The 278,334-nt window shown below is 37.5% G+C and overlaps 35 protein-coding genes and 2 long non-coding RNA genes across 54 annotated transcripts in view; 23 read left to right on the forward strand and 14 right to left on the reverse strand.

Annotated features, from left to right (window-relative positions):
- Positions 1–2,104: 2,104 nt before the first annotated feature.
- Positions 2,105–13,538, reverse strand: LOC130556929 (green-sensitive opsin-2). Its single transcript, XM_057338282.1, has 6 exons — positions 13,510–13,538; positions 5,040–5,401; positions 4,769–4,937; positions 3,426–3,591; positions 3,109–3,348; positions 2,105–3,024 (listed from the first exon to the last, which is right to left on the reverse strand). The coding sequence occupies exons 1-6, from the start codon at positions 13,527–13,529 to the stop codon at positions 2,911–2,913; spliced, it is 1,071 nt and encodes a 356-aa protein (XP_057194265.1). The 5' UTR covers positions 13,530–13,538; the 3' UTR covers positions 2,105–2,910.
- Positions 13,042–29,168, reverse strand: slc6a22.2 (solute carrier family 6 member 22, tandem duplicate 2). The gene is made up of 15 exons (XM_057338281.1): positions 28,919–29,168; positions 26,479–26,663; positions 19,971–20,105; positions 19,274–19,414; positions 19,109–19,190; positions 18,881–19,013; positions 18,543–18,677; positions 18,292–18,395; positions 18,020–18,144; positions 17,321–17,433; positions 16,190–16,327; positions 15,989–16,091; positions 15,682–15,782; positions 15,161–15,331; positions 13,042–14,898 (listed from the first exon to the last, which is right to left on the reverse strand). Exons 2-15 carry the CDS (start codon positions 26,657–26,659, stop codon positions 14,743–14,745), a joined length of 1,818 nt encoding a protein of 605 aa, XP_057194264.1. The 5' UTR covers positions 26,660–26,663; positions 28,919–29,168; the 3' UTR covers positions 13,042–14,742.
- Positions 29,169–30,864: 1,696 nt separating this feature from the next.
- On the forward strand, positions 30,865–35,829 carry LOC130556931 (uncharacterized). The gene is made up of 6 exons (XR_008963255.1): positions 30,865–31,036; positions 31,248–31,388; positions 31,735–32,030; positions 33,792–33,926; positions 35,195–35,306; positions 35,434–35,829. It is a non-coding gene; the product is annotated as an uncharacterized LOC130556931 (long non-coding RNA).
- A 1,504-nt stretch (positions 35,830–37,333) lies between these two features.
- On the forward strand, positions 37,334–55,119 carry slc6a22.1 (solute carrier family 6 member 22, tandem duplicate 1). The gene is made up of 15 exons (XM_057338180.1): positions 37,334–37,735; positions 40,128–40,327; positions 40,413–40,547; positions 41,094–41,234; positions 41,309–41,396; positions 41,521–41,653; positions 42,530–42,664; positions 42,740–42,843; positions 47,908–48,032; positions 48,136–48,248; positions 48,327–48,464; positions 49,515–49,617; positions 50,662–50,762; positions 51,384–51,554; positions 53,841–55,119. Exons 1-15 carry the CDS (start codon positions 37,713–37,715, stop codon positions 53,973–53,975), a joined length of 1,845 nt encoding a protein of 614 aa, XP_057194163.1. The 5' UTR covers positions 37,334–37,712; the 3' UTR covers positions 53,976–55,119.
- A 5,109-nt stretch (positions 55,120–60,228) lies between these two features.
- Positions 60,229–70,682, reverse strand: fkbp5 (FKBP prolyl isomerase 5). Its single transcript, XM_057337397.1, has 11 exons — positions 70,478–70,682; positions 67,306–67,438; positions 66,261–66,405; positions 65,453–65,595; positions 64,988–65,102; positions 64,735–64,891; positions 63,506–63,596; positions 62,818–62,901; positions 62,518–62,703; positions 62,192–62,431; positions 60,229–61,393 (listed from the first exon to the last, which is right to left on the reverse strand). Exons 1-11 carry the CDS (start codon positions 70,519–70,521, stop codon positions 61,298–61,300), a joined length of 1,434 nt encoding a protein of 477 aa, XP_057193380.1. The 5' UTR covers positions 70,522–70,682; the 3' UTR covers positions 60,229–61,297.
- Positions 70,683–77,025: 6,343 nt separating this feature from the next.
- On the forward strand, positions 77,026–83,254 carry srsf3a (serine and arginine rich splicing factor 3a). 3 transcript variants are annotated; one of them, XM_057337341.1, is made up of 8 exons: positions 77,688–77,971; positions 78,468–78,509; positions 79,946–80,156; positions 80,338–80,472; positions 81,750–81,788; positions 82,704–82,790; positions 82,879–82,939; positions 83,052–83,254. In XM_057337341.1, exons 2-7 carry the CDS (start codon positions 78,503–78,505, stop codon positions 82,904–82,906), a joined length of 507 nt encoding a protein of 168 aa, XP_057193324.1. In that variant the 5' UTR covers positions 77,688–77,971; positions 78,468–78,502; the 3' UTR covers positions 82,907–82,939; positions 83,052–83,254. The 3 variants fall into 3 exon arrangements, with proteins under 3 accessions (XP_057193323.1, XP_057193324.1, XP_057193322.1); XM_057337340.1 differs by lacking the exon at positions 77,688–77,971 and adding an exon at positions 77,026–77,237 and having other exon boundaries at positions 82,879–83,254; XM_057337339.1 differs by having other exon boundaries at positions 77,710–77,971; positions 82,879–83,254.
- Positions 83,255–83,369: 115 nt separating this feature from the next.
- LOC130556634 (calponin homology domain-containing protein DDB_G0272472-like) lies at positions 83,370–88,945 on the forward strand. The gene is made up of 2 exons (XM_057337822.1): positions 83,370–83,926; positions 84,577–88,945. Exon 2 carries the CDS (start codon positions 84,593–84,595, stop codon positions 88,943–88,945), a length of 4,353 nt encoding a protein of 1,450 aa, XP_057193805.1. The 5' UTR covers positions 83,370–83,926; positions 84,577–84,592.
- On the forward strand, positions 88,944–97,160 carry rab44 (RAB44, member RAS oncogene family). The gene is made up of 8 exons (XM_057337342.1): positions 88,944–94,521; positions 94,629–94,728; positions 94,793–94,915; positions 94,991–95,072; positions 95,160–95,274; positions 96,649–96,747; positions 96,874–96,950; positions 97,045–97,160. The coding sequence occupies exons 1-8, from the start codon at positions 88,990–88,992 to the stop codon at positions 97,130–97,132; spliced, it is 6,216 nt and encodes a 2,071-aa protein (XP_057193325.1). The 5' UTR covers positions 88,944–88,989; the 3' UTR covers positions 97,133–97,160.
- Positions 97,161–97,647: 487 nt separating this feature from the next.
- Positions 97,648–104,542, reverse strand: entpd8 (ectonucleoside triphosphate diphosphohydrolase 8). 2 transcript variants are annotated; one of them, XM_057337343.1, is made up of 10 exons: positions 104,388–104,542; positions 103,990–104,126; positions 101,906–102,023; positions 101,595–101,745; positions 101,333–101,492; positions 100,938–101,168; positions 100,564–100,830; positions 99,370–99,480; positions 98,726–98,860; positions 97,648–97,842 (listed from the first exon to the last, which is right to left on the reverse strand). In XM_057337343.1, exons 2-10 carry the CDS (start codon positions 104,113–104,115, stop codon positions 97,648–97,650), a joined length of 1,494 nt encoding a protein of 497 aa, XP_057193326.1. In that variant the 5' UTR covers positions 104,116–104,126; positions 104,388–104,542. The 2 variants fall into 2 exon arrangements, with proteins under 2 accessions (XP_057193326.1, XP_057193327.1); XM_057337344.1 differs by having other exon boundaries at positions 104,407–104,540.
- Positions 104,543–107,999: 3,457 nt separating this feature from the next.
- trub2 (TruB pseudouridine (psi) synthase family member 2) lies at positions 108,000–110,716 on the forward strand. The gene is made up of 8 exons (XM_057338299.1): positions 108,000–108,211; positions 108,451–108,585; positions 108,680–108,754; positions 108,840–108,901; positions 108,987–109,068; positions 109,197–109,269; positions 109,386–109,522; positions 109,621–110,716. Exons 1-8 carry the CDS (start codon positions 108,094–108,096, stop codon positions 109,986–109,988), a joined length of 1,050 nt encoding a protein of 349 aa, XP_057194282.1. The 5' UTR covers positions 108,000–108,093; the 3' UTR covers positions 109,989–110,716.
- A 237-nt stretch (positions 110,717–110,953) lies between these two features.
- On the forward strand, positions 110,954–112,502 carry hdhd3 (haloacid dehalogenase-like hydrolase domain containing 3). Its single transcript, XM_057339053.1, has 2 exons — positions 110,954–111,381; positions 111,747–112,502. Exons 1-2 carry the CDS (start codon positions 111,052–111,054, stop codon positions 112,140–112,142), a joined length of 726 nt encoding a protein of 241 aa, XP_057195036.1. The 5' UTR covers positions 110,954–111,051; the 3' UTR covers positions 112,143–112,502.
- A 122-nt stretch (positions 112,503–112,624) lies between these two features.
- tgfa (transforming growth factor, alpha) lies at positions 112,625–123,922 on the reverse strand. Of its 2 annotated transcripts, none has more exons than XM_057339055.1 (6): positions 123,832–123,922; positions 120,480–120,623; positions 119,591–119,705; positions 117,924–118,073; positions 117,641–117,750; positions 112,625–116,721 (listed from the first exon to the last, which is right to left on the reverse strand). In XM_057339055.1, the coding sequence occupies exons 1-6, from the start codon at positions 123,833–123,835 to the stop codon at positions 116,714–116,716; spliced, it is 531 nt and encodes a 176-aa protein (XP_057195038.1). In that variant the 5' UTR covers positions 123,836–123,922; the 3' UTR covers positions 112,625–116,713. The 2 variants fall into 2 exon arrangements, with proteins under 2 accessions (XP_057195038.1, XP_057195037.1); XM_057339054.1 differs by having other exon boundaries at positions 123,387–123,881.
- Positions 123,923–125,201: 1,279 nt separating this feature from the next.
- On the forward strand, positions 125,202–131,097 carry slc2a11a (solute carrier family 2 member 11a). 3 transcript variants are annotated; one of them, XM_057338878.1, is made up of 12 exons: positions 125,202–125,561; positions 125,868–125,966; positions 126,094–126,254; positions 127,083–127,207; positions 127,306–127,435; positions 127,513–127,661; positions 127,753–127,940; positions 128,576–128,686; positions 128,890–128,991; positions 129,314–129,389; positions 129,479–129,606; positions 129,980–131,097. In XM_057338878.1, exons 1-12 carry the CDS (start codon positions 125,544–125,546, stop codon positions 130,196–130,198), a joined length of 1,506 nt encoding a protein of 501 aa, XP_057194861.1. In that variant the 5' UTR covers positions 125,202–125,543; the 3' UTR covers positions 130,199–131,097. The 3 variants fall into 3 exon arrangements, with proteins under 3 accessions (XP_057194861.1, XP_057194862.1, XP_057194863.1); XM_057338879.1 differs by lacking the exon at positions 128,890–128,991; XM_057338880.1 differs by lacking the exon at positions 125,202–125,561 and having other exon boundaries at positions 125,893–125,982.
- Positions 131,098–132,685: 1,588 nt separating this feature from the next.
- patz1 (POZ/BTB and AT hook containing zinc finger 1) lies at positions 132,686–140,478 on the reverse strand. 3 transcript variants are annotated; one of them, XM_057338389.1, is made up of 6 exons: positions 138,748–140,458; positions 138,589–138,652; positions 138,109–138,280; positions 137,697–137,858; positions 135,869–136,078; positions 132,686–135,342 (listed from the first exon to the last, which is right to left on the reverse strand). In XM_057338389.1, the coding sequence occupies exons 1-6, from the start codon at positions 139,932–139,934 to the stop codon at positions 134,885–134,887; spliced, it is 2,253 nt and encodes a 750-aa protein (XP_057194372.1). In that variant the 5' UTR covers positions 139,935–140,458; the 3' UTR covers positions 132,686–134,884. The 3 variants fall into 3 exon arrangements, with proteins under 3 accessions (XP_057194372.1, XP_057194373.1, XP_057194374.1); XM_057338391.1 differs by having other exon boundaries at positions 135,185–135,334; positions 138,748–140,478; XM_057338390.1 differs by lacking the exons at positions 135,869–136,078; positions 137,697–137,858 and having other exon boundaries at positions 138,748–140,457.
- A 1,043-nt stretch (positions 140,479–141,521) lies between these two features.
- eif4enif1 (eukaryotic translation initiation factor 4E nuclear import factor 1) lies at positions 141,522–153,656 on the reverse strand. 3 transcript variants are annotated; one of them, XM_057338687.1, is made up of 20 exons: positions 153,543–153,656; positions 152,967–153,050; positions 152,415–152,549; positions 150,068–150,141; positions 149,184–149,311; positions 148,830–149,104; positions 148,535–148,733; positions 148,212–148,366; positions 147,349–147,493; positions 147,085–147,261; positions 146,562–146,836; positions 145,991–146,074; positions 145,475–145,607; positions 145,247–145,317; positions 145,004–145,131; positions 144,745–144,814; positions 144,452–144,581; positions 144,016–144,351; positions 143,751–143,924; positions 141,522–142,579 (listed from the first exon to the last, which is right to left on the reverse strand). In XM_057338687.1, exons 3-20 carry the CDS (start codon positions 152,493–152,495, stop codon positions 142,389–142,391), a joined length of 2,826 nt encoding a protein of 941 aa, XP_057194670.1. In that variant the 5' UTR covers positions 152,496–152,549; positions 152,967–153,050; positions 153,543–153,656; the 3' UTR covers positions 141,522–142,388. The 3 variants fall into 3 exon arrangements, with proteins under 3 accessions (XP_057194670.1, XP_057194671.1, XP_057194669.1); XM_057338688.1 differs by having other exon boundaries at positions 147,085–147,243; positions 152,967–153,622; XM_057338686.1 differs by having other exon boundaries at positions 152,967–153,621.
- Positions 153,657–155,580: 1,924 nt separating this feature from the next.
- sfi1 (SFI1 centrin binding protein) lies at positions 155,581–166,076 on the forward strand. Its single transcript, XM_057337507.1, is given in 31 exon segments — positions 155,581–155,949; positions 156,046–156,117; positions 156,227–156,337; positions 156,506–156,600; positions 156,725–156,842; positions 157,031–157,133; positions 157,203–157,359; positions 157,442–157,603; positions 157,715–157,785; positions 157,873–157,965; positions 158,054–158,151; positions 158,280–158,346; positions 158,525–158,655; positions 158,731–158,812; positions 159,027–159,205; positions 159,288–159,363; positions 159,466–159,561; positions 160,181–160,257; positions 160,335–160,437; positions 160,596–160,692; positions 160,832–160,992; positions 161,087–161,161; positions 161,412–161,486; positions 163,029–163,205; positions 163,294–163,523; positions 163,660–163,755; positions 163,851–164,088; positions 164,338–164,395; positions 164,502–164,655; positions 165,094–165,196; positions 165,621–166,076. Coding segments are annotated over 31 exon segments (3,624 nt in total). The 5' UTR covers positions 155,581–155,803; the 3' UTR covers positions 165,744–166,076.
- A 117-nt stretch (positions 166,077–166,193) lies between these two features.
- sxph (saxiphilin) lies at positions 166,194–171,844 on the forward strand. The gene is made up of 17 exons (XM_057337508.1): positions 166,194–166,436; positions 166,996–167,159; positions 167,240–167,339; positions 167,539–167,718; positions 168,008–168,170; positions 168,273–168,337; positions 168,421–168,578; positions 168,688–168,874; positions 168,954–169,102; positions 169,319–169,409; positions 169,801–169,848; positions 169,927–170,109; positions 170,186–170,333; positions 170,455–170,537; positions 170,620–170,804; positions 170,948–171,134; positions 171,259–171,844. Exons 1-17 carry the CDS (start codon positions 166,385–166,387, stop codon positions 171,300–171,302), a joined length of 2,187 nt encoding a protein of 728 aa, XP_057193491.1. The 5' UTR covers positions 166,194–166,384; the 3' UTR covers positions 171,303–171,844.
- Positions 171,845–171,928: 84 nt separating this feature from the next.
- On the forward strand, positions 171,929–174,412 carry sirt4 (sirtuin 4). The gene is made up of 4 exons (XM_057337512.1): positions 171,929–172,105; positions 172,759–173,243; positions 173,346–173,640; positions 173,725–174,412. The coding sequence occupies exons 2-4, from the start codon at positions 172,759–172,761 to the stop codon at positions 173,875–173,877; spliced, it is 933 nt and encodes a 310-aa protein (XP_057193495.1). The 5' UTR covers positions 171,929–172,105; the 3' UTR covers positions 173,878–174,412.
- Positions 174,413–174,521: 109 nt separating this feature from the next.
- On the reverse strand, positions 174,522–175,452 carry lg7h1orf74 (linkage group 7 C1orf74 homolog). The gene has a single exon (XM_057337513.1). It carries the CDS (start codon positions 175,450–175,452, stop codon positions 174,634–174,636), a length of 819 nt encoding a protein of 272 aa, XP_057193496.1. The 3' UTR covers positions 174,522–174,633.
- A 403-nt stretch (positions 175,453–175,855) lies between these two features.
- On the forward strand, positions 175,856–179,366 carry rft1 (RFT1 homolog). Its single transcript, XM_057337509.1, has 13 exons — positions 175,856–175,969; positions 176,055–176,140; positions 176,230–176,349; positions 176,715–176,904; positions 177,009–177,110; positions 177,204–177,338; positions 177,419–177,497; positions 177,609–177,659; positions 177,743–177,873; positions 177,954–178,098; positions 178,294–178,399; positions 178,532–178,781; positions 178,869–179,366. Exons 1-13 carry the CDS (start codon positions 175,907–175,909, stop codon positions 179,031–179,033), a joined length of 1,623 nt encoding a protein of 540 aa, XP_057193492.1. The 5' UTR covers positions 175,856–175,906; the 3' UTR covers positions 179,034–179,366.
- Positions 179,367–179,488: 122 nt separating this feature from the next.
- mustn1a (musculoskeletal, embryonic nuclear protein 1a) lies at positions 179,489–181,005 on the forward strand. Of its 2 annotated transcripts, none has more exons than XM_057337515.1 (3): positions 179,489–179,976; positions 180,051–180,177; positions 180,660–181,005. In XM_057337515.1, the coding sequence occupies exons 1-3, from the start codon at positions 179,968–179,970 to the stop codon at positions 180,746–180,748; spliced, it is 225 nt and encodes a 74-aa protein (XP_057193498.1). In that variant the 5' UTR covers positions 179,489–179,967; the 3' UTR covers positions 180,749–181,005. The 2 variants fall into 2 exon arrangements, with proteins under 2 accessions (XP_057193498.1, XP_057193497.1); XM_057337514.1 differs by having other exon boundaries at positions 180,048–180,177; positions 180,660–180,777.
- Positions 181,006–181,554: 549 nt separating this feature from the next.
- On the reverse strand, positions 181,555–184,691 carry ruvbl1 (RuvB-like AAA ATPase 1). The gene is given in 11 exon segments (XM_057337511.1): positions 181,555–181,714; positions 181,875–181,966; positions 182,202–182,304; positions 182,416–182,614; positions 182,721–182,784; positions 182,891–183,040; positions 183,195–183,284; positions 183,421–183,572; positions 183,759–183,891; positions 183,999–184,085; positions 184,425–184,691. Coding segments are annotated over 11 exon segments (1,371 nt in total). The 5' UTR covers positions 184,566–184,691.
- A 376-nt stretch (positions 184,692–185,067) lies between these two features.
- On the forward strand, positions 185,068–190,149 carry eefsec (eukaryotic elongation factor, selenocysteine-tRNA-specific). Its single transcript, XM_057338172.1, has 7 exons — positions 185,068–185,587; positions 187,549–187,756; positions 188,052–188,148; positions 188,315–188,479; positions 188,595–189,224; positions 189,333–189,489; positions 189,601–190,149. The coding sequence occupies exons 1-7, from the start codon at positions 185,287–185,289 to the stop codon at positions 189,780–189,782; spliced, it is 1,740 nt and encodes a 579-aa protein (XP_057194155.1). The 5' UTR covers positions 185,068–185,286; the 3' UTR covers positions 189,783–190,149.
- A 1,926-nt stretch (positions 190,150–192,075) lies between these two features.
- LOC130556923 (uncharacterized) lies at positions 192,076–196,365 on the forward strand. The gene is made up of 3 exons (XR_008963254.1): positions 192,076–192,210; positions 192,649–192,780; positions 194,808–196,365. It is a non-coding gene; the product is annotated as an uncharacterized LOC130556923 (long non-coding RNA).
- A 3,158-nt stretch (positions 196,366–199,523) lies between these two features.
- Positions 199,524–204,121, reverse strand: gata2b (GATA binding protein 2b). The gene is made up of 5 exons (XM_057338275.1): positions 203,814–204,121; positions 202,553–203,083; positions 201,827–201,969; positions 200,021–200,146; positions 199,524–199,898 (listed from the first exon to the last, which is right to left on the reverse strand). Exons 1-5 carry the CDS (start codon positions 204,067–204,069, stop codon positions 199,674–199,676), a joined length of 1,281 nt encoding a protein of 426 aa, XP_057194258.1. The 5' UTR covers positions 204,070–204,121; the 3' UTR covers positions 199,524–199,673.
- Positions 204,122–209,264: 5,143 nt separating this feature from the next.
- si:ch211-157b11.8 (fibroleukin) lies at positions 209,265–216,385 on the reverse strand. Its single transcript, XM_057338038.1, has 6 exons — positions 213,512–216,385; positions 212,984–213,170; positions 212,239–212,328; positions 212,004–212,116; positions 211,350–211,612; positions 209,265–211,263 (listed from the first exon to the last, which is right to left on the reverse strand). Exons 1-6 carry the CDS (start codon positions 213,719–213,721, stop codon positions 210,933–210,935), a joined length of 1,194 nt encoding a protein of 397 aa, XP_057194021.1. The 5' UTR covers positions 213,722–216,385; the 3' UTR covers positions 209,265–210,932.
- Positions 216,386–216,535: 150 nt separating this feature from the next.
- Positions 216,536–217,723, forward strand: LOC130556761 (histone H1.10). The gene has a single exon (XM_057338039.1). The coding sequence runs from the start codon at positions 216,663–216,665 to the stop codon at positions 217,287–217,289; it is 627 nt and encodes a 208-aa protein (XP_057194022.1). The 5' UTR covers positions 216,536–216,662; the 3' UTR covers positions 217,290–217,723.
- A 529-nt stretch (positions 217,724–218,252) lies between these two features.
- Positions 218,253–223,330, forward strand: arpc4 (actin related protein 2/3 complex, subunit 4). Its single transcript, XM_057338040.1, has 6 exons — positions 218,253–218,332; positions 219,233–219,351; positions 219,747–219,858; positions 220,071–220,166; positions 222,269–222,439; positions 222,535–223,330. Exons 1-6 carry the CDS (start codon positions 218,330–218,332, stop codon positions 222,538–222,540), a joined length of 507 nt encoding a protein of 168 aa, XP_057194023.1. The 5' UTR covers positions 218,253–218,329; the 3' UTR covers positions 222,541–223,330.
- A 3,499-nt stretch (positions 223,331–226,829) lies between these two features.
- Positions 226,830–238,055, forward strand: myhb (myosin, heavy chain b). Its single transcript, XM_057338288.1, has 40 exons — positions 226,830–226,882; positions 227,026–227,078; positions 227,182–227,395; positions 227,478–227,621; positions 227,941–228,097; positions 228,216–228,243; positions 228,357–228,474; positions 229,057–229,149; positions 229,258–229,321; positions 229,407–229,505; positions 229,616–229,719; positions 229,842–229,980; positions 230,086–230,204; positions 230,286–230,435; positions 230,540–230,710; positions 230,803–231,106; positions 231,191–231,261; positions 231,348–231,435; positions 231,566–231,683; positions 232,432–232,555; positions 232,634–232,770; positions 232,861–233,116; positions 233,213–233,455; positions 233,532–233,708; positions 233,802–233,947; positions 234,023–234,113; positions 234,193–234,709; positions 234,796–234,914; positions 234,999–235,195; positions 235,275–235,458; positions 235,537–235,702; positions 235,815–235,939; positions 236,023–236,331; positions 236,411–236,614; positions 236,756–236,881; positions 237,020–237,190; positions 237,286–237,390; positions 237,483–237,578; positions 237,665–237,796; positions 237,932–238,055. The coding sequence occupies exons 3-40, from the start codon at positions 227,192–227,194 to the stop codon at positions 237,950–237,952; spliced, it is 5,817 nt and encodes a 1,938-aa protein (XP_057194271.1). The 5' UTR covers positions 226,830–226,882; positions 227,026–227,078; positions 227,182–227,191; the 3' UTR covers positions 237,953–238,055.
- Positions 238,056–238,758: 703 nt separating this feature from the next.
- p4htmb (prolyl 4-hydroxylase, transmembrane b) lies at positions 238,759–244,882 on the forward strand. Its single transcript, XM_057338295.1, has 9 exons — positions 238,759–239,697; positions 241,091–241,172; positions 241,424–241,614; positions 241,801–241,897; positions 241,983–242,145; positions 242,255–242,440; positions 242,912–243,002; positions 243,100–243,223; positions 243,347–244,882. Exons 1-9 carry the CDS (start codon positions 239,365–239,367, stop codon positions 243,565–243,567), a joined length of 1,488 nt encoding a protein of 495 aa, XP_057194278.1. The 5' UTR covers positions 238,759–239,364; the 3' UTR covers positions 243,568–244,882.
- A 183-nt stretch (positions 244,883–245,065) lies between these two features.
- Positions 245,066–251,389, reverse strand: slc26a6l (solute carrier family 26 member 6, like). 3 transcript variants are annotated; one of them, XM_057338291.1, is made up of 18 exons: positions 249,997–251,389; positions 249,806–249,916; positions 249,492–249,568; positions 249,197–249,361; positions 248,946–249,098; positions 248,564–248,646; positions 247,991–248,138; positions 247,796–247,909; positions 247,641–247,718; positions 247,456–247,551; positions 247,218–247,324; positions 247,034–247,103; positions 246,790–246,882; positions 246,572–246,682; positions 246,028–246,441; positions 245,632–245,686; positions 245,380–245,525; positions 245,066–245,277 (listed from the first exon to the last, which is right to left on the reverse strand). In XM_057338291.1, exons 1-18 carry the CDS (start codon positions 250,169–250,171, stop codon positions 245,254–245,256), a joined length of 2,220 nt encoding a protein of 739 aa, XP_057194274.1. In that variant the 5' UTR covers positions 250,172–251,389; the 3' UTR covers positions 245,066–245,253. The 3 variants fall into 3 exon arrangements, with proteins under 3 accessions (XP_057194274.1, XP_057194273.1, XP_057194272.1); XM_057338290.1 differs by having other exon boundaries at positions 249,492–249,667; XM_057338289.1 differs by having other exon boundaries at positions 249,492–249,916.
- On the forward strand, positions 246,346–255,192 carry kbtbd12 (kelch repeat and BTB (POZ) domain containing 12). 2 transcript variants are annotated; one of them, XM_057338293.1, is made up of 8 exons: positions 246,346–246,467; positions 246,543–246,653; positions 246,802–246,859; positions 252,244–253,377; positions 253,563–253,833; positions 254,101–254,251; positions 254,643–254,840; positions 255,011–255,192. In XM_057338293.1, exons 4-8 carry the CDS (start codon positions 252,296–252,298, stop codon positions 255,178–255,180), a joined length of 1,872 nt encoding a protein of 623 aa, XP_057194276.1. In that variant the 5' UTR covers positions 246,346–246,467; positions 246,543–246,653; positions 246,802–246,859; positions 252,244–252,295; the 3' UTR covers positions 255,181–255,192. The 2 variants fall into 2 exon arrangements, with proteins under 2 accessions (XP_057194276.1, XP_057194275.1); XM_057338292.1 differs by lacking the exons at positions 246,346–246,467; positions 246,543–246,653; positions 246,802–246,859 and adding an exon at positions 251,556–251,946.
- Positions 255,193–255,750: 558 nt separating this feature from the next.
- LOC130556941 (interactor of HORMAD1 protein 1) lies at positions 255,751–258,472 on the reverse strand. Its single transcript, XM_057338298.1, has 8 exons — positions 258,263–258,472; positions 257,950–258,037; positions 257,620–257,776; positions 257,353–257,498; positions 257,166–257,214; positions 256,976–257,063; positions 256,783–256,880; positions 255,751–256,701 (listed from the first exon to the last, which is right to left on the reverse strand). Exons 2-8 carry the CDS (start codon positions 258,003–258,005, stop codon positions 255,754–255,756), a joined length of 1,542 nt encoding a protein of 513 aa, XP_057194281.1. The 5' UTR covers positions 258,006–258,037; positions 258,263–258,472; the 3' UTR covers positions 255,751–255,753.
- A 930-nt stretch (positions 258,473–259,402) lies between these two features.
- Positions 259,403–263,328, forward strand: lg7h1orf159 (linkage group 7 C1orf159 homolog). Of its 2 annotated transcripts, XM_057338296.1 has the most exons (9): positions 259,403–259,487; positions 259,927–260,002; positions 260,171–260,255; positions 260,663–260,746; positions 260,970–261,008; positions 261,097–261,231; positions 261,306–261,331; positions 261,442–261,472; positions 261,623–263,328. In XM_057338296.1, exons 2-9 carry the CDS (start codon positions 259,940–259,942, stop codon positions 261,724–261,726), a joined length of 567 nt encoding a protein of 188 aa, XP_057194279.1. In that variant the 5' UTR covers positions 259,403–259,487; positions 259,927–259,939; the 3' UTR covers positions 261,727–263,328. The 2 variants fall into 2 exon arrangements, with proteins under 2 accessions (XP_057194279.1, XP_057194280.1); XM_057338297.1 differs by lacking the exon at positions 259,927–260,002 and having other exon boundaries at positions 259,411–259,487.
- A 978-nt stretch (positions 263,329–264,306) lies between these two features.
- Positions 264,307–267,246, forward strand: LOC130557094 (RING finger protein 223). Its single transcript, XM_057338564.1, has 2 exons — positions 264,307–265,229; positions 266,384–267,246. Exon 2 carries the CDS (start codon positions 266,407–266,409, stop codon positions 267,091–267,093), a length of 687 nt encoding a protein of 228 aa, XP_057194547.1. The 5' UTR covers positions 264,307–265,229; positions 266,384–266,406; the 3' UTR covers positions 267,094–267,246.
- A 1,129-nt stretch (positions 267,247–268,375) lies between these two features.
- LOC130556494 (PPARGC1 and ESRR induced regulator, muscle 1) lies at positions 268,376–272,579 on the forward strand. 2 transcript variants are annotated; one of them, XM_057337558.1, is made up of 3 exons: positions 268,376–268,454; positions 269,921–272,338; positions 272,437–272,579. In XM_057337558.1, the coding sequence occupies exons 2-3, from the start codon at positions 270,691–270,693 to the stop codon at positions 272,565–272,567; spliced, it is 1,779 nt and encodes a 592-aa protein (XP_057193541.1). In that variant the 5' UTR covers positions 268,376–268,454; positions 269,921–270,690; the 3' UTR covers positions 272,568–272,579. The 2 variants fall into 2 exon arrangements, with proteins under 2 accessions (XP_057193541.1, XP_057193542.1); XM_057337559.1 differs by lacking the exon at positions 272,437–272,579 and having other exon boundaries at positions 269,921–270,690.
- Positions 272,580–272,586: 7 nt separating this feature from the next.
- The window catches only part of rereb (arginine-glutamic acid dipeptide (RE) repeats b), an 11,769-nt gene continuing 6,021 nt past the window's right edge, over positions 272,587–278,334 (reverse strand). Inside the window, exons 14-17 of one of the 2 annotated variants that reach the window (XM_057337557.1) lie at positions 277,476–278,166; positions 277,279–277,374; positions 276,813–276,990; positions 272,587–275,024 (exon numbers count right to left, since the gene is read on the reverse strand). In XM_057337557.1, coding sequence (XP_057193540.1) covers positions 274,991–275,024; positions 276,813–276,990; positions 277,279–277,374; positions 277,476–278,166 — 999 coding nt within the window. In that variant the 3' untranslated portion in view covers positions 272,587–274,990. Of the gene's footprint in view, positions 275,025–276,812; positions 276,991–277,233; positions 277,375–277,475; positions 278,167–278,334 lie in introns of both variants that reach the window. The other variant, XM_057337556.1, reaches the window with a different exon arrangement.

Below are 278,334 nucleotides of genomic sequence, written 5' to 3' on the forward strand. Positions count from 1 at the left end.
GTTACGACTGAGAAACTCTACAGATGTTCAATTACATGTCTTGGTGCGTGCTGCAGTGTGGTAATGGGATTCAAAGAGACAGAAGGAAGAGAGATGCGACTGTGAAGGTGGGTTGCGTATGTATAATTTTGCTTTACAGGTATCAAAAAAGTCATGTTATGGAAAACAAGCTTCAAAGGTGCTCATGGATTAATTTAAAAGAGAAGTTTATTCGACTTTATACACCAATAGCATTTCTAAGGATCAGAATCTCTCATGCAAATAGACTGTTATTTATATAATGGCAGAAATTACATCCAACATGATGACACATGATTCAGTATAGCAGGAGAACGTATGTTTTACTCTAGGGGATTGAGTAAAAGCTCAGACTTCATGGTGGTACAAGAGTGTGTGAAGAGAACGTTGGACTGACCCTCACTGCTTTTCTCTTTTAGGCCAGATTCTTCATTCTGTTCATCCATCTGTCACTTCTGGCTCTTAGACAGGACTTTGCTCAGATGCTTAAAAATAAAGAAATCTACATATCAGCTTTTTAAGGTGAGAAACACTGGGGGCGTGTGTCTGATTGCAACCACCACTGCCATCATCTATAACTTAAAACTGTATTTTAAACTTGTACTTGTAATGCACATTGAGTTAAGTAAATATTAAATAACTTTCTATGGTTCTGTGATGGGTATTGGAATAGTCTTTTAAAACAATGTTTTTTTCTATAATAGAATTTTAAGAAGTTGATTATAATTATGACAGAATTAAGAGGCCAGGCTTTTAAATGGTCAAACACAAGTCATTAAATGTCTATTTACATATGAATTTTTTACACCAGTGATGAATTCTCAGACATTTTTTCCCATCAGCCAAATCGCAGTTTCTTGCTGTTATATATTAAAAATAGAACTGTCAAATGTGCACTAATAATCACCATCACAGTGAGAAACGGTGTGCAGTAGGATCTCTGGCCCTGGCATAACTGAGCATCTGTCACACAAGGGGATGAGAGAAATGATCAAAGCCTTTGTCACTTTCCAGTTTCCATGGTTAATGCAGAAATACAAGTGGGTAAGGAGCAAGATTGTGTTTGACAATAAGACATTGTGAAGCAATGTTTATTGCCGTATAAGATTTTTATAAAATTACCTTTCACAAATCTTACTATAAAGAAACTGCCCAGCACAGAATGTTCTACTAACGTTTGTAATTGGTTCTCGTTTGGTTATTTTTCACAACGTTTCTGCAAAGGCTTTTGAGGCTTTATCTTTTGCAACCATAAAATAACATTCCCAGAATAGCAGAATGTATGTTTTGAAATAACCTTGAAATAACTTATAAATGTGTTTTTTTTTACTTTCATTAGTCTACGGGGAAGAAAGTACTTTAAGGTTTACACAAAACTATAGGAAACATTTTACGTTTTAGTGTAGAATGATTTAGCATACACACTATATAAAAAGATTTCATGTAACTTTTATCTGTATCCTACAGGTGTCGCCACATTTATGTTAATAATAAAAAACATCTGCTGAAACATTAGCAAGCAAATGTTAAATGAATGCAATGCTTTTCTGAGGAAAAGAGGAGAACTATTTTTTTGAATAAATTACTTTATTAAAACAATGTTTCAGATACCATTATACTGACGCGGAATCAAGTGCAGAGGATTGTGGGATAAAAAATAGGCTACATCAAGTGTGTAGATACATTGTTGCTTCGCTTACAGGAAAACGTACAGAGAAATACATCTGTTGTGAAAGGGGTGTTGTGCAACCATTAAAGTTGCATTTGCCATGATGCCTTTCTAACAAGGCATTTTCTTATTCCTTTAAAGGTAATGAACCCCCTGGATCGCTTTTGCACTTTTGCTTCGTTTGACAGCCTTTTCCCTATACAGTTATTCTCTATAAATTGTTTGTGTGCATGCTGTTCAGATATTGTGTATAGTCATTCTGTATGTGTGCCAATAGACATTTGCTTTAAGTGCAAAGTTTTTTCTTATGTTAAGCCTCACACCATCTCTATGAAGCGGAGCATGTTTTCCAGCTGCATCCCCAACCATTAGCCCACATTAAACCAACAGCATCAGCACATACTGTATATAGCCATTTTATACATTTTAGGTCATTATTTAGTTTCACTATTCAAAAACACGTATTGTTTCAGCTGCAAAAAAGATCTTGCTTGTGAGTATCTTGTGAGCTTTAAAAACGATACCACTTACACAATATTTGAGAAGCGCAGCTGAGCTATAATGTTTGGAAATAGGCAATGAGTTCAGATCTCAAACAAGAGCAATTTAAGTTTGAGACGGCCAGGAGAAAACAATTTAAGCATTTTAGATTTTTAGGCCGGCACATTTAGGCAATTGTCCCTACTATATAGTATTCTGTATTGCTGCTATTCCCATCATTTAAATAGAAATTGGTGCTTTGATCTTAGAATAGAATAAATCTCAATGTGTGGAATGAGATATGTAAATGTAATGTAATGAAACTATACAAGCTGTTTGCATGCAATTGTTTACTGAACTATTTTACAAAAAATATACAAAAAATGGCTGCATTTCAATGTCTGAACGTCCATCACCATTTATAAGACAAGCAGGCTTGCTTTATGCCATGGGGGAGAAGCCAGTTAGTTTAAACATATCATTTCTTTACCCAGAGAAGTCAGGTTAGCGTTCAGTAGAGGTGAGCACCTTTGTAGATCGGCTTAAATAGATCTTCGTCTTATCTTTATCTTGTTGTGTCTTGCCCACTGAAAAGTAAGTGTTGTTCCTGCTGCTGTCAGACCTGATCTTACAATCCTATTGGTTGTCTCAGCTAACCGTGAGTTCACTGACTGTACATATACTGTACATGACAAAAACAAGTAAGAAGGGGAGTAAGAATCGGGTGCATAGACAATTTTCTGTTATGCCGGAGAAACTGAGGACACCTCTGTTTTGCTTGTTGAAACAGATGTGGCCTCGTCATCACCGAGCGGGTTCTTGCCACAGAAAAGGGTGGTCAACATGCAGCTCCGGAACTAGGAGAGGATGAAATCATTTTAGTATGCTACAATATACTGTTACGTTGAGGACACTTAGTGAGTTGGAGATTTAGTGAATACCTGCTTGTTTAGCAGCACATAGATAATGGGGTTGAATATTGAGGAGCTCTTTGAGAAAAAGGCAGGAACAGCCATGAACTGGGCACTGAAGGCAGCTCCCTTATTTAAAAAAATCCAAGCTGCCACACTAGCATAAGGGGTCCATGCCACCAGGAAACCAAAAACCATCAGGATGACCATACGTGTCACTTCCGTCTCAGCTTTCTGAGTAGATGCTGAGTCTTGCTGTTGAGCTGCTGCCTAACAGAGAGGATAGGTCGTCTAATAAAGCGTACGAACTATGCTTGGAAAATATATAAAAATAGAAAAAAACTCACCGCTTTGACAGTGCACACAAGACATCCGTATGTGAAGAATATTATTGTAACGGGAACAAAGAAGTGACAGAAGAACATGTATATAACGTATGATTCATTGTGATATTCAGGGTTTAATGTGTAATAATCTGGTCCGCATGAGCACTGCATTCCTTCAGGAATATACCTGTGTGTAAACAAAAAAATCTGATTTTTAGGCAGGTTTGTATATGAAAGTGTGTAATCTTGGTAGACTCATTAGCAGAGTTAAATTAAGTGGACTTATCAAGGTCATGGGTTTGACACCAATGAAATACTGACAGTATAGAAACTATACGCACACTAATGCTCAAAATATTATTATTTATTTTAAGTAGTTTTTCCACATTTTAGAATAAGTTAATTTATCAAAACTATGGATAACACACAGGTAACTTAGGGAATTACTTTAATGATCAATCAAACCTTTCTAGGACTTTGCAAAAATGTATGCATGTATTTTATCAACCATTTCTCACTCTGAGATTACCATGTATTCTGAACCTTTATGGCTGCTTTCTCATTATTTGGTCCAAGTCCATTAAAAAAAAAAAAGTTTTTGTAGGACTTTCAAACAATTAACCGCAATTAATCGGATCCAGAATAAAAGTTTGTGTTTACATGATATATGTGTACTGTGCATATTAATTTTGTATTTATAAACACATACACACACATGAGAAAATATGAGGAAATATTTACATGTATTTATTTATATTTAGGCTACCAATAATTTAAATAATACAGTATATAAATGCTTATTAATTTTATATAAATACAAAATTAATATGCACAGTACACATAGGCATATGTTATGTAAACACAAACGTTTATTCTGGATGCGATTAATCGCAATTAATCATTTGACAGCCCTACATTTTTGTTTTGTAGTAAAAGAAATAAACCCTTGAGTGGTGTTTGGGTCTGTGTAACCCAATGTTTACTAAATAATACATAACTTTTTTTCAACCTCAGAGATTTAATATTTATTCAAGATAAACATGTTTTTCACACATATCCTAGATATTTTTACAAAAAACAAATAGCATCTTTTCATAAATGATTTGCCAGTGCTGTTTATGTTGCTTCTAATTTGATTAAAGTAAAAATCCGTAAAGTATGCATAATTTTTATGGCTGTGTTGATTTTAAAATAAAAATGCTGTGGGTCAGTATATTAGCACAATCATATTTTGTCTACAAAAATATTTTTTTACATTCACCGTCAGATCAAATGACTTTTAGGATCATGAGAAACATTTTAGTAAAGTGACCTTTATTAAAAACGGTAGTAGAAATGTAAGTTCAAGGATGTGCAGTACTAACCTGGACCATCCCACAAGTGGGGGAACAGCGCAGCTAGCTGCCATGATCCAAGTAAAGGCAATTCCTGACATAGCATGTGAAGACGTGAATTTGAAGCTACCCATGGGTTTACACACAACAATATACCTTTCAACAGCGAGCACCACCAGTGACCAAAGAGCGACTTGACCTAGAGAGAAATCAAAGAAGAAACACATAATTGAGATCTTTAGGGAAGTATAGCGTCTTTCTAAAAACTACCATCACACTCAAACAAACATTTTTAACTTGCCTCCAAGCGTTGCCATGAAACCCTCAATAGCGCATCCCATAGTTCCAAAGACAAAGTAACCGTTAACAGCAGAAGTAAGTGTGATAGTAAATCCGAAGAGGACCATGATCATTCCAGCCACAGCAAGATTAACCAAAATAAAGTTTAATGGCTGTCTGAGCCTTTTGTGCTGAGCTGTAACTAGCAACGTCAGACCGTTGATAGGGAGGCCCAAACAGATGAGAAAAAACATATAAACTGCCAGTAGTTTGAATTGCCACGGCTCACCCAAATAATACTGCGTATACTCAAAGGGGCTCCGCACGAGCCCTGTCCTATTGGACATCGGGATGTAAAAGTTATTCCCCTCCGTCCCGTTCATCCTTGCGCAGAATAAATCTTATTGATAGGGAGGTCAGACAGCAGAAAAGCTGAGCTCTATCGAGACAAATAGCTGGTCTTCTGTCTATTCCTATGGTGACCCTTGTGGTTTTATACCTTTCTGAGAGATTAACAGCAAGTGGCCAGATCAGGAAGGAAAGAAAAGCAACAGCTTATAGTCTAATCATTAGCCTGCTTATGAAATTTTCAGCACATGAAACTTGCTTGAACGTTGCTTTTTTAAATTCACCTTTTCGCTCACAAATGAAAATTCTTTCATCATTTGCTCACCCTGATGACAAACCTGTATGACTTTCTCTTTTCTTCAAAAGACCAGAGGTGGACGAAGTACACAACTTCCTTACTTGAGTGAAAGTACAGATACTACTGGTCAAATATTACTCCACTACAAGTAAAAGTTGCAAAGACAGACTCTTACTTAAGTAAAAGTACAGAAGTACGTGCTTTTAAAAATACTCAAGTATTAAAAGTAAATTTCCTTTACGTCAGTTGTGCATATTTTATTTACACTGAGTAGCTCACAGTATCAGTTGTATTAAAGGAGTAGTACACTTCAAAATTTCCCCTATTGACTTTCCATAGTAATTTTTATTCCTACTATGGAAAGTCAATGGGGGCAAATTTTGCAGTGAGCAACTCCTTTAAGAGCTTTATATGTTTAGCACATATATGTTTAGTTTAGATATAATCCTGTATGATCATTTAGCCTAATTATCCTCATTAGCCCCCTAGGCCTATGTATTTATGAGCAGTGTTCTTTTATTTTGTATATTCCCTTTACCAGTTTTAGCAGCAATTTACCAGTAAGTAGTAAGGTTCTTGTAAATAGTTAAGTGTAGAAGCCATGTGTTTGTTGGATTTATTACCATTTGTATTACCATAATTTAACTACAAACATAAACTATAGCTAGTATAATGAAACTATGGTATGTTTAGTTGCTGTGGTTTTACTAAAGATTATTAATTGGAGTATGGTTAAATAGAAAATGGTAAATGTGTGGATATTGTGGTTTTACTGCAAATACCATCCCTGCTGAAAAAAAACAATGAATTTTTAGAACGAGATTTTTAAATAAAATTCCTCTTTGTAGTGTGTTTGGGGTTTTATTCCAATAGGATTTACCATCCCATCAATAGAATCCATCACATGCAAGTAGACAAAAAGTATCCATAGTACAATTCCCATTATAACCATTAAATCCATTACATTTTATGTTGTATTTTGGGCAGGGTTCTGTTGTTTTTATACAGATATACAGGAATACTTCAACTATAGTTACTTAAGTAAAAACATCATTCATCTTCCAAATCGCTTTAAATGATACAGCAGCAGATCAGAAGTTAACACGCACGCGTAGCTCAAGGTGTATGTGATGCTTATTTACCGTTTAGACATTGTGTCGATCATTTTCATGACAATGTTTCTACGATCTTTGACTGATCGTAACCCACAGATGATTACACCACACTGTAACATGTGCCTTTTTCGTCTTTTATTGTTCTATTTGCCTTTTCAGAGCGCTATCAACGGTGTAGCTGCGCCGTAGTTTACATTAGTTTAGCGGGAAGATCCCAGAGTTGCCAGATTTGCATAAAAAATCCGCCAAATGGCCATTCAAAGCTTGCCGGAAAACCGAGAGCTTAGAAAAGCTGAAATACTTGGCAACAGTAAAAAGTCCTGGCAGATCGCAAGCCAGATAAATTGCGCACACAGGAAACCCCGCTGCTTAGAAACCATTTTCTACTTTTGGACCTTTTTATAAATGTAGTGGAGTAAAAAGTATGATATTTGTCTTTCAAATGTAGTGAAGATAAAATACAAGTACTCCGAAAAAATAATACTCAATTGAAGTACAGATACTCAGAAAGTGTACTTAAGTACAGTACTCAGGTAAATTTACTTCGTTACTGTCCACCACTGCAAAAGACAAAAGAATATATTTTGAAAAACATTAGTAACCAAACAACATTGGACCTCATTGACTTCCAAGGACACAAAACCACTGAGACATTTCTTAAAATATCTTCTTTTGTGTTCCACAGAAGAAAGAATCATGTACAAATTCTGAACGTTATGAGGGTGAATAAATGATGACAGAATTAAAAATCTTTGTGTAAACTGTACCTTTAATGAATTGAACCATGCTAATATTGTTTCGATGCTGTAAACTATGTTTTTTAATCTACCAGAAAACACTGCTAAAAGGGATAGTTCACAAATCATTGCTATAATCAGTTCATGGCATGATTTGAAAGACGGCATTTCCAAAGTGACAATCTATATTATATTGCTGTTGAATTTAAACAACTGCCAGATAGGATGTGGTCCTGGTTAAGCTCCTAAAGAGATAAACAGTCGTCAGTTTTCAGTGTTGGGTGTAACTAGTTACTTAGTAATTAGTTACTGTAATTTAATTACTTTTCCCTTGAACAAGTAAAGTAAGGGATTACTCTTATTTTTTCTGTAATTTAAATACAGTTACTTCTGATGTAATTAAACTAAATACTGTGTGTAATATATGTGTGTGCAATAGTGGAATCGATATCAAAATTCAAAGTCTAACTTTAAAATCCATGCTTTAATGTTTAATTCTCACATTTTTAATACTTCAGTTATTAAGAATACTTTATGTAGTTTTATATTATTTATTTGAATGAATTAAAAGAGCCGGTTCATGTCTATCCTTGAATCACTTAACTAATCTTGTTATGGGATATCCAAAGTAATTAGTAATAAGTCATTAAATACTTTTTGGAGAGAGTAATTTGTACAGTAATCTAATTATACGATTTAATATGTAATTAGTAACTAGTATTTAATAACTTTTTTCAGAGTAACTTACCCAACACTGTCAGTTTTCATATTGAAAGTTTATAGGTGAAGTTGGTACATTCCAAATACAGTATGTGTGTTAAACACCAGTACCACATACTGTATGTGTTTACTAAGCTTCTGGCTAAATTACAACTCCCTACCGGGAGTAATAGATCTAATTATCTAATTTGTACACATTTTCTGACCTTTAGCCTTTTTTGGCCAGCCTCATGTTGTTCAAGCAATGACATGGCACACAGCACCTTATTCGTAATAATATGTGGTTTAATGTATGGTTTTCAACACTGAGAAAAATGAATCCGTAGGTTTGTAATTGTATCAAGAAAATTGCAACATTGTCAACAATTAAATCTATGTTTGGTATTTTACTTTGATATTTTGAGTAACCAACTTAATATCAATGCACACATACTGTATATTTTTAAGAATAAAATGTTGCATGTATTAGCTTGAATAACTCCCAGCATGCTTTACATGACACTGAAAAATAAAACAAATGTCGAATTTATGTGTTATTTAATCTATTTTTAAGCATAACAAGAAAAATGGGAGTCTTTTTATTGTTTAGTACTCTGATGTATTGGTATATAAAGAGTTTTGGTTACATTGGTGGTTTTAAGAGGTTACCATTGTGCTGAAGAAGTGCTTAGGTTCAGAACACGCGCTTGAAATATAGTTTGGGATGTTGCCTTCATTGAAAGGCATTGTATTAAAAGTGTTATTGCTGTAATTAGCGCTTCTTTGTTTAAGTCGTTCTGAATAGGGCCTGAAATGTGAAACTGGGAAATTCGTATTAGGCTGCTTAAAGGAAGATAGACAATGTTTGTTGAACTTGAAACTACAGTTTGTAAATTTATATATTTAAGTTGCCGTTACTTAAGAATACAAGTTTGAAAACATGAGATATCAGGGCATACAAAATTAAAATGAGTTCAAAATACTCAAAAATTAAGTTGAGTAAATCAGGCTCTATGGGGCAGTTTCCCAGACGGGGATTAGTTTAAACCAGGACTAGGCCTTAGCTTAATTAGCAAATTTAAGTAGTTTTAGCAAACATTACTTCCTAAAACATGCTTTTTGAGACAACGCAAAGGCACTGATGTATTTTAAGATATGTCAGTGCAGATTGTTTTCAGTTTGGACAGCTCTTACATTTATTTTAGTCTAGGACTAGTCTAATCCCTGACTGGGAAACCACCCCATGTTTTACAGTAAATTGGTAAAATCTATTTCTCATATTAGGACTAAAGTTAAAGGAACAGTTTAAATTACAGCGATGAGCGTCATTGATTAACATACATTTACTCTATTATTTTATTACATTTATTCATTTAAAAGCTGCTTTTATCCAAAGTTACTATTTTAAATTTTGATCAGTGGTGAGTTTCTGTAACGTGAAATAATTTGTAACTTGAAATATCTTAAATGTTATTTTGTACGTTTTTAATTTTGTGATATTTTAAGTGTAAAAATGAAATGAAATGACTTGTAAAGCCTATCTATAATTTTAAAAAATAAATAATAAACATTTTATATTTTAGTCAAACTATATTTTAGTCAAACTATATTTTAGTCACTATTTTAGTCAAACATCTTTATTTATGATATAAAGTTTAACTTTGTTTTGGTTTTCACAAACAAATTTTCATTGATTTGCATATTGCAGATATTGTAGCCTATAACTCTGTATTCCCTTGGGTCTCCTCTTGGACAATTTCTTGGAATGTGTTCCATCTCTAATCCAGATAAAGCCCATTACAACGGATTTGTGCCACAAAATGCATTTGCTCCTCATGTAGCATTCTGCATTCAGATTTACACTGTGTGTCACTATTCATTTTTCAGACTTTTCAGAAAAATCTGCATGTTTGTAAAGACATTTGTCATCTCTTCACATTCGTAATATGCAGATTTTTTTATTCCCAGTACCTAATTCCTAATGTACCGATAACAATAGACTATTACATCAATTAAATATGATATAAATTAAAACCAAGTTTTATGGAGCTCCCATTAAGAGTCTGATGCAGCAGTCAGATTTTACAACGGCCCATGAAACAGACATTTTGCTGATGTTCATGACATAAATAAACTTTCATATCTTAAATTCAGTAATGTACTTTTAAGTGCCAAGTGCCATCTGTTTTGTACCAACAAGCGCGCTTATACGTGTAAATGCACAATCAAGCTTAATTAATGCTGTGATTGGAACAGGATCTCCATTTTGGATGTCAAATCTTAAGAAACAAGTTAGTTTATCCAGAACATTGAGTTTGGACAAACAGGAAGGAGCCTATATCCCATCTGTCAGATCAACATCACTGAAGTATGTCAACACCTTCGAGGAGGATTTCCAACCACAAGTAGCTTGTGATGATCTCATTACAGGCACAGAAATCACTGACAAGATCTTAACACCATGGGTGATTCTATCCTCTCCTAATGCTTCAATCCTAACTGATTGGATTCACACTTTGTGCGCAGTAAGAAACCCTTTAGTGTGTTGGATGGTCAGAGCCAAACCAAAGCATGCACATGAAATCTGGTCCATTTATAATTAAGGCAGTAAATAAAACACACATTCACACCATCTACATTCAATAGTTTAAGAGATGTCTCTGTATTTCTATTTTGTAAAATAGATGTTGTCACTACAGTACTGCTCCTATTTCAAGAAAGAATTGTGAGAATCAACCATTTTAAACAGGTCAAATAAAACAGTAAGTACTTGAAACTGAATTGAAATACTGAACTTAAGCATAAAAGTATACATTTATATTGTGTGTACAGTGTATAATTTATAGATTGATACAATATGCATTATTTTCTTTCAAACTTAAAAGCCCCAGGTTTCTGTAAAAAAGACTCCTCTACATCCTAACAGGTCAACCTAGATGTTGTTAAGATGTCCATCAGTCCTTTCGATTTGAAGACCGCAGAATTTTCGGTAAAATCCCTTTTGTGAAATATATTCCCTGTATCACACCGCTTCTCTTGATTCCCGGCGAGGTCAGAGCACATCCGACTGTCTCGACACTGAGGCTTCAACTCAAAGTCGAAGCTCCTCCGTTCCCTTTTAAATTTCCAAATAACTCTATTAGGTGTCGTAATTGAGTTTCTTTCAGTAATTAATCTGAATTAGTTGGAGGGAGACGCTTGAAACGGTCAGTTTCTGATCCAGAGCATGTCACCGGATTAGATCAATTAAACATGATTCTCCAGGAGAAGTCACAGCTAGTTTCGGATCCCAAATAAATTGACAGAAGCGTTTGTTTCTATTGCTTTATTAAAAAAACATTAGTGTAGAATTTACAATGGTATGCTTTACGTGAACAAAGGCTGGCACGTGTACTGACATACACATTTTTCTCAAAACCTGGACAAAAGCCTAGAATAACTGAATTGCAATTGCAAATTTATAGATGCACACACCATCAAAAACAATATATATTACATTTTTGTAAAAAATACACACGCACACAACCACACATACTGTATATACTGTAAATGTTAACATGTTAGACAGCTGTACTTCTCAAGCCAGTTGAACTTGTTTTAAGGATTTATAGATTTTTCACTAAGGAATGAGACAAAACTGCTGATCAAGATGCAGTACAGCCAGAAAACAACAACAATTGTTTTATGGTGTAATTTTATAAATATATGAATAGGACACTCTGTATAGGGACATCCGTCACTTTGAAATCTGCTTTAATTTGCTGCGAATTGGATTGGGAATGAGTTTAGGGGAACTAGAAAAAATAGTCGTGCAGGTGGGAGGGAAAATATTCAGTAAGAACGAGGCATGAGAAGTCACACATCCCATCACAGGGATTAACAGTATGTTTGGCTTGGAAAGAGATGGTTTGGAAGGATGCCATCATCCATCATGGACAGAAGCTTTCCAATCAAACCAGGTCAGTGTCTAAGGCAACTGTCTGCTGTTACTGCACCCTATAGCCCATTTATGTAGACCAGTAGTTTATTTGATGGTAAAACTCTACTGACACATACTGTACACATATTTCACTCATTGATTAGGAACATATAGAATGTTTGCCACACTGTGTAAAATTTGCATTTCTACACTACATACAGTAGGTTACATAATTAACATACACAAATGTTATATTTTAAAAAGGACCCATTTGTATGTGAAGAATTACAGAACCAAAGAAAAGCCCAAATTTTATTAAAGGTGATGTCTAAATAGATTTAAATAACTTTATTGCTTAGGTGCAAAGGAAGCGCATTGCAGAAGCATATAACATTAAACATGCGTGCTTGACAAGGTAAAAAATGCCAAATGGTATAATATAGGTACAATTTGCTGGAAACAATTTGTGTTTCACCTTGTTTAGTCACCTTCACTAAGAATCTTTTCCTGATCTCATTATAGATGTGGTCACACTTACCCACATGGGCCACATTTTAGAGGGACAGTCAAGCCTACTGTTGCCATTGTTCTAAATTACACTGTAAAAATGTTTACTTTTAACAAAAAAATTCTATAAAAATGCTACAGTAAAAACTTAGTTAACTATATAAAACTATATACAAATATAGCGAAAACTGTAATAGATTAAGCAAGACATTACAATCACAAGGTAAAATACGTTAAGTTAAAAGTAAGAAATATATATTTAAGGTGTAAATATCTAATATTTAGATTATATGAAATATGTGTAAAATATATTAATAATGAAAATATATTTTTATATTATATTAACTATAATATAAATAATACACTAATAATATTATTATATTTATGGTGAAAGACATTAGAAGTATACTTTCCCATTTTCCTGTGTGATTCTTCACATTTAAGGATTTTTCAAAGGGTTTTTGGTAACACTTTAGTATAAGGACCAATTCTCACTATTAACTATTAGCATGCCTATTATTAGCATATTGGCTGTTTATAAGCACTTATAAAGCACATATTCTGCCTGACCATATTCTACATCCCTAATCCTACCCAATACCTAAACCTAACAACTACCTTACTAACTATTAATAAGCAACAAATTAAGTGTTAACTAAGCAAAAGTCGTAGTTAATAGTTTACTAAAACCGAGAACTGGACCTTAAAATAAAGTGTGACCGGATTTTTTTAAATAATCGTGTTTCTTATATCTGTTATCCTATGTTATATTGACCTATGTTCATTTTATGTTGTTTAAACTTTAATGTAAGAATGCACTATTGCAAAGCTTATATTGATCGACCACTGCCTGGTGTCTATAGTGTTACTGCCCAGCGTCAAAATACATTTTGTCCAGTAGATGCCGCAATCTAACCTAACTCTAATCTAACTCTAAAGCGAAACAGAAACTTTCTTATCCAGTAGATAGCGCAAGAACGACACATCATTTTGTGTTTTTGTTTAATGTAGATCTGATTGCTCATTTTAAGGCTGTCCAGTTGCACCATCATTTTAAATACATCATTTTATATTCATTTTAATTAGATTACATAACTTGTTTTAAACAGGTTTATTGAGAGTGCACAAAGAAACAGTTCTGCTTCACAAAGTAGTATTTCACTTCTGTACATTTGTACATTTTAAAACATGTAGCCTATTAAACACATCAGACTAGCATATTCCTTTCTTCTAAAGAAAGCCAAAGCATAATAGGTGGTTAAAAACAGTTTTTAAAAACCATTAAAAAGCATTTCCCTCTGTTTATTAAATGGCAATGTTTAACACGCACGCACGCACGCGCACACACACACACACGCACACACACACACACGCACACACACCACACACCCACACGCACGCACGCACACACACGCACGCACACACACACACACACACACACACACACACACGCGCACACACACACACACACACAGGCTTTGGTTGACTATCCCCGTGGGGACAGTCCATAGGCGTAATGTTTTTATACTGTACAAACTGTATATTCTATCCCCTATCCCTAACCCTATCCCTAAACCTAAAGATCATAGAACACTTTTTGCATTTTTAGATTTGTAAAAAATATTGTTCTGTACAATTTATTAGCTTTTTTGCCGCTGGGGACCTCAATTTTGGTCCCCACGGTGACACGAGTCCCCATGTGTTAGTGTGTATTCAGGTTTAGGTCCCCACCGGGATATACAAACATGAACACACACACACACGCATGTCTGGTTTACTATCTCCGTGGGGACAGTCCATAGGCGTAATGAGTTGTATAGTGTACAAACTGTATATTTCATCCCCTACCCCTAACCCAACCCCTAAACCTAAAGATCATAGAACACTTTTTGCATTTTTAGATTTTTTAAAAATATTGTTCTGTACAATTTATAAGCTTTTTTGCCCATGATGACCTCAATTTTGGTCCCCACAGTGACACGAGTCCCCATGTGTTGGTGTGCATTCAGGTTTAGGTCCCCACCGGGATATACAAACATGAACACACACACACACACACACGCGTGTGAGATCAGAGGACTGCGGACTGAAATGCTGGACAGTTAGATGATGTCTCTTGGAGGTATTGAGTTTGGTATGTGAGCAGTACGTAAGGTCAGGAGGTCTGTGAAGGTCTCGAAAGTCGGACTGTTTCTCTCCTTTTTAGGACATTTAGGATCTGGCAGGTCTTTAGCAGGTGTACATAAGACTCTTACTCTCTGATAAAAAGGAAAATTGCAAATTATAATAAATAAGTTAAAAAAGCTAATAAAATAAATAAGTTCTATTCTTAGTAATTAGATTTATATTGTTCAATACATATATTATTTTAAGCTCTAAAGAGGCCCGGGTACCTCTTTCAATCCACAAGCACAACACACCTTTTAAAACTTTACAAATTACTCTTTTATACAAAGAATGTGCAATTGATGCAAGAATTGTTCAAGCTGTCAAAAATAATTTCTTTTTTAAAATCTGTACCTGTCGCATAGAACCAGGCGTGGTGCAAACCAAATAAATCATCCACAGTGGAACCAGCAGAGTGGAGGAAAGTGTGAAGAAAGCCCCAATGGCGTAACCCCACCAGAGGTACTCGTACACATTGTTGAACTTCAGAGGGGTGTATTTAATCAGGGAGAAGATAAATGTTCCCTAAATACACAGGAGAGGGAATAATTCGTAACAGGGACCTGTCAGTTGAGTTGGCATGTTGTGTCACAATAAGTCAATTCCACAAGAGAAAAGGGTTTGTTTTGAAGCACTGTCAGTTTAAAGACAGACACAAGTGACAGGTGTCAGGTACAGACCCACAGGTGGAAAATGCAGTAGTGGTTTCTTACCTCTAAGGTCTAGGTGTTGCTCTGAGGGCAGTATACAGAAATAAATACAATATACACATATATGCAACATTTAAATTCTTATCCAAAGAATCTTGAATTCATGGGAATTAAACTCACAACCTTGGGGCATTTTAAAACGTGTAAGACATCTATGATACTCACTGTGCATATAGCTGGTGTTAGATATTTCCAGCAGCACTTCATGAACGGCCAGGGCCGGTATCCAATCATATCCTCGATTCCATCATACAGACGATCTGCACCTAAAATACAAAACACAAGTGAAAAGGAAATGCTACAAATAACGGATTTTAACATTTAGCAAAAAAGTATGTTATTTTTAAAAGTAGAGTACTGTTGGACAGGTAAACTCCAGTGCAGATCTCAGAACTTCAAAAATTCAAGCGCATGTTTTCTGTCTCTAAGTATCAAACTCAAAAACGAAAAACAAAGTTTGTAATGTTTTTACCATAAACCCATCCAACACAGATAGACTGTAAGATGCCAAAAGTAAGAAGTGTCATTCCACTGCAGGCGTAGTAGTCAAACAACTGGAAGACGTACAGACCGCCCTGAGAGTAACAGACACACAAACAATTAAAACGTTGTCTATTAAAACGAATCGTGTCTTTCAAATCTTGTTCTGTGTACTCAAGTGTGACTTTTATACCTCTGTTACCATTAGCAGGCCAACAAGGAAGCTGGCAGCGCAAATAAACAGGAGAAGAAATTTACGCCGATGTCCAGTTTGGAAGAAGGATGGATACATATCTGTGATAGACGTTACCAGAGCTTCATGATACACAAACTGACGAAATAATAGAAAAAGAGATGCTTTAACAAAAACATTTCAACAAGTGTGAGTTTTCATAATCCCTGACAAAAAATACATATATAAGAGACCAGTGCAAATATTCTGCTGTGCCGTTCACTTCCCAATATTCCAATTCCCAATATGGTGGTACCATTGAAATATGATTTAGCTGTGTATGTCTATGAACCAGACAACTTAATTTCAGCAAACCTCAAAAATCATCCAGGAACCATTGTATAGACTACTTTTGGGATCAATTTTATGAGGTTCCATTTGTGCCAAAAATGTGTTGACTGCTTTATCCCTTGTACTATACATTTGTCTTTGGTCATTGCCTACTTGTTCAGGTAAATCAGTATATTTTGACGTGTATGTTGTCTCTTGACGTCATCTTAATTTGTCATCCTGCTGTCCTTTTCTCTGTCTTTTTTACTGCCATTCTTATTGTCGTTTTGTTCTGTCATCTTTACTGTTGTCCTGTTCTGTTGTCCTTACTGTCGACTGTATATGTTGTCCTCCATGTACAGATGACATGGAGGAAGACATACAGACGACATATACAGACGACATGGAGGACAATCATATACAGTCGACAGTAAGGACGACAGAATAGGACAACAGTAAAGATGACAGAACAAAACGACAATGGGATGACAGTAAAAAACACAGAGAAAAGGACAACAGGATGACAAATTAAGATGAAGTCAACATACACGTCAACATATACTGACTTTCCTGAACAGGCAATGACCGTAGACAAAGAAAAATGTATAGTACCAGGCATAAAGCAGTCAACACTTTTTTGGCACAAATGGAACCTCATAAAATTCACATGCAGTAATTACATCAAATACAGTAATTTACATTTAGGCATTTGGCAGACACTTTTATATGGATTTTATATATGTTAAGGTAATTGTAATTGTAATTGTAATATTTGAAAAGAGCATGTTAAAATGGTGTGCTGCTGTTACTGAATTGTTTTACCTCACTATCCAATCCCAAGAATATGATCATGATGAAGAAGAAGACTGCCCATAACTGGGGGAGGGGCATCAGAGCCACAGCACGGGGGTAAGCAATGAACACCAAACCAGGACCTACCACAAACATCACAAGTGATTAAATAAATGTAGTTCTTTTGAAAATCTTGACATGGTCATTAAAGGTCCAGTGTATGAAATTTAGCAGCATCTAATGGTGAGGTTGCGAATTGCAACCAATGGCTCACTCCAACCCGCCCCCTCCATTTCCAAGCACTACGGTGGCTGACACAGGACTGAGATGTCGTCTCGCCAAAGGAGATAATTAATATTTTACGAAACGTGCTCTGTAGAGCAGTTTGTCTGTTTAGGGCTACTGTAGAAACAAGATGGTGAATTCCATGTAAGGGGACCCGTGGTGCATGTGGATAGAAATAGCTCATTCTAAGGTAATAAAAACATAACGCTTCATTATGTAAGGTCTTTATACACCCCCGAAGACATAGTTATGTATATTTTATTGCATTTCTGTCAATAGATCCTACAAAACATTCCACACTGGACCTTTAAGCATGTAATGCAAGTGAAAACTGCAAAATAGTATTGTATTACTTTCAGTAGCTAATAGAAATGGTAGAGGCCCAAAACAATTTCTAAATGTTAAAGGTCTATATAAGACCTCAAGCCTTCAGTTTGGCTTTACCTGACTCAGCCACCATTGAAATATCCATCCCCTGTTCATCTGCCATGAAGCCCAGGACAGAAAATATAGCAAAGCCAGCCACAAAGCTGGTTAGGCTGTTTAGCAGACACAAATATACACAGTCTCTGAAAGCAAAAAAAGGATTATATGACTCATTTATCTATTTATTAAGTACATTTATTTTAAATGTAAATGTAAATTTTATTTTATTTAAAAAAAGTATTTATTCCTCAGCATCACACTACTGTGTGCCACTAGATACTCTAAAGTACCTGTAGCAGTTGTTGTCATATTTATTGTAGCTGCCCAATGTGGTCAGTACCCCGGTACAAACTCCATAAGAGTAAAATATCTGGCTGCCTGCGTCCATCCACACCTTAAACAAAATATTTTGAAAATGTCTCAAAACAAACAGTGGCTATGAGCAAATGTGTTTGCAAAATATACAGAATTTAGAGGAAAAACAAGAATATTTTTAGTAAAAACATTTTAAGGAATACAGTGGAAAAAAACAGCTCAGTGCCTGAGGGTCTGTGAGACGCGCTGGATCTGGGTAGAGGTAGAACATGATCCCATTCTTTGCTCCGGGGAGCGTGAGTCCTCGCACCAGCAGCACTACTAACATTAAATAAGGAAAGGTAGCAGTGAAGTAGACCACCTAAGAATAGAAAAAAGAAGACAATTTCTGTTTGTTCCTGTAGTGGTGCTACAATATTGTATTAGCAATGCTAAGATCATGTGTTCGATTAAAAAGATAATGTAAGATGTAAATGAAAATGTAGGAATAATAAATACATTCAAATGGGAAATTCTTGTTTTCATTCGCTGTGTTATATAGTTTAAAAGTGAAAAAGTTCTCACCTTGCCCGTGGACTTCACTCCCTTCCACACGCAGAAGTAACAGATGATCCAGGCCAGCAGAAGGCAGAGAGCCAGGTCCCACCGAACATTACCAATCTGTTCTATTCCCTCAGACAAACCCAAAATTCTTCTCCTGCAAGCATAATGAAAATGTGGCTTTGGAATTTATTCGAGCACATTTATGTTTGCCATTATGATTAGCTGAATCAGCTGTTTCCATCTACTTACTCCCAAAACTCAATAACAGGAGATGTGGTTTTCTCTGGAGAATATTCGGTAACGTTGCTCTTGATGAACTCTTTGCAGTGCTCTATAATGTGAAGGAAGGCAGCAATTCAATTCACATAGCACCTGAAAAAAGTCAAATGCAATAGCTGTTAATGTTTGCGGTACCTGTGTTCCAGTAGTTTTTGCAGCTGGCCCATGGAAGCTCTGAACTAAAGGAAGAGAAGAGGTAGAGGAATGCCCAAGCAAGAATGATGATGTAATAGACTCCAGTATAGAGAATGACAACTTGGCTGCCATAACCAAGCCCTATAAAACATTAAAAGCACAAAGTATCAGTATATTTATTAACATTTCGATCTGCTACATTTGCACTATTGCTATTCTGCACTTTTTGTATTTATAACTGTTACATTTGCACTGTCTACTGCACATCTGTTCCCATTTGCTGTTTACTGTTTACATTCTCTGTGTAATTGTTTACATTTACTAAATGTACATTTGTTTGTATGTATATGTGCACTTTTAATGTGAGAGCCCAAATTTAGTTGTACAGCCTTATAATGACAATAAAAGGCTGTTCTATTCTATTCTATTCTATTCTATTCTATTCTATTCTATTCTGTAAAGCAAGTATTCAAATATTTGCAAAGTAGCAATATTGTTGTTGGTAGTAATCCATGACACTAATAGGGGTCTAACAAACCCTGCAGCAAATGATAATAATTGACCAATTGAATTTAAAATATTATAATCAAAATTTGGGAAAAAAATATATTGAAAAAGATCGTATAATTGCATTCTTCTCTTATAATTCGGTATAAAATACTGAAGATCAATGTTTGTAGCGTTAGCAGTTGCTTACCTTCAAAAAGTGGGCAGATCTTCCGCCAGCATGTGATTCCACCCTGACTGGTGAACTGACCCAATGATGTTTCCAAAAAAAACAGTGGAATCCCACAGGTGATAAGAAACAGTACATATGGCACAAAAAATGCCCCTATGACAGAATGGAAATACTATGAGTGTTGACCATGTCTATCAACACATATAAAAAATGCTGCAGTTAGACACTTGCCCACATTATTTCACGCTCATAAAAACATTTTTATTCTCCTTATTAGACGTTTACAGGCATAGCCGCGGGAAGTGGGGGAGCTGTGAGTGAAAGCACCGAAACAGTGTCAAAAATAAATAAATAAAGGCATTGACTATTTGCACTAGGTCCCCCCACCAAAATGTGATTAGAAAAATGCGACGCCATTTCAAACAGAGACTCCAATTGCGTAAAGTGTAAAGTCTGTATAGCTTTTGCAGGGTTCTAATTCACCTCTCGCTGAAAACGCTCTTTCACCCTTTTCTATCACATTACAGATCATAAGGCCATTTGTTTTCAAGAAAATTGATTTAAGACTTAAAATTCATTTTTATTCATAAAGTTTAGGTTTAGGGTAAGGTTAAGGGTATGGATTTAATATCTCAATAAGTTGCCATCATTTTAATAATTTTTATAAATATAATGATTTACACTCTGTTATTATTGCATAATGTTTAATGCACAACAATACTGAGGTGCAAATAGTAACGTTATCTGCCACTATTTATAAGCACCAACAGCATCTAATTCTACACTGTAACAAATTTATGTAGTTTTTACAGCATTATTACTGTAAAATTATCAAATCCTTACTGTAGAACCTGTATACAGCATGTTGCTGTAGATCTGCAAAGCATTGTGGGACAATTTTGGGGTCGGGAAAATTCTGCAGTAAATATGTTTATGCTGTGAATCATCATACAGTCATTTTTAACAGATTTTTTTGTCAGTACAAATCTGAAGAGACTCGACAGATTCTTCAAAATCTTGACTTCAACAAAGTAATTTTTTCTAATTTTTATCATTATTTGTTGCTATTATTGTTTATTTGGGCGCAGTTTCCTCTTGTCAGGTTATCTGTGCGTTGTATATGAGTGTGCTGGGAGAGATAGCGAGAGAACAACACAGACATGAGCTGGTATGATAGAGTGTGCACAAAAATAAACGTTTTGCTCATATAATGATATATTTTTTTATCTGGCAAGATTTTATTGATTACATCTTCAGTTTGGCAAAGGATTCATGCTGCTGGATAAAAAATAAACCGGAATTGAGTAACTTACAGTAAATAATAATAATATAATATGTCACGGTCCTGCCTTCTTGTTCATGATTTTCTAGTCGTGTGGCAGGATCGTGACAGGTCCCTTAGGTTTTGTGTGAGAAAGCCATGGGGTGTTTATCTTTTGACACTCCATGTGTTTTCTCGTGTCTTGTCATTGGCCCCGCCCCTCTCGTTTCCTGTATTGCTTCCCTGCCGTGCCTTATGTTCTTCACCTGCCCTCGTTAATTATCCCTCGTTTGTCTCCCCTATATATTACCCTCGTGTTTCATTGTCCTGTGCTCTTGCATTGTATGTACTTGTATGGTTCTGCGTTTCGTCCTGAGTTTTGTGAGTTTTTGTGCCTAGTGTGCTTCGTGTTATCCCCTTGCCATGTTTGTTTATTCGGTTTACCTTTTCCTGTTTTGTGACGTTGTGTCGTACCTCGTTTAGTTTACTTTTGCCCCATCCAGGGAAGTATTTGATTTCAAGTTTTGTATACCAGTTCTGTTCTCGTTTTGACACCCCCTCGTGGGTATTTTGTTTGTTATTTGTAAAATAAAGTTTTTGTTAACCCCTTCATTCCCGCTGCCTGCATTTGGGTTCTCCGCCACGCAATTCTTGACAATAATATATTTATCCTGTGAATCATTATACAGTCATTTTTAACGGATTTTTATCAGTACAAATCTGAAGAGACTCCACATGTATTATTTGTTTCCAATATTGTTCATTTAGCGCAGTTTCCTCTTGTCAAGTTGTCTGTGCATTGTTATCTTTAATAACAATGTGCTCTGGCTGCTGGGAGAGAGTGACAGAACAACAGGCCAGGGAGCTTAGCTGGTAAACTAGCGTGTGCATATTACTACAAAAATAAACGCTTCGCGCATATAATGATATATTTTCTCATTTGGCAAGATTTGATTGATAACATCTTCAGTTTGTTGAAGGAGTAATGCTATTGGATAAAAAATAATCCGGAATTGTGTCTGTGTGTATGTTATGTGTGTGTTTGTGCGCAGCCATGTGAAGGAAACCGATAAGTTACTGAAGTGTGCTGAGCTGAAAGAAAACGCAATAACAGGTAAGACTTTTAAAGAACTTTAATGGTTAGACATTTCATATTCTTTATAAGATCCATTGCAGGGCAAGCAGCAGCAACCAATGTCTGAGAATAACGGGGACTTTGTGCAAAAAATGCCCTTAAAATTCAACATGAAAGGCCAAAAAATGCCCTTGAATAATACAACTAAGTGTTAAAACTGTTACGATTAAATATCTGTCCTATAAATTAGTACCAACCATCGCCCTTAATGAAAGGCTACAGTGTTTTTCACCTATAAAACAGGAAGATTTAATTAAACTTATTGCAACATCTAAACCTACAACTTGCTTATTAGACCCCATACCAACTAAATTATTAAAAGAGTTATTACCCGTTGCAATTGAGCCCATTTATAACATTATCAACTCGTCAATTAATCTAGGCCATGTCCCAGGACCCTTTAAGATGGCCGTCATTAAGCCTCTTATCAAGAAACCAAATTTAGACCCCAATGAACTGGGAAACTATAGACCAATTTCAAATCTCCCTTACCTGTCTAAAATACTAGAAAAAGTAGTGTCCACTCAGTTGTGCTCTTTCTTACAAAATATTGACACACACGAAAAATTCCAGTCAGGCTTTAGACCGCATCATAGTACTGAAACTGCGCTCGTTAAAATTACAAATGACCTGCTTATAGCATCAGATAAAGGTAACATCTCACTCCTAGTCCTGCTTGACCTTAGTGCTGCGTTCAATACTGTAAACCATAAAATACTTCTAGATCGCTTACACAATTATACCGGTATTCAGGGACAGGCACTACAATGGTTCAGATCTTACTTATCAGACAGACATCAATTTGTCCATTTAAATGGGGAATCATCAAATCTAACGCAAGTAAATTATGGATTACCTCAGGGATCGGTTTTAGGACCCTTGCTATTCTCCATATACATGCTGCCCCTTGGAAACATTATTAGAAAACATGGAATTAGCTTCCACTGTTATGCAGATGATACTCAGCTATATATCTCATCAAGACCAGATGATTCCTTCCATCTATCCAAATTGGCAGAGTGCATCGAAGATATAAAACATTTTATGACTTGTAATTTCCTTCTTTTAAATTCTAATAAAACAGAAATATTACTTATCGGACCAAAGACACGTGAGCAGAATATTTCGGATTATAACCTGCAAATTGAAGGCTGCACTGTTACTCCAACAAATACAGTTAAAGACCTAGGCGTTATATTAGACAGCAACCTGTCATTTAAAATCACATCTCAAATGTCACAAAAACAGCCTTCTTCCACCTTAGAAATGTTGCCAAATTGCGAAATATTTTATGTGTTGCTGATGCAGAGAAGCTTATTCATGCATTTGTGACCTCAAGACTTCACTACTGTAATGCACTGCTTAGTGGTTGTCCTGCATCATCAATAAACAAACTACAGTTAGTTCAGAATGCAGCTGCCAGAGTTCTAACCAGGTCCAGAAAATACGATCACATAACCCCAATGTTATAAACCCTTCACTGGTTACCCATTAAGTATCGTATTGACTTTAAAGTTCTTTTAATCATTTATAAAGCCTTAAACGGTTTAGCCCCTACCTACATAACAGAGTTTCTACCACACTACAACCCATCACGCTCTCTAAGATCTCAAAACTCCAGACTTTTGATAACACCTAGAATAACTAAATCCACCAAAGGGGGTAGAGCTTTCTCATACATAGCACCTAAACTCTGGAATAGCCTTCCCGATACTATTCGAGGGTCAGACACACTCTCCCTATTTAAATCTAGATTAAAGACACATCTTTTCAGCCAAGCATTCACTAATACATAGCTAATGAACAGCAGCTACGCTAATTATTCTCTTTCTGCCCTCGCCTCGGGATGCCTATCCCGAGGTAGGGAGAGATTCCGCCACGCCCAGATGAACGTCATATGCCCATCCCCAACTAGAGATTACGCCAGCTACATCGGAAAATCCCGTGCCATCCTCCTGCGAGAGCCTGTGGACTGACTGACCATCCCAGCTCCATCCAAAGCAATTCCATCACCACCCAAGAGAAAAGTGACCATCTGACCGGCCCAGCTCAGACAATTCCATCCCCAACCAAGAGCAAAGACGGACTACTTGTCACATTAATGCTAAATTTACAATACTTGGTATTTTATGCTAAACTTACATCACCTGACAGCAGTTTGAAGTTATAGCTGCACTCAGTGACTTTGATTGGAGGTTGCTGGGTGGGTGTTTGTGGGGAGTGGGGTTGCTTGTGTCTCACATAAAACAAGGGATCCTGCCATGATTCTGCTACCACATCAAGAAAGACATGACAAGATGGGGCAGAATCACGACAGTAGTCTGTGTAATAAGCCAGATGCAGCTTCTGCAGGATGAATATCAATGAGTCTATGTCTTTTGTCTTTTACTGCAAGGAAGAAGACTTCAGTCCAGGAGGATGACTCCAGTTCAGGAAAAACATACAGGACCAGAGTCAGTTACAAATAATGTGTTTTTCAATTATATATTGTATACATCTAACGATGTCGTTTTTTATTATAAACATGTAGGGGCGGTTTCTCAGACAGGGTTTAAGGCTAGTCTCAGACTAACTTAAATGTGAGAGATGCCTTGATCGAAAACAACTTGCACTGACATATCTTAAAATATACCACTGTGATTGTTTTGTCTCAAGATGCACACAGTAATTTTTTTTTTGTAAAGTATGTTTTTTAAAACAACTTAATTATCCTAATTTAACTAAGGCCTAGTCCTGTCTTAAGATAATCCTTGTCTGGGAAACCGCCCCGTAATGTTTATTATATCATTTTAAAATGATTGTGTTTTATATATTTCTAATTTAAATTTTACAAAAGAAAAAAATATATTTACAAAAGAAAAAATGTTTACGTGTTTACAATCAATTTTTATGACTTTAAGCATTGTTGTGAAATGTTGTAAGTCAATAAATGTCATTTTTGTGGTAAAAGGGGTGTCTTTATTTCACAGTACACAAAAATGAATGCAGTAATGCATGTCACACTAGTGTAATAATTGCTGTGATAAAGAACACAGCATTCTAATACTCTAATTGCAATTACAGAACTGATTATTACTGTAATAAAGAATTACAGTATTTAATAGTTACTGTGATTAAATTTACAGTCAGCATACTGTGGAATGTTTTACAGCAACTTACTTGCCAATTGCTGCCAGCAAGTTGCTGTAAATTTCACAGTATTCTTTTTACAGTGTACTTAATCCAAAGAAAATACAGCTATTTTCAGTTAGTGTAAACAGAACCTACTGCTATTTAAACTGAAAGTAGAAATCATTACTGCCTTTTGCGGGCTATTTGTACTCAGTGTAAATAGACACTCCGTAAATGAAAATGTTTTATCAAAAATAAATCTAACATATTTTATTAATGTGTCTATTCACTAATATCCATTGAAAACATTAATAACATTACTGTTTTTGTTTTAATAACGTTACTGTTACAATGATAACACAAGTGTCTCATGACGTCACGGCGTTAGTGAAGGTCATGTGTCACGAGCGGTCTTGTCCAAATGGCAAAAAAACAAATTTCAGAGTTTTTTTACTGAACATTCCTCATGAAGGACTTCATCAGCGTCAACCCAGATAGAAAGGACACTTTTGGAGTTTTGCGTGAAGGCTGAGATTGTGGCTTATAGGTCTGGTAGATTGTGTACGGGTTGATTTCTATGTGCTGTCACCGTGCAGCATGCAGTTGTGTTTAATCGCGTGACTGGTTTGCCCATGGTTTATTATAGGTTGATGTTTGGGTGGTTAAGCTGCCGCTGCGCAGCTTCATACAACAGATTGTGCTTTGGCTATGCATACATATACCATGCATTTATGTGTTTGTTTTTATGCTGTATCCTAAACTCGGCAGCAACAATTTTTGCCTCCGTTATTTATTAACGTTAAACTTAAGCGGCTCGCCCATGGCACAATCATAACTTCTGCCCTGGCAAAATAAAAAAAATCACAGCACCCCCTTCTCAAAATACGTTCCCGTGGCTATGTATACAGGAAAATATAAAAAAGCGGCTTCTTTATGAAAGAATTTTGACGATTTTATATTTCATAGTAAAATCAGAAACTTAATAATTGTAAGATTAAAAAAATGTGCTTCATACTCACCTCCACCGTTCTTGTAGCACAAGTACGGAAACCTCCACACATTTCCCAGGCCAATGATGTGACCCGCCACGGCCAAGAGAAACTCCAGCTTACTGGCCCACTGCTCTCTTTCCTGAGGTTTCTTAGGGTGCACTAAGGCATCAACCCCATTCATCAAGTTCAACCTCCCCTCTGGATCCATGGGGCTGTGTGGATAAAGACAGTTGGAATGACACTGTTTCTCTTTTTCGCAAGGTGTCTTACATTTATTATCCTAGATATCACATATACTGTATATTTGTAAATGAATGGATTTTGTATCACTTCTGTTGTGTTGTATTGTTTATACAACATAGTTATTTATAGAAATACTTACTGTGCTCTTTTCTAGTTATCAATGTTCTATTTAAAACGGATTAAATATGTTGCACACATTGTAATCAAACATTTCACCTCATAGTACATCAGTTTGCACTTTGCACCTTACAATAAGTTGAATAAATTAATAGTTTGGACTTACTATATAGGCTATATAAACTACACCCACAAAAACAGCAAGTCTTCAAAGGCTACCATTCATTAGATTAAATCTTTTATTTCCTCAATCCTCCTCTGTTCTTGATGACTAATTCAAGCCTCCTGGGCATCTAAGAAATCAGTGTTGCACAATTTTTGGGGGGAGATGCTGTGTAACTCTTCACGTAGTTTTTTCATCTGCTATTTGCTGAAGGGGTTGCTTTACCTTTCTCTTTAAAATAGCCCAAAGGCATTAGGTTCAAGTCAGGCTGCATACTTGGCCAGGACAGGTGACGTCTTCTACTTTTACACTCTTGCATGATTTTGGCAGTGTGCTTTGGATCATTACATGCTGGGATATTTCTTTTGATAGGGGTTGATATGCCGGAACCCATCTGAACTGAACAAACTTTTCTTGCAGTTTTACACTAAAGAGCAAGAAAAGGTTATTTCTTGGACACTGTTTATAAAGGTTTCAAACACATTATGGGCCTGTACTTGTAAGTGATGTGTGGGCCCCATGAAAATGATCATATCAAGGGCATCTGTGAACAGCTTCACATGTTTCTTGCATGCATTTGTACCGCTGGGTAACACTAATGTAGGACCAATGTTGATTAGATGTCCATTTGCATCTGGTTTTACTATTATAAATACACAAGTATTTTTTTTAATCAAAGACATTACAAAATGATGTTGTAAAAAAACATTAGAAGCCATCTCCAAAACGTAGTTAATACATAAATTAAGGGTTTATGTTAAATGACTCATTGTGATGAGTAAACAACTTTCTTAACTGCAAATTCATATGTGCAAAAAAATCACTTTTTTTTACCAGTCACAGTTTTTTTGCCAAGCTTGTAATACGGTGTAAGAAACCAACAACTGTTTGTGAAAAGTCTGTGTTCATCACTGTCTTTTGGAGAAATAATGAAACAAAACTACTGCCATCATTACACATTTCAAGACCTCGCACAACGTACAACGCACACTTCAAAACCAAAAACAAACGTTGTCGTGTATATCTCGTTGAAAAAAAAAAAAAGCAGGTTTTCCTACTATAGACGGTTCTAGTGCAGGCAACAACATAAACAAACGTTATGTGGCCCAAACATATCTGGTAGACCTCTCAAAGAATCAATAACTGTTGAGTAGTTTTTATTTAATTCAATACAATTAATATACAGGAAAATATTAATATAAAATAATAATAATATAATTAAATATAAAATAAATTGTTGTATTATAACCAAACACAGATACCTCAGTTAAAGAATACTTTAGGAATTATTTTTATATCTTACACTCTCAGAAGAAAGGTACAATAGCTTTTACTGGGGTAAGGGTTCCTATTTTTTCTACAGATACAAAAACATAACTGTTGTAGCCTAAGGACCCATTGTGTACATCGAAATCCCCTCGGAACAAATCTGTACCTTCAAGGTACTTTTTCCTGACAATGTAAAGGTGACAATTACAATAAGGTTGTATTTTTTAACAGTTGTACATACTTCAGATAACATAACTAACAATGAGCAACATATTCTTTCATTATTTATTCATCTTTGTTAATGTTAGTTAATGCCAATTGTTCATGTTAGTTCCATGTGCATTAACTATGTTATCAGTTAAACATTTATTAATAAGTGCTTAAACTAACATCAAATAAGATTAGTAAATGCTGTAGAAGTATTGTACATTGTTAGTTCTGCTAGTACATTAACCTAATGTAAAGTGTTATCCTTATAAAAGTTAATGTGTTCTTGTCTTCACTTCTGTCTGCACTGTCTGCTCATTTCATGCATGCATGGCTGAAAATTCATAAGAAAACTGCAATATAGGCAGTTATATATAGTTTTTTATTTTTAAGAACACTAAAGTATTTCTACTGTTGCACAACAATAACCATAATGTAATAATGCGGCAAGATGCAGTCAAAATGTACCTGTGATATGAGAGGAGCCCGGCTTGCCTGACACCTTTAATCCAGTGACTGACTGTATGTAGGTTGGCTGTTCAAAATAATATCCTCAAAGAGAATACCAAACTAAAGGTGTGGTCAAACCAGCTTTAAGCCTCTTCTGTTTCTGCTCAGGTTCATTGTTCTAAAACCTACTACAGCATTCAGTTTTGAACAAGACCGTGCCGAGATCGAAACTTTGTATGTAGGGTTTGTGCATCCCCCTATTTCTGTCTCCTTCTCTATCTTCAAACACATCCATAATGACTTGAGTGATTGTCTCTGATCCAACTGAAATGTACTTAGCTGTGTTTATTAAGGCCTGGATCACAACAATGCCATTGTAACTTCCTTGAAAACAACATCCTAGTGAGTTTCACTCAAAACCTGTCGAATTTGAAGTAACTGGACACCTGTGATCTGCATTATCAAAGCCTTCAGGAAAGAAAGAATGCTGAATTACCAGAATAAAATGTGCTTTGTTGGTTGAAATTTTAGAATGTAATGAAAGGTTATTAGGAACCAGACACAGTGTGTGCACAATGTACAGATCATAGCACTTGTCTTTTAGAATTCAGGATACTGGAACCTCAGCTTATATGTTGTGACTGCCAACACCAAACAAACTGAAGAAAAAACGTCTACATAAGATCAGAATCAGAAAGAGCTTTATTGCCAAGTGTGCTTGGACACATAAGGAATTCGTCTTAGTGACAGAAGCTGCCAGTGCACATACACGTTAAAAAAGTGACAGGTAACAAAATGTAAAAATAAATATGTGAGAGACAATACACATTGGACAAAAAGGACAATATAAGACAAAAGGACAATAGGCAGTATATTGTATGTACCGATGTGCAATATACAAATTATACTGTTGTATATAAGTTATGCAGGGGAATGTGGAGAGCTGAATATTATATCAATAACATATGTATAATAAATATGAATATAGATGTGTATTGCACATGTTTTTATTGTACAGTAGAACATTTAACTGTTTTCATTATGGCCTACCCTATGGGAAGAAACTTTTCCTATGTCTGCCTGTTTTGGTGCTCTGTAGCGCCGACCAGACGGCAGCAGTTCAAAGAGAAAGTGTGCGAGTGTGCGAGAAAGTGTGTGAGGGGTCGAGTGATTTTGCGAGTTCTTTTACTCACTCTGAGATTAAGGAAATATTAAAGGTAAGAATATAAAATCAATTTTTTGCCTGTGCTACTATCTACCATGTTAGGAGCGATATTATTGGAGAATAATTGCTTTATTTCGTATCAACGCAGAACACACAACATACATTAACGACAGAGGGGCTTGGTTTATACAATCAACAGTGGCCTCTACTGGTGGCCACTAGTATCTGCATTTAAAGAAATTGCGATGACAGGCCTACGCTTTATACAAAATGAATTCTTAATTAACCTCTTTTAATCAGCGTGGTCCCATTTAACTTGGCAAAGAAAAAAGCAACAACACGTGCCCCGTCATTTTGTGTCTTCATTTCTTTACATGGTGTAACAAAATGAACGTGTAAATTCACGCTATTTATAATAATTAATTTCATATGGTATTGTTTAGTTCAAAACGTCGCTGTAGACATATTTGATCCTAAATAATAATGCAGTCACAAGTGCAAAAAGATTACTTCTAAAAAGGGTCTAATAAAAGGGGTCTATATAAAACTACCACAACCCCAAACATAGAAACCGGTTCGCCGGGGCAGCTGCCATGAAATTTGAGAGGGTGCTCGCTTTGCAGGGCTCTCACTAAATCCTTGGTGTTTCGAGTCAGATCCGTGGGCGTGGCTTGTAGGTTTTAACTAAATCCTTGGTGTTTCAAGTCTTACGAAACCTTTACCCTAACCCTAACCTTACTCTAACCATCTAAACTACCTTTGATTGTTAAAATCGCCTAAAAAACACTGTTGCGCACTGTTGCGTGATGACGTCAGACTCGAAACACCAAGGATTTAGTGAGAGCCCTCGCCCGCAGAGCCAAAGGGGTGAAGCAAAGCTCCAGCTCCCCCTCGCGGGACCTAGTGGGCGGAGCTTGAGCTACTCTACTCTGTTTACAGGCCATCGGAACTTACACAATTTGCATCGCACGGTAAGAAAAGCGTTCATTAAAGATAAACTTAACATTGAGACATGGATCAATTTTTTTTTCACTTCCTGAAATATTAATCGGGAGTAGGTTAACTTTAGCGTTAAAGCGTCATCCCATCCCCAATGCTACATTTAGCATGTGTAACGTTAGTGTGTGTATTTTGAATCATAGTTTTTATTTATTTATTTAAATGTTTGTTTAACCTTCACAGACGCATCAGACAGGATCCCCTGCTGTCTATTGAGAGATGCACAGTGTGCTGCATAAAATACCACTGTGCATACTGTAAATTGGTGCGAGCTCCAAACTCACGTAATAGCTAATCACATGCAAAATGCAGTTCAACAAGAAGGTATGTGTGTGAATGATTTAATTATACTACTTTCTTATAATACTTAATAAAAACATATCGATCATTTAACATTTTCTTGTGTTGTGAAACCTTTGAGAAGTCGGAATCTCAGGGGTTCATACTGGTTGTTGTTGTTATAGACTATGCATTGCAGTACATTACATTACATTTAGTTTAAATCATTGTAAAAGTCATGAATAATTATATAAATACCCTAGACTCTTTGAGCTTATGTTGTGCTTTATAGCACGGCATTTCTCCACAAAACCTCTTCCTAGGCAATGCACTATAAACATTGCTGTTGTAAACAAGACAATTGTGCTAATTTATTCTTTTTACGTTTTAGATTTGACCATCATGAAGTCTGGTCTAAACTGCAGACCATCACCACATATTCACTGCTGCTATTGCATTTCAACAGTAATCAGACGGGATGGTATTATTAAACATTTAAAAACCTGTAAAAACATGAAGACAGCCTCCATTGCCAGTAGCACCACCACCATCCCTATAGCATCTGCAGCACCACCTCCAAAAAGATTACGTGTCCGGCAACAAATCAGGGTGACTTGCACACACTTTCGAATTCAGATATATCAAAGGAACTTGCTGGTTCATATTAACAGAAGACATTGGCAAAAGGTAACTGCAATTTCAGCAAAACAACACCTGTAATGTAAATGCATTAAAGCCAAAAATGGCATCTGCATTCACTCTAATAACATGCATACAGTGAGGGAAATAAGTATTTGATCCCCTGCTGATTTTGTAAGTTTGCCTACTTACAAACAAATGAAGGGTCTATAATTTTTATGGTGGGTTTATTTTAACTGATAGACACAGAATATTAAAAAAAATCAGGGGAAAAAAATGTTATATAAAGGTTATAAATTGATTTGCATTTCAGTCAGTGAAATAAGTATTTGATCCCCAAGCAAAACATAACTTTGTACTTTGTGGAGAAACCCTTGTTGGCAAGCACAGAGGTCAGACATTTCTGATAGTTGGTCACCAGGTTTGCACATGTGTCCGGATACATTTAGTCCACTCCTCTGTCAATCTTTAAGGTTTCTTGGCTGTCGCTCAGCAAATTGGAGTTTTAGCCTCCTTCACAGAGGTTCTATAGGACTAGGGTCTAGAGACTGGCTAGGACATTTAATGTGCTTCTCCTTAAGCCACTATTTGGTTGTCTTGGCAATATGTTTTGCGTCTTTGTCATGTTAAAGGCTCATCCATGACCCATCTTCAGTGACCTAGTTAAGGGGAGGAGGTTCTCGTCCAAGATTTTACGGTACATGGGCCCGTCCCTCAGCCCCTCAATGCGGTGAAGTCATCCTGTATACCTGTAGCAGAGAAAAAGCCCTAAAGCAGAATGTTTCCAACACTGTGCTTCTCTGTAGACATGATGTTCTTGGGCTCATAGTCAGCATTTCTCTCCCTCCAAACACAGGAGTCCATTTTGGTCTCACAGCAGTGCCAGCACTTTCGCCAAAGCCTTTTCTGAATCATTTTTATGTTCATTGTCAAACTTAAGACGAGCCAGGCGGGCCTTCTTGGGCAGGAGGACCTTGCGGGTGCTTCAGGATTTCAGTCTACTGTGGCATAGCGTGTTACCAATGTGTTACCAATGTTTTGCTTGCTAACTGTGTTCCCAACTGTCTTGAAATCATTAACAGGCTTCTTCCGTGTAGTTCTGGGCTGATCTTTAACATTTCTCATGATCATCTTTACCCCATTGGGGAAATATTGCAGGGAGCTCCAGAACAAGGGCATTTGATAGTTATTTTGTATATCTTCTATTTCCAAATAATCACACCAACAGTTGTCTCCTTCTCACCAAGCTTCTGTCTGTAGCCTATTCAAGGTTTGTGCAGGTCTCCAATCTTGTCGCTGACATCCTTTAAAACCTATTTGGTCTGGACCATGGTGTTGGAGAGGTTGAACTGGAAGATACAGATTCTGTTGGCAGGCATCTTTTATATACATAACAAGCTGATTTAGGAGTACTTTCTTAAAGTGACAGGACTAATCTGTGGTCCATATAGGCACATAACCAATCTGTGGAGCCAGAATTCTTGCTAGTTGGTAGGGGATCAAATACTTATTTCACTGACTGAAATGCAAATCAATTTATAACCTTTATGTAACATTTTTTTCCCCTGATTTTTTTTTATATTCTGTGTCTATCAGTTAAAATAAACCCACCATAAAAATTATAGACCCTTCATTTGTTTGTAAGTAGGCAAACTTACAAAATCAGCAGGGGATCAAATACTTATTTCCCTCACTGTATGTTTGGAGTTTATACTAACACATGAATGTCAGTGTTCTTATGAAAACCACCTTGTTTTATCCTGTATTTATTTTTAAATGAACTAGCTACAACATTTATTTTTTTTACAGGTGTGAAGAGTGATGGAACAATACTTGTGTTGAAGCCAACCTCATCCACATAAATAAATTCATGGCGATTTACATTGGCATCCATCTCCAATACTCTCTGTAACAGACAAAAGGATATACAGTTGAGTAAATATGGTATGTCTGAAGTACTGGAAGTAGTGTTGCATACATATCTCTACAAAGTCATGTCGCAGATTCTTGACTCTGTCAGAGTTTCTCTCAAATAGCACCTTGTAAAGTTGTTTCATCGTCACTTGGTGCCATTGGAGGGTGCGTTGTATGGTCGACAGGCTTACAGCATTGATGTTGTTAAATATTGTGTCATTATTCAAGATATGCTCTCTTATCTCTCGAATCCTAATTGCATTGTTGGCCAAAACCATATTTATAATTGCAGTCTCTTGTACATCTGTGAACAAGCGTCCTCGTCCTCCATGATGTGTTTGCCTTTCCACTCTGTACAGAATTGAAACGCAGTATGTGTTCAGCATAGGAACTGTAAACAATTTACAAAAAAATTTAGTACAGCATGATAACCAACCTCATTCATTCAATGCAGTGCAGTAAATGGATGCCTTAGAGTTACAAATGTTTATGCTATACTATGCAGTCATACGTATTTTACTGTACACTACTGTAATGCTAAAATAGTCATTAGATAGTTGCATACCTGTTCTCATTTCTGAAGGTTCGAATTATGGATGCCACTGTTAATCGACTCAAATTGGCTGATGGTCAAACCGTGGTTGATCAAATGATCAACAAGTGTTGCCCTAATCTCATCAGAGATGGCTCTCCTTCCTTCTCTTTTTTGCCCTCGTCCTCTTCTTCCTTTTCCTCCTACTCCTCTTGCTCTCTGTCCATTGGCACCCATTGTTCAAAACAGTTAATCTGACCTTTGATCTATTTATAAGCCTATACTACCATAAAGCAGTGATTGGTTAGTGATCAGTTAAGCAATTAGTGTTTGCACATGCGAGGAGTGTGTGTGTGTGACCTGGTGAATACGTGTAGCATTTTGATTGGTTGTGTTTGGAAAAGGAAAGCAAGTCACTTCCTGTTAGATTTTTGTGTTTTAGGTAGAGAATTGTGTGTAGTGTTTTGAAAAAAGTGTTTTATGCAATTGAAAACTGAGTCAAAGTCTGAGAAATAGCTTATGGTTTTGGAGATTTGGTGTGTAGTTTTGCACTTTGAGTGAGACGTTTCAAAAATCGTGTGACATGAAAAGATTTTGTGTGTAAGCGGTTGGAAAAAAATGTAATTCAGGCATTTCCTCTGACATGATATTGATAACTATATTTTTGGTTAAAACCTCCATAATGTGCATTTCCAGTATGCATGCAGTATATAAAATTAAAATAATGCACGCCTAAAAACAATGTAATGTCTGTCACTTTCCACAGTCAAATCCCACAGCCAGTTGCCCAAGAAAGAAAACTAGCAAAACCAGATGAAACAGAAGTCATTCCACCTGAGTCAGATGTCATTGAGATTACCCAAACACCAAGAATCTCTGTATGTAGAAGACATCTTTATTTATTACTTGAATATTGGTTGTTTATATTTACCTTTTTTGTTTAAGTGTTTATGAGCAGCACTTGACTTATTACATTATTATTGGAATTTCTTATATTGCACAAAGGACTCAGCGGTCATGAGAAATGTTCATCTGGCCTGTGAGTGGGTGGAGGAGAACCAACGCCACTTTGCTGGGAAGATTGAACTGCCAAAGATTTTAAGAATGAAGGAGAATGATGCCTTGTTGGCTATCACAATGTGTGACTTATTTATAAACACATTATATGAAGGTGACATGGACGAAGAAGAAATCCAGGCTCCTTTCTTATTCACTTTTCAGAGATTAGAGGACATGGAATTTGTAGGAAATATGAGACAAAAGAAATATCCGTGTTTCTTGTTTCTTTAACCCTGACTTGTGAATATTGTGGGATGTTGTAAATATTATAAATGTAAATGTTTTGTTTTTGTAAAATAACATTAAAATTCTGTGTGAAAATAAGTGTTGTGTTCTTGAAATATATTTATATTTTGTATTATATTTATTAGATTTTATGTACATATTTATTTTATGTTAAAGAAGAATTAAAGAATTTAGATGCACAATTAGCTAAGTAAGGTTAATAGAAACAAATAAATCCAGCAACACCTGTAGGACAGTGGAATATGTGACTATTAAATTATACAACTCCCAAATGTCGGTGGATTGGATGCCTTACAAGTCTCTGAGCACATTACCATGTTCATCCTGGCAAATCACAAGGCTGGTTTCAGACTACTTTTAGACTGGTTATATATTGAAATAGCATAGCCTACCATGTGAAGGCTGAGTCTATCCTCAATTACAGTAATATAATTCCATTTAAATTATATTTAAAATGGAGTAAATTTTTTGGAGTACGTGCATTCATATACTGCATATAAAATCGATATAATCTAACAACAGACAATATATTCATTTATTATACTACAGAGACTCCACCTTTTAAAGTGACGTTTCTTCGTGTTGTTCAGAGCCATAATATAAAATAAAATAAATCATTAAACATAATACAATTTAGTATCAGCATCATCATAAATGTGCAGGACAAAGGTTTATTTAAATCACATTTAAACCTCTAATAAAAAAGAGATTCTTTAAAATGTTGTTGCAAACTCCACCCTTGTGATTGTGTGTGTGGAAAGTGCCGGATTCCAGAGGGATATTCATTTAGGGAAGCTGCATTCAAAGTATTTTAACTTGGATGCTGTTAAGGTGGGAATAGTAGTACCTATTAATTTAAAAGATACAATAACTTTTTTAAAAGCTTTTGTGCCAAGGCCACTGTTGGACAAATCTGTGCTTAATGCAGAATTTAAGCAGAATTGCATGGTTGGACTCCTCCCCACCAAATATTATGGGAAGATCAATATTGGTATCAGTATGAAACAATCTTTATTATTAAAACATCATAATGTAAACAATGTGCAACTAAAATATAGGCCTACAATACCTAAACTTATTGAGAACAAAATATGCAACAAAAATATATACATAATAATATTATCCATTCATCAAAAAGAATTCCCAGTTAATATTAACTTTTCTTCATTGCATAAAATAAAATAAACTGATGCTATCATCTGATTTATTCAACAGAAAATGTATAGAAACCTTCAAAAAGAATCCTCATGACTTAAGCATGAGTAGAGTAAAAAAACAAAATAGTATCTTATACGACAAGTCCTCAAGATTTTGACTAGAACTGTAGAAATGAAGAATACAATAAAAATTCGAATAGACATAAACATAGGCCTATAAATAATAACAAAAGTAGATTCAAAACAGCAGAAAATCCCAAACGCACACGCATGCTTTTCAGAATTCTGAAGTAAAGTAAAGTGTTTTAGGTGTATTACATAAACATATACCTCAAAATGACAAGATGGTTGTGTTTACCCACGTGTTGTTACGTGTAGTGTAGTGCTTTACAATCTGTTGAGTTTAGCCCCGCCCTAATTTTACACTCTCTCTCACGCACACATACAGAGTACAGACACGCATGCGATCACACACTCTCAGTGTTGTATGGACTGCCTTACCGTACTAGTGAGAAGGAGAGGGGTGGGTCTCAACTACATTACAGCAAGCAAGAGACTGAATTAACCTTAAAGTTTATGGCCAGATTAAATGCGGTAGAAGCGGCTTTCTCAACTTCCTGACCGGTTGCTACAGCGCCAACCTTCGTTTTCTGTTTACTTTCATTGTAACGCATTTTAATTTACTGAGGAGCTTTTAGTTTGATTAACGGCGTTTGTTTCAGGAGTGTTTCGTTTGGCCCCGGCGTCTCATCGGCGTGGGTTCGAGCGCATTTTTAGACTGAACAGTCCAAGTGTTCGGCTGCTGAATGTAGGATAAAGGTCATGAACAAAAGCGCCGTCACAGAGTGAGTTTCCTTCTTTGTTTTCACATCACTAGGTACTGTATGTGCGATGAATATCACGAAGATCCTTTATGTGCGCAAATCCTATAAATAATAATAAATGATAATTCATTATTTCTGCTGTTTCTTAAATATTCCATTTGATACAGTAGAATGTAAATATTATAATTAGACGGAAGTCCAAGAAAGGACATTTGTGTCAGTTCATATAGGCGTAATTGTAAGCGCAGTAGAGCAGTAATCTCTATAAATATACAATGTTGGTTGCAACAGTAGGCCTGCAGTTTATGTTTGTAATTGTGAATAGTAACAGGTTTGATCTAATCAGACTCCACCAGAATTGCAGAATATATACACAGAGTTAACATGAATTATTGTCATTGACTAAACATAACATTAAAGGGATAGTTCACCCCAAAATGAAAATTCTATCATTAATTACTCACCCTCTAGTTGTTTTGAGTCAAAACAACGAAAGATATTTTGAAGAATGTTAGCAACCGACAATTCTGAGGCACCATTGACTACCATAGTAGAAATAATTCTTGTGTAATGTTTTATTCTGTTGAAAACAAAATAAGATATTCTGAGGAATTTAAGAAAGCAAACAGTTCTGGGGCACCTTTGAATACCATTTTAATTTTTCCTACTATGGTAGTATGGTTTTTCCTACTATGGCATGGCAGAAATTTACACAGGTTTGGAACAACTAGAGCAGTGGTCTTCAACGTTATTTGGGGCAAGGACCCCTTAGATGAGAGATGCATGGAGTAGGGACCCCCTTATACTAAATGTGTAAACAGAGCTATTACCCACGTGTTGTTACGTGTAGTGTAGTGTAACCATAGTAAAGCAGGCCGTTTTATTAAGTGTGCTTCTTTTCCTTCTATTTTCATCATTGTGATTCGTCTTGTTCTTTCTGGACCACCATGCTTGTCACGTGATTGTCACTATCTGCATGCACCTTCCCCATGCAATATAAACACTGTAGGATATTTGTACTACACAACATTTTAATCGGATTAATTGTTTTTACAACTCCTGGTAACTGTTTTGCTTTTATTGCTTAATTAAACAAATAACAAATAAAAAAAGGTAGTTAACTTAATTTATATGTATTTATGGTGAAATTACTGCATTTCTGTGTCAATTCCTGTTCATTTTGAGCATGATATGTGTGCTATCACTTTAAAACACTTCGTGCTGTACAGCAAAAATAGACTCGATGTGTAAACGATCGCTGCACTGACGCAACGCACCGCATCTGCCAGACCGACAGAAAGGGAACGTCTGTCAAACGCATACATGAAAATGTAAAAGACTAGTGGTAAAAAGTGATGTCCAAGTTTGGATAATTAATGTCTTTACATTTATGCCGATATTATTAAAGATGTATTAGAACAGTGTATAGTTTATATATAGTGTATAGTTGCATAGTTGTTCTACGCTCAGCTTTAAGAATTTAAAAAGGAGACTTGATTTAAGAAGACTTGACAAAACATTACATACAACACAAACACACAAGTCAAGGCCCAGAAAATAATGACTTTTTAATAACAAACTAGAGAGGATCAACCCCAAATTAATAACTGCTAAACGTGTAGTCATTCTGTGCTTTATTGTCTGTACATTTTTGTTTTTTCTGTGCATTTTTTGTGTAAAACCCATATTGGCAGATATGCTTTAGTTTTCCGTTTTTGCTAAACAATTTTGTCAATAAACAGAAGATTATTCCAGCTGTGAAGAACTGCACAAGCGCCATGTAGACCAATATTTGACTTTAAAGCACTGTTAAATATGAAATGTAAATGCACAGGTTGTCAGAGTAATTATGACATAGTGAGGTTGACATATTGAAGTCAGGGTCGACTTCAAAGTTTTAACAGTGACAAACACGTTTAGTTATGGTACATTCCTGTCCATGGACTTTGTCCATATAAAATCTGATTGTTTCATAGGGCCTGCAAATTTTTTGTCAAAATTGTGTTATTCACATATTCCTATTCTGTGACAATTATTTACATTATGTGATGGTTTTTTTACAGTCTGTACATTTTGGGACTTCTTAGAAGCCACAAATCAACAAAGTCGAATGGAATGCAAAAATGTTATTTCAAAACTGCTCAGAATGCAAATACAATTGTATAATTACATATCATTTGCAATAAGAAGAGCTATAAGTACAGACACTACAGCATTGGAAAACTGGAGACGTATTCTGACTTCTAACCTTGTTATTTGAATGCTTCATTACAAATGGTAAGCGTTGGATTAACCAGATGGTTCTGGAAAGACAAAGTCATTGCTGTTTTTGACCTTTCTGTTCTAAACGTTGTTGGGCTTCAATGGCTTCACTGTTTTGACAGATGTTTGCAATGCTGTACTTGTTTTGCAGTGACATGGAGATGCAGCATGATCCAGAAGTGCAGTTTAAACTGGCTCACCCAGATTCAGAAAGAATCGACCCGGGGCCCAAAACCCGAGTGAGGGGCCAGTGGTCCAGTAAAGTGGAGTTTATCTTAGCTGTTGCGGGACAGATCATTGGTTTGGGAAATGTGTGGAGGTTTCCATATCTGTGTTACAAGAATGGAGGAGGTTTGTGAGCTCTTGAAACAATCCAGTACTATAATTCCAAGTCACTGCTGTCTTTTAAAAATAACAGCTAATGTTCTCTTTCTAGGAGTGTTTTTCATTCCATATGTGGTATTTCTGTTCGCCTGTGGGATTCCTCTGTTTCTCTTGGAGATTGCTTTGGGTCAGTACACCAGCCAAGGGTCTATCACCTGTTGGAGGAAGATTTGCCCACTATTTGAAGGTGAGCAGCACTTAAGTGTTGAAAATATAAAAAAGTTTGTATTAGAATGCAAACAACATGTTGTATGTCATTGTGATGTATGTTTACTGTTAAAATTAGCTTTAGTCGAACAGTAAATGCCCGTACAAAGAAGCAACAAACAATAGTGGTTTGAAATGCAAGATGTTTCCTGTGTGTGTATTGAGAAGAAATGAAACATGAATGAGGCAGCTATGGGTTCTTGAGTTCTCAAAATTGCATATTTGTTTGTAGATCTTTCATTTGGTATGATCTTGTGACTCGGTTCATGAAAACCATATTTACAGAAACTGCACGTGTGATTTGTTTCAACTTGTAGTTCATCATTTCCCTGTTTTAAAATACTTTGTATGTTTGTAAAGTTGGGTTAGCAAAAATAGGGTATTGATGGTCCCTATCAAATGCATTTTTCTTCTTTTGTTACATTTACATTTAACATTACCTTTCAGTTTAAGGCTTGTCAGTAAATGTAAGCGAACAAAATGTGCGGACGAAAACAGGATAATGTTTTGACCTACTTCTGTTTAGGTCTGGGTTATGGAAATCAGGTGGTCGTTTTATATTCCAGTATCTACTACATCATCATTCTGGCCTGGGCTTTCTTCTATCTTTTCTCTTCTTTTAGTGGTCAACTACCGTGGGCCAGCTGCAGGAACTGGTGGAATTCAGGTATGTTGCAAAACTAGTTTCTGTCATAAAAAGTGGTTCTCATTTTTGCATTCACATCTGTTACTCACTTACAGACACCTGTGTAGAGTTCGACCGGACGGAAGGCACAAGAAATTTGAGCTTTGCGGAGAATGCAACATCACCTGTTAAAGAATTCTGGGAGTGAGTGTTAGCCAAACCCAAAAGCGCTTGCGTCCACATTATCATTTAATTAATATAAAGATTTGTACCTGACATACAAATAGAAATCTCTAGAAATTACAATGACAGAAAGATTGTTTTGTAGGAGGCGGGTATTGAATATAACAGGAAGTGTGAATGAGCTGGGCAGTGTGAGGTGGGAACTTGCTCTGTGTCTTCTGTTGGCCTGGATCATCTGTTACTTCTGCGTGTGGAAAGGAGTGAAGTCCACAGGCAAGGTATGCTCAAATTAAAAGTCAAATTAATAACGCTCAGGAAAATTGTATTAACTGTTACTGTAAGAGATAACATAAAACACTATAAGTAAGAAATACAAGTTGGATGGTTACTTTTCACAAGTAATAATAATAATAATAATTAGTTTCATTTATATAGCGCTTTTCTGGGTACTCAAAGCCAATTAGTACATATGGGGATGATTAGGAGGCCATGATGAATGAGAGAATTTGGCCAGGATGCCTGGGTTACACCCCTACTCTTTTTCGAAGGACATCCTGGGATTTTTAATGAGACGTTAAACAGTCAGTGTGATGCGAGTCTGACGGGAGGGATTGGGTGATGTCTTTCCAGCACAAAGCGCTGCCTTTACTGGCAGCGTCAGTAATTTTATCGATTTAATGCAGGACCAAACCAGACAGACCTAAAGAATAAAATGAGTCGGAGAACATCATCACTGGATTTATTATATGCAGTGCAGTAGTTAAAAGTACCTGCCTCAGGTTGCTGTTCCGTAAACAGTACAAAGCTTAGATTAAGACCAAAATAGCAGTACCAGATCCCCCTCTTAGCTGCGAGGTGTTTTTAAATTAAGATCTTAACTTTAAACAGGCAGTAATAAGGTATTAAGCTCGTTTACATTATTTATACAAAGACATTTAATTCAGACACTCTTGTTAGACTTGGATACTGCTGTAACCAAAACACTGTTTACTCTGCGTTGAACGATGTGGAAGTCAAAAACCCGGAAGCGTGAAAAAGGCCTATTGATTGACACATTACATGTTCTTACAAGGGCTGTTTTAATGATATCATTTGTGTTGTTTGATGGATATTGACACAGATTTTAAAATGGGGGCTTGTCTATTGTCTTTCAGGTTGTGTATTTTACAGCTACGTTTCCTTATGTCATGCTGCTAGTGCTTCTGATTCGAGGTCTTACGTTGCCCGGGGCCATAGATGGCATCATCTTCTACCTCTACCCTAATCCAACACGCCTCACAGACCCACAGGTAAACAAATCTAGGGACATGCTGAATGGTAATGACAAAGGACTGTCTGTGAACTTGTTCTCTCTTGGCCTGTAGGTGTGGATGGATGCTGGAACACAGATCTTCTACTCTTATGCTCTTTGCATTGGGTGCCTCACAGCTTTAGGAAGCTACAATAAGTACAACAACAACTGCTACAAGTGAGAAAACTCGTGAGAAATTACTTGCGATTTTAAATGTTTTAAGGATTATTTAGTTTCCATGTTTACATTCATTATTCCATAGCAATTCTAAAATGCAGAAAAAAGTATTTAAAAAAAGTGACCTTAAACTTCACTTACACATGACAGCAGTTTGAAGTTCCCTTTCTGTCAGTCTCTCGACGTTGTGTCGAGCCGACAGATGGGGTTCGTCCTTGAGAACCAATCGCTTCCGACTTCTTAGAAAAGGCCAATGAAATTGGCGAATGAAATTTGCATGCCGGACTTCGCCCCCGGATATCCGGGTATAAAAGGGAGACGGCGTGCCTCATTCATTCACCTTTTGTTCTTCGGAGCCTTCGCTCATGATCAACAGACTTCGCTACAAGATAGCAACTACAAGACTGCCGGTTCTACAATGTGGTGCAGCAGACTGTCCCTTCCTGCGGCGACTTCCCCTGGGCGTCTCGGCGGTTCCAGAAGTGTTCGAGTTTTTTCTCTAAAAAAGCAAATTTCTCCAGCGTGGCATGTCCCGCTGTTCTCATGGGTGCAACACACTCATCAAGGAGTGGGACGGACACGATGTCTGCTTCCAGTACGCTGGGGCAGCCCTTGTGGATATGTCCTGCCCGCACTGCGGGCGGTTGATGATTCAGACGTTGCGTCACGGGTGGCTGTGTGTCACTCAGCCACCACCTCGTCTGCTTCCCGTTCCGTGACAGCAGTGGCTACGGCCCTGCCATCCGCTACGGCGAGCAGCGAGGGTGATATGACGATTACTGTGAGCGCTAATCCGTCAGCCACCGGCTCGCGGACCGTTCGCACCTCGTCTCGCTTGTCTGACCATTCCCCATGAGACGGTCCCACCGTCTTGTTCCTCAACCACGTATTCGGAAACGGTGCGTGATGATGACATGTCCGTTGCAGCATCGGAGGGTGACTTACTGGCATTGGACTCCGACGATTCCTCGGAGCTCCCTCCCTCGGGGGGTCAAGCCCAGGAAGAAGCGGACGTCGAAATGTCAGCCATGCTTTCCCGGGCCGCCGGCATTGGGTTGCAGTGCACCGCACTGCCTCTCCCAACGCTCGCGGCTGGATACATGGTACCTCGGGTTTGAAAGCGGCTCCAAGCCGCACTCGCCCCCAGTGCCATGTTTTCCCGGAAGTGCATGAGGAACTTAGTATGATTGGAATGCCCCCTTTCGGCGCGTGCACGTCAACTAGTTCCATCGCCCTTCCCTCGATGGTGGGGCAGCTAAGAGGATACGTCGATGTCCCCCAGGGGCTCGACCTAGACTCCCGTCCAAAGCATGTAGGTTTTTCGGCATCTTAGGCAGAGGTGTAAAGAGTACCTGAAAACCATACTTAAGTAAAAGTACAGATACCTTGCAGTGAAAATTACTCCATTACAAGTTACAAGTCACCAATTCCAAAACGACTTCAGTAAAAGTCTCCGAGTATCTGATTTTAACAGTACTTGAGTATTTTACTCATACTGAATGTAGGCTCAAAGAAGCACTAGTCCTCAACACTTAAGAGACACGTCAGTGAAAAACAGTTGATTTGTGAGGAGAGCAATCGCATTTATTTTCTTAAATCATAATAAGACTGAACACCTCAAAATTGCAACAAATCATGGTCGACACCATAACCTACGTCATTACAAACACCCTAAGTCTCATTTAAGCTCAAGTGCTCATAAGTAAACCAAACTCCTTCAAAAGGGTCTCTTCAATATAACAGATAAATAAAATAATGTTAAGTAGAATTAAAAAGTCAAAGCCTTTTTGCACTGGACATGCTGGTTTGGGCCTCATCGCCAGCTGCAGTCATGTCCTCATTTCACATACACTGTTAGCCCTTACCTGCCATTTCTACAGTAATACATTGGCAACACTGTTGCCAGCTAGTTACTGTAGGTGTTTTACAGTAAACTACTGCAATGGCTGTTTGAAGATACATTATTAAAGAATCTATTAACGCACTTAAGTCACACAGTCTTAGATGAACAAGTGTAAATAACAGATGAACACAATAAATCTGTCAAGATTTCACCAGAGGAGAATTAAACACAAACATCAATAACATCTTCACATATTACAGACACCACTTTCACTTTATATCTGTCATCTGTGTAAGATCTTATTGAGATTTAACTCTAGTTCATAGTGGTTCAATTATGTTTTAAGTCACCATTATGGCGATCAGTGTTTGCTTTGGTTGGACTCTTTGACTTTCTTGTAGCTTTAAAATGTACACTTATACAATAACACTGAAAGGGACTTTACAGGAACCGCAACTTTATGTTTGCTTAGTAACTGAAGATACATCTGAAAGAATTCAATCATTAAATAATAATAATATAGCATTTAAGATTTATTAAGATATGTTTGGTAAAGTGATCACATGTTGTAATGGAAAGATCTCTGTCAGAAAATCTTTCTTTGCAATTGAGACACAGTTAGACACTTGACATACAAACCTCATCAATGGTGACAAACAATCATGAATGAGTTTTGTACTATGTACCCAGCATGCATTGCAGCATGAAGCTGTTCAGTTGATTGTCACCATTGTTGAGATTCATATGTGAATTGTTCATTTCTCTGTGTCCGACTCATTCTATAGGTTAATATTTTGTCTATATAGTGTGAGAGCACTTTTGAAAATTGAAATACTATACATTCTTTTTACTGGTTTACATCACTTCATGGCAATAGTCCCACCATATGGTCAAATTTTGAGCAAACATGTTTAGAGCACATTTAGGAAGAGTTAGTTTTAAAAATAAGAGCTTTTGTAGATGTGTGACCTACAGTAACTAGCTGGCAACAGTGTTGCCAATATATTACTGTAGAAATAGCGGGTAAGGGCTAACCGTGTATAAACCGCCAGCGATTGACATCTACCTGATACTGCACTCATATTCATATAAAGAAGCCATGTTGACAAGTTTTTGTAAGTTAGGGCAAAATCCACAAGATTGTAGTACCTTCATTGCCCTGTAAATGGCGATATTAATTATAAGATAGGTGTCATGCAAAATGTAATGTGTAATTGCATTAGTCATTACAAATGTAGTGGAGTAAAGAGTACATATACTTGTTCAAAAATGTAGTTAAGTAGAGAGTAAAAGTTGCTAATATCTTTAATACTCAGTACAACTACAAAGTAGCCAAAAAGATACTTAAGTAAAGTAACTAAGTACATTTACTCCAATACTTTACACCACTGATCTTAGGTGTCGAGAGCTTACTCTGCTGCGGGCCAAGCTGTCCCCTCTCTCCACGCTATGGCCATCCTGCAGGTCCATCAGGCCAAGGTGTTGAGAGAGCTCAATGAGGGTAAGACCGACCCAGCGCTTATGCAGGAACTCCGCGCCGTCACCAACCTCGCTCTACGGGCGACCAAGGTGACCGCGCGGGCCCTGGGTCGGGCGATGTCCACACTTGTGGTCCAGGAGAGACACCTCTGGCTGAACCTTGCACAGATGAGTAATGCCGAGAAAGTCCGCTTTCTCGACGCACCCATCTCGCAAGGGGGGGCTATTTGGTGATACTGTCGAGCCGCAGTTCTCGACAGTAAAGAAGCAGACCGAGGATATCAAGCATATCCTCCCCCTCCGCGATTCGGCCGCCCTCTGGCCGTCGAGATCCCGTGCACAGTCTGCTTCCCAGCAGCCTGGTCCTCTTCGACGCCTTCCGGTTTCGGCGCCCCCCAGCAGCCGCAGCGAAAGCCAGGATGCTCCCGTGCTTCGGGCCAAGGTCGCCGCCCCTCTGGAGAGGAAGCGATCGTGCTCGTCCCTCTAGCCGAGATGTTCAATGGGTTTTACAGCCCGTACTTCATAGTCCCCAAAAAGGGGGTTGCTAGATCTGCGTACCCTGAACAGGCACCTACTCAAGCTGCCGTTCAGGATGCTCACGCAGAACCGCATCCTGGCATCTATCAGATGTCAAGATTGGTTCATGGCAATCGACCTGAAGGACGCTTACTTTCATGTCTCGATTCTCCCTCGTCATCGCCCGTTCCTACGGTTCGCTTTCGAGGGTCGGGCATATTAGTACAGAGTCCTCCCTTTCGGTCTGTCCCTGTCCCCACGAGTCTTCACGAAGATCGTGGAAGCCGCCCTCACTCAACGTCGAGAGACCGACAGAAAGGGAACGTCTTGGTTACGGATGTAACCTCAGTTCCCTGATGGAGGGAACGAGACGTTGTGTCCTTCTTGCCACAACACGTGCTGCCCACTGCAGCAGTCGTGAGAGATCTCAGGCTCCTCAGAACAAAGGTGAATGAATGAGGCACACCGTCTCCCTTTTATACCCGGATATCTGGGTGTGGAGTCCGGCATGCAAATTTCATTCGCCAATTTCATTGGCCTTTTCTAAGAAGTCGGAAGCGATTGGTTCTCAAGGACGAACCCCATCTGTTGGCTCGACACAACGTCTCGTTCCCTCCATCAGGGAACTGAGGTTACATCCGTAACCAAGACGTTATAGCTGCACTATATGCCACTTTTTTTCCCCCCTGCTCATAACATTCCTCTGTTGTCTGTTATCGGTCACAAAATTAGACCTAAACAGTTTCAACAAATGAAATTTCCTAAATCAAAACTAATAAGCTCTCCCTGTTATTCATAAACATTTACTACTCCGTAACTTTTAATCGAAGTCACTGAGTGCAGCTGTGACATGTCAGAGGGGACCTGGCCATCCCGACTGAGATTGATTTCTCCCAAGGTTTTTTTCTCCATTTATTTAGCATTGGAGTTTGGGTTCCTCGCCAAAGGACCATGTTGGTTTGCTCACCAGGAGACTGCTGATATTAGATATTTTTTATTTTCTCCTGTAAAGCTGCTTTGGAACAATGCACATTGTGAAAAGCGCTATATAAATCCAAATGAATTAAATTGTGGTGTATGTGCAATAATGGATAGTTGGTTTTCAAAACTTGTTCTAAATTTGGATGTTTTTGAATACATTTTAAATTAAAACATGTAATGTATTTGCGTTATTTTAGTAATAAACTTGTGATGATTTTTGTTCATATTTTTCGCCTTTCTTGCAGAGATTGTATTTATCTGTGCCTGTTGAACAGTGGAACCAGTTTTGTTGCTGGCTTTGCCATATTTTCAGTTTTGGGCTTCATGGCGTACGAGCAGGGAGTAGATATTTCATTGGTGGCAGAGTCAGGTAACTCAAAGCTAAAAGCAGCTCCTGCATGGCACGGACGCTCTTAATTTGTCTGTGATTTACCTACACTTTAAGCCTCAGCAAATTCCTCTGGTTTTGCCAGGTCCTGGTTTGGTCTTCATAGCATACCCAAGAGCCATTGCAATGATGCCTATGCCTCAGCTGTGGTCCATATGTTTCTTCATCATGATTATTCTGCTGGGGCTTGACAGTGAGGTGAGTGATTGAGACGTGTGATGATATGTTTGGATTTATGTCACTGTTGCTGTCAGTACATTCATTTCTCTTTTTTAGTTTGTATGTCTGGAGGCTCTTATGACAGCCATAACGGACACAAATCCCAACTTTTTCCTACAAGGACAACGTCGCAAACTGTTTCTCCTCCTCGTCTGTGTGGCCAGCTTCCTCGTTGGCCTTCTGATGGTGACAGAGGTATTGTTTTATCATGTTAAAATAATTCGATTTTGGATTCTTTTTTTGGGTTACTTGTCTTTTATTTCAAAAGTCATGTTCTGCAAAAGAAAGTCATTTTGGAATGGTTTGGAATGACATTAGGATCAGTAAATGATGAAAGTGTTTTTATTTTTAGGTGGACTATACCTTTAGGATACCGTAATAATAATACAAAGAGCCTAATTTACATAGTGCTGATAACAATGACATGATTTAAATACTGCACAGCACATTTTTATGTTTAAAGGAGCCCACTAGTGTATTTCGACAGCTTGGTTGCCAGCTGGCGACAAGCACAGCATATTGCAGCAAACAAACGATCTGGGTCAGAGCAGATTCCACCCTTTCCAGTACTATTACATTGCAAACTTAGAAAGAATTACTATATTATTTTACAACTTACGAGGAGTAATATACAATTTTTTTACGGTTATGTAAACGAGACAGCAATATGGCCCGTAAATGCAACCTCCGGAGGACGAAATCTCTTAAACGAGCTGCTGATTGAGTTATATTTGCAAACAACAAAACCCCTGCAAATGTATAAATTATCAGATAAACTTACAGTGTAAGAGCTGATGCTGTCCATTACACTCTTGTAAGTGTCTGGCAACTTCTGTGAGAGTCTGACGAGGAGGAGGGGCGAGGAAAAACCCTTGCCAATATTTTGAATTTGGACTGCAATATTACATACGGCTCCTTTAATAATAAAAATAATAATTTAATGATAAAAATAACATATACACCTATATGAGTAATTGATAGTTAACATCTTTCAGATTTTAGATTAAAATGTATATTCAGTATTAGACATTGTAACTTATGGTAAATGTTTAAATGTGTCACAATGTTTTGTCACATTTTTGGACCTTTGCTATTTTACTTAAATAGTCCTGTGGTATGACAAATTCATTTGTAAAAGATTTTTAAATCATTTTAGATTTAGATTCACAACCACATGACATGCTTTCCACATGTCCAGTACTCGTATGTAAATGTAGTAATCTTTTTCTTACATCTGTTCCATAGGGTGGTCTGTATATCTTCCAGTTATTTGATTATTATTCCTGCAGTGGAATGACCCTCCTGCTGTTTGCGTTTGCACAGTCATTGTGTATTGGCTGGATTTATGGTGAGTATTACATGTAACACCATTGCTGGTTTATAGGTTGGCAGGATATTCCACACATCCAGCTATTAGGGTTAAAGTATGTAGTGAATTATTTTGTGTTAGGATATTTTAAACTACTACAGAATCGTACAGTTAGACCTGCTATTAGTAGCACATTCTTTAAGTGTCTTGTTCACAAGGACACATTCAGGGTCACCCTTACTTGGGTTTGAACCTGTGATCTTTGTTTTGACAGCCCAGATTCTCTGCCATCACCATACTGCCATGTTGTGTTTATAGTAGTCTCGCGTAGCCAACTTATCGCCGCTTTCTTTGGCCAAGGCCCGCCCAAGAGGCCATATGACTGACAGGAAAGCAACCAATCATGTTTCGTTTTGTGCCGCATCATGTTTAGAGGCGTGGAAATCTCCTCGCAGTAACAGACCGGTGTAAATTCACGCACGTGTCAAAAGTTAACTGCAACAAAATGATTATAGGTTTATGCCGTGAACCTCGCATACCTTTAAGAATTAAGCGTTTAGTCGATCGTGATGAATTCTTATAGCAACCGTTGTAAACACGACAGCGTACATTTTAGATCAGACGGCTTCGTGTTGTTTCCAGGCGGACCGTTAAAGAACGCGACACACATGTCTCCCGGAAATCCTGTGAAATTCAACCAATCAGATGACGACTTCGAACGTGCTGAAGTGTTTCCTGAAAAGTGTGCCTTATGCATCAGACATTTAGCCAATGGTCCATGGGCGTGACGTCTGAGGCTGAGACTATGTTTAGTAAAGTTCAGTCATGTAATGAATCATGAATACTAAGGACTAAGGACAAAACCAGTGAGTATGATGCTATGAACACCATAGTCATGGGCTTAATTCCCATTGAATTCATGGACTGATAAAATGGATATCGCAAATTTTTTTGTGGTTAACAGTGTCTGCCAAATCCAATCGAAAATGAGCGTGTATGTAAATGACATGATCAGTTGATCAGATCTTGTGTATTTTCATGTCGGGCTCAAACATTCCAATACTATTCCCTATTTGTTTACAGGTGCTGATCGTCTTTATGAAAACATTGTAGACATGATCGGTTACCGTCCTTTGACGCTAATGAAATACTGTTGGAAGTACATCACTCCTATTGTGTGTCTAGTAAGTAAAGCTATACTCTTAGACCCACTGCCCTCACTGTAAAGTTGTGGTACAGTATATGTTTGGAGGTCATGTTGTAATGTGGTTACACTTTGGTATTTTTCGACAAGGTTTAGCCACTGAATTAGAAACACCCCTTTTTCTAAAGATCCGTCCTACAGACATGCATACAAGTCAAGAAATGTGAATAACATAACTTGCATTTTTCTAATATTGCTTTGCATTGGTGTTATGTTTAACAGTTAACAGCAGCAAAACAGTATTCTCACATGACAAACTGATGAAATGCACACTCATCACCCCACTTCCCATATGCGGTCTACACTGTAAATGCAGAAATTGGTCGGCAAGTAAACATGTCTAAAAGTCTTCTGATCGACTAAACAAAGAATTTGACCTTTGGCCTACAGTCACATTTTTGTCTGGCACACAAACAGTTGTGGTATCTGTAAGGTATTACAGACATTTTCTGCATGCCATTCTGTAAAAAATCAATTGCAGTTGCTTTGAATAGAATGTCTGAAATAACAATGTTATTCGTTTTCTTAGAGTAATTTTTGTCGAAGAACATCAAAGCTCGTTATTTATCTTATGAGTTCAAAGATTGTTTTTCTTTTCAAGGGCACATTTGTTTTCTCTCTGGTTAAATTCACTCCTCTGAAGTTTAACAACACATTTGAATATCCATGGTGGGGCTACGCTGTCGGCTGGTGGTTCACCCTCTCTTCAACATTACTGGTTCCCATATGGATGATCTATGTTGTCCTCATCACACCTGGTACACTGAAACAGGTAAGATAAGAAAGAAAAATCACAGGAGAGATCTCTTAGATGTCTCAGTTGTTTCTTCTAGACAGCAATGAAATTAAGTAGAGAGCAAATGAAAACACTTGCTTAAGACTTATGTATCTCATTGGATCTCCCTGAGAAAGTAAAGGCCTGTTATCTTTTTTGCATTCCAACAAATTTAGGAGGAACATCTGAGACAAAGTTGATTACTAAATGAAATGCATCCGAGAGCATGATTCATATCCTTTGACATATTCAGGATCAACATCTGAGCAATAACATTTTTCTATGGGTTTTCAAGCATGATAAAGCACGGTAACACTTTATTTTACGGTGCCCTTGTTACGCATGGTACATTTATTTACTATAGTATTTACTATAAATTATGCATAATTACATGTAACTAACCCTGACCCAAACCCTAATCCTAACCCTAACCCTATAGTAAGTACATGTAGTTGCTTTTTATTACTCAGTACTTAAATGTATAATTACACTGTAACACGGGCACTGTAAAATAAAGTGTAACCTAAAGCACACTGAACCTTTAAATGATTGAGAAACAAGTTATACAGATACAGTATCTCACAGAAGTGAGTACACCCCTCACATTTTTGTAAATATTTTATTATATCTTTTCATGTGACAACACTGAAGAAATGACACTTTGCTACAATATAAAGTAGTGAGTGTACAGCTTGTATAACAGTGTAAATTTGCTGTCCCCTCAAAATAGCTCAACACAAAGCCATTAATGTCTAAACCGCTGGCAACAAAAGTGAGTACACCCCTAAGTGAAAATGTCCAAATTGGGCCCAATTAGCCATTTTCCCTCCCCGGTGTCATGTGATTCGTTAGTGTTACAAGGTCTCAGGTGTAAATGGGGAGCAGTTGTGTTAAATTTGGTATTATCGCTCTCACTCTCTCATACTGGTCACTGGAAGTTCAACATGGCACCTCATGGCAAAATCTGAGGATCTGAAAAAAAGAATTGTTTCTCTACATAAAGATGGCCTAGGCTATAAGAAGATTGCCACGACCCTGAAACTGAGCTGCAGCACGGTGGCCAAGACCATACAGCGGTTTAACAGGACAGGTTCCACTCAGAACAGGCCTCGCCATGGTCGACCAAAGAAGTTGAGTGCACATGCCCAGCGTCATATCCAGAGATTGTCTTTGGGAAATAGACGTATGAGTGCTGCCAGCATTGCTGCAGAGGTTGTAGGGGTGGGGGATCAGCCTGTCAGTGCTCGGACCATACGCCGCACACTGCATCAAATTCGTCTGCATGGCTGTTGTCCCAGAAGGAAGCTTCTTCTAAAGATGATGCACAAGAAAGCCCGCAAACAGTTTGCTGAAGACAAGCAGACTAAGGACATGGGTTACTGGAACCATGTCCTGTGGTCTGATGAGACCAAGATAAACTTATTTGGTTCAGATGGTGTTAAGCGTGTGTGGCGGCAACCAGGTGAGGAGTACAAAGACAAGTGTGTCTTGCCTACAGTCAAGCATGATGATGGGAGTGTCATGGTCTGGGGCTGCAGGAGTGCTGCCGGCACTGGGGAGCTACAGTTCATTGAGGGAACCATGAATGCCAACATGTACTGTGACATACTGAAGCAGAGCATGATCCCCTCCCTTCAGAGACTTGGCCGCAGGGCAGTATTCCAACATGATAACGACCCCAAACACACCTCCAAGAAGACCACTGCCTTGCTAAAGAAGCTGAGGGTAAAGGTGAAGACCTAAACCCTATTGAGCATCTGTGGGGCATCCTCAAACGGAAGGTGGAGGAGTGCAAGGTCTCTAACATCCACCAGCTCCATGATGTCGTCATGGAGGAGTGGAAGATGACTCCAGTGGCAACCTGTGAAGCTCTGGTGAACTCCATGCCCAAGAGGGTTAAGGCATTGCTGGAAAATAATGGTGGCCACACAAAATATTGATACTTTGGGCCCAATTTGGGGTGTACTCACTTTTGTTGCCAGCGGTTTAGACATTAATGGCTGTGTGTTGAGTTATTTTGAGGGGACAGCAAATTTACACTGTTATACAAACTGTACACTCACTACTTTACACTGTAGCAAAGTGTCATTTCTTCAGTGTTGTCACATGAAAAGATATAATAAAATATTTACTAAAATGTGAGGGGTGTACTCACTTCTGTGAGATACTGTATGTTAAAAAAGGGACTTGGTAGATAGACTCTGACCCACATTTAAAGAATTTTGCCTTGGCACCCGGTTAATCTTTTGCTAGGTTTAAGCTTTTTACTTTCAACTTTTTCAGAGATTGAATACCCTCTGCACTCCATCCAGCGACCACTCCATCCAGCGACCATCAGCAAGACCGAAAGACGCTGTGACCCAAAACTGGAAGTACAGCATGTACTGTATATCATGTCCTGATAGAGAAACTGTATAAAAATATCCTTGGGCTGTAAAAGGACAACTGTAGATAGCGTTAATGCCTTTAAAGATACACGTTCACGTGAGCTCCTAAGAAGGCATAACTCCAACTGTAGCTGACTATGACAATCTACAGTATTTTAAGGTTACTGAAGGGGTATTTTACAAAGAGTTACTGTGATTGTGCCCACTGATAGTTTGGTTTATTTGCACACGTTATGTTTTTTTACACCAGATATGCTGAAGGTAATGGCACAAACACGGCCAAAAAACTGTGCTGAATGGTGTTTGCATGGCACAGACTGCCAGTTTGCAGGCTGGTGTCATAAACGTGGGTCTCCCCAGATGAGTGAATCTGTCATGGGACACCAAAGTGATTGGCTAATAGAGCTGTGTACTCTATTCAAGTGCCTGATTATAAAACCTTATCTTACCTTATCTATACCGTATGACCAATAATTTAAAATATATATATATTTTAAATAGTATAGAAACAAAGCTGTAGATCATAATATGGTCTAGTCACTAGGACTGTCTGACATCCCTTTAGCACATAATAATGAAAATCTTAATATGCCTTGTTCTTCATTATCTGTTGTGATCAGGTGATCATCTTGCTAAAAAAATCCATTAACCACTGCCATGGGAGTAAAAGCAAATAGCACAAAGTTTTGCGAAAGACACACAAACTCTAAAGAGTCTAATTTACATAGAAAAAAATAAAATTGCTCTGAAAAGTACTTATGACTTTTATAAAAATATGCAACTAACAATGACCTTAAATACTGCAGAATTGGTAGGTGAATTGATAGGTTTTTGTGCTTTCATACATGAATGTTACAGTCTTAGTTACTCAGTTATGAGGCATCTCATGACCTTACTCGATTATAAACAGCTGCAAGATATGAGACAACACACAACTGATACGAAAAACATCACAAAAATGAGGGAGTGGACCAGTGACATTTTGAAAGGACCAATGTTCATTACAGTTGGTATACAAAACTTTGGATAATATGTTACTTTTTTCAGTTAGAAAGACTTTTAATGTTTAAACCAGAGTGGCTTAAAAAAAATTCAAGGTATGTTCTGTAAATCATGTACAGTGAGGGAAATAAGTATTTGATCCCCTGCTGATTTTGTAAGTTTGCCTACTTACAAACAAATGAAGGGTCTATAATTTTTATGGTGGGTTTATTTTAACTGATAGACACAGAATATTAAAAAAAATCAGGGGAAAAAAATGTTATATAAAGGTTATAAATTGATTTGCATTTCAGTCAGTGAAATAAGTATTTGATCCCCTACCAACTAGCAAGAATTCTGGCTCCACAGATTGGTTATGTGCCTATATGGACCACAGATTAGTCCTGTCACTTTAAGAAAGTACTCCTAAATCAGCTTGTTATGTATATAAAAGATGCCTGCCAACAGAATCTGTATCTTCCAGTTCAACCTCTCCACCACCATGGTCCAGACCAAATAGGTTTTAAAGGATGTCAGCGACAAGATTGGAGACCTGCACAAACCTTGAATAGGCTACAGACAGAAGCTTGGTGAGAAGGAGACAACTGTTGGTGTGATTATTTGGAAATAGAAGATATACAAAATAACTATCAAATGCCCTTGTTCTGGAGCTCCCTGCAATATTTCCCCAATGGGGTAAAGATGATCATGAGAAATGTTAAAGATCAGCCCAGAACTACACGGAAGAAGCCTGTTAATGATTTCAAGACAGTTGGGAACACAGTTAGCAAGCAAAACATTGGTAACACATTGGTAACACGCTATGCCACAGTAGACTGAAATCCTGAAGCACCCGCAAGGTCCTCCTGCCCAAGAAGGCCCGCCTGGCTCGTCTTAAGTTTGACAATGAACATCAAAATGATTCAGAAAAGGCTTTGGCGAAAGTGCTGGCACTGCTGTGAGACCAAAATGGACTCCTGTGTTTGGAGGGAGAGAAATGCTGACTATGAGCCCAAGAACATCATGTCTACAGAGAAGCACAGTGTTGGAAACATTCTGCTTTAGGGCTTTTTCTCTGCTACAGGTATACAGGATGACTTCACCGCATTGAGGGGCTGAGGGACGGGCCCATGTACCGTAAAATCTTGGACGAGAACCTCCTCCCCTTAACTAGGTCACTGAAGATGGGTCATGGATGAGCCTTTAACATGACAAAGACGCAAAACATATTGCCAAGACAACCAAATAGTGGCTTAAGGAGAAGCACATTAAATGTCCTAGCCAGTCTCTAGACCCTAGTCCTATAGAACCTCTGTGAAGGAGGCTAAAACTCCAATTTGCTGAGCGACAGCCAAGAAACCTTAAAGATTGACAGAGGAGTGGACTAAATGTATCCGGACACATGTGCAAACCTGGTGACCAACTATCAGAAATGTCTGACCTCTGTGCTTGCCAACAAGGGTTTCTCCACAAAGTACAAAGTTATGTTTTGCTTGGGGATCAAATACTTATTTCACTGACTGAAATGCAAATCAATTTATAACCTTTATATAACATTTTTTTCCCCTGATTTTTTTTAATATTCTGTGTCTATCAGTTAAAATAAACCCACCATAAAAATTATACACCCTTCATTTGTTTGTAAGTAGGCAAACTTACAAAATCAGCAGGGGATCAAATACTTTTTTCCCTCACTGTATAGTGGAACACGTCGTGGCCGTTACACCTCGGGTGTGCATTAACTTTTGAATAATTGAACGGACCGGAGTCAATTATTCCTCTTATACCACGGTTACCACACACCAGGACATTATTCAAATTTTTAATTTCAACTTTGTCATGTTATCGTCTTTAAGATGCTGTTGATGGTAGGACTACTTCTTGCGCATCTCATTTCAAGCGTCCGTTAGAGCGAACGGACTCGGAGGCTTGAGCCACTGCTACAGTGCTACGTGGTGTGTGAGTGAGAGAGCGAGAGACTGCGCACACACCTGCGTGTTTGCACTAATGTGACAGAAAATCCAGTGATAATAATATTAGTTATTCCTCTTAGTGTTTGTATCACCAGCAGTAAGTTCAGTGTTTATTAATTCATTTAGTTTCTCTATTTAGTTATTTTATTTATTCGATTTCAGTATATGTATTTCTATGTTGTTTTTTAAATGTTTTGACTATTGAAATGAAACTGCACGCGTGTCCATTAACAGTAAAGTTTGACGTCAGATCAAGAGCAGGGTGCTGTGTGAGGTGATGGCCTGTACTATAACATTTATGTTATATAAACTTGGCGAAGTGATATGGAACTGTAATGCGGTCGGCAGACCTGGAACACCTTCATAGGTGTGCATTTACTGAAATTTAAAGGGGTCATATGAAACGAATAATATAGTTTGTTTTAGATGTAATGCAATTTGTAAACACGATTTAAGGTTAAAAACCACTGTATTTTCCACATACCGTGCATGTTTGTATCTCCTCTTTGCCCCGCCTCTCTGAAATGCGCGGATTCTTTACAAAGCTCATCGGTGTGAAAAGCGAGGTGTGCAATGATTGGCCAGTTATTGGTCGAATACTGCAAGCATATGACGGAAATGTAACGCCTCTTAACATATTTGGAACATCAGGTTCCAAAGCAATAGACCTATTTCACAGCGTGACGTGTACAAACCGGAAGTAGGGTAAACGCTTGTCCCTCAATGCTCTAGCTCCATTCACTACACAGAACAGTTGCGGAGACCAGAAGTTGTTAGGCATGTAGCGCTCCTTTTATGCTGATTTGTCTAACCTTGATAATCAGACCTTGATAAAAAATAAGTAGCTCAAAAAACAATGTTTTTGTAATGTTTGTAAACCATGAATAAATCGGACAACATATGCTACTTTTGTTTTTGGTAAATAAAATGAATGCCTGCGAGAAAACAAGCTGAATGAATGGCTATGACAGCAGTAGGGCCGGAAAAAGTTTTCCCCTACTTCCGGTCTCTGTCGCCATTTTGTGAAATAGGCAAATTGTACTGACAGACAGGTACGCCCACCTTACTTGCATATACATTTGGGCAGCCTTAGTCAAATCATACCACGAACTGACGTGGGGTTGTGGGGGTGTGGTTACACGAGACGTTTCAAACAGGTCTGGGTGAGCATTCGCTTTTAGATAGAATTCATCTTTTGTTCTGACACTTTAATTTTTGCAATTTTACATGTCTAATACATGCATGGCCGACTTATAACACACCAAAGACACAGAAAAAACACGCATTTGCGCCATATGACCCCTTTAATGCATACCCATAGAACGTTTGTCAACCAATTAGATTGAAGCATTCAACAGCCCCGTGGTATAATATTATAATAAAATACTGCATTTTATATAATAATAATAATTTAATATTATTATTAAAGTAAATTAAATATAAAAGCACATCTTTATTGACTGTTCATGTGGTCTGTGCATGTTTTATCAAAGTAGATAATGTTGCGGGTTAACAGGGTACTTACACCATTTGTTACATTTGTTTTTACAGAACCTAATTATGTATGTTAAGTGGAGTCATATTTTGCTTCTTAAATCTTCTTAAAGTATCTTTATTTTTTTAGTAAAATGCAAATTTCTAGGGTATTTAAACTAAGATGTACATGAACTGATACTGTATACTAGAAAGGACTGTTAAATAATGTGCCATACGACTTCAATAAATGCTCTTTTGCTGCTCCGGGTGTATGTGTGTTCACCACTTGCTGTGCTACTTTCTGGGTGGGTTAAATGCAGAGGTCACGTTTCGGGTATGGGTCACCATACTTGACAAATATGTCACTTCACTTCTTTTGAAATTAACTAAGCTGGTTGCTCCATGTCTGCAGGTGAATGAGTAATATCTCCAGGATCTTTGAACATTGGTTCAAACAACTTACACAAAAAGCTTTTACAAGATTTATTAGACTGGTAGGCCTAGTGAAATTCTAAATGTAAATGCTCAGGATTAAATTTGTTAGATGGTGTGGCATGGATTGTCATCAGACATGTCAGATTTCTGGTTAGATCAGTGGTGTAGAGTATTGGAGTAAATGTACTTAGTTACTGTACTTAAGTATCTTTTTGGCTACTTTGTAGTTGTACTGAGTATTAAAGATATTAGCAACTTTTACTCTCTACTTGACTACATTTTTGAACAAGTATATGTACTCTTTACTCCACTACATTTGTAATGACTAATGCAATTACACATTACATTTCACCTGGTACCCATCATTCTTTTGCGGCAGTTTATTTTTGATACAGAAGAATTAATATAGCCATTTACAAGGCATTGAAGGTACTATATCTTGTGGGTTTTGCTCTTACTTACTAAAACTTGTCAACATGGCTTCTTTATGTGAATAAAGAGTGCATTATCAATTAGGGTTAGGATAGGGTTATCAATGTCAATCGCTGGCGGTTTATGTGAAATGAGGACATGACAGCAGCTGATGATGAGGCCAAAACCAGCATGCCCAGTTTAAAAAGGCTTTGACTTTTTAATTGGACTTAACATTATTTTATTTATCCGTTATATTGAAGAAACCTTTTGAAAGAGTTTGGTTTATTATGATCACTTGAGCTTAAATGAGACTTGAGTGTTATGGTGTCCACCATGATTTGTTGCAATTTTGAGGTGTTCAGTCTTATTTTGATTTAAGAAAATAAATGTGATTGCTCTCCTCATGAATCAACTGTTTCTTGTTTTTCACTGACATGTCTCTTAAGTGTTGAGGACTAGTGCTGCTTTGAGCCTACATTCAGTATGAGTAAAATACTCAAGTACTGTTAAATTCAGATACTCTAAGACTTTTACTGAAGTCATTTTTGAATTGGTGACTTGTAACTTGTAATGGAGTAGTTTTCGCTGCAAGGTATCTGTACTTTTACTTAAGTATGCTTTTCAGGTACTCTTTACACCACTGGGTTAGATACAGTAGCAACATTTTATTATGTTGCCTCAATGTAATTATTAATGTCATTGGAATGACAGGATTGGAAGTGAAGTTTACTGTATCATCGTGACAATGAAATATAAAGTGACGTTTCATTTGCATTTAGAGGAAACATCGCACAATAGCCTACACTATATGACTATAAGTACTATGTGTAAGTCATCTGAATAGTTGTGAAAAACATTCTGTTTAAAGTGTTTTTATATACTGTATTTTCTGTAAAATGTATTTCATATTGTTCGTTTTATTGACATGTGCCTCCACTAAAACTTACCCACTGTACATGTTTAGTATTTGTTATAGATTCTGATGTGAGAATATTACAGAAACAGTTTGAACAGTCTGTTGTCTTTTATTTTTAAATATTCATTGACAGGCCAGCTGTAATGCATCAAACTGTATACACAAAAATTGTTAACAAACAATTCATTATTATTCTTACAAAGGTCTGAAACATGGGGAACATAGTGAAAAAACATGCAAACCACACTATAGTTAGTATTTCAACAAATGAACAAGTGGGTTTCGAGAGGACAATTATTTGAAATATTCCTTTTCAAAAGATTTGTCTAAAAAGCATCCAAGCCCCGAAGCTTCAAAGTGTTAACTGAACTCAGTTAAAAAAATAAAGGCATTGAACTTCAGTTAAAGATTCCAGGTTCAAACTAACCTGTTGAAATATATTCTCAAATCAAGGATGTTCCCAGAATGCAGAAGAGAAGCATGCACTCACAAGTATCAAAAGTGTATGCGTGGATGTAGGCCTGTTGCAGCTCTCATCCTCGAAGCGTTCAGCTTGGAGAGCTGCAAATTAGGTTTTCCCAGTGGGGAAGATTGCACTTCTAAATCCAGCTATCCACTTCGGTCACTTGCATCTAAATATCATACACACTTATACAAATATAATACAAAAAACATCAGTCTCCAGTAGACGCCTCACCACTGCAAGTTTCAACCCCTAATCTGATTATGCACAACATCAATGCATTTATATTGAATACTATACAGTACAAGTTAAGGTACTAAGTTGTATTCAAGTCTATAATGAAATCTATCAAACCATATATCACATTAATGCAGTTGATGAATGCCTTTTTAGAGCCGAGGCGTGCACCTTCAAGGTTTACAGATGGTTACAGAATTGTGCGCTTTGGTTGTTTTTTTGTAGGAATGTCATTAAGGTTTGTAGCTCTTCAGTGCCAATAAACCTTTATTAGAATCTGTTCTCCAACATTTGTTGTTACAGCCTAGGATACTGAGGTCGTAGGTCGAGGTCGTAGGTCAAAGTGCGTAGGGGCTCGTCCTCACCCCTACTGTTGCCCCTTGTGGCTTAACGAGGAAGGACCAGCCATCCCCCAGCCTGACCTTCTTACTGGGGTCTCCCGGGTAGCATCGGAAGCCTTAGGGGCCATCCTCACTCAAACACTGTCTCTTGAGACCCTGCTTATTTTGATCAGAATGTCCGCTGTCGTCTTTCTTCCTTTTCAATTTGACCACCTACAAGCAGAGACAAACATTCAACACCAATTAATGGTATGATAACCGTGCTTGGCCAAGACATGTCAGCTACAAAATAAAGTTATCAATTTATATTTATCATCTCATTTGCTGTCATTAAATTGTTTGATTTACACTACCAAACCTTTTAATATTTGATATTTTGACTTTTTTTGCATTTGGTACAGTACTTTAAGAGTACTTGTATTAACACCAAATATTTGTAACGGCACCAAATATTCTATATATTTCGTAAACCTTTTATATTTTGCTTGTACTTTGATTCCTTGCATTTACTGTAAAGCTGCTTTAACACAATGCAATATTGTAAAAACCACTATACAAATACATTTTTATTCAATTAAATTGAACCAATGATAACGTTTGTACACACCTACTAATTATTTAGTACATTCTATTTGTCACATTTTAGAGAAATGTTAATATAATTATTTTATTTTATTAAAATATAATTAAATAATTAGAATTATAAAAATGACGCAAATCAAAGTTTGGCTATACGTGACAACAACTATTCAAAACTACACTGATTAATCTGACAATAGGCCTAGGTATGTCAAAACGTCAATGAGCTTTACCGCAAGATTAACGTCTGAGCCTCTCGACTGTGGGTTAGCTTTGTCGAGTACAACAAAGATGTTTGTTCCAGTAAAGAATTTGGCTGGATAAAGCGCGTACCAATGCTGCATTTCTTAAATTCCTCTTTGTCTCTTATTAACAGAAGGAATTTTTCAAGAATAAAACTTTTCCATCTGGACCTTGTGACAGTTTGCTTACCTTGGCGTCGTGTTCGGCAAACCTCTGGAACATGTTTGCATAGATCATCTTATCCCGCTCATTGTGCTCGCGGATCTTGCGCTGACAGACGGCGATCTGACTGCGGGCAGCGCGGTTGTAGGGATTGACCTGCAAGACCTGCTTGAAGTCCTCGAGCGCCATACTGAACTCGTTCCGCAAAAGACGCGCTTCACCGCGCCGATATAGAGCTTTCTCGTTGTCTGGGTCCAGCTCCATCACCTAGCAACAGAAACAAGTGACAAAGGCTTTTAACAACCGTGTCAAAATTGAAACCTGGTATGTTTGTGTGCTGTATGTGACATTACCTTGTTGCAGTTTTCCACGGTCTTTGAGTACTCGCGCAAACGCAGGTAGCACAGGGCAAGATTCAGATGGGCCACTACCAGCAGAGATTGAATGGCCTGTAGCTGCTCCGTTCCTGACCCACACTCCATCTCCAACCAGGTTACAATCTGTTGGTACTGAATTACAGCATGGCTGTACCGTCCAGCCTCAATAAAAAGTATAAAGAGAGCTGTCAATAACCTGCCATCATAATAATAGCCTATCATGTATGAAACATTTAAAGGGATGGTTCACCCAAAATGTCAAATAATACTAAAAACCTTGAAATACTGTGTCCCCTTCTGTTTGACCAAAACGGCACGTTCAAGTTTCTCTTTAAGGTCCATTTCCCAGGATTCTTTGGCCTGGGGAAGCGTAAGAGAAATTGTCAGTTTGGTACGCTTGCGTTCAGGCAAAACTGTAATTTGACCATTAGAGGGCGCACTTGATCTGTATTTTGGGTTTTCTCCTGTTTCTATCTCTAGATATTTGTTTAAAACTGAAAACTAAATAACTTAAATGATCCCTTGTAATATGCCATTGTAATATAGAAAAACACTATAATCAAATATTTTAAAAAAATATATATATGCAGGGTAGTCCAAAAGTGCACGTGAGAAAATGTTTCTATTTTGTATGTTTCTAATTCAATAGTTTTTCCTTACATTAATTAAATTGTCAGTGTAACCATTTGAATGAGAATAGTTTCTTTCTTAATATTTGATATTTCCCTCGTTTGTCTTCAAGACAGCTGGTATAGAGTTTTAACAAAACATGATGTGAGCCCAGCATGATTTGAGAATGTAGCAAAGAGCATCTCGTGAGCTTCAATAGAAGCCTATAAATCTGTAATTTTGTGTAAGAGTTTGTTCATATCTGATTAGTGATCTTATAATATAATATCTTTTTTATTTACTTAAAATCAAAATAATTGTTTTTATCTTTAAAAAATGATGTTGTAAATCTGACCTTTTCAAAGTTTTTAAGTGTGACCTCGAATAACAGTTCTGCATTTGATCCAATGTTATTTTCTGGCTTGCCCTCTTTGCCATAACCATACCTGCAAATCCAAATAAATTGTAAGACGGGAAGAGCATGTAAGATTATCATGAGCACAGTTATGGTTGATGGTTTTGATTTACATATGGTCAAACAGTTGTAAAATAGACTTATTACATTATACAGCAGTTTAGTTTTACATAAAATGTTTAGAGCTTGTGTAGGCTATTAGAGTAGTATTTAAACTTATCACTAAATATGAATAGTAAGCTACAAATGAAGTGGATATGATAAAGGACATAAGCAACACTAATATAAGGCGATAACTGTCTAAACCAGGGGTTTTCAAACTTAATAGTGCCAGGGACCCCCAAGTAAGATGAAACTTTTGTGAGGGAACACCTTTCTAAAATACACATCCATCTATATTTTTTATGTGTAAAGAAACATTTAAACTGTGTTATATAAATAGTAAATTTGGGATTATAAAGAAAACATATTGCTTCCACACTTGAATAGTTTGCTACACATGGGTGTATATACCCCTGAAGAGACATTTTCAATTCAAATGTATTTATACTGTTGCAACTTTTACTTTGAGTGTGAAAAAGGAACTACAGTGAGAAAAACTAGAAATATACTGTACAAATCAAAAAAATTCTGGTAACCTTGCATGTAGAAAAAATGCACATAAAAACTTGGAAACGAGAAATAAATTGGAAATGAGAAAATGCAAAAATAATACTATTTAGTAGACGTACAAATTTCGCTTTTTTCAGTTACATTTTCTGGGGACCCCAACAAGCTTTTGGAGGCCCCCTGGGGGTCCCCGGACCCCAGTTTGAAAACCCCTGGTCTAAACAACATACTTGTAACTTAAAACACCACATTGTATTGAACAAATGACCATAATATGAAGTGTTACTATTTTTGTTTTAATTCAAACTTTTAGGAAATGTCCAGCTATTTTTCATGTGATTGTAAAAATTATTTAGGCTACCTAGAAGTATGCATACCTATTTTCTTGTTAAATATAAATGTTCACCTTTATTTTTAAAAAAGTTAATGTTTTCAGCCAAAAATATTTTACAATAAAATATTTTTATAAAAATTATAGTGACATTAATCAGTTAGCCAGTTAACTTTCTACTGCAGAAGTTTGACATGATTCCATTAAAATTGCTAACAAGTTTGCTTACTTGGGTTTTAAGTATAGCAGGCAGCATTCCCCCTTTTGCATTTTTTCCATGGCCCTGTCCACTCCTAGTGGTACACCCGCGTCCACCGATTCACCCACCACAAATGTGACATCACGAGACTCAAACGAACAGCCTCCGCACCAGCCCTTTAAGTGTACTGAAGAACAGAGCGAAACCACGCTGTAGTCCAAACAAATATTTTATCCAAAAGACATCAGGAATAACAACAATGCATTGTAAAATTCTGAATTACCATGGACTGTGGCCCCATCATTCGGATTGTTATAGCCTTCACCTTTAACCTTTATTCTCCTAACAATTCCACCATCTTCTGTTAGCACCTCCCCTCTGAAGCTCAGCAGCTCAATCTAATTGTGTGAAGAGGAAGGATTTGTATTTTAAAGAATGTTCTGGGTCTATAGCATCGTACAGTATACAGTACAGCAAGGATTTTCAATGACATTTCTAGAGGGCTACCGTCCTGCTGTTTAGTTCCAACCCTGATCTTGCCACCTGTCATTTTAAAGTAGTCCTCAAGAGGTTGGGATGGAGCTAGACTGTGTAGGACTTGGCCCTCTATGAAATTAATAGTTCTGCAAGTCAAAGAGACATATATCTAATATATAGACTACAGTTTATATTAGATATGGTTTCTCTATGCAAATCGTTCAGAACAGTTTATCCATGAATGGATCTGGCATTTACTTGTTGTACCTACCTCAAACACAAGTGTGGCATTAGGAGGAACCTTTGGGGGGCTACCAGCAGAACCATATGCGTATTCAGGTTTACAGAGCAGCAAGCACACCTCTCCCTTCTGCATGGAACACACGCCGATGTCCCACGCCTTGATAACCTGACCTTTATGAATTAACCAGACATTACTTCATAAAAAATCTATCTGTAAATGTCATACTATTACAAAGAATTCGGCAAGGCATGACAGTTTGCTTTGTTACTCTAATTGCATTCATTAACATCCTTTCCTCATTAAACAAAATGTCCTCTTGAAAAAAGTACAGCAAATAACAGGAGTGGCGCCTCCTATCCAAACAACAGCAAATAGGGTGTTCTTTAGCAATTAAACCTCTTATTAAATGGCAACAATACACAACATTAAACAGGTATTTCAGTGACAGTAATTTACTTTAAGCGATTGCTCTAAGGAAATGTATAATGTTGCCATAACTTTCCAATGCTTAAATGATGAATGAGAAAGTTTTTAAGACACTACGTACAGTGCTAATAAATCAGGTAGGCTAATACCATGGCAGTGTAATGGAACAATAAATACATATGACTTATTTACATTTTTTGTATAATTTTTTGTAATATTTTACAAACTATGTGGGTCATCGTAGTATTTATAACTATTAAGAATAGAATGCATTCATTTTTTTTAAATAATTGCTGTAAACCGACATCTATCTTTCTTTGCAACACATTGCTCATTGTTCTTTAAGAACGCCTAGGAAACAAAAAACAAATAAAGGATTTTTATGGAAGAAATGTATGGAATCTATTACCTTTGCCCACATTGAAAACAAAAGGTTCCTTGCGGTCAAGACTGGAGTCAAACTTCTTTCCACTGAGTAGCCTGCCTGTGTAGTGGACACACACTTTATCCCCAATCATCGGCCTTTCTCCCTCCACACCATGCTGTTTCACAATCTTTAATGGGAGAAAAAAGTTACAGTTCATCCTTGAATTACCTCATATTTATTTAGATTTAATTATACACTGGATTATTCTGAAATACATAGTGCCTAAACAAAAAATCCCCTTTACATCTAAAATGTTCTTTATTTTAAATGAGTCAATGAACCAATATATTATAGTGAATAATATAATTATTATCATTTTAAAATTCGTATAACTTTAGCAAGTTCTGGTGTTTATAATAGGTTTTATATTATATTTAAGCCAAGGTCTAGAAGACTAAAATCAAATTTAGAATGCAAATTGGTTTTACTTGAAAAGAAACAATAAATTAAGGATTTTGCAAACAAAGAAAAGCTGGTCTAAAATGACATAAATATTTATAATTTTGCCATAATCTCTTTAAGCTTTCATTGATGCTTTATTGGAAATTCTCATATCATGTTGGGATAAATAAATCATTAGCTTTTGCACAAACTTAACTGTAAACGTGTTTTCATCATCATTTTTCATGTTTTAAGAGATTGTTCAAGTTAAAACACAATGTGCCTCGATTTTATTAATTTTCAGAGCTTCAACTATTTCTTCATCAGAAATAGGAAGATTACACTCCAGAAATCCATTCCGGATTAAATGCTATTCTAATTAAACTCACTGTTTTAATAGGAGGACATTCTGTACTAAACACTGAAATTCATGTAAATTACTCTATTCTACTTAAAATGATTTATACAATTATTGAATAATTATTTTATCACTTAAATATTTATATTACATTACAAAATAATGCAAAAGTCATGAATCTTTACAGTGACTTTTGGACCTCACTGTATCATTCATAAAAAAAATTATTTGAAATGATATTTAAAATGAATAGTTGGTAATAGAGTTATATAAGAGTGACTGGATTACCTTACATACTCCACTGTCCCTGTTTGGAGTTACATCAGTGCCTTGGGAGGTAATGACAGCAGTTGGGCACTGGTTACTGGACAAAATATCTTCTAAAGATGACATTTCATCACTCGTACATACCCGTGTGCCCCTGAAAAACAAACATACAGTGTTTAAATAAGAATCTCAGTTAACTCGCACAAATTTATTAGGGAAATATCAAAGGGCATCGCTAACATTCAAATGTTCCCTTGTGTTTGTGGGGCATACACAGATCACATACTGAAATAATAAGGACATTACATACAAAAATATTTTGTAACCCTTATTTTATCTTTATTATCTTTATCTTTATCTTTATTTTAACACTTTCTACATAATGTATGGGATGAAACCGAGTACATTTACATTAAATACAGTAGGTGCGCTTGTGTGAACATGTGCGACTTTGTGTTTTGGTAATGTTATCAAAATTAGTTTTTTTATCCCAGAAACATTGACAATCGGTGCCTGTCCATGTGTGTGGATACAATGTATGTCTGTGTGAGTTTGGTGTATGTGTATTACAGTACACACGAAAGCTTGTGAACGTGCGTAAGAGAACACTATGTTCCTTTTATTCAGTGTCCCTGGCACACGTTCATATTGTGAAGAAAGATGTCTTGTGAGATTTATGTCAGTAAACCTAGTAAAAAGACATAGGAACAAAACAGAACCAAGCAGGGAACATTCAGTGCGGTCCACTATACTTGTGCCGTGATACGTCGATGACTCAAGGCTCTGAATAAGAGATCTAATTTTTATCCACACACACAATTAAGGTTACAGGAAACTGTCAGGTGAAAATCCTGCGAATACGAACAGATATAGCAAGAACATATCTATATGAAAACTAAAAAGACCCTATAAAAATGTATATTGTTTTTGGCTCTTCACTTAAAAGCTGCCTGCTCTAGACCAAACTGATCATGAATTAGAATGTTTAAGACAAAATATGTGGCAAAGACATTGTATCACTAACATATCACATATACGTATGTACTCATTGATGTAAATATTTGCCCTAACTGTGTAAGCAAGAAGGTCACTGAACTTGGAAGACGAAAAAGTAAAAATTAAGAGGCTACTGACATAGAGCTTTCTCTTTCACATTCTCAAAGCAATTCCTACGGTTGACATTAAACTAATCATTTGGGAAAGATCTAAATGAAAAGTTGAGGTAAACTGGTCAGCATGTATAAGACAGTAAGCTGCGTTGTTTCAACCCATGGACAAACCCAACCATTGGATTAAATGAATTTAGATGTCCTTATTTCACCCATGCATTTTGGGTTGAAACAACCCTAGGTTTATTAAAACCCAACACATGGGTTTGTCCATATCTTACCCAAACGGTTGAAAAAGCACAGATTTTTAGAAGTCAATTTTAAAAAGTCACAAGTACAGCTTTTTTTTACTTTAAGTGTCTAGAATTGGTTTCGTTCTTTAATACTACTTAAGGTCTACATTTTTATTTGAAATGTAGTTAAACACATTTACCTATTTCTGACCTCAGACCATATACATATGAAGTATTGGCTCTTCTGCCAATACTTCAACAAACTTTCTTGCACTCAAATGTTAAGTTCCTTTAACAGATATTATTAATAAATTAACCATAAGACTTATTAGGATAATGTACACTAGTTTAAAAATATGTCTCACTATCTATTCTCACTATAGACCTTACATGGTTCTCAATCTCAAATGATAAAATGTCTGCCTGTTTCTCACTTTAGGTCCGTCTTCATGGTCTGTTCCACAGCTGACCAAGTATCTGTTTCTTGTCTGTTTGTCTACCTTTGTCTCTTCCTGGTTATCTTTATAACTTTCCAGCCAGCTGTCCCTAAGTCTTCTGTCGTTTTTGATTGACTTGTTTAAAGGTGGTGTGACTTTGCCGAGCTCTTATTGGAGTTACATCTCAGATGTCCGCAGTGTGGTGAGATTGCAACAGGCATTCCCGTCGCAAAGATGATCGTTCAGCAACGGTTGACTCATTCCCTCCTTGAACATTGTGTCCGCAGTGAAATACACTGTGTACTCACAAAGATTCCTTGTTAATCATCCTGTCACATACCTAGTCTTTTTCTCTAAAACATGTATTTAAATTATTCAAAATAATAATTAGGGATATTTGTCCTAAAATCAAGAAGTGTCTTTCTTAAAAGCAGCTTCTTACACTGAAGTCTGAGGAAAAGCACCATAGACATTCTTCTACTCCAAATAAATGTATATTTACAAAAATGTGTTTTTCTGCTGCTGATTCTTTAATTATTGCATCTGGTTCCTCCCAATTCTACGTGGCAACATCCATGTCTAAAAGGGACTTGTGAATGACAGAGACAATAAAAGACAAATCCACTTCAAATTCAAATTAATGTTTCAACATGAGCTAAATAAATTGTATAAAGCAATTCTTCACAAGCAAGGTGCACTTAAACAAGTTAAGCCATTTCTGGTCAGTGCTGTAACGGGAACGTGAAACAGCATCCTTCACTATTCTAAGAAAAACCTCCAGACCAGCTCCTCAGGGCATTGCAAATTAGAAATAAAAATTGAAGCAGGAACACAACACATTATCAATCAATTAACCAGCCTTCTCATTTTACACCATGAGCACTTAAAGCAACACTCCCTATGGTTTTCATGAATTAATGAGAAAATGTCTGAGAAGATGAAAAGAAAATGTAAATTCAACATAACATAATATAAAATAACATAAAAGATCAATACATAATATTGAATCAGTTCTTTCAGAAAATATGAAAAGGATGGTTACCATGTCTTCTCAGTTTCGTACAATCTGTACAGTCTGACATGTACAGACTATAATAAACAGCAGCACATTACAGAACATGCTAATTAAACTGTTTTCTTCAACAGTATGTATTCAGATATTATCTTAAGAGTTTTAAGACGTTTTGAAAAAGAAGTGGCCCATTAATTGTAGACTTTTATCAACAAATCGTTTACCTGAAGCATCATGTAGTCAAACATTTGTGATAAAGCATAGATGGTGTTTATAAAACCACAATGCGTTCAGAAACCAGAATTTCTACAGCATTAATACTTTTTTCTGTGGAAAGCTGTACTAACTGTAAAAACGTGCGCGGTGGATGAAAATGGAAATAAGCTTAAAACGCAGACTTACAATATTTCCCTTTTGTTGCTCGTTCCTTTCATGTGTTTCACCATATATCCGTCCGTACGTGTGTAACTTCAGATAGTCTTACCGGCAAACACAACCTGTGCCTAGCGGCTTAAAGGGAAATGAGCCCGCCCTCTCCGCGCGAGAGTACTAGATGTTCTACCGGCAGTATTTTGCACTTCTGCACAACAATAGTGATCAACACGCTACGCCTCTACGAGACATTTGGCCAGGGGAAATGAAATGATGAAAGAAGGAGGAGTAAACGCGGGGGGGAGGGCGGCGTAGTGTAAAAATTAAAGGCAGGCATTGGAAACTGTCCACAAAGTAACACAATGTTCCGGCTGTACTGTAGCTCGCGCTGATGAGAACACAGTGTCCTAGTAGACACTCTGACCCGTAACCCGTTGTGTGCTGACTGAACAGCTCACGTTGGGAACAGCATGTACAACCGCACAGAGCACAGCGATACGCTGAAATAACAACACGAATATATTAAGTTGTAAGCGAAGGAGTTTATAGGGCTGTTACCCGTGATAAAGCGAAGAAATGTTTTACGATCACATTTACACACTGTTTGCTTTTACAAAATTGACAGACATTGGGAACATCTTCAAGTGTTGGAAATGGTTTTTATACCTTAGGGCCTATATGTTTTTATAGCCTTTATCTTGACTTTACGTTTATTAAATATAGTTTTGTTTTATTTTTACGCAGTGTTAATCCCAGATAACAACCTCTCAAAACTAATAACACACTGTAACCCAGATGCAGCAAATCATTTTGACAGGTTTTTTTTTTACAAATTAAATATAAATATGTTTTTTTAATATATGACATTATATTTACAAATGATTAAACCAAATTGCCTGTTCGTGACATTTGAACGTTGTTTCTTACCTTAAAAATGAAAGTAAACGGCTTTTCCTCGCGGGTCTGCATTCGGTAAAAATGAGCTAATAAAATATTTCAAATTCACATTTCATGTCCATTTTTTTCCTCATGTGGCAAGTAACTGTGGGGATAATGTACAAGCAGCCGGCTGTTATCGCGAAATAAGCCCCTTCAGTGTGATACAAGACCCTCCGCTTCCCGTCGGGTCCTGATCACACAGTTGGGCCTAATTTCTGCGATAACAACCTGCTGCCTGTCATTATCCCTTACATAACAAACCTGCAAATGTCTCGACTGGTCAATCAGAATCAAGCATTCCAACGAGCCATGTAATAATTAGGTTATCACTCCCGACTCGTCACACACATAGGCCTATTTACGCTCGGTCAGCGCCCCACAGCGTCACTTTTGAACGCGCAGGGTACTTCCTTTGGCGTCGTTTTTCGACGAACAGGGAACTGCGTTGCTGTTTTCTAAATGCTCCAGACATTTCATAATTATTTATGGTTTTAATATTTTGTAGCACCTGACCCCCATTTTGTAGTATAACTCACCCTAAACCTAACCACTTCTCTGCCATATAAAACACAACACGCGAATAAAAGTACAGTCACAGGTATTTATTGCACAAACTGACCAAAAGCATTACAATATAAGAATATAAGAAACAACTCGTTTCGAAAACCTTTTTGCACCAAAGCCGTACGATAACTTTACATGATGCTTACGTGTCCGTGAATACATGAAATCGCTCCCATTCAAAAGATAAACCGGAACAGCTAGATGCAGTCGGTTGCGGGAGCCAGTACTGTTCCACGTTCAAAGCCAACGAAATGACGCGATCGGTCACGAGACACGGAAGAGCCAATGGCATCGAAGCTGACGTAACTTTCTCTGGCGGCAAAATTTGAACGTCGTTCTTCACTGGATATGAGATTTAATTTTACGGCGGACGGTGATCGTTTCCGCATCTGTTCTGCTCCTCATACAAATCGATCGTTTCGCGTTGGTAACTTGGTACCCTTGGAATATCTGTATTTTTGAACCACATTGTGACTGCTTGTATTATGTGTTTTATATTACGATAAATAAACTGTTACATTACTTGCTCAAACTGTCTGAATAGTGTCATGTAAACGCAATTATCCTGGCCATTAAACTTAAATTAAACCCCGAAACATCATCATTGCAAATTAACGTTATATCTAATATACATTTTCATAATGACGGTGAAATTCGCGTGCCCTTCACGTCGAAAAACGACGCCAAAGGAGTATCCTGCGCGTTCAAAAGTGACGCCGAAGGGCGCTGACCGAGCGTAAATATGTGACGAGTCGGGAGTGAGAATGTGTTGCAAATGTGTTGCAACGGGGCATTAGGTTGAAATCTTCTCAAATCAGAATTTCTAACATTAAATAACACTGACAATGTGTTATAAAAACACTTTCCTTAGAGTTGTAGCCAGAGTCGGCGCCAGACCACGACTAACGGGGGGAGCAAGTGGCTCCCAGTGGGAGGGCACACAATCAGCATCATTAATACAAAAAAGTCAAAACTACCACATATGTGCAAGGGCACACTTACAACTCGTGCAGGGTGCTATTTTCCGTACAAGTGAACAAGAATAACACAAATCTAACAATATTACCACACAACAAAAACAACAGGTTTACAATTATAACCTATGGTGTGATATAATGCTCCTTCGCACCAAGGCTTGCTAAAAGTAAATGAAACACACGTAGGCTACCTTTTAAAAAAACTGAAGACGCCGCGTGCGAAGATTAAACCTCATTAAAACTGCGTCCTTCCATTCGGTTGTAAATTTTCCTTTTCCAAAGCTGAACTAACTGAGCCTTTGTGAAGCATGGAGCGTCTGTAACTTTGCTAAGTGCTAGCGGCTTCCCTCCACACGTATAGTTACATACATTAATACGCTGCGTAATGACGCATCATCACAACAACCGGATTAGATTAATATTTTTTTACAAAGTAAACACATAGGCTAGGCTACCATTTTCATTTACACTTTGTTTCAAATGCTTTAAACGTTAAAACTTTTTATTAATTATTTTCAGTATGTATTACATTAATTTAAAACGGTGTCATGTGGGGGGGGCACAACAACCCTGTTAGGGGGGCATGGCCCGCGAGTGCCCCCCTTGGCGCCGGCCCTGGTTGTAGCTGTTTGAAGCTTAAGCAACATCTTCAAAATATTGCTTTTTTTCAAAAAAGATTAACTTGGATTGTACATTTACACAGTACAATCCAAGTCAGGATGACTTATTGAATAACAATATCGAATAACGCCATTACGTGTTACCTGCCTCAAAATGCTTTCTCAGACCTGAATGGTAACATAATGTTCCCAACCCATTCACTAGAGCAACAAGAGGTGTCACGTGATCACAATTGTTTGCATTTAAATGTTTCCCTTTTCAAGCCTGGTTCTTTAAAACAATCATTTCAGATGGACAGTTAATCCAGGAACAGCTCTGCATGGCTATTAAAGAATATGTGCCAACACTTACAGGATATCTGATTAATTTGATCTCTGTGCTTTTAAGAAAACAGCTAAAAAAAACTTTCATGCTGAAGTTTCAAGTGTGCTTGAAGTTAAAATCACTTAACTTATTAGTGAAGCATGGAGTAGAACTAAATGTTGCCTCAGTTTGGTATCTAAGCAGCACGGAACATAGAATGTGAAACTGCTCAGTATGGATGGCACAAGCAAACAAGTGGGGGGCATTTGAGGATAAGGATTCAGACCAAAATGACACACTGCCAGTAAGGTGCAAGTAGAGACATTCTCTTGCATGACCTTTTTGTGTTCCTGTGCTGTTATCATAATCTTTATAATCAATTAAATAAAAAACATTTATTTTTTATCATTGTTATTTTATTATGCTATAACACATCTATTCATTTCACCAAATGAAATATAAATTACGTCATTAGCAAAAGATTCAAAACAACACCTGGGATTCATCTGTTGTCTTGTTTTCAATAGACTATCTGTTGGTAGAAATGATATCACTCTTGACTGAGTTATTCAAGGTGCAGACAATCATAACATGATCACATTTTACTTTTCTGTCAGCATACACATCATAGATTAAAGTGGGTACCAGCTAAAGAAAATTCTTTAGTACACAGCATGATTAGTGAACCCTTGAGTCATAAACACAGTAGCATGCATAAAGTACCAAACACTTGTGTTCCTATAGAAACTGCATATTACTTCACATATGGGTGATTAGACCTTAGTGGTTAGGGGAATTGTGAATTATCTATCTATCTATTATCTATACCTATCAGTCATGAACAGTTATTTGTTGACAAGAAAAACTGATCAAATTATACATCTGACTCACAAAACATATACATGCAGATAAAGAATGATGGGAAATCTGGATTGTGTTATAGAAAAGTACTTGCAGCCTATGTCTTGCTGTTAATGTAGCCTATATAAATATAAATTATTAAATATAAATTTATGTATAAATGTTGTTTAGCTTATTGTATTTACGTTAAGACAAAGTGGATATTCACAAAAGTATTTTTTTTTTACTGGGTGTTTTTTACCGCATAAGATGAATGCTCATGGAGTGATAGGGAGCAACAAACTGGAGCCAAATGTAATTTTTATGGTTATACCTCTGCGAAAAAAATGTCCGTTTTTCAGCGGTTTCTCGGATAAAAATTTCCGCTCATAGGGAACTAAATGTTTTTGTAGTAGCCGGTGTCATGTGCTGTAGAGACTCCGCGCAACTTCAGCGTAACAAAGGGAGTCCTGAAGAAATGCAGTCTTTTGAAAACGCGTCTATATTTTATGCATGAAGCTAAAGCATGTTTAAATATGGTATAAACATTTGCATACATTTATAACGTTGCACAGAAATCTAAATGTGTCAGTGTGTTCATCCCACTAACTTCAGCCCACTAACCAGCATTAGTCCCTGGAAAATAGATGCATTAATGCCGATACGCAGCAACGCGTAAAACAGAAACACACTCGAAGTGTTTATTCAAAAAAGTTAATACTTTAAAATGGTGTCAATAATGAATAATGTAATAATGTCGCAATAAACTGTCTAAAATACTAGCTTACTATATAGGAAAACTGTGAAGAATATACATTTTCCCTTCTATTATCTTTAAAATAGTAATTGAAACACTAGACGTATGCTGATAATCGTTTAGCATGCAAATGGTTATGGCACCATAGTCTTGAAATAAATGTGGTTGTTTTTAGGCTACTTTTACATCAGTTTTGTGTTTAAAAACTATTTAATTTGGTCAACGCAATCAATCAATTAATGAATGTTATTTATTTTGATAAAAAGCCTCCGCTTAATGAACAACTAAAGGTTCTGGTTAATGTAACGTTACATCGGCGCATTGCATTGTGGGATACAATATTCACACAATGGCCTTTGTATACTATAGTATTGCAGTGGATATTTCATGCATACAAAAAATTGCATGCTGTGCACAGTATAGCCTATACTGTACTGTAAAAGAAGTATATGTTAGTATGTTATTCTGTACAATTATCTTTGCCACTGAATATTGCCCCTTCTCTACAAAATCCCACTGTGCATCAAAATGACACAATACTTACCCATGCTTATATTCTTATTGTTTGTTTGTAGCTTCAACAGAGACACTTATTTGTTTATTATCTGTATGGTAGTATATTGTATGTAACCTTAACAACCAAAATACTTCTGTAGCTACGACTGCTAAAATATGCATATTTATATATGTATATTGTAATATAGTTCTGTTAATCCTGCCCCTAAACAGCACATAAAAAAACCTGATTGATCACAGTATGTCACTCATTCCCGTGAGACTGCGTTGCTCAGTATGCTCATCCAAGTGGGCCGTGCTTGGTAAGTTTACGTCACAAATAGCGCCCAATCTTTTGCCTCCCAGGACTGGGCACTCAAAAACCAAACAAAATCATTATACAAATATGTAAGAAAAAGATCATATCACTATAATATTAAAATGCACATTATACGGTGGTGTCATTGCTATCAGTTGAATTTTGAACGAAAATTTTGAACAAAGCAAACGTTTCTTCGATTGCTTTAAAATCTCCTAAAAAGTGTAACTTTTACAAAAACAAAAGATTGAATTGTGTCTACCAACTCCTAACCTGCAAAATCAGTGGATCAATAATTTCTACCTTGCAAGAAATAAAATGTATTAATCATGGGATTAATATAATGGTAATTAAACAATAATCTTTTATAAAATGCTTTTGGGGCTAAAATGATTGTGCTATACATGTTATTTACCATGCATGGTTACATTTTAAACCAAACAGGTGACATTTAATTTTTTTCCTTTGGAAAACAAAACCCGCTTTTCTTTTCTATCCTTTCTGATAATATCCTCATGGTGAAAGATGTAAAAGATAAACTATCTAAATCAATGCAAAGTGTACTTTCTGTTTAATATATGGAATTAAGTCTGTGTCATGTCATTGTAAGTGTACTGTATGTGTTTCAGTAGGCCTATGCATACAGTATGGTTTAATGGAGAGCGTGAGGGCGGGTTCATGGGAGGCCAACCAGTCATCAGGAAGTGAAACAGAACAGAATGTGCAGTACTAATCTAGGCAAAAAAAAACATTCTGTGCCGTGTGTGGTAACACAAATTCACACTCGCAAACAAATACACATACAACATTAGCATATGGGAAGTAGGCTAAATATTGTTTCTCAAATGTGTACTTTTCAAACATCCGCACAAGAATTAAAAGAAAACACAAATTTCACTGGCAAACTGGGAATGTCATAAAATGGATGTAAGCATAGGCGCAATAACTGACTTGCCCAGTGAGACAAAAATAAAGGTAGGATAATGCTCTTCATTTCAATAGGAGGCATTTGTGTTGCATAACTCTTATGGTGTTTGCTAAATCCACAAAGGGGTGAACTTTTGACACCAAGATTTACAGGAGTTGTTGGGTATGCTACTACTATGACCCTTTTAACACTAATTAAAATGCTTTACAAATTACAGCACGAATACCTCCACGGTAAAATACTTTTAAATTCATACCCTGAATACACAAATAGGCTACAAAGTTTACTTTTGTGGTTTTATCTTTTTGTCTTAACTAATACATATATTTTTTGTGTTTACAGAATTATATACAACAGTGGTATAAAAGTTATTTAAGCGAACAAAGATTAGTATACGTTTAGCAAACCTAAACTATATATATATATATATGAGACTGGAATTAATGGTTCATCTATAACACACAAAAAGACAGCACGGTTTTACTTGTATCTATTCATAATTTTTCTAGGCGGAGTTACAAGTGAACTTAATTTTGTCACCCATATGTATTATTAGAATATTTAAAAGACTCGAATACGAGAGCTTTTCAGCGCGATGGCTGTTTAAAAACCGGTCGTCCTCGTCCTCCGCCATTTCTTCGCGCGAGAACCTTTCTGTGACTTTGCGTGTTGTTGGCGGAAACAGGAAGTCCGTGTACTTTTCAATTTGCGCTCGAGAGCCCTGTGTAGCGTTGTTAGCAGCGCAGCGCTCGGCAGCAGTCGCGTGTTTTTGATTTTGCCGGTAAGAATTTTTTAATATATTGCATTGGGAGAAACGTACGTTGTATTGCAATTATGCTGTTGGTTTTGTTTATTTAACTAACTAATCTTGGTTTCTTTCTCATAGTTACGCCTTTTGTTTTGTTTTTTCATGTAGCTGTCGCGTGCAGGCCTTTAACCCTTAGCCTGTTAGCTTAGTCTGTACTAACAAATCTATTACTAACCAGTGCTTTGAAATGTTATAAAACTGCAAAGTCAGAAAAAACGTCGAGTTTCGCATAACCTGTTATTGATAACGCTGTAGTCTTTGCTTAGACAATTTTAGCTAACGTTAGCCTGTAACTACGTTATCTCCTATGAATAATTTAATGCTGCCCGTTAGTGTTTTAATTGTTTTAGTTTGTATCCAACATAAATTCTACTACGTACTGTGCATTTAAATAAACGCAGATATAACTATAATTGCTTATGTCCGCGCACTCTCAACTAACTTTACATTTGAATTTTATTTCATGCAGGCTTTTTCTACTGTGAACTTTGGACCAGTGTAGACATGGGAGGCAAGTCTTTATTTATGCAAAAACCCACCCTTTTAAATATGTTATTAAGCCAATTTTATTCTCTGGATGTGGTGAAATAAATTTGAGACACCGTAATCCTAGGGCTGTGTATTGGCAAGTGCCTCCCGATACGATACATATCACGATAGATGGGTCACGATACAATATATCGCTGTGTATTTCGATACGATACACATTTGCGATATATTGCAATACTTCAAATAGAAAATGTAAAAAGTAGAATTAGACATATAACATGCTGTGCACCACCAGGGGTTTTCTGTAAGGGTCAGTGTAAAAACATCCCTTACCTCTGCAGAGTGGCCATGGGACCTTTAGATCAGAGGTTTGGCTTCTCAAACTGTGGATTGCGCCCCTCAAGTGGGTAGCACAGGGGAATAAGGTGGCTCACGCAAGTCACTTGGCTGTTGTGGTGCATTACAGTTAAAGGGGTCATTTTACACGGCTAAAACGAATATTATTGTTTGCTTTAGATGTATTACAATGTGTATACACGATTTAAGGTTAAAAAACACTGTATTTTCCACATACCGTGCATGTTTGTATCTCCTCTTAGCCCCGCGTCTCTGAAATGCGAGGATGTTTTACAAAGCTCATCGCTCTGAAAAGCGATGATTGGTGGAATACTGCAATTGTGTGACGGCGTCTCCACGAGATGGCTGCTCCGGCGGCGGTACAATTAGATTTACAAGACCGCCCACATTACTTGCGTGTAGATTTGGGCGGTTTTAGTGAAATCACTCCACGAGCTGACGTCAAGTTGTGGGGGTGTGGTTTCAGGAGGCGTTTCAGGCAGGTCTGGGTGAGCATTCGCTTCTAGATAAAATACATCTTTTGTTCCGACACTTAAATGTTTGCAATTTCACGTGTCTAATACATGCATGGGTGACTTGTAACACACAAAAGACAAAGAAAAACACGTACTTCCGGCGAATGACTCCTTTAAAACAATGAACATTGGCAGTTTAAACCCCTGCTTCATCCGTGCTGTAAATGTGCTGGTGTCACATCTGTGAAAGCACAATAAATGTCATTGTTACTTTTCTTAATAAACTTTTTGTCTAATGCACTGCAGTAGCCAAGTGACTTGTCATGACTTGCCAAGCCTACAAACAGCATTATTTTATATAACTCACTCATTACTCCATTACTTATTTTGAAAACCAAAGCACACCCACACATCAGCTCTTAGAGCTCAAAGCGTTCTTATGTTTTTCGCCATGCTCGCTTCCACTTACTTTTGGCCGTATGTATATGACATGATTTATCAGGTATCACTATCGATACACTATCGAAAAAAAATTATTGCGATAGTTACATGTATCGATATTTTTGCACAGCCCTACGTAATCCTTTCTTGTCATAGCAGCACTATTGTGTGAATCTAAGCTCTTTTTCCCCTCCCGTTTGCATAGATCCTTCTTTACAAAGGGACTGCCCACTGGATTGTAAGGTCTATGTTGGCAATCTGGGCAACAGCGGTAACAAAAATGAGTTGGAGAGATCATTTGGATATTATGGTCCTCTGAGAAGCGTATGGGTGGCCAGAAATCCTCCTGGCTTTGCTTTTGTGGAGTTTGAAGATCCACGAGATGCAAGCGATGCTGTGAGAGAGCTTGATGGAAGGTAAAAAGCGTTTTTAATATTTATTTATATAGTTTTATTTATTTATCTGTTCTCTTGAACAGGCATTGTAATGAAGAAGCAAAAACACATTAAAGAATTGCATTTGTGTCCTAAAACTTTTAAATGAAAATAAATTTGTTGTGTTCCACGAACAATGAAATGCAAATGGCTTCTGTTTCAGGACAATTTGTGGTTGTCGGGTGCGAGTTGAAATGTCGAGCGGTGAAAAACGTTCAAGGTATCGAGGACCACCTCCATCTTGGAATCGCCGCCCACGTGATGATAATAGACGCCGCAGTCCACCCCCAAGACGCCGGTACAGCTTTTCTATCCGCTCTCCATGAACATTTAGTGAGCCAGATGTCTTGATCATAATAAACTGGCCTGTGTCTGAACCCAATCACTGCAAGCTCTGAGGTGGGTGGAGTAATAAGCATAGGTGTGGAGTTTGAAGAAAACCGCATCTTGTCATAAATTTGGCTGATCTGTTCGACCACAAAACCCTCTTGGCACTCTGCTTGCCCTGATTTGTTCACAGGTTTTGTGTCTCAGGGTAGATTAGACATATGCTTCATTCCCAAAGCAAAGCCTCATGACCTCTGCTTTAAGGTGCGTTTTGAACAGGGTTATTCATTACCTTGAACTTTAGTGGCAGATGTGCAGTGGCATAATTTGGTAGTCTTCTCATTGTTTGGGTTTTGTGTCATTTCTATCTCTATTAATGAAGCTGACCACCCAACCCCCCCCTTTCAGAGACATCACCAAGCCTCTTCTCATCTACCTCTGAGTCAATCAACTATAGCCCTCTTTCAGCATCATGTGAACAGCGTGCACCAATCGGCTTACATGATCCAAGCATGGCCACCAGCCCATTGGTTCCTGAGCATGCCTCTCTCAGGCTCCTTCACCTCTTCCAACGTTAACCTGATCAGCAAACCCAACCGAGCCACACTTACAACCAATCAGCGGGTTTTATGCCCTCCCAAATGTCTACATGACAACATATCCTCAGCAGTCCTCATCTAACTGACATCTTCAGCCACCTACTGTATAGCTGTCAACAATGTTAACATCTAGCAACCATCTGGCAAAATCTCCCCGCAAATTACGCCCTCCTGACCAGCACTCAGCTTCACTGCATCATAACTAGCTTGTTGAAAACCAATCAAAATAGTAAGTTAAGCTTTTAATGACATTTGAATTTTTTTATTTTTGGTGGTTTTGAGGTGTGACCTTGTCCGACATGGTAACAGTATCAAAAGAGTGAGTTTTTTTAAACTATACATTTACATCCCTTTTTCAGTAGGTTTTCTGCTGAAATCGTCTTTGATCAGGGCAGTTACCGTGAAGATATGCTGAATTAAAGTGCGAACTAGAATGGCTCATAGGTAGTTAAAAGTGAATGTTTAGTTGAATGGTAATGGTTGGTAGAACAAGCATCAATGGTCAAATATCATATCTTTACTCAAACAGAAAATTCAGTTTAAAATGTCATTACGTGGCCCCTCGTGAGTTCATGAATGCTTTTTGGCCTAAAGAACATGCTTGATAACTGATTTTTGACTTGTCGTCCTTTCTTGTTGCCATACCTAGGTCTCCCAGGAGGCGGAGCTTCAGTCGTAGTCGGAGCAGGTGAGTTAAAGGGTTCTCAACAACATATCATGTTATTAGTCATGCTTGCTAAGGCAGGTAAAACTATCATAACTATTCATACTTGGGCGTTTGTGTTTGTTTTAAAGGGGTCATATGACACGGCTAAAACGAATATTATCGTTTGTTTTAGATGTAATACAATGTGTATATACGATTTAAGGTTAAAAAAAGCTGTATTTTTCACATACGTGCATGTTTGTATCTCATAACCTCTCATAAAAGTGCAGATTTTTTTACAAAGCTCATCGCTCTGAAAAGCGAGGTGTGCTATGATTGGCCAGTTAACCAGTGTGTAGTGATTGGTCGAATACTGCAAGCATGTTACCGTAATGTAACACTTCTTACCTTTGGAACGTCAGGTTCCAAAGCAATTGTACTGACAGGTATTCACCTTACTTTTGGTACCTTACATACATTTGGACGGTCTTAGTCAAATCATACCACGAACTGCTGTAGATTTGTGGGGGTGTGGTTATTTCAGGCAGGTCTGGGTGAGCATTCGCTTTTAGATAGAATGCATCTTTTGTTCCGACACTTAATTTTATGTGTCTAATACGTGCATGGGCAACTTATAACACACCAAAGACACAGAAAAACACGTATTTGCACCATATGACCCCTTTAACCTTAAATGTTAAAGTTATACACGTAATTGTCATGCATTGTTTGTGCCTCAGACATGAATTGATGGCTTGTCAAGAGGTGCTATTATTCTTCTAAGCAATCTAATTTGGGGTTTTTACCTGGCAAGCAATTAAATGGGTGATTTAGATTTTTATTCCCATTTTTCAAGCCTCGTTAGTCGTCATATATCTTAACTTGCCATACGAACAAAAGAACCTGTACATAAAGTAGCAAATAAACATTTATGCATATTTACTTCTGTTTTCATAGGTCCCTTTCCAGAGAGAGGAGACGAGAGAGGTCTTTATCCCAAGATAGAAACTATAAACCTTCTAGGTCTTTCTCAAGATCACGCAGGTACGTTTACACTTGTGCATAGTTACATAATTGCATAGATACTGTGTTTACTGTGGTATTTACATGACTCGTCTTTTGTCCTTTCCAGTCGTTCAAGATCTAATGGGAGGAAGTGAGGTGGGTCACAGCAGCCCTGTTGGGTAAAGCATGTATGTATACGTGCCCTCTCAACATAATAGGATGATGGAAAAGAATGATGGATGTTTTTTTTCTTTGTTTTTTTTGCTCATGAAGTATTTTAATATGTCTTTTTTCCCTTAGTATTCTGAGTATCATTTTCCCCCTTAAGATACGTGTACTTCAGTGGGTAGCAAGGGCTTCATCTTGCCTGAATGTCTGGACTGTAATTTTAAGCTTTTGAGGCAGTGAAGACTGAACGGAATAACTCTGTCTGACTTAGATGTTGAAACCAGTTTTGTATGCTTTTTGTTTGTACTCTGATTAAACAAAAGTTCTTCACTCTTTTCCCTGTATGACTTTTTTTCCACTAACACATACACGTATGTTTCAGTGTGCCTTTCAAGTCTTTAAGTACCCTGACAGTGATGCCAAACTTAATATTTTAGTTAAGTATTATTGACTTAATATTCTTTTCATTTCAACATTTTATTTAGTATTTTTGTAACAAAAGCCTGTCCTATGTAATGCGTGCATTAAATCCAATTGAGGATTGTGTAGTAGTGTAAACTTTAAATATACACAAAGGGGCCAGTAGGGGGCTGTACTGTTTTAAAGATGCTTGGAAAATGTTTGTGAAACCGAAAAATGAATACTATATGTGAAATTAAGATCTCACTTGAGATACTGCTCTAGACTTTGTGTAAGAACAGCTTATAATAAGGGCAATAGTGCATGCACATACATGCAAAAGAAGTTTTAAAAGATCAACTTTTCAACCACTTTTCGAGTGGTTTAAACAGGAAAATCGGTCAGCAGCTCTGTCTGTAAATGTACACTTCACACTTAGCTTATGATGCATTGTGTGTCAACCGTGCAGGAAGTTGAGGGTAGCAGTGAAAAGGAAGCTACACGAGCTCAGCCCGTAATAAGAGAAATACACAAAGCTATTCTGCTCTCATTGCTTAGCAAACCCCAAAGACTGCAAAGATGATGGATCATTAAAGGGTCAGCAGAAGGTAACGTCTTAGTTTGTCATTGTGCAGGTGTCACATTTACGCTCTGTTACCCTTTATCATTTGCATTTGGAAACGCAACGTTATGCATGTAAATGTGTGGTTTGCTTGCACCTCATAAATTATTTGTATTTACTTAAGACGTGTTTCATAGTTTTGAAGTGTTGTTAAACTGTTGGTGTTGAATAAACTATGACCATTCAATCTGGTGTTATTTCCGACATATCATTTAATCATGTTTTAGTATTAAATGTTCACCTACATGTATTATACTGTAGTTTTATAATTGATTGAATGAGTGTTTTACCATTTTCCACGTTCTTGAGAACTTTTTTAAATACTGTACTTTATGATGTGAGAATAAAGCCAAGTGAAAAACGCTGACACGTGACTCAATAGGGCAACACTGTAACTCTTGAAAACTAGATATATCAAACAAAACATGTTAGTACTCTGTTTTAAAACATTTTATTATACATAATCACAACCAAAAGACTTGTGAGAAATCATCACTTTTAGCTCATGCTTGACATTTGCAATGAGTCATACATATGTGACGCATCTGTAATGCTCTCTTGGTTTCCTTTTTAATCATGTTCTTATAAAAATGTAGATTTTTTTGAATGAGTTTTCCCTATTGTGTGTCTTATCAGCCCCATTTGAACAACCATGTCAGGCAGAAGATCCAAGAAAAACCAGAAATTTGGTTCGTCTCGACGAGGCAACAGAGGTCTCAGAGTTAATGAGGAAAATGATAACAATGAGTTTGACGGGCAGGATGAGGTTCACACCACCAACCCATCTGATGACACTGTTTTAGAAGCCCAGTTTGATCGTCTGGCAAGCTTGAAAACTGATAATCAAACCACAGCCTTAGAATGTTCTCCACACGCAGAGTCACCAATTCACAAGGATTTAGATGTGGAGGCCGAGCTGCCAGAAAGAAAACGAAAAATAGGATCAACGCGTAAGAAGGCTGGCGGGTTTAAAAGTGGGAGGAATCTTGAACCATGTGATGAGGAGAGGACTACTAAAGAGTTTGGTGAGGAACAAGAAACCCAACTAAACGCATCAACCACTGAAGAAGAGCACACTTATACCACAAAAAATGAACAGAGAAATGCTTCTTCCGATCTATGGCAACAAACTCAGAGATCTGGGTCTGGAGGGGAGCTTGGGGTGGCACAAAACATTGTGGTTACTGTTTCACAAAGTAAAGAAACCGATGCTATACACCATCAAGAAATATATTCGTATATTCAGAATTCAAGCCTTGAAGCAGGAAGCAATATTGCGATGGAGCAATCTACGGCCCAATCTAATGTCGTCACAATGGCTAAAACTGACCATAAAACCCTGTTGGCCAGCACATTACAAAAAAGAAAAATGGGGTCGACTCGTAGGCCTCTTGGAGGAAATAGAGAAAGAAACAGAGAAAATGTAGAGGTACAAGAACTTTTAAGAAACCCGACAGATGATGTATGGAAAGCAGAAGTCAAAAGCAGTGAAGCAGAGTTCAGCATGTTAGAGGAGATGATGCAAACGTGGGATGATGTGAAAAGAAAGGACAGTCCTACAAACACATCGTCCCACACAGAAGCAGCTTTTGTTTCAAATCAACCTCTCTCATTTGAAAGAACTGAAGAACTTGATGTTTCAGCTGAAACTGAAACCAACAACCAATCGGTTGCTTGTTCGGTTGTTGATCCAACAGAACCACCATCTGACAGATTCAGCAATCGTGAGACCTTATTTCTCAATGAAGAGTTGGTTTGTTTTAAATTGGGTTTGGAGACAGATAAACACGCTGAGGATTGTAATGTGTGTCAAAATGTGACTGACTCACCCCCCACTCGGTCAGAGCACTTTTTGGAAGAAGTGGGTGGTTTTAGTGATACCTATCAAGATGTGCCCGATTCAAGACATAACACACCAGAGAACTGTGGATCTGTTAAATTAGTAGAAACTAAAGAGGAACCATGTAGAAGTGATCCAAAGATCATTATTTCATCATCAAAACAAGATACAGAAATAGATAAACTTGTGGTTAATGTTGAGGAACCTCTTTCTTCACTCTGCCCTCTTGATGTTGCTACAAAAGATGGCAACTTTGAGATTTCCACTGATGTACTAACAACAGAAGTCAGTAGGATTTCTGGAACCCTTGAATCTGATATCACCCACGCTGAACCCACAACGGTAGAGTCAACACCCGAGATGACCAATCCTGGGCCGGACAGCCACGGTTTAGAGGATGAGGAAAAAGAGACACTTATGGAGTCAAGCACTTCAGGACAAGAGATGAAAATGGAGAAAGAGTATACCCAAAGTAAAAGATTGGAGCACAAAGAGGAAAATATGAATATACAAGCAACAGATGACTTTGTTGAACAAGAAATACAGTCAGATGTGCAGCAGGGGGAAACAAGAAAGGGTTTAGAGAAACATTCAGCCAATGAGACAAATGTAAGTGACTCATCTCTTTGTTCTGCAAACTGTAATCTGGAAAATGTATCACCTGTAACAGAGCGTTTACATAATGTCAATATGAACCTCAGTAGTCTGTTTCCTGAGGACTCTAAATTGTCTTGTGGTGTCATGGTCGAGACTGTGGTTTGTTCTCAATTAAATGATCTTATTATAAATAATGAAGTGTCACATGCGATTGTTCCTGAGGCAGAAAATCGAGAGATTCATGTGGAAATTAAAGAAGGAAATGATATTGATGTTATCAAAAGATCAATAACATGTGACATTACTATGACTGAAATTGTCATGGATGTAAAGAATTTTACAGAACAAAGCGTAGATCCTCAGACTTTGGCTACAAGGGAAAATGAGAATGTGGGTACTAAAACAGGACCTGAAACAAATGCACTTGAAATAAACGACCAGGACAATGTCGAAAATAATGCCAAAGATGACATTATAATGCAAATACTTAAGGATGAAAGAGAGAATGAAGAAGAGGAGGGAGATACCAAAGATCAGGAACAACAGCCTGCATCTCAAATACAAGGGAGGCCATCACGGGTAGATCCTGACAAAGAAAGCTGTGACTTCATTCGAGATGCATCTGTGGAAAATGCAGAAGAGAGTCTCCTAAATGCAACATCAGAGTCAGCTTTTGATGGCGAAGATAAGACCTATGAAAAATACAAAATGATTGAAGAATCGGGAGGGCATGGGAAGATAGATGCATCAGCTGTCACAATATTAGATGTGACAGAACCCCTTGCAAATATTCCGGATAATGATATCAGATCTGAATTACAGACGGAAAAACATTCCTCTGATATGAACTTTGAAGCGTTCATGCAAGATGCTGTTACTGAAAGTTTACTAGAGTCAAGTGCAGTTTCTGAGCAAACTGAAATCAGCATAATTCCAGAAGATTCTCAAGGAGTACAGAAAGAGGACGGAGATAGTGAAGGACTGGCAGAGAAGGACAAAGGACCAGAATTTCCAGAGCAGAATAATGTGATAGATCAGAACATAAAACAGACTATGGTGGTTGTAAAAGATGACGAACATGAGATGACAGAGACAGTGAGAAGGTCAACACAGGAACTGTGTGATGATGAGGCTGATAAAGCAGAGGGACATGCAGAGATAACATCAGAACAACAGCAAAGATCTTCATTAAATATATCTCAGAAACAAGATGGTCCACCACAAGATGATTCTGAAAACATGCTTGAAAGTGAAGCAGAAGAGATGTTTCTCAGGGCAAACACAGTACATGCAGCTTTTGAAAGGATGATTAAGACAAAGGATGAAAGCAAAGAGACTGAAGAAGACTTCAAAGAAACGGAAGCAGCAGAACATTTAACCAACGTGAACATTCAGGATAATGCTAATCAGTCAGATTTACAAATAGAAAACCCAGAGCAAAATAAAGTATTAACCAAAAGGCAAAATAATATAAGTCCTCATATAAATCTGGAAGAACTTCAAGAAAGCGAACATGCTAAGAACGTTTCAGCTGTGACTGACTCTGGTCTCTCCTTAGAAGATTCAGGAGAGTCACACAAAGAACTTGAAAACATCAATGAGATCCCAGAAGAGTCTCAGAAAGAGGAGAAACAATCAAAAATAAAGCCACTTGTTCACAAGCGAAAAATGAGAGGAAACAAAGGGCAACGAAAAGACAGAGAACAAGATGATGAAAGTGAAACACTTAATGAGGACAAAGAACAGGAGAGAGAAATAAGTAGGGAAAAAGATACCGGTCCTGTTGAAGAGTTGGACTCAACCATCATACAGTCGTCATGTAATGCTGAGAAATCCACTGAAGAGAGAATCTGTGATATCACAGAATCACAAACTACCACAAAATTTCATGCAGAGTCTCAGGAAACTGCTGGAGATGGTGAAAGTTTACCAGCAGGGGGAGACACAGAAGCACATTTGGAAATTCAAACAGACATTCAAATGTTTGACTCAACAATTATTGAAGAAGGAACAGAAGAAAACATCTGTGATGATGATGTTCTCAGGAGTCATGTTGAGTTCGTTGGAGACACATTTACAGTAGAGAGTAATATGACTATTGAGTCAGATCTTCTTCAAAACAACACATCACTTGATACAAACCAGGAAGCATTAAAATCATCTGAAAATGCTCAGAATGTCTCTGCTGTGACTGATACTGGTTTTCCACTGAAAGATGTTGTCCTAGTTGGTTCAGGAGAGAAAACTGAAATGAGCATTATTTCAGACAATTCTCAAGGAGATTCTCCATCAAAATTAAATCCACTTGCTCACAAACGAAAAATGGGCTCAACTCGCAGACCACTCAGAGGGAACAAAGAAAAAATCAAAAATGCAGAAGAAAAAGAGGATGGAGGTAGTGAAGGAGTGGCAGAAGAGGACACAGACCTACATTCAGAAACTCAAGAGCAGAATAATGTGATAGATGACAACATAATAAAAACTATAGATGTAAGCGATAATGAAGAACATGAGATGACAGAGACAGTGAGAAAGTCAACACAGGAACTGTGTGATGANTTGAAATAAACGACCAGGACAATGTCGAAAATAATGCCAAAGATGACATTATAATGCAAATACTTAAGGATGAAAGAGAGAATGAAGAAGAGGAGGGAGATACCAAAGATCAGGAACAACAGCCTGCATCTCAAATACAAGGGAGGCCATCACGGGTAGATCCTGACAAAGAAAGCTGTGACTTCATTCGAGATGCATCTGTGGAAAATGCAGAAGAGAGTCTCCTAAATGCAACATCAGAGTCAGCTTTTGATGGCGAAGATAAGACCTATGAAAAATACAAAATGATTGAAGAATCGGGAGGGCATGGGAAGATAGATGCATCAGCTGTCACAATATTAGATGTGACAGAACCCCTTGCAAATATTCCGGATAATGATATCAGATCTGAATTACAGACGGAAAAACATTCCTCTGATATGAACTTTGAAGCGTTCATGCAAGATGCTGTTACTGAAAGTTTACTAGAGTCAAGTGCAGTTTCTGAGCAAACTGAAATCAGCATAATTCCAGAAGATTCTCAAGGAGTACAGAAAGAGGACGGAGATAGTGAAGGACTGGCAGAGAAGGACAAAGGACCAGAATTTCCAGAGCAGAATAATGTGATAGATCAGAACATAAAACAGACTATGGTGGTTGTAAAAGATGACGAACATGAGATGACAGAGACAGTGAGAAGGTCAACACAGGAACTGTGTGATGATGAGGCTGATAAAGCAGAGGGACATGCAGAGATAACATCAGAACAACAGCAAAGATCTTCATTAAATATATCTCAGAAACAAGATGGTCCACCACAAGATGATTCTGAAAACATGCTTGAAAGTGAAGCAGAAGAGATGTTTCTCAGGGCAAACACAGTACATGCAGCTTTTGAAAGGATGATTAAGACAAAGGATGAAAGCAAAGAGACTGAAGAAGACTTCAAAGAAACGGAAGCAGCAGAACATTTAACCAACGTGAACATTCAGGATAATGCTAATCAGTCAGATTTACAAATAGAAAACCCAGAGCAAAATAAAGTATTAACCAAAAGGCAAAATAATATAAGTCCTCATATAAATCTGGAAGAACTTCAAGAAAGCGAACATGCTAAGAACGTTTCAGCTGTGACTGACTCTGGTCTCTCCTTAGAAGATTCAGGAGAGTCACACAAAGAACTTGAAAACATCAATGAGATCCCAGAAGAGTCTCAGAAAGAGGAGAAACAATCAAAAATAAAGCCACTTGTTCACAAGCGAAAAATGAGAGGAAACAAAGGGCAACGAAAAGACAGAGAACAAGATGATGAAAGTGAAACACTTAATGAGGACAAAGAACAGGAGAGAGAAATAAGTAGGGAAAAAGATACCGGTCCTGTTGAAGAGTTGGACTCAACCATCATACAGTCGTCATGTAATGCTGAGAAATCCACTGAAGAGAGAATCTGTGATATCACAGAATCACAAACTACCACAAAATTTCATGCAGAGTCTCAGGAAACTGCTGGAGATGGTGAAAGTTTACCAGCAGGGGGAGACACAGAAGCACATTTGGAAATTCAAACAGACATTCAAATGTTTGACTCAACAATTATTGAAGAAGGAACAGAAGAAAACATCTGTGATGATGATGTTCTCAGGAGTCATGTTGAGTTCGTTGGAGACACATTTACAGTAGAGAGTAATATGACTATTGAGTCAGATCTTCTTCAAAACAACACATCACTTGATACAAACCAGGAAGCATTAAAATCATCTGAAAATGCTCAGAATGTCTCTGCTGTGACTGATACTGGTTTTCCACTGAAAGATGTTGTCCTAGTTGGTTCAGGAGAGAAAACTGAAATGAGCATTATTTCAGACAATTCTCAAGGAGATTCTCCATCAAAATTAAATCCACTTGCTCACAAACGAAAAATGGGCTCAACTCGCAGACCACTCAGAGGGAACAAAGAAAAAATCAAAAATGCAGAAGAAAAAGAGGATGGAGGTAGTGAAGGAGTGGCAGAAGAGGACACAGACCTACATTCAGAAACTCAAGAGCAGAATAATGTGATAGATGACAACATAATAAAAACTATAGATGTAAGCGATAATGAAGAACATGAGATGACAGAGACAGTGAGAAAGTCAACACAGGAACTGTGTGATGATGCAGTTGATAAAGCGGAGGGGCATGCAGAGATTACATCAGAACAACAGCTAAAATCTTCATCAAATATATGTCAGACACAAGATGGTTCACCACACGATGATTCTGAGAACATGCTGGAAAATGAGATGAGCGTTCGAGAAGAAAAAGATGAAGAAACCAAAAATGCAGTAACTAATATTGAGGCCACAAAGTCAGAAGAAATATTTACTCTTGAAGACATTAACTCAGAAGTTACGGTCACACCTCAGACACAAAACCAACTCTTCATCCAAACTACAGATGAAGACGTTGATGACTATATCCAAACAGTTAAAGATGTGTATGAGGAAAGCGGAGGGGATGAAATGTTCCTTAGTACAAACACTGATGCATCTTTTGACAGCAGAAATGAGACAAAAGATGAAAGCAAAGAGACTGAAGACTTCAAAGAAATAACCAACCTGATCATTCAGGATAATGACAGTCAATTCGATTTACAAAGAGAAAATACAAAGCAAAATAAAGTATTAACAGAAGAGCAAAATACAAATACAACTCTTCATATAAAGCTAGCAGAACGTCAAGAAACTGAACATGCTGAGAATGTTTTTGCTGTGACTGACTCTGGTCTCTCATTTGGAGATTCAGGAGAGTCACACAAAGAACTTGAAAACATCAATGAGATCCCAGAAGAGTCTCAGAAAGAGGAGAAACAATCAAAAATAAAGCCAGTTGTTCACAAGCGAAAAATGGGCTCAACACGTAGACCTCTGAGAGGAAACAAAGGGCAACGAAAAGACAGAGAATGGCATGCGGAGTCTCATAAAAATGCTGGATATGTTGCAAGTGTACCAGTAGGGGGAGACACAGAAGCACGTTTAGAAATTCAAACAGAGATTAAAACGTTTGACTCAACTGTTGAAGAAGGAAAAAAAGACGACATCTGTGATGATGATGTTCTCATGAGACAAGCTGAGTTTGTTGGAGATAAATTAACAGTAGAGAGTAATATGACTATTGATTCAGAGTTTCTTCAAAATAACCCATCACTTGATACAAACCAGGAAGCGTTGAAATCATCTGAAAATGTGGAAAACATTTCAACTGTGATTCATTCTGATCTTGTCTTGCAAGACGTTGCCACTGAAAGTTTACTAGAGTCAAACACAGTTCCTGAGAAAACTGAAATCAGCATCATTCCAGAAGATTCTCATGTAGAAGATTCCCTTTCAAAATTGAATGCAGTTGTTCACAAACGAAAAATGGGTTCAACCCGCAGACCACTCAGAGGAAACAAAGATAAAGAAGATTTAAGAGAGGCAAAGGAGGAAGACATGCAACCACACTCAGAAATACAAGAGCAGAATGATGTAATAGATCACGACACAATGCAAAAAAGAATGGATGTAAGACATAATGAAGAAAAAACCTCAGGGACATTGAGAATATCGGTACAGGAACTCTGTGAGCACCTGTCTGAAAATAAGGAGTGGCATAGTGATATTACATTAGAACAAGAGCAAACATCTTCATCAAATATATCTCAAACACAAACTGGACCATCACAAGATGATGCTTACAAAAATTTACCAGAGATCCAAGAATCCAATAGTCTTGTTTTGTCTGAGGCCTTGTTAATGGAAGAAAACCAAATTCACGTGTCTGAGCCTGTTGTCACGGTTGGAACTCCTCAAATAGAGGATGGAGAAATCCAGTCAGTGTTCAGCAGATCTGTGCAGAAGAGGAAGATGGGGTCAACCCGCAAAACTCAGAGAGGGCAGAGGATGGAGAAAGAGAGAGAATTGGGAGAAGAACTAGATGGTGAAACAAAAAATGCTACAACCAACGAAGATACCATTAAACCACAGGAGAACTTTATTCTTGAAGAAGTGATGTCATTAACTATTACAGGAACTCATGCGCATCAGCAACCATCTAGTTTACCTTCGAATAAAGAAGGCCATGACATTGAGAATAATGGAAGTAAACTGGACAATCAGACAGAAAACCCAGAACAAGCTGAAATACAAGAGCAAAATGATCCAAATTTTAATACAAACCCTCTTCAAAATCAAGATAAAAGTGAAATCATCATTTCTGAAAAGTCTCACACTGAAAGCATACAATCAAATATGACTCCAACTGCTCAAAAGCGAAAAATGGGATCAAGCCGTAAGACACTGAGAGGGAACGGGCAGAGAACACGAGAGGTAGAATCAAAAGAAATAGATGGAGATAGTGAAAGAACATCAGAAGAGCACTCAACGGAATTTGCAACCATTGAAAGAGAACCTGAGACGAAATTGGATGAAAATACACAGTTCAAAGAGACTAGAAGCAATGAAAGTCTCACACATCCAGTAGCTACTTCAAAAATATTTTTTGAAACAGAGGATGGGGTGAAAAATGTTTCAACGACTATTGTCGTTCTGTCTGCGGTGAGTGAGGAGATCCAATTCAATGAAGCGCCTTCAGAAGCATTTAGTACAGATCTACAATCAGAAATGTTAGTCAGTGCAGATGAAATGAAAGTAGGTGAAAAATATGATGGACCATCAGAACTTGAAAATCTAAACAAATCCAAAAGTCTAGAAGAAGTTGAAAGTGAACATCAGTTGCAGTTAACAGTGTTGGATCAATCACATCAGGTGATGCATTCAGAAAAACATCCAGGATCAGAAAGCGTTACCCCTGAAAGGAGAAGAAAGATGGGCTCGACTCGCAAAAACTTAAGAGGGAAACGAGAAGAGAAGAAGAGAGAAGAATCTGAAAGCAATCAGTTTGCGCCAGAAGAAGACCAGGACGGTGAAACTAGCATACTACGAGAGGCAGAACGTGATCAAATAATTCACGATAGTCTTGAGCAGTCAGACAGCTCTCTTCTCAGCGAGATAGAGAGAGCGTTGAGAAAGACTTCTCCAAGTTCACAAAACACTGACTATCAATTAATCGTCAATGAACCAAAGTTAGCAAAAGCTCCTATTGAAACATCTCATTTCAATACCCCAGAAAACTCACAACCAGAACAAGGCTCGGACAAAGAGAAATATGTGTCTCTCCAAGTGACGGAATCACAAAATCCATCTGAAATCAGCTCACCGGGACGGCGAAGAAAAATGGGTTCGACTCGCAAGAATCCCAGACAGCAACTTCAAGCAAAAAGAGAAGATGAAAATAAGGAGGATGAGACAGAAGAGAGAAACAAACAAGAACCAAAAAGTCTCAAGAAGGACCTTGAAGCAGCTGAGGAATCTAAAATGCATGATTCCAGAGATAATGAAGAAAATAAAGAGTATCTTGATGTACCTGTCACACTTACAAATAGCTGTCAGACAGAGAAAACCACTAACTCTGCTGGCCAAGAAGGGACTTCACCATCAACTAAAAGAAAATTCGGGTCCAGGCGAACAAATGTAGGCAAGAGAGACCTTGGTGGGCTGACCCCACCTGAAAGTAATGATGATCTCACGGTATGTATATACTGTAATTCTTATGCCTTTTATTTGAGACATCCTGCTTATATTTTCAAGTCTGCTCCAGAAATTAAGAACCTTTACAATATGCTCCAACCAAACAGGAAGACACCGGCGCTCGGCTGGTTTCTTTGGACCAGATGATAAAAGCATCACAGCATGATGGAAGCCCTGGAAAAAAACAGACAGCAGATTTAAAAAACGGTAAGCATCATGAATTTGATTGATTAAAGTCACATTTCTAATGTGAACAATCTCTGTTGAACAGTTTCAGATATGGAAGTCGTTCAGTTTAATGTGGTGATGGTGGGAAACAGCTCTGTGGGAAAAACGTCTTTCGTAAGAAGCTTTCATGGAGGAGAGTTCAGTCCGGATTACTCCTCTACGATTGGTGAGTCATGTGACCAAACATGGACATTCTCGTCTTCTGAAATGTGTAGTTTAATTTCATGTGCTTTACACCCAGGTGTTGACACCTGTGTACAGAACATTGTGTTTCATGACAGAGTTGTTAAACTGCAGATATGGGACACAGCGGGTCAAGAGAGGTATGACATAGCAAAAAGAGCAGATAAAATACAAAAGAGGTTTGTTGATGTGTGTATTTCAACCAAAAAAAAAAAATGTTTTCAAAGGTTTCACAGCATCACCACACAAGTGTTTCACAGGGCCGATGGCCTTTTTCTCATGTATGAAATCACATCATCGAAGAGTTTTATTTCTGTGCGAGACTGGATTTCTCAAGTTCAGGTAGCTAATATTTTACATTTTTTTGTTTTCTTATAGGAACAACTCTCTATTATAAAGTATTGCATGATTGTGTTTTTATAAGATATTTGTGTGTTTTTTTGTAAAAATCTAATATTTATCTATAAACTAATTTAAGGTCAAATTAATGTGAATAAATATATACAGCTGTGGAAAACATTAAGAGACCATTTCAAAGTTATTTTCAGTTTTTCTGAATTTACTATTTATAGAAATGTGTTTAGGTAAAATTATCATTTTTATTTCATTCTGTGAACTACTAACAATATAGGGATGCTCCGATACCATTTTTTAAAGGCCAAGTACGAGTTCCGATATTTTTCTGGTATTCGCCGATACCGTTTTTTTTGGTGAGGTGGCAATTTTCCAAGCACAAAACACTGAAACTAATAACTTTTATGAACACATTATTAAAAACACATTATGAAAAAAGCACAAATTCCAGTCAGTTCTGTCAGGTATGTCACGTGAGGTATCGGTCTTTGGTATCGGTGTATCTTTATGAGTACGAGTACGAGTACATTAGCTTAGTATCTGTCATGATCCTGCCTCACCTTGTCATGCTTTTCTAGTCTTGTGGCACGATCATGACAGTCCCATGTGTTTTGTGTGGAAGCACATGGCCATTGTTTGTTAGGATGGCCATGTGCTCCCCTGTCGCGTCTTGACCCTGCCCCCTTGTTTCCTCGTCTAGCTTCCAGCCTGTTATTATCCCCTCCACCTGCCTGGTGTAATTGTCTCTTGTTAGTTCCCCTATTTAATGCCCTTGTGTTTTCTGTCCTGTGCTGGTACGTTTGCCACGTTTATACTTACCTCGTGTCCTAGTTCCCGAAACCTAGTCCAGTCAAGCTCTTGTAAAGTGTTTAGTTTTGTTTATCCTGGTTTCTCTGTTTTTAATACCGATACTGGTATTAGTGCATCCCTAATTTCTACCAAATTTGAAAAGAAAAATATTGTTTCTATTTGCAGAAAATGAAAACTGGAGAAACAGGTCAAAATAACAGAGAAGATTCTCTGTATTTTTCCAGCCCTCAAATACTTTAAAGAAAACAAGTTCATATTTACTTTTAACAGAAATATATGTGCATGCATTGAGGAAAAGTACCATATAATTTTTAATGTGATAGCCACGATTTTTATCAAAGTTTTTCTTGTTATGCTACATTGCTGTTGGACAATGTTATGTCACTCCTGAGGTTTGATTTTGTTGAAATTCAACAGACACTGGACTGCATTGACCACAATACTAGAAATGCTGATTAAATGAAAATTTGGAATGGTCTCCTATTTTTTTCCAGGGATGTGTTTTCTTCCCTGAAATGTGTTTTTCTAACGATTTATGACAATGTCACACAGGAAAAGGCTCCTGATGATGTCATCATGATGTTGCTCGGCAACAAGAACGATTGTGCTGGGCGTGAAGTCCAGGTTCAGGAAGGGAAGGATCTCGCCAGAGTAAGAAAACATCATCACCCCCAGGCAAATGTAGCCCTGGATGTTTTGTTATAAGGTTTTGTGTTAGTTTTGTGTTCCACTAACCTTAAAAATGTGTTATATAATTTGTGTTTATCCCTTCATTAGGAGTTTAAAATTAATTTCATGGAGTGCAGTGCTGCAACTGGAGATAATGTGTCAGAATGCATGAAGAGTTTAGCTGAGTAAGACTCAAAGCAAACAACACCTGAGCAATTGCTCACCAAGTTTGTGTGTGTTGTGTGTTTTATTTAATGACCTGTTTCTCGTAATCATTAGGATGTTAGTGCAACGGAAGAGACAAACGATGGAGGAACCCACAGCATTGAAGAGAGAGCAACCACAGAAGAAATCTGGTTGCTGTTGAGATAAATTCATATACAAACACTTCAAAAAATACAAGTGCAAACATAAACTGCTAATATTTTGTTGCTTAAAGGCCATGAGGTTTGTATTAAATAAATATGTACAAAGCACAATATTGTTTTTACACCTTAAAATATGACAGTTGATAATATAACAAGAAGTTTATGTTTAACGCTTTTTAAATGCCTAGCTGTAGATGCTGAGTGAAGTTGAATCCAAACAAGAGAATGCAAATAAAAGCTAAAACCCTTTTGTTTAAGTTTATAAATGAAAAATAAAAGCAACTCAAATTCATGGATTAACAGTATAGAGTAAATCATTGAGGTATAACAAGTCAACCTTCCAAACAAAGACAATACATTAAAAATCTTATTAACCCAACTTAACTTATGTTAGAAAAGAGAATGTCATACCACACAGCAAGTGCTTTTGTAGAGGACATGTTGTCTCTTTGTGGTAGCATGTGATAAATATTAATGTATGCATCTGCACACATGCACACAAGACACACATGATTTATTGCTTTGGATTATTAATAAACATAAAGATGATAATAAGTAGACTGAGGAAAAGGGCAAATACAATGAAGAAAATCTGAGCAGGCCATTGACTGTTTGGCACCCCTGTTATTGCTCTGGAAGGTTCCGAGGGAATCAGATTGGTCAGGTTTAACATGTAGCCCAACGTCCAACCAACATCGGTGTCTACCACCTGTTAACATCATAAGACCACGTGAGTACATAATCCACGTTGGTAATACATGAAAAATGGTACATTGTGCAAGTCACTTTTTGTTAGTGTATAAAATGTCTTCAAATTGTTGGTTTACCTTCAGCACTATCACATGTATTATGGTAAGAAGTTATATTAAACTGAAAAAAAATCCTAAAAACGGACATTTTCTGGCAGCTGCGCGCGGCAGAAATATTAAGTAAAATAAAATAAAAATTTATTGTAAATTTGCTGTGTTTGCCTGTAATTTGACGGTTTTTGACCGTATTTCAAAAACAGACTGTAAAAAAATCCTGTTAAAAAAATGCATTTTTCTGGCAGCTGGGGTGCCAGAAATATACCGTGTAGATTTAAAATTTCCCCGTAAAATTACATCATTCCCTGTTTCTCTACTAAATTTTCAGTCTTTTTATGTAATTTGACGGTTTTTGACCGTGTTTCAAAAATACGTGAAAATCTTTATAGAAAACATTAACATTTCATAAAATTACAGTTTTTGGACATTATACATGAAAAATCTGTAAAAAGTCAAATTCTGTAAAATTCTGTTTTTTTTTACAGTGTGCATTTGAGCATAGTATTTAATAACATAATATATTACGTCTTTAATAATTTATAAATTACAGAGCCATGTTGATCTTCATAGTAATGAACATGATGTAAAAAAGTCTTAATCGTGTTTGTAAAATATATCAAACGAATAAACAAAATAAAGACAAAATATACTTTGTATAAAATCTACTTGGTGCACTATTTCGTGCATTTTTGCTTTGAATGTTTCAATAATTTAACTAGAAAACACCACAAAATACTTATTAATAAGTGTGTAATGTAACTTGCACAGATACTAAGGGCTGCTCACCTGTTTTTCAAAAGAGATCTTATCCCATGTGTTATTGAACTTGTATCCTTTCAGTAGAATAGTCATAATATAATGAGCAGAAGCACAGTAGTCTTTCAGATATTTTTCCTTAATTTTTGGATATTCAGCAACAAGCTGCATAAAGAACTTTAACAATCAGCATTACAATTAATAATTGACAACACACATACAGCCATGGAAAAAAACGTGAGACTACTCTAGTTTTGCCTTTAATTAGCATTTGTGCATCTATTGTGGCAATTTCAGTGTCTGTAGAATTTCAACAGAAACAAATCTCAGGAATGAAATAGTCACACAACAGCAATGAGAAAGACTGAGAGAACGCAAAAGCACTTGAAAGTAGTGAAAAAAATCTGGCTTATCATATATTATTTATTAACTGTTCTTAAAATACATGTACAAACATTAGTATTATGTTGTTTAAATATACTGTAGATATGAACTTGTTTTCTTTGCGGTATTGTAGATCTGCAAACATTGCAGATTTGGGTGCGGTCTCTTAATTTTTTCTACGGCTGTATTTAATTATATTATGAAAAATAAATAAAGCATACTGTAATGTATAATGTTTGACTTCTATTGGAATTGACTGTCACAGTATTCTAAGTGTGCGTGTGACTCACGGTGCTCCAGGATTTGCTGCAGTGAGTGTCTATAGTGGCAAGAACCTTGGCCAGTGGAGCTTTAGGGATGAGGCCGAAAAATTCAAAGGTATAAAAGTATGCTGAAAAAGCCTGAGATGAACACACAAAATATAGTTATATAGTTACAGACACTCAAATCATAATTTTCCCTGACAAGGTGTTTGTGAGTAAATTATGTATTGATTTGAAATATTTTGTTATGTGTGAAGACAAAGAATAGCACACAAAAAGCACAGCTACTGTATATTGCACAGGACAATGGTGAGTTACTGAATTATATAGTTTAGCAGTTAAATATTTGACTGCAGAATGCTATGATTGTCCAAACAGAATCAAGTAGATAATATCAGCACCATAATATATTATATATGATTCGAACATACAAACATTTGATTATTTTCACATTTTTAAATGTGCAAAAATTTAGAAATACTTTGTTTTACTATATTGCCACATCGCCACACTGTTTTGTATCACACATCATATCCATTATTTATAGCTCCCTCCAATGGTGGAGTTTTCATTCCTAACATTTCTTAAAACCCCTGACGTATATACTGTATAATTGTCACGGTCCTGCCTTCTTATTTCTGAATTTCTAGTCGTGTGGCAGGATCGGGACAGAGCCCTTAGGTTTTATGTGAGAAAGCCATGAGTTGTTACGTTTTTACATCTCATGTGCTTTATCGTGTCTTGTCATTGGCCCCGCCCCTCTCGTTTCATGCATTGCCTCCCTGCCGTGTCTAATGTTTCTCACCTGCCCCTCGTTAATTATCCTTTGTTTCTCCATAAAAGATCCTCATGTTTCTTTGTCCTGTGCTCGTGGATTGTATGTATGCGCTCTGTACGTATGTAGTCGTACCTGTACCTTTGTGCTCCCTGTATTATCTTGCCTTGTGTCCTTGACGTTGTGTCGTGTTCAGTTTTAGTTATTTTTTTAGTCTTGCTGTTTTTGCCCCCATGTGGGAAGTTTTTGGTTTACCTTTTGGATATTTTTAGTTGCCTTGTCTGTTTCCCCATTGTGGGTGTTTTTGTTTCATATTAAATAAATCTGTTCTTTGTTAACCCCTTCGTTCCCGTTGCCTGCATTTGGGTTGTTCCTCACTGCCATTCCTGACATATAATAATACCCACAGGTCATGAAGTTGATTTGATAAAGCAAGAAATACTCACAAAGAACTCCCCATTGACCGGAGGCTGATAGACTCCATTGAAGCCACAGTCTGGAGAAAATTTGCAGTCAGTCACGTTGACAATGTCTTCCATTAGAGAGAGACAAAGGGAAGAGTTGCTGGTCCCTGTGAAAGTGATTGTAGTCGTAGGTACAAAGTTGTTTGGTTTCTCCACACAAGGGGAGTTGTACAGGTCAGCCAAAGTAACAGTAAGGTTATGTCCTTTATGATAGCATGGGTGATCGATAACAAATGATGATCCGGCAGTCTAGATAAAAGAAAAACATCATACCAAAAAATTATATGCGAATGTGTAGGATTCAATTATCTTTCTTGGCAATTGTTTGTTAGACTTGTATGTATAACAAAACCAACCTTGTGAAGCTGCACCTGAAGTTTTCTCATTGCCTGGTCTTTCCCATAGCACAGATAACTATGTGTGTACACCTCATACTTGTACCCGTAGAGCTGGAGATTAAACTTTGATTCTGGGACTGTCACTGGGTCTTTCGGGGTGAATGAGATCTGCGTTGATGAGCCACCCAGATCTAGAGCTCCAAGGATTTGTGCCGATTTGGGGTGGATCCATTTTCCATCAAATGTGTGCTGCATGGATAACCATTTAGAGAGTTGAAGCATATGAGGTTTCAACAAAAGAGAGGGAAAATCTTTTGAAAACTATGGATCCCTCACAATGGCTTTTTGGAAAATGTTGCATTAATGTTAAATTAATCGGTCATACTGTATTTGTATCCAAAAGCCACTGTAACCTTGATAAATCTCTCCAAGAGGTAGTTGATGGTTATCCAGCCATAAGTCCCTTCCTCCATGCCGGTGAGTATTCGGGCCCCTCGGAAATCAAAACTATAACTTTGGATTGTGTTGGTGACCTCTTTAAGGATAGTGTCTGCTTGACTTTGGTTCTGTAAGCTGCAAAACAAATGATACACATTTTAGTCAAAATGCTATATACTGTAGATGATATAAAATCTAGCATGAATCATATTTCAGGAAATATGGTCAGATATTGACCTAAGAAGTCGCATGCCTGCAGTGGCACCTAGATATACAGGTGTGGTCTTCTGCTGTTCTGCTGGTACAGCTGCTTTGGCAACATTTAAGCATTTCTTAAGGCTTTCTCCGGCTGCAGGAGGATTCTTGACATAACTGGATATGCCATCACCTACAGTAGTTAAAAATAACATGAACAAGATATACTTTGACAAATATAAGTATGAGTAAGGGAACATAGTTCGCGTAAATCTATGGATGTATAAACAAATTTTTGTTGCTTTTGTTATTTTCAGCTGTGTCATTCTATATGCAATTCTGGTACAGCTCACCGTCCACATCACAGCTCAGTTTTTGTGAAACTATTCCTGTGTTGTTGTCTTTGTTCCCCAGCCACTGGTACAGGAAGAGGGCAGTGTGAGTGGAGCCGGCGTCAAACACAATCCCATACTGAGGAAGTCAGACAAAGAGTTTTTAAAAGTTTGGAAGAAGCTGGACTTATCGGGTGTGAGTACTTTCCTGGAACTAAACACGCCACACACACATCCTGAGAGAAAAGATTTTACTTAACACATTCATGTTTTGGATTTCCTGCTACAGGACTAGTTAAACTAATAGTTTAATGTTAAAAAAACTTTTGAATAGACACACAGTTGTTCATTCAACACACATTGTTATGGTACTTGAAATGTCAAATTACAAACTATCACAAAGAGAGGTTGTGAGGTGATTAAATAAATACTTTTTTATAATATTACTTATATTTACCAAATGAACACAGTTAGATTTAATAGATTGTAGGCTATTTTGAATTTCAGCGGAGAAGACAATATATTTTCTAAAAAAAGGGAAACTGTGTGATTATAAAACCAATTTTGACCATAAAGATGCTGTCTTTAAATATAAAATAGATTAGAACATTTTGCTAAAAATATATTTTTTGTAAATAAGTCAGATGAATCCCATACATACAAATACATCATAAAATGTTATACAATAACAACAGTTATTTTAATGCATCTTTGCCCCCTTTTGATCCAAATTTTCCAACCTATTATTATGCACAAGTTTGGTAATAATATAACATATAATATAATGTATAACAAAAATAATGACATTTGTTGTAAATTATTTATATTTAAAATAAAAATTTCACTTATTTTTACATTTTTTATTTTCCTTTTTTTACTTGTATTTAATCATCTGTAAACAGTTACTGTCCAAGATGCTGAGATATCCAGCCCTGCTGTGACCCTTCAGAGGACAAGCAGTTGGAGGATAGATACAGTATAGACATAGCATTAAGTCACTAACATGACAATTTTGAAGATCAGGTAAGGACTATATTTGGAAGAACAATCTGATAAAGAGAAAGGACATCTAGTTCAGGACATCCACATGTACGTATCGTATACACAACCAGCAGTTTCAGCAGACATGAAAATTAAATTGGCATACGTTGAATATTTCCTGGTAAAGTTTAATGCAAATGTTCCACAAATGCCACTTATGCTTACTTACTTCACATGAATCGGCAACACTTTACAATAAGGTTCTACTTATCAAGTTAATGCGGCTTTAATGCACCTTCATTGACACTAATCCTGAGCCGCATCAGAGTCGCCTTTGATACTAGGGTCTGAGGAGGGTCAGAGCTGGCATATTTTAGATCGGCTTTCATGCGGAATTGCGTCTTTACACAGAAATTTCATCCGTCACAGAGACGCCTTTTGATATGAAATATCTGATATTCCGATTGTCAAATATGTGTATTTGAATGTGTTTTGTTGTTTAAACACTTTTATAATGATCGCGTTAGTTGAGCTAACAGTTATTATAAGCGGGCGCTGTCATGTTTGTTTGTGCCGCATTTACAGCACGTGAATTTAAATGTATGAAGCCTAATATAAACATTATGTGATTGAAAGCACTGCATAGTTGTGAGATGTGAGAGGATTGAGTAAGTCTGTCTCTAGCTCAGTGCCAGCCAAAGCGCCGAATGTTCTACACCGGTGTGATCGGTTTATTTTTAAAAAAATGTTAGGTGTGCCAGCTGCCACTTTTGGTAGCACCGGCACACCCTGGCACACCCGTGACTACGCCACTGGAGTTATCTATTATGAACCAAAAATAAGCAACATATATTTATAACATTTATTAATGTTTGTTAATCCAACTATTCATTGTGCATTAGCCAATTGCAATATATTGTTATAAGAAAATAATGTTAATATGAATTACGCTATAAAACACTATTAAATATTTTAAAAGACACTATTAAATACCATTAAAATACTTTTTTAAATATTAGTAAATGTTGAAAGGGACTTGAATTAATAAATGCTGTAGGTTCATTGTTATTTCGTGTTAACTAATGTTAAAAAGCATCTTGACTGGCAGTTGTGCATCTTTTTACCTGTGTCGAGTAAGGCTGACCCAAAGTCTGCCGATTAGCAAGAGACAGAATCAAAGTGATGATAGTCATGCAAGCTACAGCTGCGAATGCAGTGCCCAGCAAAATCGGCTTCATCTGCAGTCCCATGTCTGTGATATCTGTCCAAAAGATAAAACAAACACCACATCTACGACAAAGTCCAAAACTGAATGCCATAGAGAGATGTCGATGATAGTCGGCTAATCCAAATCCGGTTTAGACACATTCATTTTTCATTGCTTTGTTTATACTTCACAAGCCTGTCAAGGAGGTTTTAGAGAGTCAATGTTTAACCCAGAGCTGCATGTGATCTTTGCCATTTAAATAATGATTGGTGGAAAGAAAAACATAATCGATCAGAGAGAAAGTAAAAGCCTTACCCTGTTTGCCCTTTCTTACCCTAATGCTTTCTTAATAAACACACTTCTATGCACAGGTGAGACCACACATTGTTCATGTATGTATAGACACCTTTACTCCAGTCGAGCCTTCTGGGAACTGAAGCAATACTCCCACTTCCACTGTATGTCTTCAGCCCGCATTGCACACACACACAAACACACATTTTTCCTCACTCACTCACTCACTCACTCACTCACTCACTCACTCACTCACTCACTCACTCACTCACTCACTCACTCACTCACTCACACACACACCACACACACACACACACACACACACACACGCACACACACACACACACACACACACACAGAGATAGGTACTAACGCGCAAACACACTCTGGCTTACAATCACAAAGCTTTATTTAAAGTTGACAGGATGTCCTCCAATATCTGGGAACTGAGAGATAAACCCCAAAACTAACCTCATTAAACAGTAATGTTTGTTACTTAATAACTAACATCTCTGTAACTCTCTGGTGTCAAAATCCTTGACCTGTGTGTTTAGTGCTTATCACATATATTTACACAGATGGATTTCAGTGAAACTTACTTTTTTTCGCCATTTGACGCTGAAGTTGGATTCACCTGGATGAAAGAAAGCTCTGATTATATCTGATTATAAACCACACACAATTTTTGTCTTTTTATAACAGGTGAAAACAAAAAAACTTTTTTGATATTCTTCAAATATTGGAGTATTCATGGGCGATTTAGATTTAGAGAATGAGCCAAATGAGTCAACAGTTGAAGAGTAATGATGAAAACACAACTATCTAAAATCATCTTAAAAATACAACTGTTAAGTAACTTTTTAAGTCAGTCAGTTCTTGTTGAACAAGATCTGGTAAGTTGTTCATTTCTTTGCATTTCTAAAACTTAAAAGTTTCAGTGCACCAATAATTTCCAGTCAGTGACTAAATATCTGACTTACTATTATAAGCTGTTGTTCAATATTCATTCTCAGATAGTTACTGTTTAACTTATATCATATTATCATCACTGTCCTTCTGAACATTGGATGTCCATAGTAACTTTTTTCCTTTTTAAATGAATAAATACTATGTTTTCAAAGTTGACAAGCACTTTTTAGTACTTTTTTGGGTTTAATATTTGCAAAACAAAGTGACAAACATAAAGGGTTACTAAAAATAATGATTTATTGCAAAAAATAAAATTCTCGAAATATGGAGATGTGGATATGGAGGTTTCAGAAGGACAGCAGCGATATAATCTTGAATATTGTAAATGGCAGGAAAATATATTTTTCTTGAATATGAATATACTGAACGGTTCTAAGCATATTCTAACTATTTCCATGGCAATGGCCTGTTAGTTTTGGAATACGTATGCAAAACACTCTCATGTGTCCTTTTAGCTCACTCACCAGCATCCTGATTAAGGTATTACAAAGGATTTGCAGCTAACCGTATACTTCAACACAATGACAACTCGAATTGCTCTCGGTCACACTCAATTATAAATTAGCAAAGGAATAAAGACATGGTTCGCTCTGGACGTATTGTACATCACAATTTAAATCTTGTATGAATGCCTTCTACTTTCTACCATACAAAGCTGTTGTTCTCAATCACGCAACACCTGTTGCTCACTATTTTTCCACACAAACTTATGTACAGTACGCGTACCAGTGTTGGGTAAGTTACACTGATAAAGTAATTAATTACTAGTTACTAATGACATATTCAATAGTGTAATTAGATTACTGTACAAATTACTCTCTCCAAAAAGTATTTAATTACTTATTACTTTCTATGTCCTATATCAACCTTGATTAGTTAAGTGATTCAAGAATAGACACGAAACGACTCTTAATTCATTCAAATAAATAATATAAAACTACATAAAGTACTCTCATTAACTGACTAAAGTATTAGAAATGTGGGAAAGATTCTTGACCATTAATGCATGCATTTTAAAGAAAGACTTTGAATTTTAATGTCAATTCCACATTTGTATACATTACACAGTGTTTAGTTCAATTACATCTGAAGTAACTGTAATTGAATTACAGAAAAAATAAGAGTAATCCCTTACTTTACTTTTTAAGGGGAAAGTAATTAAATTACAGTAACTAATTATTTAGTAACTAGTTACACCCAACACTGGTGCATACACACACACACACACACACACACACACACGCAATCTTGTTATAGCAAGAATCTCACATAATAGTTCTGAAAAAACAGTATTATGTGTGAAATGTGAAAAGTAAATCAGGCATGACAGAGTCTGGTTGTTGTCCCTGTTTTTATGAAACGTGTAACATTATTATAATGCTGAATTTTATTTGCTTACTTAGTCAACAATATTATTGGTTTAGATTATTAGACAGCACTACACCCTATCATGACAAATGCTGTGGAGTGCTTCTAAGTAAATAAAGAGCAGTAGCAGATAGTTATACCTGTGATAAGCAGTACATTGATTAAAATCATCTATTTTGTGCTCCATTTGTCTTGTATTCATTTGGCTATATAACACCAAGTGCCAAAACTAAAAAAGGATCTCTTCATTACCAGTACATTCTTATCTTAAACTCATTATGATTATCAAGCTTGTAAATATGTGATCTTTATTGCTTAAAGGTTCAGGTCATAAATAACTTCTAGTCAGACCATACCACCAACAACACAAAAGTTACCAACTAAAAAAAGTTATGTATTTTGTTCTGACAAATTACAAGGCAGTATTTGGAGTTAACTAATTAAAACTGAATGATTATTATATTTATTAGATTTTTCCACCTTACCCAGGATTTGTTTCACGTGCAAATTCATTTGACTGTTCTCTCAGCCTTTTAATATTTAAAGAGAAATGTGGATTTTATAATCAGTTTATTGGTTTATAACAGTGCTTTCTATTCCTTAACTGTTGGGTCGTAGCGGTATTGCAGGGGAATCAGAATTTAAAATATAATTTTCTGTAGAATCAACTATAGTAAATTTATGGTAACACTTTACAATAAGGTGCTATTTGTTAACAATTATTTAATGCATTAGCTAACATGAACTAAAAACGAACAATACTTCTACAGCATTTATTAATATTACTACATGTTAATTTCAGCGTTTATAAATAAATTATTAAAATCAAACGTTGTCACTGTTAACATTAGTTAATGCACCATGAACTAACATGAATAGCTGTATTGACATGAACTAACATTAACAAGGATTAATAAATGCTGAAAAACGAAATTGTTCATTGTTAGCTAATGTTAGCTAATGCATTTACTAATGTTAACTAATAGCACCTTATTGTAAAGTGTTACCAAATGTATAAACTATAGTATACTTTTATATTTACTATAGTGAGGTTTCAAAATACTATAAGACCTGGAAATTTACTAGTTTACTATATAATTCCGGCAGTATTTTTTCATGTGGGATTGCACATAATTCAAATGAAACCCTTACAAACTAAATATATTTATTTGCATTCTATTCGTGTATTTTACTAAATTTGTGACGCTCTGGATTATAGTAGTTGTCGTTGGGCTAAAGTCTCTCTCATACAGCAGGGGGCAGTGATGTGGCCGTAATGGTAAAACACCAGCAGAAGAGAAAGTATATGCATGTTAGCTTCATGTGGTTCGGAAGCAAGTCTCGTAACATTTCTATAACTGACTGTATATTTATTCGATACTGAACAAAGATGAGCATCCAAGCTGTGCGTCTTTTTCGTAAACTAGACGGATTGTTCGCTGTGTACAAACCGCAGGGAGTTCACTGGAAGCTTGTGCGTGACACCGTAGAGTCACATTTACTGAAAGGTAACGTTATTATCTGTTACCTTGTGATTTTTCTTATGATAACACTTAACAGTAAAAGGACTTTGGTATCATATAGTAAAGCATTAGACGGTAATGCCATGGTACCTACGGTAGTGAATGAGTATAACATTTGTACTTGCATGGCACTCCTAGTTACTACTCTATGAAAAATGTCATGATAGTAGTACTGAGAATTATGACGAAGACGTTTTTCTTTTTTGTACATTTTCTCTCTGAAGAACTAAACTCCTGCCCTCCACCACCACCACGGTTAACTGTGCAGTTTCAGCTTTTGTCCAGTGGAGAGAACAGAAGCTCTACAGATCTTACATTATCACCCTCTATGGTCCCTTCACTAGCAGACCACCCTCAAGGTTAGTACATTCTCGTTTGCTTAATACATGACTGCTGCTAATCTGGTATATACACTGTAACTATCAAAGTGATGCTCTGTTTTTTACGTTTTAGTGACCGGGCCACAGTTTCACAAGGTTCATGTTGGAATTGGTCAACGCTTGGATGCTTTTTCCTCTGGAGTATTAGGTGAGGTTTCGACATTTCATAATAGGAAATTATGTGATCTGCTAAAAAAACTAAAGCTTACTTGTGTTGATTTTCTATATTTCAGTTTTAGGGTTGGGGAAAGCAAATGGATTGCTGGAGCATCTATGCAAAGCACATGTAACTAGGGTAAATGTTTAAATTGTTTTAAATCGCATGCCTGTTTTGTGTTTGTTTTGATATGAGAATTTTAATAGGATTGTTTTTTATGAAGGATTACACACTTGAGGGGGAGTTTGGAAAAGCCACAGATAACTTCTGTCACACAGGTCGAGTCATAGAGAAAACCACATATGGTAATGCTTATAATAGCATCATTATTGCTGTTAAAAAAATATTAAAGCAAAATCAATAATACACAAATGAATAATACACAAAAATGACTAACTAAATTTGTGTCCTTGTTCATTGATGTGTCCTTCAGACCATGTTACTCAAGATAAATTAGAGAGAGTCCTTGCAATGATACAGGGCACCAATCAGAAAGCTTTAATTATGTAAGTCATCATAAAATGTTATTTGTTATTTTACATTTTATGTGCTGTCAGACTTAGTTACCTGCCTAATGCACCATGTGTTTGTTTCTGAGTATGTATATATGTCCTCTATACAGGTATTCTCAGGTGGACCTACAGACTCAAGAGGCTTATGAGCTTGCACTGAAGGGTTTATTGTACCCTCATGGTAAAAGTCCTCCCATTCTGACTGGCCTGCGATGCATACATTTCAATCCACCACATTTCACTTTGGGTTAGTACACTGCATCGTGTTTAAAATACTAGATAAAGATTGTGAAGCTAAAGAAACGCTGTTCTTCAAATACGCTTTCATATGTTTTTTCACACCAGAGGTCCAGTGTCTGAATGAAACTCAGAAGTACCTGCGCAAATTGATTCATGAGGTGGGATTAGAGCTGCGGACGTCTGCGGTCTGTTCTGGAGTTCGTCGTACAAGAGACGGTCCCTTTACAGTAGAGAATGCACTGACCCGCCAACAGTGGACTACTGACAATATTATACAAGCTATTGCTAACTTTCGAAGCACTACACGCAAAATCAGAAAGTCTGGAATCTACAGACAGACTGCTGCCCAATCAAACACAAGCATCCAAGAGCAAAAAAGCAAGGGGCATGATGATGCGCAAAACTTTTCTTGTGATACGATGGTGGATAGAGAGTCAGATGAGACAAGGGATGAAGAGAGAACAAAATTTTAAGCAATTGTAATATCATCCTAAATTGAGATTATTTTGAATGTTTATGGTCATAAGGTTAATGTAAAGGTACTCACTTGTTTAGTTTATTACTTTATTACATTTTATATAATATACATCATTAAAAGATGTCACAATGTTTTTAAAACATCCAGGTAATATCATTTGACGTACAATTTACAAAGTATTTTTACTCTACTTGGGTACATTCATCTGTACTTTATTATAGTGTCCTTTTCATCTAAAATAATTACCTTACGTTCTAAATCATAATGTCATGTTTTTCTCTTCAATACTGCATTGCATAAATGCATTTTTTATGTTTTTTACCATTAAATACTAGATACAAATCTAGTAATTTATGAATAAAAATACTTGTGTAAAAGGATAGAACTAGAGTGTTCATGTGCTCTAGTGTTAAAGGTAAAAAACGACGTGTATGAAATGTAGTCTACTGAAAAGTATGATATTATGCTTTATAATGTAGTGAAGTAATTTTTTTCCAAAGTAAAACAACTTTGATAATGAAAACACTTCACTACTGTCCACCTTTGACAATTTGTTTTAACAGAAAACAAGGTATATGTTGTCCTAAATATATGCGGAACTTCTGTTGTGGAACCTTTGATCGTTTATAGTCTCGCACGGACTCATTTACGCTGCCTTAGAAATAAAATTGAGTGGAAATTTGATTTGTATCGAACCCAAAGCTGAATAAACGAGGCGTGGTTCCACAAACGGTGTTCTCTGATATCCTCTTCATTTGAATGTCAACTTTATAGCAGTGTGATTACTTAAATTTTATATTACATATTTTAATCATATGAAAATATTACGTAAAAATCTAATCACTTCCTGATTATGACTCGTCTAATGTGGAATTTGGCTTTTTGAGCCACCAATCGCCCCCTAGCTTGCACTTGGGAAATAACTTTCTATTCAATTGTTAATTTGTCGGATTTCCGGACTGTAATACAGTAATGCGTTTTGAGTACAAGTAGCAGAGCACAGGGTTGTGTCAATTTCGCATATTAAATACACCCATTTATTGCTCTGCTACAAAGATATGCGGGGACCAGTGCGTTGGGTATTATGGGATGTGAAGGACACGCTGTTAAAGGTCCGTCGCTCTGTTGGGGAGCAGTACTCTGCCGAGGCGGAAAGAGTCGGGCTGAAACTGCCAGCGGCAGATGTAGAAACCGCATTCAGACAGGCTTACAGACAGCGATCGCAACTCTTTCCTAACTACGGCAGAGCTCAGGGAATGGGCAGCCAGAGGTGGTGGACTGGACTAGTGAAGGACACTTTTGTCCAGTGTGGGGTCAATGACTCTGCTGTGTTGGATAGACTGGCCAGCAACCTCTATCACAATTTCTGCGGAGCAGAAAACTGGGAGGTATAAAAAATTTTAAGAGTACAAATATTTATTTTCGTTTCTAACGAAGCCTTATGATTTTCAATAGCAAATTAACTTTTTGAATTGTGTAATTTCTAAACTTACCTGTGGAGGGCGCGCCCCGATTACAAGTGAACGGTGACATACAGGACAAATAGCTGACTGTCATTGGAAAAAAATGTAGTAATGTATGTAATCTTAAATCATGCAACTGGTCACTTTTTATGAGACTTTCCTCAAAATAACTTCTTTCTTGGTTTTACAGATTTAAGTCATACAGGTTTTGCATGACATGGGGTGAATTTTTACTCTTCTGAAGTACTTTTATCTGTTCTAACCGCCCAATCTCAAATTTACAACATCAGGTATTTTCTGATTCCAATGGCACCCTGAAGATCTGCGGCACCCTGGGATTAAAACAAGGAGTTGTCTCTAACTTTGACAAGCGTTTGGAAAACATCCTGAAGGAATGTGGTCTCCTCACTCACTTCTCATTTCTTCTGACATCAGAGGAAGCTGGGGTGGCTAAACCTGACCCTGACATTTTCAGCCAGGCCCTGGTGCGGTGTGGCGTGCCAGCCTCCAGTGTAGCTCATGTGGGGGACCATTATGTGAATGACTACCTGACCTCACGCTCACTGGGTATTCAAGGTTTTCTGCTCGACAGACAAAATAGTCTTGGACACCTTGATATTCCCCCTCATCATAGATTACACAGCCTAGAAGAATTACCAGCTCGACTACAACAAGAAATCAACTGAGAATTCTCAAATTTTAAAATCATAAGACTAATGAATGTGTCGTATCATTGTGGGCCATTAATCAAACATTATTTGGACCCGAATTTGCTTGTTTTGCTATTATAATAATAGTAGATTAAGATATAGGCTATTCCATGCAAATGTCAACCATAAAATGAACAAATCTTTATACCAACGGTTTTCACCATACTGATAGGTTAGATGTGAAGTCTCTCTTACTTTTTAAACCATTATTGTGTTTCTTTTAAAGTTTTTTATTTTTATGGTCAGGTAAGTGAATCATCACATCCATAACAGTCCAAATTCATCATACATGGGCACATGAAAATAAAAAAAATGTGTTACTGTTTTATGAACACCCATCTCTTCTCCACTGGTTGAGTATTATTGTTTCTGGTTTGTACATTTTAATTCACAGAAATCCTACACTGTTGTCTCTCAAAAACATGCATCACTTTTTGTGACCTCCATAACTAATTAATTTCTCCCTCTTTTAAAATAGAAAACCTGTGTAAAGACTAATATGTCTCTGATGCCTGGAACATGTCGTCAGGGGGTTAGAAAAATATAAACATATTTTTCAATATATTAGTAATAAATACATTCTCGAAGAATTAACATTTCAAGTTTTGATCGAAATGTCACATTCATAAGTGGAATTGCCCATTCCTCATGTTAAATTTACACAATAACTGTTATATTTGTAATTATGTGGAGTTCACCTTGGAGGTGTATGGTTGGCCGTGTTGCCAGATCTGCATAAAACCAGCGCAGTGACCCCTGCCCAAAACATGTCACTCCCATACCTAAAATATATTTTACAGTAACTGCTATGCATTACAGCACAATTTCTAGTAGTAATTATAAACAAACTGTTTACATTAACTTTTAACTTAACGGTTTTCATTACTTTTTCATAAATAATTTGACCTTAAGACAGTGGATAAACAAAATCTAACAAAGGTTTAAAAAAAATTTGCAGCCCCATTGTGCTTAGACCTGGCAACCCTGATGGTGGGTCTTATTATCTATGATGAATTTATTAATTTAATTAAATAAACCAATTAAGATGTTTACATTTGTGAATAAAAAATACATAAATTGGGAATTATTTTATTGTACACATTGTTATCTCACTATAGGACATGGCTGTTTCATACTCATGTTTTCGGTGTCTTTCTCCACACTACAATGTGTGGATTTGACAAAAAGATTTGACAATGAGGGCAAACACATTTCATAGACTGCATGTGCACATCCTTTACAAAATTACCATTCGCTGGGTGTTTCCCCAGGAGATTTTCAACACAACTGGAATGTATCTGTGCTTTTGTGCTTCTATTTCAATTTTATAAGCTTATTGTGTTTCTTTTGGGAATTCCCTCAAGCAGTGCGCTTAAAACAAAGCTGGCTTTAGAGGCTCAGCCCGCCGGCTATGAGGGGTTGTTCTGCAATCCAATTGAAACCTTTAATGGGATTGGCAAACCCAACAACAGAGGGTCATGGCAGGGAAAAGAAAGGGAGAGGAAATTGAAGTAAAGAGACGTTAAGAGGGGGGAAGAGAAATAAAGATCATATCAATGGAAATGGGGCACACGGGCATGCGAGCAAAATTCTTGGCAAAGATTCTGAAGCAGACAACTTGAAACAAACTAATTCAAAAATAAATAAATAACCACTATGAATTGAATGATGGGGAGAGTATTGATGCAGAAAGGGCAAAGATTGATGACGACAAACAAGTATATAAAATATTCACACAATGTCCACCAAGCATTCACTTTACATCATGTGCTCATTCATGCACGAACTAAATTCCTTTCTGCTCCGATCTCTAGTGGCCTTCTCCTCATCTCACAAAAGATTTAGCCAAACAAACAAATAAATAAATAAATAGCAGAGTAAAAGAAGCCAAGCATTTCCTCTAGCAAAAAGAGCACTATGGCAGCAGACTCTTTGTTCAGCAGTGCCCAAGGTTGTCTTGTTTTATATTTGCAGCTGTTGGAATATTCAGAAGATGGAGGATACACATGGATGGAGAGGATAACTTGGCAAAGAGGAAAAGAATAGAAAACGAATTATGAGTTGATTATTATGTTTCCTATAGGTCAAATGGTAGGGCATGACTGCCAGGGTCATGGGTTTGATTCACAATCTCCTTAAATAAAAGCATCTGCTGAACGCACAAATGTAAAAGGATCATAATGAGCTGGAAAAAAAATCACGACAACTCAAAAATCTGCAGCACTTTGTGTTATTTGGAAAATTATGCAAACTTAAAGATTGAACACACTCAGCCATACTGAAATCACCCACCCTTCACAATTGCAATACCTTTGCATGCTTGAGTCCATATCCACATACAATCAAAACAACATTCCCACATTATTCACAAAGCTTTGATAAATTAAACAACAGCATTTAAACAAAGATTTGCTGACAATGAATTATATATATATTGTATAGATGTTATGTTAAACAGTAAACCAGAGCAAGTATTTAATGGGATTCAGTTTAAACAAAGCAAGAGATGAAACACTGAACATCATCTTTGCTGTCATCACGGATGACTGAAATTCCATGTCTGGAAATTATGCAATGACTGTATGTTAGAACGAAACAAAAAGTATCTTTATACAGACCAACCAAAATAAAGTTAGTGATTTGATTATAACAAATTACATTTTATCTTCAGTACATTAACACTTATTTAATGTCATCATAGCCACTTTTCACTCTTTTCATTTAATTTTCATTTCTTATCATTAAATCAATCCAGTTTAGTTTATATAAATCAAATGATTCATTAATATTAAGTGGCATTCTAGGATCAGCCAAATTATAAACAAATAAACATTGAAACATACATTTCAACCAAAGCCTATAGGCCGAACTCAAGGGTCATCTTGTACATTCTTACAAAACTTCATCACTGGCTTATAGCATCTAAACATGACATGAACATGGCCAACTCCAAACAGGCCAAAATATTACTTACGTTTTCACTGTTGGACAAGATTCGCCTGAAAGATGGTTGATTGAATAGCGAACACAGTGGCAAATTTTCTATTTTGACAACTCTGTAGTTGTTAAACATAGCATAGTAATGCTTTACAAACATTTCTGTCCCTACACTGGGAAATACCTTCCAGAGGGGTCAAACATGAGATTATTGACAAAAGCTTGTGGACGGAAGAACAAAATTAACAAATGGTTTAAAATATTTGTGTGTAAAAGCTTCCATCTTGCATAATAATCTGTTGATAAGGGTAATGTATCAATCTGTTTATACTACCATTAATAATTGCCTGTTTAGTTACCATAACATATGAGGCTCTGTATGTGCATGTGTGCCACAACAGGGAAAATGTGAATTTATGTGATCATACATGCACCCAATCTCCCCAAAGTGAATATCCAGATTATATTGTAATCTTGATGTCATACCAGTGCTAAATTCAGTTCACAAACCTTACCATGTTGACACACACCTTACAACAAAGCACTCCATATTATGCAAACAAACACACTATTTGTGCATGAAGATATTGTGTGAGATTTGTGAATATATGCGTAACTTTTCAAGTTACATGTCGTAGATGTGTTTGTTTTTTAAATAACAGCATGCAATTTCAATAGCTTTGATAAAAGCATAAAAACTGAATTTCTTTATGGTAAAAATGTTCATATTATTTGTCCTCCAACGCCAGCTTTTGTCTCTCATGTTTGCTGTTAATCTCTGGTTCTTTATCATTATGATAAAGAGATCAAGTTAAAAGAAATTGGCAAAGGCTACAGTAGGTCTAATACTTGCTGCCTGACTGTCCAAAATACTCAAATGAAATGAAACACATTTTCCAAGACAATAACGTTAACAAAGGTCTTGGAATCATCTCCCATTCTTTAACAAAGACATGTGATAAAATGTGATATTAAAAACTGTATCTTAAACTTCTCTTTAGTGTGTTTTACATCCCATTATGCCATGTTACAAAATAGTGTTTTTATATACTGTACAATTATGGTATTTTAAAAGACAAAAAAAAGGGAGAATTTTGAGGGATCTTAAACATCTAGAAGGATTTAGCTTTATCTCAAACTCTATTAGTAATGATAATTTCTCTAAAAATTTGCTTATAGTTTTTTCCAAACCAGCTGTTCCGTTGATTTTTTTAAATTGGCCCTGTCTCTACCTCACTATACCCTGAATCTTCACTATGTGGTCAGTTTTTACCTCTTCCATTAGGAGTAAAAACATAAAAACATGTAGTTGAGTTCCAAGTTAAGTCTTTCCGAGTTCTTCTGCCAGTGTTCTCAGGTTTTGAGTTCCATCTTTGTTTAGTTTTTGCAGTTGTGGTTCCAAAAACCCTTTTTGAAAAGACTGTCTGAATGCAAGAGTTCCACTTTTGGTTCGCATTCTCCCATTGGTCACATCGAAATGCTCTCAATATTTGTTGCGCTTAGCTACGGTTTGGTCCAGGTTTAAGGTGGGAGATATTGAGGAAACATTTCCGAGGAAACATTTCTCAGGAAACATTTTGAGCAAACGTGTGGGCTCCAGAAAACGCATGTCAAACCACTGCATGGGAAAGGAAAAAAAAATCAAACCACAAAGATGGATGTATCAAGTCACATTACTACCTCCTAAAAATGAAGCACTAAAACCTATACTAAAACACTTTACAAAATGGTACCTTGTGCGTACAGAACACATTCTGATAAGAAGGTGGAAGTAGATGAGAAAATTGACAAAAAATACACATTTTTAAATTGATGTTATGCAAATGTATTAAAATGTTACTGTGGAGACACTGACACAGTTAACAATAGGAAATGCCTGACAATCCTGACCAAATATTTAACTAACATCCCTCTTGACAAATCGAATTTAAGGTCTGTCAACAAGACCAGACTAGTACTGATGACTGAGGCTATTTGTCTGAACAAAATACTAACAATTCCACTTCTAATTACATAATTACGTCTGGGAATATTCAGCTCCTCCTGCGATGACGCAATGTACCCAAGAGACACTCACAATATAATATGAAAACATACAGTTAAAAGATGTTTTTTATTTTAGTTTTTTACATAATTCCGTTTGTGCTATTGCGTTTAATATCGTTCTAAAATGTGGAAAATAATAATAGCGAGCATGTGATCCCAAACCTTTGAATGGTAGTGTACATCAAGATGCTTTTGCATATCAATTTTCCTGCAGCAGATTTATATTTTATTTGATTAATGAAGAGTTGATAAAAGACAGTTGTTGTTTGCTATACAAGAATGTCTTTGCACTTCTATTAGTTAAAGTGACAACAGAAGGCAACACTTACAGCTCATACCCTTGAGCAAAGACAAATCCTAGGCCATTAAAAGTGCATATGCTGATCTCACTATGAAATATCCCTCCTACTGGTTATCATAATTAGTCACTGCATGACACTTAACACATAAAACCAACAGCTCATCAAAACAAAGGAAACACAGAATAATACCTGTTTCTGAGGGACAGCAGGAGGTCCCACTCGTCAGAATACTCCTAGGCTTCTCCGACCAACACATGATGGTGTTAGCTCGCCAGCAACCTCCGCGTCTCCACCAACAACTAGAGAGAATAATGTGTAAAGTTCACAAACGACGCCTTCATAGGAAGTGTTTAGCAATACAACAAACACAGTGAATAAACCAGGTTTAACACGGGCTTTGTGGTGAAGTATATCAATACTTATTAAATGTGTGATCATTTTAGGTGATCACATGACAGAAAAAGAGTCTCACTTTAGTAAAGTGCAGAGTAGCATGAGCAGTACGCTGCCCACCACGCACATCACCAGCATGGTAGCCACAGTCTGCTGTCTGTGGTTGGACGCCACCACTGCCAAGAGGTCTGCATGTTCACAGCGCATACCCACGAAGCCAGAGTGACACCTAAACACGCACACACGCACAGTTGTGCTACTTATTCAAAGGTCAGTATTCAAATACACAGCAAAATATGTATATTTTTAGCAGATAAAATGTTTTATAAATTCAAATGTGCAATCCAAATGTGTTCAAATATGGGTAATATAAATTCAATAAATGACTATAGACGGTTTCAGCAGCAACAACAAAAAAACTTTGTGGCCCAGACTAAACAAAGAATCAATAACTGTTGAGTACTTTTAATTGAATTCAATACAATAGCTATACAATAAAATATCATTATAGATTGAACATAAAATACATTGTTATATTACTAGTCACTAGCCAGACTGATAACACAGACCGCTTCAGGCCACTTCAGGCCAGGCGCATGTGTCCAATGAAACCGTATATAGACATTTTACGGTGAGCTACTACATATGAATGTGAACATGGAGAACAATGAATCCTAAAGCAGCACTCATACTAACCCAGACACTAACAAACTCAGACAGAATTTAGTCATCATGTCAAATTTATCCACGGAAATGCAATTTAGAAAATGACAAAACATGCTTGTCTTTACAAGCACAGCTTGATGGAAAAGCTACACGCAGGAATTTATTCAAGCAACTCGGCCAATCTGTTTAGCCTTGTTCATAACATTAGAGTGGAGCATTTTTGTGAATGACATCTAAAATGAATATTTTTGCGCAATTTAGCATAAAATGGTTATTTTACATTAATCACACTTTAGATCGTGAAAATATTTTTTTCACTAATCTTCATGAAATGTTTGACCTTGCACACAAAGTGCCACTGTAATGTCTTGACATACAAAGGCAGAGGACAGTTTTCCTTATTTTCCTTTAAATTCCATATTCTTTATTCTACATCGCTGGTGTCCTTCTGAAACCTCGTATCTCCATAGTTCGTGATTTTTATTTTTTGCCATAAATTTGTCACTGGGTTTTGTAAATATCCAACCAATAAAAAGTATTAAAAAGTGCTTGTCAACTTTGACAACACAGTATTTAATCATTTGTGACCCTGGGTCACAAAACCAGTCTTAAGTAGCACGGGAACATTTTTAGTAAAAGCCAAAATTTATGCCAAAAATCATTAGCATATTAAGTAAAAATATTTTGTAAATGTCCTACCCTAAACATATTAAAACTTTATTTTTGTGAGTGGATGGCCTGCTGCAGTGCCTCTGATTAACAACTTCAAAGGCAATTTTCTCAATATTTGTATTCTTTTGCACCCTCAGATTCCAGAGTTTTAAATGGTTGTATCTCCGCCAGATATTGTCATATCCTAAAAACCCATACATCAATAGAAAGCATAATTATTCAGCTTTCAGATGTTGTAAACATCTCAATTTCGAAAAATTGACCCATAAGACTGGTTTTGTTGTCCAGGGTCACCATTAAAAAGTACTGTATTTTTTCCATTTTCTGAAAAACAGCAATTTTGGACATCCAAGGTTTTGAAAGGACAGCAACAATATTCTATATCAAGTCTGGAGTTTTTGGACTCACACACACGCAGGCGTCTCCTCCAGGATGAGAAAGCGGCACGTGCCATGGAAACAGAACTGGCTGTGGGAGTCGGGACAGTCATCGAAGTGAGAGTGAACTGCAGCTGCTATAAACTCTTCAGGCAGAAAACAAAGAGAGAAAGAGTTGACTGTTGAAATCAATATCAAATTCAATGTGCAATAAACAACACAACATATTAACGTTTGTTAAGACCTTAATGGATTCGCAAAAGACAGGAGCTGATATCCATTTTATTATATTAACTTCAACGACATTACACCTCTTATTATAATCAGAACTACCAGCAAATGCGCGATAGATGATGATCCTTCTTTTAAATTGTAATTTGTAAACTGCTGAGAACTTCTTTAAAGGTCTGTTCTTGTCCTCCATCATCTATGTGTAAAAGCACAGGCCTTTGAGGTCTACTATGGACCGGTTTGTCGGACGATGTTCTTCTTAAGGACCACATTTGCTCAAACGCATTCTTAATACTCAAAAAAAAGTACAAAAGCAGACAGGACATGAAAGAGCAACACTTTGCCAGCAGGTATTTTCTCTATCAGGACAAACAAGATCAGAGGGGAAAAAATCCTCACTATTGTAAGCTTTGTCTGCAGATGGGTTTACATTTGTCATAAATTAAAATTCAATAATTACAGGGACAACCTCTGAAGCCACCCTGGGGAAAAGCTTTGATGAAGCATAGCATGGTATTACAGCACCACTGTGATCTTCGTAATTCATTACAGGACAATGAACTGTGTGTGTAACCCAGGTGTTTAACATTTACCACCGATCCCTGATGCTACTTAACTCCAGATGTTCACGTAATGAAAACCTATGTTGTTTTTGTAGGTTTATATTTCAGTAAGCTGACAGATCGTACTTCTGACGCGTGTAGTGGTAGATGTAGTCGTTGTGCTGGTGGTGGTCGTTGTGGTCCTGATGGTGGTGGTGGTCGTTATGGTGGTTGCAATAGTCGTGGTTGAGGTAGAATTCTCTTGCACCTGGCCAAACGTGAAAAGAGAGCCTACAAACACAACACACACATAAACATATGAAACATTCTATATTCGTGGAAGATAGCAATGCGAACCCTTACCAAATTGTGAAAACGATGATCCAGCAAAGTGAATAAATGCCAGACTCATAACTATAGTAAAGGGCAAAACAGCGGAGGACCAGCATCACACTAGAGAATTCCAGGTTCGAGTGGCATAGAATGTAAACAAATGAAAAATGGCTACTTAAAGCCCACTTGCGTTAAAAGATCATGGAACAAAAGTGGGAGTTTATGACCTTTAGGCTATTCTGAGAACTGCTAATGAGAATGACAGGACTAAGATATATTTAAGTGGATTTGTGATGCGGATCACATCCACATCTCCACACACAGTGTGATAGTAGGGGAGGATAATACACTTTGACATTTACATATGATGCCAGAACCAATAAAAATACAAAATATTCTTTATAAACACTTACAGCATCATTGCATATGTTACAGTGCCCTGGCTAAAGTCTTATGAAATAACAAGCATTAAAGTTTGATTTCAACCATTCCTTTCACAATGATTTTAATCTTTGACATGGTGAATTCAGTCAATATTAAAGACATCAAGGTTATATTTTCACAGAATGTTCTTTACATTATATGAATTCATAGGAAATAGTAAATCATCAAAGAATGACTGGTTTCACAAATACAATCGGCACATAATTGGGAAAGTATTTAGATACTTTGGGCATATAGTATCAAAGCTTTGCTTTTAATTTAATTGAACATATGATTCACAGACTATATAGTTCCTACAAAAGATAAAGTGTCCAGATGAAACCTGTCTAAAATTCTGTATAAATGGCCATTGTTGTGCTACTAGAAGGGCATGAGTAAAGAATCTCTTCCACATAGAGCTTTTATGAAAATCTTCAGTTTAAGACTACAGACTATGTTTAATTACAAAAAGAGCAAAAAGAAACCTTTTTTGCATATTTAAAGGGATAGTTCACCAAAAAATGAAAATTATGTAATTTACTAACCCTTGAGTTGTTCCAAACCTGTATAAATTACTTTGTTCTACTGAACACAAAGGAAGATATTTGGAAGACTAAGATTTCCAGCTCTAGGACATCGTTGACTGCCATAGTAGGAAAAATGAATATGGTAGTCAAAGGTGCCCCAGAACTGTTTGCTTTCTTAAATTCTCAAAATGTCTCATTTTGTGTTCTACTATGTTAGTGAATGATGTCACAGAACTGAAAATTGCTTACATTCTTCCAAATATCTATCTTTGTGTTCAACAGATCAAAGACATGAATACAGATTTGGAACAACTTGAGGGTGAGTAAATGGTGAGAGAATTTACATTTTTGGGTGAACTATCCTTTTAAGCTTGGAAGTAAAATGATACGTGGTATTATAACTCCGACCTCATTATTCTTCAAGAACAAAGTCATATTCAGTCAGGATGCCTTGAGGGTGAGTAAAACATGTGGGAATTTTGATTCGCAGGTGAAATATCCCTTTAAAGAACAGCTTCAGTGTAAAACAACCTGTTAAGCAAAACAAATCTAATGTAAAAAAACTAAGGTAAGGTCTAACAAAAATAAAATCATTGCATATGTTTGTCCTAATTTGCATTAGGGATCTTCATAATACAGTCTGTAATTGGGTTACACAATCAAGTATCCAACATCCTGCAAAACTACCACAAAACATGACTCACGGAAATGTGTTTTAAACTCAGATGTTTATTTTTATCATTTATCCCATTTCAAACCATTGTAACTATAACACAGTGCAACCTGATGATGAAGTGTCTACACATCCAAGGAAATGATGGTGATATTGTGTGGGACCCTGTATAAGTAATTGGTAACCTCTATGAATCCTTTGTGTTATCAGACCAGTTTATAAATCATCAGGAATTTCAGCACCACTGACGGATATAACGACAAACGTTAAAGAAGGGAAATCCCTTCAATGATATGTTTAACACCATATCTATGAGCAGGACACCTGGATCTACAAGAACAATACAGCTGTTCAGTCCAAACCACAATCACCTCATGAGTTTAGATTAAGCAACATTTGGACATGATGCACTGCATTTATTTGTTTACTGTTTATCTGTGTGGGGTGACAATGTCATTGCCAACAAGTGAATCACACAGACAAAATAGCACAAAAAATGAAATTATGTTTGGTTGGACTATATAGCTCTACTCAAAAAGCAACACGCAAGGTTTAAAATTGATAAACGAAAACCTTTCTCACTGAAATAGCTTCAGATAAAAATATGCCTTAATTTATGTGACAAAGCAACAAAGGATGGATGCTAAAGAATAAATCTATATTTAAACTAAGCTCTGTTAACCCTGTTAATGACAAGAGAGGGAGAAGGCTGAGCCTAAGTAGTTGCTAACCAAAAAGCAATGCAACCTGCTTCTTCATTGTATTTTTACAAACAAATGTATCTCATATCTATGGGTGTCCTAAGTGGACATCTCACAATGTGATCATATGGATGACTTAACTTAAATGCCAAATTATGACGCCTCAGGAATCTTGAAACTGTAATAACTATCAGATCACAATACACTATATATCACAAAACAATACAAATAGTTCACAGCCCACAATCTAATGGTTCATATTTTAGCTTCAAGAATTATATAAATGAACTCCTTTCTCTGCCATAATTTTTTGTGTGTTTCGAGTACTTATTAAATGCGACAGAAACAGAACAGCGACAGAAAGAGCATATTTTTCCTTTTAAGCAAATGTACTTACCTGTGAGAATGAATATTGTGTCCCAAAAAACACGATACATCTTTATAAGGCTTTCTGTGACTTCTCAGGGATGCGTTGCGTCTCTTATATGAAGTAATTTCTCTTTGCCAACATAAATGAAGGAAGGCACGCGAATATTCTCAAATCACCTAAATTATAATCAGTCCGTCGCATTGGTTAGAAATCTGACATTTATAGTAAAAATGTTTGCATCTTTCATCGTTGTGTTACGCCGTCTACTCCACTCACAAGACGGCATGGCATGCGTAGATCCAGATATTTTAAACTTGACGCCAACTTGTCTTACCACAGACGTCATGTAAAGCTAAAAAACGGTTTTTACTGTAGTAGTTTTGCTTCTTTGATTAAGTATAAAGAATAAACATCACTTTTAAAAGCAAGTTACACAGATGAACACAGCAATATCTTACAAACAAATCTTAACTCATCTGTGTCTGTCACCACAACCATGTCATTGTATGTTTGCGCGTGCGTGAGGCACGTTGTCAGCCTCCCTCTGCTCACGTCTGTTTCTCGATGTCCTAAAATAAATTGAATAAAACATTCGTTAATCAGAGGGATGACATTATGGTAATTCAACATTTTTTATTTTATTTTTTATTTTATTGTTCAAGATATTTATAACCTCTAAAGGTGTTGTGGAGTTTACACTCATCTCCTTATTTGTTTTCAAATGCCTTTACATACTGTGACGTGCATTTCCATGGTATTAAATTAACGTTACATTGAGGGGCAAATTAAGTTAAGCAACATAATCCATCAGCAGTGTAAACAGACTTTCACAAAAATAGATATCAATGTTTTAAGACATTGAATTATAGCTAGCTAGGCTAATTAACTAATTAGGCTAATAAACATACCCTCCTCCTTTTGTTAAAACGTTTTGCTGCTTAGAGCACTTAGATGATTACACTTAAAATAAATGAAGACTTAATAGCATATGCAATTTAGATTATTTAGAACCTGGTCCAAAAATAAATCGGTCATATTACAGGCAATCCGTTTTCTAAAGCTCGTGGACTTGCTTGATTCTGATAAATGTCGCCTCCTAGTGGAATTGTAAGATCAATTATCTCAAGTAATTTGTAATCGAGAATCCAGTCCTGGTTTAATAAAATGTGACAGACAATTTACGTTAAACTGGTATAGGAGCAGCCTACCTAATGAGATCGAGGTCATAAAGAAGATAGCGTGCTATTTTATAGGGTTAAAAACGTGAACTGGCACTGTACACAATACTAACGGTTACAAAAAGATTATATCAGTTTCTGAACGCTGCCGTCTTCTCCAGGCATAAATTAATGTACCACTTGAGTTAGAGAAGAGCAGCGCATTTTCTCCGCTGTCGGCTTGTTGAACACACTTTCACCAGAGTTAAATAGACATATATGCTTGTTTTTCTTAACAAGAACATGTAAAACAAAATAAACAAGATAACCATATATCACAGACTTTCAATATACGTTGCGTTTTGTTTTGTTGCTTTTTGTATGATTTGGCTTCGCGCAGGTTTAAATGCAGTTTTTATGTATTTTTCTATAACGTTGCTAATCTTTTCAACATTAAAAAACCTATATACAGGATATAACATTAGTGCACAAATTCACAAGTTTGATAACACCTCATCGCGATCTTCTTCCTGTTTAAAATAAATTACGTGTGCGTGTGGTTAACGCTGATTGGTCAAGAGCACCTTTGACCAATGAGAAACCTTTCGGCACGCCCATTTCCCCGACCTGCAGAGACCCCTACTTTGTCTTGCCCTGCGCTGTTTTCACTCCTCCCCTTACTGCAGGCGCCTTCTCGTCTTATTTTCAGGCGAGGCAAGGTGCATCTCAAACAAGCATGTTAAAACCGCCTCTCGGTTTGTTTCAACGTCATTTTAATTCAGTCAAGAAGATGGTCGAGTAAACTGCAAGGCTCGCGCTTGGCAAGTCAAAAATGATTACTTATTATTGGCTGTAGCATTTGAGGACTCGTATCTCTTTTTTCGGACTCCCGAAGAACTTTCCTTGACTTTTAGTGCATTCATCTCTTTCAATGAATGAAGGTTCATGACTGCTCGTAGCTGTCGACCCTTTATAAATTTTGTTCACTATCGATACAATGTCTTAACCACATATCAATAGGAAAAACATGTCTTCAAAGGAAAAGGTAAGCATGTTCATGTTCTCTTTTTTATTAGAATAGTCCGTTGATATTTACAATGTTATTTTCTGTTGCATTTTTAACGATAGAAATAAAAGCAATACAAAATAGCACCACCGGCTTTAAAATGTCTAAATTAAACGTTTAAAAAATAATTACCTACTTTATACGAAATTTATACTTTTTAACAACGCATGTACACATATATCGACTATTTTCAAATAAGAATATTTCAAATAAATTTTATAATTTAACTATTTTGTACTGTAGTAATGCCTTTACATTCCTGTTAACATCAATGTTGATGAACAGGGCTATACACGCACGTTGGCTTTAATGGTGACCTCTGCAGCTATTGGGGGAACGTTACAATATGGATACAACCTGGCCATTATGAACGCACCCACTATTGTAAGAGAATGACTATGTCAGTGCATGAAAATATTTACATTTATTTCACTGTTTTGTTTCCAACACTGTTTTGTCTATTTGTGTGTTCCTGAAGACTAATGCCCAGTTTCTTTATTCATTCTTGCAGTTCATTCAGAACTTCATTAATGAGACACTTCAAGAGCGATGGGGGATCCAGCTGGAGGTTTATGAGGTCACACTGATATGGACAGTTATAGTCTCCATCTTCTCATTGGGGGGCTTTGTGGGGGCCCTAGTAGCAGGTCCAATGTCTATCCGTTTCGGGAGGTACTACATGTTATTGTACATGTTTTATGTCAGTATTTTGTGCTATGGTTTCATGGTTTGTAAATTAGTTTTAGATTTTACATTCATGGAAGTTTGAATTGGGGTAGATTGAATCAAGTTCTCACACTATTTGATCCTTAAAGGGACAGTTCACCCCAAAAATACAAATTCTGTCTTCATTTACTCACCCTCAAGTTTTTCCAAATCTGTATAAATGTCTTTGTTCTGATGAACACAGAAAAAGATATTTGGAAGAATGCTTTTAACCAAACGGTTCTTGGCCACCATTGACTGCTATAGGAAAACATTCTTTGTAATTTTCTTTGTTCTGTTGAAGAATGAAGAATGTAGGAAAGCAAACAGTTCTGGGACACTTTTGACTTTTCCTACTACACTCTTAAAAGTAAAAGTGCTTCACGATGCCATAGAAGAACCTTTTTTGTCTAAATGGTTCCGTAGAGAACCTTTAACATCCAAAGAACCTTTTTGTCTCACAAAATGGTTCTTCAGACTATAAAAAGAGATGGTTCTTTAAAGAACCTTCGACTAAATGGTTCTTTGTGGAACCAAAAAGGGTTCTTCTATGGCATCGCTGGGAAGAACCTTTAAAGCACCTTTATTTTTAAGAGTGTATGGCAGTCAATGGTGGCCAAGAGCTGTTTGGTTACAAGCATCCTTCCAAATATCTTTCTCTGTGTTCAACAGAACAAAGAAACTTATACAGATTTGGAACAGCTCAAGGGTAAGTAGGCTATATGATGAAAGAATTTGTATTTTTGGGTGAACTGTCCCTTTAATGTTTTACCCTGTTTCATTCCTCCTGTCAAGGAAGAAGACTATGTTGCTGAACAATGTCTTCCTATTGTCAAGTTCACTGCTAGCATTGCTGAGCCGAACAGCAAAGTCTTTCGAGATGATCATTATCTCCAGAATTCTGGTTGGCATAAACGCAGGTAAATACTGTATACTTTCAAAGAAATAGTAGACATTTGTTATTTCCTTGTTTCTTTTTGGTGTGATTATCAAAAGCATTTTCCTTATTTATACACAGGCATTAGTATGAATGTCCAACCCATGTATTTCGGTGAGAGTGCACCGAAACATTTAAGAGGTGCTGTGTCCCTGTCCTCAGCTGTCTTCACTTCATTTGGTGTGGTGTTGGGACAGGTCGTAGGCCTGCGGTATGTCTAATACACATGCATTTGGGACGACCTAAACTAATACTTTTCTTTCAAATCCAAATTCTTGCCTCTTATAGGGAGCTGTTAGGTAGTGAGTCATGTTGGCAGTACTTATTGGCAAGTAACGCTATCCCAGGCATCATCCAACTTCTCACCTTGCCCTGGTTTCCAGAGAGTCCCCGCTACCTCCTCATTGACTGTGGGGACAAAGAGGCGTGCCTACAGGGTACGAAAACTTAAGTTCGTTTTTTAGGCTGCTGTTTCATTCACATTTTTCAAAGCTACGTAATTAGAATTGTTCACGGTCTATCCCGTAGCACTGCGGCATCTGCGAGGCTGCGATGTGAGCAATGCAGAGCTGGATGAGATTCTGGAGGAACAGAATGAAACCAAAGGAGAGCGAGCGAAACGGCCATGGGACCTCTTTTGTGACCGCAGCGTTCGCTGGCAACTCATCTCTGTAGCAGTACTGAGCAGTGCAATGCAGTTGTGCGGTAATGATTCGGTAAGACCAGTCCTGTGCCGTCATTACACTGACTTTTAAAGGTCCACTGTATGAAATTTGGCAGCATCTAGCGGTGAGGTTGCGAATTTGTTTGTTAGGGCTACTGTAGAAACCACATGGGAATTCCATGCAAGGGGACCCACGGTGTATGTAGATTAAATTGGCTCATTCTAAGGTTATGAAAACATAAAGCTTCATTATGTAAGGTCTTTATACACCTCTGAAGGCATAGTTATGTATATTATATTGCATTTCTGTCAATAGATCCTCCAAAAATTACACATTGGACCTTTAATTGGACTGGAAATGTATCAGTGTTGTATAGAAGTATGGTATATTAACTGAGAAATGAAGAATTAAATGCAATGCAATGCATGCACATTTTGTAAATGTCTCCGCTGTGACATTTAACCAGAGACCCATCAATTATTCTGAGAAATTTTGGGTTAATTGTTATGTTAGAATAACAGAGTGAGTTGCCCTGCATACAGCTTTGGGATAATCTCTCCTGTACCCAACACTTCTTACATAGCTCAAACTGGCTCAGAAGGATTTCATCCAAAGCTTGTGCTGGTACATTTTGCACACTGAGAAATTCTAAAGATTAAGAGCATTTCTTTTCTCTCATTCTTCAGATTTACTTTTATGCATCATATGTGTTCCAAGAAGCAGGTGTATCTGCAGAGCTGATCCAATATGTGACCATTGGCACGGGGATGTGTGAATTCAGCACTTGCATTCTGTGTGTGAGTGTTCCAATAATCTGTTATGTTCCAAAATATGTAACTGTCCCAGAACAACCCACATGCAGCGCGAGTAGATTTATTTTTCCACACATAACGCAGGATAAAATTTCTTTGAGCGACTTAGGTTGAAAGATTTATTAGTATTAAACACGAAATAATCTTTGTGTAACGTTTTGTGTGTGTGTGTGTGTGTGTGTGTTCAGAACTTGTTGATAGAAAGGCTGGGTAGAAAGATTATGTTGATGGGCGGCTATGTTCTTATGACAGGCTGTGCTATAGTCTTTACTGTTGCTCTTTCACTAGAGGTATGTATTATTTATTTTGTCCAGTTTCCACACATACGTTTAAATGCAAGATGGTGCATGCTCAGAAATAAACTGTATTTAAAATACTTTCTCTGTTAGATGTTCTGTTGACCTCTGAGAGGCTTTACATAATGTCTAATCTCAATACACATAACAATGTCTAACTACAGTTATCTAGTGTACAGCTGAGTTTGCTTCATCATCGGTTAACTATACCAGGACAATAAAATAGCCTACAGTAGAAGACTTTAGACTATGTAGTTTCAATGGGTTGCCAAATAATTCAGTAAGTGTTGTTTCAATTTTACTTTCTTTCCAAAAGCATATTGTTAACTGGATGCCTTACTTGAGCATGGCTTGTCTCTTCTCTTATATTCTCAGCTTTGGTATGGGACCAGGTGAGAATCATTGTGTGCCATAACATTCTATTATGAAACATTTGTGAAAAAAATTGATTATCAATAATTGTTGAATATGTTTCTGGTAGCTGGTGTGACTGGAATCCTCCCAACAGAAATCTTTAACCAGACAGCACGTCCTGCCGCTTACATGATCGCTGGTTCTCTGATGTGGCTGAATCTTTTCGTTGTTGGGATGATCTTCCCTTTTCTTGTGGTCAGAGAACAACATACTTTTAAAACATATATTGCAAGAAACGTGAATGCTTTAAAAAATGCCTGGATTTCAGCATTGATAGCTCATATAATGTAGTATGATCTTTATCTCAGTCACAGATTAACAAGATCTAAATGTAAGACAATCTAAATAGACAGTGGGCTTTTAAATTATTGAAAACAATATGGTTGAGGTGTTTTGGTGTCCGCATCATTTTGCCCGTGCAGTATATCTCTAATTGCTAAAACGGAGCTTAACATTTATGTACATTATACCTTACACAACAAATACCTTATTTAATACTACACAATTCTGCACAAAACCCATATGGTGTGGTGCACTAAATGAAATGTGTCTCTGTTTGTTGTTGCAGAGTGGTTTGGGGCAGTATTGCTTTGTACCTTTTGGGGCGGTATGCATCCTGTCTGCTGTTTATATTTTGATGGTTTTACCAGAAACCAAAGGAAAGACCCTACCAATGATCAATAGAGAGTTTTACCAGCTTAACTATCGTGGAGAGGAGAATGTGGATTTTGAGGGAAAACAAGCCCATTACCAACTAGGGGAAATTTATCATTCCACTGCTTTATAGAGAATGTCTGTCTAGTGTGTTAAATATTGGCATTATAATTTGTTTTATTTTTAATTATATGTTTAATTGTCTTTTATAGTTTTAATGCATTGAATGTTCTTTAACCAAGTGATTACAAATACATCTGGGCCCGTATGTATAAAGCTACTCGGAGTAAAATGTTACTTTTAAGTGTGTCAAAATTCTAAGAATGATGTAATTTTACTCTTATTCTTACACTTAAGAATAAGATTGATTCATAAAGGTTCATAAGTGTTAAGACTAGGTCTCAGCTCCAAAATTATTTAAGAGAGCTGAAGTGGTCTCCTAACCTAGATAAGAGTAACAAGATGGCAGTACAGAGGCAGATACCATGGACTTAACAACAAAGAAACAATATGTTGGAATGATATGATGACAGGGAGGTAATGAAATAATATAATAATGTATAAAAAAAAATTAAATCCATTTTATAAGGATTTGCAGCTTTGGTCTTTTCTTTATATAGCCTACAGCTGTGAGTGTAATAGGATGTGATTCAGCAGCTTAAATATTTAAATTAACTGTTAAAACTCAATTTAAAGTGTATGAAACCAAGCCCAAAATGGATGTTGCAGTTGAAACTGCAATTTTTAACTTTTGCATCTCTGTTTGAAAAATGAAATTGCACGTTTATGTATTTATCTTCACATGGGTTGAAGTCAACGATGTTAAATTTCCTACAAAATTGTACAGCTCAATATATCAATCACTATTATAGCTAACCGTTGTAAATCATAGGAAGGTAGGCAGAAAGTTTCCAACACTGATTTTCATGTACTTGCCTAAATATTTTACCCAAATAAGTTATGGATTGCAGCTGTTTATATAAATTAATAAAAAATAATACAATAATGATGTAATGTCTGAATTAAGTAATGTCTTAATTCATTCATGAATAAATGGTGCCATGCTGCTATGACATCACCCTTGCAGGCTCCCTAATTGGCTGATTCAGGGGTCAAGGGTGGCCATTTTGTGTTTAAATCATTGTAGTCCTTAACTTTCAACACTTAAGTCAGAACTTAAGAATCAGTCTTAAACTTTACTAAAAGTTGCTTTTAGCTTCTTTATAATAGTCTCCTACTCTTAAAAAAGTCCTACTTCTAACTAAGAATTTTTTGACACTTAAGTCAAAGTTTAAGACTACTCTTAAGAGCATTTTTGAGAAGTTTTATACATACAGGCCCAGGTCATTTTCCACTGTATACATGCATTATCCTCTAATTCAATCATTTAAATATCACTAGACCCACCTATGGTTATAGTCTCGAATTTAAAATTTAAAGACTGACAAGTTTTTTGCTGTGTTGACCTACGATTATACAATCAATATTTTTAGTACATTTTCTGAGAAAATAACATTTTTTATCTGTAATTTGCTGCTTAAAAATGTGTAAAAATTATATATTTTGCCTCAAAACTAACGTTATGCTACTATAAAACTAATTCTCCATCTTTTAAAATAAGCCTAAAATGCAGTGAGGAAAAACATTTAATTTGTTTATGAACAGATTTGATAGACGAGATCACTTCATATAATAGCTACTGTAATCTGACTTTGGCAAGCATCAGTGATGGTGTGCAGTTATTAGATCCTTCAGAATGTTTTCCGTGTAGGTCAATGTGACTCAGCAACCCTCTTTTGGTGTGCCCCTGTTGCTTTTCGATGGCAACGGAGAGATTTAGTTCAGAGAAAGCATGTGGTACTTGCTGTGTTTTTAGAGCAGATTAAGCTATATACCTATTGTTGTTAAAGTCTGAAAAACTGAATAAACATGCTTAGAATTTCAAGTCATGCATACTTGTATAAATAAAAAAATGTAGTTTAGAACTGTTTTGGCGGCATATTTAATATATTTAGCATTGTTCAGAGATGCCAGCAAATTTGGATCATATTAGAAATGTACTCAAAAGGCAACACAGGTTTGTCTTTTAAATTGAACAGTATCCTGAAGTGCTGACAATGTCTGGTTCTCTGCTTTAAGTTGAAATCTAGTGAGTTATTATTATAATTGTAAAGGTTTTACATTCTCGTTGGTAATATTTACCTCAGTCCAGTGGTTAAAAGCTACTTGGAGTTTGGAACATGGTGTTGAGAGTAAGAAAGGTTATCATTTTTTTACATTTAGACTTCTATAGAGCAAGTTAACATAGCCTACATCTCTTTAAAAAAAATATTTATAAGGGTCTACGTGGGGCTGGAAACTGCTGAAACTTCATGCTCCAGATTACGAACACTTAAAATACAGTTTGACTCTAAATAAATGTAATATTACTCAACATTATTCATTATCTGCTCTTTAAATTGAAATGTTTTTCAATTTAAATATGTATTACATATAAATATATTCTGTTTTAAATAAACATGTTAAGTCAAAATAAAGTTGAAATAAGTGTTGTTTTCTTGACAACAATTTAACTTAATATATACAAATATGTCAAATTTACAAAAAGAAAATTCTCAAATACAATTTTATTGTATACCCATCTCTGTACCAAATATACAGAGACACAAAAACAGTGTACAAAAACAAACATCAATAGAAAAGTATGCTTATATCCAAATGTTCAAAAACCGCTGAAGGTTGTGACACGAATTACAGAGAAACAACATTTTTTGTCTGAAAACATAAAATAGAATACCAAACAAACAAATGTACACGTTTCTATGTGCATGTCTTTATACAAAAGTGTCAATGCAGCTGGGTTTGCACATGGTTATTATAAGATAGGTCCTTTAAATGACTGAATTTCCAACCCGTCGCTGTTCAACAATCAGTAAAAGGAAGGCACTTTGCAACATCCAGATATACAAATACACATAAAGATATATAAAAAGAAAAAAAACTTTCCAGTGATGTAAAACCAAACTTGACCTACTTGACAAGTCATAACATTAAAAATCACTTGAGTGCTAAATAAATTTGCAAATAAATAAGGGTGGCGAATATTCAGATCAGGTTATTCTAAGAAGCAGACAATAGTTGTTGTAGAATAATTTTCTGTATGATTTGAAATAAACAATGATGGGATGAAGCCAAATTGTGCTATGGAGCTGGAAGAATCTGCAGAGGTTTTTCACTTCTGCATGAAATGATCCTACTACATACAACAACCGTAAGCCTAACAAGCACAAATATTAATGAAACAAAACATGTTTCTTATGCATTATGTAATTGACAGATTGATGTAATCTATCGTCATGAGCAACCACTTGTAACACTTGTTGCATTGTACAAACTGCCATAGCGAATACGTTTACGGTACAATAGGCTATTAACCTGAAGGGTAAAATAAAAAGAAAGGTAACCAGCATTTACACCGCATTTAGAGTAAGGGGAACGGGTTAACACCGAACACAAAACACACACTCAAATACTTGCATAATATTACATCAAAAACAACAGAAATATGGATTTATCTGTATCAACTTAAAACATTTTTTTAAACAAATCATATTCCTCCAATCATTCACCAGGCAGAAGCAAAAAATATATATACACAAGGATCCCCATAACATAATTGGCCATAGATATACAAATTTGTTTTATATATATGAATGCATATATGAGTGACAAGACTTTAAGTTAAGAAGGAATGTAATGAACCTTTTAAAAAACTCTGATATATTAAAAAAGATTACAAAGCCCTCTGTTTATATTACATTCTAGAGATAAAAGGACATTGGAGAGACCATAAGCGCACACACATCTATATTCACGCGCACACACACGTCCTTGCTCTCATGTACACACTGAATCTCTCACACTGTCCTTGAGTCAGGTGCACGATTCAAGAAGAAAATAGCATGTCGCTGCTTTAAACAAACAAAAAAACAATATATACCTTTTTGTGAAGGAAAGTCGGACACCAGTATCAATAAGTTAATAAAATATATTCTTTGCTTCTTGCTATATCTTACAGTGAAACCTGAAATTGGTCCCTGTTGGACATTATTAAAACGACACTTTTTGTGACCCGAAACAACTCAGAACTATCAATAACATCAAAACAAGAAACAAACCACATTACTGATTTAACAGCCACTATTTGGACTGACGTTTTAAAAACATTTATAATCAAGATTTAAATACTTGGAAAAATCCGAGGTGGATCATTTTAGCCAAAAAATGGAAATTCAAAACGTTTTTTTTTTAATGGATTGCTCCCCCTTGTCTTCCATTGGCTGAATAAACAGATTCCAACACAAAATCTCCCTCTTGGTTCTCGCTGTGTTGTGGTGGTCGGATGCTCAAACAAACAGAGCAATGTTTTGAGGGTTTACATATAGTTGCTTCTGTACAGTATATGGAGCCGGGTATGCAGACAGTATCCTCAGAAATGTGGGTCTCAAATTTGCACATGCGTGTTTGGGATTTTAACTGTGAGAGTATGAAACGGTATTCTGAACAAGTTTAGGGTTAACCTATGAAATTTGTCAAAAGTAGGGGGGTAGATTAGCTGCTTCATACCAGCATGGAATAAAAATGGCATCCATGATGGTCAAAACATTAACAAACATTACAATAATAATAATAGAAAATGCAGACAAAGAAGTCTACAAATGGCATCAAGAAGTATAAGACAACAGACTAAACTTGCAGTTATCACATGTTTGGTTGTCCAGTAAGCGCAGGGTTAAAACAAAAGTCTCTCCTAAAGGGGTCATTTGTCCCCTAAATCTATTCCACTGCCGCCCATCTCAGAGTCCACCAGAGATGAAGCAAAGGCTGACTGGACGATCTGAAAGCCAAAGGATTCAAGAAGTGACATGTTCTGTTGGGGTGAAAAGGGTGAGCCTAGATTACCAAGATTGGATCCGGCCGCTGCACGTTTCTTGTGCACCCGATGATGGTGCTTGTTGAGGTAAGACTTTGTACGGAAGGTCTGTCCACACTCGGCGCAAGCAAACTTCTTTTCCGGGTCCGTTTTTAGTTTGGATCCTCCTGGAGTTGTCACCGCGTCGTCAGACTGTCCGTTGAAGATGAACGACTTGACTTCCAGGTCTTCTCCTGCGGGTTTTTGTTCAGGCTTGAGATCGGTTCCGTTGGGGAGGTCGCCGAAAACTGCGTCTGAACCATCAGAGTCCTGGTGGGGGCATTTCCCAGCATTCTCCTGCCCGTCTGAAATAAACACAGAGTGGGGAGGGGATGGCGAGATCAGGGCGCAAGAAGGAAGGGGGCAGAGAGAAAGAGGCCACACATTAGGCAAGATACATAAGAAGTTAAGAACACAGCATTCATGTATACTTGATGCCTCTTATGACTAGAAACCATTTTTAATCATTTAATTTCTGTTTTCTTTATCTATTTTTCCAGAGGTAACTAACAGCGAAAGGAAAAAAACAAAGTATGACTTTTTTCTCCCTAACCTTCAAACTCTCCATCTGTTCCCAAGAAAAATGTATAAAAAACATAAGAGGTGAGAGGTTGGTGTTGTTGGCAAATCAAACGTATAAAATCAAAGCACCCCTTAGAATACATTTTTGATAACACAAAAAGCATTTGCAGTTGATTCATAAGGAATGAATACAGGCTGAACCATTTATTATGCAAGGATTAAAATAGCAAATATTTGCTCCAGATCTTCCCCAACATCCTCAACCCTCTTGCTCACTCCGTTCCCACCCTCCACACGGCCCGTACTGACCTGTAAGAGGCCCGTGAAGTGGAAACCCTGGTGCTCCAGAAGAGCGGCACTCCCAGAAATAAGGAGTTGGACCTGGTTTGCCCAAGAGCAGCTCAGGCTGGAGGCTCAGAGCAGGAGGGACAGGCTGGGGCAGAACCGGCCCAGATATCCCCCGAAATGACCCCTCTGTCTCGGGAAACGTAACCAAGAGCCGGCGACTGGTGCAAAGGTCTACACCGCCAGTAACCACCCCAACATGAATAGAGAAGATAGAGAGGCCAGGAAGGACAATATTCACAGTCAGATGACCGTTAGCTTGACATCAGTTCAGAAACCACCAGAAACGATAAAAACACCAACTGTCTTTAAAAAGCTCAAATGACCATGAACGTTCATTGAATGAATCTTTTTCTGTCATTACATGCCAAGCCAGCAGCTGATACTGAAATCAGTGATAATTCCGTACTGATGTTAAGTTAACAATGTCTCCTGATGTATTTCTGTATTCCTTAAGCCTGATCTCACAAAAATTACACCTTGGCAGGTGTCCATTCTCTCTCTATTCTTCTGTATCCACAATGCATTTGCAAAAAATGTAACCGCAAGGCTTAAATTTCAAGGCTAATCCGTTACTAAGCAATCCTGGAAAGAGTCTACAGACAGTCCTTCAAAAAATGCTAATGCCATTTTACTTTGATTTTCATGTCTAGCAAGGATATTCCCAACAAGCTGCTGGATTTTATGGCAATAATTGTTTGAAAAAGGTCCATTGATCCACAGAAATAATGCACAAAATGTACATGTGCACTAACGTGTGGACATGAGTGAATGGAAGTTGTTCGGTTAATGCTTGTTAAGGCAGCTTATAATGAAAATGATTGTAAGCAACAAACAGAATGGAGCATGTGGCCATGCTAGCCTTCAACAGCAGACGAAGCTCATGGATTAGGTCTGCAACTATTATTTAATGTCTAAAAATAATCCTTAATTTCCATAATACAATTTATGTAGATAGAATCATTGAAAAAGAAATCATTCAATTTTGTTTAAAGATGCTTCATTTGAATGACTTTTAATTTTGCACTTGCCATCATTACTATCAAAAACCTTGAAATCTGCCAAACTGAAACCACATTCTTTGTATACATTAATCTGACATAAATTAGAATTACTCAAACAAAGATTTATTGTTAAAGGAAAAGTTCACCTCCAAAATGAAAGTTCTGTCATTATTTGCACGCCCTCGTCATTTCAAACCTGTATGACTTCTTCTGCAGAACACAAAAAGGATATTATGAAAAACGTTGGAAACAGAAAACTGTTGACTTGCATTGGCTTTGTGTCCATACAATAGAAGTCAATGGGCACCTACGGTTTTTGGTAACCAACATTTTTCAAAATATCTTCTTTTGTGTTTTTGCAGAAGAAAGAAAATCACACAGGTTTAAAATGAGAACAGGGTGAATAAATAATGACAGAATCTTCATTTTGAAGGTGAACTATTCCCTTAATTTGTGTACCTTACATAAACACACTGGATTCTTTTCTAATGGTCCATTTAAACTTCCTTAAAGATCCTTAAACAGGGTAGCTTTTGAAGAACAAATGATACAATGACATATAGTCATCTTAATCATAGTCTTTTACCGAAAAATGGTGTAATAAAAAGCAAAAAGGCCAAACTTGTATCCCCAAATAATGTTGCAATAAAGGAAAGATGACTACACTAAAACACAAGCGCAGTGCTACAATCAGTGTTTGCGGGTGAGCGTTTATGCAAGCGGATGCAGAATCTGATAAGCAGCAGTGAGCGAGCAACAGGTGACGCTGTGGGGAGAGGCTTGCTTGCCTTCCACTGAGCACGGGCGTCCTGAGTGGTAGGGGGCACCGTTGTGCATCAGCGGTCTGTTGGTGCGCGGCTCAGGGAACTGATGAGCTGCAGAGGAAGGGAGCACGGACGAGCTGTGGTGCGTTTTTACGTGCACCTTTAAGTAGGAGGCGGTTGAAAAACCTGAGACCATCGAAAAAAGTAGGAAAACAAGCAAAAATAAAACAAAAAAACAACAATATGTAGATTTATTAATCAGAAGATTGCTTCAAAATGATCCAACAGGGGAAATCTAATGTTCCTTGCATGGGATCTTTAAACTCACAACAGAGATTTATTTCCCTGTAGATCACTTTAAGCCATATTTATGTAGCAGACTCTGGTGTGCATACGTTTATATAATCACTCTTTTTAACATATATTTGAACGGTACCTTTGTTGCATATTCCACAATAGTTGTGAGGTCCTTCACTGTGTTTTTTCAAGTGGTCAGTCATGTAGGCTGCCCGGAGGAATTTCCCACACACTTGACAAGGTATCTTATCTTCGTGGCACGCCAGATGGGATCTCAGTCGATCTCGTGTTGCAAAGGATGCGTTGCAAATCTGTGAATTGTCAAGATGCTATTAATAAAAGCTAGAGAAAAACATTTTAATGTTTGTGTAAAGGATGCGATTTCATTGTTTCAAGTGGCTGCAAATCTGTGTGTTATTTGTGTGATATTTATTTTTTATTAAACCCCTGCTAAACAAAATAATATAAACACTTTAAAAAGGCCCAAACCACAGTGCATAATGGTTTTTGTACCATTAGATCCATTTATTCTAATGGTTCGTTGTTTTTGCACTGTATAAATAGTGTAAAGGTTTATAGACTTTGGGTGCAAATACGTGTAAAGTTCTACGTTTCTCACCTGACATTTATGGGGTCTCTCTGTGGTGTGCACCTGTTTAATATGTCCATTCAGATGGTCTGGCCTACAAAAAAAAGCAGAATGTCATTTAATGAGGTCCCACATACACACATGAACTAATGTTCTTATGAATAGATGCATACAGTCGCAAAGACTCACCGTGAGAAACCTTTACCGCAGCTTTGACACACATACGGTTTACCCACCGACCCGTCGTGAGATCGCACGTGGTAAGACATCCTATCCTTACGTTTGAAACGCAGCCCGCACACCGGACAAGCGTACGGTTTTTCGCCCGAATGTGACAGCTTGTGTCGATTCAGGTGATACACGTCCCGGAAAACCTTTCCGCACAGGTCACACGCTACGTGCCGTCTCGTCCTCTCGCGCTTGCGGTTATCCGCCGGGAGCCCGTTTTGCTGAAACCTCGCTTGCGATTGAGAGATCAACGTCGGACCGTCCACGGCGACGAGGTCCACGCCGGTGCTCACGCCACCGGAAAACGTCCCGTGCTGCGTTTCGTGGTTTCTTAACTGGACCTCGTCGGGAAAGACCTTGCCACAAACTCCACACGAGAAAAGATGATTATTTTCATTATGAGCAGTGCTGTTGTATGTGATCGACTCCGACGCGGACTCTTTTTTGGGTCTTCCTCTGCCTCGTTTCGATCCCGGGGATCCCTCGGAGTTTAGGTGGTTCCTGGGAAACTCTAATGGAGACACTGGTAAACGATCAGCCGCTTCTGGAACCGCCGGCTGCGAGCTGTTATTTGCTCGTGTCGGATCGGCACCGTCGTTGTCATTATTGTTGGTAAACACAGCGCCGTTGGACACGCTCCCGTTTGACATGTCCACGGGGTGTGACAGCTGCTCCGCGGCCCCGGGGCTCCTAAACATGCTGTGCTCGCCTCCCCGGGAAGGAGGCACGAGGATATGTACGTTGGATTGTTTAATAACCTCCTGACAGATCTCGACGACAGATCGCATTAACAGAAACTTCGCCGCTGTCATCAGCTCCGGAAAACACTCCAGGCGCACCACGATCTTGGAGGTGTACGCGAAGTCCAGGATGTCTCGAAAAACTTTCGGGCTAATCGTGTGCATCTCCAGCTCCTTGCCTTCGCCGCCGTCCACTGCCTGACAGCTGAACACCGACTCGAAATACTCGCTGCACGCCGCCAACACCGCTTTGTGGGCCGCGAAGCTTTCCTCTCCGACGCGTAAGATAACATCGCAAAACCTGCCACCATCTTTTCTCTGAGTGTTGAGGTTGTGTAGCATCTCGGCGCTGTGTTTGCTCACCTGGTACGTGTAGGAGGAACTCCACGGCTGATCGGTCCTCTCCATGCCGTCTTCATTCAACAACCGAGCCTAACGCATGCGACGGAAGAGGTAGACGAAGGCAAACGGATAGCGAACACCCGTGACGGGGAGAGAATAAACAGAAACGCTTAGTGACGACCACCACTCCTCGCCTTTTTAGCATCTAACATGTTAGCAGGGGGAAAAATGGCAGCCCCCAGCTTCCTGTGAACTTTGACCTTTGGTTGAAGGGAGGGGGTGTCGTGCGTATTTAATATTTTATTCCAGTGTAAAAGATTCATTCAAGTCGAACGATGTCGCATATAAGGAAAATGAGATATTTATCTTTCGAGTTTGGTTATTGAATGGTGGTCGTCTTCCTTTTTCTCGCGTTACAAATTTCACATCCTTGTTTTCCAGTGAGCCAAGCCCCCTCCCCCAAATGCACACACACACGCTGAATACATGACAGTAGACTCTCTCTCTCTTTCTATTGGACACTGTAACCACACTGACTTTTTTTCCAAGGGAAAGAAATTCACGCAAACAAGAAATAAATCCAGAAGTGACATTCTAGTTTAGTTCAGACACCAGCCTCACCTGACAAGTCTCGCCTGTATCATCTACTCGCTTGAATCGTAGGTAGTGATAAAGACACACAATAGACAGAGCAAGGTATTAGATACATTAAAATATTTATTTTATTAAAGGGACAGTTCACCCCCCAAAAATATAATGTATTTACCTTCTTGTCTTTCACAAAAGCTTTTGAATGACATGAGTAAATGAATGAACTAATTTTCACTACGATATATTTTGAACTACAATATATATCGAAATATTGAGGGTGTGTACAGTGTGCCATGCATTCTATTTTGACCTTCTCTTATCAAGCTTTAAAATAATTTTATTTACGAATGGTTTGTCCGTTTTACCATCAAACCCATTCGTATACCTTAAAGGGATAGTCCACCCAAAAATGAAAATTCTGTCAGGAATTACTCATCCCCAAGTAGTTCTGAACCTTGTTCTGTTGAACAAAGATATTTGGAAGAATGTTAGCAACTGACATTTCTGGGGTGGTCAAATAATGGTAGTGCGCCAGAGCGGTTTGCTTTCTTCAAAATGTCTTGTGTTAAACAGTAGGAAAAATTATTGTATATTTTTTGTTCTATGGTAGTCAATGGTGCCTCAGAAATCTCAGTTGCTAACATTCATCCAAATATCTTTGTGTTCAACAGAAAGAAATTTATACAGGGTTGGAACAATTTGAGGATGAGTAATTCATGATAGTCCACCCAAAAATGAAAATTCTATCGCTTTAACCCAAAAATGAAAATTCTATCCCTTTAAGGGGCAGTTTCTCAGACCGGGCTTTAGCCTAGTCGCAGACTTAACTTAAATATTAGAGGTATCTCGATCGAAAACACCTTGCACTGGCATCTTAAAATATTTCAGTGTGATTGTTTTGTCTCGAGATGCACACAGTAATGTTCGTTTGTAAAGTATGTTTTAAAACTACTTAAATATCCTAATTTAACTAAAGCCTAGTCCCGTTTCAAGATAATCCCTGCCCCTAAAATACTTGGAATATAAAACACGAGTTGAAATCCACACTTATTAAAGAAAACCACTAAAGTAAAGAGTCAGAAAGTTTATTTTATGTGAATGATTTTTTTTATTACATTTTTTCCAACTTTAACTATTTGTGCTTCTTAAATTAATAGCACATACTTAATTTCCAACCCCTGCCACCCTAAAACAAATGTGATTCAGAGCAGTGCTTCTCATATACTAAGAAGACTGGCTAGAGGGGAGGATGTGGGGGTGGAGTTTCTTAAAAAAAAAAAGGCACAACTAGCAATCACTTCTTGGGGTGGAAGAGTGTCCCCGGGCCCTGTTCTTAGAGAACATTGTAGCTTCAGTATTCCAGCAAAGTTTCAAGGGCATGTATCTCTGGATTAGGGATGCTTTAAATCGCCACACATACGGATGTCTCCATTCCAACAAAACAGCCATGCCGCACTTTTCCACCCAGATCAAGCTCCAATGGGAACTGTGGAATATTGCGACTCAACAAAGAAAAACTTTCATTGCCTCCAAGCAGGATAAACCTTCCCCACATACAGACAGAAAAAGAAAAAAATCTATGTACAACGTGGAAAAGAACTCTATTCCCATAGTCTGTACAACTCAGGCCTATACATTATTTACTTTCTTAACTGTAAGAATCAGTCAAAAACAAGAAAAAACCAAGAGAAACTACATTACTTGACAAAAGCGGCAGGAAACAAAATAAGGTCCAGAACTCGTCTTTTCCCTTTGTCATCTTAACTTTTAAGCCTTTCGAAAAAATCTTTAACTGCAAGACAGAGCACAAAAAAATAGCGGGGCTCAGTCATCTGTACATAATGATAGAAATCAAAGTTCACATCTCTCCAACTACAGGGCAGTGGGGAAGGGGTGTCTCAACTCCTGCTGGATGGCTACAGGATGTCGTCACTGGCGGAACTCGAGCTCATCAACACTGATCACTTTAGCTGAAGGCATGGAAGGGAGGGGCTGCTGCAGCATGTCAGAGCCAAACCACTTCGCCAGGCCCAGAGTAGGGCTGCCCCCTCTTCGCTGGGAGTGGTGTGTCCGATGGGGACCGTGGCTCTGTGACTGGCCTGATGGACCGACATGCAGATCTGTGTAGAAAAAGAACACTTGCTCTACAAATAGTTCATCTTTAGATATACGTAATGTACAAAGATAAAACAAATCTTGTGTTAGATGGCTATATCAGGCAATATGTCATTTTGAGATCATTAGATCTAGGGCTGGGCGGTATGACCAAAAATTAATATAACGGTTTTCCAGATTTATATCGGTTTCCCGGTACATGGCGGTATTTTTTAAACCACATTTTCTACTGATTGCGAGAGGAAATAGTGCTGTTGATTGACTTAAAATGCCCTTTTATACTGTCATGGTGACAGTGACAGTATCCCCTATAATAACTGCAAAGTTTAGATTTCTTTAACAACTGAATAGCATGCTAAGGTAACTTGCATACATAATATTTAAGCAAATAAATAGAGAACAGGGCTCGAAATTTACTTTTCCTTGGGAGCACCAGTGCTTCCAACTTCAAGAGTTAGGAGCATCCACCCAGAAATTAATAGTTGAAAACAAAATAGTACAATTGTACCATTAAAACATGCATGTCTGTTGTGTTTTACATAGTCACAATGGCTTCCTGAAATCATATTTTTAATCATAAAATAAAGGCTTAAATTAGATATGTGGGAGGACGCTGTCAATCCTCCTTACTGACCCTTATTTCTCATCAAAGCATATAGAGAAACAGTTCAATCATATTATATGCTTATATTGAGCAAATATAAGGGGAACACAATTGTTTTTTTTTTTCAAAATGTTTGTTCGTGAGTATATTTAATATAACGTAATGCGAACTTCTAATTGCTACACTTGTGCTGATGTTCAGCCGCGAGGTGCGCGCTCCCATTGCGACAGGAAGGAAATATGTAACATTAACGCTCATGAGCGAGACGCACGCAAACATCCAAACGCCTCCGTTTAGCGCATGTTTAAAAAGAAAAATTATGATAAAGTAGTGCCGCGGCATAGAAAGACGCATTCTGTGTGAATGGCCGGTCACAGTGCAACAGTGAAAAGGGACCCCACTGAAACAATGGGATTAAACAGAAGTCGTATTGCAAAACGGTCACCATAGCTCTAAAATACATCACTTAATATCTCAATGTATTGCATATCGCGATAAATACCTCTGAACAGAAGCATCAAATGATCCATTTAAAAACCCACGTGGGCCAACTGCCCCTCAACTGTACTTACTGGGTCTCTGCTGTTGAAGCTGTTGCTGCATGACTGCTAACTGTATGTTTGGCCCAGCAGCTCTGGGGGCCATAAGTGGATGCCCTGCAGGACCAATAGGATACAGAGGTTGCCCTAAGAGGGCCGGGGGCAGACCCTGGAGCTGAGACAGGTCTACAGTCTGAGGAAATATGCCTGCTCATGCAGAGAAAGATCAACAATTTTAGTATTCAAATAAACTCATTATGGTAAATCTGCAGATAGGCTTTAATGATCAATCACCAACCTGTCTGCAACAATGGGGGTCCAAGCTGAGGCTGAATGCCCTGAACCAGCATCCTCTGCATCACACTGGGGTGAAGCTGGGGTGGAGGTCTGACCAAGGGGACGTGGGGAAGCAGAGGGACCGGGTACATCTGGTGTCTGGGAAAGGGAGAGGAGGGTCCTGGGGACAACATGGTGGGAGTGTGGTGGCCGGTTGTGGAAGGAGGTCTGGGTCTGTCTGGGTCTTTACTATGACGATTTTGGGAAGGTACAGGGGTGGAGCATGCCTTTACCCCACCAGTCTGAGGTCCACTAGTGTCCACATCTTCAAGAAAGGTAATGGGCGATGCAGGGCCATCTATAAAGATATAGACGTGTTATAAAATAAGCAATTAAAAATAAAAAAAATTCGGAGTCACTCTGGTCACTTGGAGTGTCCTGTATGCATTGTGCCGTACCATCCTGAGAACTATGAGAGTTCACAGTCTCCTCTTTGCTTCCTGGTCGGCTCCCAGGATCATCACGACTTTTCTCCTTTGACTCGTACATTTTTTTGATCACAGAGGTGGGAGTGAAAGATGCAGACAACTGCAGGGGGAAAAAACCTTTAAACATTGCTCAAATGCACACATGGTACTACTGTCAGGTCAAATATCTACAATATGGATTACTTGGGTTCATACACAGTCTATTTTATTCTGATTATTTATCCCTTATAAGTAAAAAATCAGTTGTCATAAGTTTAACTTACCACACTAGTAACTGTAGGTGAGGTCCGGCCAGGCATGTGAGGCACAGGAGAACAAGTCATCCTTGGTTGTCTCAAAAAAAAAAAAAGAAAAGATGTGCACACAAATCAGTCATTGTCATTTTATTAAATTGAATTAAATCCATGGGACATTTCTTTCAAGCATCACTGTTTAGTGCAAAATCTGAAAATATATTTGGATTCAACTGAAGATTATAAAATGGCTCAATGATTCAAAAAACCTGCTATAGTTTCGAAGTACCTGTTGCGATACAACTTGTCTGGAGCGTGTTTGTTGTAGCTGTACTGTGGGCGATTATGTACGGCCAGATCCTGCTGAAATAAAGCTTCCAGACTGGCCTGGTCCACTCCCATCTGCAAAGCTCTCATCTACAAAGAAAGGATTTAATGCCAATAAACAAAACAACCAACATAGAATTGTTCTCAAAATGAAATCTGTAGATGCTCTGATGTTTTCATTGTAACACTGTCAAAGACCAATAACCTGTGGTGTTGTCCTGGCCCGATGAAAGTCTGGAATTTGATCCAACACAGTCTGTGGACCAGCGGGGAACCCTGAGGTACCAAGAACACAATGTAGGATGGGAAAGTAAACATACTGCATCCCTTAAAACCAAACTACAGATTTTCAAACAAGATAACACTTTCTGCAGTATTCACAACATTCAATTACCCAGAATAAAATTTAAAAAGTTTCATACAGGGCTCTTACCGGTTACAGGTGGCATTCCTTGATAAAAGTCCTGTATAGGAGATCTCTGTGGGAAAAGTGGGGGAGAAGCGCGGTGGTGCATGAGGCCAGGCATAGAGGCAGGAACAGGGCCATGAGATGGCACAAACAATTCCTAAAGCACAAAAGATAGATAAAAGTAGTAAAATGCCTTGGTCACACAATGCTAAAACTTTAAATGTAGTGTCATGCTGCCATTTTTATTAATGAATTTTTGTGCCTCGTGACTAGCTGTCATATGCCTGCTTTGACAGACACGTAAGAAGGTTATTCATCTGGGATGGCATGAGGGTGAGCAAATGAGAGAATTCTCATATGGGTGAACTTTTTGAAGTGGGAATTTTCTAGCTGGGTGAGCTTACAAAAAACAACAACTTAGACATGAGTCAAGATTATTTTGGTAGTGAATTAAACGCTACTAAAAGCTGTTGAAAGATATAAATGTTGTATCTGGAACATTCATTTAATATGACAAACAGTAAGACTTTGACAGATCACCTGAAAGATGTTTTTCTGCTGAGAAGCAGGTACCTGGGCCTCAGGTAAGGGCACAAGAGCAGGATCCACTGACTGCTGTTGTAACTGAACAAGAATGTGGTCAAAAATGGTTCGTAAGGACTTTGCAATCGAGTTATGGACATCACACAACATGCAATTCCACAAAAACCATCTGGTCCATCAATTTGTCACCTAAACCCTAATGGCATCTACAGTGTTAAGAAGCACTAGCCTAATAGCAACCAAAGCCTGACAGCATACTTGCCAAACAGAACAGCACCCGCACCACTCATGCGAAAGTTCACTGACATTTAAAATTCAGCCACAACTACCAAATACAAATTTATGCCCATCACTGGTTAAATTAAACGCCAACACGACAGCACTTTTACCCCAGACTAACTAGCAAGCGACTTTCATTGCATGCAAAATGCATCAGCTTTGACTAGTGTCACTTTGCATTGTTCACCCAGCTTGTTTCAGCCTCGCGCATGCAGCTTTACCGGACACTGGACCGCATGCAGCAAGTGCATACACAAACATGCAAGCGCAATCGTGGCGGCACACTCACATTGCTCCCGCCGGCTTTGGGGTGGGTGGGCAGGGTTCCACTTGCCTTCATGGAGCTCACAAACTTGTTAAACGCAGACATGTCAGGGTCCCGCGATTTTGTCACACCCCCGGCTCCTCCCGTGAGAGCCTCTTCCAGGTGCTCCGCCATGAAGGGAGTACCACCTCCTCCGCTCAACTGCCTCTGAGGTAGCGGCTGAGCGGGTTCAGGCTGAACCTTAAGTCCCTTCAGACCCACCTCCACCTCCTCTAAGGACAACACCACCCCCGAGTTTGCTACAACAGGGCACACAGGAAAAACAGGACAATAGTAAACAATCTCAGATGAAAAGTCACAAAAGGCCAATAGGTCTCATGGCAAGAAAAAATGTTCAAATGTCAAAAATTTACTTTAAGGGACAATATTTGCTTTATTTCATTTTAATTTTTAATATTTTAGTTTAATGACAACAACCAGATTCACCGTCATCATCAGCCGTCAGTTACAATTATATCATGGCATTTGATTATAAAATGACACTTACTGCTCTCCTTTAGTCGAGCCTTGTTGATATTCAAACTGGACAGTAGCGGTTTCAGGTCGATATTGGCCTTATGAAGCAGCTCCAGAATGTCAACTTTCTCCTTGTGTTCCGCTGAAGGAATTGGGGTGAAAAACTGGGACAACCCTGGATTTAGTGCACCTGTTTGAGGATCAAGAACTGAAACATCAATAACATTAGTTCATACATCCCCAATACAGGCCAGAGAGAACAGTCTCAAAACAAACCATACTCGAACACTGTTACCTGCTAGTCTCTCAAGCTCTTCGTGAGGGGTGGAACGTAGACTGCTAGAGCGGCTGCCTGCTGGACTTTTCATTGGGTTATTAGAAAACCAACGGCTGAAGCGGCTGGCTGAGACCGGACCCTCCCCAAGAACATCCTCAATCATCTGGAAAGAGAAGAACTGTTAGACCGCGTGTCATAGCATAGAAGACGAGGAAACGGTGGAGTGGATGACACTTACGTGAGGAGTGTCTGCAGGCGGCTTAACGCAATGGGGTGAAAAATGGGCGTTTTGAAAATGCTTGCATTCTCCACACAATTCTGAAGTAAATCTCAATTCAGGACCAATCAAATTATCTAAAACCCCTTTTTCTTTTAAAATTTACAAAAGGGCTCGTGCCTAATACAACCCTTATGAGCAAGATGGGCATAAATTTGTATCACATGGAACTTCCTATATAAACCAACAAACAGCCTGATGCACAACTGCAAATATCAGTGCAAAGTTTCCCTAAATACCGCAACAGATATGAATCGCAACCAAGCTTGCTGAAATATTCCGCAATTCACCAATGTCCAACCACTTACGGTAACATTAATTCATTTAACAGGCATTTTTGTTCACTGACAAGCAAAGAACTTGTAGGAAGAAACAACATTAGACATTAGGCTGTGATGAAGTTGGCCCGCTCATTTCAAGATAGTAAACAAATGTAACAGACCAATGGTTTAGACCCAGGGAAATTTAAGGAAAGTTTAAGAAGCTCTTGATAGACCTTTAAAAGTCAAACCAAAGAACCTAAGACGTGTTCAGATTATTTCCTCACCCTTTAAATATTGTGCCCAGCACCCTGATAAAGCATGCAGTGCTCCCCATATCTTACCGAAGCCAGGCCAGGCATGGTCTTTTCAAGGTTGAAGAACTCATTGAAGTCAAATTCTCCAGGGGGTTGCTCGGGAAGAACCTCTGCATGTGGGACTTCTTGATCAGCTCCTGATTCTTGAACCACCCCAGGGTCCAACCCACCATTACAATCAACTGTAAGAGAAAGATTTAAAGTGAGCGTGCTGAGAAATACTTTTTTATGCTAAACCAGGCACTTGTTCATACATATATCTATACATTTTGTATATCTATATACATATATTTGTATATAGATAGTGTTAGTTTTTCCATAGGAAAAATAGAAAACAGCCCATCACACGCCTTCTCTGACTGATTCTGGCTTCTTCCTGGAGCGTTTGGTTCTCCTTTTGTCATCCTCCAAGATCTTGTCATCAAAACCAATAAGCTCAATGGTCTCGGACTGACTGGTGGGCCCACCAGAGAACCATTCTGGTTCCTCTTCGGCATAGGAGTCATTTCTTCTCCTTTCACTAAACACTCTTTTGTCTCCAAAGTCTCTCTGTAGCAGGACACAGACAAAGACATTCAGAAACCTAAAACATCTTAAAATAAATAATTAGCAAAAAACTTCTGCAGCAGGTCCTTCGCTCAATACCCTGAATCTCTTGTCCTTGAATTCACGGTCTCGGTCTCGTTCTCTCTCCTTTTCAACTCGCACTTCCCTCTCGAACACACGTGATGCCATGATGCGGCCGCTTCCTATGCGGCGTGTACCACCCAGCCGAAGAGATTCGTTCTCTTTGTTCTCCAGAGGGCTGATGGGACGTCGAGGGATGGCAGTGGGTGCCACTTGACAACCACCACCGAAACTACGACGCTGTGGACTAAGAACCACCTCCAGATCGTCATCCTTAACACGTTCCCTAGGATCTGCAGCACAAAGCTTTAAGTTGAAGAGCAAAAGACACCACTGCATCCTGCAACCTTTTAGTAGCAAATCGTTTTTTACCCCCAATTCTGCGTTTTAGTGGAACTCTATCTTCTGTAAAGTCTTTCTTGTATCCTTCAGCAGGACAGTTGTTTTCTGAGGAGGGATATAGGGAGGCATGCCATTTTTCAGGGTCCCAGACCCCATCACTATTAGGAAGAGAGTAATGTTAGTAACTACGATACTTCTCAGCAAATTAGCTCATTTAACCCCTTCAGTCTATAATGTCACTCTAAAAGAATTTAGATCAATGACTGCTGAATATAAGCATGAGGAACTTATGCCAGAAAGCAGTCGATAGTGCTACAAGACCACAGATCAAAAATAAAACTAGACTTAGAAATGGTTAAAGGAGTAGTTCACTTTAAAATTTCAAGATAATTCACACTCAACGGCATGTCATACAAGCCGTCCGTGTGTTTATTCTGTCGAAATCAAAATTAGGCTTTTGAGGAAAGCTCACGGACAGCTTGTATGACATGTGGGTGAGTGAATTATCGTGAAATTTAAATTTTAAAGTGAACTACTCTAAAAATTACTGATTGTTTAGCTGTATGGAAGAAATCGTACACAAGCAAAAACACCCATTGATGTTTTTTGCTTAAGCTCTTCATGCAAGATATGGGCCCAGTTTCACAGACACGGCTTTGCTTAAGCCAGGACAATGCCTTAGTTGAATTAAGATATTTGTGTTGCTTTTACAAAAATGCCTTGAAGAATACATATTACTGGTGTGCATCTTGAGACAAAACAATGGCACTAGAACTTGCCCAGAAATATCTTAAAATTTGTTATTCAGTTAAGACAGGTCAAACATTCATTTTAGTCTGGGACTAGACTTAAGCCTTGTCTGTGAAACCAGGCCATGGTGTCACATTAAGAATTAAATTCCAAATAAAGTTCACCTGTCATATTTCTCAGATAGACACTCTGGCCTCTCATTTGAAACTGGCAATTCTTTGATTTCCAAAAGCTCTTCCTGCAAAACAGACATTTCATTATCAATTTGAAAATCTCAATTACTCGACATTAAGGGGATAGTTCACCCAAAAATATAAATTCTGTCATCATTTACTCACCCTTTTGTCATTTCAAACCTGTATGACTTTTTCTTCCGCAAAACAAAAAAGATATTTTGAAAAATGTTGTTAACTGGACCCCATTCACTTGCATTGGTTTTGTGCACATACAATAAAAGTGAATGGGGTCCAGTGCTGTTCGGTTCCCAACTTTCTTCAAAATATCTTTTGTGTTCTGCGAAAAAAGTCATAAAGGTTTGAAATGACAAAAGGGTGAGTAAATAATGAAAGAATTCTCATTTTTGGGTGAACTATCACTTTAAATGACATACATGAACACTTTACATCTGAAACGCAGTTTTTTACTTACCATAATTGTTTTATTATTTGCTTGGCCTTTTATGCCTTTATTGGGATTTAACTGTACAGATTTGACAGAAAAGTGCATAGCGAAGAGAGAATAATGATACTTGCATCTGACCTCGAACCAGGAGTAGAACATGGCCATGTTCGACTCCTGTCAGTCGCGATATTTATCGCAGAGCTGTCCATGAGTCTATCGGGTCCAACAAAATTGAGTTTTTATTACACTGTTCGACCATATTTTTGGCTATTATTTGCAAGTTGTGGGTTTGTTGTCAGGTCTAATATTTGTCTTATAGCCCATTCTGCAAATGCAGCCTTTTTGCAAGGCTTGCAAAATTTCATTGACAGGATCAAAACCATCAGAACTGATGGGCCAAACAAGTTCTAAAGACCAACTTAAACTAAAAACTTTCACTGCTTGCTTTGAGTGAAAACGTCTGACTATTACCCACATTTCACATTTGTTCTACTAATAGAAACTATAACATCAAGTTATGACAGGGGTCTTCAACTACTTTTCTTTGAGGGCCAGATTCCAAAAGTTCTCATTTCTTCTGTTATTTTGTATTTCTGTTATTTATTACATTTTGTTTCTTTTATACTGTTTTGTTGCTGTTTCTTAAGGGTCAAGAATATATTTGTGAAGATATTTGGTTGAAAATTAGCCTAATGAAAGTCAAATCAATAATTCAAAAACGCTAATACATTCAGCACAAATGTAATCCCTGCCCGTTGTGACATTAAAGTGGTGTCTTATAAAGCGAATCAATTGGTCTGTGCAAGAAACTGAACGCTATTATCGCATCTTCAGGTGAATTCCAATCGCATTCATGTGCCCTACACACTTAGAAGGGCAGATCCTTTGAAGTGCAAGTTCTGGAGGGAGATGAACAGCTATTTTCATAAATATAGCAGTTTAAATAATACATAATGAATGTACAAATAAAAACAACAGTTTTTCCCTTAACGGAGACAACGGTTCACACAGTGTACCCTTCCTTACTTTCAAGGGCACAAGACGTGTTTTGGAACGCGACCCATCGCATCGCATAAATGTGCGAACAAGTGGCAGATTTGAGGTGCCGCTTCTGCAGATCTCATAGTGAAGGGGGCGAGACACTTTGGATTCTAAAGTGGATTTGATTGGACAAGAACTTTTTTATGAGAGGCTGAAGTGTAGTGTGATGTCATGGAATTTCTAGATTTATTTGAGCGCACGTGCCAGACTGTCAGTTTTAAACGCTTATATCTTTAAATGTGAATTTTGTCTGCGCTTAAGTGCATATCAGTTTAGTGACGTCCTTAAGGCTAACTTATTTTTAATAAAAGGAAAAAAACTTTAATTTTGTTTTCAATGGGGTTTTAAGTGTCTTGGACAGGCCAATCAAATCACTTTTTAAGATGTCAATATCTCGTTATGAGCCGCGGAATTACTTCGGTTTTGAATGTAGCAGCATTTTGGACTTTCAAAGATGTGGCATCTCAGGACATGCATTTCTTAAAGTCTCTCCATTTATTTGAAATGTTATGGCGGGCCAGGTAAAGATGATTGGCGGGCCGCACTTGGCCCACGGGCCACCAGTCAAGTTATAAGAACTGAATCAGTGTTGATGTGCCAACGCATGTGGTCTAATGTTTAAATTAGGGCTTTCACAATATCAGATTTTCACCACGTATGCACGTAATATTTGTGGCCAAAACAAGTCAGCATAACATTATGGTAAACTACTAAAATTAAATGCAAAATAAACAAATTATGTTGGTGGACCGTTTTGACAACAAAAACAAAAGATATTAATAGCACGGTTATTGAAGATAGTGTTTTTATCTCAAATGTGACATTACCCCTTTAAGTAATTGTTCTCACCTTGGTATACCTATAGGCAGAGGTTACTACAGAGTCCTTTATTGTCTCCACCATAGTTTCACCATTTTCATCCTTCTCCATGACTCAGGTGGATGGTGAAATAAACGAAGCTCCGATATCAGACACTATGGCCACCTGTTGAGGAGTAATTGTGTAGTTAATTTAACTTGATAAATGATGCAGTGGTCCTTTAAAGCCAGTTAAAAAAATACTGCAAAACATTAAACTACCTATCAAAATCAAAATCAAAGCAACTGTGTAATGGGGGAATTAAACAGGCTCATCTTAAACAAGCCTTATACAAATCCGTTAATGACTATAGGAACTTCATTAAATGGAGATTTAAAACCAGTTGCGACGAGAAGCTGGTTTAATGTCTTGATCCTATGTAATCTAAGAGCCTCTGTTAGCATATGACGAGGCAGACAGACAAGAAACAACAAAAAGCTAAAGAGCTTGATACAACAATATTAAGGTAACTAACCTACAAACTACACATTGATTTATCAGGTATAAGGAAACCAGGCACGTTTCTGAAAACCCTGAACTCACCTGATATTTGAATCGGTGTCACAGCACCTTCTCCCTCCCGCCTGGATACCTCAGCTAGCTGCTGGCTACCTGTCCTACACCAAACTAACGTTACAAGAGATGCTGCAGTCAGTCCAGATTTTAAACAAGCTACCGGCCCAAAAAATAAAGGTTATCTGTTGACTTGATTTCACCGCAATCTTGACAGGACTCGATTTCCTCGCGAATTGACAAGAGATGGGCTTCATTAGCCAAATGGCTAAACTCAAAAAGCCGACGCCGAGGATTTAGTTCATTTCGTGTGACCAAACGGCTCTGCCTGCGCCCTTTAATTGAATTCCTGCCTTTGCCCTCGAGAATAAACTCAAAATAGACAAAAACGTAACGTTACAACACATCCAGTGTTTATTTGCGTTTGTTTCTAAGCTAATGGTTCAGGTTAGCGGGTTAGGAAACTTATCAGCACTCAAAAAGCCGAAAAAGCAAATAAAGCGCGTTAGTTCACTTAAGCCTGGTTACGTTAGAATCAAGTCCCACAGATAACCGCGTTCTAGATCTTAAATAAAGCTCGTAGTCCGACTGCTACCACCAAAGTACCTCGGGGTACTTTCTCTAAGCACCCTCTTTCGTCTCTGTTCAGTAGCAGAGCGGCGAATTTCTTCAGATCTCTCACTGGTTCTGAGGGAGGCCCCAATCAACGATTATATAGCGTCTAATAACGCCTTTCCTAAAATCTTAAGAAACCATCACTTACATCTTATTGTTCTTTGAAATAGAATAAAACCGAGCATCAGACTGAGACGTTATAATTGTGTATTTAGGAAAATGGGGTTTACTAGGGTACACAGCAGTTGATTAAAGCAGGAATTGATTTCAGGCAATCAATTTGGCCACCTATTGTAAATTGTAGTCACGTGACAATATTAAAACCGCTCATCAGTTTTGGGATATGGCTCGATCAGCTCCCTTGTTCAGTAGTTAGGGCACTGACCAGGGAGTCAGCCATTTTAAGGGATGTCTCATTCGCAAAATCCATCCAGTGCACTGAAACGTTCGATCCCTAAAAATTCCCACAATGCACCGCAAAAACCAGGGAGCCAATTCCAACGTTCCCTTACCGGAAATCACGTGACAATTTTTTAAGCCGTTTCAAACCGAAATCGTTGGAGCCAACTCAATGAACTTCATGAAACGCTATGTAACTTTTGAAAAGAAAAACACTATTTTATGTTATGTATAAACAAACGTTGCTAGACAGGCAGGCAACACAACACAACACAACAGTTAAACTTAATAATCGACCAGATTTATGCACTGATATGTAACAGAATAATGAAAGTGTGTTTCTCATATGTTCTTCAACCAGTATTTAATATACTAAACTTCTATAAAATAAAGTCAGAGATGTCGGGTTTGCCGGTTGATTAATACCAGCTGTGAAGTATAATGACGCGCTTAAGCAGTCACGTCACAGGAAAATAAGTGAATAGTGTCCCAATGAGAAGGGAGCCAGGGTACTTACAGTGCCCGACCCGTTAACGTTACACGATATACTGATTCACGATCTCGGGAGCAAGGGAGCTGATCGAGACACAGGGCTGTTCTTGGGCCATCACACCTGCAAATAAATTGATTTAATTGCATATTTATTTGTTTAATTTTCATAATTATGCATGTTATTATGCGCTACGTGAGTTTGTATATTGATATTGTTCAATAAACAAAACAACAAATAAATTGTATTGGTAACACACATTCACCTGTGCATTTTTATTTATAACATTTTTTATGTACATGGGCCTATTTAAATATAAAAAATATTTCAGTTTTTTAATGGATTACACAACATGTTTGTGTTGTGTCAAATCAAGTAGTCTGTCATATAAAAATAGTATTAAGACGACAAAACATAATTGTTGTTTATTTTTAATTATTGCTGTTTTTAAATTATAATTTTATATTGAGTATTGAATAAAAAACAGGTAATAAATACATAATGATAATTTAATATAAAAAACAAGAGCAATCTACTGTGACAGGATGTTACAATGCATAGATGTCATTATTTCAAGCCATGGTATGCTGCAGAGTCTTGGCAGAAGTGAAGAAAACTGGATAGAAGTAATAAAGGGAAGGGAGGGATGGGGTTTTTCATCATTGCTCCATCTGGTGCAGATGCTTTTGGAAAGAACACATCAACACCTAGCTGACTTTACTACGTTATTTGCAAAATAGTACAGAAAGTGGCACAAAATGTATTGTCAAGGTAATAGTGATTATATGTCTCTAAAGACTTCCAAGGTTATCTGGAAACTTTCACACTAGGGACTTCTTAGACCCAACACACTTATCTAGATGTGGACTGTGGTGACTGAGGCATGAGGCTGAATGAAAAACTATTGTTTTATGTACGTCAAAGTCATGAACATAACCAAAACATGCAGTTTCAGCTCAGTTACTGGTAGAGATAACAGGATTTCACAATTTAATTCAGTTTATTGACTTATCTAAACCTAACTCAGTAATCACTGATATAAACGCATTACTGCAAAGTGGGATCAAGGGGCACTACACATGATTACAGTATATTTTTGACAAGGTCTTTTATTATGACAGGATGTACCGGAAGTATGTATATGCAACTCAGAAGAGCGGCAGTTATGGTTTGTTGTTCGTTGTCCGTTGTCATTCAGGTAAAACAGAGATGACATTTATAATTAGCTACTTTGACCGCGTTAAATAACATCAACAAATCCCCGAACGTTAATTAAATGACTTTACATTAACCAGTTAACTCAGGCACCTTTTGTAAACCTTCGGTGAGGGATTGAAGGAAGGTTGTGCGTGATTTTTCAAAGATGCACACGGCAAGAGCAAAGGGTGCAAAAAAGTTGTCCTGTGGTGTTGAGAAAAACCTGTCACGTAAAACACCGACACGCAAAAACACCTACCGGGTAGGATATACTTGGAACCGGGGAGGCAGACTTAAAGAACTGAGGATAAGGTAACGTTATACACAATTATTTTCTTATTGCCAACATCCTTCTGTATTTGTATTTTGTGAAAGTCATTCAAAGTGAATGTTGCTTTGGATTGTAAGGCACCTGGCTCGAAAGTTCCTTCACCTGTGGATACAAAAGACGTTTGGACGAATAACAACATCCCAAGCCAGGTAGCGGAATACACATATAGTGACCTATGTAGTTCGTATGCCCTACTACTGCAATACTGTCTTTTAATGTTACTCCAAAATATTTCAAAGAAAAAATCTATTTATTCAGATCTCAGTACCGTAAGGTGGTCTTAAAAAAGACTTTAGGAGCTTGGAAAGATGAGTGGTGGCAAGCAAGAAGGGAATGGACACTCAACATAAGAGCTGACTGTCATTATATGTAAGTCTGACCAGATACACATTTTGCTTATCTTATAGATTTTCACCATTGCTGTAAAGCAAACATTTTTGTCAGAAAAGCAAAACTCCAACTAAGCCTTGCTTTTATTAGCTAGGACCTCAGTGAGGAACTCATGAATTCTTCCTCTTATTTTGCCTGCTCATGAAGGTATATGCTATACAGCAAAACATTTCAGGCCTGGCAGAAACATGTGGCTGTGCAGAGAGAAGAAAAAAAGAAACTGCAGCTCGCGATCAACTTTGGTATGTGGACTGTTATTCTTCTAATATTTTTGTACCTACACAGTAGATACAGATTGTATTTAAAATTCAAATAAATTCAAAGCAATGATTCACATGAACTTGAAAACTGTGTACTGTACTGCAGAGAAGAGACACAAACTGTGTCATGTGTTGAATGGCTGGGAGATGTATGTGGACATGTGTCGCATGAAACACAAGATGCAAGAGACAGCAGAACGGCACAAAAGACTTGCTGTACTGAAGTGAGCTTTTCCTTAATGCAACCTTAATAGCTAATATACACTATTATTGTCATTAGATAGTTATGTATGTGATAAATATATTAACTGCATTCTTGGATGTGTAAAAACAGAAAATAGTGTCATGCATGCAAGATAGCAATAATGTGAAATTATTTTTCTTTGTGTGTGCATATATGTTGGTTATTAAGGTGGGTTTGGATGGGTTGGCATGCTGCCCTACAGCACAGGGATGTGGAGTACCATCAAGAAGATCTCGCCTTACAACACTGGGCTCACACTGTACAAAGCAGAGTGAGTATGAGTGTGCATGTGCATGTAACATCTAGCTTGAATAACATCAAACATTGCTGTTCTTCACAGGCATGGGAGCACTGGAGAGAGAGGATAACACATGCATGTGTTCTGAAGGAAAAAGAGTCCAAAGCTCATCGTCACTATTGCCATCGGTTGCAAAAACATGCCCTGCATGGATGGATTAGACACATACAGAACAGGCAGGATAAGAACAAGAGAACAGGTACCATTCATTAGTTTAGTCTGGCTGTCTCTTGAATTCAGTTTATGATGAATAGGAATGTATATTGTTTGCTGTGATGCAGCGGTTGCTCAGGATGCATGGCATGTCTCAGTGCTGGAGAAGTATTGGTGTGTGTGGCACAAGGTTTTGCAATCCAGGCATGCTGAGAAGGACAGAGACCAGAGAGCAGACAAACTGGCACAGCACGGATCCCAGCGTCTGGTGTTCGCACACTGGAAACAATGTATCTTTGCTTGCACAGATTTCTATATCACATTACTACTTTAGTTTGCATTTAAACACAAAAAAAGTGAACTTTATCAACTATACAATGTTTTCCTGAGTTGACACATAGATGTCAGTCTGTGCTCACAAAAGGCTAAGAAGGAAAAGGTTGCCATGCAATACCGTCATCTCAGTCTTTTGGTTAGTGGTAAACTTTGTTAAAAGCATTATCATGTTTTTGTTGTTTGTATTGTGCATGATTATGATCATCTTTGTGCTTCATTTCAGCGTTTGGGGTTGAAAGGCTTGGCCCTAAATGTCACGCAGAGTAAAACTCGCCGCATCAACAAAAATATTAGTGTCCAGCATCATCATCACATTGTAAGAGCATGACAATGTACTTTCAGAATTGATCATTTTATTCAAACTAAGCTGCAAAATGATCTTTAAAACATGCCTTAAACTGTAGTTGCTGGTGAGATGTTGGAAAGCGTGGCAGCTGCGTCTGGATCAGGCTGAAGACCAAAGCTTACAGCCCCAGATGAGCATTGCACAAACTCGTCACAAGTTAGTCAATGCATAGTTTGAGTTATATATGTAATATAGGGAAAACCATATATACTACATATTCGTTTACTAGCAAACATGTATTTGTGTAAGATACAGTTTGTTTTACAGTAGTAAATATTTAACAGGATCTCTGTGTTGAGAGTTTGCCTTCATCATTGGAAAGATCAGCTTACGCAGCATAAACAGATGCAGGTAGCGTCAGACTTTACTAATCTAAATCAAATATTTTATCATTACACTATCTTAGCTAAATCCTATATAAGCATATTTTTCTTTTATACAAACTAATTGTTTTCTATCATTAATGGTTAAAATCATTTTGAAGAATTCCATCATGATTTTTGATCTCTTTGTGTATGAATTTGGATAGGATTTGGAATCACGTGCTGACGCCTGCTTTGCCAGACGTGCGCTCCCACAATGTGTAAACTCTTGGATGGAGTTTACAGCACAACGGGCAGAGAAACGACAGAGAAAAGACGCTGCCAAAAAACATTACAAGTGAGTATCTGTGATTGTAATATTTAGGTAGTTTCTGTGTGTGCTGTATTGAAAATCTAAACATTTTCTATATAGGCAACAGACTTGTGGTTCTGCATTTTACACCTGGTGGAGAAACTTGGAGCTACAGAGAGATCACAGACTAGCCGAAAGAACTGTAAACTTGCCCTGCATATACATATATCTTTCACTTATCTTTTTTTGCATATACATATATATTTATGTCACGTACATAACCACACACAGTATAGCATATAAGGAAATGCTTTGTACAACACTATTCCAGCAACACTCTTTATTTGTCATCACAAAATCTCAAAAGATGTTTGTGCATTGTATCACTTTCTCAGCAGTTTGTATGTTTCTTATAGGCTATATTGCATGCCGAGCACACGTGTGTTTCTCACGCCTGGTCTAAGTGGTCCGACAGAGCTGTACAGCGCAGAGAAGTGAGATCCAAACATGAAGCAGCCGATTCGCTTTACACGCAAACTCTGCTACGCAAGGCTCTGAAACAATGGAGAGATGTTGTCACAACCATACAGATCAGGTGTGCCTAAAATTAAGCTTTGCTAAATTATATAGATCAACCTAAATCTGAAGTTTTGTTCAATCTGTATTTTTTCTACCAGTCAGAGACATTTCGAGCAGGCAGAGGGTCATGATAAACAACAGTGTCTCAGGAGAGCCATGACAGACTGGCATCAGGTACGAGTAAAGCTGAACTCAGAAAACAGCCGAAAGAAGAACATTGTGCAGTTGTTATGAAATAATGAGTCTAAGATCAACATGAGCTTGTTTTTGTGACAGTATGTAGATCACAGAAGAGAGAAGAGAAAAAGATTTGCACAAATGGAGGAACATTATCAAAGCAGACTGCTCAGACATACTCTAGAAGCTTGGAAGGTATGGAAACAAAATTACGAAAACTCAAAAATCCACAGACTACAGTATGTTAAAGGTGCAGTTTGTAACAATTTTGCGGTAAAATATCCAAAAACCACCAAGCTAGTGTTATATATTTTGTTCAGCTGAGTACTTACAATATCTCAAATGTTTCCAACTACTTGTAAATCGTGAGAAAATCGCCATTCTAAACATTGATACGGGGCTGTGCAGTTGCCTGTCAATGGCGTCATATCCGCGTTCCCCTTGACAACAGTGTCATGGACAAATGCTGAAGTAGTGTCTTGTGTCTAGCAAGCCACTTGCTTGTTTCGAGCAGTCACTTATTTATGGACCACAATTATTCGCAACAATTATAAAACTTTACCTAATCTAACATGATTTCTTGTTCCCGTCTGATTAATGGCCATCAGCGGTGGAGTTGAAGACAACAGATCCCATCATTCCACGCTCCTTCACAGCATCATCAAGCTATGGCATTGTTGTTGTTTTGATTGACGGTTTTTACAAACTGCACCTTTAACAAGATTATGACAATAAGATGACAAAATATAAAGATGCATACATGAATTAAGTATCAAAAGTAAATAATGTTAAAGTTTTGCGTGCATGTGTACAGCGGTGTCATTTGCAGACTCAGTTGATCAAATAAGATGTGGAATGCTGCTACAAGGAACATCAGCAGAACCTGCTCAGGTATTTTGTCATTCTTTCAATGTGTTTGATTTGATAGATTTACAAACTCTTATTTAATTTTTTTGTGCGATTTGCAGAAAAATGTTCTGTGTGTGGAAAACAAACGTGTCACATTTGATGGAGGAGAAAAAGAAGGAAATCAAAGTGCAGTGCTTCTATCAAAACCACCTTTTGTCACAGGTGCATATATCAAGATTATTACTTATATCAGACAATTATTTATACAATGTTATGACAGTGCCATAGTGTACTCAAATACTTTTTTAAATATTTATTTTTGTAATAGATTAGATTTTTTGGTGTGATATGAAGTGTGTGATGTCATTTTTTATTCATAGGTGTTTCTGGCATGGCGACAGAGAACAGTAACTGCAATTCTGCACCATCACCAACGGGAGGAAGCGCTGAGACAAGCACAGACACATCTGAATAAATGTACTCGTTGTTATATAAATCTCATTGTTTGTTGTATGTTTACTAAAACTATAAATTGGATACCTGTATGTCGAGGAAAGATCTGTACTACGGATATGATTGATGAAATGCAGTGTCAGTATTGTTTGTGCTCTGTTAGTGCGCACACAAGTGGTTTTGAGGAGATGGAGAGAACGTAGCAGGGAGGTGAAGAACGAGAGATTGGTGAATGAGAGGGCAAGAAGACACTACAGCAGAACGCTGGGTAAAAGAGTCCTGAGCACATGGAGGATTTATATTCACCATCACAAAAACTATCAGGTACGATTCCAGCTCTCCATGTCTAGATACAGTACATTTTATTATAGTCCTTTTTTATTTTGACATCATATAAATATGTATGTTTGTGTGTCAGGTCATGAAAGACAGAAGCTTTGAGATTCACAGATTGAGGATTTGTCAGCGCTTTTTTATCTCCTGGAGGACACAGGTAAGAAGGGTTGAATAGTTCAAATAATCTCATTTTTTCTAATTTTTTGGGTGCTGCTATTGGGGAAGAAATTACATACTGTTAGTTTAAAAGTTAAAATTCTAGCTGTGTTTATGATATGAAAGCTCTTTTATATGGCCTTACTTATTTCGAATGAGCTCAAGCTGTTGTCATTTTTAAGGCTGGATGATTGATTTTTGTCTTTCTTTGAAGTGTAATTTGTGTCTGAATGTGAATGTTTGACACACAGCTGCAGAGCAGAAGAAGAGAGGCGGAGCTAACCGAGACCTCGCTTTGGCATTGGTCTCTTAACCTGCAGGGCAAGGTCAGATTACAGCATTATATCATGTCAGAGATAATTCAGATGGCATGTACTTGCATTGTCTTAAAGGGGTCATATGGCGCGAATACGTGTTTTTCTGTGTCTTTGGTGTGTAAGTTGCCCATGCATGTACAGTATTAGATACGTAAAATTGCAAAAATTAAAGTGTTGGAGTCAGAACAAGAGATGCATTCTATCTAAAAGCGAATGCTCTCCCAGACCTGCCTGAAACGCCTGGTGTAACCACACCCCCACAAATCTACGTCAGTTCGTGGTATGATTTGACTAAGACCGCCCAAATGTATACGCAAGTAAGGTGAATACCTGTCAGTACAATTGCTCTGGAACCTGATGTTCCAAATATGGTAAGAGACGTTACATTTCTGTCACACGCTTGCAGTATTCGACCAATCACTACTCACTGGTTAACTGGCCAATCATAGCACACCTCGCTTTTCAGAGCAAGTTCGAGTTCATTTTATTTGTATAGCACCTTACTACAGCCACTAGACTGACCAAAGTGCTTAACAGACAAGGCATCGAACATAACGCGCACACTAAAAATAGGAATAAAATAATTAAAACCTAAAAACCCAGACCCATACCCATAGTCACAGATCTGATCTCTAAGGGGAGAGAGTTCCATAGACGGGGCCCGGTCTCGGCAAACGCGCGCTCCCCTCTTTTTTTAGCCTCGCCTGGGGAACGACCAGTAGAGCTTGGGTGCCAGACCGCAGGCATCTAGAAGGGGTGTAACTATGGAGTAGTTGGGCAAGGTAAACTGGTGCAAGATTATTCGAGGATTTGTAAACGAATAGGAGAAGTTTAAAGTCGATTCTCTGATGGACAGGCAGCCAATGTAAGGCTCTAAGATTAGGGGTGATGTGCTCAAATTTGTTACATCCGACAAGAAGCCTGGCAGCAGCATTTTGAACAAGCTGCAGGCGAGCTAGCTGGGATTTAGAGATACCACAATAAAGGGAATTGCAGTAATCTAGCCGAGATGTCACAAAAGCATGAACGGCCATTTCTAAAGCTTTGGGGTTAAGGAAGTTTTTGATCTTCGACAAGAGGCATAGCTGGTGGAAGGTTGAGCCAATAACGGCAGAAATCTGTTTATCAAATTTTAAATGCTGGTCGATAAGGGTGCCAAGGTTTCGTACCTGAGATGATCTAAGTGAGGAGAAGCATTCTAACTCTGGACAATTCGTTGAATAGTTAACATTTGGGCCAAATACAATAACCTCAGTCTTATCTTTATGTAAGATTCAAAAGAACAAGGGCGACTGGATTCCCAGCGTCAGTAGCGAGGTATATATCGTTTCAGAGAGCGATGAGCTTTGTTAAAAATCTGCGCGTTTCAGAGAGGCGGGGCAAAGAGGAGATACAAACATGCTCGGTATGTGGAAAATACAGCGTTTTTGAACCTTAAATCGTGTATAGTATACACATTGCATTACATCTAAAACAAACGATAATATTCGTTTTAGCCATGTCATATGACCCCTTTAAATGATGTGATCATGTTGGTCTGTATGTTTTTAGGTGTTTTGCGCGTGGCGGCTCTGGATCGCAGACCGCCACAGGAAGCAAAAGCGATTGGCAGAGGCAGCTCAGTTTTACAGAGATGAACTGTTGAGAGAGGGTGCCACACACATCCTCACACACACGGCACACATGAGCGCTTTCTCAACAAATATGGCCCTGCACAGCTTTGAACAGGTTCGGTCTGTGTGCTGTTTGTCATTTTTGATAGTTTTATAAGTAAGTTAAAAAACATTTAATCATCACAACTGCATGCAAAATATAGAGTTGTCGGAGGATACAGGAAGTGGTAAGGCGGTGTGCCATACGATGGAAGCAGAAGGCGCTGTGTAAGCCTACCGAAAGTAAAACTATAGTGTCCAAAGACAGCCACCCCAAGAAGAGTGTGTCTTTCTTTCTGCCTGAGAAGTCGGACCAAACCCCTAGTCCCGCCCCCTGCCCAATCAGGACCCAAGCAGCAGAGGAGAACCGAAAGGATTCAATCATCAACCAGCTGTGAGTGAAGGCCATTCTTATTGCATCATCACTTCATATTAAAGGGGGTAAAAACTGTTGTGTGTGATACAATTAATATTGTTTAATTATTGATTTTGTCCAAATATATGAAAAAAATCTCCTGTCGCGTCTACAGGTTGTTGGTTCGAGCAGCTAGACTCCAACCAAGGAGACCAGATGATCTTCTGCAGTCCCCAGCCAAACTTCTGCTACAGCACTCCAAGATCAACAGGTATAGTACACTTACACACTTCTTTATTCATTCGAACATACCTGTTTTTTAAAAATGTTCAAATAGTAATAAACTTTTTTTCTGTGGTGCTCCAGTAGTCAGAGGACATCTGTAGGAGTGATTGAGTTTGCCTCAGTCTCTTCAAAGAATCCTCCTTTTCTCACTTCATTAATCTCAGTCCCTTTTACCCATAATCCACTGGAGTCCTCTACATCAGCACTAAACCCTAAAATCATGCCCCTCAAAACTGATCCTCCTGGATATATTGTCACTACCAGCCATGACATACTGCTGCCTCCTTCTTCATTTACTGTCAGGAAAATACATGGCAAGGTAATCTGTAAAGCTTCAAGAATAATTATTCATAGTGCAAAAATACCCAATAAAATAAGTGTTTTAATGTAAATTCTATTATATGAAAGAAATCCCAATTACAATGTCAAGGGAAATAAGCAACAATAAGTTATGAGATTTAAGAGACCATTTTACTTCAAATGTTCTTAAAAGTGTTTTCTTCCTCATTAGGATAAACAAATCATTTTAAGATTGATATACTGTATATTATAATCTATTTTCTTACAGAAAACAAGTTTAAGCAATATGGAACCTTCACTAGGTTCTGGATTTTTGCCTCCAAAAGGTAAATAAACAAAACATACATTCTTTTATAATATGAAGTGAGTAGTAGTTTTTTCTGTTGTTCAGTAAAATATTGAGAATCCTCATTGTTGTCTCCCTGGTTGTAGGTGTATATAAGAGAGCACCCGAGGAAGAGGAGAGCGAGGAAGACGAGGCTTTGGATTTAGAAATAGACTCGGAGCAAACTGAAAACCTCACTAAAGAGCTGTTAGATATTAGAATGGAAATGCAAAGATATCAACAAGACAGAAAACAGCTACAGTAAGTGTGAACAAATGTACAATATTAAGAATTATTGTTCACTTTCTAAATTTGGGTATTATTCCTCAAGATTTATAGTCTGATTTCTTCCAAAATATGTTTAAATTATATGCAAATGCGTGAAGACTCATCTCCTATATTTAGAACTGTAAGTTTGGAAAATTGTATTTTTTGTATTGTAATACTCAGTGTTTTTGCATTAGATAAATGTGAATAGACACTCCAGCAGTGTTTGTCTGGTGAATCAATTAAAGAGGGTAATTATCCTATAAAAAGAAACACTTAAGAAATCCTGGATTTTAATCTTGTGAATATTTCTGTCTGCTTCAGTTAAGGGTGAAAATATTTCTGTCTGTGCTTCAGTGGTAAATATGAACAAAAGGAATTTTTATCGTTGACATTTTGTGATTCGCCAAAATACTGTGTGTGTGTCTTTAGTGCATGGCGTCAGCTCCAGAAGGTCTTGAGTAACTGGCTCCAAACAACAGGCATTGAGGGAGAACCCGAGGAAAGAGAAAACATATTACAGGAATTAAATGAGGTATCAGTCTTTCTCTCACACACTTATCAGTACAGGTACATGAAGTGGGAGGATCGAGATTCTTTTGGCTGCTCTTTTGTACACCGGTGGTTCACATTTAACACGCATATTTTGGTAGAAACAACGTAAACATAAATCTAATACTCAAAACCATCTGTGAGGGGTTTTCAGACGATTGCATAACCCCCTACTCCACATAGTTTTACGATGTGTAATATTGAAAATTGTATAATGTAAATATTGTAAATTCTTGATATTTAATCCTTTATTATGTTAGTGACTTCATTAGAGTTTACTTTTCAATTTTAAGCTTGTCATCACTGCCTCAGAGGTCTAATGACTCATGCTTGGGTGTAATGTGTATGCAGGACCATTACTTTCCTGATTTCATTTATTTCTGTGTTTTATATCATGCTTTTTGCAGCTTGAGAAGCGCATTTCTTCTCTGTCTGTGAAACTAAACAAGCAGAAGCCCACCATGATCTGCCATGCTGCAAGAGTTGACACCATCAAGATTCAACTACTACCGTCGAAGGTTAACACATAGACATGGTGAAATATACCTCCAGTATGTCATCCAACACACAGTCCCAAGTGTGTGACAGAAATACAAAACTTCTCAACTTTTTTATGTTGTTTAGATGCACATTCAATGGCAACTATATCCAAGAACAACTTTTTATTTTTTATTGTACTTCGGGGATCTTTTTGGGGGAAACTTGTGGTATTTATTTGTTCTATAATCAGGTGTTTTTTATTTTGTTTAAGCTGTTGTAAAATATGTTCCTTTTTTAATAAATCATAAAAATAAAATTGAACTGAATAATGTTGAAGTGTTAGATCTTGGAAGCTTTATTTGGAATTATAATATTTTATTTATAGTAAACAGGAGGTCATTCCACACAGCATACGCACTCTGGAAATGCCCTGAAAACGGCAGGCAAGGAAAATCTTCCACGTGACACGAGAGAGTTCCACACTAATATTTTCCACATGCGCGCATTTATAAGCACTCTTTGCTTTGAAAACACTCTCTTACCCAATGCACGTTTTTCAAACTGGTGCAAATTTTGACACTGAGGTCTTCAGTAGGCGACATGTCCGCTCCATTGGCGATTTCACGGCTCGTTGAAACTCGTATCCTCTTCTGACTCTTACACTTTTCCAGCAGAGATTATTAAAACTACGATGAAGAAAGCATGTGTTGTCATATTACTGTTGTGCTCTATCACCTGCTTGGGTAAGTGTGATTTGTCATGAACATAAAAAGAAATTAGTTTGGTTATTTACGTTTTGGATGTTTTAATTATATTTGATTAGGTGCATCTCAATTAAATCATACTGAAAACGTTGCTCTGGGTTTCTTTTTATGTGCGTGTGGTGGTGGCGGTAAAATTAACGTTTTCCAGAAAACAAATGCACGGGAAAACCAAGCTACTTTTGTTTTATATTGTTTATATTGGGTATTTTAGATCGTTATTTTAATTCCATGCGCACGACTGTTATCTTGGGCAGGTAATTTTACCTTTCGGAGAGTTTTTATTATGCCTCATGGCTAACGCTTTTATTTATATATGTAATGAAAGTATAAAACTATTTTTTAAAAGCTGTATATATTTTTATAAAAAAGGGGGATTTTTTTCTGTGACGTGATGTAGCCTAGTGAATCCATTTTCTGTGAAGCTATTGGCTAGTAAAAAACTAGGTGCGTTTTGACTGACTGAATTTTTCAATTGGCCCGTAATATGTAAAGTATTATAAGACTATAAAGTATTTTGTAAGTGCATTCGTGCGTTTAGGAAAGAAGATGCGCTGGTGTACTGTATCAGAGCCGGAGCAGAGGAAATGCGCGGAGCTCGCCAAAGCGCTGGCCAGCGTCCTTCCACCTGCAGCTCTCGCCGCCTTTGGGCGTCTCTCATGTGTTAAAGCTTATGGTACATCTGACTGCATTAATAAGATACGGGTGCGTAAACCTTATTTTTTTGACTGAAAAAAAGAACTCGTTTTATTAGTTTTCAAGAATTGCTTTTCCTCTCCTGTCAGGATAATAAAGCTGATCTGGTGAATCTGGATGCTGGAGAGGTTTATTCTGCAGTGAAACAGTTTGGTCTCACAACAGTTGCAAAGGAAATCTACAAAGATGGTATTGTGCCATGACCTAATTAATCTGTTTCTAGGTTTATATTGAATTATAAATCCGTATTAGGTAGCTAAATGTTCTTCAAAGTGAATTTGCAATATTGTGTGCAATGTTTGCTTAGGGCATAATTTGACTAATATGTTGTTTTTTACTCCATCTCTCTATTTCTCTTTCTCGGAATCATTCTTGTTTTATTTCTCAGGTGGTTGTATTCTTGCAGTGGCTGTGGTGCGGAACGATAGTACACTAGAGATGCGCACTTTAAAGGGCAGTAGGAGCTGTCACAGTGGAGCACGCTGGACTGCGGGCTGGAGTCTGCCTTTAGGACATCTGCTCTCTCGCAACCTTCTGCCTTGGGGAGAGGATGAGCCTCTTAGTCAGGGTAACCCAGCCTATCACGACTAGACATTAAGGAACAATCCAGAAAACTGTAGATTGTTTAAATATATTTTTCAATCACTTAAAGGGAAATTCTTTCATCATTTGCCCACCCTCATGTCATTCCAAACCTGCATGAGTTTCTTTCTTCTGCAGAACACAAAATAATACATTTTAACCGAACAACATTGGCACCCTTTGACTTTCATTGTATGGACACAAAAGTACTGAGACAAAAAAAGAAAATGGGTTGTGAAAGCCGTTTTAGGCATAGATTTTTACTGTTTTGTCAGCGGTTAGTGGTTTCTTCAATGCCAGCTGTGTGCCCGGTGCATCTGCAATGGCAGCCAGTCTCTGTTCCTTGTGCCAGGGTCAAAGATCATATATCCGTCAGAAGAATTTCCATTGTGAGACCTCTCACAGCGAGCCATTCTATCACAACCAAGGGGCACTCAGGTTAGAATACATACCTAATATAATATTATACAATACATATACTGTATATAAGCTTGGAGAATCTTGATTGGACACTTTTATTATCTCTCATTTCTGTATCAGATGTCTGCAGTCAGGGGCAGGAGACGTTGCCTTTGTGGACCATACAGCTCTAGACAGCATAGGTGGTAAGCGCAATTTTTGTATTATTTTATAATATAAGATCCAACTTATTTCTATGCCCTCAGTTTCCTTCCTCTTTCCTCAACAGAAAGCGAGAAAGACGAGTTCAGACTGTTGTGTACGGATGGTACACGCGCCCCCTTAAGTAGTTACAGTAAGTGTAATCTGGGACGAGGCCCTGTAGGGGGTGTGATCACACGTATGAACAACCGCAAAATTGCTCGGAAGTTCTTGTTAGCTGCCCAGGTATGATTGCATGAAGATCTTTCCGAAAGTCTGTGAAATTGAAGCCCACATTTGGCCCAAACCTGAAACCTCTCACTTCCTTTCTTTTTTTTTGTACTATTTCTTACAGGTGGCATTTGGCTGGAGGGGAAAGGAACGCCAGAGGTTCCAATTATTTGAATCAGCAACTTATGGTGGAAGTGACCTTCTCTTCAAAGATACGACTGATAAACTCTCTGTTTTAATGGATGACACGGACATTAGCCAGGTTCTTGGACTGGACTATGTGGCCTTGCTCAAGGGCCTTGGACATGAAGGTGAAAAATGGCTTCTCCTGTACGTAAAACTCTCAGTAATGATAAGCTTAGACTTGAATTTGTGTGTGTGTGTGGTCAGGTAGCTCGCTGGAGGACAGCGTGGTGAGGTGGTGCTGTTTAAGTCATGCCGAGCAGAAGAAGTGCGAGCAGTGGGCTCTTAGTATAAAGTCAGATCCTCTTGTGTGCGTGAAAGCCTCATCTATGAGCGACTGCATTGAGAAGATCAAGGTCCAGTAAGACCATTTTTGAAAGTTTAATACATGTGGACTACTTAATGCCATTTTCTGCAGGACAAATATATATATTTTATTAAAAATCACTTGTAATTCTTTTACCTCGCATACCATTGGCAAATGTGGTAAAAAGTAAATTCAGAGCCCTGTATGTAAGTGATTGTAATGTCTCCGTATTACCTTGAACACAATAAATTGTTTATGTTCACAGAAAGATGAGGTGGATGCTGTGTCCCTGGATGCCACTCATGCTTTCATAGCTGGAAAATGTGGCCTTGTCCCTGTTGTGACTGAATATTATGGTATGTAATATCTATTATCACATTAAAGGGATGGTTCACCTTCAAAGTAAAAATTCAGTTATTATTTATTCTTGTCATTTCAAACCTGTATGACTCTCTTTCTTCTGCAAAACACAAAAGAAGATATTTAGAAAAATGTTGGTAACAGAAAACCGTTGGTCCCCATTGACTTTTGTGTCCATACAATAGAAGTCAATGGGGGCCAACGTTTTTTCAAAATATGTTTTTTGTGTTTTGCAGAAGAAAGGAAATCACACAGGTTTAAAATGACAATGGTAAATGTATAAATGGTGACAGAATTTTCATTTTGAAGGTGAACCATTCCTTTGACACATTCTTCTGGTTTATCTTGCAAATCTCACATTTTTATGCTTGTTCATCCTAAATTTAGGAGAGAAGTGTGACCTTAGTGGAGCCGGAGACCATTATGAAAGTGATGGTAATGATGAACAAAATGACTTGTGTAAGTTATACACCGCTTTTATTATTTTTACACCAAATGTATATCTCCGAGTAGAATTGCCGCCGGTGTATGGCTTGGCAGTCGTACGTCGGACAAGCAAAAGTCTGAATTTTGGAAGCCTGGGAGGGAGACGCTCCTGCCACGGTCACATGTACAGTCCTGCAGGCTGGGTTTTACCTGTTAGACACACACTTAGCACAGAACACAACAACAGTGCCACCTGTGAACCAAATAAAGGTACTACATCTTGTTGATCTAATCATTTATCAATTACCCCTGAATGGTAATGATGAATATAGTTTTCTGTTGTTAGTGTATGCTGAGGTGTTTTGGAAAGGTTGTTTGCCAGGAGGTCAAGGCAGTCTATGTAAGGTGTGTATGGGTGGGACTGAGGAAGCCGCCACCAGACGGTGTACTGACAACCATAATGAGCGTTACTATGGCAATATGGGTGCATTAAGGTGAGGAACTGCTGTTATTTGCAAAGTTCAACTAAAAATCTTATGGAGAAAAATGTTTCACAGAAAAAAAACCTAAAAACGTAACTATGCAGGCTTTAAAGCTGTTTAAAACTTACTGTAGGTGCTTGGTTGGAGACCCCAGTGGGAAGAGCTTTGGAGATGTGGCCTTTATGGAACACCACAATCTGGAGACCAACATTAAACGTACTGGAGGATGCACAGATGTATTAATTGTATATACAGTAACACTTGTTTCTCTCATTAATGTAATAAGTTTGATTGACAGGTCTAAACAGCAGTGGCTGGGCAGCAGGGTGGCTCACCTGGGACTTTGAATTGCTTTGTGTGGATGGAAATCGTGCTCCTTTGACTGATTGGAAAACATGTAATTTAGGAGCAGTTCCTCCAAATATTGTCATGACACGTCCTGTTCTTACAGCTCGCATTTATGACCTTCTGATGAAGTCACAGGTGCGCACTTTGACATAATCGTTGAATTGATCATTCGCCTTCAGTTAACAGCATCATCTTAAACATCAGGATGGGAATGTCCTACAGGAGGGCAAATTGCCTGCAGAATTTAGATTATCCCAAAGATGCGTTTTGTTTTTTAGGAGACAATAGTAGGTCATCCAAATACTGGATTCCACCTATTTGAGTCCGAGCAGTATGGCGAGAGCGACCTTCTCTTTAAAGATGCTACAAAGTGCCTCGTTCAGACCAGTCACAAGGACTACCGTGCTATACTGGGAGAAGAGTTCTACCTACAGGCAGAGAGCATCTTTAACTGCACACACTCAAGTATAAATGAAAAGAAAGCATGCATAGCAATTATGTTACATTTATCTTACAACCAATTTTATTTTATAACTGCACATATAAATATGTTAACAGTTCTTTATTTGAACTTTCTTTCCTTTTACAGACATCTTGCAGTTTTGCAACCAAGACGTGTGCAGCATATTCTAAACACAGATGAATGGCTTGATGATGGCATTTATGACAATAGGTTGTCATCCAAAAGCATGGATCATATCCTGTATGCACAGCTCTGGAAAAAAGAGACCACTACAAATTTGACTCTAGTTAGCATTTCTATTGTGTTTTTTCCATTACAGTGCTTGTCAAATTCCAGCAAAACTACACCTTAGGTATGGCATGAAATCACCCAACAGGAATTTGAGGGACTGTATCCACTCAAAGGCTTAAAAATCAGGGTTATTTTATCAGATTTTTGAACTTCTCAAATGAATGTAAAAGCTTTAGTATTGTGGTGTTTAAAACTAATATGAACTTATTTTCTTTGCAATATTCAAGGTCTGAAAACATTGCATATTTTTTGTTATTTTGTCCATTTTTCATTTTCGGCAAATACATTTTAATAAAACTTTTTTATTTGGACTTCACAGAATTAAGCAAGAATAACTATTTGTACTCAAATACTTACCTGTTAATAGTAAATTCAGAAAAAAAAATCTTAAATTTTTTCCATGGCTTCTTTTGTATCATTCTTGTCATACAATAAAATGCTCTTTAAAGTTTTAAAGCTGCAATATCAGAGAATTGATTTTCATGTCATTAAGTGTTATAAATAGCTTAATACTGTTTATGTTCTTATTTTGGGAAAGATTTCCAACCAGAAGCGTTCACTACATTTCCCATAATCCACCTGTGTTACAACACGGAAGTTGTTATTTTGACCTCTACAATTGAGAACACAATTGTAATTTATTTTTACTAAACGTAACCTTTTGGTGTTCAGGATCATACAGGTAGGTTATAATGTCATTAGTTTTACGTCTCAGTTATGCAGTAAAATCTGTATTTAGACATAATATCCATCGCGTATTTATTATTGGTGTCTGCTTAGCATTTGAATAGTTTCACGAGTTATTCACTTTTCACCTAAATGTTTGTTTTGTTCGTAAACATCGTAAAAATTCATAAAACTTTATATTCAAGATTGTTCCTAGTCATGTTTATAACGTAATAGTTAACCTTGAGCTAATACAATTTAATTTGTGGGAAAAAAACGTGCTGGTATTATAATGACAACATTTTAGAACCTTTAAGTTCACGCGCTTTTCAGCTCGTGTTATGATGTCAGAAATAACAAAACAGTGGGTATATTGTGATTATCATTTGTATTTGGTTTTCAAATTGTTTTGAAAGGGAACATTACTGAAAATAATTACGTGAAAAAAACTGTTAATAAAGAAGTGTATTATTTTTTTATTTATTTGTCAGTTTAGCATCATGTCTGCTGAATTGTTACGTCCATATGTTTTCTGAAGATGAAAAATAATAACATAATAAAAAACAAATGCTATTTTTCTTATGCATCAAACACATCATGACATAGGTAGATGATGGCCAGTGGTATTTTGCCATTTTCACACTGTTTTTGCTGTGGATGGGTCTGTAGATGCTGTTGTCATGGCGATCCCTGCCTCCAAGTGTGGCACTAGGAAGACATGCTTCTACAATACGATCTGCAGTCCAGAGATTTGTTCCTGCAAGTGGCTCAGTTGACTCTAGCGCTTTGGAGCAGGTCCAGGCTATCGTGTCACAATCTTCCCGTCTATTTGTAATTACTGGTGCTGGACTCTCCACTGAATCTGGCATCCCAGACTATCGGTCAGAAGGTGTTGGACTGTATGCACGGACAGACAGACGGCCTATGCAACACTCAGAGTTTGTGCGCAGTGCAAAAGCAAGGCAGAGATACTGGGCGCGGAATTACGTGGGGTGGCCACAATTCTCTTCACATTTGCCTAATTCTTCTCACGTTGCCTTAAAGTACTGGGAAGATAAGGTAAAATTACACTGGCTTGTCACTCAGAATGTAGATGCCTTGCACTCGAAGGCTGGAAGTCGGAGATTAACTGAACTTCATGGATGTTCACACAGGTAAAGTAAAACAGATGTGTAACTTATTTTTAAGATGAATGGGATCAGAAATAATTGGAAGACCAGCAAAGGTTAAAAAATAGTGCGTGTATTTGCTTTTAGGGTTGTATGTTTGGGCTGTGGGCATCTGATTCAGCGAGCAGAGCTTCAAAAGCGGTTTGCTGCATTAAATCCAGGCTGGGCAGTAAGTGCCGGTGCTGTGGCTCCGGATGGAGATGTGTTTCTGGAGGATGAGCAGGTCATGAACTTCAGAGTACCTGCTTGTGACGCCTGTGGTGGTATCCTTAAACCTGAGGTGACGTTTTTTGGTGATGTAGTGAACCGGGCTACAGTTCAGTTTGTGCATAACAAGCTGGCCGAGTCTGATGCTGTGCTTGTGACTGGATCTTCTCTTCAGGTGAGTAATGCTTTTGAAGTTTCCATAGAAATTAAGTGATTCATTAAATTAATTTACTAAAAAATCAACTCTGTCCTTTTCCAGGTTTATTCAGGGTACCGTTTTCTCCTTGCAGCCAGTGAAAGAAAACTTCCAATTGCCATAGTAAATATAGGACCTACAAGAGCCGATCACCTTGCTGATGTCAAGCTGAGCGCTCGATGTGGAGAAGTCTTGCCAGCCATTCAACTCAGCTGAGAAGGGGGTATTACTTCACTGGCTCAGGAACCTTCATTCATGACCATGACGGTCAATTTCATGTTTTATCGTCTACAATATGAAACATAGTTTTGATTTGTGTCAAGGCTGCTTGAAAAATGAAACTAAAATCTACCTCAAAGTGCAAAGGTACTGCAGAATTACTTTAAAATAGGCTTTATTTTATTTTAGGCATTGTGACAAAGTAGCTGTATACTTCATGTATCTAGCTACTGTTTGAACTATGATTTATTAAAAAGCAAATCACCATGACCCTCAATAATTTTGGAACTATTGTCACAAAAATCATGAAATATTTTTATCTCAATCGCTAACGGTGGTTATGTTAAAGATTAAGCCCTATTTTAAAACACTATTTCCTAAATGCACGGTTGTTTGGTACAGTGCATTGACACATCTGAATAACGTACCTGTTAATAATATTTTGTTCTACCTAATAAACAAAATAGCAAAAAAAAGTGTGCTTATGAACGCTACATTTTTCAGGACTTTATCTTTAGTTACCATTTAGTTGCCACATTTACATTATAGTAATTTACAATTGCAATATTTTTGTTATTTTTTAGGTTGCTTTGAAAGAATAGACTTGCGAATACGGTACCACACACGAAAAAAGTGATAAAAGACGGTCAGCATCCTTTATACAAACAAGCAATGATTAGGTGACAATTTAGCAAAAATGTTTATTATAGGACTGTATTATAACTATGTATTTTATGTATGTTAAAAAACTGGTTAAAGTGTCACAGCAGGTAAAGAGACAGTTTCCCTAGAAAAGCAAAGGTCAGTCAAAACTGTCTGTTTTTTAAATCGCTCTCTCAGACACTCAATCCACCACTTCATACGACTTTCTAATTCCACCCACAGTTCCTCAGGAATACTGAATGAGTACAGACAACAGCAATGTTTGATGTCATTTATCTCCCACTTGACTTGAACTGTGCTCAGTGTCAATGGTGTCATAGACAAGCAGTTTCCAAATCCTTTGGTTTGGTCAAACCAGTAAGTGGCAGGATAACCCAACAGGATTCCAAAGAGAGTGCACAAGTTCCACTCATTATACACCTTTTCTTCCACCACAATGACTGAGGAGCTTTCATCCACTTCATTCCTGAATAACCCTAAAATAGATCTGATCATATCTTCGGTTCTTTTCTCAATACCAGTCAAGACATGTTGTTTTCTAGAGGGGGATACGTCAATAAGAAAGAGACTTTTGTTTTGAAGCAGTTCATCCAGGTGGGACTCCATTGTAGCAGGGTTAAAAATGATGATGTTGTCGTCTATGGAGAACATTCGAAGTTCGTTGGTTATAATGCCAAGATCCGGTAGTGAATTAAGGAATAGATAGACTTGCTCTGGTGATGCTGCATTACAGTCGTACAGCAGAGCATGTTTGACGCCCAGATCCACAGCCATTAGTTGAACGGTCAAATTAAGACATTTCGACGAAGATAAACGTTTCCTACCAACACACAACAACTTCTGTGCAGCAGCGACGAGAGTAGAAATCGAGGCAACCATTGTTTGTTGGATACCAAAGTAGGACAACATGGGTTATTAACTGGAGTTTTTAAAAACCTTACTGAATTGTGATTTAGAGGCGCACGTTCATATCCTCATGTAAGAAGACACTTCCTGTTTGAACGTTAAAAGTCGTGATCTAAACTATAATAATACCAGTGCTATACAAACAAACATCGATTTTGTACTTTTACAGAAATTATGAATACTTAAATATGAATTAATTAGTCTCGCTTAATCCCTCAAAGCGTTAGTTAGAAACGCCCACAATAAATACTTTTATTTTGAAACCTTTCTACAGTGAGGCGGAAGTGTACTCTATTTGACAAGCTGGCTGTACTGTATGAAAGCACAGTAGGCTACCGTGTAGGTGTAATGAAGTGGCGGTAGTAGCACTTTTTTTTTTTATCAACGCCGGCGACTGTCGGTGATTTGAACAGTGAGCTTAAGAACTAGTTAATTGAGTTTAACAAGTATATTTACCATGGGCTCAGAGGATGTACTCAAGCGTGCTTCGACACTAGCCTCTTACACTGTTCTGCTTCAGGTACTGTTACCATCACACACGTACACGTCCTCTAAATACAGCTCTGTAGTCGATATTACTATTCTTAATATACTTTCTATTGCAGGTCATATTTCGGGTGTTGACGTTTCTTTTAAACGCATTCACTTTGCGCTATGTATCTAAGGAGCTGATAGGTGTAGTAAATGTGAGGTAAGCTTACTCTTACATGACACAAAGACAAGTATTAATAGTGTGTTTTCTAAATAGGTAATTAACTGTTAAGTATGTTTTTGTTACAGGTTGATGCTGCTCTATTCTACGTTGGTGTTTCTGTCCAGTGAGGCGTTTCGGAGGGCGTGTTTAAGCGGTGAAGGGGCGGGGCGTAACTGGAGACAGGTGATCAACCTGTTATGGCTAACGTAAGTAGAAATTCTTTTGTGATGTGATCTATGAATGGATCAGTAGCATTTTTTTTGTTTGTTTGGCTGTCACATGTAGGTGTCTAAAAATTAATTTGGCATGTTTATACTAAGAGAAAGTTTAACTTTTGTTATAATTCTTTTTATTTTTTAATTTTCTTATTTTAACATCATCCTGCAGCAGGCACTGATGATGCAAATTTGCATGTATTCAGCAACTTTTCTGTATTTGGATAGGGTAGCTTTAAATAACGGTAGCTTTTTTTGCCAAAATACATCACCTGAGCTCCAGCTCTGTTATTTGAAGACGTTTAAAAGTCTGTTAATTATATGACTGTATCTCTCTGGTTTTCTCAAACTTTCAGATTCCCTCTGGGTTGTTTGTGGGGTGTGTTGTTGGTCTGTGTGTGGTGGTGGATGCTGCAGGCACCTGATCCGGTCACCGTCCCGCATTATTTTCCTGCTGTTGGATTGTTCTGCCTAGCTGCACTTACAGAGCTGCTCGCTGAACCTCTCTGGGTTCTTGCTCATGTGCACATGTTTGTTCGTTTAAAGGTGTCAAAATCTTTTCTTTTATTTTCTTATTGTATCTTATATACACTTCATGTTGAGTTGAAACATCAAATAAATGTGCTATTATGACTATTTTCATTTGACAGGTGATTGCAGAAAGCTTAGCCATGATCGCGAAGTGTCTTATTACCGTTGTGATGGTGGTCTCAGCACCTCAGTGGGGGCTTTATATCTTCTCTGCAGCCCAGGTGTGTGTTTGCATATTTGCACATTGAACATACGCAAAGTCTATAGTACCTTTCTATATGTAATCTTAATTTTGTGTGTTTTTGATTCGAAAGTGTGTTTATGCAGGGTTTTTGCTCCTTTGTTACGTGCTGTACTTTGTCCATTTCCTTGGCTCGGAGGAAGCGGAGAGTAAATTGTTCCCTTTTTGCCACATCAAAGACCTGCTGCCATCGAGGGTGGACCATGAGGTGAGATTAGACCATTTATCTGTTCAAGGCAGCCGTAGACATGATTGTTTCAGTCAAACTAAGTTGTTTGTTTTTTTTAGCCACTGCTTAACTGGAAGTTGACTACACTAACATGGAGCTTTTTCAAACAATCCTTCCTCAAACAGATTCTTACAGAAGGTCTGTGTAACTCATATTTATTTAGATATTTAGACATGCGGCATACACAAACTCTTTTCTATTACATTTTCTTGGAGCATTTTTGATAAATGGTTTGTTTTGATTTTGTAGGAGAGCGTTATGTGATGACGTTTTTGAATGTTCTTAACTTTGGAGACCAGGGTTAGTTTCAGACACCTTAATTATACACCCAATGCACAAACAATTTACTCGTTTCAAACTTTTTTCCTGGTATTATTTTACAGGGGTTTATGATATAATAAATAATCTTGGTTCGATGGTGGCACGATTTCTTTTCCTGCCTATCGAAGAGAGTTTTTACGTTTTCTTCGCTAAGGTCCTGGAGCGTGGTCGAAGCGTAAGCTATCAAAAACAAGTCAGTATCCATTAACATTTCTAACTGTAGTAAATGCAGCCAGTCAGATGTATGATTGTGAAATTTTGATTGGTCCACAGGAGGACGTTTCTATGGCAGCTGAGGTACTGGAATGTCTTTTGAAGCTGGTGCTTTTGATTGGCCTGATCATCGCAGTGTTTGGTTATGCATATTCCCATCTAGCACTGGACATCTATGGTGGAGAGCTTCTAAGCAGTGGATCGGGTAAAACACAACTGGCAATCATTTTTCTGTTGAAATACCTCATTGGCATTTTTTCCCGACCAATGGCAGATGAGAGAAAATGTTTAGAAATGGTAGTGGCTAAGAAATTACACAGTTCAGCTTTGAACTTTTCAAATAATATAATGGCACAATTTTATTTATGTCTGCAATGTTATTTGCATTAATATTTTTCAGGGCCAACTCTCCTACAATTTTATAGCTGCTATGTTTTGCTGTTAGCCATTAACGGAGTAACCGAGTGTTTTGCTTTTGCTGCCATGAGCAAGGAAGAAGTTGACAGGTAAACAAAACAATACAATTCAATTACAATATTTTTAATTGTAATATAATTGTTTGAGAACAATAATTGAGTGCTTTTTAGAATTATAAACATACATGTTTTAACATTTACTCTTTAACATTGTCTCTTTAGATACAATTTAGTGATGCTGGGCCTGTCTGCATCCTTCCTGCTGCTTTCTTATTGGCTAACCTGGATGTTGGGCGGCGTTGGCTTCATTTTAGCAAATTGCTGTAACATGGCTTTACGAATAACTCACAGCGTTATTTATATACATCGGTATTTCCTGCAAAGTGACTACACACCCCTGTGGGGGCTCCGCCCACATTCGGCTGTCATAGTTGTACTTGGGATGAGCTACGCCCTCACAGCCTTTTCAGAGGTATTGTAGCAAATGACTTTTTAAATTTGAACGTGGATTAATGTTGTGTGATCAACACATTTATTTTTTAACCTCTTCGCCTTTCAGAGAATATTCTGCTGTGATGGTGGCTGGTTGCCCAGGCTGGTTCATGTTGCAGTGGGGGCAGTTTGTCTCCTGGGTGTGGTCATCACAGTGTTTCTAACAGAAACGAGACTTGTGCAGTTCATCAGAACTCAATTGTTACCCAAATACAGCAAGAAACGCACATAAGCTGTATTGATTTTGAAAACGATTGACACTAACATGTCATGGACCAAATATTGCCTTACTGAACATGGGCAAGTGCTATTTAATATTGTATGAAGAAAATGTAAACAATCAGTATGTTTTCATATGTAGTTTGGAATCTTTACTTCAAGATCAAATTAGGTCTTGCGTTTGCCTCCTTGGGATATACACATTTTAAAAGGCAGTGCTTACGGTTTAAAAGTTATGTCGAATGTATGTAATGTTTATATGTAAAACAGATGTCAACGGTGCTGGTTACCATTTGAATTTAAGACAATATTGTAAAATATTATCTAGTATTGTCATGCCTAGATTCAAATAAAAGAGCTTTTGTTAAAAAAATTATTTATTATTTTTTTGTGTTTATTTCACATTATAGACACAAATTTTGACATAGGCCTAACTCTTTGAAATGTTGTGCTGAGTTTACAAACCAGTGAAAGATTACACAGATGTATCCATGGCTGGATATGTAGTCATTTCAAAGCATCTCTCCTTGCAAAAGATGTCATTCCAAAGGAATACGGAAGACAGACAAATAAACATCAAACAGTTACACAAATACACAAACACGTCCACTCATTTAGATGCATTTACAAGTATGTGCACAGATAATGTTTTGACACAAACCATACGCCGCTGTTAGCATTTCTGAGCAGCTGGAACCAATTGTATTGAAGATGTCATCCTTTAATAATGGCTTCATATCCCTGAAAGAACAGTGACTCAAATTAAATGGGAGGAGTACCAGTATGACTCATTCTTTGGCCAAAAGAAATATGGCCCACTTGGGACAGGACTTTGCAAGGGAAGGGTGTGTGTGTGTGTGTGTGTGTGTGTGTATAAATGCATATGCGACGAGAAACAGAGGAAGAAACTTCAGCAGAGCTTTGGAACTTCACAACTTAAGTGCACAATGTCTCAGGTAAGAGAAACAAGACTGAGAACCTGAGAAGAGAAATGTTCTGTTTGTTGATATTTCTGTGCTTCTTTCAGCAGGAAGCAGGAGATGCAGGGACGATGAAGAGGCCTGAAGTAAAAGAGGAGGAACTGATTGGTGCGAGGGATAAACTTGCCTCTGGGACAGAGGTGAAGAGCAAAACCTTTGAAGTGATGCAGGAATGTGGTAAGTCAAGCAGTAAATGCTAGCAACGAATACATTTAAAAAGTCATTTAAACAGTCAAACAATGAATCCAAGCTTGTTTGTTTTTTCCTTGACCAGAAAGAAATTCTGTGTGTATACATGTGTGCGGTTTTATGATGTTTCCACTCCATATATAGTAGAGAAGTCCGAACTCACTTGGTGAAGGGAGTTTATGTAGAGTTCCCTCTGGTAGTCAAACCTTTTATCATTTTTCTTACCTTTTTAATATTATCTCATATAAATAGTATTTTTTTAAATCTAGTTAAGTTGTTTGCTAAACTATCATAATTAAAAATTTCAAAGACTTTACAATCATGTCTCCTTGAAAGCATGGCAAATAACACACGAAAGACCATCAATAATTTAAGTTTGTAATTTTTTAGTCCATTTAAACATGTACTTGCTAAAAACTGATCACAATAAAATACCCCAAAATGCTATTTGTTACTGTTTTTGTTGTCAGAACGAGCTGGGAAAGTCGCTCCATCAGTGTTCAGCAAAGTTCGCTCTGGATCTGAGACGGTTTTTAACACAACCAGCAAGAGAAAGTGACATCATACGACCATATACTCAATTCTGTTTTAGTAAATTATCAAACTGAAATTATGTGATGTGCATTTCGTAAATATAAAAATGCATTGAGATTTTGTGATGTCAGATTTTGTTCGAACACCGTGCACTTCACAATAATAAAACAGTTTTTTCTGAACTTAAAGCCTGATCATCACTATGCACATATGAAATGACTTGTACTTTTGTATTTGATGTGGATGACATCAATAATGATATGAAATGCAGATTCCAGTCATATCAGCAATCATACCCTAGAATAGTGTTTTATTCTACATGGGTGACATGTTGGAAACGCATAAGCTATAGACTAGGAAGTATTTGAACCACTGATTTTGATATATTATAATAAAAAGACATAGCTTGAGGAGATTCCCCCTTCCATGTAAAGCGATTTGAGTACTCAGAAAAGCGCTATATAAATGTAACAAATTATTATTGTTATACATGTTTAATTCAATACCATTTGTATTTCACATCGCTATCAAAAAGATTCCTTTTCAAACAAGAACAAGTCCTTTTCAAGAACAAACCAAAAAGACATCAGACAGAACAACTGAGAACTCATAACAGTAAAAAGTATGGGAGATAAAACTTAAATGAAGAATTCAGGTCATGTTGAAGTTGAAAGACTTAGTCTAAAGATTATGTAGAATACAGAAGCCACATTTTTCTCTTTGACTGTGTGACCATCACACAGTTAAAACTTATGACAAATTGGATTTAATGAGTCAGTCAAGCAAACAAAAGGAGGGCGTACAAAGCGAAAGAGCGAGAGAGAGCTTGAGTTATTTCATAAACTTGGTGTGCTGGTCTTGTAGAATCTTTGCAGAGGACTTGGCATCATAGAAGAGTTCATTAATTTCTTCAACATTTTCTTTTTCGACTACTTCCTTCCCCTGAACTCGTGCCAGCAGACTGGCAGGGGTCAGCAGCTGAACAGCATATCTGCATGAACACAAAAAAATATTGCAAAAGTTACAAAATCCAAAAATGTGGTTTGACAGCTTAATGTATCTCAGTAATTTATCATTTTTGTTGCAAAACATAGTTTGATAGTCTATGGAAATGAAGTTAGATGTGCAGTGCATTTATGTATGCATGTTACCTGAGTGTAGTTTTGGTACCAATATCTCCAAGGTGAGATAAAGCCTCTTCGCTGATGTTGATGCCCTCTGTCTGTGCTCGAATCTTTATGATCTATAGACAACATGCAAAGCAAACAAAAACATGTAATGCCAAAAATATTTACTCCCAATTCTTGTCTCCAATTGTATAGAAAACTGATGCAATAAAAGTAAATAGTGACTAAGGTGGTTGTCCATACAATTCTCTTGTTTATGTTCCAAGAAAGTGAAAAGGTTACATGAGCAAATTATAAAATTTGGTGAACTGTTCCTTTAAGAAGCTCACTAAACCATTGCCGAGAGCACACCTGTTTCATTTCTTGTGGCGTGTACAGCATTGTCCTGATAATCATGACTCGATCTAGTAGATCCAGTGGAATTCCTTGAGGGGAGCTGATATCCTCTGTGCCCCTAAAAAAACAGACATTTGTAACATTGTTGAGCAACTGCACAGCAAAGCAACTTTAAAATGATTCTGAAACTGCTATTTACAGTAAATAACCCAAAGTATCAGAAACACACCTGATAAGGCAGTTTCCTCGGTTGGATGCAAACACAACAATGGGAGCGATGGAGCTCTCCAGAGCTCGGTGCAGATAGGTGAAACACTCAATGTCCAGCATGTGAACCTCATCAATAAACAGAACCCCGGGAACCAGCTCTGCCACTCCCTGATCTATGTACCTGTTCACCACCTTATTGATCTCACCTCGCAGTTTATCTGCAAAAATACACACCGACATGCATTTTAGAGTTTAAGAATGATAAGTGTGGCCGGTTTATAAAATGATTTCAGTTATACCAGTATAAATAATAAAGTGTAATACCAGTGATTTCTGTCTTTTTGGGCTTCATCAGTTGACCCATCATAGAAAGTATGTCCTGACCTCCCTGGAAAATACAAAACACATGCTTACAATTTTAACATTATTGTAGCATTTGAGGTGTTTTTAAATGAGCACATTATATTAAATACATGAGAAGTTTGTGTGGATACCTGAGGTCTTGCATTAGCAACATCCAGGTCATGAAGTGTAACATCCTGAATAATCTCTTTCTTCTTGTGTACGTCGCCTTTCGGTAATGGTACTTACTCTTCTGCTTCTAAATCGAACTCTGTTGCAAATGTATCGCATCGACCTTGCCTCTGTAAGCCAAAAACACAAAAACAGTGATTACAACCACAGGCATATTTATTGCAGGAATGTATGGTCAGCTAGCAGCAGGAAGCACAATCTGACTACCGGCCCACCTGCACTGATGAAAGGTGGACAGGTGAGAGAGAAAAAATATGTTTGTACCTTGACTGCCCCACTGTTGGCTTCAATGTAGATAACATCACCGACCTCGACTCTCTCCTTCTGCAGGCTTTCATATATACTGGGATCCAGCTGCATACACACAGGGGATATTAAATATACACACTACAAAGTAGTATAGTTTCAACCTTCAAACATACAATCTGCTCGCATTCTTATCATTGCAATATAAGCATCCACGAAAAGCAAGACACTTTCACTTGCTTACCTTTAACTGTTTGGTGCCCTTTGCTGTCTTCAAACCAATAATGACATGACTGACAGTTTTGCCATAGCCCCCCATTGGGTTCTCAGTCTCGCATGGGGTCAGTTCAGTGACCTCACCTTCATAAACCTCTTTAGTCTCTTTGATACGCAGACCTGCATGCAAAATAAATAAAAAAACACCTTAATCAGAAGAATGAAAAAAACGTATATAACCAATTGTACCATTGTGTGCCATTGTTTATTACTTTTATACAGACTTTGGATACAATTTGTATGGTGTGTACAGGTGTGCTGTCTACCAAACTGGACAGGTATTAGATCTTTCAAGTGATAGCTTACCTATGGCTCTTCTGAAGTTCTCCATCAGCACTTCAGTTTTCTTGATTTCTGATGAATACACTTCACTGCCCACCATAGGACAGAATGGAACCTTATTCCCCAGTTCCTGTGCCATGGCCAATGCTAGGGCAGTCTACATGATACAGAATTAGAACTAACAATTAAACAACCACACAATAACCAGCTCTTAGTCTATTAGTGACTACCAGTGACTGATGGGATGGAAGCTACTGTATTTACCTTTCCAGTTCCAGGCGGTCCTGCAAGTAGAACAGCTCTGCCAGCCATCTTCTTAAGACGAATGAGCTCCACAATGATGCCACAAGCCTAAAAAGCAGAAATGTAAAGAATATCAGTACCCTTGTCTAAAAATAAAACACCTGATTGATTTTTTTAAATATTGATAAATAAGACTAACAAATAACAATGTCTGGTTACAATCCAATTTAAAGCTATAAATATAGTTTTCAAATGCATGTGTATTTCTAATGTACTATTAACTTAACCATCTATTAATGGATATATCACATATTTTAAATATTTAAACAACAGTTATTTTCTGGCCAACTTTAATGATTTTCTATTCTTATTCTTTAAGGAATTGACATATGATCTAAGCAAACATACAAAGGCAATTCTTTATAATCAATAATTTGGTTCCAGTACCTCTCTAGCGGTCTCCTGTCCCACCAGCCCGGACGACGACTGTTTAGCATTACCGGCCTCATCCAGCCCCAATCCCTTCACGTGGCTGTGAGAGGCAATGCGTTGCGTCTTCGTTGTGCTTTTCACCTCCTCGATCTTCATGTTTCTTTTAAGTTAATCAAACGCTTTTAAACGTGCATAAAAACCCTCAAGCCTGTCTCAGGAAAAACCGTTGAAATCAAACACAAGAGACCCGCGTTTCCATGTGGGTAACCAAGGCAATTTGAGGAAGTACCGCCTTAGCGGTGGTTTTTAGTATTTCTTTGCAACGATTGGTCAACGGGCTGAATCTCTGTTAATCCATTGGATAGTTTATTGTCTGTCTATGGCTTGAGATCACGCCCCTTTTACTCATTGTGTCTCTGTATGAAATGATGTACTGAAACAAAGGTAACCTATGACGGTTCCACACGATTTATCTTTATATATTTTGGCCCCATAAATAACTAAGCATGTAATTTATATATTTAAACTGAGGTACATATATGTTTTAAGTTTAAAAACCAATTAGACTGGTTAGCTATGTTAATTAAACTTTCGAGGAGAAGTGGAACCTTCGAACGGAGTTGTTTTTACGTCAGGGTTTCATTTTTATCAGCGCAGGAATATCAGCTGTCAAATGTTAGCAAAGTTTGTTGCTTGCAGTACAAGTAAATATGCTTATCGCGAAGTTTAAACCCTTAAATCAGAAACAGAGGATATATAGCTGAACTCCACACAATTGAGGAAACTTGGTTTACTATTGAGCTGTTTGATATTGTGTTGCCGTCAGTAGTTCAAAGTCTGCGCATTCATTCTGTTACACAACAGTCGGGCCGTAGTGATGGCAGATGCAGGTAACAGACCCAAAACGCTCAACTTTAACGTCGGTGTCCTCGGTCATGTGGACAGCGGCAAAACGTCACTTGCCCGGGCGTTGAGCAGCACCGCATCCACCGCAGCCTTCGACAAGAACCCTCAGTCCAAGGAGCGGGGCATCACTCTAGATCTCGGGTTCAGTGCGTTCACTGTGCCTTTTCCCGAGCACCTGAGTAAAACCTGCGGGGACCGAAATTATGACAGTCTGCAGTTTACACTGGTGGACTGCCCGGGCCATGCTTCCCTCATACGCACCATCATCGGGGGTGAGTGGGTAAATCACTTATAGGGTCGAAGGTTACAATACCTAAAACCACTGAGGTTTTGAAAGGAAGGTTTGTTATAAAAATTCAAGATCAATCCAAGGGCCTGTTGGTATTTATGGACATATAATATATATAGGTATTTTACTTTTATGGACATAAACGGTTCAGTTACGTGCATGTTAAATCAAATTATATACTGTGTACTAGCAAAACCTCACAGGTTACTGCTATCTTTTAAAACATTAAATGACCAATAACTAACCAACTAGTAGAATAACGTGTCAGTAAGTTTTGGACTCTGCCCCGCATCACCACTTGTAGCCAGAAGGTGGAGTATGTGTTTCCCTAAAATACTACAGTTCGTGAACCTTAATGTCAAAAGAACAAAAAATATATTAAAAATAATAAAATATTGTAATAGAATATGGGTTGTTGACGTGACATGGCATTTTCATTGTCACACAATATAAAAATGAATATGATTAGTATTGTCATCATTTAAAATGTAGTAAATGGTTAAGCATATCTTTATCTTACATGGACCTGTTGTTATAAAATAATGTTGTTCTGATAATGTTGTTATTAGATTTTTTTTATTTTCAGCCAAAACCCAAAATTGTCCTATGGTGTGACTGTCCCCAATGCAGTACACCAACATATATTATGTAAACAAAAATTCGCAATTAATCGTTATGCTCCTCATAATTGTTCAAATATTTCACTTTTTTGGAACCACTATAAAAGTGTTAAGTTATATTGTCCTTTGGTGTGACGCCCTGAAATGATATTTTTTATTAAAAAACTATATGTTAAACTACATAGTCTTGGACTATTATGCATACAATTCTTGCTAACTGCTGTTGACAGGTTAGCTAGAAACAGCAAGGTCATTAGCTGAGACAAAAGACTGAAACGTCCTTTGGTGTGACAGATAATGTCCTGGTGTGACAACTGTAATGTCACACAAGAGGACAAGGTCTTTTTAAGAAGCATTTTAAACAATTTAATAACAATAGTTTAACTCATTTATTATTCATTTTTGATAATTATTCATTTTTCATAATTCTCAAATTTATTTGTTACATTAATTACAATTTTTTTTTATGTTTTTGCAGAAAATGTAATGTTGTGAGTGTCATGAAAATAAATAAAATGTGATAATTCTTTGGTTTTGAGACTGAAAGAATTGAGGGAGAAAAATGCATGGAAGAGAAAGCACACGGATCTATAGATGTAGATGGTATTTTACAATTTTTTTTACTGCATATTCGTCAGCTACCCATATATTCATTATATAAAATACAGAAAATACAAAACCACTTTAAACAAAACACATTTCAAATAACATTTTAAACAAACAAACAATCCATAATCTGCCATTAATGATACCCATTTGTTAACTCCAAAGTTCACATGTGAATAGCATACATTATGTACATATAATGTTTATATAAATATTCGGTCACACTTTATTTTAAGGTACAGTTCTCGGTTTTAGTAACCTATTAACTACGACTTTTGCTTAGTTAACTCTTAATTTGTTGCTTATTAATAGTTAGTAAGGTAGTTGTTAGGTTTAGGTATTGGGTAGGATTAGGGATGTAGAATATGGTCATGCAGAATATGTGCTTTATAAGTGCTTATAAACAGCCAATATGCTAATAATAGGCATGCTAATGAGAAACTAGTTAATAGTGAGAATTGGTCCTTATACTAAAGTGTTACCAAATATTCTTTCAAAATATAACCTTGTTTTAATATTGAAAGTGTAAGGCCATGTCAAAGTTGGGAATTAGTGAAATTAATGATTGAAATAATTAATTATTAAATTATGAGATTTCACCAACAGGGTCACAAAAAGACAGTCACACGATGTTGTGATCAGAGAGGGCAAATAAATAAAAAGGGGAAACAATGTCTTTGAGGCATTTTGTTAACCTGTGAGTATGTTTTTTTTGCAGGCGCTCAGATCATTGATCTGATGATGTTGGTGGTTGACGTTGTCAAAGGCATGCAAACGCAAACAGCAGAGTGCCTTCTGATAGGCCAGCTCACCTGCTCTCACATGGTCGTCATCCTCAACAAAATAGACCTGTTGCCTAGTGACAAGAGACAGGGGGCAATGGATAAGATGACCAAGAGGATGCACAAAACTCTTGAGAACACTAGGTACACACTTTCAAGAACACGTTGAGCTGTTATTCAACTTTGGTACTCGTTCAATTGACTTTACAGACCATCATGAAAAGAACAGCACAAACCTGCACAAATTTTAGGTTAAGCTGGTTGACTAGAATATTCTTTCTGGTGAATGATGAAGGATGTCTTACCAGCATTCAAAACACACCATATTGTAGACAGGCTGTGTCTTTTCAACACCACCCATGCATTGGGTGTTTAGCAAAGCCCATTTTGTAAACGTTTGCTGCATTGTAAATGTGCTCAGACTTTTTTTGCTTCACAGATTTAAAGGCTGCCCTGTTATTGCTGTGGCAGCTAAACCAGGTGGTCCCGAGGCCCCGGATACAGAGGAGGCACAAGGAATCTCTGAACTTATAGAAGTGAGTAAGTGGGCTTTATGTTCTCAACAACACATTAAAAATATAAATCTGAACAGAAGGTTTTAGTAGCTCAATTTTAAAAATGAAGCTGTGAAAAAGTTTGTATTAATTAGAAAGGCAACCTGTGTTTGTAAAAAAAATGGTGTCTCTGTCTATGTGTGTTTAGTTGCTGAAGTCCCAGGCGTTCCTTCCTCAAAGAGATCCATCAGGTACCCTTCTGATGGCAGTAGATCACTGCTTTTCCATCCGTGGCCAGGGAACTGTTATTACCGGCACCATCCTGCAAGGGTCTGTCAATGTCAACGATACTGTGGAGATACCGGCTCTGAAGGTACATTGACATTCATCTACACACAGAGAACTTTGAAAACAGAAAAGTGAGGTTAAAAGTCCCCAAAAAGAAGACAAACAACTCACCGTTTCTTTTCTGATCTTTATTTTCTCAGGTAACCCGCAAAGTAAAATCTATCCAGATGTTCCGGAAACCAGTTCCCAGCGCCATGCAAGGAGATCGGGTTGGTGTGTGTGTGACGCAGTTTGACCCAAAGCTATTGGAACGAGGTGTAGTATGCACACCAGGTTCATTGCGAACTCTATACGCCGCTGTCATATCCGTCCAAAAGATCGAATACTATCGTGGAGTGGTAAGCAGCCGCGCCAAGTTCCACATCACCGTTGGACACGAAACCGTCATGGCGCGTATTTCGTTCTTCCATCGAGTGCCGCCTGAGAACCAAACTGGAGACTGTAGCCCTTCCTCTCAAAAGCAATGCTCAGATTTTTTCTCGTTTGATTGGGAGTTTCACCACTTGGATGAGTATTTGATGTGTCCGGGAGATGGTGAGAGGCAGGAGGTACAGCAATGGGCGTTACTCGAGTTCGAACGGCCGGTCACGTGTCCGCCACTCTGCTTAGTAATTGGCTCACGACTGGACTCGGATATTCATGGTAACACATGCAGGCTTGCCTTTCACGGAAAGTTGTTGGAAGGGTTTGAAGACAAAAACTACACGGAAACAGCGCTGCCTCGACTTAAAATTAGCAAATACAAGCAGAAGGAAGGAGCAGTGGAACGGGTATGTTTGTAAAATTATTGCACACGTCATATTTGATTTGATTTTCCCCTTAAATAAGGTTTACATCCAATTTTCATGTTTTTCAATCAACTTATTGTCTTTTGTTAGGTGATGGATGACTACACTGTGATTGGTCGGAACCTGTTTAAGAAGGAGACCAACCTTCAGCTCTTCGTGGGTTTAAAAGTTACACTGTCGACTGGAGAAACAGGGACCATTGAAGGCGGCTTCGGCCAGAGCGGCAAGATCAAAATCCGAATGCCAGGTAAACAAGACAAACACACTCTCAAAACACACTACAATGTTTTCATAGAACCGTAGCTAATACAGGAAAAGTTGTCAGGCCAACATCAGTATTCTTTTTCTCTTTGGATAGAGGGTCTGAAAGAAGAAACCAAGCAGCTTCTGTCCTCTTCCTCTAAGAAGAAGGGAAAGGGTGGGACCAAAAATGAACCATCCAAATCTGAAGAAACCAAGCCTAACTCTCAGCCTGTCACCATTCACCTGAACTTCAAACGTTATGTTTATGACCCCCACAAAAAAATGGTGCAGTCGTGACACTCATAATGATCTTTCTGGGTGAGCTGATTTGAGAAGATCTGGAAGGGGAGGTTGCAGGAATAATCATGTTCTGAGAAGATGCTTAGTATGATACTGAGTATATATTAGTATAGAGTGAGTTGGCAACTCTTGTGTACATTTCTTTGTTTGAAGAGATTATTTTCTTTTCTTTTCTTTTAGTTTAATTTTTCTTTTATGTAAGGAATAACAACGATCAATGACAATGAAAAGGGATGTTCCTTCAGTACACAACATCCTATTCAAAGTCCTGCTGTCATGCTAATTTGCTAATAAAAGGCTATATTAGCTAAACTTGTGGGTTAGAATTTGTTATAATATCTAAATGAGAGTAAAGGGGTTAGGCAAAATGTTTTGTATGTATAGGCAAATATTTATCTGGCAAGTTACGTTCCACATAACATCAGTTGCCCACATTTATAAATATCAGTTTTTCCGTCCTATACTCTTTGTGTGTGTGTGTGCGTGTGTGCGTGTGTGTGTGTTCATGTTTGTATATCCCGGTGGGGACCTAAACCTGAATACACACCAACACATGGGGACTCGTGTCACTGTGGGGACCAAAATTGAGGTCCCCAGGGGCAAAAAAGCTAATAAATTGTACAGAACAATATTTTTTACAAATCTAAAAATGCAAAAAGTGTTCTATGATCTTTAGGTTTAGGGATAGGGTTAGGGATAGGGGATAGAATATACAGTTTGTACAGTATAAAAACATTACGCCTATGGACTGTCCCCACGGGGATGTGTGTGTGTGTGTGTGTGTGTGTGTGTGTGTGTGTGTGCGTGCGTGCGTGCGTGCGTGCGTGCGTGCGTGCGTGCGTGCGTGCGTGTGTGTCATTGTGTCCGTTCTGAATGTGAAAATGTTTCTACATTTTTAATCCAATTAAAAAGAAAACATAGAGAAACAAATCAAGAAAAGGGTGACTAATACCTTTTAAAACAATCTTTTCATTGTTTGTCATTTTACATTACAGATTTGCATATCTATTTCTGTTTCATTATGCCAAAAAGTGGCTGTACTAAAATACTAAATTCCATCTGTACTATACTTCCTTGTTTGTACGTGACGCTGTAGTTGAGAACAAAGTCTTTATTGTTATTAACAGAACTGCAAATAACATTGGACATTTTGATAATTCAGTAACCACCTATCACTTTAAACCTCTCACACACAGTTTTTGACTAACAAATGTGTTATTAAGCCCATTTCACATTGAGTCCGAAATTTGCGTCCGAAATTTTCGCACGTTAAAAAATAAATATGACCTCACGTTGTCAATCACATTTACACACTGCCTCCGATATTTTCGTCCGTCATAAAAAAATCGGACCGGGTTCGATTTTCTGCGTTTTCTCATCCGTATCAAGCATTTTGAGTGGCCTTTTATAACAATTCAGAGACACCGTACAAACGAGAGCCAAATACGAAAAAACGCATACTAAAATTTCGGACGGTATGTGCAAAGACCTTTACTCATGTCATTCCCAACCTGTATGACTTTCTTATGCAGAACACAAAAGATATAGCAAAGAACGGTGTTAGGAAACAACATTGTCCACTATGGACTTATATTGTATGGACACAAAACGACTGAGACATTTCTTAAAGTAATTTCTTTTGTGTTCCACAATAGGGTAATAATAAATAATAATATTTAAGACTTTATATTTGGGGAAACTATTTCTTTAAAGCTGTGGTTTAAGTTTTACTCAATGAAGTTTTACTGAAATAAGTTTTAGTGAGCAAACGGAACACTGTGAACTCAAATAAACTGGAAGTATGTGGTGATATATTTGTATTTTGCGGTTATAAACTAGAACGATGTGGTCTGTAGATCGACTGACCTCTTCACTTTTCTGAGGATCAAAAGTTCATTGTATGTGTGGTTTTTACTGTGCATTAATATTAATGAAGCCGAGTTACATTTCTCTCATTAATTACAGCAGGAAAGAGACGGAACACTCAGTTAAACGCTGCAGGCGTCAGAACCCTTTGATTCTAACACAACGTAAAGGTTTTCATGCCAAATTCGGCCCACTAGGTGTTTGTGACGTTGACATTTTTAAATACACAACACACACAGTCTCTCTCTCGTTTTCCCTGCAGTGAATCTGATAGTAATCTCAGTTTTTTATTTTGTGTGTAAGTGCATGCGTGTACTAGCCTTTGATATGACAGCTTGAGTCTGTTAACCTCTCTAATCAGGGTCCTTCATCAGAGAGGTCTTTTAGAGTGCCTGCTTAAAATTCATAAACGAATTGAAAGAGTAGAGGGAGAGAAAAAAGAACAGAGGGGGAAAAGGAAATAAAAATACCATATGATTTCCCATGAGGTAGAAATTGCAGATTGTCTCCTTCCTGACCCCTGGACTTGCACTGATCTTGAGATGAGACCAAATAGGGGGTAAAGTCACGCTCGGTGTTTGAATTACCACAAACGCTAATGTTATCAGCTTCATCAGCACGGCCTGTTGGCATTCGTGTGTGTGCGTTTTTAATTGTAATTTACTTTCTTTGAACTCAGATTTGTTACCTTAAAGAGCAGTCTTTCTTTCTTTCTTTCTTTCTTTCTTTCTTTCTTTCTTTCTTTCTTTCTTTCTTTCTTTCTTTCTTTCTTTCTTTCTCTCTCTCCCTAAATTTATTCGCCAATCTTTGGTGTAAATCTGGAGACTGCAATAGCAATGTCATATACTGTATGTAGAGGGCAGTAGTACCCCCAATGAGTCAAGTCATTTGCTATGCAAGTATCACTGACTATTGTGAGACCTGAGGGTTATGGAAGAAATCTCTAACCCTATGTACAAACTGGTTTGTAACCTATTTTACACTGTTTATGTTATAGATGTGAATGGTAACACAGATTGTGCTGCTTTATGATGGGGCACTGGATGATAAAGTTCTTATTATAATGCCATACATGTATTCGAAGGAGGGCCTTGAACCACGAATTTGGAACAGTCTACCTTGAAGACATGTAAGTGGACTATTTGATTTAGGACAATGAGCTAACATTTATCAAAGCACCCTAGCAACCACATACACAAACATGCTGGGTTATTTTTGGTTGTAAAATAATCATGGTTCAGATTTTCTGGGTTATTTTAATCCAACGGTTGGTTTTGTCAGTTTTGAACCAATGCTGGGTTGAATTTTATTTAATTTAGTGTATTTGATTGCTAGGGTGCCCTGATCTTTCGTGTTTTTTTATTTCCGGTGCTGCATTCAAAACATAAATATGCACTACATGTAAAGCATTAAAAATGTCTGATTTGTACATTGATGCATTTGACAGACATTTTCATGCAAAGTGACTTACTATTCAAGGTATACAATTTTATCATTAACGTTTCACTGTAAAATAAATAGTTATTTTATTCAACTTAAAATAATAAGGCAACCTATCACAAGCACATTTTTTGAGTTAACTCAACAAACAGAGATTGAAGTCCACCCAACTTAAAATAATTATGTTTAAGTCATTAGTTGTCACAACATAGTCAAGTTTTCCTAATGAATATCAAAACAGCATATTTTTTGTTGGCTGAACATAAATAGAGAATATAGATAGTTTTTTTTAAATAAACAAATGTGTCTTTTACTACAATTGTACGTGTTTTCTGCCTTAAATAGACCAAAACTTTGATCAAATAACTGTTTAAACGTTTGTGTTGAGTGCATTTGTACTGGTTTTGCTATGGTGTCATGCACTTAAACCTCAACATTGAACACACAAACTTCAACCATGGTAACAATCAAAAACCATCATTCATTAAAAAAAACCTCTAAACTCGACAGATAACTAACCGTAACAATGATATTAAAGCATAAAGTAAGCCATCTTTAAAAGTAAAACAAATAAGAACAGAATTGAACATGCTGCAATGCATCTAGGGAACTTTCAAATTTCAAAGCAATATTGTTTGTCCAGAATACACTGTTTTGTAAGTTGGGAAAACTTTCTGACGCAGTGTGGGCAAAAATTGATAATCTAAGTCCAGTCAACAAAATAATCTTTGTTAGAAACATGTTTAGGCCAATTTTGTTTAGTAAATGCAAAACAATCATTTGACTCCTTTAACTAAAAATGCTATGTTCAAGTTACTTATTTGTCTTTGTAAGGAAAACATTTTGCAAGTTGGATTTTTTACAGTGTTGCGCTGCTAACGCAATGCCCTATACAATTGAGCTACAGGAACACTACATTTTTTTCTGCTGAGTTTCTAGGATATCAATTAATCAATCAATCACTTGTGTGATTGAGCAGTCATCAATCCATCTTTAAATCAATAGGCTACTGGTAAAGAATCTGTACTAATTTCGTCATTGATAAAAGAGCTTTTAGTCAGGTCTGCTAGTGTGCTTGTTCTTGATTTAATGGGAAAACTTCAGTGAACTATACAAACAAAAACAACGTAATATAGCTAACTGCGTTTTCATACTTTATGTTAGTAATGCTGATTGTTTATGTGACGTCTGAGGTTCACTTTTGTAGAAATTGTAATATATTTTTAACTGCTTTTCTGTAGATCGTGGCGATAACGACACCAAGGTCGTGGGCCTGATACTCAGGGAAATGCGTATGCTGAAATGTATAGCTTCAAGTCACTTTGGATGAAAGTGTCTGCCAAATCTAAATATTTTATTTAGATCTTATTAAAGTCTGAAATGGAAGTGATTTCAGGCTGAGATGTTGTAGGCACATATATCATGTTTCCCAAGTCTCTTGTCTTCACAGAGTCATTTTGTAACACAGTCAGTTATAGCATAGAGGTACACTTCCACACAAAAACCACAGTCATGTAACACATTCATTCAAGAGGTGTTGTGTTCTGATCCATTACCCCCCTTTCCATCCTTTCTTCTAATGCACTTTATCACTGTTGCTCCTTTGTTGCTTGTTGCCTATTCTGTATAATTGCTTTGTATGGGTCTTTATGTCCATACAACCTTTAGCCCACACCTTCCTTTCTCTTATTTCTCTGTTCTTCACATTTCTTTCAGGTCAGGCTTCTTCACAGCAGCGTTGCGATGTGGCTTTTATTACACAGGTATTTTGTCTGGCTTGTCTTGTGTAGGAGAATTTTATAATTTAATGGACATTAAAACATTGATAAAAGAACATGACAACAATAGTAAAATCTAATAAAATTTTGATGGGTAACTGGCGTTCTCTGTGTCCACACTGTCGCGTCTGGTGTAGACACGGTGATAGGCACATCGGTTACACAGCATATTGCTTTATAAACAGCCATATGTCAGCAATATGAGGAAAGGCAGTGATGTTTAAAGTTTAATAATGTATTGTTTCTAATAATCCTTATAAACAATCTGTCTGTCAAGTAATGTAAACGTGTATTCACAACTGTAGGAAGTTTAATTTTTCACTCCTCCAAAACTGCACATCCAATCAGAATTCAGGGTTGTTTTCATTGAGAGAAATTGTGTGATCGTTTTAAAGTGTTTTTTTCTAAATGGGTTGATAAGTGTTAAAGATTGTAACTCTTGCTCTCAAGTTTTCATTCAATTGTTTGTGAGTGCATCAACCTGTCATCTTACATTTTGTGATCAGTTCGTTTACACGAGTGACAAGCACTTCAATATAAATCAGTGGAGCAAAAAAGGGAATTACAGAGGTCATTGTTTCCGTTTAGGTCACACACATCCACTGTCAGATTCAACAGACCAATTAGATGATGCGGTAAAAGCCTCTCACATCCTTTACTAAAGAAACTAACCATATTAGCAGGCTCTCCATCTTATCTTTGAGCGATAAACAGGCAGCTATTCGATTACAGCTATTAAATTAGAAACAGTCTCTAAACAAACAATTACCTGATTGTAAGTGTGGGACGGGTAAAGGGGGATAATGTATATTCAAGAATTGTCTGAATGCTCTATTCATATTGCCTAGTTTACTTTTCCTAAATGTTTCTGTGACTAGCAGTGAGCATTTGTAATAGTAAAATGTGTGTTTTGGAAGTGATGAATGCAAGATGGTTCCATTTAAACGTATCATTTTTTTGTTTAATGGCTTGAATTAGTTTGATAGCATCATTACAATACAATAGAGCAAAAATCAGATACCAACTCCACATTTCTCTCTCTCTCGCTCTCTCGCACCCTGTTTCACCTTACACACATACATTGGATCTGAAAATATACAGCCCTGAATCAAATGTCATTTAGTTAGAACAGAGCAGTTTTTTAAGAAGAGAAATGTGTGTATAAGGTTAAATTGCATTTGGGTTTCAATATGTATACTAATTACAGTTGATGTTGTAATGACCCAGCTGTCACTCAATACAGCTCTCGGGTTACTGTAATGACTGCTATTCTACCCATGAGCCTCTGAGCTTTTTCAATCACAACAATAAAAACACAATAGCAGCTTACTGAAGGAGCCGCCTGTGTTTGTGTAGTGCAAAGAAGTGTGTACATAACGTGTGTGAATTTGATTTTCTTTCTTTCTTTCTTTCTTTCTTTCTTTCTTTCTTTCTTTCTTTCTTTCTTTCTTTCTTTCTTTCTTTCTTTCTTTCTTTCTTTCTTTCTTTCTTTCTTTCTTTCTATACTCACTCCCTGCCTCTCTCCCTCTCTCCCTCTCTCTCTCTCTCTCTCTCCACATTTTACAAATATTTGTCAGTCAGCCAGACTTATCTTAAATCTATATCCGGCCTGCTCTCTGCCAGGTCTCTTTTTTTGTCATTTTTGCTTCAAACTAACCTCAACTATGTGAACTCTCTCTCTCTCTCTCTCCACATTTTACAAATATTTGTCAGTCAGCCAGACTTATCTTAAATCTATATCCGGCCTGCTCTCTGCCAGGTCTCTTTTTTTGTCATTTTTGCTTCAAACTAACCTCAACTATGTGAAGCTCTCAAAGTTTGATGTTAACATGAATTTAGTGGTTTGTAAATGTCTTATATGTTTTGCTTTAGTGGTTGTCACATTCCTCAGTTAAATAATATTTAGGGCTTTGTAATTTGTCATTCATTCATGCATACTAGTTATAATACTTTCGTTGGTTTAAAGGGATAGTTCACCCAAAATGAGAATTCTGTCATCGTTTACTCACCCTCTTGTCCAAACTTCTGTGACCTTCTTCTGCAGAACACAAATGAAGATATTTTAAAGAATGTTGTTAACCGAACATTGATGGCACCCATTCGCATTTGTTTTGTGTACATAAAATAGAAGTGAATGGGTACCACCGTTATTCTTCAAACTATCTTCTTTTGTGTTTTGCCAAAGAAAGAAAGTCATACAGGTTTGAAATGACAAGAGGGTAAGTAAATGATGACTGAATTTTCATTTTTGGGTGAACTATCGCTCTAAGTGAGTATCTCTGCATTTACCGCTATGGCCAGATAACCTCAGTGTATTTAGATACAATCCTCTCCTGCCTCCGGCCTACTTTCCTGCCTCTAAGGTTTCCCTCAGGACAAAACCAAAAGGGAAAATAAAAGAGAAGGGAGAGAGAGAGAAGCAAGCAGATCTATTACCCTGTTCCATGAGTATGGCAGTAAAACACATACTGTATACAGTACACTGACACACACACCTTCACCTCTGCACAAACTGTCCCTGGAGAGGGGAACTGAGCGCTCACAGTTGGTGTTTGTCAAATAAGTGATTGTTAGAAGACAGAGGATGAATTAATTTACCCGCTAAACAGGAAGATAAGGATGAAAGAATAAAAAGAGTTGAATGGTGCCCGGCCTGTGTTGGATAAAAGAGTTCTGTTGTGTCCCAGATTTAAAAGAGAATGTTTGTACACAGCAAAATCTCCAGTGTTGAAAAAGGTCAAATTAACTCTCACAGTGTATATATAATCCACACCCTTTTTAACACTGGCGATTTTGCTGTGTAAATGCATCAGTTAGGTCAGATCTACAAAACATAGTATGCCTATGTGGTTATTCTAGCCTTTATGAAAATTAACAGGGGTTTTATAATAGTAAAGATGTAACCTTGGGTTTTGGTGGATTAATTAGCATTTGTATATAACCACAGTTTTACAAACACCATGGTTAAACTACAGTGACCGTAGCAAGGCCATGGTTAATTTGAGGTTGACATGGTTTAGCCATGTTTCCCTTTAGTTTATTTGTAGTAAAACCGTGGTTCATTTTCATAAAGGAGGCTAAAGCAAAAGGTAAAAATAAATAATAAATGAATAAGATTTTGTGTGTTTGTATCTGTCTTAAAGTGATAGTTCTCCCAAAAACAAAAATTCTGTCATCATTTACACATGACTTTCTTTCTTCTGCAGTACAAAAGAAGATATTTTGAAGAATGTTGGTTACCGAGCAACAGTGGTACCCATTGACTTGACAAAACTTATGTGTCTATATAATAGAAGTGAATGTGTACCACCAATGTTTGGTTACCAATACCCTTCATCTTTTGTGTTCTGCAGAAGAAAGAAAGTCATACAGATTTGAAAAGCCGGCGAGTAAATGATGACAGAACCTTCATTTTTGGGTGAACTATCTATCCCTTTAAGGGAGTTTTGAGTAACTTTGGAGTTTGTTCTGGCTTATCATAGACTTCTGTATTTTTAGAAGCACACACAATTAGAAACAATATTATTGTTTTGCTCATGTTTGGTAAATAGTGTTAGTCAATCTTTAAAAAAATGTGTGAGGTTTTTTTGCTTATACACACTTATCTAACAACATTTACACATTAGGCAGACACTTCTATTCAAAATGTACATGTATTACAATTAATGTGTCCCTGGGTATGTTAGCATGGTTAGTACCATACCATGCGCAAGTATTTAGGCTAATGCAGAACTGTGAAAGGCTGCTCTTATCACAACCTTTAACACAAACCCTGAAGACTTTCTCTGCTCTTGTATTTTTATCTCATCTCTCTGTTTCGTCTCTCTAGAGTCCTGCTCTTAGTTCGCATGCTTTGGTCCAGTCAGCACGCTGATAAGGTCTTTGACTGTGCGACTGTGCAACCTTGAATAGAGCCACACGTGTGTGATTGTTTTTATATGTCGGTTGCATAATCACCTCTCATTAATAGTAACTTTTTGAAAATAAGGCAACAAGTCATACAATATTAACATATTTAAATTCTTTATTAAACAAAGCTTTACACAGTAAAAGTGTGTTGTGTGTACAGTTTAGTGAGAACATGAATAGTTTAACAGTTATTATGGAAGTTGATAATATCATTCACATATAACACTTGAAAGTAAGATCAAAGAAAGAAATAAATTATAGCAATAATAATATAATTACAAGTGGTATATTGAAAGTCTTGCAAACTCTGTTTTTACATTATGATCTTTAAAATGCAGGAGTTGAAGCCACATTTGTTATGTAGGCAAAAATACTCTCCTGCGTCTTGTCTTCACAGTTCCAAAGATACAGTGCACCCTCAGTATTAAGGTGTTGGGGTTTTCAGCCAGGACAAAAGTTGTTATACTGGTGATTTTTACTTTGGGAATATTTACTATAAATCAATAACTGGCTAATTTATTACATTGTACTAATATGTTGGCTTAGAAGACATTTCAATAATTCACAAAATAAAGTGCAAATTGTCATATTTAATCAATTAATAATAGAATTTGAATTTAAAGTTTTAAATTACCTCGAAACAGACTTTTTATATCAAAACAAACCATGTTTGCTATGCTTTACACACAATTAACATTTAATGTAAAATAAGGTTAAATCATAAACAAAAGGTCGTTCAGTCAGTCACAACTATCCCTCTTATTATTCTTATTACGTTTTCTGCATAGGAGATGTGTTGCAACTGGGGACTAAATGTGAAAATCCAAGCACAAGAATGCAGTGGTTTATTATAATTTTAATATATCTTCATTAAGTATGATGTTGGATCTTTCTCTTAGCCTATGGCAGTGACTAAGCTAGTGTGACTAAACGCAGGATGTAATTGTATTGGCTGGGTCATATTAAAGGGGTGGGGCATGTTGACCATGTGGCTTAATGGTTTATTATGCACACAACTGTCAAATTGTTGATGGTCCCCCTTCCTTTTCTTAGGTCTGCTAGACATTTTCCTATTGCGGGTCTGAATCCCATCTTTCTTCATAGTTAGGGGACGGTTCACCTGAATGCATAGAGGAATTTTGAGAGAAAATACAGCATTTGTAAAGTCATGACAAACAACACTGCACATGTAAGTGCAAAAGCCTAAGGTGAGACTAAATAGATAAATAAACATTTACTCACATTGTGTAGTTTGTAGTATAGACCGCAGGCATTACATACAGGTTCTCCGTTGGCATTACGTCTCCAAAGTGTGGTGGTGCCTGTCTGGCAGTTTGCACAACAGGTGCCTGCTCGCCTGGAGGCTGACTAAATTATACACAAAACAGTTAAAGTCAAAACCACTGCCTGCTGTGATTTTTAACATAAGGAAGAAAAAATTTCACTTAAATGAATCCTGCAGTAATGCAGAATTTTGGTATACATATAGAAAGAGATTATTTGTTTGTTTGTTTGTTTTAGTGCAATATTAAAATGTGATTAAAATAGAATATGTACGGTAAATGTATAAGTAAGTGTAAAAAAAATCTAAATATCTAAAAATAAGGGATATTTAATAGACTAGTTAATATTTTTCGCTATGTTAGCCTGTAGACATTAAGAAAAATATAAAAACATGATAAGGAGGAAGCCACGGTAAAAGACACCGTTTTTAAAGAAAATGCAGCTTTCTGGTTTAAAATGGTTTCTGGTTTCAAACAGGGAGAAATGAGGACAGTTGTGCATTCACGCAAGACAGAAATTCACCGCGTTTCCTATTCACATCTCTTATCCTACATTTCTTCTTTAACGTCTGTCCAGTGGAGTGGTGCTCAGTAGCCTGATGTGAAGTAGACTGGTGAAGTAGACTCACATGCCAAAGCAAAACAAAGAAACCAACCGCGAACGGAAGCGTTGTCGGGTCTCGCGAAGCTATCGGTACCGGGCAGACATCCTGCCACGGAAACAAATTGACCGACCTGTCTCTGCACGCGCTCTACAAATATACGACGTGTACCTGAGACCCGAAGCTAGTCAGCCTAAAATTTACAGCAAATGCACAGAGTATGGAGCAAGGTCAGGCTGATTTATTATGCGTTTTCCTTATTTTTTAATTCTGTAAATGTTTAAAATGTTTAGACTACAAGTCCTTAAAAACGTCTATACAAGTGAAGTGTTGTGTAAAAATGTAATAAATTAGACGAAGAAACAAGGGCTTGGCGGGGTTCATATTTTAGTCTGTTTTTTTCTTTTTCTCTTACCACGAACTTTTACTTGCTTTGTTAAAAGTGATGCTATGCAGCATCAATAATAATAACAATAATTAAATGGTTATTGTTTTTGAATTATTATAATAATAATTATTTGTTATTTATTAAACATTTAATAAATTACTATTTTTAGAATTATGTATTATGTCTAATATTTTACTGCAGTATAGGCCTATTAAATGTTTTAAATGACTAATTGATATCTACCAATCAGAATGCAATCAACGTAAAACATTTGTTCTTATAACTTACATTAATACAATTCTAAACCCTTACACTGTTTTTAAAGGCAAAAATGTCTGAGATGATTTTTTTAATAATAAGAATAAAAATATAGTTGACACAAATTTATAACATAAATATTCAAATTTAATTAACATGATATGCATTGTGTTGGCCTATATGAGGAATAAAATATTTCTGCTTTATAAGGTTTACACTTATTTATGCTAATGAATTCTAATTCCTGTTTAGGCCATGGCAGGGCCATGGAAACTACAATGGTCCATTACACACACTCAGTCTCTCTTTCTCTCATCTCTTCATTCTCTGTACTCATTTTCTTCCAGTGCATTGTTATTTAATTATATATTTAATTTTTTAATGGTGTCTAGCTTAATAAACCGTGTTCTTTTCTAAGTGACATTTGGACCATCCGCTTTTAACAAAGAAGAACATAGCACATCAGATTGCTGTCTGGAAATGTGTGTGTACAGGTGAAAGGTGTGTATAGGCCTACCAGTCGGCGCTTGGGTCTGATGAGTGGTCGGTTCTGTCCATTCATCTTGTGGTAAAGCCCACATGCATTGCACAGGTAATGACCTGTTCCATCCCTTCGCCACAGAGGAGTTGACGTAGCTCCACAGTTTACGCACTCACGCCCTTCCGGCACACATGTAGAAAATGAGGAGAGGAAATAAAAAATTGAGCAACTTATTCATGCTGAGTGGAATGAATGTGGGGTAATGCGGTTGTGCACAGGAACATTATGACTTCGTAATCTGTTTTCTTAAGAATTTAAAAGGTTGAAGTGCAGTTTCCATGAACATGTCAAGATTATGCAACACATATGCAGAACTGCAGGGACAACAGAAACACAATTACGCATTGAGGTGAGCTCGAGGCGTTTCCTCATAGCAATCCATAAATAGGTACCAAAAAGTTTACAATTTTTACTATAATAGCATAATGAGGTTATGAAATTATGTAATATTTTACATTAGTGTTCATGTTACGTGTTACTAATTGTGTTGGAATAGCAAATATTGGTTATTTATTAGCTGCTCCATGAAATACTTTTAAAGAAGGCTACATATTCAATATTATTACTCCGTAGGCTACTTATGTAATCACACGGTTAACTGTGAGTTTGCCCCCAATTGTTTACCTACAAGTTAGAGCTAGACACTTAGCATCTGATGGTGTGGGTTCCCCTGTTGGTGTGAACTACGAACTTGGAGGTTACCTGAGAAAGCGTGGTTTTTGCTTTTGCATCTAGATGGCGTGTTGCTCGCACAGGACCCAAGCAGACTTCTGGAGTAAAACACACTACCGGGGTACTCGTGCGCTCCAGGTAAAGCATAATCGGAGTATGAGGGAATATGTGTAGTTGTCTGCGCCAGATTGCCGCGTATTGGGCTTGCGCACTCCATCTTCATTCCGTCAACGAAATGCAAGTGGTACTTTCCAGTGTCTCTTATAGCAGCAGCGCACGCAGGGTCAGGGGAAGCATCTTTGGGTGGAGTAGGGGGCAGGCAGTACATTTGTGGGCTGCAGCGTTGCGTCATTGACAGGCATGGCATCGAACCTGGAGCAGACGTTCTACTTCCCGGGTATAGACTGTTTGAGTTTTCAACGCCTGTTGAATGAAAAACCGCTTTGCCCAGGTGACCGACGGCCCATGTGCTGTGTTGGGCCGATTTGCTGTTCTCCAGTATCGGAAGACCTTGGGTATGGATAAGGTGGGGTCGACACATTGAGCCACCAGTAAGCCGAGCTGTCAAAATAAACGAAGTTAGTGTTAACATTTGCATTGCTATTGTTTCAATACTGTTGTAGTCTGCACGAGTATTTTCGAATCTACTGTTTCTGTCTGCGCTATTACGCGAAAACTATATGCACACAAATTAACCAAAAAATACAACACCAGACAAATTTCGAAATGTTATTTTGTTATTTTTGTTGATCAGATCAGTTATTTAAATGTTATATTTTCTTATTTTTTATAATATAATGTCTTAAACGAAGTAAACGTTTAGTGTTTGATGGAAAACTGGATGTATTTTACATTCACCTCAAGGAAGCAACGTGCGTAAAAGCAACACCTATGCAAAATGGAAATAAAATCCACAATGTCCCTCACGTTAAATTTATGACAATAATAACGAAAATATTTTTGTTGGTACTGTTGTTGTTTTGTGTTATTGTATTAATTTGCTTTAGCCATCAATGTTTTTAAGTTGACTACATTATTATATAGGCCTAATACAATCAATTGTAAACCAAATATATGAAATATGAATTTATGGTATAATTATATTAAATTATATATTATCTCATTACAATATTATTAATATGATATTATTTGCAATTGATTCTGGCACAATGTGGATTAGAAATAAAATGCAATGAAGAGCACTCAATTCAAAATGTAATTTTGCAAAATATATGTAACTGCTAAAACGCTAATGAAAACCCCACAAATAGAATATTCCAGGCCTACTCACCATGTGTCTGGCTGTAGGACATTCGTCCACGAGTGTGAGAGTGAGCTCCGTGTGTGTGATAATAGTTGTTTCCTTGAGAGTCCAAATGATTGAGAAATACATCCACCTCATCGGGTGGTAATAAAGGAGCACTTGACTCCATATACCCAGAACCATGATGTCCTAAACCGACGTGTTGAGTCACTGAATCTGGGGTTCCCATTAAGGCTGAATGGTGACCGTGCATCATCCACCGGGGTTCCGCCGGGAGCTCCATCTGTATGTGTTTCCTCTTGATTGGGATGTATAGTCCTGTGCGTTTAAACAGGGTAAATTGCCTTTCGCGTTATTCCAAGATTATCCGGCGTGGAAGCTTTTCCAAAAGTATTTTCCGCACTTATTCTCTTCACCTGCTGTTAAATAGGCTATACATGTTTTAGTACATCCTGAGAGCGAGAGCAATATTAATACATAATAAAAAATGTTAAAAAATAACCCAAGAAATCGCGTGTTTGTTGTGTGACCGGAGTCACTGCTTGCGCCACTCCACACCTGCAAGAAGCGCACGAGCGATGCTCTGAAAGATAACGATCTCGCGCGTGCAAATACCACACTTAGCTGTGCATCTCAGCTATTTGTGCTGATACAGATTTTTACGACAGATACCTTAATATATGCGACCATTTCCTGTAAGTTGATGGAAAAAATAAGGTGAAAAAAAGTTGCCCAAACTGTCCCTTTATCTTGTCGTTTCATGGCGCGCGCGCGCGTCCCCATAAAATTTGTCGCTCGCTTTTTTGCAGTGCCTGTAAGTGTCTGGAATGATCGACACAGGACAGTCACACTAGCGACTAGTCACTAAGCTAATATGCATGACTTCTATAAGAGGCAGAGGCCAAAGGCGGACCCCTCCCGCCAGCATGAGGGATTTTCTAGCCAATAAGAGTTCGTTCTTTTTCCAGCTCGACACCTGAAACCCCAATTTACATCAAGCATCCATTCTTTTGTTATAGGTCTGCCCTGTTTACAGTAAATCTATATTTTTCATGTACGCATCGATACTCTGTTAATAATAAGCATGTAGGTGAAGTCCTGGCAAATGTCAGCACAAGAAAATTATGCATGTTTACAAGAAAACCCTTTACTTTTCAATATACCTAGACACTGTGGAGGATTTTAAAATAAATTCCAAAACAAAGGGTTAATGTCAACCCTCTTTGCATTATATGACGAAGAGGTTAATAAGGTAAGGGCGATAAGGAAGCAAAGCAACGCCCTCCATCGACTTCTTCCTAGCTTGAATTATTCAGGGAATAAGTTTCTGGCTGGCGCGCGCGTATTGTCTGTCTCGGCAGACACTTCTCGTGCGCGGTCAGTGACAACACGAAACCACTGACCACCTTCGCTCACTCTCATAAGATCTTTCCATCACTTTGATGAGAGAGGGAGAGAGTGAAAGGTAAACTGGCAGATTGAATGAGAGAGGGAGTAAAAGAGAGATGACATTCCTTGCTGGGATCTTTTGTAGCCAGCAAATTCATCAAATAAATTATTTCATTAAAAGTTGCATAAAATTAGAACAGCAGTGCTTGTCTCTTTCCACTAGCTATGTTTTAGAACTATTTCTTATGAAGTTATAAATGAAAGGTTACGTTTATTTTATTCCAAGACAGTTTTTTATTTAACTCTATACCACAACTGTCACTTATTTCATCACAAGGTATGAGTTACTCAGAGTCAGATATACTGTATATTAGTCCACCAACCGAAGTGAAAACACATAGTAAATGGCTGTATTAAATTAGAATTGCAATCATCCAAGCACTCAAATTTATATTTACTCCATGTAGTAAAACGGTTTGACTGGATATGCTGTTCATATCCAAAGTGGGAAACATTTAAACACTAAGCTTAGGAGGATGACCAAAATTGCAATAGATGAGCAGGATTTGAGGATTTACTGTTTAGATCAGATCTGATTAATGGTATTAACTTTATATTCTTTCATCATTTCTTCCAAAGATTTGGATTTCCATTAAAAATCTTTATTTTATTTGAAAAAAGGTGGCAGGATTTCTGATGTGCTCATGATACAAATCATAAGGCTTCAAGTCTTTTTATTACATCAAACATTTTAATCTAGAACACACACACTCTCTCTTTCTCTGTGTGAGGGTCTTGACAGTATGAGTTAAACAATGCAGCATATGGTCCTTTAATTGCCCGTTCATTTCCTCCACAAAAAGCACCAGGAAGACAGTATAAACAGCATACTGCAGTAACAACCTGTCAATCATCTTTTTTTCTCAGACAAAAGATCAAAAAGGAATATTAAACATCCACACACACTACTTGTGAGCATAAAAAATATTTATAGGTAGGGCACTGAGCTGGATTTAGCCCCAAAACTAGCACATCATGGAATTTTTTCTTTCTTGCCATTGTCGCCTTTACTTTGCTTACTGGATATTTACAAATAATTGCTTTTTTGTAAAAATTTCTTGTACTGAAAGTTTTTCTACACAGTTGCTTTGAAACAATGCATGTCATTTCCTTGTTTCTAACCTACCTTAAAACGTGTACCTGTTATATAAGGAAATATTTATTATTATAGGTTTTTGCTAACATGAACCTGATTCATGCTGTCAATCATTTTTATGAAACCTATACATTCTATACATCATGTTTTGATATCAATAGTGGAGTTAATGACACCTGAAATCTTAACTCCCTCGTTCAGACCCACAGCCTCTGTGGAAGGTATGAATACTTGTACATGTTTGAGTGTTTATGTGTAAATTTGTGTGTGCATCTGTTCATGTAATTGCAAATGAGTGTGAGGGAATGTGTGTGAATAACCCTCTACCCCTCCCATACCCAGAATGCCTTGCAGGCCTGATTTTCACCACATCAGGATACAGGCCTGCTGGCTGAATTCCGGTGTGAAACGGAGCGCTGGTGCACCGCAATGTGTGTGTCATACACATGCAATCCCTCCTCAGACAGATGGACAGGTGCTGTAACGGACATTCACTTTTTTACGTTCATTACATTCAACCACTCGGTAAGTTTGTGTCACATACACAAAGTGTCTATACGCAAATCTACACACTGATGCACCTCAGGCAAACAATTACTAGACCAATGTTACATTTAGCAGAGATGATGCTTCAAAATTGAGTCAGGGCATCAACTTTATCTGTGAATGAACAATTCAGCCAGCAGTTACTGTACGTACATTGAAGATCAGTTGTCCTATTGATGGACACCTCCTCAACTCCACAGGTATTTTGCCCTACAACTTGCACTACATAATAATGTCCATAGAAATAGCAGATCACTGTATACTAAGTAAAACTAATATCACTTGATTTTTGAATTATGTTCAAACCAAAGTGCTTCTACACAGGACTTTAGTTCCATTCCGAGTTCCAAGCATTGTGGTAGATAATAAGGATAGTTCACCCAAAAATAAAAAAAACAGCCATCATTTATTCACCCTCATGTTTTTCAAAACCTGTATGTAACTCTTTCTTTGTGGAACAAAAAAGAAGATATTTCAAGAAACGTCTCAGTGGTTTTGTGTCATACAGTGGAAGTCAATGTAGGCCAGTGTTGTTTGGCTACCAACATTCTTCCAAATATTTTCTTTAGTGTTCTGCTGAAGAAGGAAAGTAATACAGGTTTTGAACAACATGAAGGTGAGTGAATGATTAAAGAATTTTTATTTTTAGGTGAACTGTCCCTTTAAATACATTTAAAGTGAAGTTCACAATAAACACAAGGTGATATATCTCATTGGTTTTTATGCAAATATGCTTTTAAAGGTACTGTTACTTTGTTTCATTGAGTACTTTTACTTTATTATGTCATTTCATTCATTGTTTACTTACTTAAAGCCCTATTAGTATTATCTGGTGACCTCCTGTGATTTATAAATGACCTCCCCACATCTGTATTTCATGTGGCGCATTCGCACAGGATAAGTGAAGCCTGTGATTTTACTCAAATTTACTGACTTATTTCCTGGATGTGATGGCAAGGCTTTGCGTATAGTTTGTATAGCCTATAGTTGTATGGTGTATAATGATATATGACCGTACCTGTCAGCATATGAGACCCGTGATCGCAAACCGGACATAAGATCACTGCGATCACAAATCTCAAATTTTACGAGAGTTTCCATGATAAATAAACAAATGGGAGACTCCCGGTAACTTATGGATATGACCCAGCACCCAAAATAATATCAAAACACTTAAAAACTGCCTCCATTATTCGCAAACGGTGGATAAAACCTTGAAAAATGATATATGATCCCGCCAAATCGCAGAAATGCTGATTCGCACGGGACTAATTACAGCCCCTCGGTGTTCGTCAAAATATGGTTGGTCATTTGTGGGGGAATTTTTACTTTACAAATTACAGACATGGCCGATTCGCACAGATTAAGATCACAGACAACCTCTGCAATTATTACAAATGACTAGAGGTCCCTAGGTAATACTAATCCCTTGTGAATAGGGCTTTATAAGTGACAGATTTCAAGACCATGAGCCCTTGCCATTCATTAGAACCATTTTACATCACTTTTTGATTTTTGGGATTGCATCACATGCAAAAACAAAATTAATGTATAACAAAAGCCAAAGTTAACATGTTGTCTGGTTGTCGGGACATTTATTTGACACTAAAAGATTGTTCATAACCTAACCATCTATTGAATCTATGGAGGTTTGATCAAAAGACCTACAGATTAAAATTGTCTGTCATTTTTAACCCAAAGCTGCCATCTTCTGGCCATTCTTGAGGTGTAGAATCAAGACACTTCACATGAATTTAGAGATGTTGTCCACCACGCAGCCATCCTGGTACTTTGGGCCCTGTTTTTGTCATTGTCACGACTGGTTAAATACATAATGGCAAAATATAGACATGCTGTATATAAATATATAGCGTTTTGTGGAAGGTAATGTCAATATAAAATGCAACATAGCTTTCTTTGTTTGTTATATTAATTAGACTTGAGCAAGATCTGCTCCTGGAACAGAAACAGTATTAAGATGTTGAAAGTGTTCTTGTGGACAAATGCACATAAGCGTGTAACGTGTGGTAAGAGAGTAAGTGTATGTTTGCATAAGTGTTTTCAGCTTTAAGGGGATGTGCTGGGTAACTGTTGCCCGCTTTGGGTTTCCGGATTGGGCGCCTGCAGACTGCCAGTTCCCCCTCTCCCTCTCTCTCTATCTCTCTCTTCATCTCTCCTTTTATCTCTTTATCACACCAGCCAGGCTCTCAGCCAGGATACTGTGGTAACAGGCGAGCTGATTTCTGCTTCACCCTAGTGATGTTGATGGAGGAGAAAAGAGGAGAGGAGAAGGCCTGTCCATGTGCATGAGTTTCTTTGTGTTTATGGGTAAACTTTTATATTTATAATATAAAATGACAATTCATACTTTAATAAAAAATAATAAAAAATATATATATATATAAACACATACATAAAATTAGAACATGGCCAAGTTTGAAGTTTCAATCTTTTGAAGAGATAAAATGATCTCCAAACCACTGGATAAATAATATGTTGCCTTTATAGACCCTGGCCAGACATGATTTCGATAAAAATAATCTTTATATAGGAATACACTTCTGTATTTCTGTATCTATGAGTTTGAATATGTGCATGTGAAATTTCATATCTGGTTGATACTCAGCAGATCATAGGCAGAGAGTATTAATAGATACTGGCATCTCTTCGTGAATACAGCTAAACAGAGGCAGATTTGACAGAGTCTCACACACACTTTCTGACTCTCAAGCATCAAGATCAGAACCCCACCTTATTAATGTCATATTCCTGTGAGTTTGTTTGTGTGCATTTCAAATACCTATGATGCCATCACACTAAAATTCGAACACCCGACCGCAGTGGCTCACAACAAACTTTTAGATTTTTTTGTTTCCAAACCCAAATCATCCACAGTTTACTCCCTTTAGTGAAAGATGTAACGAGGATTTATGTCTTCGAACGTGTCGGTGGGAAAGATTGAATGTTTGGCAGCACAATTGAATGTTGGCTTTGGTATGGCAGCCGCTCACCTGGAGAGCGCACAGAGAAGGTGGATGACCATGTGCGTGATCGGCCATTTGATACCAAGTGGTTCAGCTTGTAGTAACATCATTTGTGCACAGGATTTGGGAATATCATTTTGATTGGAATTTAATTGTGAGTGATGCACAGCTTCTGAACTTTGACCTCTCTTCAATGTGATGCGTGCCATCCTTTACAAAGTACAGTTACCACTCATTTTTGAAAAACACACCCAGACAGGGTTGAAAGGTGTTAGCATTATTCTTTTTTTATATCTGATCCAGTTTAGCGACCCGTTTTTGTGTATATTGACCAATTAAAACTATTTTAAAGCTAATGCAAAATAATCCTTTCATGTATGACTTTATAACAACCCCAGTGCGTGAAAGGGTTAAAGGTGCTGTGTAATTTTTTGGAGGATCTATCGACAGAAATGCAATATAATATTACTATGTGTTCAGAGGTGTATAAAGACCTTACACAATGAAGCGTTATGTTTTTATTACCTTAGAATTAGCTATTTCTATCTACATACACCGCGGGTCCCCTTACATGGAATTCGGCATGTTGTTTCTACAGTAGCCCTAAAAGGACAAACTGCTCTACAGATCGCGTTTCGTAAATACATTATCTCCTTCGGCAAAGAAGGCATCTTAGTTCTGTGTCAGGCACTGTAGTGTTTCGAAAGGGAGGGGTGGAGTGAGCCATTTGTTGCACCGCTAGATGCCACTAAATTTCATACACTGGACCTTTAAATAAGAATTCAATTGAATAGAATTTAAATAAATGCATTCCTTTGAAATGGGGATATACACCAAAACTGTGAGATTTAAAATTTATTGTCTAAGAAAATGTTTATAAACATTCTCATATATCATACCACTGAAATTCTTAAATTCAATAAAATGTCTCGTCCAGGTTACAGTAAAACTAAAAGTCCTTGTCAAATATTTAAGATGAAAAAAGAATGCATGTGAATGCATACAGTAAAAATCATAAAGATTACATCATCAAATGTTGTAAAAAAAAACATCAGTTTCTTTGTGTCTTTCCTAGCTCCTTCTTGGTCTCGTTTTCATTTCGACACTTTTGAATGAGTATCTTTCTCCTGAGCGATAGTCGGTCAGGATATACCAGGTGCCCCAGTAGATTCCATCTGTGATGCCACTATAACGCCCGTGGTAGTAGCGTCCATTAAGGTTAGCTGCCAAACAGGAGTCAAACCACCAACCTGCACCATAGTACCGGGCACAGTTTCCAGCGGCGTAGCGGTCGTAATCCCGATCATACGTACTGAAAAATCTGCCTTCGTGATTATACTGTTTGCTATAACTGAGAGCATTGCCAGCATCGCCGTGGAAATCTCGAGCAGTTAGGCGGAACCTGACAGAGAGAGTAAAACATGCTGAATGAAAAGTGTAGATCATTAAATGAAGATTTTTATAGGAGGTGAATCTCAGTGTATGTACCTCTGGTTTTCTCCTGCCACTTTAAAGGTGTTATAGTTTGCATGCCGCTTCTGTTCGTGCCAGTCTTGGAGAGTGATGCGGAGGATGTGATGGCCACTGGAGGTTAGGGCATGGAGAACGGCGTTGCCTAACCAGTGCTCTGTCTGTGGGGAGCCGAATCCATCACGGTACTCCTGCCATGTTCGATTAAAGTCCGTTTTTCCATCAAACCGACGTTGGAACACTGTCCACCCACCACCGGCTGAAGTCATGTCACACACAGCCTGAAGAGAGAGAGGCTTTATTTGCACATTTATAGATCATAAGTGACATTTACAGTTTTACCAGATATGTATATGGGCAACTAAGCCACACTTCAACATGTACATTTTAATTTTTTTTAAAGATAGCATATAGAGTAAATTTACAGTTTGGGCTAAATGTATTTGGATACTTTCAGGTCATTAAACACACCTGAGGTCACCTGTCTGAACGTGAGGGGAAATGACCGCATACATTCGTTCAATAATATCACAGGACCAGTTAATTAAAAGTAATTGCAAAAATGTGAAGTTTTTTATTTTTTAGAAAGTGCTGTCAAAACCTGTCCTCTCCTTTTTCTGAGACTGTAGGAGTCGGACCATTTATAAACTAGTGTGTGTGGCTTTATTGTACCTCTAGCGCTGGCTGCTTTGGATCTGGTTGTATGGTGTAAATTCCGTTCTCTTTGATTCCTAATTGGTAGATCTCTTGACAATCTTGAGGGTAAAGCCCTGCTGTGGGAGGAACTGCCATATACACAAAACATATGTGAACATTTTTGCAGTAAATGTACTAGAGCTGCTGGAGTGCATGGGTGTGTTTGTTCTGTGTGTTTCTATTTGTTTATCTGTGTGAATGTGTGTCTCACCTGTTGGTTTGGGGCTGTTAGGTGTAGAACGTGTGATACCCTTTAACAACAGCAGCAAGTCTTTCTCTCCACCTCTGCCCACCACGTTTTCTGTGACAGAAGAGATCAGGAAACCAATCCTCATAGATTCAAACACATATATAGTTCCTAAATATTTTGACTATTCATAATTGTCTCTCAGATTATGATTCGAAACAATTAAGAAAATGGCCATGCAGGACATCAAAAGTAATTTAAAGTAGGATTTTTTGTTACAGCTCACTCTAACACTTCAAAACACTAGCAAAAAATCATTTCATATATTTAAATCAATTCAGGAGTCCATTATATAAGTGAAATTCTAGCTAAACTAAACTTTCTATGTTTTATAGGGATAAAACTGACAAAGGTATTTGATAAAAAAAGTTTAAAAAATTATACATAATAGAACAGCATATTAAAAATATTTGCTTATTAGATTGTTTGCTAGTTGAGTATTACTCTGTGATAAGGGTTGTTGTAAGGTTATGCAAAGGTTAAAGAAAGGTTATGAGAGGGTCAGTTCTTCCACGAGTCTGGCATTCCTTAGAACACCTTTGTTTGCCGAGTGTAAATTTGGTTTTAAGTTAATTGAGAGAATTGGTGAAGTAGCTGCTCTATTGAACGTACTGAAATCACACAATAATGTGATTTTTTAAGCCTATCAGTTTAATATATGAGGGTTTGAGTGGATGGCGGAATGACATATGTTGTGGATTGTAATAACCGAGTCTGGTGGACATCTCTCTGAGTCTCTGACTATGGCAGTGGAGGTCACATTCTGTCAGCACTGCTGCCATAAGAGCCAGAAAGGCTACGAGTGAATCAGACGCGTCCGTCCGACTCAAAGCCACCGATTCGTGTTGCAGCATACACCGCTGGAGCTGGATGAGACGTTCAGATGCATCAGACACCTACACGACGGAAGAAATACAAACACACGCAAGAGCATCTTTAATATCAGGTATCTCACTTAACAGTACATTTCTTTAGCCTGTAAAAGCATCAATAAACGAATCTCCCATATGTTATCACCTATTTCAAGACTGAGAAAGTAGCACTGATGCATTAGTTTTTTATTGATTGATTGATTTTAATAATCATAATAATTGTGAATGAACCACATGACCATGAAATTGTAACTATATAGTTTAGGTGTTAGTACTGATCATTTATAAAAAATATTCAAACATTCACACTACATAACACATGCACATCTGTTGTCTCATATGCGCTTACATGCACAAAGTCTTACCTGTGCGCTTCTGCGATTCTCTGAAGTTTTTCTGAGCCGTGAGTCCTGCGAGTGATGCATTTTAGGGGGTGAAGCTGTTGCACTGCAGCTACCCTCACATATGCTGTTGGGGGGTCCGGCCACCAAGGTATCCCTCTGTCCCAGCACGTACATGCGCATCATGTCGGCTCCTAGCAAAAGCAAGGGCAGCACGCACACACATGCACGCATGGTGCTCGGTCCACCAGTGGGAAATAACTGTCCAAAGAGATAGTATGCACCTGTTCCTTCGATTTTCCTCTCTTTAGTTTACTAGTTTCTCCCCTAATACCTATCCTTCATTTTTTTTTCTATTGCCACACTCTTGTTGCTCTGTTTTTTTTTTCGTCTTCTCGGATCTGAAGTTGTACACAGTTGTGTAGTGTCCTCTGTAGTCAATTTCTCACTCAATCCTCCACATTGTAATCTCACTATGTGCTCCTCGTTGTCTCTTCTCCTGTTTTTCTCTTTTATTTGATCTTCTCTCGTCTATCCCTCCCTCTCGCTCTCCTGTGCTCCTTTTTTGTTTGTAAGGCTCTTTTGGCTCAGATTCCTAGATAACTGTGGCTCTTTGCTGTCTGACATGCACCGGTACACCCACCCCCTAATAGACACACATACTCAGACCTATACACACTCACTTTCTAACTGATGGTAGTGAGTTCACCATAAAAAAAATATTGAATTACTTACATTACACTAGAATCTATCAAATATTATGCTTATATATATCACATAAAATGCAAAGTTAAATAAGGTCTTTGTTTATCAGGTTTTAACTCTTTAACTCTTCAGCATATGTGTGGCTTTGAATGTGTGTAAAGTTTTGTACCAAGTTTGTTAAGGGTTGTAAAAACTAGAGGCATTCCTCTTTTAACAGTCATATTAAGAGACAGACAGACACACACACTAATTCATATACATACATAGGCAGAGCAGGACAAAACTCTTGAATAAGTTGACCCATGCTACACTTTGACCCCTAACCTTTCTCTGTCTCCAGGAGGAAGGTGCTAGACCTGTTTTATTGAGGGATGTTTGCTCTTTGTGTGCATGTTACAGGAAATGGTAAGAACGACTATAAATACAGCTGTAAATGTGTTAATGTGCATATTGCAGTAAATGTGTGATTACCTGTTCAACTCATTTGGGATAGAGTGATGATTGAAAATATACACTTAATGCAACAAGATTAAGTTTTGATCTTTTTGTGATTGGGTTCAAAAGTATCTGTTATTATACAGCATGTGCAGCACAGACATTGATTATTCATTTGTAAACTAAAATCATCCACGAGCATAATCATAACCAGTGGATATGCTTGAGCTGCCATCTAGTGTTGAACATGTGCAATGACGTCATCCGTCGCTGTCAAGTGTTTACAAAACAAAATAAACACTTTTCAGACCTTGAACTTCACTTTATTGAATTCTCTCTTTTATAACAGTTACACAATAATAGTAATAGTGAGTTTGACGTAAACAGGTTGAGAGAAAAGTCAATGCTTTAAAAAAAATGAACGCTTCTACCAAAATATCTATAGGAACAGAGGTGTTGTATTATGAACGTCAACATACTGTAAAGTGGCCATCTGGAAAGGATTTGTTTTTATATGAGAGCATTCATTTTCTCATTATATACAGTAGCACCATATCAGTAAATACCATATTCAAAAAATAACTTGTGAATTGTGAAAGTAATTTGTGAACAACATAACTTTTAGGAAATAACTTGCAATCACAATAACTTGCACGAGTCATTTACAGTTTTGTATTTTTATAGAACTCTCAAGATACCCAAATATTAATTTCCACCTCGTAACAAAAGACAATTCCTTTTAGATTAGTTGCATTTGATTAACAAAACATAAGCATACCAATATCCCTTACTTTCCCTTAACATTTATTTTATAACATCTTCACATCACAACATGTAACATAACCTCCCATGCAAAGGTATTTTGAGGTTCAGAGAGAAATTATTTTATACTTAACAAATCTGAATGGGCAGGTTTTTAATGAACTATTCTACTCTTTGGCGACCCCTGAAGTAAGTAGTTAATGCCACACTAGAGGGTGGGGTTCTCACGTTTTAAAAAATGCCCCGAACTAAGCCCCCCCAAGTGATGCACACTGTTATTCAAAATATAATATAAAATATTTACGTACAATTTTTATGGACAGCTGCTCGCAGTCTAATAGTTATTAGATTATATTAACAGCAACTCGAAAATATTTGAGGGACATACATGTTTTAACGTCAATTTAACAGTTGACTGAAGACTGAAAGTTTTCAACAACACAGTTTTCTGTTCTCTATTTTTGCAGCTCAGTACCACAATAAGAAGCTGATGTTTACTAGCCTATATGTTGCATCATCTGTGACCATAAAATAGGCACATAAATATTCAGGAATACCAACCGCTTTGTTATAATAAACAATAAATTTAATCTTGAAATGTGAGGTTATTTATGTATTTCATAAAACATGTCGATCTCACGTGTGTTTATTTTCCCAGGGTGGCGTCATTCTAAATAGGCAGCGATACGTTTCATTTTACCAGGAAGTCAAGAGAGAAATGCAGAGGAAAGAAGTTTGTCAATACACAGCCACGCGAGGGCGTTTAATGTGCTAGTTATGTGAAATTAAACTTTTTATATATCGAAAGCGTGTCATAATGTGGAACAAACAAAACAATTCTAGCTTCTTCTGCATCTTTATTTCCATCGCCCATTCAATACCTTGACTGACTTTATATCCAAAAAGAGATTTTTATTCGCAAAGTTGATGCCCCTACCCACAATCGCAAGGTATTCTGTGGGTGCGAACTTTTCTTTGCCTTCTCTCGACATCGTTTTGCGTTTATGTTACGTCTTTCACATACTGCTAGAAAGAGCATCGTCTACACTCCCTGTGTAAATAATCCACTTTTGTAAAATACGTTTAAGTAACAAGAAAAAAGCGACCAAAGTCGTGGAAGAAAACACAACTCTTCGCCTCTGTCGAATGTGTTGTTGTTCTCAACCACGTCCGCGTATCGCCGTTAAATCTCAATCATGAAACTCCGTGGCGATGCTCACTCACATCTCATAGCAGATATTCCCACGGTCTCAATAAGCATATTTCGCATATCATGTCTGCGAAGATGGAAGAATCAGCGCCAGCCCCCACTCCAACAATAACCAAAACGAAGAAGACACCGACGAAAAAGGCAAAACCTGCAGTAACTGGCTCGCCAACCAACAAGAAGAAAAAGAAGAGCAAGAAGACGCCTGGCAAGTACAGCCAGCTCGTCATTAATGCGATCCAAACCCTGGGTGAGAAAAACGGCTCGTCTCTTTTTAAGATCTACAAAGAAGCGAAAAAAGAAAGCTGGTTTGATCAGCAGAACGGCCGCATGTATCTGCGCTACTCCATCCGCGCTCTCCTGCTCAACGACACGCTCGTGCAGGTGAAAGGACTGGGAGCTAACGGCTCTTTCAAGCTCAATAAGATGAAATTTGAGAAAAAGACAAAGAAAAGTGCCGCCAAGCCAACCAAGTCAGAGAAGTCTGTCCAACCCGCGCCCAAAAAAGCAGAGGCTAAGAAAGGGGGTGCAAAGAAGAGCACGAAAAAGAGCTCCGGCGGTAAAAAGAAAACAACCCCCGCTGCCACAGAGAAGCCGAGTGTGAAGAAGACGTCCACCAAACCGAAGAAAGCAGCTGCCAAAAAACCTAAAGTCGCGGCTAAGAAAGCAACCAAGGCAAAGAAGTCAAAATAGACTGAAATAGCGGAATCGTTTATGTAAATATGAGAATTGAGTGATGTAAGGGGAACAATTTGCCATTTTTTATTTTATTTTTGGAAATTTGGTTTTGTTTTCTGTTTGGGGTTTGTTGTAAAACTTCTAGAAATGGCTTTATAGAGACACACCCACTTATGTTTCTGCGCTGCAATACGTCATGCTTTTTTGAAATGCGATTGCTGTTGATGTAAATTAGTACGCTGAATAGTTGAGTTTTAACAAGAGTTTTGACATGTTGTTTAGAAGATGAAGAAAATGGGAACACTTTGTAAATTTAAGTTTATACATGTTTTTCTTTTATTGCAACAACTGTTCTGTTTTTGCAACCTTCTGTGCAACCTTTTATTGATGGATGTTAAAAAGAGATGCCTTTTGTTTGGTAAGACAATAAACTTTTGATATATAAAATCTGTCATTTCTGTTTCGCGCAGTGAGTTTTCTATAACATTATAAGATTTGTATTTTTTTAATTAAATTTTGTAAAACATTTTAGGACTTAATGATTCCGTACAGCCTCGTGCCATGATTTTTTTTTCTATTAACATTGTAAAAAGTACAATAAATAAAACAAATTCAATAAAAAAGTCATTTCAGAGAGAAAACTACAGTAATGTCATCAATAATGCATTATTTAAGGGATAATGTACATGCAGCCGCAGAAATAAGCTTTTTGTTATCTGGGAATAACGAACCTGCAAATGTCTCGACTGGCCAATCAGAATAAAACATTCCTACGAGCCGTGTAATAAACGCAATCAACAGATATAATCAGATATAATATCTCTCAGATATCTTTTCTCAGATGTCTTTTTAGTTAGTTTATAAAAAGTAATCGTACAATTATTAGTTGGATTTGAATAGATTTCACCTTCTATAAACAGCAACCTAAGCAGGAGAAAAGAGGTGCACCCCTATTTAGCGAAATAGTGGTATGTCCCAACGTGTGGCGTTTACTCGTCGCGGAAGTCGCCGGTGTTTGTAGCACTTCCGTCTTCTGCTCCAACTGGTACACAGAAATGGTAGGATTGTCTTTGAACACTTCAGAAAAACATATATTAAAATAGATGCAATTGTTTGAGTTACGTGAAACCACTGGAGTAAGCTAATTGTTAGATTTCTGGTTTTGTTTCTGCGCTGACGGGAAGTTGCTCAATTTGCGCATACTGCTAAATCACTAGCTAACACCCACACCCATATTCTCCTGCCGGGGGTAGTGTGAGATTAATTTGACATTGTGCATTTGGTGTGTAGTAACATCGCTTGCTTTTTTGTTGTTGGATTCGTGTACTAGGAGAAAACCAATTCAAATTGACCTCCCTTCATATGCACCGATAGCGAGCTATGATTTGTTGGTCCTGACACTGCTTTGATTATACTGATGTTTTTTTTATCCCGTAGTAAAGTGTCGGCATGTTACCTGTTGATAAAAATGATCTCTGTATTAACCTGCTTGACCTGTTTTATTTATTCAATTTATTTAATTAATAATACTCACATATACAGTATTGCAACATTTGAGATATAACGCATATTTGCCTTAGAAGTCTAATGTTCCCAGACCCAGACATTTTGCTCATATTTATTTATTGTCTACTTCTTTATTGTAATTCTAAAAAAGGTCAGTTAGGTCTGTCTTTCACGCAGATATGTGCACTTCCTCCATGGTTTGTATTTAAATTCAGGAAGTGACTAGATTTAGACAGTCCATTCTAGAATAATATATATGTTAAATTGCAACATGACAAAGCCACTTTATGGTGTGTAGTGCATGCCTCTTTTGGAGCACAGTATCCCAAGAATTCCCCTGCAGGTTCAGACGTGCATTTAAAAAACACAATATGGAAGTTGTGAACAGTATGCTATCTGTATGCAGCCTGTGAGGTTTGGCACATACAGATTTAGTTCCTTTATTTTGGCAGACGGCAACTCTGCGTCCGTACCTGAATGCAGTGCGTGCTACACTGCAAGCCGCTCTCTGTCTGGAGAACTTTTCCTCACAGGTGGTTGAACGACATAACAAACCCGAGGTTGAAGTGAGGTAGGTGTGTGCGACTATTGATTGCGACTATTGATTGCATGTGTTTTTGATCTCTCTGTAAAAGATACCCACATCCTATTCCATGGTTTAAAGTTAGCATCTTGTCTCTCTCTTTGTGTTGTTGTGATGCATGTTTGCATGTTCTGCAATATAAGCCACATAGTTACATACATGCTATCATGCAACACATTTTACATTGAATTCATGCTTTTATTTTTAGATTAAGTTCCATTGTTATCATAAGAACCTCATACTATGTGATGGTTTCTGTTCCTTTTATTAAACTTCTTGTAGGCCATGTGACAGAAATTCAGCATACCAGTTTAAACTACTGTTTCATACCATGTTGTATGTCTTGTACTTACTCAAGTATCTTTATGTGTGTATGTCACCAGGAGCAGTAAAGAGCTGTTGCTTCAGCCTGTTGTGATCAGTAGGAATGATAAAGAGAAGGTTCTAATAGAAGGATCCATCAACTCTGTAAGAGTCAGCATTGCTGTAAAACAGGTAAATGCCATCTGAACGTGCAATTGTGTTCCAACTTTTCTGAGATCTGTGGAAGTATTGCAATGGTAATACAGTAAGAGAAACTGCATGGTTTCACTTTTTTGACTGCGAATGCAGTCCAGTAAAGGTGCTAGCAACTAGAACCACCTGAGAATTGTTTCTCTTGTAAATTGTCTATGATCCGGTGATGCACATCAATTGGTCCTTTGAAGGCTGATGAGATTGAAAAGATTCTGTGCCACAAGTTCATGCGTTTTATGATGATGAGAGCCGAGAACTTCTTCATTCTGCGGAGGAAACCTGTTGAGGTGAGAATTTTCACTTGCTTGTTTACAGTGCAATTTTATTTGCTTATTCTTGTTTCGATTTACTTTTACATTGCTGGGCTTTTGCTGACAACCTAATTAGGGGTCAAGCCCCGAAGGGGCGGAGACCCGTATTGTGTTTGTTAGTTTTCTACTTCTTCCGCCATTCTATGGTTCGGTTCTATGGCAGCCCATAGAACCGTACATAGGAAAGTTATGAGATTTGGCACACAGATAGAAGACAGCTCACGGCGATTCGAATGCACCCATGTCATTTTCCGTCATGAATATTTTCCCGGCATTTTGAATTATTCGAAAAACATACTTTTTCGAACTCATCCTAGAGCTTTTCACCGACTTGTACAAAATTTGGTATGGAGCATCTAGAGACAGTGCTGCCAAAAAGTTATCAAAGGATTTTCGATTGGTCAACCCGTTCTCGTCAACGAATTCCATGGAGAGCTCGCCAAAATGGATTTGATGCTGTATCTTCGCCAAACTTTCACTTATCGACACGAAATTTGGTAGGTGTCATCACAAGCCCAACTTGAGGTAACATGCTGTGTTTCGGCGCAGCGCCACCTAGTGGTCCAGTTACGAAAAATGACTATTTTTGCTTATAACTTCTGAACGGTTTGTCCAAAAATCTAAAAGTTGACCTCGTTAGATGCGGGTTGTTATGCCGATTTGAACGATATCCAGGTTTAAGGAGTCATGTCCTTAGATTTCGGAATCCTTGCTGAGTCCAACGATACCAAACATGCCAGGTTTCGCCTTACGGTTTGGCCTGTAGTGTGATTCAGCGCAAAAAAAAAATTTGTGATTAACTTTGCAACCGTTACTCCGATCGAGACGAAACCAGCGTAGGAAACACGTAACATTTAGGGGTTTACTTAACTCACGGGCCAAATGTCAAAATTTCCATGGTAAGTGGCCAAAAAATGCAAAAAAAGAATTTTTGCTTTTCTGAGTGTACATGCTTATAACTTATAAACGAAATGCGATATATTCACCAAATTTTACACGTTGATTTATGGGCACGGTCTGAGAACACACATAAAAGTTGGTAGGGCTTTTAATTAAACAAAACGTTAAATAGGTTCTGATTGACTTCAAAATTGACACTGCAAAACTTTGTGTATTGACACTAAAGTTTGTACGTATCACCAATGGCACATCTTGCTCACCCCATAGAAATTTGGTGACAGTGCCACCTAATGATCAAAAGTTATAAGCAATTTTCTTGTGTTCTAACTGCCTTTCCCTGTGTTTTTAAACTTGGTTTTCAAAATGTGATGATCATCTGACATGTCCAAAATACTAACTCGGTCTGCCTTTGTGGGCTTCGCCTATTTGGATTTATTTCTTAAAATGCAGTATTTTAGAAACTCAATGGCAGGTCGCTATAAAACTTGGTATGGTTCATCAAGGTCTTGTTCTGAGAGGACCTGTAAAGTTATATGTCAGCGCCCCCTAGTGGTCAAGTTATATAACGAAATGTATTAATCTGCTAGTTACATAGGAGGAAATCAACATAATGTTATTTGATTCACATTAGTATATTTGTTGGCTCAAGCCGAGTTCATTGATATCAAAGTTGTCATATTCCACCATAATTCCTGTCTGTCATATAGAATTACATAAAAAACATACTCCTCCTACAAAAGCTGTCTGATTTGCACTGAATTTTGTATATAGTTTCTAGGGACACCTCTAAATAACGTTAATAATAGTTTTTTGATTGATCAAATGGTTCTCAAATAGAGCCTTAACGAAATCAAGGTGAGCACACCAAAGGGTCATGCTTTAAAATGTATTCATTTTTTTCAAATCTGCTTCATCTTAGACCATTTATAAAAGAATGCATTATTAGATTAGTTTCACAACTTGCCAGTCATTAAGACAGAGACATTTTAGAAGCATCTCTGATTTTAACTTGTGTAACATTTTAGACATTTTGGTTATAAATATAAACCTTTGTCAAAGACCTGAAATAAATTCAGAGATTGTTTTTAGCTTCATCACCCAGCAAAAGCAGGCTTCCATTAAATGCCCTGATTTAATGTAATATTTTACCAGTAAATGTTCTCCTTTTCTCTCCTCAGGGATATGACATCAGTTTCCTCATTACTAACTTCCACACAGAACAGATGTACAAGCATAAGTTAGTGGACTTTGTCATTCACTTTATGGAGGAGATTGATAAAGAAATCAGCGAGATGAAGCTGTCAGTCAACGCCAGGGCTCGCATAGTTGCAGAGGAGTTCCTCAAAAATGTGAGTCTCTCTGTAATATGCCAGTTTATTGATTTTATACAAAAGGAGTTTAAGAATTTTGTCACACCAACCTGTTCTGTATTCCTTTGGTGCAGTTTTAGGAGATTATCAGTGCACTCTCTGCTGGCTGCAGTACCCGCCGTGTCACCTCAGAATAGTGGATGAAGAGTTTTGGGGCCAGTGAGGGAGGAGTTAAAGTGTGATTGACGACCAACCTGGAACATCACCAAAGGGGAAAGAGTAAAGGATGTGGCCTCTGTCAGAGGATTGAATTCAGAGGATTGCAGTATTTAAGAGCAGACTGATGGATTTCAATGATAGACGTTGTACTCCTTTTGCTGTTTCAAACTTTTTTTTGTATTTGATTTGTCATCCCACCCTCCCCTGCCTTTTATGTCAATATTTGTCAATGCCCTTTAACTAATGACCTCATTTGTTAAAAGTATTCTGTTTTTCTGAAATTCCTATATTGTTTCCTGCTTGATAGCTTATCTAAGACCCCTTCATTTTTAGTTTAGTGGTAGGTAAGTGCTCACAACATTGCAATATTTTTAATATGCCTCAGCTTTCCCTTGTGCTCATGAATATGTATGTACATATTAAAAATGCATAGACTCATTTTACCTCTGCCTTTCTAACAAACTTTAAAATCAGGGCGAGTCTATATAGATAAAATCGAATTGATGCTCATGAGCACAAAGGAAAAAATGTTCCAATAATTTAAACGCTCTGTTTTGTCAGTGTTTTTTATAAATATGTATACTGTGTTCAAATGACCATTTTCATGTTGTTTTGATATAAATAGACCCACACACTGGTGCACATGGAACATACCATATCAGTGATGGCAAAATGATGATAATGCTAAAATAAATCCCTTTATTGCTTCTATGTTGTGTTTGTGTGCACTGTGGAGAAGATAACCTTTATGTTCAAACACAAATCATGATAAATGCAGTCAATATCACATGTTAAAGTTGTAAATGTGATGTAGCACAATGACGACCCATATTTGAAGACTTTAAAAAGACCACTAAGATTATGGTCGGTCAAGTCATTTTATAGTGTTGTAATTGGTTTGGGTGATAATTGCACTTAATTGAGCAACATATAATTGCACTAAAACGAACATGCATTACATTTCATTTGAATTTTCAATATGTATTTACTTTTTTTTATTGCGTTGAAGCAAAGAATTTCATCTTCACACAACAATTCTACCCGATATAATAAAAACACAGGAACCAATAACAAGTACTTAACACTCTTTAAGCTCTTTTTTGGAACTGTCTTCACGGGACATCTCCTTTCACGTGTCTGTATTAACACGTGTTAATCCTTACAAGTATAATATGAATTGAAATCATATATCCCTTTTGAGCTCATCCTGAAGAATAAGAATAAAAACACTGCAACCTTAAAGTACTACTGCTATAAAACACTAGCAATTTGGTGTTACTATGTATTAGTCACTCCCATCATCAGATCATCATTAAGTTTTTTTATTGTCATTGTGCAAGATTATAAAACGAAATTTAATTCAAATTAAACAAATTGACAGAAAAAATAAAACTAACACTGAGATGGGTCAATATTAAAGAATGGTTTTACAACCATATGGTGTTTTGGTAGTTCAATATTTGTATAAATATTTGATAAAGTGATGGGGGATTTGACACCTCGCATAACTCTCAAGTCTCCGAAGACTGTTTATTACTCATTTATTAATTTAGAAATATGGCCCTGTGAAAGTGAAAGGCTTCTTTTGTGAATTCGCACCAGATTTACTAACAGCTTGCGACAGCGCAAATAACTATTTTCGCGTAAAAAACCCCACTGTCGGTATTTATTAAAGAGATGCAGTGAAAATTAGTGCTGAAAAGGCGTGGACACAAGCTGTTTTTGAGACTGACCTTATTGCATATGCATTTGTAGTAGTTTTCTCTTCAGAAGCAAACTTTATGGGAGGACTGTATTTAAATGAATCACACAACAAGATTTAATAAGGTTTGTGTTCGTGATAAATGAAAATTCTGTCATCATTTTCTCACCCTCTTGTCATTTCAAACCTTTATGACTTTCTTTCTTCCACAGAACACAAAAGAAGATATTTTGATGAACGTTGGTAACTGAACAGCACTGGCCCCCATTCACTTCTCGTATGGACACAAAACCAATGCAAGTGAATGGGAGCCAGTTAACAACATTCTTCCAAATATCTACTTTTGCTTTCTGCAGAAGAAAGAAAGTCATACAGGTTTGAAATGAGAAGAGGGTGAGTAAATGATGACAGAATTGTCATTTTTGGGTGAACTCACTGTAAACCCTGCGCTAATTTGCTGTTAAAACTGTAGATTGCGTTGGTCATTATGGGAATTAGATTCCCATGTTTAGTAAATCTGGCCCTTAGTGTTTTCTGTACATAAAATCATGATGTCAAGAACATTTTGTGAAAATATAGCCTTGATATCTTAAATATTGACTGAGTAAGACCATGTTAAAAATCACATATAGTGAAATTAATAGTTTAAATCAAAATTTGATGCTTGTTATCTCATAATTAGACTTTTAGACTTTAGTCTGCATACAGGTAGGGTCACATATGGATACTGAGTTGCACCCTAAATGCATTCCCTCTGTAAGTAGCACTGTGCTCTGATTTGACAAGAAAAAATGTAAACAATTGTTATCAAATTCTTCCAAGAAAAATCACAGCTATCCACATTCATTTGATATATATTTATCATGTCAACATTTGTCTTTTTTTTATATTTTGCAACTCAGAAGTCTATTACACCTAGAGCTGATACTAAGCAAGAAACGTCTGCTCTGGCAGGGTCTCTGGTTTAGCAGCCCAGATCTTTAATCGCAGTCTGGCACCACCCAGAAATTTTTTTGTTCCATTTTGCAATTTTAAAGTTTAATTTTGCGATTTGAATTATTTTACGTCATTTTTAAAAGCACAATGGATTCCATTTGCATCCTTGAAGAGTAGCAGTAAAACTATAACATATTAAATATTCAAAATATAGCAAACCCAAGTAATAACCCATATAATCATATGTCTTAGCCATCCGAAAACCAAAGGTCTTATATTATATTTCAAACTCCTAAAATAAGAAATTACATGGAAGGACGATATGTCTGTCTCATCCAAGATCCAAGACTGACATTCATCTCCGACACTGCACACTTGCAGGCTCTTGACAGACACTGAAACACTTGGATTTTGTTTGGTAACGTAATGCAGGAACGACAAGACAAACCTCCCCTGAGAATGCTGCCATTTGGATGGAGAAGACTGCAGTGGTATCTATATTCGTATTTTGTCCAAATAAGAAGGAACTGTAATGGGTGAGCTATCATGTTTCACATTTTTATTCAATGGGGAGGGGTATGTTATATCTCAAGAGTGAGTCCCCAACATTTTATACGTCTTTCTCCTCCTTGCCAGTTTAGGATGACCTTTCTAATGGAAAGCCTGACCTTATAGCTCACAAAGCCTACTTTAAATCGTAGCATATCGCCTTACAAACAGAGGAAACTCTATAACAAATGTTTTCAGAGAACTGTTTATTCACTGTTCTGGAAGCTTCCTACTAAGCATCCCGTTAGGAAAATAACTTTCTGACATCTAAAGTCAATAAATGTATTAAATTATATGTAATCTATAGACACATACTTTAACTCATTTAGAGATATTAAAAGTGCATTGTACACATTATCTCACCACCCTGTGTCGAAAGGCACGGCTAAAAGCACACAATGACTCAAGTTGAGCTGTTGGCACCAAGGATTTTGTCACCACCTTGGACTTTGTTTCATACCCATGAGAGGCCTGGGAGCCTCAGCTGTTCTTAGCATAGACATACATAATCTTTTGGCATCCCCCTTGTTTCTTAAAGCTTGTGGGATAAAGGCATACCAATTTGATTTCTTTATAATACTTATAACTTCAAAGGCTCTTGCAACTTTATACCAGTGACATTTGCTATCAATAGAGGTTGATGCATTATTACCAGAAGACACTGAAAAGGCCGATTTACAAGGACCTATTGAATTTTATCTATTGAAGTTACAATTGAGAATTTTTGTCATTTTATTTTTTGTGACCCATAATATATGTAGTTTCTGCATGTAAACATACAACTCTGATCAATAGGAAAAGGGTATTTCACGGTTTCCTACAAGTTTTTTTCTAAAGGGCTTTTACAAAAACAATGAAACGATGCATAAGCATCTTGTTGCTTCTCTGTGCAGGCAGGGAATCATTAATCAAAAGATAAAAATAATACAGTGATGCTGCTCAAGACGACAAATGTAAATGGAGAAACAGGATTCATGACCAAAAATTAGATGCTTAAATATCCTGACGGGTCACTTACAGCCCTATATAAGAGACCGGTTTAGACCCCTCCCAGGGCTTACAACTGCACAGCAAAGGTTAGTGACTTCACTTCAACTTCATTCTCTTTTCTTTCCTTTTCTGTTTCTCAGTAAAATCTTTACAAAATTGACTGAAAAACCTTTTTTTGGAGTTCATTCAAAAGCAAACCAAATGCCTTCTTTCTGTCAATAATAAACAGAGGTGGGGAAATAAACATCAAGATCATCGCCCAAGAGTTTGTGAAAGACCAAGGTAAACCTGGGTGCATTTTTTATTATAACTACTAAAATATGTGACAAATGTTGTTTGTGTGTATGCATTATTAAACATTTTCCAAAATGTTTTTTTTTATTAGGAGCTCCAGCATGTCGTTGGAGCCAGAAATGGAGTGTTTTGGCCCGGCGGCCATATACCTCCGAAAACCAGAGAAGGAGAGGATTGAGGCTCAGAACACACCATTTGATGCCAAAACTGCCTTCTTTGTGTCTGAGCCCAAGGAGATGTACCTCAAAGGGGTCCTCAAAAGTCGGGAGGGTGGCAAAGTCACGGTCACAACCCTGTGTAGGAAAGTGAGTAAAAAATTGTAATTCAGATACATTCTCCCACTTACATAAAAAAAACTTACATTAAAACTTCCGAATGACATTTCAGACCCTCACAGTGAAGGAGGATGAGATTTTTCCAATGAACCCCCCCAAGTATGATAAAATTGAGGACATGGCCATGATGACCCACCTCAGTGAGCCTGCTGTGCTGTTCAACCTCAAAGAGCGTTACGCAGCATGGATGATTTACGTAAGTAAAGAAGCAATTTTTTTATAAATGCTAAAATGTATCTTATATATATACATTACACAAATATATACGTCTCGGCGGCCGTGCGATACCTAAAACTGACCTAAATTTAAGCTTCAACCGCTGCTTACTGTCGCACACGCCTAGCATTCAAATCAACTGCCTACCTGCATGTGTCACATGACGTCATCTCATTAAAATTCATGTTTTGATGTTTGTAACGCCCCCCACGTGCTTTAGATTTTTCTACGCACCATGCTATTTAACTAAAATAAACACAGTTTGGAAAATAATATGTATTGAAATCTCTCTTTTTTAGACTTACTCTGGCCTGTTCTGTGTCACCGTGAACCCCTATAAGTGGCTCCCAGTGTATGATGCTAAAGTTGTGTCTGGATACAGGGGCAAAAAAAGAATTGAGGCCCCACCTCACATCTTCTCCATCTCTGATAACGCCTATCAGTTTATGCTCACTGGTATAATCAATTATTTATTAATCTGAATGAACTTCATTGGTTAAAATACAACTGCTAAAATTTATTTAAGAGTCAAACTTTCATAATATTTTAAAGATTTTTCTACTTTTTTTTGTAGATCGTGAGAATCAGTCTATCCTGATTACGTAAGTATTTTACTGCTAATTTTATTTTGGGACAAAAATATGGAGTTTGAACAATGGAACTATGCAGTTTGATTTATAATAGACTATTTTAATAATGTTGTACTATATTTCAGTGGAGAATCTGGTGCAGGAAAGACTGTTAACACCAAACGTGTCATCCAGTACTTTGCGACAATCGCTGTGGCTGGGTCTGGACAGAAGAAAGCAGAACCTGTTCCTGGGAAAATGCAGGTATACGTCCTATTCTGTGTTGGGTGTAACTAGTTGCTAAGTAATTAGTTACTGTAATTTCATTACTTTCCCCTTAAAAGTAAAGTTGTTTGTTCTGTAATTTAGTTACTTCGGATGTAATTTAACTTAATACTGTGTAATGTATACAATAGTTGAACTGACATTAAAATTCAAAGTCTAACTTTAATATGCATGCATTAATGTATCTTTCTCACATTTGTAATACTTTAGTCAGTTAATAAGATATCTTTATGTAATTTTATATTATTTATTTGAATGAATTAAGAGTTGTTTCTTGTCTATCCTTGAATTACTTAACTAATCAAGGTTGATAGGATATAGAAAGTAATTCGTAATAAGTAATTAAATACTTTTTGGAGAGAGTAATTTGTAGAGTAATCTAATTACACTATTGAATATGTAATTAGTAATTAATTGCTTTTTCTTACTTTTTTACTTACCCAACACTGGTCCTCTTTGTTTATCAATATGATAATGATGCATGCATTTATTTATTACGTATAACGCATAGTAGTGAAGCCCTTGTTCGACTTGAAAATCTGCAAATACTGTGTCCATTAGGGGTCGCTGGAGGATCAAATCATTGCGGCCAACCCTTTGCTGGAAGCCTATGGAAATGCCAAGACTGTGAGGAATGACAACTCTTCTCGCTTTGTAAGTAATGAGTCAACAAATGTCATCCTTCAACTTTTTTATTTTGTTGCTGTTGTGGTTTGTTTCTTTGTTTATTTATGTAATGGTTTTGATCTATTTAAATTCTAGGGTAAATTCATCCGAATTCACTTTGGGTCAACTGGAAAGTTGGCCTCAGCTGATATTGAAACTTGTAAGTCTTTCCTTCATTCTTTTTAATTACAACTGATTATAATAGAGTTAAATTATCGTTCTCATAATTATGTGATTTTCTATAGACCTGCTGGAAAAATCCAGGGTAACTTTCCAGCTGTCTGCTGAGAGGAGCTACCACATCTTCTACCAGCTCTGCACTGGCCATAAGCCAGAACTGCTGGGTACAAGACCTTTCACTATTAGGATTATTAGGATATATTAAAACTGTCTGTAAAAATATTATATTTGAACAGCAGTATAATATCTTTTTATTTTCTTGTTCCTTTTTTAGAGGCTCTTCTGATCACCACTAACCCATATGACTATCACATGATCAGTCAGGGTGAGATCACAGTCAAGAGCATCAATGATGTGGAAGAGTTCATTGCAACTGATGTAAGTAAACATTGAATATTTCAGAAATAAAAAAAAATCTTTCTGTCAGTTATTTTAATGATATACAAAACAAAATTTATATCCTTCGTGACATGAGGCATTTGACTGTTTTCAACTTGCAGACAGCCATTTCTATCTTGGGCTTCAATGCTGAGGAGAAAATAGGCATCTACAAGTTGACAGGAGCCGTGATGCATCATGGGAACATGAAGTTCAAGCAGAAGCAGAGAGAGGAGCAGGGCGAGCCTGATGGAACTGAGGGTGGGACTTAGATATTATACAGCAGTGTGGTTCAGCGAGAAATGTGGGCACACGGTTGCAGTATGGCTACGTGAAAGTAAATTATTTTCGATCTTTGTTTTCCAGTGGCTGATAAAATCGCTTACCTCTTGGGACTAAACTCAGCTGAGATGCTTAAATCTTTGTGTTACCCCAGAGTGAAGGTTGGGAATGAGTTTGTGACCAAAGGTCAAACCGTTCCTCAGGTATATACAGTACATACATTATTTTGTATTGTATTTCTATAAATTGGCAGTTCCTAGTGACATATATTTTTTATGAATCAGGTGTACAATGCAGCCATGGCTCTGTGCAAGTCAGTGTATGAGAAAATGTTCTTGTGGATGGTTGTCCGAATCAATGAGATGTTGGACACCAAGCAGCCCAGACAGTTTTACATCGGAGTGCTTGACATTGCTGGGTTTGAAATCTTTGATGTAAGTTAATAATATTCTGAATAAAAAATATGTATATATTAAAATATACAGTATTTATATTTTTTACATTTTAAGATTAACAATAAAATAATTGTTCACTATAGTATAACAGCATGGAGCAGCTGTGCATTAATTTCACCAATGAGAAACTGCAACAGTTTTTCAACCATCACATGTTTGTGCTGGAACAAGAGGAGTACAAGAAGGAGGGAATCGAGTGGGAATTCATTGACTTTGGTATGGACTTGGCCGCCTGCATTGAGCTTATTGAGAAGGTAATAAACCTTATTATCAAAACATCGTCGTTTTTCGTAACATATCTTAGTCCCTTGTCTTGTCTCAGGGTAATATGTGCTCTTTCTTGCAGCCAATGGGCATTTTCTCCATCCTTGAAGAGGAGTGTATGTTCCCCAAGGCAACAGACATGACTTTCAAGAACAAGTTGCACGACCAGCATCTTGGTAAAAACCCATGCTTCCAGAAACCCAAGCCTGCCAAAGGCAAGGCTGAGGCTCACTTCTCTTTGGTGCACTATGCTGGGACTGTGGACTACAACATCACAGGCTGGCTGGATAAGAACAAGGACCCTCTGAATGACTCTGTGGTTCAGTTGTACCAGAAGTCTTCAGTCAAACTCTTGAGTCACCTGTATGCTAGTCATGCATCTGAAGGTTTGCCAAACAAATGATTTCTGTAAATTATATAATTTACCATAATTTGCTTATGGTAACCATGTTATTTTGCTTAACCGACAGCTGATGCTGGTGGAAAAAAAGGTGGAAAAAAGAAGGGCGGCTCCTTCCAGACTGTGTCTGCTTTGTTCCGGGTAATACTACTGTTTATTTGACCCTTTAAAATATTACTTGAAACAACAGTGTGAAACTTTATATGTTCTGTTTGTCAAACTAATAGGAGAACTTGGGCAAACTGATGACCAATCTGAGAAGCACTCATCCTCATTTTGTACGTTGCTTGATTCCAAACGAGTCAAAGACTCCAGGTCAATATTTTCTTCAACATGTCTAATTATTAAAAAATATCTACTACTATCTTAAAATAGGTTCATATTAAATAAACATGAGTAATTTGTCAGTGTACACTATAATAATTTAGTTTTCATTCAACTTTAGGTCTCATGGAGAACTTTTTGGTCATCCACCAGTTGCGTTGTAATGGTGTACTGGAGGGTATCAGGATCTGTAGGAAAGGTTTCCCAAGCAGAATCCCGTATGGTGACTTCAAGCAGAGGTTTGTTTACGTTGTGTATTAAATGAATATTTCAATCAACAAAGATATGCAGCCCAATAATTTTAAACAATTTTCATGTATCCTAAATTTAAAGGAGTCATATTGCACGGCTAAAACGAATATTATTGTTTGTTTTAGATGTAACGCAATGTGTATACACCATTTAAAGTTTAAAAAACGCTGTATTTTTCACATACCGTGCATGTTTGTATCTCCTCTTTGCCCCGCCTCTCTGAAACGCGCTGATTTTTTACAAAGCTCATCGCTCTGAAAAGCGAGGTGTGCTATGATTGGCCAGTTCACCTGTGCGTAGTCATTGGTCAAATACTGCAAGCATTTCACGGAAATGTAACGCCTCTTACCATATTCGGAACATCAGGTTCCAAAGCAATTGTACTGACAAGCGATACAATAAGATTTACAATTACGCCCACCTTAACTACGTGTAGATTTGGGCGGTCTTAGCCAAATCATGTTACGAAGTTACGTAGATTTGCCGGGGTATGGTTACACGAGGCGTTTCAGGCAAGGTTGAGCATTCGCTTTTAGATAGAATGCATCTTTTGTTCCCACACTTTCATTTGTGCAATTTTACATGTCTAATACATGCATGGGAAACTTATAACACACCAAAGACACAGAAATCACGTACCACGTACTATATGACCCCTTTAAGAACTTTCAGTTGCCTTGATTTATATGCTGATAATAAAAGGTAAAATATGTTTTTGAATGTCTTCTGTTTCAGGTACAAAGTACTGAATGCTAGTGTCATCCCTGAAGGTCAGTTCATTGATAACAAGAAGGCTTCTGAGAAGCTTCTTGGCTCCATAGATGTAGATCATACCCAGTACAAGTTTGGACACACCAAGGTCAGAAAGGTTACAAGATTCTTATTTCTTTTGATGTTTAGGAATGTCATTAATAACAATGTTCCTACCACATGTTAGGTGTTTTTCAAAGCTGGTCTTCTGGGTCTTCTTGAAGAGATGAGAGATGAGAAACTTGTAATCCTTGTGACCATGACTCAGGCTATGTGCAGGGGCTACCTTATGAGGAAAGAGTTTGTCAAAATGATGGAGAGAAGGTATTCTTGCATTTAAATTTATTTTGCTCAATATGCTTTAATGCTTAGTCTGTGTGTAGTTCAGAACATCTCTAATGATTTTCATATCAGAGAATCCATCTTCGCCATCCAATACAACATCCGCTCCTTCATGAATGTGAAACACTGGCCATGGATGAAGCTGTACTTTAAGATCAAGCCTCTGCTGAAGAGCGCAGAGACCGAGAAGGAAATGGCGGCCATGAAAGAGAATTTTGAAAAAATGAAGGAGGATCTGGCAAAGGCACTTGCCAAGAAGAAGGAGCTTGAGGAGAAGATGGTTTCTCTGCTACGGGAGAAAGATGACCTTCAGCTACAAGTGGCAGCTGTGAGTTTTCTATGAATGGTCACAAATAAACGACCACAAATAAATTCTAAAAAATATTTCTGGTGCCAAACACGGCAATGATTTTTCAATCAACAGGAAAGTGAAAATCTTTCTGATGCTGAGGAGAGATGTGAAGGTCTGATCAAAAGCAAGATCCAGTTCGAGGCCAAACTCAAAGAAATAACAGAAAGATTAGAGGATGAAGAGGAAATCAACGCTGAGTTGACAGCAAAGAAGAGGAAACTAGAGGACGAGTGCTCTGAGCTCAAGAAGGACATTGATGATTTAGAGCTGACCTTGGCCAAAGTTGAGAAGGAGAAACATGCCACTGAGAACAAGGTTAATATGGAGTAAAAAAGGATTTGTTAATCTCAAAGTAAAGGTTGTACTCCTTTGAACATGTTTTTTTTTCTAGGTTAAAAACCTTACTGAGGAAATGGCAACTCAAGATGAGCTTATTGTCAAACTGACGAAGGAGAAGAAAGCCCTCCAAGAGGCACATCAGCAAACTCTTGATGATCTGCAGGCAGAGGAAGACAAAGTCAATACTCTGACCAAAGCCAAAGCAAAGCTTGAGCAGCAAGTTGATGATGTGAGTTTAGTGCAATTTAATAGGCTATCTAATGTTATAACAAGAACCATAAATCAACTATAAAACAATATTGTCTATAAACCTGTAAATCAGCTGGAAGGCTCTCTAGAACAAGAGAAGAAACTCCGTATGGACCTTGAGCGATCTAAAAGAAAGCTTGAGGGCGATCTGAAACTTTCCCTGGAAAGCTTAATGGACCTGGAGAATGACAAACAACAGCTTGAAGAAAAGCTGAAAAAGTAAGGAACTAAAAAAATGGTTAACCTATTATTTAATTATAATTTATTACAAAACTTCAAATGTTTTTTAAACAGGAAGGACTTTGAAACCAGTCAACTTCTGAGCAAGATTGAAGATGAGCAATCTCTTGGTATTCAGCTCCAAAAGAAGATCAAAGAACTTCAGGTCACTCAAAGTGTGATTATGATTTCATTGTTGCTCCTTATAATAAATCATAACACAAAGTTTTCTTATGCGATCGCAGGCTCGTATTGAGGAGCTGGAGGAAGAAATTGAGGCCGAACGTGCCGCTCGAGCTAAGGTCGAGAAGCAGAGAGCCGATCTCTCCAGGGAACTTGAGGAGATCAGCGAGAGGCTGGAAGAAGCAGGTGGTGCCACCTCCGTGCAGATTGATATGAACAAAAAGCGCGAGGCCGAGTTCCAGAAGCTGCGGCGTGATCTTGAGGAGTCCACCTTGCAGCATGAAGCAACGGCTGCTGCGCTTCGCAAGAAGCAGGCCGACAGCGTGGCTGAGCTGGGCGAGCAGATCGACAACCTCCAGCGTGTGAAACAAAAGCTGGAGAAGGAGAAAAGTGAGTTTAAGATGGAGATCGATGACTTGTCCAGCAGTATGGAGGCTGTGGCCAAATCAAAGTCAAATCTTGAAAAGATGTGTCGTACGCTGGAAGATCAGCTGAGTGAGCTGAAGACGAAGAATGACGAACATGTACGCCAGGTGAATGATCTGAGTGTGCAGAAGGCGAGACTTCAGACTGAAAATGGTAAGTAGTTGGCGTACACAAACTCAGTGAGCCTATAAACCGCTATAAGGCCAGCAGTGATTGATCGGCATCCTTAAACATTTTAGGTGAAATGGGACGTCAACTAGAGGAAAAAGAGGCTTTGGTTTCTCAGCTTACTCGAAGCAAACAGGCCTTCACTCAGCAGATTGAAGAGTTCAAGAGGCAAATCGAAGAGGAAGTAAAGGTGACTTTCTTTCTGAATGAACTTATAAAATTAACACAATACATTATTTACTAATAAATCCAATATATTGGTTATTGTATACAGGCTAAGAATGCCCTGGCCCACGGTCTCCAATCCGCTCGTCACGACTGTGATCTGCTCAGAGAGCAGTACGAGGAGGAACAGGAAGCCAAAGCTGAGCTCCAGCGTGGCATGTCTAAGGCCAACAGCGAGGTCGCTCAGTGGAGAACCAAATACGAGACTGATGCCATCCAGCGTACCGAGGAGCTTGAGGAAGCAAAGTAAATTAAATCACCTCCAGTTAATGTTCTCAAAAAATGAAATAAAGTGCAATGACTAAGCTTTACGTGTCGCTCTTAGGAAAAAGCTTGCTCAACGTCTTCAGGACGCTGAAGAGTCCGTTGAGGCTGTGAATGCCAAATGTGGCTCATTGGAGAAAACCAAGCAGAGACTCCAAGGTGAAGTTGAGGATCTCATGATTGACTTGGATAGAGCTAATGCACTCGCTGCCAACCTTGACAAGAAACAAAGAAACTTTGATAAGGTAAATGCAAGCTATTTTTGTACCAAATTTCAACCAGTCGAGTCTGTCTAGTTTAACAACCTTTGTGATGTTGTAAAGGTCTTGGCAGAATGGAAGCAGAAATACGAGGAAAGCCAGGCAGAGCTGGAAGGAGCTCAGAAGGAGGCTCGTTCTCTTAGCACTGAACTTTTCAAAATGAAAAATTCATACGAAGAGGCTTTGGATCAGCTGGAGACCCTGAAGCGGGAGAACAAAAACCTGCAGCGTACGTACTATAGTTTACTGCAGACGTTTTCTTGTTAGACCTTCTCCATCAAATTGTTTGAAGATGTTCAATAAACTGTTTAAAAAATCCATGGGTCTTCTCATATATACAGAGGAGATCTCAGATTTGACTGAGCAGCTTGGCGAGACCGGAAAGACAATTCATGAGCTGGAGAAAGGAAAGAAAACTGCAGAAGTTGAAAAATCTGAACTCCAAAGTGCTCTTGAAGAGGCTGAGGTAAGGTCACCTTTAATTCTCACCTTTGGGGTTAAACATACATCTTCATTTATTTAAAAATGTTTAATATTTCCATTTCAAAGGCAACCCTTGAGCATGAAGAATCCAAGATCCTTCGTGTTCAACTTGAGCTGAACCAAGTGAAGGGGGAGATAGATCGTAAACTGGCTGAGAAGGATGAGGAGATCGAACAGATCAAGAGGAACAGCCAGAGAGTCATTGATTCCATGCAAAGCACTCTGGACTCTGAGATCAGAAGCAGAAACGATGCTCTGAGAATCAAGAAGAAGATGGAAGGAGACCTCAATGAGATGGAGATTCAGCTGAGCCATGCAAACCGGCAGGCTGCTGAAGCTCAGAAACAGCTCAGGAACGTCCAGTGCCAACTCAAGGTTTGTTTTATTGCAAAGCATTAGCACTACATTAATACTTCACCGATCAAAAGATCTTATTGTCTTTTGATTGCTTCAGGATACTCAACTACACCTTGATGAGGCCCAACGAGGACAAGAAGACATGAGAGAACAGGTTGCAATGGTTGAACGTAGGAACAACCTGATGCTGGCTGAAATCGAGGAGCTGAGAGTTGCTCTGGAACAGTCAGAGAGAGGTCGTAAAGTCGCTGAGCAGGAACTGGTGGATGCCAGCGAGAGAGTGACTCTCTTACACTCCCAAGTACGAGATATTATGTGTCATAAGGAATATTTGAAATATTATTTAACATACTATTTACATTATTTAATAGACGCTTTTATCCAACAACTTGAATAACATTTTGTCAAATATGATTTTTGAACGTTCTTTTAATTTCCTTAGAATACTAGTCTTATCAACACCAAGAAGAAGCTGGAGGGAGATCTCGTTCAGATTCAAGGTGAGCTGGAAGACATGGTCCAGGAAGCACGAAATGCTGAAGAAAAGGCAAAGAAAGCAATTACTGATGTGAGTAAAAAATTCAATTACTCAATTTACTGTCCATTAATTGATTGATTTACTTAGATTTTGCTATTGTGTTTAGAATGACACATTATCCTTAACCAAAGTAACAAATAAAGAAAACTAAGAAAATATATATTGCAGGCTGCCATGATGGCAGAGGAGCTGAAGAAAGAGCAGGACACAAGTGCTCATCTGGAGAGGATGAAGAAGAACCTAGAGGTCACAGTCAAAGACCTGCAGCATCGTCTGGATGAGGCTGAGAGTCTGGCCATGAAGGGTGGAAAGAAGCAGCTCCAGAAACTGGAAGCTAGAGTATGTCCCTATGAATATCAGTTGATATTGTGGTTTAACTTCAGGTCAGCTGTAATTCAGATTCATAATGTCGGTTACTATCTTTTGTGTTTCAGGTTCGTGAGCTGGAGGGTGAAGTTGAAGCAGAACAGAGACGCGGTGCTGAAGCTGTGAAAGGAGTTCGCAAATATGAAAGAAGAGTGAAGGAACTCACATATCAGGTACTCCGTCAAACGACAATACACGTGGATGGATGTTGGCATAGTAAATTGTAAAATTTAGACTCATTGTAATATTTCTTTTTGCGATACAGACTGAAGAAGATAAGAAGAACATTATCAGACTGCAAGATCTTGTTGACAAACTTCAACTGAAAGTCAAGGCCTACAAGAGGCAAAGTGAAGAGGCTGTGAGTCATTTTAGTTTTACACTACACATTTCTAGTAATTGGTATAATGTGGATGGGTGTTTATCAGGTGTCATTTAAATTAACAGGAGGAACAGGCGAACACTCACCTGTCCAGGTTCAGGAAGGTACAGCATGAGCTGGAGGAGGCTCAGGAGAGGGCTGACATTGCTGAGTCACAGGTCAACAAGCTGAGAGCTAGGAGCCGTGAATTCGGGAAGGTAAATATTGTAACTATAAAGCAAAAAAACAAATGATCTTTGCACAAGCAATGTGTACAATATAAAATGTTATTGCAAGTATTGTTGTCTTGATTTTATGACCCTTCATTTATATATTTTTTTATTTGTTCACAGACTAAAGATGCAGAGGAATGAACACTTTTGGAATTAGTGGACGCTGAAACAAGAACTCATATAATATGAGATTCTTACAAATATTCTCATTTGATTTGTGCAACAACTAATAAAGGACATGTGATCTGATGTGTATTTGTGTTTTGTGTATCTGTCATGTTTAAAACATGCTGTCATGTGTGTGCATTCATCTGTTATTGTGAAAAATACTTGCATGTCATGCCTTTTGACTTAGGACAAAGAAAAATAGAACTGTCATGAGCAAAATGACCAAAACTCAAAAGTCCCACACCAAACCAACTGTCTAATCAGAATCTCGGGCTACTAAAGTTGCTGATTTCAGAAGATACCAGTGAAATTAATGTATAATATATTTAAATACTTAAAATATTATTTTGTTTAATCCACCGGCTCAACTAACATAATAATAAAAATGTAAATGGCAGCCTAAAATTTGAAAATTGAAAGATTTTACAAACATTGCAAATGATTTAACATAATCAACATAATCCAGAAGCCACACTGATAAAACTTCTACATTTCTCAACGGTTGCACAAAATATTTAAAACCAACATAACTCATTCACAAACATAAGCAAAACATACGTTTGCCTTTACTTTATTCATGCACTGCCTTTCTCTTACATACAGTAACCCTGCTGAAAAAAATTCTTACCAGGGACCCACCGAGATTACAGTCTCTATTAAATCCTATACCATTGAACCCACTAGTACTGCTGTGATGTTTTTTGGCAGGGAAATGTCATAAGGTCGTCCCTTCAGATGTGACGCTACTGTAAGTATCTCACCACTAGGGGCATCTGTGATGCGATCTACTCGCTAGGCGCAATACTGCTGCTTTGAGTGGGACACACGAGCCGTGCGTCGGAGATGCCGCAGTTGTCAGGGGAATGGCGTCCCTGGAAGGTGTAGTCTCCTGCAGTTTCACTTCCAGGTGCGTAACCGAGGAAGCTAGCCAATAGATCCGAATTCAGGACTACGACGTCTTTTGGCAACAAGGATTTTGAGGAGCACGTATTTCAAAATGGTGTTTGAAGGATGAAGATGCGAGAAGCTGCGCAGCTACGCGTCTCGATGTAAACAATGTTGACAGCTGGAGGTGCTGAGATTGTCATGCTGTCACAACCGGAGGGGTACTCATGTACAGACAACAAAACTGGCCGTGGTTTAAAGCAGCTGATGGTCTCTGTCTGAGATGGTATAACGTTAGTTTAATCTGTTAATAATTAATCTCGCAATCTTCTACTGATACATTGACCGCTGCGTCTGTTTTAATGCGGAATTTATTTTTAGGCGCGATCTGTCAAAACAGCTGGCAAACAGGTCTTCCAACGTTATGTTATTTAGAAAACAGATAAATTAAGGCCTCTAAACATATCAACACAAGTGTTCTCAAGTACAAAATTGTCAAAATGATGGAAGAAGAGAATAATATTGAGGAGGACGATGCCGCATCACCACCAGTCCGAACTCTGCACCGCCAGCGAGTCTCTCTGCAGAAGAACAGCGTGTGTTCCCGCTCTTACTTCATGGTGGTCATGGTTTTCTTCCACGTGTACATCATCAATGTTATTGCTCTTCTGCTGTACGTTCACTATAATAACGGATCCACCCCGAGCACGCCGAACCTGGATTTTAGCAGGAGAGATAGCAGTCATAAAGTTTCGGAAGCGTCGGATGCGCAGACCCCCGCGGACTCCGGATTTGCTCGGGATATGTATCTGCCGCGCATTGAAGGGATACGGGTAATTACAAAATTCATGTGTTTTGCATTTACCTGTGATGGTATTTTCAGAAGTCTTTAACACTGCAACAGGACAGTTAAGGGGACAGTTCTACCCAAAATACAAATTATGTCATCATTTACTCCCTGGAGTTGTTCCAAACCTGTATACATTTATTTGTTCTGGTGAACACGGAGAAAGATATTTGGACAGATTTAACAGTTCTTGGCCACCATTTTCTACCATAGTAGAAAAATTACAATGGTAGTCAAAAGTGCCCCAGAAGGGTTTGCTATCCTACATTCTTCAAACTATCATCTTTTGTGTTCAACAGAAGCAATTTTTATAAAGCATTTTTTTCAATTATGGTAGTCAATGGGGGCCAAGAAATGTTTGGATACAGGCATTCTTCCAAATATGATAGTGAACTTTTCACTCCAAAAAATATTGTGTAGACTCAAAAAAAAAACAGTTTGCATAAATATTTTTGAGTTGTGACAACTTCTAACAAAATTAAGTTCATCCAACAATCTACATTGGGTCAGACAGATTACTTTTTTCTCTTAGATAAAATGTATTTTTAAGTAACACTAACTTAAAAATTGTTTTTTAAAGCTTTTTTTATTACTGATTTAATGAAAGACACTGGTTGCAAATACACTTTTTTATTTTATATCTCAATTTCCAAAATTCTCAATAACAATTAAAAGCCACAGCAATTGTGGTAATTTTCTTTGAGCCTAACCATATCCTAAGCAAATGCTCTATCCTTCAGGACAATGGTAACCTCTTAAAACATAACCAAAACCCCTTTTAAATGCCAAGAGAACAAAATATTAAACATTATTAAGTCTCATGCTGTTCACATCTTGATAAAAATCCATAAAATAACTCTGTATTTCTACATTAACTCTCATTATCCAGTACCTTGCAAAGCATGATGGGAAATGGAGATCCTCAGCAATGCTATATTGATACAACAAGCAGTCATGTACCCTCAACTGTAATAGATTAAGTTAAATGATTGAACATGAACAAATTTATTTTACGCTTTTTAAACACTTGACACAGAGTTTGAACTTGTTTACATATGTTACATGGTTTGGGAGGAGTTTTGAAATCCGGAACTCAATTGGTGTTGAAATATTAAGTTATCTAGCCAATTACTTTGAGTTACTGCAACTTAAATATTGTCGTAAACACATAAACACAGATTTTTAGGTTAAAATTACACACAATCTTAAGCTTAAGTAATTATCAACATTATTAAGTCAGCACAACTCATCAAAATAGAGTTTCACACTTAAAAGTTTGTATTTTAGATTTTTGACTTGCACCAATTCATTAAATTAATTTGTGCCAACAGATGCCATGAATTATTTTTTAGAGTGCTTAACCGGTTTTTTATGTTTAGGTGGGACATGTCCAAAAAGTGTCACTGGTGCCAGGCAAAGTCCATGAGATGAAGACACTCAGTCTGAAGCCCCTACTGTTTGGTAAAACATCTTGATTTACTTTAAGTTAAAGTGGTAATAAAACTGTGAGATTCTAAAAATAAATTACATAATTTATTAAATTACCACAAACATAAATTACATAAATTATTACATAAATTACCACAAACTCCTGCTGGGGAAAAATAAAATGTTAGAATAAAATAAAACAATTAGAATAAGTGCTCATCTGATACCTTCGCCTATGTGTAAAACATTGTTTGTGGATTTTTTGGTCTGTGTCTGTATTTCAGAGATCCCTAATTTTCTGTCAGGGGAGGAGTGTAGTGTAGTTGTGCGACTAGCTCAGCTCAAGGGTTTAATGGAAAGTCAGGTGATGGTTCCAGAAGGTCAGGAGGAGCTTAACCAGCAGCTTAACCTCAGTCCAGAGGAAATCTTCAATTTCCTTGACCTCAACCAAGATGGCCAGCTGCAACCTCATGAGGTGTGTGTGTGTGTGTGTGTGTGTGTGTGTGTGTGTGCGTGTGTGTGTGTGTGTGTGTGTCTACCAACACACCTTTAGTGTCTGTAACTGTTTTAAAGTCTTGCTTTACACAAAACACAGCATTATCGGTCTATGGTTGCTAATTTATGTCTAACCCGTTAGTTTAATCTGTATTTTCTGGTGTAGATATTGACACACTCTCGAGTGAGAGATGGAATCTGGTTGACTTCGGAGAACCTTAAGGAAATCTACGATGGCCTAAAAGTCGATCAGGATGGAAATGGTAAGGATCTAACTGACATCACAGTCTGTCAGGCACATTATATTCATGTTTATGTATGCGTTTTGAATATGTCTGTTTTTTACAGGTCTCCTGAGTCTAGAGGAGTTCAGGCATCTGAGGAGCGACGCCTTTCAGCATTTTCTGATGCAGCGTGGAGTGGAGAGGAGCCAGCTGGTGAGGAACAGCAGACACACTTGGCTCTACCAAGGCCAGGGAGCACATCAGGTTCTTCAAGACCTCCGCAAAAGGTTTCCACCCCCCATCCTCGTCTGTGCTAAATGTATACAGCTTTAAAAAGTTACCCGTCTGCTTTATCTGTTGTTCTAATAAGTTGTATTTTTATATTTGACTATAAAGAATCACTAGTCTAACACGACTACCGTCATCCCTGGTGGAGTTAAGTGAGCCGCTACAAGTTGTCCGCTATGAGCAGGGAGGCCATTACCACGCTCATCATGATAGCGGACCGGTATATCCTGAAACAGCATGTACACACACTCGCCTCACTGCCAACACAACCTCTCCGTTCCAAACTTCCTGCAGGTGAGCCATAGGAATTAATGTATTTGTCTACCCTAATGCACATGTCAATAGATATACAGCTACGGAAAAAAATAAGAAACCATTTAAAAATTATTTTCAGTTTTTCTGAATTTACTATTGATATGTATGTGTTTAGGTAAAATCGGTTTTGTTTCATTCTGTGAACTACTAACAATATTTCTCCCAAATTTTAAATCAAAATATTTGCATTTATTTGCAGAAAATTAAAACTGGAGAAAAAGGTCAAAATAACAGAAAAGATGCTCAGTATTTTTTTCAGACCTCAAGGAAAACATACACCAGTAACATTTGAACATGTATTTAGGAAAAGTTCAAAAATTATTTTTATGTGATAACCTCTTTCACATAAATGTCACAAATATTAAGGTGCCAGTAATGTCGATTACTGTCCCGTATGTAATTATTAAGTATGTAAACCCAAGGTTTATAGTGTTCGTGTTGATTTTGCAGGTATATCACAGTTCTGTTTTACCTTAATAATGTTGAAGAAGGAGGAGAAACTACCTTTCCAGTGGCTGATAACAGAACTTACGAAGAAGCGGTGTGTTTTGTGTAATAAAATCAGTGTTTTTATGTGTTTATGTGATTGTTTTGCACTATTCAACCAATATCTGACAGAAAGTATCTTCTTTTCTCAGTCACTGATACAGAATGATGTGGATTTGTTGGACACCAGAAAACACTGTGATAAGGGCAACCTGAGAGTGAAGCCTACTAAGGGGACAGCAGTCTTTTGGTATAACTACCTCTCTGATGGCAGAGGCGAGTATAACGCTCTTCTATAATGTATTTTAGAGCACCACAACCTTGCAAACCGTATTTTGCTGTTTATGTATTTAGAACACATTGTTTGTTGTGATTTTTGTGCTATGCTGCCCTCTGCAGGTTGGGTGGGTGAACAGGATGAATATTCTCTTCATGGTGGCTGCGTGGTGACGCGAGGGACCAAGTGGGTCGCCAATAATTGGATCAATGTGGATCCAGATTACCAGCGGCAGGCACACTACCAACAGCTTGTTTCTCAACAACAAGAGATACAGGAGCAGGAAGAAATCATTTCAGAACTGAATTCAGAACGGCACACAGAAACACACCAGGACCTGTAAATACGTTTGCACACCCACGCACAGGTTTGTAGACATGCTCACAAATGCAGTTACAGTGCACAACACATGTACACACATTCACTTCATGATGAGGATCTGAAGTACTGTACATAATCTGTGACTTTTACTTACACACACATTCCAATACATCAGATAATAACATTACACACATACAATACCTTAGCACTCATATATGCCAAAGCATTTAAATATACTGACCTCAATCACAGACAAATAACAATATACACAAAAATACAAACACGCACTAATAATGTAGCTCTGCTGATGCTGTACATCTCTCATATTTTAAACTGAAAGAGGCTTTACCCTAACTGGGGTTGAATTCAGGGATAAAGAGACTGAGCTTTATGCATTTGTGAAAGACAATGCTACTGTTCCTATGCTGTAGATATTTGAAGGTAATATTGTTTCTTTTTCATGGGAATGCAGCCATATTCGATAACTTTGTTTACATAAGTTTTTGCACTCTACTGTACCTTCCAAAGGCCATGTACCCACTGCAGTTAAATATGGGTTGCACTTTATTTAACAACAACTTCGATTTTATGACACCTTGGTCGATGTCTGTTAACTAAAAGGAGCATTTACTCTGATACAGTGACTGTTAATGATGCAGATGAGTTTGATGTGCAAATAACTTTCGCAGTCCCAAAATATTGCAGTGTGTATGTGGCCAACGAGTGTAAATTATATAAAATTATACTTCACTATTAAATTGGCATTAGCTAGTTGTCATATTGTTGAACTACCGTAAAGAAATTTTCTGGGTTAAATACAATTTAAGATGTAATGCTTTTTTAATAGAAGTTAAGGGGTGAATGTGTAGGGCCATGAAATAACTGTTTAAACTCTGAAATGTTCACACTTTGTAATATTAAAATGTAGTTAGTACAAACCTAAGTAGCAGAACAAAAATAACGACCATCAGATATCTGTGTTTTCATAGGCCCATAGACTTTTAAAGTCATAGGCTTTAAATCCGTATAGTTACATAACATGTACAAAGTATACATGTATTTAACCTAGAAAATCCCTGCAATTTGCAAAAGTGAAGAGTTTAGCATTTTTACCAACCTGATGTTTTTCACACTTGTCCCTTCTCAGATACTTATGAAGAGAAGCATGTTAAACTTGCATCTTGTATGATTTTTTTAATAATTTATTTTGGAATGACTTTGTACTGTAATTGGTTTTGCCTGTTTTTAATTGCATCCAAAGAAATCTGATTGAACTTTATTTATTTGGTTATTTGTAGTATAGTCAAATCGTTGCTGTGACCTTAAAATGCACAAAATCACTTTCCTGAATTAAATATTAAATCTTACCAGTGCTACGTATGCAGTTTTCTTAAAAAAGACACACATATTATGCTTTTTACAATTTATACTTTATTGTCTTAGTATTTTAAAGTCAAAAATAATACATTTGCATATATTTTGATCATTCACAAAACTATGATAGATTCCATTTCAAATATTCCCCTCCTAGTAACAAGAAATGCACAAATAAATTTTAAAAACAATTCACCAAATTGGCATACCATACAAGTAACAGTCATACCTTATTACCACCAACTCAAACAAAATGGTGCTATCGGAAAACTTATAGCTGAAGTTTACAGCTTGAATAAGACCATGAAGACAAGAGGAAACCAGACATCTTCTTTCATAGACGGGTACCGCTCATCTCCTGAAATAAAACGTTTTATGGTTTAAGTTTCAGGTTTGTGCATTTACAGCTTTGTGATATTTATACACATGTCAGTGTGTTTTAATAATTTAGAGAACCTACCAAAGCATTCTCATAGCTGTGGATGGTCATTGCTCCATGATGTTTGAGACAGTACAGAACTGCATCATGTACAGTAGCAAACACACTTCCTTTAGTGATGACATCAGAAAAGAAGCCGCCACGCTCAAGCTGCTCCACCACCAGTTCTGGGGAGAAAGGCATAGATTTTACTCACAGCGAATGTAATTTGGAATAAACATCGTAACAACCGATAGACTTAGTTGAACGTATAAAAGTGGGAGATGCACGTACCTTGACAGCCTGCTAAGTAGATATACACATCTATCTCTCCAAAATCATGAAATATCTAGAATAAATGATGACAGAATCTTCATTGTGATCAAATTATTCTTTTACAATTGAACGGATAGTTCAGCCAAAATGTCAGTCCAAACCTATATGACTTTCTTCTGTGTAGCACAAAGATATGTTAAAGAATTTTGGTAACCAAACAACACTGGCCACCATTTACTTCCATTGTACAGACAAAAGGACATTTCTCAAAATATCTTCTTTTGTGTTCCACAGGAAGAGGATCATATACATGTCTTGAATGACATGAGATTGAATAAATAATTACAACATTTTTATTTTTGGGTGAGCTATCCCTTTAAGAATATCAGACTCCCTAAACCTTGTATTACTTACATTCCTCAGCGTTTTAATGCCCACTGTATCAATAAAATTAGCAGTAGAGAAATCTAAGATGATGGAGTGTATGTCCCAGGTCCACTTCCCCAGGGATCCCAGAGAAACTCTTTCCAAGTCCCTGCTTAGAGTGTCCTCACTGCTGGAGTCCAGTGTGGTGGTGTCGCCATCCTGTAGATCAAACATCGACCCCAGGGTGGTCGTGTCAGGGTCAGTGCCCTTAAGATACACCCATGTGTGATGGCCCTCAGATGTCTCAGGCATTACAAGCACTGTACTGTTTTCTCGTTCTTTCCATCCAAGCTCTTCTTCTCTCAGGGTGTCTCCATCTATTTCCCTCAACTGTCCTGCCACTTCTTCCACTGAAAAGACAACATTTCTGGATCGCTGAGAGGCTGCCCTGAGAGCTCTTTTCTGTAAAAGGAGAACAGAAAATATTGGTACAAGCTTAGCACATTAGCTCATGCCAAACAAATAAACTGTGTAAGCAATTTATAACCTTCATCTCTGTCCAGTAACCACGGAAACATTAGAGACGATCTACCTGTCTTTTGGCCTCCCTTTGTGCTCTTCTCTCTGCTCTCCTCTCCCGACGTCTCTGCTTGGCCTCTTGTCTGCGTTTATAGGTGAGCATTTTTCCAATGTCCAGACCGCTCTGTGTACACAGCAGCAGTTATTATGCTTATTAGTGAACATGATGCATAGAATAGGTACTTTATAAGATCTTATTACGATCTTCACGTTCCAAACAAAGTATTTTACCTTTTTTTTTAGGGCCTCGAGATAAAGTTCAGCATTCGCAAAATACATGGTGGCAGATGAGCGAAATATGGTAATACCAGGTACATCCGTCACCTGCAAACATAACGCACATTTGTTATTGTTCTGCATAGATTAAAACATAAAAAATACCAGAGACTAATATGTACTTCATTTTTCCTCGAAATACGGTGCTTATGTAAGTAAGATTAAATTATTAGTTGAACCAAAAATGAATGGCCCTCACCTCCTTGTGTGTTTCTATGTCTAGATAGAGCTCAGTACCAGGAAGATGTCCTAGCAGTGAGTAAGTAGGGCTAAGAGACAGAAAGACGATGTTAAGCGATAAGGTCAAACACGATGCCAGAAGCAGAAAGGAACAGTTGACAGAAGTGAGAGAGAGAGCTCACAGAGCAAGATTAGAGGCTAACCTTTGAGTCCTGAAGATAACTGTGAGTAGAGCGAACGCCATGGAGGCTCCCAGACCCATATCCAAATTAAAGAGCACAGTAGACACATAGGTCACCAACCATATCAACTACATACAATAAAAACACAACAGAGGATTGACTCAAATCTCTAACCCTAATGAGCAATAGTAATAGTCATGCTTGCTGTGGCAAGTACCTTTCAATATTGATAAATAAGAAATGGTTTGATATAACCTACCAGATCAATCTTGCTACTGCGCCACAGAGTAACTATATCATAGTACTGCTTGAACATCCCCTTCAGATTCACACAGACGACGGCAGAAAGCACCGCCTAGACACACACAAAGAATGGAAAATCTAAAGAAGTTTGTCATTGCAATAAATCTTAATGTAATCTGAGCCACAGGATTGTACACGTACTTTAGGCAGCTCTTGAAAAAGCGAGCCTAACTTCAGGATCGTCACCAGCACTATCACACCAGACACAACTCCTGCAATCTAAATCAACACAATATGAGACAATACCTTCCAGAGTAGATGTGCATGCATGGTGAGTTTGTTTGTGTTTGTCTCACCTGTGTCTTGCCACCTGTGCTTTCCTGTATGAGACTGCGGGACATGGAGGAGCAAACTGAAAAACATTGGAAAAAACCTCCAACCGTATTACTGAGACCCAAAGCCACCAGCTCCTAGAACACAAGGGGAGGGATAGAGGTCACTTATACATTGAAATTAGGGGATTTGTCTATAACCTTAGGTCATTTACTTACCTGGTTGCTCTCTACTTTGTAACCATGTTTGAGAGCGAACGTTTTGCCCAAAGAAATTGAAATGGCATAGCCCACAATGGCCAGGGCAAAAGCATCCACCACCACCTCAGAAAAGACGCTGACATTTGGGACTGTAGGAGGCTGAAGTCTATGTAAGAACATCAGAAAAAACACAAAGCAAGTTAAATGGCCAAAGACACGAATACAATAATGCAGTCATATTTTATAGTTCTGAAATGTGTTGTGATACATGTTTTATTGAAACTATTTTTTAGAATACTAATATATAGCTATCTCGGTTATTGTAGTTTACTAAAACTATTAAAATATGTTTATTAAAATAAAATATCTGCCTAAATATTTTAATTTTAAAATTTAGAAATTTTACTTAAGAAATAAACTGAAATAAGTTTAGGTTGAGACACTTCATTATTATCTAAAATAAATAAAGACTTAAACTAAAATAAATTCTCTTATATGGCAACATAAAAAACTGAAAACATAAGTCTGATAGCTATTCTGTATTATTGTAGCATTTATTACAAGCAAAATATCGTAGACGCTAAAACTCACCCGCTTGGGATCTCCCCAACGACTGATATCTTATAGCTGGCACCAAGCCGGGCATAGAATGAAATAACAGTCGCCACTACAATCTAACAAAAAACGCACACACAAACTTTCATAAATGTCATGAGCTCAGGCTAAAATGATGTTAATGATTCTCAAGAACAAGAAGTGAATAAGAAACTAGACAGTTTAATTAGTTATTTCTAAACATCGTTGTACAAAACAGCATGATGCAGACATCAAAAACGCTGACTTTACAAAATTATAACACACACAGTAAAAGCCAACCACTAAAAGCATCTACCTGTAACAAATCTTAGGAAATGACAGGTCTTATGACATAAGATTTTAATGGACAAAACAAAACAAACATGATATTACGTACAGTACAGAGCTCCACTGGAATAGGCACCAGCAGTTTTTGCCTGAGTGCATTGTTAAGCTCCTTGGCCAAGATAAGAACCACAATGGACACAACACCGACCAACACAGTTGGAAGATGAGTCTCCGGCAACAGTGTAAACAAGTCTGCTAAAGTCTGCATGGAGATTTGACAAATCAATGTTTAATAATGCATTAGTCTGCATGCATTGAGCCATATACATCAAATACATCTGTGTGTTTAATTGCACTCACATAGATTACAGATAGAGGTCCATTGAAGCGTTTGGGTGAGACTCCGATGATGTGCTTTAACTGGGCTACTACAGCATGAACAGTGGCTGCCGTTGTATAGCCTCTGACCAGCGGCTCTGAAAGATACGTGCCCACAAAGCCAAACTGCACCAACCCAAATACAACCTAAGAGAACACAAAATTGGAGTCCCAACAGAGCAATTATTATAAATGCAAAATGGTAACTATGTAATTATATAGATGCACACAATGCAAATATAAGTCTATTAGTTTGCGTTGGTGGGTATTTACAGACCTGAATAAGACCTCCGAGCACAGTGGTGGCCGCTGCAACCTGTACTCTATATAGGTCTCTAGATACAATATCCACCTCTTCAGTCACATTTGTGCCATCAAAAACAAGGAAATTTGCATCAGGGGCGAGTCTCTCTGTCACACTACCAATCATAATACTGAGGATGGTAAACGTGCCTATGATACACACATAAACACATAAACAAGTGCTGGAATACTGCATGAGATCAAAACACATATAGGTCATATAAATCAATTGACATGACAATTTCCATGAATATTCCATCAATAAAAGAAGGACAGTTTTGCTCCCACCTATGGAATTGTGTCTGGAAGTTCCAAAAATAAAATATATTAATGGTGGATAGAGGGAAGTGTAAAGTCCAAACACTGGAGGCAAAGAAGCCAGCAACGCATAGGCCATTCCTAAAACATACAAACATGAATGCATTAAACAAGTTATCTTAAGTTATTGACAAAACAATAGTCCAGATGTGTGCTCTTACCTTGTGGAAGGTGCATGATGCCCACACTGATGCCAGAGATGAGGTCTGGCATGCCATAATCCCAGATGGAATAGCGTGGCAACCACGACAAAATGGGCAAAAAACCAACTATGTTACGTTTCAGTCTGGGTACAGAACAACTAAAAAAGAGATGGGAGATAAACAGATACTTCATAAGCAAGTATATAAACAATGCTGACTTATTTCATTTTCACATGTTAGTTTACCTGAGGGATTTTTTTAGTCTATTGTGGATGGGAATGTTGGTTTGGGAGTAGTCCAGTCTCTGAGATAACTCCTTCAGCCTCTCTTCATCTATAACCTCTCTCTGTATACGATACCCTACGTGTCCTGAGTCCATTTCTCTTTTTAATGTATATGCTATATTTCCTTTAAATGGTCTATCAAGTTAATAGATCAAGACCTGAAAATTACAAACTACTTTATACAAAAAATAAATCTGGATCGGTAGTTGCTGATATACCTTCATTCTAAACCTGTGTGAGATATTTAAAGGGGGGATAATGGGGTTGGTCTGTACAAAAAGAGGTGGTGTTTTCTTCCAATTATTAACTTGAGAATGACTAATAATAAAACATTATTTTGATAAATACACACAACAAACAAAGACATTGTAAAAGTAACTCCAATGTGCATCTATGTGTATTTTACATAATAAAAAATACAAATCCTTAAACTGAAAAATATCTTGAATATAGTCTGATTTTACTGGCAATGCTGACTCAGTCTTTCCTCCAGTTAGTATTAGTTAGTCGTATCCGCTACTTTTGGAACTCCAGGGTCAATTTTAATGGAAAGTTTTATAGTTCCAGTTGAAATTTCCGTTGTGATGCGCAGTACAAATTGATGACAACAGGAAGTTTTGACATCAGTCATTCATAAATAATCAACACAATCATTGCAGTCCTTAAATTGCTTAAAAATTGGAAGGTGGTGCAAAGGGTTGAAGGTTAAGTGTCTTTCTTTTGTGGTTAATAATTATTAAGTCGTCTAAAGTTAGGCCTCTTGACATTTTAATCCTGTTTTTACCCAGCCCACACAAAAATACGAGTTCACCGCAAAACGAGGATTTAAACCAGATGTATTTTACACATTTGTGTATTTGGCACATTTATCCCAGGCATAAGCAAACCTGTGTGGTTGTGGCACAAAACGTTTTATATTTTATTCTCTGTATAGCTTTAAAATAGCATTGCACCTCATGAAGTTTCAAAAGCAAGTCTTGCATTTGCACATGCCAATTAATGTATTGAATTGTTTTCTCTGCATGTATATGGATCTATACAAGCACATTGTGTCTATAAGCACAAAGCCGTACTTCTAAAATAAAACATTAAGAATTTGCATAGAGCTAAGTTTTTCCCTTAGCATTCACGTAATGTATAATACAAAATTCATATCATTAAAAGTTTTCTGCAAACTGCTCTTTTACTCTTAAGTATTCCCATATTTATTAAAAGCAACATCCATTCCAAAAGAAACAGTTAAGGTGCATTACTCTGCACTAAGGAACAAATGTTTACACATAGATTGTGCTGTCACTTTAAAAGAATGATGGGGTGAAATTTGACCTCGGTGCTTCAGAGGGCCTTACCTCAGATTATCATAGAAACACTTAAATATAAACACTGTAGGAAAGTTACCGTTCAAAATGTCAAAAACAGCCTTCTGTGCAGGCTTACATAAGCATGTTCCATTTCCTAGATACAAGAATATTAGTTTCATAGTTCATGTCTCTCCCTTTGGCGGTTTGACAAGTCATGGTCTATAATTAGCTCTGTTGCTTAGCGGGGATGGTCATGGAAGGTTGAGTACACAGAGCCCTCTCCCTGTGTTTACTGTCAGAAGCAGAGCAGTGTGTTTGCGTCGAGTGTGGCTAATGGACAAATGGTTGCCCGAGGCCAGAAACCATAGGAAGCGAGCGATCTGGTACGATTCACTGATGCATGTTCTAATATAACGCAACAGACCTGCATGTTTGCCTCACTGCTGCCAATACTGTAACTGATACGACATTGAAAAGTCAGACTCATTTAAGCATTGACTTTTAGAGCATGCTAAAACTCCAAAATAATGTTATTTGACAAGAGTACATTTTAAAGAGGGGTAAAGTTCATGTTTTATTATTGGGGTATGAAAACAACAGCACTAATAACATAACATATTGTTAAAAAGGTATAGTGCCATCAGACTTGCATTAGCTAATATTCACTTTTATCTCCTCAGAGCCTCCAGGATGTGTTTTACCCAAGTCTGAAGCTTTAAAAAAAACACTGAAATGGATCTGAGAGCCAAGCATGGTTTGATGCTGTTGGAACAGCTAAACCGCATGCGGGAGGCCGAGCAGTTAACCGACGTGGTTCTGATAGCTGAGGGTGTCAGCTTCCCGTGTCACCGCGCAGTGCTGTCCGCATTCAGCCCCTACTTTCGCGTAATGTTCACCTGCGGCCTGCGCGAGTGCACCAACCGTCAGGTGGTACTAAGAGACATGCCTGCACAAAGTTTGGCCCTTCTTCTGGAATACATGTACAGCTCCAATCTTCCTCTCACTGCAGCCAATGTGCAGGGGATCTCTGTTGCTGCGTTTCTCCTACAGATGGATGACGTGTTCAGCCGTTGTCAGACCTACATGATTGACAAAATGGATATGTCCAACTGCCTGGGCATCTATTACTACGCCCGGGACCTGGGGGCGGAGGAGTTGGCTGACCAGGCTCAACGCTACCTGCGGCAACACTTTACCGAAGTGTGTCTCAACGAGGAGGTGCTGGAGTTGGAGGCACACCAGCTAGGGGCGCTGCTCGGCTCGGACGACCTAAACGTTTCACGGGAAGAGAGCATTTTGGATGTGGTGATGCGTTGGGTGAAGCACCGCCCTTGCGATGTGGGGTCAGAGGTGGAGAACCGTGCCAGGCACCTTCCAGAACTCTTAAAGAAAGTACGTCTTGCATTGATTGGTGTAGATTACTTAAAGGGGACATTGAAACGAAACACAGTGCTCCTAGCTGATGCTGAATGTCTGGAGATGATGGAGCAGGCGGTGGAAACAACAAGCATGGATTCAGATGCTCCACCTCGCAGACTGAAACTGCGTTATGGGATGGAGACCACAGATCTTTTACTGTGCATCGGTAATGACGGCGGAGGGATACGCTCGCGGTATGGAAGCTACTCCGAGCGCAGCTTCTGTTACGCTCCCAACACCACTCGAACACTTTTCATTACCTCACCACGGTATGGTGATGCACTTGGATGCGTCTGTGCCGGGGTGGTGACCGAGAGGAATCAAATTATCGTGGCAGGAGAGCTTGGAGCTCGAAGGATGGCGAGACAGAAAGAAAGAAACGTCGAGATTTTCATGTGAGGCTTCTGCAGGAGAAAATGACTGTAATACAGTAATACTCCAAATGCTTTCAAACTGTACATTTGAGTTTCTGTCTACATTACAAACTTTTTTATTGTTCAAACTTTTAAAAAATACTCAAAATGTTTTATTGTGATGTACTCTATCTAGTTTAAATTTTTGCTGTGCTTTTTTTTTTTAGGTACAACAAGGAAGCCCAGGGTAGCTGGAAACACTTGAGTTCAGCAGAATATCGTGACTCTTATGCCCTTAGCTCTCTGGGAGACAACTTGTATCTAATTGGTGGTCAGATGAAGCTGAAGAATCAGTTCCTCTTCACTAATAGTGTCGAACGCTGGTCTCTGCATGGTGGGCCTTGGCGTAGTGCTGCCCCCCTGCCCATGCCACTTGCCTATCACCGTGTAGTTCGGATGAAAGGCCGCTTGTATGTGCTCGGGGGACGAACCCCACAGGTAAACTCCAAGAGTGCAAACTGATTATCTTCATATTGTAGTACATATTGTGGACTAAAGAAAGTAATCAATTAAAATAATTTTAAAAATGAAGGATATGAAAAATGAATGCAAACTTGTATGCCGTAACAGCACAGGTGCTGTCTTCATGATGTGTCAAAACACACACAAACAAACAACGATCACAGTGACTGAGCCCGTTTATTGCATTCTCCCTTCTCTGTTTTTCTGTACTGCACCTGCTCTGCCATGTCTCATGAACGACAGTCATACCGCACAGATGACGAGCCTGACCGTATGAGTAACCGACTGCTTGAATATGATCCAGAAACCAACAAGTGGAGTGAACTCGGTCCAATGAGATATTCAAAATACCGTTGCAGTGCAGTCGCACTCAATGGGGAAATCTATGTACTCGGTGAGAATTTCAGAAACAGTGTAAATGTCAAAAATATGCACTCCTTTTTATCTTTATTTATCTGAAGATACTCTTACAGTAGCTTTAAAGACAATTTGAAACTTGTGGGATTATGTCTGCAAAGGGTAGGGTTACCTTGTTAACTTAATACTGCTAACCAAATATAATAATTTCATAATATTAGTCATAAATACAATGGATCACTCAACCTCACAAACAAAATATAGCTTTTGTATTACTCTGTAAAATTCATACTTGTTTGAAATTTGCATGTTTACACTAACTGGCTAATCCTAAAAACTAAAAGCTTGAATTGTGAAATTAACTATCAAGTTTATGCTGTACTGAAAACAATCTGGTGTAAAATTAATCTTAAATTCTACTATTCAAGGTGGTATTGGGTGCGAAGGTGTGGACCGTGGCCAGTCACGTCACTGTTTAAACGTAGTGGAAATCTACAACCCTGATGGAGATTTTTGGAGAGATGGTCCTCCTTTACCCTACTCTCTCCTATCACTACGCAGCAATGCTTCAAATGCTGGTGTGGTGGATGGAAAACTTTACATCTGTGGCTACTACAAAGGAGCAGGTAAATATTTAAACACTAATATCAAATTTGTCCCTGAAATCCCTTGCTTATTCTCTTCAGTCACTGTACATTATAAAACACAATCTGGTTTGTTGAGATTTAATCTTATTAAAAACTGAAAAATTGGAAACTGATTATTTAGATTTGTAAATATTTCACTCTTTTTCAAGATCGTCATGATATCATCACTAAAGACATCCTGCAGTTGGATCCCTGGGAAAATGTATGGACTGTGGTGGTAAAGCAAGCACTGATGCACGACAGTTACGATGTGTGTTTGGTGGCAAATATGAACCCTCGTGGACTCATGCCCCCTCCTGCCGACTTGGTAGATGAATGACATCTATTTGATGTGATTTCTTATTTAAAAAATTGCTTTATATGTCAGCTGCTTGTATAGAAGATAAAAAAGTTAATGTAGATATTAAGGAAAATAGTTTTAGGATTTTTAAAGAAAATTCTACAATTATTTTAAATTATAATGTTGACTGAAGACAATGTTATGTATGTCAAATGCATGTGTCAAATAATGCAAGATTTATATGAACCTTTTAAAGGTAAATGCTATGCTAAAATATAAACTTCACTAGCATAGTAAAATTGTATTGTATTGAAGCACACAATATATGAACTTTGAGCAGTTGATACAATTTATTAAACTAGGATGCTACGTAACAATTGCTTAACAATTCCTACATTTGTGCCATATTCCAATTCAACGGTTTATTTTAAATATGCTTTTTGATGTTACACTTAAATATTTTCCAAACCATAACACAAACACACATTGTTCACAAACATACTGTACAAGATAGCTGTTAGAAACAGGACAAACTATAACAGCTCATACATGAGTAATTGAACATACTAATAACATCTGAATTGTGTTTGTAGTGAACAAATATTTTGCATCTTATTCTGAGTCATTATTTAAATCAAAGAGCTGCCACAGGCCATCCTCTCCGTCTGTGACACTGACCTCGGGCACCATTGTTTCCCACTTGGTCATCTTGTATTCCACAATCATTTGAGAGTTATTTGTGTCTTGAGACCATATACTGAAGGGGTTTAGTGGTCGGTCAGCTTCACACATACTGACTGGGGCTACAGTGGCTTGCGGTTGAGGTTTTAAATTATTCTCTGCAACAGATTTGTTGGTCATTTTCCAGCTTTCACAAACAGAAGACGGAGGTGCACTGTCTATTTGTTCACCTTTAAGGTCTTCGTTCTGCTGACTGTCGAGCTTCAAAGCCCCTTTTTGTCTCGTTGACTGTCTTTGTGGAAGAACCAAGGCTCTCTTTTTCCCCCTGTAATTCACGGCCTTTTGGCGTCTTCTGAGGATCTTTGGTGGTGGCAGAGCATCAGTGGACATTCTCTGTATGTTTTCAATTGCATGTAAAGGTTTTTCTGGTTCTATATGCACAAGAGGTCTATCTAAATACTCATTTCTAGGATCCTCCAAGGATGAAATGGATTGAGCATCAACAAGTGGGATTGTTCTGAAAAGCTTTGACCTGACTTCTGTTTGTTTGACTTGCTGCTGCCCCTGCACAGGCAGGACGTGTGTATTTTTGTTTTGTGCTTTAGGTGTTTTAAGTGGACACAGCATCAGGGCTTCGTGTTTTTCAGCCGACATGACACAGAACCTCTCTAACAGTCCAGGGGATGTCTGGACTTCACTATCAATCATTCTTGCAGGGCTAGGTGCTGCTGTCGGATTGTGAATAGCAATCAAAGTGCCAAGCTGCGACAGAATCTCTCCTAGCATGCCTTGGTCCTTGCCCTGCACTACTTTCAGATGCTCCAGATCCCCATGCAGGGTAAGGATGTTTGAGTTTAAGTCTTTTGTAGCCAGACTAATCTAAAGGAAAATAAATATGCCATAAATTATGTTGGCACTTAATACCTGATTTTGACTAGACAATACTTGCAAATGTCTTACCTTGGCTTCCCTATCCTCCATCACAATTTGTGTTTGGCTCTGCATAGTCTCAAACTGACATGTTATACCCTCTCTTACATTGTTTAAAAAATCCTCAACTGCAATAAACAGTATGGTATCAATGGTAGTAGCATTGTCTGGGGTCATCAATATTTTACCATCTGGATACTATAAAATGTAAATAAAAACTTACTTGTTTTTGAAAAGTTATCCATTTTCTCTAATAATACTTTTCTGGTTGTGTCATTACTTCCCTCAATGCGATTTAACAATGTCTCGATCTAAAAGAGTTTGAGGGGTCAAACAGAGATTCTTTGTAGTATTATGGTATTAAAACATATGGAACGGTGACTATTTGCAAGCTAACAGTTTGTTCTACTTACACTTTCCAGAGAATCTTGCAACTGTAGAATTCCACGAGTGAGATTTTCTCTGAAAGTAGAAAATTATATAAAGACATCAGGGAGGAAGCAAAGCTATGTCAAATATTTCAGATGGGAACTGAGTAGCAGATATTTATATGGTTACAACTGTTTTTATTGAGGTTCTGAGGCAGAATGGACAGATTACCTCTCATGTTTTTCTGTGGCGTTTCTCTTCTCCTCTACAAATCTGTCCAGCGTGCCTGCAGCTTTACCACCAGTGAAGTTTGGAAATTTACCATCAAACAAAAAAGGCTTAGAACTGTAACTGCTAGATACCGTTGTTTTCTTCACCTGCAAAAGAGAAAACAATCTGAATTAAATTGCTGGATAATGTGAATCTGGGGAACAAGAACACTTAACACATTTTAAAACAGATACATAACAGACAAATTCATCATGAATAGTTATTTACCTCTTGTGAGTTTTTCTGAGAGCCTCCGCTCTGGCCGCTCATATCTTGAGAAAAGCTATGTGAACTTTCAGGCCAGAACTGAGAGCTCAACAGAATCTGGGAGTCAGTCAGTCTGGAGAAGTCATTGCTTCCAGGCCCCTTACCAGTTTTAATCCCTCTACAACAGAGTTTTGAGTATATTCTTCATTTGTGCACAGTCACCACACGAAAAACATAATTGAACACAATTACCATGTAAGGTTCAAATAATGTTAATGATAACAATTTGGTAAGCATCAGTTAGTGTACAAAACACTTTAGTGAAGAATTCATGTATAAGACATAATTTACCCAGAAGATGCGGGGATGTTCAAAAGCTCATTTATATTCCAGACGTTGGGCTTCATCTTACAAACTTTCACAGTCACAGGAATTTGCACTATTAAAACACACAAGAACACTTCATGCTAAACAAGAAAATAGTTCCCCGAAACAAACACTGTGTTATTGTATGGTGTTTAAGTGTCTAGAAATTCTGCAATTTATCTGTGCGATCGTTACGTCAGTCATCCATGGACGCACAAGGCTGCTCGGTCAAAACTATTTCTGACAAACTAACTCCCGGTTACACTAATTGAGCTAATTTCACAAACTAAAAGCTTACCTGGAACGATTTATGGACGCGTTTTATAGTAGCGACAGACATGAATTTAGCTAGCCGTTGTTGACGACGGTATAATCCTTGCGCGTTACATTATAACGGACAGCGGAATTTTTCCCGGGCTACAAAATTCAAACAGATTCGCTACATTCTGACGTTATTTATATCTAATTTTGCACCATGTTTCACAGCAAGGCAGCAACAGAAACTCAATAATTATACATACTATGATGCTGATGAACTACATCGCTAGGTGTCACTCTTTGAATACTTAAAATAAATGTTTTTTTTTGTGAGTTTTTGTTTATTTGCACTGATGCAGTTTATTCTCAGTTAATTACGTAACAGGTATTGTTGTTATAATATAAAGAATATTTAAACAGAACAGAACAGAACAGAACAGAATAGAATAGAATAGAATAGAATAGAATAGAATAGAATAGGCTATGTGTTCTGAACCGATGAGCAGATCAGGTGTGTTATTTAACCTTTTAAATTATATGATTTTAAATTGATTTTTTTTTAAAGAAATAACAGCATACTTAGTAACTGATGTAAACAATAATAATAAAATAGTTATAATTATTATCATTATAATTATAAACGTTGGCCTGCCCAATAATAAACCGTTTTTAACACGAGACTCATCTTTAAATCTAAGAGGAGTATAAAATCATAATTCTCGTATGTCAGCTATTGATATAACCAGTAGTGAGTAGTAGGTGTAATAACTTGTAGTGAGCCCTGAGCCGTCGATGCTGGGATAATAGATGGTATCCTAGCAACCAAAGATACGACCGTCTTCATAATAAAAGCCGAGGTGATTTGAAACTGTCAAGTAAATCAGTTTCTGACATAACACCTCTCTACAACATGTCACATAACTCCATATAAATTTCATTATCAAATACACAATAATATGTTTTTGAACGGCAAATCTCAATGTATGTTTCAGTGCCTTCCATGAGGCATCAAACCGTCGTTGACTGGTTACAAAACTGCCTTCCAAAGTGTTTCGTACATATGGGTATTTTTACTTATTTAATAATTTTAATATAATTACGTTATGCAAACGTTCAAATAATGAAAAACTGATCGATAAAGGCAAAGCTGTGACACAGTCATGACACAGACCTGTATTTTGACAGAGTGCACGGTTTATTAATCAGGAAGTAAACTAAACTCTCGTTGTCAACAGATTTGACACATTACAACTTGCGTTTCACGGGTGAGTTTACGTTTTTATTATCATTTACAACCAGGAGAATGTCATCAGCAAAATCAGAAATTGTCACAGTCATTGCTGCTCTTTTGTAATGCATATTTGATAGGATAGCGTTCAAAACAGACGACACCTTCATTTGCCATATGCTCAGATTACGAGGGAATAGACTGGTTAAACTTGTTTGCGAAATGACATTGTACTTGGTACTAAAACATAGAGTTTTACCAATATGGTTGGAAAGAAAGTAGGCCATTCTTACAGTAAAAACACAGTGTGATGATGAGGAGCCTTGCAATGTCCTAGTGTTAGTGGCTCACTCAAGATATTGCTCTAACCCAACGTTTTACTCTTACAAAAATGGCACGCTAAATATCATGACATACCTCAATTTGTGGCAAATATCAAGGGTTTCAGATCCATATTGACTCAATCTAACCCACAGGAGTAATGCCATCATGAGTAGAGTCTACTACGTCCTCAGTGCTGCTCTTTTTGTGTTAGAAATTCCAGAGACCAAGGTATCTCTTGTCTTCTTTTCAGGAATTTCTAGTCAACTCTCAATATGTGAGAATATGTAACTATTGAGAATACATTAGATACTATAATTCTAAGTCGTTATATGGCTTACAGAGTTGCAAATAATAAAGGATAATTTCATTCTTGATGCAACTTTGTGTGTGTTTCAGGCTTTGCTGGAAAACTCCAATGACTGTTGCGAAAGAATAAAGAAAATGAATGAAACCTGTGCAAACAGTACACTCTGCGATCCTGGTATGTTTCATATTTAGTGGACAATGTTAGTGTTATATTAATATTGGTTTTAAAAATAAATATTTATACTGTACATGCAGTGGGGTCGATTGAAAAAATAAATAGTTATGGTCACAAATCAAATGTCAGGAAATCTGTGACATTTTCAGTCAGATTGTTTTGCTTTTATGTATAAATATAATTTTAAAATATATAGTAAACATATGATAAATATTGTCTTATTTTGCTGTTATAAATATAATTTGTAGGAAATGTTTTACAAGATAAATAATGAAAACATTGTTATAAGTGTCCTGAACCCCACACGTTGTGTATTCAAAATGTTTGTATTTCATTCAAATGAATGCATTATTTTGTCTTTCTTTCTTCAAATAAAATCTGATTTCTGTGTGAATCACCTCCTCTAGGGCTTCTTCATCTTCAAGAGAACCATACAATTTTTTGTGCGTCATGTGACTCGCCAGAGCAAGTTAATTCAACACTCAACAGTAGTAAGTTCTGTGCCATGGACATTAATGTATTTTATATACTATAAACTAGACATAGAATATAAAGTTATATAATGTTTTCACAAATGGATGGGCTCTGTGCACCTACACAAAATAATAGAACAATTTGTTCCTATATATCATAGATTTAACTGATTTTACCATATGACTATGACAGGCTCTTTCTCTTGGTTTATCATTGTACTTTTTTTTCTTCGCTATCTAGCAAGGATCAGTCAGACACCAGTACCTGCAATCACAATCGGTATGTTAAACAGGATTGTGTAAACAAGAGCTATTGTTGAATTGTTCTCAGTTGTTTTATTCTTTGTGCGTTATGTGTGCAATTGCAGGTGGTCCAGGTGTAGCAGCCTCTGTCCTTCTAGGAACTCTGCTGATCAGCCTGGGTCTCATTCTCTCTGTTGCATCTTTCTTTTACCTTAAGCGCTCAAACCGTCTCCCTGGTGTCTTCTACCGACGCAACAAAGGTAAGAAGTGTTGCCTACCTAATTGACATCTCTTAGTGATATTTGTTGATATACTGCATGTTCATATTTTTCAGCTTTTATATTCCAACCAAGTGAGACGGTAAGATCTGTTTCCTGAATATTATATAAATAAATACATACATCCAGTATTGTTCTTTAAACATTCAATGGATATTAAAATGACTAATGAGAGAATATTTGTTTTTTAAGGCTGTCATGATTCCTGAAGCCACATCTTCAGGTATGATGAATAAGAACTACTACCTATTGCTTTCATCTATTGATCTACTTTTGTACAATTTGAAAATCCACTGTTGTCAAACAAACTGTACTAAACCTTCTGTTAATCCATCTTTTATTAAAATTATTTGATGAGGATGTTTTTCTTTAGTACGCAAACCAAGATATGTCAGAAGGGAGAGGCCGTCAGCAACTTCGGCATCCAACAGTGCTACCGTGGCAACGGGGGCAGTAACAAAGGTGTACAATGTGTGACCAGCTTCAGTATGGCCCCCTTTCAAAACATGAAAAGGTCTGTCACCCAGCACTGTTTTCTTTAGGATTAAGATTTTTGGTGAAAAATTCTTCAGTTACATACATGACCAAGTGATATGTTCCTGTTATAAGCTTATATCTTGGTAAACTTTTTGGATTAATTATATATATTTTTTCTTTTCACGTGTTCAAAAGCCAGTTATTTATTTATATTTATATATTTTTCACACAATATTTAGTTTATTTTTTAAGAGACCAGGTGTTGCACTACTAGAGTATTTTTAAGTGTTGATCAGTAAATCAGTCAAGTAATTTGTTTTCTCAATGAATTTTGTAATTTTTATATTTATTAGCAGTATTTTCATGTGATATTGTACTATTGAATCTTGTGACATTGTACCTTGGATCCAAAAGAGACTTCCACAGTTATATTTGATATTTGCACACGTCTCTAAACCTCATTGCATTAAAAAAGTCATTGTATTTTTCTAGTTTGGATGAAGCAGTTTTAATGTTTGGTTTCCAAAAACACAAATGTAAACATTTCCATTGATTCTGTACCTTCTCCACAAATTCCATCAGCACTTATTAACGCCACATACAACAAAATACCTGTATGATTTGAAACCACTTTTGGCTTAGGTTTTTATAAAATGTTAACTGTATATTAATGTTGTACTATGCCACATGTTAACAATAGCTATATATATCCACTATATCCAATATATGATTCCGGCATGCACCAAAGACGTTCCCAGATATATAATGATTAAATAAAATTTTGTTAGGCCTTAAAGTGACAATTACGCTGTTAATGCACAAATTATATAGGTAAAACTGAAGTGAAAATATCTCAAATAAGAAATTACAGTTTGAGAATTTTTGACCACTTTTAATTATTTTATATGTCCACTGTATAAGACAAAGTGCCATTAACTGAATGTGCTAATGGATGAAGATCACCTTGATTTTGTACATTTTTATAGAAAATTAGATTGTAAGATTATAAAAGAACTGTGGTAAATGTACAGTATATTGTTTATGGATAATCTATTGCAGCATAAGAGAGAAAGTAATACACTGGAATGTCTATGAAGGGGCTGAAGACGTCAATTACTTTTTGACTTTGTTTTGTAAACATACATAGCAGCCTTCAAAATGCCATATCATCTGTATATTTAATATTTTCTATTTTAGGTTTTTCTCATTTATATGAATAGTTATGTTTATTTGAAGAATTGTTGTTGTTCCATTTTGCTACACCTTTATACTTTATTTTAGTATTTTAATCTTTGTTTATTTTATTTATTTTATATTTTTTTGTATTATTTTATTATTGTGAAATTTAAAAATCTTCAGAATGTTGGGTTAAAATAAAATGTAGTTGCCATTGGGATACAGCAGTGAAAAATTAACCAAGTAGGTGCCATTTTTATCAGCTGTTGTGCAGCAACTGGAAAGCATGGTTTTGTATGAATTATGTTTGGATATCAGATGCTGAACTTTTGTATGTTGATGTCTTAATGGAGTGAATATTAATCACCCTATTGAATCGTTTTTTATTATGTCAGTGTTTACAGAAATAAAAGATGTTTTGATTGATGATAAACAATTTGTTGACATGCTGAACTTTACTTCCGGTAGAACTCCAAGAAGAATCAATAACTGTTGAGAAGTTCTTATGTAATTTAATACAATTAATATACAATAAAACATTAGTATAAATGAAATCTAACACAGCAATAACCAAACACAGACTGAAAGTTAACTTCGGGCAAGTGCGTGCGATGAAGAAGCCTATATAACATGGTGCAATATAAATCAAGAGTGAGAGTTTTAGATGAAAGTAAAAAAAACTTTCTAGACTTACAATTAAAAATCGTCACTCTGTTCTGAGGAGTAATTGCTAATTGTAGTAGATTAGGTTGTACTTCACACCCAAAGAAATTCCCTATAATCAAACTTTACTCTTATTATTGTCTGGAAACCCCACCTGAATGTGACCAGTTGCCAATTTACAACTGCCTTTGGTAAACAGACAGGGAGACTTTGAACGCATTTGCTTCAAAAGATATAACTACTTCCTCATTGGACCAAAATAAAGCAAAGATAGCTATATTTCCATAAGCATATTCCATTACATGTTTGTTATGCATGAATGTATATTAAAATATTTCCAAAGAGATTACGTCAAGCATTTGAATTGAAGCCATGCTAACATAAAAAAAAACACATTTTGGTAGACTTAGTAATAACCTGTGATTATGTCACATGTAGAAACAACCCAGACGTTTCTACTTATCCTCAAGCGATGGGAAAAATAGTATGTGATAATCATTACTTTATGACACCTTTACAACTTTAAAATGGTTTGATTTTATGACAAATTTATTTAGTGGTATGTTTTTATTATACACATGTATAATAAAATATTTGATTTCTTATCAGTGACCAGAAATATTTATTCTGAGGATGTCAGTGCAACTGAGGAATGGGGACAAAGTCCAACCAGGGTAAACAGATTTTTTTATGTAGTTTGTCAACACAAACCTATTTAGAAAACTATATTTCGTGATGAAGTACAAAATTGTTAAATTTAGTTTCATGTATATAGTGCTTTTTTAACAATGTTGTATTGTCTCAAAGTAGCTTTACAAGAAATGAAAGAAATCACAAAAACAATGTTTTAAATAAATAGCATACATATAGGCCCGGTTTCACAGACACGGCTTAGCTTAAACCAGGACTATACCTTAGTTGAATTAAGATATTTATGTCGCTTTTATGAAAATGCCTTAGAAGAATACATTACTGGTGTGCATCTTGACACGAAACAATGGCACTAATATATTTTAAGATGTTTCTGGGCAAGTTATATTCAGTTAAGACAGGTCACACATTCCTTTTAGTCTGAGACTAGCCTTAAGCCTTGTCTGTGAAACCGGGCCTTAGAATATGCACAATTTTAACTCCAATGATGTATAAATGGAGAAAAACCCTTGTGAACAACAGTAATATACAGTTAAAACACACAATGTTTGTGAAATTATTTACTGTTGAGAAATTGTCTCTTTCTTCAAATTTAGAGGCAGGTGAAACTCTTTAAACCTGCCCAACCTTAGTCACTTAAAATGCTTTGTCATTCTTACGTTACCCTATGTCTACAATGACTGCGCTGTAATCCAATCCTTTCGGAAAACTGCTTCCTACTTCCCTCTCTTTGTCTCACCTGTAAATCCTAAATATAAGTGTATCGGTTTTGTGTAAGGCTGATTGAGGATTAGAGAGAGAGATCATAATTTATGGTTTTATTGACTTGAGTCACAGTTAAGAAATACTGTATAGTCAAACTTCTGAAAGCAGGTGAGAACAGTTACGTTTTACTGGCAGACTGAGACAGGTGTGGAAAGTGACTGAAGAAGTGCTTGTTTGGAAAAATTTGGGGAGTCTGTCATTGAAAAATCTGAGAAGATCTGAAGAAGAAAATTGACTTCCTCTTTAAGGTAATATACGCTCTAAAATTAACTTTACACTCTTGATGACTTTTTATGTAAATTAATGTTTAAATGACTAAGTTGAACATGAAAAATTGTAACATGCAGTAAAGATTGTTGAAGTAAATCTATACATCTAATAAATTAAAAATACTTGTGATGTTGAATAAAGTGTAAAATCATATTTGCTGCTACAATCAGCATTCAAAACACGTGTTTCATACTTGATTTTTAGACATTTGCATGGGTTTCATCTCACTATTGCCTTTATCATCTGCACTGCAATAAGGATGACCATAGCAACCACATCAACACTTTGGCATTTATTATGTCAGATACTGCCAAACTTCCAGATAACCATTTGGGATTATGAAACTCAAACAAAAGCCGCTTTTAAAGGGACCTAAAAATGATATTTGGAAGAATGTTAGCAACCGAGAGTTCTGGGGCACCTTTGACGACCATTTAATTTTTTTAACTCAAGTTGACAATGGTGCGCTAGAACTGTCAGTTGCTTTCTTCCAAATATATTTCTTTGTGTTCAACTAAACAAAGAAATGTGTTTGGAATACCTTGGGGGTGGGGGGAGTAATTCATGACAGAATTTTCATTTTTGGGTGGAGTATCCCTTTAAGTTAGTATAGACGGTTTCTGCGGCAACATAAAAAAACAAATGTTACATGGCCCAAACTTAACTTCCTGTAGACCTCCACAAAGAATCAATAACTGTTGAGTAGTTTTCATTTAATTTAATACAATAAATAAACAATGAAATATTAATGTAAATTAATATTCATATAAATTATAAAATATATTGTTATATTAAACAGACTGGAAGTTAACTTCTGGCCAAGCGTGTGCGTCCGATGAAACCGTCTATATTAATCTTGGTACTGTATGTAATCAGATTTGAAGCTTTCAGAGCTATACTGCAGGTTCTTCTAAATAAGCAATTCATGTAAAACCATCCGTTATGAAAATAACCCTTGATTTAACTAGTAACCATAGTTTCTTTTTTGTAGTAAAACTTGTAAACACTTTTCATTCATGAGTTCAACCCTTTTTTCTCTCTGTGAGCTTTTTTACTCTTGGTTCCAATGCACTAAACTACTTAAACTGGCTAAAAGCATGATTTTTTTCATTTGTATTTTTATGCATTTCAGTTCTGCTGACCACTCGCCATAGGATGCAGGAGCCACCACTGGTGTCAACAGTTACACCATCCAGAACAATACGACACAAACAAGACACAGTGCCCGGCGATGACGTCACAAGCCACGAATGGAACGACGGACCGGAATGTTCAATCTGCTTTTGTGCATACGACAACACCTTCAAGACTCCAAAGCTTCTCGATTGTACCCATACATTCTGCCTGGAATGCTTGGCACGTTTTGTAGCTATTTCTCTAGAGCAGAAGGGCACCCAGATCACCTGCCCGCTGTGTCGGCACCCAACGTCCGTGCCTGAACACGGCCCACCAGATTTGCTCACCAGTCAGGAAGTTTTGGTTCAACTTCCAATGGACCAGCAACAAGTGGAGAATGTTTTCCTGGATGGACAAAAACTGTGCTACTCGAACCCAACGATACCCAACTGTATCTGTATTAACATCGGGGGGAACAAACAAGAAGAGAACGAAGGGAGTGAAGAGGCAAGAGAGGGCTGTGGAAGCAGGCTGCTGCGGTTTTTGGGTTTTCGTGGTAACTGGAAGAGACTCATACTGTTTGTTATGGTTGTTCTTGTACTCCTCTTTGTCACACTTTGGCCTCTAAAGTGTTTGTCCAGCAAGGGTTCTCTGACAGCGTGTCTCAGTAAAGCACCAGTGACTTCGGCACCTCTTACCGTCACTAGGTCTGCAGAGGATTCATAAGGCACAAGAACTTATGAAACATACTCATGCAAACCCGGATGTTGCTACGATTTAAGCAAAACACTTTGTTGATAAGTCTGACTGCTGTGAATAGAACGCTGATAGCAAAAGCACACCCACTACATTTACACACTCTAAAGTTGATATGTCTATAAAGGCCATACAATTTTAACTTGCTCCTTTAAGTTGAATATTGAACTCTGAATATTTGTTCATTTGCTTTTATAATTTTATAATTAATCATAAACTAATATTTTTTTACAAACAAACTTCCTTGCAGGTATAACTTGGCTGAAACTCTTTATACAAAAAATACATACAAGTATAACAATTCTTTACATTTTTGCATTTTCTCTCATTGTTTGTTCGATTGTGCACCCCACAAATACCCCCCAAAAATGAAAAATGTTCCTAAAATCCATTAATACATATGTTTTATTTTTACAGAATTTATACGGACATAAATTTTGTAACTGGAAAAATCTAACTAGGTCTCCTCATCTCTTTATTTTTGATCCACCTGACAGACTTCACTTGTAATTCACACTTCAACATTTTACATTTAGTGAGTTAGCATATCGCTGCTGTCCTTCTGAAAACCTTGTATCTCCATTTCATGATTTTTATTTTTTGCCATCAATCATTATTATTAGTCACCGTTTATGTTAGTCACTGCGTTTTGCGAATATCTAACCAATAAATAGAACTAAAAAGTGCTTATCAACTTGAACAACACAGTATTTAATCGTCTAAGAAGTGCTGTGTTTTTTCCATTTCAACAAATTTGGACATCCGAGGTTTCAGAAGGACAGCGATGGTATGCTATAATGCAAAGCCACTTCACACAAACCATTTGCCATTCAAGAGCAACAAATGCAGTATCATACTCTCAAGTTGCAAGTTTTCAAATTTATTTTAATTGTAACCTGAAAATCGTTTTTTACATTTATAGTAAACAAGTAAACCTGACACACTTACCTGGCATTCAGTCATCATTTTATCTACAGCTGATAAAATAACTTAATCCTAAAGCCTTTTTTCTTCCTTTAAACTACACAAAGCGACAGGCCTCAATCACAATCTCTGCATGTTTTACCCTTTCACAGAGGTTTAACCCTGTATTGATGAACAGCACACACCGGCTGATCAGTGACAGATTCATCTCCAAAGAAACTTTATTTATATACAGTATGGGTGAAATAGGACACCCATCTGAAAATGTGAGTACCCATGAACACTAACATGTGATCAGACACATCTATTTATATCAGACCTGGACAAGGGCAGAGGGACTGTGGAAGGTGCCATGCCAGTGCTGGATCAACACTAAAGGGTTGTGAATGCGTATTTAACAGCGAAAGGTAGGAAAATTATAGATGAGATATGCTGATGACTATACATGCAGATGTTTATTTGTCTTTTTGTGTGTTTAAAGTTTAGTGTCCAAATATGTTTTCCATTGGTCTGCGCTGTGTGTAGAAAGAATGGTCCTTAATCATGCTAAAAATAGCTATTAATATTAAAATGACAATACTATAATGAAATAATGTATACAGTATCATGTCTAAGTCTAATTATATGTTAGGTGAATGCACATTAGAGAGCCTGTTTTAAATGACAGTTTTTATTAAATTATGTATTAGTTTATGTGGCAGTTTATTGGATGCATTATACTGGAGGAGTGCCTGTGTTCTATTAGACCAATAAATCTTTCTAAACCTTTCTAACAAATATAGTACACAGTATACAGGCTGCACAATAGAAATAGACCTTCTGTAAGGTCATGTAGGAAAATATTTGGAGCGTGTTAAGTGCTATTGAAACTTTGGGCATATCTAACATGATGATTACCATATAGCTGCAATTATGACTGGAATTTCCTACACACTAAAAATATCTGTAAAAATATGGCACAATATACTGTATTAATATGAAGTAATTTTCCGTATTCGTTTTTACAGTTGTTTTACCTGCATTTTACATTTTGCACTGCATTAAATTGCATTTTTGCATTTACGGAAATGTCAGTAAAATAAAGGAAAATTTACTGGTAATTTTCTGCCAGTATCCGTTTTTTTACGAGATTTGTTTTTACAGTGTACATAAGGAATTTCATGCTTTAAAAAATGTGTATTATGATAAGGAAAGCTGGGCACGGGTTGGCACTGCAATGGCATCATGGAACTATTACAACACACAGAGAGGTCAATTAATCTTTAGCAAAAACCACAAAATCTAATCTAAGAACATTTTTTATGTAAAATCATGTTAACTTAGTACATACTGTAGATGATTGTAAAACAGACTGTAGCATAGTTTGGTTAGGCTAAATGCAGCTACAGAAGTGTTTGTACAGATACACTCCACACACCAGATAAGATAAAATTACTTTTAAATGTTGTAAATCAGAATCTGAATTTTAGGCATCTAAAGAAGAATTTCCAAAAAAGCCTATAGCAATGCAAAAAGCAAATACTAACATATTGATTTATTTTCTGTGACTTGTGTGCATAGCTTTTTCCTGTTTGACATGTTGTGATCCATAAATCAACTCTTATGGTGTCACAAACACAAACTGTGGGTCAGCTTACAGCAAAACCAGGTTTTGCACTAAATTGAAGCTCATTAGACACTTAGTTGTAAATTAAGTAGATTACATTGTATTTATTTAATTCTACTGAGAATTGAAAGACTGTTTTACAGTTTTTGAATTATGAAAACATTACAAAATATTATATTATATTATAATATTATATAAATTAAAAGTACAATAGTTTCCCCAGTATTCCGAACATATGGATATATTAAACATATTTTGTTTTTTTAGATGGTATAACAAAACATCCAGCTGCAATGGATGACCTAGACCACAGTGTGCTGATAGCAGAGCAGGACTGGGACTGTTTCTATACAGAGAGTGAAGAATGCTCCATTCAGCAGGCTGAGCTTGCAGCACTGGATGACTCTGGTCTCAGTGACACTGAAGATGATAAAATCTCAACCCATGTGCTTTCATATCCTGCTCAGACCATAGAAGAACAAAAACAGTGGCCAGCAGCAGAGTGTGAACCAGGACATGCATCAGAGAAAGCACAGAAATTCACAGAAAACTCCGTCCTCAAAAACGAGTCTGGACAGACCTGTGATACAACATTGAATGAGGAGAAGGTCACATCCGAACATTTCGGCCTGGATCACAACAACAGTAAAGAAGAAAGCAGCCGAATGGAACCACCACCCTTAGCTACAAATAACTTAAAAGGAAATAGTGAAAGTCAAGGTGAGAATAAACCAAGCCAGGCCAATATCAAGTCAGAAGCATCTTCACTGTGTCGGGATACTAAGCATGAAAATGGGACAGAAAATACAGAGGTGACAGACAGTTTACCACTGCTGAGAAAAGAGAAGGAACGTTGGTTTGTTACTGTGAATGACAGCCCGGTTCGTCTGAGAGAAAAGGTTGGCACTTCAGGCCAAAAAAAAATAAGAAAAAAAAAAACTTCTAGAAACGGGAGTCAGCAGAGTGCAGCCAATCGTGAGAGGCGCTCTTCTGTAAATAATACATAGGAAGAGAAAGAAACTTTTGAGAGGCAATCAATGACAGAGAAATTCGAACAACCTCCCAAAAGAGATTCTACAGACTTACTATCCACTACATATCTCAACAATGCTCATAAAGAAAATCACTTATCTAACTCGCACAATATTCAAGATCTTCAAAGTTCTTCAACTATTGGACCTACACCTGATCATTTAAGCCACTTTATTAATCACACAGAGGAGAGAAGTCCCAGATTTATTTTGGGTGCCTCCACAACACTTTCCCCTGCCGATAGTGAGGGAGAAAGAACAGCACAACAAGAATTATTCGGACAAGAATCATCTCCACAAGAGACGGCATGTTTAGAATCCTCCAGTAACAGAGCTCAGACTCCAGATGAAACTTCAGGTCCAACTCGACCCATATTTGCCATGTCTTCCTTTTGGGATGAAATGGAAAAATGGACGATTCATGATATTTTGGAACTCAGAATAGCAAATAACAAACCTCTATCGAAAGAAAGCTTTATTCCAGAGGAAGATGACACTTTGGACACCATTGATGCTCATGTAGATCAGGTGGATTCCAAAGATGATAACATAGATGATAGTGGCCTGATAGACGACGCAGCAGATTCTGACTATTTCACATATCTTGATGACTGTAAACCAGACAGATCAAGCTGCGAATTCTCAACTTTTTCCGATTATGATAAAGAGTTTCTACAACTTTGTGGAAGTACAAATCCCAGCCCTGTACCCAGTAAAAGTAATGAGCAAAAACAAACCTTTCTTGAGCCTACATGTGCAAGAAACCTTTGTCAAGAAAACTCAGACCAAATTTTGCCGAGCTATCAAAGTGAATCAAATGAGATCGTGAGAATGTATCCTGAGAGTGATCTACCACTCTTTATGTATTCGGAGGTAGAATCTCGGACGCATGATGTGCTTCTCAAAACGACTCAAGACAACAACACGAGTAGCTTTCTGATTGACCACTGTGACATCAGGAGATCATCACCTTCACCGGTTTTATCCATGTCTGATGTTTTAGATGATCAGCGCCTGATGTCTTTCTTTGAAATATTGAAGGGCGACAAAGATTCAGAGCAATTCCAGACAAGAACCAACATTTCCGTTTCATGTCCGTTTTCACAAAACCTACAATCTGTGCCGGAGACTTACAATGACTTCTCCGACTTTGAGGTCGGGAATTTTCTCTTTCCTTCAGTTAAATGTAAAACACAATTTGAGAAAAACATGGTTCCTATCTATTCTTCTTCTCGGTCAGTGGTGAAAGATTTAACATTTCCCGAGGTGGAAGAAATTATGCAGTCGGACAGAGAAGACGAAAGTATGCCGATTCGAGTTGTAACTCACTTCAGCGGCCAGCAGAAGTGTGCAAGCCCTTCAGGAACACCAAACCTGTGCTTTAACACCAACCAGAGAAATACCTGGAGAAACCTTTCCATGAGACGAATCAAATATTCTTTTATGGGGAGGACCTGGTGTAGGATGGCCACCTCTCGGGGTTCTCGAAAGAATTCAACAGGTAACACAGCCTATCAAGAAAATTGGGACATTTCAATGACATCAAATTCTTCTAAAGCTCACCCAAAGCTGCCAGTCCTTCTCCTGGAGGACCAGGCCCTTCAACATTCGACAGAACGGGAGATATATTTAGAACAGACTGTCCGAGGACCAGGTACGAGGACCAGACCACATTTATAAATGAATATACATAAAACGTTTTCGGGAGGTTAACAAATATGTCCAGACTAACATGGCAACTTTTGCTTTCAGTTGTAGAGCGCTTTTTTTACACCCTAAAGCAAGCAGACATGTGTCTTGTATGCATTGCTTTCGCCTCTTGGGTATTAAGGTCAACCAACCCACAATCTACAGACATGTGGAAAGCAGGTAAGACACAATGATCAGTCGGTTACATATTAAATTAGGCAATTTATTCAGATAATATGAGCACATAAAATTAACATGATCCTTTGTCGTTCTATTAATTCTCAGCTCTTCTCGCAAACGTGAGCGCAATATCTGCCATCCAGTACTTACGGCGATACATAAAGGAAGAGGAGGAACCATAGAAATTTACTATTAGAGCTTTCTCAGGAGTTCTCACAAGGGGCCAGTGTACAGGAAAGGGTTCATTTTGCACAAATTCACACCAAACACTCTTTAGCAAATACACATATTAGGTGTTTTTTTCCTAACAGTCTAATATTTTCATGTTTAATATGCCCATGTTACAAAACAGTAGTTCAATCAATAAATAAGTTATCAAAGGACAATTTTGTTAAAGAATACAAAGCAAAGGGCAAACAGAGTTTTCCATACAAACACTTGTTAGAAGACATGTATTGCTTTAGATATTAGGTTGATATGACCAGAAGTGACAACTGGTAGGTTTTGCGTCTGTCATGTTCAAGACTCAAGCTCTGCTATACATATGTATGTAATTCGCATGAACGTAAATAAATTTGTGGCGTACATATAAAACAACATTTTTAATGATAATCACTCTAAATGCATCTAATAAATGCAAACACATCATGCTGCCAAAGCTTTAAAAAAACATACAGGTTGAGTGAAGAAACAGTTTGCACATAAATTATAGCTGGAAGTTTAGTAGGTATCAGAAATTCCATAAGGATGGCTGCCGAATGTCAAATCTTTCTATCACACTGGTTGTTAAAGGTACAGTCCACTCAAAAATTAAGCATCATTTTCTTGTTTGACATCTGATAGTGCCTAACAGCCTTAGTCACTGCTCACTTTCATTGCATTTTGTAGCATACAATGAAAGTGAATGGTGACTGATGTGGTCCGTTTTGTGCTTTTGTGGTCAACTGACGACACTATACCATATGGTTTGAAACAACATGAGTCCCTGATGGCAATATTTTTATTTTTGAACCGTCCCTTTAAGACAAACCTTAAGTGTGATAGGAATCTTTAAACAGCTTTAAAAAATAAAATGCATACCAAAAAAGCCATTAATGAAAAACATGACAATATTAATAATGATCCGAGTGGTTTGTAATCATGATAATTAATCAAAATGACATTTTTAACTATAAGGGTAACTGCATTTAGACAACACTGTGCATGTCAAGATAAGAATACATACAGACATGGATACTACAATGAGAATGTATTTCCCATTAAATATATCCATATAATTTATAAAATGCTAGTACAAATATTTAGTGTTTATTTGAGGAAAATAATGACTTTTTGGCAGTTTTGGGTTAATAAATAAAAAATTCTACAATAATGGTTGACAGCTAACGCTCCTTTTGAACATATGAAGCAGTGGCACCCCATTTCATCTTTTATATTGTTCTTTTAACAGTTTAACAGTGCACAACAATATGCTTGTATTTTATAAAACTGTCAAAAAAATTCTCTTTCTCTCTCTCTGTTGTGTTTACAATAAATTTTTATTTATTGTGAGAATTTCCTTTTAGGCCTGTCACCACTTATTAAACAGCAGCCTGATTGTTGAAATTGTCTGTACAACAAGTACAGATGCTCAGTTAACATTTCACTGGTAGTTAGGTTACAATGAAATATGGCATTTTTGTGTTTTATTGCAAATATCATTTGAAAATTTGTACCCTTGCAAGTCTATTGTAGAGAAATTATTTTGGATATGTCCTCCCTCATTAGGGTTAGGGTTATTGTTTTCATAGAAAAATAACTGCACTACAGTCAACATGCTAATACTTGGGCTGCATTTGATCCGTAATACAACAACAAATGGTGAAAAAGCTAAACTGCTTAAAGGTATTATGGAGTTCACTGTTGTCGATTATACAGTATATTATGAGCTCTGAGGTACAAATGGAAAAGGCTGTCAGAGAAAAGTATGTAAATCATGCAACTTTTGCACACAGGTCATCGGAGGTTTTCGTATCCAAATTTATCATTGCAGTTAATATATTCAACAGTTAATATATTATTTTAAACATATAATATATATACAATCTTGAAACAGATGTTTCAATAAATTTTGAAACTAAATTGTGATAAACTCTGGATATTGGACAGCACTTGTCAAATACTTAGTAAATCTACAGTGCCGTGCTTTCAGCACAGTAACATTACATGGGATGTTCATTTCGGACAAAAATGATTTCTAAGTAGTGTTCATGCAAGGGAAGCAAATTCAATGTGCTTCGAAAGGCTGGTTATTTCATGAAGCACAAAAAAAAGAGTCCGTCAAACTTTTAAAAGTGCCAAAGAAGGGTTAAACCCATGCAGGGTTTCCTGAAATAAAAGCCCTGATACCCTGAACACAGAATTCCCTCTGTAGTCCACAGTGTAAGAGTCATTCATTTCAGGACTGCTTGTCTCCCTCTTTCTTCAGACGGCTGTTGAAGACACAACAGAAGAACTAAGCCAAAAGCTTATTTAGCAAATAAAAAACACAGCAAAACGATTAATTCAAACATGGCGGCATCATCAGCGCGAACCAATGAGATTTTAAGTTATAGACCACATCAGAAGACAAACAACGCTGGTCCAGAAGAACTTCCTGTTTCAGTTTTTGAACACTGCATAAATGTTTAAACAGAATACATCCAACAGAATATTTACAACCAAATCAACATATTAAATGAATATCTTTAAGATTTAATTATATATGAAAGACTTAGAAAAAAATAATAAAACCGGATGTGCTGCTGGACCAGTGCTTACATCTTGCAGTGGTCTATATACATAAGGCCCGTTCAGATTGTGGGAGATGCGAAAAAGCGAAACGAATACCCGACGAACCAAGTTTTCATATCAACGACGAAACAAATGTTCGCTTTCTTCTATTTGACGCCCGCACGGTAGATGGCGATGATGGAGAATACATTTCACGCCTAAACATTAGGTGGCGCTCAACCGCTATTCAGGCTTCGGCTGCTGAGAAGAAGAAAAGCTTAAAGCTTAGCGCGTAGCAATACAGGCTACTAGTACTGTTTGCTTTACGTGCTTGGCTACTAGTACTGTGCTCTCCACGATTATGATTGGTTGAATGGTAAGGTTGAATCTGATTGGCTAAAGAGTACGACAACCCACGTGGGAGGGGTTGCGCTGCCAGGAGAGTCTCAAAAAACACACACACACATCCAAGGCGATTCACACGTGAGTGACGATTTGCACATTCACATAACACAATAAACGTGTACATTTTAAACTTTCGAAATATTTGTGCACAGTCGTATGTTTGCGAAACGTACTTTATGAGAAAATAGTTTTGTTTTACGCACTTGAATTGCTTTTTGTAAATGTATATTTATGCTTTGTGCACGTAAATTAGGTTTTGTTCATGTGAAACTGTTTACGCATGTGTGTATCTTGTTTTAGGTGTGAATAATTAATGAGACTAAAATCGCTCCATACTAGAACGTTATCGCGACAAACAATCGCACCGAATATTCGTGGGCAATCTGAACGGGCCTATAGTGTTTCCATACTTGAATTTAGAGCCTGTCTTGGTTTTAAGTTCACTAAATAAGCTCAAAATATTGAAGTATAAATTCACCATTAAAATTAAAATTCTGTCATTATTTACACGCCCTCTTGTCATTTCAAACCTGTATGACTTTCTATCTTCTAAGATATTTTGAAAAATGTTGGTAACAGAAAACAATTGTGTCCATACAATAAAAGTAAATGGGGACCAACAGTTTTTGGTTACAAGCATTTTTTTTGCAGAATAAAGAAAATCACACAGGTTTAAAATAACAACAGGGTGAGTAAATTATGGCAGAATTTTCATTTTGAAGGTGAACTATTTATTTAATAGCTTTCTCACACAAATGTATTGTTTCATTTCAGAAGACATTTATTGACCCACTGAATTACTCTTTGTATCTTCAACTTTTTGGAAATAACATTATGCCTATAGTGACAGGAAGTCATATAATGTACATTTAGTAAGGCATAAGGGTGAGTAAATTCTAGGAGAATTTTTATTTTTTTAACCTTTATATTTTTCAACAACTATAATTTGTCAACCTAAATATACAAACTTCCCATGATTCAAATAAATAAAATGAAATCCTACAATATTTTCTTGCTGCATGTTTCGCTGGCAATATTAGATCATAGTAAACCGGTTAATAACGCATGTAATTTAAAACAAAGTTAATGCCTGTGTGGCTCACCTATAGTAGTCTTCTTGGCTTGGGAGATGAGCACTATGCAAATGTGCGTGTCCATGTAGCCACTGCTGTTCTAATGCCAGCCGCTGCAGCTCTGCCGACTGCGCCTGCATCGCCTGCAGCTGATGCGCCGCTGACATGGGACCCAGGGGTCCAGGCAAATCTCTATGGAACGGTACTCCTGTGAAACAAACACAACAGCATACTTCAGTGACTTTTCCTTAATACTCATTACATGAGAACATTCATATATATGGATTTGTCAGATGCTTTTATTTAACATGACTTACAGTGCATTCATGTGACTAATGTGTACATCAATGATCACATTTACAATTCAAGCATTTACGCTAGGCACAATTAGACACATTGAATTGTCTTTTAGAATTGACAGTGTAAAAGGAGAGTCTATTTGGTGACTCACCAAACAGAGGGTGGCGCAGGATATCGTGCTCATGTGGTAACTCACTCAGTAGGGGGTTGGGAATGGCACCAGGTGGGTAAGGGAATCGTGCCAGAGGCGGGCCAGCAGCCAACGGGTCCACCAGAGGATGAGGCCCTGAGCCTAGAAGACAAAGACGACAACATCAGACACTGCCCTTACTTTCTAGAAAAATGATACAGTCTACAGTTGTCCAACTAATTTTTAGATAATCCAGTTCTCACCTTGGTTGAGCTGGTCCTGCTGGTGCAGATGAAGATGAGAGTGTATGTGCGAATGTTGATGGTGGTGCGGCGTAACATTAAGCAACTGTAGCCGTGCAACAGGGTCAGTGGCGGCGACAGAAGCCATTCTTTCGGCATGGAGCCGTTCAGCTGTTAGCCGCTCTGCGTAGCTGATTTCCGGTCGAGGGGGTCCCGCTATATTCCGTTCCATGGCCGGGTGGAACTGGGCGAAGGGGTGAGGTCCAACGACATGAGGCAGAGGCAGGGCACCATGGCGGGCGAAATGCTCCATAGGATTGGCGGACGGATGGAGAGGGTTCTCCAGCTCCGGAGGCTTGACCTCTAATCCCGGCTTCATTCTTTCACGTATCTCTCTCTCTCTTAGCTCACGAAGCTCTCGCTCACGAAGAGCGGGGTCTGCTGCATAGAGTCCTGGCATGTGGTAGGCTAGCAGGTGCTCACCTGGACCAATAGGCATGAAGAAAGGATGGTTGCGATTGTTGGGAGACATGACATGGGGGCGGGCATACTCGCTGAGCGTGCGGAGGGCTGGCGTGTCGGGGCCAAGATAAGGTGGAACGGCAGCCACTGTAGTGGGGGGAGGCGGTTCGAATGATGGGCGGCCTGGTTGCACATGGGCTGCGAGCAGGTGATCGTTCATGCGGCCTTCATGAGATGAGCTAGACGCACGCTATGAAAACACAAAACAAAGAACATTATATACAACAACACTCCTTTGGCACTGGCTAACTATACATTACTCTATCTGGTTGAATGTAGCTGAGTACATATCAGAAAATCTATCTCTGTCCTATTCTTTACACTCAGAAAAAGAAAGAAAATATATTATGCAATAAAA

Source organism: Triplophysa rosa, linkage group LG7 (genome assembly GCF_024868665.1).
Source record: "Triplophysa rosa linkage group LG7, Trosa_1v2, whole genome shotgun sequence".
In the NCBI taxonomy this organism is placed as follows: Eukaryota; Metazoa; Chordata; class Actinopteri; order Cypriniformes; family Nemacheilidae; genus Triplophysa; species Triplophysa rosa.

Coding starts and splice junctions, on each gene's coding strand:
- LOC130556929 (XM_057338282.1), bottom strand. CDS start 13,529: ATGTATTTTGACGCTGGGCA. Junction 4,938..5,039: donor TTTCATGGCAACGCTTGGAG/GCAAGTTAAAAA, acceptor ATTTCTCTCTAG/GTCAAGTCGCTCTTTGGTCA. Junction 3,025..3,108: donor ATGTGCTGCTAAACAAGCAG/GTATTCACTAAA, acceptor ATCCTCTCCTAG/TTCCGGAGCTGCATGTTGAC.
- slc6a22.2 (XM_057338281.1), bottom strand. CDS start 26,659: ATGGATCCAGAGGGGAGGTTGAACTTGATGAATGGGGTTGATGCCTTA. Junction 19,415..19,970: donor GATCTGCCCACTTTTTGAAG/GTAAGCAACTGC, acceptor AATGTTTTATAG/GGCTTGGTTATGGCAGCCAA. Junction 16,328..17,320: donor TCTTGGGATTGGATAGTGAG/GTAAAACAATTC, acceptor TTATTTCGTCAG/TTTGTGTATCATGAAGCTCT.
- slc6a22.1 (XM_057338180.1), top strand. CDS start 37,713: ATGAACAAAAGCGCCGTCACAGA. Junction 37,736..40,127: donor AACAAAAGCGCCGTCACAGA/GTGAGTTTCCTT, acceptor CTTGTTTTGCAG/TGACATGGAGATGCAGCATG. Junction 42,665..42,739: donor CACGCCTCACAGACCCACAG/GTAAACAAATCT, acceptor CTTGGCCTGTAG/GTGTGGATGGATGCTGGAAC.
- fkbp5 (XM_057337397.1), bottom strand. CDS start 70,521: ATGGTGAAACACATGAAAGGAACGAGCAACAAAAGGGAAATATT. Junction 66,406..67,305: donor GGGACAGTGGAGTATGTAAG/GTAATCCAGTCA, acceptor CTCCCATTAAAG/ATTGTGAAACAGCATGGTGT. Junction 62,704..62,817: donor AGGGGACACAGTATTTCAAG/GTTTTTAGTATT, acceptor CTTTTTATTGAG/GCTGGACGGTACAGCCATGC.
- srsf3a (XM_057337340.1), top strand. Junction 80,157..80,337: donor GTGAGAGAGCTTGATGGAAG/GTAAAAAGCGTT, acceptor CTTCTGTTTCAG/GACAATTTGTGGTTGTCGGG. Junction 81,789..82,703: donor TTCAGTCGTAGTCGGAGCAG/GTGAGTTAAAGG, acceptor CTGTTTTCATAG/GTCCCTTTCCAGAGAGAGGA.
- rab44 (XM_057337342.1), top strand. CDS start 88,990: ATGCAAATACTTAAGGATGAAAGAGAGAATGAAGAAGAGGAGGGAGAT. Junction 94,522..94,628: donor AAAGTAATGATGATCTCACG/GTATGTATATAC, acceptor CCAACCAAACAG/GAAGACACCGGCGCTCGGCT. Junction 94,729..94,792: donor GACAGCAGATTTAAAAAACG/GTAAGCATCATG, acceptor TCTGTTGAACAG/TTTCAGATATGGAAGTCGTT.
- entpd8 (XM_057337343.1), bottom strand. CDS start 104,115: ATGGGACTGCAGATGAAGCCGATTTTGCTGGGCACTGCATTCGCAGCT. Junction 98,861..99,369: donor GCAGCAAATCCTGGAGCACC/GTGAGTCACACG, acceptor TTCTTTATGCAG/CTTGTTGCTGAATATCCAAA. Junction 97,843..98,725: donor AGATCTCTTTTGAAAAACAG/GTGAGCAGCCCT, acceptor TGATGTTAACAG/GTGGTAGACACCGATGTTGG.
- trub2 (XM_057338299.1), top strand. CDS start 108,094: ATGAGCATCCAAGCTGTGCGTCTTTTTCGTAAACTAGACGGATTGTTC. Junction 108,586..108,679: donor ACTAGCAGACCACCCTCAAG/GTTAGTACATTC, acceptor TTTACGTTTTAG/TGACCGGGCCACAGTTTCAC. Junction 109,523..109,620: donor TCCACCACATTTCACTTTGG/GTTAGTACACTG, acceptor TTTTCACACCAG/AGGTCCAGTGTCTGAATGAA.
- hdhd3 (XM_057339053.1), top strand. CDS start 111,052: ATGCGGGGACCAGTGCGTTGGGTATTATGGGATGTGAAGGACACGCTG. Junction 111,382..111,746: donor GCGGAGCAGAAAACTGGGAG/GTATAAAAAATT, acceptor TTACAACATCAG/GTATTTTCTGATTCCAATGG.
- tgfa (XM_057339054.1), bottom strand. CDS start 123,426: ATGTATCGTGTTTTTTGGGACACAATATTCATTCTCACAG. Junction 120,624..123,386: donor CACAATATTCATTCTCACAG/GTAAGTACATTT, acceptor TTGTGTTTGTAG/GCTCTCTTTTCACGTTTGGC. Junction 117,751..117,923: donor CTACTCTGCACTTTACTAAA/GTGAGACTCTTT, acceptor TATTCTCTCTAG/TTGTTGGTGGAGACGCGGAG.
- slc2a11a (XM_057338878.1), top strand. Junction 126,255..127,082: donor ATGTCTATCCGTTTCGGGAG/GTACTACATGTT, acceptor CCTCCTGTCAAG/GAAGAAGACTATGTTGCTGA. Junction 127,436..127,512: donor GGACAGGTCGTAGGCCTGCG/GTATGTCTAATA, acceptor TGCCTCTTATAG/GGAGCTGTTAGGTAGTGAGT.
- patz1 (XM_057338389.1), bottom strand. CDS start 139,934: ATGGAGAGGACCGATCAGCCGTGGAGTTCCTCCTACACGTACCAGGTG. Junction 137,859..138,108: donor TTGTGGAATATGCAACAAAG/GTACCGTTCAAA, acceptor CGATGGTCTCAG/GTTTTTCAACCGCCTCCTAC. Junction 135,343..135,868: donor ACTTCACGGGCCTCTTACAG/GTCAGTACGGGC, acceptor TGTTTATTTCAG/ACGGGCAGGAGAATGCTGGG.
- eif4enif1 (XM_057338687.1), bottom strand. CDS start 152,495: ATGGAGAAGGATGAAAATGGTGAAACTATGGTGGAGACAATAAAGGAC. Junction 146,075..146,561: donor CCAAAGCCGGCGGGAGCAAT/GTGAGTGTGCCG, acceptor ATTCTTGTTCAG/TTACAACAGCAGTCAGTGGA. Junction 145,608..145,990: donor AGCAGAAAAACATCTTTCAG/GTGATCTGTCAA, acceptor TTTGTGCTTTAG/GAATTGTTTGTGCCATCTCA.
- sxph (XM_057337508.1), top strand. CDS start 166,385: ATGAAGAAAGCATGTGTTGTCATATTACTGTTGTGCTCTATCACCTGC. Junction 170,538..170,619: donor TCTGGAGACCAACATTAAAC/GTACTGGAGGAT, acceptor TTTGATTGACAG/GTCTAAACAGCAGTGGCTGG. Junction 171,135..171,258: donor CTTTAACTGCACACACTCAA/GTATAAATGAAA, acceptor TTCCTTTTACAG/ACATCTTGCAGTTTTGCAAC.
- sirt4 (XM_057337512.1), top strand. CDS start 172,759: ATGCTGTTGTCATGGCGATCCCTGCCTCCAAGTGTGGCACTAGGAAGA. Junction 173,244..173,345: donor CTTCATGGATGTTCACACAG/GTAAAGTAAAAC, acceptor ATTTGCTTTTAG/GGTTGTATGTTTGGGCTGTG. Junction 173,641..173,724: donor TGACTGGATCTTCTCTTCAG/GTGAGTAATGCT, acceptor GTCCTTTTCCAG/GTTTATTCAGGGTACCGTTT.
- lg7h1orf74 (XM_057337513.1), bottom strand. CDS start 175,452: ATGTTGTCCTACTTTGGTATCCAACAAACAATGGTTGCCTCGATTTCT.
- rft1 (XM_057337509.1), top strand. CDS start 175,907: ATGGGCTCAGAGGATGTACTCAAGCGTGCTTCGACACTAGCCTCTTAC. Junction 176,141..176,229: donor ATAGGTGTAGTAAATGTGAG/GTAAGCTTACTC, acceptor TTTTTGTTACAG/GTTGATGCTGCTCTATTCTA. Junction 178,782..178,868: donor CCCTCACAGCCTTTTCAGAG/GTATTGTAGCAA, acceptor TTCGCCTTTCAG/AGAATATTCTGCTGTGATGG.
- mustn1a (XM_057337514.1), top strand. Junction 180,178..180,659: donor TGAAGTGATGCAGGAATGTG/GTAAGTCAAGCA, acceptor TTTTGTTGTCAG/AACGAGCTGGGAAAGTCGCT.
- eefsec (XM_057338172.1), top strand. CDS start 185,287: ATGGCAGATGCAGGTAACAGACCCAAAACGCTCAACTTTAACGTCGGT. Junction 189,225..189,332: donor AGGAAGGAGCAGTGGAACGG/GTATGTTTGTAA, acceptor GTCTTTTGTTAG/GTGATGGATGACTACACTGT. Junction 189,490..189,600: donor GATCAAAATCCGAATGCCAG/GTAAACAAGACA, acceptor CTCTTTGGATAG/AGGGTCTGAAAGAAGAAACC.
- gata2b (XM_057338275.1), bottom strand. CDS start 204,069: ATGGAGCTCCCGGCGGAACCCCGGTGGATGATGCACGGTCACCATTCA. Junction 201,970..202,552: donor CAAAAACCACGCTTTCTCAG/GTAACCTCCAAG, acceptor GTGTGCCGGAAG/GGCGTGAGTGCGTAAACTGT. Junction 200,147..201,826: donor TCAGACCCAAGCGCCGACTG/GTAGGCCTATAC, acceptor TGTATAATTTAG/TCAGCCTCCAGGCGAGCAGG.
- si:ch211-157b11.8 (XM_057338038.1), bottom strand. CDS start 213,721: ATGCGTGCATGTGTGTGCGTGCTGCCCTTGCTTTTGCTAGGAGCCGAC. Junction 213,171..213,511: donor AGAATCGCAGAAGCGCACAG/GTAAGACTTTGT, acceptor TCCGTCGTGTAG/GTGTCTGATGCATCTGAACG. Junction 212,117..212,238: donor TAACAGCCCCAAACCAACAG/GTGAGACACACA, acceptor TGTATATGGCAG/TTCCTCCCACAGCAGGGCTT.
- LOC130556761 (XM_057338039.1), top strand. CDS start 216,663: ATGTCTGCGAAGATGGAAGAATCAGCGCCAGCCCCCACTCCAACAATA.
- arpc4 (XM_057338040.1), top strand. Junction 219,859..220,070: donor TCAGCATTGCTGTAAAACAG/GTAAATGCCATC, acceptor GGTCCTTTGAAG/GCTGATGAGATTGAAAAGAT. Junction 220,167..222,268: donor TGCGGAGGAAACCTGTTGAG/GTGAGAATTTTC, acceptor TTCTCTCCTCAG/GGATATGACATCAGTTTCCT.
- myhb (XM_057338288.1), top strand. CDS start 227,192: ATGTCGTTGGAGCCAGAAATGGAGTGTTTTGGCCCGGCGGCCATATAC. Junction 228,098..228,215: donor CTATCAGTTTATGCTCACTG/GTATAATCAATT, acceptor TTTTTTTTGTAG/ATCGTGAGAATCAGTCTATC. Junction 229,981..230,085: donor CGAGCCTGATGGAACTGAGG/GTGGGACTTAGA, acceptor TTTGTTTTCCAG/TGGCTGATAAAATCGCTTAC.
- p4htmb (XM_057338295.1), top strand. CDS start 239,365: ATGATGGAAGAAGAGAATAATATTGAGGAGGACGATGCCGCATCACCA. Junction 239,698..241,090: donor CGCGCATTGAAGGGATACGG/GTAATTACAAAA, acceptor TTTTATGTTTAG/GTGGGACATGTCCAAAAAGT. Junction 241,615..241,800: donor GCCAGCTGCAACCTCATGAG/GTGTGTGTGTGT, acceptor TTTCTGGTGTAG/ATATTGACACACTCTCGAGT.
- slc26a6l (XM_057338289.1), bottom strand. CDS start 250,171: ATGAAGTATCTGTTTATCTCCCATCTCTTTTTTAGTTGTTCTGTACCC. Junction 247,552..247,640: donor TTTTTCAAGAGCTGCCTAAA/GTACGTGTACAA, acceptor GTGTGTGTCTAG/GCGGTGCTTTCTGCCGTCGT. Junction 246,883..247,033: donor ACATAGAAACACACAAGGAG/GTGAGGGCCATT, acceptor TTATGTTTGCAG/GTGACGGATGTACCTGGTAT.
- kbtbd12 (XM_057338293.1), top strand. CDS start 252,296: ATGGATCTGAGAGCCAAGCATGGTTTGATGCTGTTGGAACAGCTAAAC. Junction 253,378..253,562: donor AGAAACGTCGAGATTTTCAT/GTGAGGCTTCTG, acceptor TTTTTTTTTTAG/GTACAACAAGGAAGCCCAGG. Junction 253,834..254,100: donor TCGGGGGACGAACCCCACAG/GTAAACTCCAAG, acceptor CATGAACGACAG/TCATACCGCACAGATGACGA.
- LOC130556941 (XM_057338298.1), bottom strand. CDS start 258,005: ATGAAGCCCAACGTCTGGAATATAAATGAGCTTTTGAACATCCCCGCA. Junction 257,064..257,165: donor TGCAAGATTCTCTGGAAAGT/GTAAGTAGAACA, acceptor AAACTCTTTTAG/ATCGAGACATTGTTAAATCG. Junction 256,881..256,975: donor GGATAACTTTTCAAAAACAA/GTAAGTTTTTAT, acceptor TGTTTATTGCAG/TTGAGGATTTTTTAAACAAT.
- lg7h1orf159 (XM_057338296.1), top strand. CDS start 259,940: ATGAGTAGAGTCTACTACGTCCTCAGTGCTGCTCTTTTTGTGTTAGAA. Junction 261,009..261,096: donor AGTACCTGCAATCACAATCG/GTATGTTAAACA, acceptor GTGCAATTGCAG/GTGGTCCAGGTGTAGCAGCC. Junction 261,232..261,305: donor CTTCTACCGACGCAACAAAG/GTAAGAAGTGTT, acceptor CATATTTTTCAG/CTTTTATATTCCAACCAAGT.
- LOC130557094 (XM_057338564.1), top strand. CDS start 266,407: ATGCAGGAGCCACCACTGGTGTCAACAGTTACACCATCCAGAACAATA.
- LOC130556494 (XM_057337558.1), top strand. CDS start 270,691: ATGACAGAGAAATTCGAACAACCTCCCAAAAGAGATTCTACAGACTTA. Junction 272,339..272,436: donor ACAGACTGTCCGAGGACCAG/GTACGAGGACCA, acceptor TTTTGCTTTCAG/TTGTAGAGCGCTTTTTTTAC.